The 256,721-nt window shown below is 40.0% G+C and overlaps 2 protein-coding genes across 42 annotated transcripts; one reads left to right on the top strand and one right to left on the bottom strand.

Moving 5' to 3' along the window:
• Window positions 1–18,513: 18,513 nt before the first annotated feature.
• Window positions 18,514–90,596, top strand: PLCG1 (phospholipase C gamma 1). Of its 8 annotated transcripts, none has more exons than XM_056811876.1 (34): window positions 18,514–18,651; window positions 19,478–19,597; window positions 19,853–20,236; window positions 63,740–63,892; window positions 64,036–64,129; window positions 64,338–64,385; window positions 65,726–65,810; window positions 66,055–66,138; window positions 67,176–67,210; window positions 67,653–67,725; window positions 68,057–68,158; window positions 69,729–69,847; window positions 70,041–70,126; window positions 70,269–70,389; window positions 73,794–73,962; window positions 74,384–74,506; window positions 75,453–75,554; window positions 75,679–75,866; window positions 76,244–76,444; window positions 76,820–76,939; window positions 77,468–77,648; window positions 78,282–78,359; window positions 80,199–80,302; window positions 80,848–80,944; window positions 81,083–81,152; window positions 81,378–81,535; window positions 81,769–81,865; window positions 82,145–82,369; window positions 82,545–82,693; window positions 85,938–86,052; window positions 86,571–86,732; window positions 87,458–87,546; window positions 87,789–87,976; window positions 89,194–90,596. In XM_056811876.1, the coding sequence occupies exons 3-34, from the start codon at window positions 20,017–20,019 to the stop codon at window positions 89,234–89,236; spliced, it is 3,879 nt and encodes a 1,292-aa protein (XP_056667854.1). In that variant the 5' UTR covers window positions 18,514–18,651; window positions 19,478–19,597; window positions 19,853–20,016; the 3' UTR covers window positions 89,237–90,596. The 8 variants fall into 8 exon arrangements, with proteins under 8 accessions (XP_056667854.1, XP_056667860.1, XP_001381645.4 ...); XM_056811882.1 differs by having other exon boundaries at window positions 19,478–19,649; XM_056811878.1 differs by lacking the exon at window positions 18,514–18,651 and adding an exon at window positions 18,749–19,212.
• A 2,459-nt stretch (window positions 90,597–93,055) lies between these two features.
• Window positions 93,056–241,406, bottom strand: ZHX3 (zinc fingers and homeoboxes 3). Of its 34 annotated transcripts, none has more exons than XM_016433163.2 (8): window positions 240,930–241,275; window positions 210,307–210,494; window positions 198,672–198,732; window positions 187,697–187,824; window positions 166,248–166,344; window positions 114,368–114,489; window positions 105,434–108,460; window positions 93,056–100,165 (listed from the first exon to the last, which is right to left on the bottom strand). In XM_016433163.2, exons 7-8 carry the CDS (start codon window positions 108,309–108,311, stop codon window positions 100,155–100,157), a joined length of 2,889 nt encoding a protein of 962 aa, XP_016288649.2. In that variant the 5' UTR covers window positions 108,312–108,460; window positions 114,368–114,489; window positions 166,248–166,344; window positions 187,697–187,824; window positions 198,672–198,732; window positions 210,307–210,494; window positions 240,930–241,275; the 3' UTR covers window positions 93,056–100,154. The 34 variants fall into 34 exon arrangements, with proteins under 34 accessions (XP_016288649.2, XP_007474394.2, XP_056667888.1 ...); XM_056811898.1 differs by lacking the exon at window positions 93,056–100,165 and adding an exon at window positions 199,959–199,988 and having other exon boundaries at window positions 104,506–108,460; window positions 240,930–241,277; XM_056811893.1 differs by lacking the exon at window positions 93,056–100,165 and adding an exon at window positions 110,409–110,492 and having other exon boundaries at window positions 104,506–108,460; window positions 240,930–241,277.
• Window positions 241,407–256,721: the final 15,315 nt, after the last annotated feature.

Genomic DNA, 256,721 nt, shown 5'->3' with positions numbered 1-256,721 from the left:
TTACCAAAGGAGCTGAACAATTATTGGGAAAAGACAAAACAAAACAAAACCAGTAATAGTCCTGAAAGAGAAATAATGAAATAGAATATTGTATTGATTATCAGGAAAATTTTTGTATCTTTATTACTAGGGAGGGCTCCATTTCTAGGAAAGCTAGGGTGTTTGCTTTGGCAGCACATAAATTAATATGTTCTATGTAAGTTGGGGCTAGGCGGCACTGTTTCCAGATGTGATTATGATGAGAAAAGCAAAGAATCAATAAAACTTTAAAAAAATATTAGGGACATTTGCAAACTCCTTTGACTTTCATAAATTTACAGGCCATGTCTGTTCACATTTACGTCCTCCTGCTCCATTTCCAACCAGTCAGTTCCTAGAGGTGAAAAGGAGGAGGCTGGCTCAGTTGCATATATTCATTCACTTCCATCTGTGTAAGGTGGATGCTTTATCTGTAGGGAAAGAGACTCTTCCAAGCTGCAAGAGACCCCTTTCATCCTACTATCCCCAGAGCTGGCAAGCAGGTCCATGAGGCCTTCCCACTCCATTGTATAACTTCCTTGACTTTGATGGAGAACCCTCTTCTCTTCTGTCCTCTCACACTGAAGAGACCTCATTTCCCTAAAGTCAGTTTGGCCAGTGGCATGTGCAGGGAATCTAGGATATATTAGATCTATGCACCTCAGAAAGCAAAGTCCTGGGGTCAGTGGCCTGCTTGGAAAGGGTCAGAGCAATGGGGAGGGTAAGTCCCTTTCACCCCTGGGTTAGCTCTGACTCTGAGGTCCTGTCCCATATAGCTTTTTTAGCCATTCAGTCTTTTACCTGTCTCTCCCCTACATTTTCCGGTCTTTAGGCAACCCTGGCTCTGAAGCCCAATCTGAATAAGACAATCCAAGGAACAGCCTAGACACAGTTCTGGGTTTGTGTTGTTCTGCTTTTGTCTGTAGGAATCAAACAAGATGACCTTTAAGGTTCCTCTTAATTTTGTCATTCTATGAGACAGGTGTGACATTTAGGAGATATCCTCTCAAATGTCTGGGTACATCTCACCCCAATCCCATGTCTGTGCAGATGAAGTAGAAGATGTAAAAGGGACAGAGCTGAAGGCAGTGGGAGAGAGGAAAAAAATCAAACCAGAATCCAAGCTGGTGCAGGTGGAGGCTGAACTGCCTGTCCAGGGAGCAGCTATACCTGGGGATTCTAGGTACAAAGACCAGAGAAGTAGGGAGCAGCCACTCTGAGTGCTAGAAAAACAGGTGAGAGCCACCAACTTCAATTTGTGGCTGGGGCTTGGGTTTGGTTTTGTGAGAAAGACCCTCATCAAAGGCAGGGATACCTAGCCTAGACAGAACTAGGAAAGAAGTGAGTCTAAAAATCCATGACATCTGAACTCTGTAACAAAACTGTAACTGTTATTTGATGCTTCAAAGAAGTCATCCCTAACTTTATACTTAATGGTTCCCAGAAACTCTATGTTCCAGCAATCACCTTATTTCCTAATTTTCTCCCTTATATGTGTTTCCTTCCCATCTGTCCCAAAACATGCTTAGGTGTCCCTAATCCTAAAAAGCCATTCCTTCAGCTTTCCCATATCACTCAGGTACTGTCCCAACCTTTCCTCCTAAATATCTGCTTTTTTTTTTTTAAAACCCTTACTTTCTGTCTTAGAATCAATACTATGTCAAAGACCCTGGCTTTTGGGGGAAAAACTTACTATTTAAAAAACAACTGGGAAAATTGGAAAACAGTATGGCAGAAGCTAAGAACAATATCCCACACCCAATACCAAGATAAAGTTAAAATGGATATATGATTTAGATATAAAGTGATGCCATAACTAAATTAGGGGAACACAGAATAGTTTACCTGGCAGATCTTTGGAGAAGGGAAGAATTTATGACCAAACAAGAGATAGAGAGTATTATAAGATGTAAAATAAATAATTTTGATTATATTAAATTAGAAAACTTTTGTACAAACAAAACTAACAACCAAGATTAGAAAGGAAATGACAAACTGGGAAAACTTTTTTATAACAAATGTCTCTGATAAAAGTCTAATTTCTCAAATTTATAAGAACATAAGCCATTTCCCAATTGACAAATAGTCAAAGGCTATGAAGAAGCCATTTTCAGATGAAGAAATCAAAGTTATCAATAGTCATATGAAAAAATGTTCTGAATCAATCTTGATTAGAGAAATGCAAATTAAAACGTTGCTGAGGTACCATTTCATATCTATCAGATTGACCAATATGGCAAAAGGAAAGTAGGAAATGTTGGAGGGGATGTGGTTAAATTGGGACACTAATACATTGTTGGTGGAGTTGTGAACTGATCCAACCATTCTGGAGTGCAATTTGGAACTATGCACAAAGGGCTATAAAACTGTACATACCCTTTGATCTAATAATACCCCTAGTGGGTCTGTATCCCAAAGAAATAATTAAAAAGGAGAAAGGACCTACTCATACAAAAATATTTATAGCAGCTCTTCTTATAGTGACAAAGAATTGGAAATTGAGGCAAAGTCTATCAACTGGGGAAATGCTGAACAAATTGTGGTACATGTTGGTGATGGGATACTTTCATGCTATAAGAAATGATAAGCAAGATGACTTGAGAGAATGCTTGGAAAGATCTGCAGGAATTGATGCAGAGCGAAACAAGCAGAACTGGGAGAACATTGCACACAATAACAGCAATATTATACAAACTTGGCCACTCTCAGCAATGCGATGATATAAGGGACAACTCTGAAGGCCTTATGATGGGGAATGCCATCCACCTCCAGAGAAAGAACTGTTGGAGTCATCTTTCACATCAGGGTATTTAGGGTTTTATTTGGGGGGGTTGGTTATGTATGAGTTTGACCAATATGGAAGTGTGTTTTGCATGACAATAAAAGAAAAGAAATAAAGGAGAAATAGGGAAATTAAAACAAAAGAATCAATACTACTATGTATCAGTTCCAAGACAGAAGAGCAATAAGGGCTAGGCAATGAGGGTTAAGTGACTTGCCTAGGATCACACAGCTAGGAAGTGTCTGAGGCTACATTTAAACCTAGAACCTCCCATTTCTAGGTCTGGCTCTCCATCCACTGAACCTCCTACCTGCCTCCCCCTCCTAAACTTCTCGAAGAAGTTTTCTGTCATTGTACTGGAGGGGCTACAGGAAGGCAGGCATACAGCCAGTAACCCTGTTGGTGAAGCTGAGAATCGGCCCAGTCATTCTGGAAGCCAATTTGTAATGATGCTATAATAGAGTGTTCGGGAAGTGCTTAGATGCATTGCTAAAAGGTGCACTTAGAGAGAAATGCAATCAATCACCTCTGGCCAGTTTCCTTGTTCTCCACTACAAGATGTGGAGAGAGAAAGAGACAGACAGACAGAGACAGAGACAGAGAGGATAGACATAAAGAGAGACAGAGGAGAGAGACAGAGAAGGAGGGAGAGAGACAGAGAGACAGAAGCAGAGATAGACAGAGGCAAAGGAGAGACAGACACAGAGAAAAAGTATAAGAGAAGGAGAGAGAGAGTATGAGAGAAAGAGAAGGGGAGAGACATAGGGAGAGAGACAGAGAACAAGAGACAAAGAAACAAAGCATGAAAGAGTGAGACAGAGAGAGAAGGGGAGAGACTGAGAGAAAGTATGATGGAAAGAGAGATAGAGAAGAGGAGATACAGAGACAGAAAGACAAAGAGGAGACAGAAACAGACACACACACACACAGAGGGGTGCATGAGTCATGTGACCTGTCCATTACTTAGCCAGCTGAGGTAGGTATACCGTTTGGCCACCAGATGGTACTCAAGCTACCTGGGAGCAGCCTCGTTGCTCCTCACCCCCTCTTCCCCAATTCATCCCAGATTCAGTGGCAGCACAGCCAGTCTGGTCCAAAATATACTTGAAAATGACCTCCAATACAAAATCTCTTGTCGATAATAAAGAAAAAGACATGTACAAGAATATTCATAGCTGTGCTCTTTGTGGTGGCAAAAAATTGGGAAATGAGGGGATGCCCTTCAATTGGGGAATGGCTGAACAAATTGTGGTATATGTTGGGGATGGAATACTATTGAGCTAAAAGGAATGATGAACTGGAGGAATTCCATGGGGACTGGAACAACCTCCAGGAAGTGATGCAGAGCGAGAGGAGCAGAACCAGGAGAACAATGTACACAGAGACTGACACACTGTGGTACAATCAAATGTAATGGACTTCTCCATTAGTGGCAATGCAGTGATCCTGAACAACTTGGAGGGATCTATGAGAAAAACCACTATTCATATTCAGAGGGAAAACTGTGGGAGTAGAAACACAGAAGAAAAACAACTGCTTGATTACATGGGTTGAGGGGAAATGGCTGGGGATAGAGACTCTAAATGAACATTCCAGTGCAAACATCAACAACATGGAAATAGGTTCTGATCAAGGACACATGTAATACCCAGTGAAATTGAGCGACGGCTGCAGGAAGGGTGGGTGGAGGGGGGGGGGAATAATGTGACTACTGTAACCAAGGAATAATGTTCTAAATTGACTAAATAATTTAATTTAATTTTTAAAAAATATCTTATCCATTAGCTGGAGCCCCTTCCCTATCACAAAGGTCTCGGTTCATACCCTGCTTAATCATAAAACTCCAAAGTGCCATTTTATATGTTTTCTATTCCAAATACAAGTCTGTCCAGACTCAATTTCCAGCACTGAATGCAAACTCCTGGAGGGCTGGTAATTTCATATATATCTTTCAGCCATCATGAAGGTCAATAGAGATATCTATCTATCTATCTATCTATCTATCCACACTATATCTATATTCCCATCTGCCTGGCTATGAATCTATATATGTGAGTGGGTAGGTGGGTCCGTCTGTGTGTGTCTCCTCTGTGCTATGCATTTCCACTTAGGGAGCCCACACTTTTCCTTCTTTATCTTAGCCTGTGAAAAATCTGGGTGGACGTTTCTCTGAGGGCAAGCAAGATGGAAGCCCATGAACTCTAGGAAATGTATGTGAAGAGGTATTTCCTAGCTCACCAGAGTCTTTGATTCTCAGCAATCTCTCCTACCCCCAGCTCCCTTTTCTTAGCCCTAGGGCCATGTTGATGAATCTATGGCACCTGTGCTGGAGGGGGCTGCTCCCCTCCCCCTCCCCATGCCTGAGGGCATTTCTCTCATCACCCACCCCTCTGCCCAGCAGCCCAATGGGAGCCCTTCCTACCTCTGTCCTCTGGGATAAGGGGGAGGCTCACATGCCTCATGAGATTTCACAGTTTGGGCACTTGGTTTCTAAAAGGTTTGCCCTCACTGGTCTAGGTTTTCCTCCTGGGAAATCTACTATGTACCTTGGCTACCATGTCAAAAAAGAAACTAAAATGCTCTTATCTCTGATTTGGCAACAAGTATACTAAAATGAGAATGACCCAGAGGAGGATAGTCTGGCCCTTGTGCAAGATGACCCATAGATTTATAAAGTGCTCCAATTCTTTTTGTGGTGTGTGAACATAATGGAATATTACTGTACTCTTAAAAAATGACGACTATGAAAAATATAGAGATATATGGGTAGATATATGAACTGAGGCAATGTGAAATAACAGAACTAAGAAAAGCACATACACAAGGGCTTCAACAATGTAACTGGAAAGAACAAAATCAATCCAAACTGAGTGCTAGATCATGATGGCCATGCTTGGCCCTGAAGAAGAGACAGGAAAATGCATAGTGTTCCTTTTTGGACAGAATGGAAAGACTACACATGTGGAACACAGCACTATGCTAGACCCAAGGGTTATAAAGAAAAACAGTATGAAACCATTTACATTCAATAGGAGTCATCTGGATGGTGCTGGGGATGGACCCTGGAACTGGAATCTAAATAGACTAGTATTCAAATTCTGCCTCAGGCTCTCACTAGCTGTGTGACCCTGGGAAAGTCACTTGAGCTCTCAGGTTCAGTTTCCTCATCTGTAAAAGGCAGATAATAGTAGCAGCTACCTCACAAAGTTATTGTTGTAGGGAAAATCCTTCTCCAAAATTAAAGCATAACATGTACAGGTGTTCTGGGTATCATATGTGTACATGTTGTGTGTATATACATATCAACATATACATACACACATATATTTATATACACGTATACATACATTAATACACTTATACAAACATACAAATATATTCACATATATACACACATATACACAGATTATATATACACATATTCATGCACATATAGTTGTCCCTCACTAGAGCATGGCTCACTTATCACAGCTTCACTATATTGTGACTTTTTAAAAAAATCAAATTCTTTATCACAGAGTTTTCACTCTATCATGGAATTTTGTGGATGAATACCGTACTGTATACAATGAAAGTGCAGTATGCCACTACAGCTTGCACAAGTCTGCCAGTGAGATTGTACACAGCACACTATTGGCTGATGGAATGAAAGGCAACCAACCACAGTGTTGTGTTCTGTATTCTGGGTGCCAGTTGGTTCAGCAACTGTACTTTGTGGATTTTCACCAATCTGGGGAGGAGGTGGGTGGGTCTCTGGAACATAACTCCCACAATAGGTGAGGGATCACTGTATATATACACACAGATTCACACACACACACACACACACACACACACACATATACATCTGCACATATACACACAAAGATTATATATACATACCCATGTATATACCCATATATACATGTATGTACACATATGCATGCACACATAATAACTAGATGCACAAGTGTGTACACACACCATATACATGTATATACACACACGTATATACCCACATATGATGGATTTATGTCTTATATATAGTATAGGCTTTTCTCTTATGTATAATACATGTCCAGTAGACTTATGTCTTATCATGTATCGATCAGTGACAGTTTTCTCCCCTGACTAGAATGCATTCCTCTAGGTCAGTTGAGTGGCTCTCTCCCTTCAGCTCTGAATACCAAGCACTGGGTACCACAAAAACACACACACACACACACACAGAATAGACACTTAAATGTTTGTCTTATTTGATTGTTGTTGTTTTGCTTTGTTTTGCTCAGACATTTGACTTCATTCATGTAACCAGGTAAATCCCTGCCCTGCACCTGCTAGTCATAGAGAATTATCTGAGACCCCGAAAGTTTGTGACTCTCCCAGAGTCACATAGCTGGCACCACTCTGACTCCATGATGGCTCTTTATACACTATTCTATGAAGCAGCTTCTGGGTGCCTGGTATGGTAGAAAGAGCCTTGGATTTGGAGTCAGAGAACCTTATCCTTTGATGGTCCTCTGATGTGCTATGTATGACCGGAGGGCTACAAGGTCAGTCTAAGGCTGTGAGATCAAATCCTACTTCTGCTTCAGTTTTATCTGGGTAAATCACTGGGATCAACTGTTGAACTGCCTTTTGAAATACTAGATGCCCGAGTTTGTCCTCAAAGAAGAGATGAGAAAACACATCTCCCTTCTTTATTGTGGGGATGGGAGTGGCTTGATAGAGGACATTAAGTTGAATTGAACTTAGACAAAACATTTCAACCTCCCTCGGCTTCCTTCGATTCCCTGCTTGGTAAAACGGGAGGCAAGGGGAGGAGAAGAGGGAAGGAATAGTACCAGTTGGTCTCTAAGATCCATCCCTTTGGCCCAATGATGCTGGTGTCACAACCTTTTGTGTATTGTAACTGTTCAAAGACCAGACAACAGGAGGAGGAGGGGCAGCAACAAAACAACAACAACAACAACAACAACAACAACAAACCAGTAGGAACTGTGGACTCGGGCCTTTTGTCTCTATTCTTTAAGACTTCATAGGCAGAAAAGTGATCCTAGCACTCTGACTGGCTGGCTGAGTCAGGGACAATCAGAGGCTGATCCACAATCAATAACTCAATCATCAAGCACTTAATGTGTTCCCTGTACTCAGCGCTGAGGGGGAGAAAAAGGAGCCGCTTTAGTACCTGCTTTCTTGGAGCTCATTTTTTTTTAACTTGTAGAGCGAATTTTATTGTGGTGTTCTGAAGGGAAGGTTTCATATTATAATAGAAACGTAGAAGAGTATTTTTTAAAAACACCATAGGGAAAGGGATTGGGGGTAGGAGAAGGTGTGAAGAGTGTCCTCCCTACAGCTGAAGCATCTCACATTGCATTTCATGGGGTTGGACAGTAGTTGGGGAAGTGGGGCATAAGCAAGCTAGAGAGACCTAGCAAGGTGAGGTTTAGGGTAAGTATAGTAGGACTGGGGCAAAAGGCATAGACACAAAGAGCCAAAGTGTAGGATGCTCAAGAGTCCCCTATTGGGTCATAGATTTCAAGCTGGAAAGGACTTTTTGGACCATTTGATCCAAACCTTATTTTACAGAAGAGGAAACTAAGGCCCAGGTGAAGCAGTTTGCCAATTACACAGAAAGTAAATGACAGAGTGGGGATATGAATGCCCTCTGAAAGCAAATCCCATCCCAATAAATCTTTCTCTTTCCTCTATAACATTGTAATAAATGCACTAGGAGGAGTATAGAAGCGAAGTGGAAGAGGCTGAAAGGGAGCAGGAAAGAGAGGGGATTAGGGTTCTGGCTGAGGAGATGAGCCTGGGAGATATAAGGGACACAGAATCACAGAATCACAGAAGCACAGAATCTCAGGGCTAGAAGAAACAAACAGTTGGAAGAGATCAGGTAGTCCACTGCTTTCCCAAGCAGAATTATCTAGGACATCCTTAGCCAAAGGTCATCCAGCCTCCCCAGGAAGACCTCCAGAGATAGGGAAATCAGTCAGTCAACAAATATTTATTAAGGCTTTTTCAGGGTTGTCAGAGGCAAGGCTGAGTGCTGGCAATACAAATATAAGCCAAAAAAAAAAAAGACAGTCCTTGGCCCTCTGCTGGGAGCTTTCATTCTAATGAGGACAGGGCAAAAGAAAAGAAAGCTGAATGTGAAAGGAAGAGAGAGAATATATTCAGCTAGGGGCATCTTAATGGAATCTAAAGGAATGGGATTGGGTGAGAAATGATCTGCCTTGGAAAGGGCCTTGGAGCCCTTTTTAAATTTAGGTTCTGGGAGAAGACTTCCACTCAGTGGAAGGACTCCAGGGGAACAGGGTTAAACCTGAGATATGAGTTGGTGAGTTCCGTGGCTGAAGAGATCTTCCAGGATAAAATGCTTTGGGGGAAGTGATGGAGAAATCCAGAGAACCAACCTGATGGGAAAAGAAGATATGACCGACCTAAGTGTCTTCTCCCCCAGGCAGGCCATTCCACTTCCAGGCAGCTTTGGTTGCCAGGAAATTTTTCTTTCCTTACAAGAAAACTAAATATATCTCTGCACCTTCTCCCCAATCCTCCTTCTTCCAGTTCTGCCCTTCTGGGGTCAAGCAGATCAAGTAAAGGGATTTGACTTTTTTGTCATGACAACATTTTTTTAAACCCCTTACCATATGTCATAGAATTGACAGTAAGTATGGGTTCAAAGGCAGAAGAGCTAGGCAATTGGGATTAAGTGACTTGTGTCATATAGCTAGGAAGAGTATGAGGTTAGATTTGAACCCAGGACCTCCTGTCTCCAGGCCTGGCTCTGAAAGCCACCTAGTTGCCTCCCAGTGAGTATGAGAACTTTTTAAAGGGTTGAAAACAGATTGACTCTGAATGTTCTCTTCCCTAGCCTGAAGACCTCAAGTTCCTTCAAGCAGCCTTCCTCTAACATGATTTATGGTCTTCTCCCCATTCTAATTGTTTTTGCTCTGATTTATCATGGTGTTCTTCCTCAAGTATGGCACCCAGAACTGGACATCAAACTGCAGTTGTAAAATGAGGGGACCAAACTGAAAGACCTCTAAGGCTCTTTCCAACTCTCAATCTATGATCCTATGATATGCTCTGACCAGAGGGCCACAGAGTCAGTCTAAGACTGAGATCAAATCCTATTTCTGCTGCAATTTTACCTGGACAAATCACTAAGATAGGCTGTTGAATATTCATAGCTGCACTCTTTGTGGTGGCAAAAAAATTGGAAAATGAGGGGATGCCCTTCAATTGGGGAATGACTGAACAAATTGTGGTATACGTTGGGGATGGAATACTATTGAGCTAAAAGGAATGATGAACTGGAGGAATTCCATGGGGACTGGAACAACCTCCAGGAAGTGATGCAGAGCAAGAGGAGCAGAACCAGGAGAACATTGTACACAGAGACTGATACACTGTGGTACAATCGAATGTAGTGGACTTTTCCATTAGTGTCAATGCAATGTCCTTGAACAACCCGGAGGGATCTACAAGAAAGAAGACTATCCACATTCAGAGGAAGAACTGTGAGTGTAGAAACACAGAAGTAAAACAACTGCTTGATCACATGGATCAAAGGGATATGATTGGGGATGTAGACTCTAAATGAACATTCCAGTGCAAGTATCAACAACATGGAAACAGGTTCTGATCAAGGACACATGTAATACCCAGTGGAATTGCGCTTCAGCTATCAGAAAGTGTGGGGGGAGGGGAGGGAGGGAAAGAATATGATACTTGTGGCCAAGAAATAATGTTCTAAATTGACTAAGTAAAATTAAAAAATAAAAAAGATAGGCTGTTGAAATGTACTAAATTTCCAAGTTACTCCTCAAATGAAAAAACACACTTCTTTCCCTTCTTTACAGTGGGAATTGTAACATTATGTAGTATTATTGTAGCATGGACATAAAATAAAAAATAAAAAAGTTAGGATATTGGTTAGTATAATTTGCTGGGTCTGACAAACCAGTTTCCTGGTAATTTAGTCCAATAACTATAATAAAATGAGAGCCTGGTAGGCTATTCAATAGTTGACAAAAGATGTATTTTGCTATGATAAAGGAAGGATATTCAACAAAGATATACAGTGAAAAAAAAAGAAAAAAGGAAGGAAGGAAGGAAGGAAGGAAGACCTAGCATAGCACACTAAATAGAAGATAAATTCTGGAGATGCAAAAAAAGGGAAAAGAGTGTCTGCCTACCAAGACCTCATAAACGAATAGAAGTGGCAACATGTAAACAGTTATGTAAAAAGAAATACACAAAGAGAAAAGAAGGTGCTAAAATTAGGAGGGATTGGGAAAGATTTCCTGTAGAATGTGGGATTTTAGGTGAAATTTGAAGGAAATCAGTGAGGCCAGGAGGCAGAGCTAGACGGGAAAATATTCCATGCATGAGGGACAACCAGAGATAGAAGGAAATTAAACGCAAACTTAGCCTTTTTCAAAATCTGGGCTCTGACTTGGGTAACCTGAGCATTGGGACAAGAAGGGTATCAGAGGGTTCCTGTTCTTAGAGAAAGAACTTTTGTTACTTTATGGCCAGCTTTGTGGGTTGGGCTGGAAGGTAATTGAACTTCTATGGGTATCAGTTTTCCCTTCTGTAAAAATGAAGGGTTTAGAGTTGGTGATTTCCAAGACCTCTTCTACTCCCAAATCCTAACATCCAATCATTTTGTTCTTCCAAATGCCAAGCCATGCCCTGGGCTGGTACAGTTTGTGGCATGTTGAAGCATGTTGCTGCTAGCATGCATACAAACGTCTTACTGGTCCTGAAGAAGCTAGGGCTCAGGCAGTGCTGCCTGGGAGACAGACACCATGTGGGTGTACTAGGGCATATGCAGCCATGAATAGCAATGTGGGGGTGGGGAATCCCTCCAGAACTTCTTTCTCTTCTCTAGCCTCAACATCTTCCCATTTTTCCCTTCCTCTTCATCCCTACATCCCCTTCTCTAGCCCAGGCCTTCATCTCCTCTCACATGCAGCATTTCCACAACTTTTTTCACTGGTTTTCCTTATCTCTGATTTCTCTTCCTCTAATCCCTGCTGTACTTAGGACCATCTCATCTTCCTAAATCACAGAGTCTAATCACATAGTGCTTCCACCAGAAGGCCTTCAAATGTCCCTCATTCCCTACCATATAGTAAAAGGACTTTGGATTTGGAATTAGGGGACTTGAGTCCAAATACTTTACATTTGGCCTCATTTTCCTCATCTACAAAGTGAAAGGGGGTGGACATGATCTTTAAGTGCCTTTCTACCTCTAATTACTGTGAACTTCCTTTGGTACATTCAAGGCCATTTGCACTCTGGCTCCAGTCAACCCTTCCTTCTTTATTAATTTTCTTTTGTTATCAATCAGCCAACAAGCACTTGTTAAATTCCATGATCTGCCAGGTACTGGGGATCCAATTACGAAGAATGTAAACATCCCTAGCTTACGTTCTTTTAAAAAAATTATATTTTTATTGATGTATTTTTTACATCAAGATAGTTCCTACAATATTTCTTCCCCTCAGAGAGCCATTTCATATAAAAATTATATTTCTTAAAGACAATAAAAAAGAAAAATGAACATGCTGTTAAAGAATAAGTAATCACACATTAAAAAAGTCTAAACATACAAGCACCTAATATTCTAAAGGGTAAATGAGTATATATAATGAACTTAACAATCAAGAAATATGAACTTTTTAGTATACAAAGAAAAGAGAGACTGTGAATGTCTGTTATGTACAATTGGTTCTTGGGAGAAGGAGATATATTACTTTTATCACAATAATAAGCACATGAGGTGTTCAGAGAGGACTAGCACCTCCAGTGGGAGGGCCCTTTTCTGGACTGCTCATCCACCTTTGGTGTCTACCTCTCACCCAACTCTCACCTGTGGCTCCAAGAAGCTGTAGCAGGCCCAGGAGCTATAACCCCGGTTAAAGCATCTGGGCTTTTACCACCGATACTCTGAATTCCTGGTTCTCCTCAGATCTATCTGACTAAAGCAGGTAGAGAGAGAATTGACAGGCTTCAAACGTGTTGGTGAGCTAGGGGGTGTCTACTTCAGGGTGTGAAGATGCAGAATAAGTAGACTGAGAACAGTTTGTTCCAGCAGCCACGAAGGCAGTGAAGCAGGTGCTGTGGAGTACGTAGAGCTTGATCAGACAATGGAGATGCCAGGGTCATCCACTGCATCCTGGATCATTGCAAGTCTTCCTGACTTTTGTCTTGCCACTTGTTTTTGATGACTGGAAGAGAGAGTGAGGCTAAGGACTTTGTGCAACTCTGCCTCACTTAAATCTGTTTCCTTTACAAATCAAGACATCACCTGGTCTATGTCCCCATCTGAACTTTTAAATTTTGACTGTATTTCTTAACATTTATTGATGATCTTTATCAATACCACTACTATCTTCTCCTTATCTCTAGCTACATGTTTGTTTTGCACAGTTGTGGCTGTCATCTAACATTCCTTCCTGCACACAGCACTTATGCCTACAGCCTATCCATGGCTTTTGCCACTTGCTTTTTTTCTACCTAAAAGATCTTCTTTCTCTCTACTTTCCTACAACCAGTTGCTATCTTCAAGTCTCCTTCTTATTCCTTTTTTTTTTTTGAGGAAGCCTTCCCTAGTTGTGTAGTCCACAGTCTAAGATCTTTGACAGCAAAACCAAAATAAATCTTTTTTTTAATTATTCCATATTTTATTATTCCAAACTTGACAGTTACCCTCATGAATCTGAACATTTCCATATACAAAGAACAGAAACAATGTATTGTATTTAAAACTGAATGTTACCAAAAAGCATATCTTAAATTCAACATGCTACTTTCAGAGTTGTTCAGTTTTTCTGTTCTCCCTCTAACCTTTCTTGCTGTCCTCTTTGTTGCATTAAAAAAAATCCTTAATGACTTTTTTTTCTCTCCTCCTCCTCTTCCTTTTCCTCCTTCCTCCTTCTTCCATTATTGGTTGTTCTTTTTCCCCTCCAAATCCTCTTCCGTTTAAAAAAAAAATCTTTCCTTATGACAAATAGATTTAGTTAAGCAAACAAGTCTATCACATCTCTCTCAGGAAGTATGACCCTTAATGCTTTCATGAATGTGAGCTCTGGGTTCCCTGAGGGCAGGACTCAGTTTTCCTCCTTCTGCTTCCCCTGTAGCATCTGGCCCTGGGCTGGGAATGCACTGGACATTCAAGATTGACTGATATATTATTCCGGACGCTTTTCTTCCTCTCGAAGGGCAGCATGCTATGTTCAGAGGGTATTGGCTATAGGGGGAAATCTTCCCCTGGGGTGGCCTCCATATGCAGCTCTCAAACAGGGTGTTTTCAGGCAGACCTTCACCAAAGTTAAGGATCCTATGAGCAAGAGTGGCCCAGAGATGCTTTTTTGGGGGAAATGCAGAGAATGAGGAGTGAGGGTTAGTCAGGGTCCTACCCCTCCCCATCTGTCTTTTTTCTATAAGTCAGACTCCAGAGACCCAGGTAACAGCTGCCATTACCTGAGATTATAGTGGCCTTTGATTCCTCGGCCTGTTTCCTATCTCAATCCTACCTGTCACTTCTGTTTCCCCACTGTTGTGTATGTTCCTGATCCTTCAAGTCATGAGCTTCCTCTTTCCTGGATCTCCCAGTCTTGGTCTCTGACCTCTCTTTGATTCTATCCTTATAGCCTACAGGCTGATCCCACTAGCTGAAAAGGTTCCATTTTTCCCGTCAGTTTTGTCAGGATCTTTCAGTGGCTCCCATCACATCTTGCCTTGGGATTCTATTAGACTCATCAGTTTTCCTGTTGTATTCCTTCCAGGAGAATGCAGGCTCTTGAAGGGATGGAAGGTTTCCTTCTTGTCTTTGTATCCTCCATGTTTAACATACTGCCTAGGGCCAGAAGGCACTCAATGAAAGGCTGTAGAATTGAACTAAATTGAACCTGGGGTGTAGGCTCTGTGCCAAACAACCATTCTAGATTTGTTCTGCATTACTCAATCGACCAACAGATGTTTATGAAATATTTATTAAGCATCTGATCTGCTCGAAGCACCAAAAATATGAGGACAAAACCAAAACAGACTCTGCCCTCAAGGAGCTCACATTCTATCAGAGGAAATGCTATGTGTACATGTATAACTGCAAAATATATGCAAAGGAAATGAAAGGAAATGGGGGGGGAGGCACTAGCAGCTAGGATCTGGCATCAGGAGAGGTCTCTCCATAGGAGGGGGCTTGACCTGAGCTCTGAAGGAAGCTAAGGATTCTGGGAGACAGGAATTAGGAAGGAATACATTAAATTCATTGGTAACAATAGCCTGTGTTCAGAGAGGTTCAGAGAGGATATAGAATTTCATTCATGAACAAAAGAATGAAGAGTGTGGGGGGGTGCAGTTTGGCTTGACCAAAGAGTGTAGGAAAGGAAACATGTCTTGAAAGGTAGGTTGGAACCAGATTTCAGTCAGGTTCTTTATATACCAAAGGAGTTTGGATTGTATCCTAGATGCAAGAGGGAGCTATTGGCACTTGCAGACTTGCACTTTAGGAATATATGGGATCCCCATTTCACAGTTGAGGAGACTGAGGCCCAAAGAGGTTAACTGAATTGCCCAGCATCACACAGCTAGTAAGTGTATGAAGTCAGGTTTGAACTCTGGTCTTTCTGGTTCTAGACCCAGTGCTTTATCCACTGTGAGACCCAGGTCCTTCAGAGAGCTCTTAGCCTCTATTATTAGCAATTAGGAATGATTGAGGACTCTATTGCAATAGTACAAGAGTGAGGAGGGCAATGCTAGAGAAATTGAGACAAAGGAGTAGAATAGATAAAAGTGACAAGACCTGGTAACTGGTCAGCAATGTGGGGTGAGAGTGAGGAGCAAAGGGTGACACTGAGTTTGGAAGCCTATGAGGTCAGATAGAAATTGAGACTCCATAAAAACAGGGAAGTTAGGAAGAGAGGGTGTGTGGGTAGAAGTTATTTCAGAGTGTCCCATAGGGGAGAGGTGATACAGAAGAACTGTTGGATCTCAGCAGAGAGATCAGATCTAGGAGCCATATATGTAGAGAGAATTATTGAAACTCTCTCTCTGTCTTTCTGTCTCTGTCTCTGTCTCTGTGTCTCTCTCTCTTTGTCTCTCTCTCTGTCTCTCTCTCTCTGTGTCTCTGTGTCTCTTTCTCTGTCTCTCTCTTACTTATACACACACTCACACTCACTCACAGCTAAGTGGGACAGTGGATAAGACTCATTTTCCTGAATTCAAATCTGGCTTCAGACACTTTAGCTATACAACCTTGAGTAAGTCACTAGATAAACCATTTGCCTCAGTTTCTTCATCTGTAAAATGCATCTTTGCCAAGAAAATCTTAAATGGGGTCATGAAGAATTGGACATGATCGAAAAGGATTGAACAATAAAATACACACGTGTTATTATGTAATATAGAGAATGTCCACATGGGCATAGACATGTATATTATATATATAATATACATACATACATACATATATATATATGTATATATATATATATACAGAGAGAGAGAGAGAGAGAGAGAGAGAGAGAGAGAGAGAGAGAGAGAGAGAGAGAGAGAGAGACAGATGCAGTCAGATATAGACAGTGCCACCCACAGTGAGGAGCAGGGCATGGATCATGATGCTGCAAAGATATGGAGAAAGAATGGTCAGGATTATCTACTTGCTGTTCCCCTTCCTCACATTCCATGTTCTCTCTCTTCAGTCTTCACCACTGATACTCTGCATTCCTGGTTCTCCTCCGATCTAACAGCTCCTTCTCTTTCTCCTTTGCTGGATCATCCTCCCAGATCTTGCCCTCTAACCTTAGGTGTCCTTTAAGGTTCCGCAGGGTGCTCTTTTCTCTGTCTACACTACTTGGTGATCTCATTACCTCCAAAGGACTGAATTACCATCTTTACACAGTTGACAGGCAGCTAGGTGGCACAGTGGATAGAGAGCAAGACTTGAAAATCAGGAAGCTGTCTCTTTCTGAGTTGAAATCTGCCCTCAGACACTTACTAGCTGTGTGACGACCCCCCAGCAATCTACTTAACCCTGCTTGCCTAAGTTTGCCTCATCTGCACCATGACCTGGAGAAGGAAATGGAAAGCCATTCCAGGATCTTTGCCAAGAAAATCCTCCAAAATGGGACCATGAAGAGTTGGGCACTACTGAACAACAAAATATGGATGACTCTCAGGCCTAACTCTCCTACCTCAACCTCTCCAGACCTCCAATCTCTCATCTCCAACTGCCTTTCAGATATCTCAAACTGGTTGTCCCGTAGATGTCTTACACTCAATATAGCCAAAATGGAACTCATTATCTTTCTCCCAAACTTCGCCCCTCCTTCTTCTTCCTCAGCACACCTTCCCTTTTACTGGAGAGGGCAACACTTTTCTCCCTATCCTTTAGCCTTGTAATCTAGGAGTCATCCTGGATTATTTTGTATATATTTGTTTACATGTCATCTCTCCCATTCAGCTGTAAGCTCCTTGAGGATTTGGACTGTCTTTTGCCTCTTTTTGTATCCCCAGAATTTAGCACAGTGCTTGGCACAAATAGGTGCTTAATAAATGTTTATTTATTGATGGATTGTCTCCTGGGCTTTGCATAAACTGTTCATTAAGTTTGAATGCATAACCTTACTCCCTTTTGAAAATCTCTGTTAAAATGCCATCTCCTACCGGAACCTCCACATGATCCCCTACCAGTTTCCTGTGCCTTCTCCTTCAAACTACTTTGCATTGATTTTTGTCTAGTGGAATGCAAGTTCCTGGAAGGCAGGACTTTTTTTACTTTCTTTCCTCAGAGGCTTAGCACAGCCCTGAATAGTTGACCATAAAAAAATAAAAGTTTGTTAAGTGAATGTAGGAAATTTTCATCATGGCCTTGGGGGTGAATTCTTGACTTGGGTGTGTTCTGCACATTAGCTTTTGGATAAAATCTCCATATTGGCAGCAGGAGTGCCCTGGGCAAAATGCTATGTTCACTAGGCCAGGAGTATTCCAGAACTTCCCCTTTGGCATTTTCAGCTCGCAGGTGACCAGGAAAGAGATATGGTCACTAGTGAATAGAGAGTTAGCTGGCCTCCAAACCTTGAAGACAGGCTGCCTTTTGAGTCCAGATTGAGACATATTGTCTATTTGACCCTGGCAAGTTATTTAACCTCTCAGTGCCTTAGGCAACGGTCTTGCACCGGGGTTCTTAATGTGGGGAAGGACTCCATCGATAGATCTTAGGAAGACTATGAATTTGGATGGGGGAAAATTGATTCTTTTATTTTTACTAACCTCTAATTGAAATTTGGCATTTCTTCTAATTGTGAATTTTTTTAAAACCCATTATTATGAGAAGGGGTTCTAAGGCGTCTTCAGACTGCCAAAGAAGTTCACGGCACCAAAAAAAGGTTAAGAGACTCTGAGAAGGTGCCTTCCCTATTCCAAAGAAATCATTGGTCCAGCCGTATAACCATGGAGGTGGGGAGACTGGGAAGGCAGGCCCGGCGCTGGGTAGAAGGTAGATTGATTAATCAATCTGCAATCCCGGGGGGCCAGAGGCGAAAGGAGGTGAAACCTGGCGGGGAGTCTGGGAATGACCTCAGCAAGGGCGGTCTCTACCTCTCAATGGGAAAGGGGGGGGTAGTGGAGGTGGAGGGCTTGTCAGTCAGTCGCCCCCCTGGCCAATCAACAGGTGGCCCCGCCTCCCCAAGCCCCTTTTCCGTCCTTTACTCCACCTCCTATCACCCCCAAGAAAAAGAGACAGACAGACTGACAGACTGAGTGGGTCGAACCCCTTCTCTGAGGCCCCCTACCCAAGGTCGACCTCCTCCCATTCCAGGTTGCGGAGCTGAGTTAGACGTGCTCAGGTGAGAGGAGGGGCAATGTCCTGCGGAGTCCTCCTCCCCCCCGGAGTTAAGCCCCGTATCCCTTTAAGAGGCTGGGCTCCCCCACCCTCTCCCTCTCACCGCTTTGTCTTTCTGAGCGCGGAGAAAGGGGGAGCGTCTTCGTTCCTATTCGCCGCCCGGTCCCTCTCCCCTCTCCCCTCTCCCCGCTCCCTTTGCTGCTTAGTGCTACGGACGCCACCGGATGTGGGGCGGGGGAGGCCGGGGGCAGCGCGGGCCCGAGAGCCCGGGGGCACTTAGGGGACCCTGCCGGGCTCCCGCCCAAGAGACACAGAGAGAGAAGCGAGGAGACCGGGAGAGACAGGCAGACAGGGAGAGGCCCAGAGGCTTGGACAGGCAGACTGGGAGCCGCCCTGCAGCTCCGCTCCATTCTTCCCCACTCCTGGAGCCAATGCACATGTTGATTTAGGGGCAACATCAGCCCCTTTCCTCCCCCTCCCTTCCCCTAAGCAGAGGGAAGAGAGAGGGAAAGGCGGACCCAGGTAGCAGCTGTGCCGGGGATGTGAAACTGACTCAGGCTGCAGGGTGGGTCTGAATAGTTGTGTGACTGCTTGTGAATGACTGTCCCAGGGACTTGTGTGCCACTGTTGCACTGTGCGAGTTTCTGCGTGTGACTTTAATTGTTTATTTGTACGTGGCTATTTCAAGGTCCGCGTGTATGTGATTGCTTCAGGGTGTGCGAGGAACAGTGTAGGGTATGCGCCTGAGTTCCAGTGTTTCGGGTGTGTGTGAGTGTGTGGGGAGGGGGAGAGAGAGACTGACTGGCTGACTGCTCTGTGCTCTTTTTCAGCCATTACTTCCTGAGTTTTCGAGAGATCTTATCGGTCTTGAATCGATGCTGGGGTTAGCACGATCGGAAGACTGACAAGGGGCTGGGGCGACCGACCGGGATAGTGTTCGCAGTTGGAAGGTGGTCCTGAGGGTTTGCCGGGGGAAAGCTGAGAGGGAAGGAAGCTGCTGAGGTGGGGGGCGAAAAGCCCCGCCTGCTGGGGACCGTGGGGAGGGGGGGTCTTTGTTCCGTCTGTCCGGGGAGGCGGGGTCTGCGCGGGCGGGGTGCTGGGGGTGGGGGTAAGTTTCTTGGCGCCTCCTTGGTTAACTCTGCATCTTCCTCCTCCTCTTCGTCGTCCTCCTCCCTCTTTCCTCCTCCCTCCCCCCGCCCCCGCAGGAGCCGCTGCCGCGGCGCGGTTAGCTGGATTGCTGGCAGAAGAATTGCTGGATTGCTGGCAGACTCAGCGCTCGTCCGGACGCTGCCCCCGAGCGCCCTCCGGGGTTCCTCAACCTGCCGTTTGGGACAAACTCGGGTCCGGAGGAGAGCAGAAGATCCCCGGAATGATGGCAGGGGCGGGAGCCCCTTTCGCCAATGGCTGCGGGTCCTGCGCCCCATCCGAGGCCGAGGTTCTGAATCTCTGCCGGAGTTTGGAAGTGGGCACCGTCATGACCTTGTTCTACTCCAAGAAATCCCAGCGACCGGAGAGGAAAACCTTCCAGGTCAAGTTGGAGACCAGGCAGATCACGTGGAGCCGTGGGGCAGATAAAATCGAAGGAGCCGGTAGGTGCCTGCGGCCCCGGCCCCCTTCCCTACCTTCCCTACTGTAGGAGAACTCCGGACGTTCTGTCCAGCTGTTTGTCCTGGGCTGGGGTTGGAGATATTTTTGCAAACTTTACGCGTTTCTAGCTCTCCCCTGCCGCCGCTGCTGCCGCCGCCTGCAGTTTCTCGTTATTCGGTTGCTTTGGGGAGGGGGCAAGGGCCGAGGGCCTGAGTTTCACTCCCAGCTTTACTCATAGCCAAGAGATTTTTATTCTCCTTGAAGGCCATGGATCAGATCCTGGCTGCCATGACGATTCATCCAGGGAAAATCGGGCCCAGGTGCTCTGAAAAGACACCTTCCCACCTCTTTGACCACAGGCCCAGGGTGCTCAGGCTGTGGACCAATGTTCTCCCCTCCTTAAGGATAACCGGAGTCACTGATGTTGGGGGTGGTGGTGTGAACCCTGAGTTTGGGGAGAGGGATCACTCTCAGGCAAGGGGAAGGTAGCCTTCTCTGGCTTTCCCCCTGCCTTGGGCCTGTCAGAAGAGGAAAGAAACAGCCACATTGTATCCCTTAGGTTGTTACATTGTTGCAGTTGGATGGTGGGGGGGTGGGAGGCCGGGAGGCCGGCAGACCAGCCAGCAGGCGCCTGCCTCTCCCACCTCCCTCCTCTTCCCGATCCCAAAGGGAAGGAAGCTGTGTTTGGGAAGGCCTGGGAGGGAGGGAAGAGAAGGCCTCCCCTAGCTCCCTCCTTCCTGCTCGGCCTTTTGTCCTTACACCGAATGTCTGCTTAGCCTGGGCCAGGCCCACAGGGGGTTTTCTGGGAACTAGGCCGGGTTGGTTCATGAGGTAGGCTCTCCCTGGCTAGGGGAGTGGGGGCCCTCCCCCAGTTAGGGTGCATGGTTCTGATCAGTCCAGCCCTTCTGGTCTGGTGGAAAGGTGTGTGAGCGAATGTGTTGTGTGAGAGAGAGTGAGAGTGCTTGCATGTGTGTCCCTGTGTGCTAGGACAGTGCAGGTCCCCTGGGTTGGCTCCCCTTTTCCAGAGAGGCCCAAAGGAAAAGTAGGTCTAGATTCTTGATGATGGACTTCCTGAGGAAGAGCCTCACTTCAGTGGAGGGTACTGGTAGGAATGACATCCAGCACTTTTGTCAGGACTGTATCCCCTCCTTGCAGTGGGGAGCCTGGAAGTGATAACCAAAGGGGATGCCCAGAGACTTCCCCAGGAGGTAGCCCTGGTGGAGAGAGGTCTTAGAAAGAGCCATTAATTAGCCAGGAAGGTCTGAGGTGTGCCTGGGATTGTGGGCCTGAAGAGGGAGAACTCTCTGGCCGGGGAAGCCTGAAGGAGGGCTGGGACCTCTTTTTCTCTTCAGGGAGGGGAGGGGAAGACAGAGGTGATATCCTCCAGCAGCATGGAGCTGGGCCACTCTTTAGGCCCGCACAGGAGCCTTCCTAAGGGAGGGGGCTAGAAAATGAAGCAGCTGAGGTCCTGCTTCTCTTGGCACAGTAGTGTAGACCAAGGAGCACCCCTCTGCCGGGGCCTTGTTGGAGGTTTCTGTTATTCCTCGGAGGGACACCCAGCACTAGGCCCTTGGAGGGAGTCGGGAAGCCTAGGTGTTTTGGAGAGGAGAGCAGGGTGCCTCAGGCTTTGAGATGGTGTGAGGACCTGGGAGGAGGGAGAGCCAGTGCATGGTTTAAGGATGCTGAGTGAGTGCGGTGGCTCAGAATCTGAGTAGAGTGGGGTCAGGTTTTGCAATGTCGAGGGCAGGGTGACATGGTCTGAAATTGGAGACTGTGGGAGGGGGTGTACCTGGGAATGGGAAGATGGGACGCTTGGATCCAGAAAGCTCAGACTTTATAAGAGAGTTGACCCGTTCCCATGGGTCCCACAGCTCCCAGGTCTGGATTGCTGAGGGTGCTCAAGTCAGCAGGCATTTTTTAGGGCCTCTCATTCAGATATCTGAACATTCTGCTGAGGTAGATTCAGAGGGGCTAGATTGGAATCCTGCCTCTATTGCTACATGTGTAATCTTGGGTGAGTCACTTGACCTCCAGGTGCCTCGGTTTCTTCATGTGCAAAATTACTTTCAATATCCTTTCTGGCTTTACATCTACAATCCTGAGACCTTTTCGTGGTATGCCTTTCCCTCTGTGCTACTGACAACTTCTTTAGGGGCCACCGAGGCCATTTAAATTCGGTAGACATTACAGGACTGCTCTGAGCACTGAGGAGCATTTTCTTGTTTACTTGTTCTCAATTGTTTTCAACTCTTTGTGACCTCATTTGGGATTTTCTTGGCAAAGATACTTTCCTTCTCCTGCCCATTTATTTTACAGATGAGGAAACTGAGGCAAACAGGGTTTAGTGACTTGCCCCTGGTCACACAGCTAATAAGTATCTGAGGCAAGATTTGAACTTAGGCGGATGAATCCCAAGCCCAACACTTCCAGACTGCCCTCACTGAGGGAGATATAGAATCCGTTTATGGGATTTATGTCTGGAAGGACTCTTAGTGATTTAGTTTAGTGCAGTAGATAGAGTACCTGGCCAACAGCAGGAAGATCTGAGTTCAAGCCTGGCCTCACACATTTATTAAATGTGTCATTCTGGGTGAATCACTTGCCTTCTGTCTGCCTTAATTTCCTTACCTGTAAAGTGGGGATAATAGAATCTATTTCACTAGTAGGATTGTTGTGAGGATTAAATGAGATAATATTTTTTAACACTTCAATGTAAGGCCTAGCCTTAGCAAGCACTTAATAAATGTTTATTTCCCTCCATCAGTTTCCAGGCGAGACCAAACATGGTGCAGTGCTGAGATTGCTAGATTCGGGGGAGCTGGGAGCTCTGGGCTTGAGTCCTAATTTTGTTGTGCCCCCAGGCTTTTTGCACTGAGCCTTTCCTTATTTCACACGGAAAGGGCTTGGACCAGGTGACATAGAAGGTCCCTTCCAATTTGAACGCCTTCGGTCCCTTGTTCATATGATTTGGCTGAGGTCATAAATAGGTAAATGAAAACTCAGTCAGGATTTAATCCCAGGTTTTCTGCCTCCCAGTAGGGGCCTCTTTCTGCTCCTGCTTGTGGTGATTTTCTTGAGGATCCTTACCCGCCCTCTAGGAGCTTACAGTCTAGTCAGATAAGATAAGGCACTGACATAGATAATGGTTATAGCATTTATAAAGTACCTACTGTATGGAGGTCTTCTGCTGCATTTACTAATAAGTGCCTACAGTAGGCCCTAGACCTAGCAGAGAAGGGAAATGATTCTGACTCTCAAAGCCTATATTAATGAGGGAGAAAACACATGGCTACATAAAACTGGAGAATGGCCATAAAGAGAATTAACACAAAGTAGCTGAGCACGGGGTATTTAGGAGGGAGTGCACGAGTAGCATATTGGGGGGATTCAGGAAAGATTTCATGTTGGAGGCAGTTTCTTGAATGAAGAAAAGGATTTGAAGAGAGGGGTGTGTTGGGGTGCATTGCAGCCATAGGGAATGACTAGTGTAAAGACAGAATTGGGAGATTTTTGTGTGTAAAGAACAGAAAGAAAATAGTTTAGCAGTATTTAGGAGTATAAAAAGGGGAGTCGGTAATATATAATGGGGTGATAATGAAAGGTTGGGGCCAGGTTGTGAAGGACATTTTATTTTGATAACAAATTTCCACATAAATTTTCCAAAGTCCTATGACCCATATTATCTCCCTCTCTTCTTTCCTCCCCCTTCCCGGAGCTGACAAACAATTCAATCTGGGTTATACAGGTATTATTGTGTATTTTTTGGGGGGTGTTATTCATATATATTATCACTCAAACCCATTTCCATATTATTCATTTTTGTAATAAAGCAATCTTTTAAAATCAAAACCCTAAATCACATATCCCATGCCCATATAAACAAGTGATAAAAGGATGCTATCCACATCCAGAGAAAGAACTGTGGAATAGAAATACAGAAGAAAAACATATGATTTATCCCTTGTTTATATGGGTTCTGGATGTGGAGTTTTGGTTTTAAAGGATTGCTCTATTACAAAAATGAATAATATGGAAATTGGTATCAAGTGATAACACATTTATAACCCAATGCTACTGCTTGTCAGCTTTGGGATCAGGGAAGAGGGGTGGGAGACAACATGAATCACATAATCATGGGAAAATATTCAAAAATTAAAAAATAAACAAGTGATAAATCACATATACATTTATTATTATGAAGAACTTTAAAGACAAAAAGGGATTTATATTTTATTAGAGGGAGTAGGGAGCCATTAGAGCTTACTGAGCAGTGGAGTGACCTGGTCACATTTGTATTTAAGGAAAATCACTTGTTGGTAGCATTGGGGAGGAGGATGTGGGGAGTGGGAAGAGGCTTGAGACTGGGAGGCCTATTAAGAGGCACTTATTAGAGTCTAGGTGAGAGATATTAAGGGCTTGAATTATAGTTAGGGGGCTTTGTGAGTGGAGAGAAGGGATCAGAGAGATCCCTAATTCCTAGACTAAGTAGACTACGAGGGAATAGGGTGAGGGAGAGGGAGGAGTTGAGCCTAACATCCAAATTTTGAATCTGTGAGGCCTTTAGCAGAAATAGGAATTTTTGGAAGAGAGGCAAGTTTTGAAGGGAAAATAAAAGACAGAGAATCCTGAGATAAGTGTTTTGTGAGGTCTGAAGAGAAAGAGTAAAGGTATTTGGCAGGGTTGGTGCTGGAGCTGGACTTTTAAAGGACAGTAGGAATTCAGAAAGCAAAGAGTGGGAAAACTGGCATTCTGGGTGGGGGGGACCAGTCTGAGCAAAGGCTTATGGTATTGAGAATATGGTGTTTCTAGGGATATGTTATTTTTTTCCAGTATAGAGCATATCAAGGAGTAGGGCGAAACGAGCCAGAAAAATAGCGAAATTCATACTCTTTAGGACCCCTCCAGTCTTGGGGGCAGGGCCAGAGACAGGGGTTCTCCTTTGAGCCAGGCTGGCCCTGTTGGGTTATGTAGCCCTCTATATTCCCCACTTTTCTCTATTTTGTAGGAACCTGTGTTTGGGGCTTTTAGGGGTTCCATTTCTCCATATCTTCCTTGCCACCCAGCTCCCAGCTCTGTCCATGGCTCTGTCTGTGCCTGTTTGGATCTGGCTCTTTACACTGTTTTTGTGGGTAGGCATGAATACCTGTGCTTGGGACTAGAGGTGTTTAGATAAGGTGTGCCTGCTTGCCTCTGTTTGCACGTGTGTGTGAAAGATGAGCATGTGCCTTCCTTTCTGGGTGTGATGTGATGTTCTTGCCCACCCAACGGGTGTGTGTGTGTGCATGAATTTATCTGTGGGCATTTGTAAGATCTGGAGTATGATTATGTGAGAGAGATGAAAGGCTCACAGAGTGTGAGAACTAGAAAGGGACTTTAAACATCTTAGTTCATCCCCTTCCTTTTACATAGAAGTAAACCGAGGCCCAAGAAGGACAGTGACTCTCTGGAAGTCTGTGATGTTCAGAAACCAGCATTTTGTTCTACCTCCAAGTCCAAGACCCTGCTTTTTGTTACACCACAAAACAGTATAGTATAAATTCAAAGACCCCTAAACTAGGGCAGTTAGGTGGTGCACTGGATAGAGTGCTGGGTGTGGAGTCAGGAAGACAGTCGTTGTGAATTCAAATCTGCCCTCCGACACTAAGCTGTGTGACCTTAGACAAGTCACTTAACCCTGTTTGCCTCAGTTTCCTTATCTGTAAAATGAATCATAGAAGGAAATGACAAACCTCTCCAATATCTTTGCTAAGAAAACCCCAAATGGGGTCAGGAAGAGATGGATGTGATTAAGAAATGACTGAATAGTAATAAACTGGGGTTGAGTTTTCTCCTTGACTCCTTTCTTACTGATGAGGTGATCATTGTCCCTGACAGACCTCCATTTCCTTCTATGAAGGCAGAATGCTAAATCTTAGAATTACTGTGAACTTTCAGTGAGATGATGAATTCGAGTGGTCTTTGGTTCATCACAGCTTTCCAGAGGAAGGCATTTTCTTACATGCATGTGTGTGTGCAGCAGAGACATAGCTGGGTGGCCTTTGGTGTCTTGAGCTCCAGACTCAGATGTTGAACCCCAGAGCTCCCATCCCAGCTGTGAATCCTACATTTTCCTTGGAGGCCTCTCGGGAGTGGGGCTCACCTTGGGGATTTTGAGTGTCTTCAATCCTTCTGGCTATCACAGGTGGCACCAATAAGGATTCTTAACCTGGGATGTAGAACTTGTTTTTTCCAAAAAATTTGATAACTATGTAACTATTTCAGCATAATAGATTTCCTTTGTAATTGTGTGTAAATTTTATGCATTAGGAAATATGATGCAGAGGTTTCACCAGTCTGACTTTCAAAGAGTGTGTGTGTATATGGGCAGGGGAAGAATGGGGGGGGGGGCTGTGCCTGATACCAAAAAAGGTTAGGAACCCTTGCCTTAAAGATTGGGTGTGTGTGTGTGGGGGTGATATGCCCAGGGACATAGTCTTGAATAGTTCGGGCTGAGGCAAAGGATTATAGTCCTGAAAGGCCTTCTTGACTTCTCTGGCAATGCTTTGCCTCTTCTGCTGTCCAGGACCCTGTGTGTCCCTCTGTCAACCTCGGCCTCTTGTCTCCCCACCCTGTAATGGGATTGTGTGAGGGGAGATGGAGTGTAATGAAGTGTCCTATCCCAGGATCAGCTTTGACAAGCTATGTCACAGCTTAGAACCTCTCAGAGTCCCTTGTATCCTTCAAAATTTAGCCAGGGCACTGCCTTCTACACAAAATCTCTCCCAGCTCTCCCTTCCCTCCAGCCTCTTATATTCTCCCAATTCCTTTGTATTCTGTAGATACCTCTTTATGTATGTGTTCCCTCCTGATAAGCTCCTTGAAGACTGGGTCTGTTTGTTTAACGCTCATCTTTGTATTGATGCCTGGCATATAATATCCTTCCTTCCTTCCTCCCTCCCTCCCTCCCTCCCTCCCTCCCTCCCTTCCTTCCTTCCTTCCTTCCTTCCTCCCTCCCTCCCTCCCTCCCTCCCTCCCTCCCTCCCTTCCTTCCTTCCTTCCTTCCTTCCTCCCTCCCTCCCTCCCTTCCTTCCTTCCTTCCTTCCTTCCTCCCTTCCTTCCTTCCTCCCTCCCTCCCTCCCTCCCTCCCTCCCTCCCTCCCTCCCTCCCTTCCTTCCTTCCTTCCTTCCTTCCTTCCTTCCTCCCTCCCTCCCTCCCTCCCTCCCTCCCTCCCTCCCTCCCTCCCTTCCTTCCTCCCTTCCTCCCTTCCTCCCTCCTTCCTTTCCTCCCTCCTTCCCTTCCTCCCTTCCTCCCTTCCTCCCTCCTTCCTTTCCTCCCTCCTTCCCTTCCTTCCTTCCTCCCTTCCTCCCTCCTTCCTTTCCTCCTTTCTTCCCTCCCTCCTTTCCTCCCTTCCTCCTTCCCTCCTTTCTTCCTTACCTTCCTCCTTCCCGTCTTTCCTTCTCTCCACCTTTTTTAAAATAAGACCTGGAATTTCCTTAGTATAGGGAGCTCCCAGTGAGGAATATCTTCTGCCAAAGTAGATGGGCATCTTCCCTGCAATTTATAGAGTTGCCTGGGGCACTGAGATAAATTACTTCCTCTGTGTCTCATAGCTAGTATGTCTCAGAGACTGGACTTGAACCAAGGTCTTCCTAACTCTGAGACCAGCAGTCTCCCCACACTGCCTTTCTCTACAGGAGTATGTTTAATACTTGTTGACTGATTGACTGATAACAGTTTCACACAGGAATTCTGGTGCTGAAGTAAGTAGATCTGTTATGTTTGTGTTATCATTGAAAGCTCTCTGGATGTGGAGATATAAGCCCTGGATTCAAGCCCTAGGCTTTCTGATTCACAGCTGGGTGTCCCTAGAAGTTATTTTCCCTTCTCTCTATGGGAGTGTTAGACCTGCTGACCTCTCAGGTCACCCCAACCTCTCTAGATTTGTTGTTTTAGAGCTCTGGGATTATGAGTCCTGGAAGAAGGGACTGTTCTCAGGCCTGGCTTCTTCTGGACAATAGGCGTTTTTCATGTTTTGAATGTTAATTTTTTCTGAGGATGGTTTCCTTCTGACCCATTGCTGCCTGCTCCTGCCTGCAGAGAAATGCTGTTTGAACACATTGGCTGAGAGACTGCTGCTTTGTAGGAAATAAGAGCAACCTCTATGGCCTGTGTTGTGATAGGACCTCCGTTCTCTTTTCCTCTGGCTGTTGCCTCTGTCCCAGGAATTAATCATGAGCTCTCTTTACCTTCTCTGTTTCACCTATAACAAGTGGCTTTAATGGACCTTGGCTCCAGGTGAATTGGACAGAGGGAAGGTGGCCTGGCGTGAGTTTTGTCAGGGATCTGGTCTGAGTCCAGTAACTCCTTCCTGCCAGGTTTGGATGACTGGAGACCCTCAAGGTTACACATGGAAATGAAAGCTGTTTGGATGGAGGTGGGAGACTGGCAGGATTGGGAACAGCTGTGGATCTAGTTCAATTCTACAAATATTTATTGAATTCCTGCTATGTAACAGGTTCTTTTGGTTCAAGAAGTCTATCGAGTCTCTGCTGTATCACAAAGAACTGTATCATGTCAAGAACTCCTTTAGATAATAATAATTCATTTAACTGCAATGCTTTATAAAGCACTTTGCTCATAACCTGTAAAAAGTAGATAGTGCTGAGGAAACTGAAGCTGTGACTTGCCCATCATCACAGAGCTAATAAGTCCCTGAGGCCACATTTGAACCCAGGTCTTCTTTACTTTACATACTTTAAATACCTATAGAAATGTAGATTTATTTATTTTTAATTCCATTTTATTTTCAACTCCACAATTTCACTTCACTCTTGAGAAAGCAAGGAAAACAAAATCCCTGTAACAATCATGTATAGTCAAGTAAAAAAATATCCTGTATAAGTCATGTCCAAACACATATGTGCCGTGTGTGTATATATATGAAATGTAGTTTAGATCTGTCAGAGACCTTAGAGGTCATCTAGTCCTATCTCCCCAGTCTCTTTTTTTTTATTATTATTAAAATTTTTTTAAACCCTTATCTTCTGTCTTAGTAACAATTCTAAGACAGAAAAGTGTTAAGGGTTAGGCAATCGGGGTTAAGTGACTTGCCCAGGGTCATACAATCTGGAAGTATCCAAGACCAGATTTGAATCTAGGTCCTCCTAACTCCAGACCTGGCCCTCTATCTACTTTGCTGCCTAGCTACCCTAACCCCTCTCATTTTATTGAAGAGGAAACTTCTCACTCTGAATTATTTTAGATTAGGCATTCCCATTTCCTAGTATTTCTGGGGAGAGGAAACATAACGAAGGGGCAGCCCATTCCATTGTCAGATATAAGAACGTGGCTTTGGGATCAAGACCTGGGCTTCCAACCTTGCTCTGCCACCAACTAGTTTAGCTGGTCGCCCTTGAACATATATCATATGTCCTGTGGCCACCCGACACCTTTGCTGCCTTCTGCTGGTACCACCCCAGGACCTGGGAAGTTGGGAGCCTTACCTTTAGTTTCCTACTTTGCCACATCTTGGCTGTGTGACCTTAGGGAAGTCTCTTTTTGTCTCTGGGATTCAGTTTCCTAGATTGTAAAAGGGAAAGGCTGGATGAGGCCCTCTGAAGTCCCATAGTAACCGAGTGATTAGCAAAGGTCCTGCACGAGGCAGAAGGGGCTGGAGCTTTAGAGCTGGTCATGGAGCGAGGTGGTTCTTAGAGCTGAGATGTAGCTGCTACAGGTCTTGGGAGCTTCTGGTCCAAGTGATGCTATTTCTCAGGAGGCAGAGATGCTTGATCTAATTCTGATTCAAAGCTCCTTGATTTAGAGCTGGAAGGGATCTTTATTTCATGGTCTCAGTTGTATTTGTCTCTTTGTGACCTTATTTGGGGTTTTCTTGGCAAAGGAGTAGTTTGCCATTTCCTTCTCCAGTTTATTTTACTGATGAAGAAACTGAGGAAACAGGGTTATGTGATTTGCCTAGAGTCACACAGCTAAGGAAGTGTCTGAGGCCAGATTTGAACTCGCAAAGGTAGTCTTCCTGCATCCAGGCCCAGTACTCTAGCCACCATGCCACCTAGTTGTCCTGTAGCTGCAGGAAGGGATTGTAGGGAGGGCAATCTTATCCAAACCCCCTTACTTTAACAGATAGGGAAACCAGAATGGTTAGTCACTTGTCCAAGGTCTTAAAGATGGAGTAGATTCTCTGATTCCAAATCCAGCATTCTTTTCACTGTACCAGAGATTTTATCTCCAACTTCCCCTTGGGCTTGAAATACTATCAAGCAGTCAGTCAGTCAGTCAGTCAAACAACAAGCATTAGGTAAGAGCTTGTACAAAATGTTAGGAATACCAATAGGCAAATACAGAGTGAAACAATGCCTTGGAAGGAGGTGTTTAGGAATCCTGTGAAAGGTGCTTGAGTCTGGAGTCAGCTGGGAGCATCTGGCCATCCTGGCTCCCAGAGAACGTGGACTTTGGCCCCCTTGGCCAGCTGCTGCTCTCCATGAGCCAGACTTGGCTAGGGGAGGGGACCTTTTTTAATAACATACGTTTGGACTCCAAGACCCTGGGCGACAGGAGGTGCCGCTTCCTTCCTGGCCCCAGAAACAACAATGCTTTGTAAACAACCCCCCTGGGACCTTTTTGGAGTCTGGGGTGGGGCCCCAGGGAGCTTAGATTAGGAGGGGGGCCTCGGACCCATTAAAGGAGGAAGGTTTGGGAGAAGAACCGAGATGACTCCCGTTAGGTGGGGGGCTCAGTGTTGGGAAGAGGGGGGACTAGAGGAGAATGTGAAGACGGAGAAAAAATATGAGCAAGTGGGGAGAGCTAGGAGCGCCAGCCTGAATTTGGGTGTGGGACAAGTGGAGGAGGATACTAGGGAGGTGCTGATGAATATTTTACCACAAATAATCTGCATTGTTAACATTTTATTTTCACAATCACCTTCTTAAATCTAGCCTGTCAACAGAACAACAAATCAAGCCCTAATATGCCGACTGCTGATTTCTAAGACTTAGACTTGAACATTTCACAATCGGCTGAGGGTTCCAAATGACTTCAACACACCTGGGAGAACAGGAGTCTCTTGGCTTCCACTCTTCAAGGCCTCATGGCGTGCCTGATGGGCCTGAATCCAGGAGGGTTGTTGGATTGGGCAGAGGTGGTGCCAGGTCATATTTAGAAACTGAACTTGGGAAGTAAGATGGCATCCTAGGGAAACCTCTTATCTCGTCTGCAAGGCTTTCTGGAGTGCTGAACTTGACTCTGTTCTGGGCAAAGGATGGGGGAGGAATTTGGACCCTCTGCCCCTCTGAGGAATTCATAATCTAGTTGAGGCTATGAGTCTAGCATATATATTATCATCTCTTTTTAGGTGACATATTTGCTGGTACCGATTGTTAGTCGGTCCTATGGGGCTAGACTGTAGAGGCCTCAAGTGCCAGGCACAGGCATTTAACCACTTGTTTATTATATAGGCTTATAAAATTCATAAGATTATAGAATTTTAAGTTGGAAAGGACTTTAATAATCATCTAGCCCAGGAGTCTTCTTGGAGTCCATGAACTTAAAGAAAAAATGTTGTTATACCTGTATTTCTGTATAATTGATTTCCTTTGCAAGCCTATGTGTTTTATTTTAAGCTTTTAAAACATTCTGGGGGCAACTGGGTGGCTCAGCCAATGGAGAGCCAGGCCTGGAGATGGGAGGTCCTAGGTTCAAATGTGGCCTCAGACACTTCCCAGCTGTGTGACTCTGAGCAAGTTACTTGACCCCCATTGCCTAGCCCTTACCACTCTTCTGCCTTGGAGCCAATACACTGTAGTGATTCTAGGACAGAAGGTAAGGGTTTTTAAACAAAACAAAAACAAAAATGAAAAAAACCCACCATTATTCTGAGGAGTTCATACTGTCAAAGAGATCCATAACACAAAAAAGTTAAGGACCTCCATTCTAGTCTAGCCATCTCATTTGATATAGGGAAGAGGGGGGAAACAACTTACTCATGGTCACCCAGTTAATAAATGGCAGAGATTAGATAACACCCAGATCTTTCCATTCCAAATTCAGTAATTCAGTGCCTCAAAAAAAAAAAAATCCTTGCTTTTTGTCTTAGTTACAAGCTCCAAGGCAGAAGGGCAAGGGCTAGGCAATTGGGGTGAAGTGTCCTGCCCAGGGTCATACAGCTCAGAAGTGTCGGAGGCCAGATTTGAATCCAGGTCGTCTATACTCCAAACCTGGTGCTGCACCCACTGAACCTCCTGGCTGCTCCAAAGTGCTCTAGTACACATCATTCCCCCTGTTCCATTTTATTATTATTATTTTTGAGTTTCCTTCATTCCGCCTGGTAGGTTTGGGTTCCAGTTAAGAGAGTGGTCTCTTCTCTCAATTGGGTGGCCTCGGTTTTCCAGAGATAATGATCATTGGAGTAACTTTTTGGAGGGAGTGGATAGACAGACATTTCAGATCATGCTCGATGGAGCTCTGACTTCCTCTCTAGTCTTGTGTGTGGTTTGGTGTGGGGACTAACCCCTAACCCCTGAGGACTACCGTCCCTGAGGGAGGTGGGGATGTGGTTTTAGAAATTTGCCTGAGGCCAAGGTGTGGACATCTCGGTCAGAAACCCTCCTACTTGCTATCTCTGGGCTGGTGAAAGAGAGGAGTCTTGATTCTCTGCCCCCTTGGCCTTCCTCTCTTTCCTATCTCTTCAACCTGTCCCAGTAATTAGAGGGGCCAACCTGACCTGAAGGACCCAGCACTTCTTCCTCCAGCAAGATGCCCTGGGGGCCAGGATAAAAAGGCAAGTTCTGCCCCTGAGGCCATACAAAAGAAACCTTGCTCTTCTTTCTCCTTGACAGGTTTTAAGAGAATTGAAAACAACCTCTTTTTCTCCACATTGTTCTTTCCCAGATCCTCTGCTTTCTCAGTTTAGCCATGATCAACTGTGTTTAGGGGGAGACAACCTATTCTTTTTTTATATAACTGATGGCTGCTGGTCAGGCACCCAAAGCTTTTAGACTCTTTAAAGGGGCATTTATAAAGCCTTCTAAAATTAATCTTTTGGGAGTGGGTAAGGAGAATGGAATTTATTTTGCCAAACACGAAATGGAGATGAGCTAATACTAACAGCCTTAATGAGACCATCAGTTAAATAAACCATTAGATTGAGGACCAAATGTCATTACAGGAATGAGCCTATGAAAGGATGATCTCCTTCTGCCCCCAGTATGTATTCAAATGTGATTATTAAGTCATTAATAAAATGCCCCAGAAGGCTATGTGATAGTTCGGAGGATGTAATTACATATTATGTTTCCAGAAACCATTTTCTTGATTGTCTGATTGTATTTGAGTGAAGATTGGAGGATATAGGATCACCCTCTACCCCTTGACTTTGTTGTTGGGTTTCACTTGTGTCTGACTCTCTGTGACTTCATTCTTGGCAAAGAACTCATTTTACAAATGAAGAACTAAGGAAATAGTAATGGTTAAGTGACTTGTCCAGGATCACAGCGCTAGTAAGTGTCTGATACCAGATTTGAACTCAGGAAAATGAGTCTCTATGATTCCCAGCCTGCAGTGCTCTGTCCACTTGGCCACCTACCTGCTCTGCCCTTGGACTAGAGACAGGGACTTAAGCATTAGAAAAGTCTCTCTTGTTTCAGAAGAGCCAAAGGAAGATGCTGGGCACCAGGCCAGAAGGGGACCCCCCCCACCCCATGGGAGAGGCAGGAGGAAAAGAAGGATTTGTAGATTGTTAGAATTAGAACATAGAGCTAGAGGGAACCTTAGACTACAGCTTGCCAAAGCTGGAAGGGTTGCTCTCCAAGGACCCTTCCATTTCTGAAGCTGCCTCCAGGCCCTGTAATCTCAGACATCATTTAGTCCATCTCTTGTAGAGGAGGAAGCTGAGGCCCACAAAGGGGAAGTGGCTTGCAACCAAGTTTCTATTGAAAGAGGGATATATACCCTAGCCCATAACCAGAATTGACCCACAAGGGGCTCCTCTTCAGGCACATTCCTCTTGGGTCAGAGGTGATTTACATAGAGATAGGACTTTTCACTTACCCAAGAGAATCTCTGTAGTTGAGTGCAACCAAGCACACGATCTGTTTGCTCTGTGGAAATTACCATGTGTGAAGCTCATATTCTAAGAAGAGGAAGTCACGCACACAGATGACAAGCATGAGGTATTAAAGAATATGATGCAAGTACAAAGGAGAGTCTTAGCAAAGTGTTAGGAGATGTAGGAGGACAGAGACGTCTCTGGGGAGGATGGCTAGGGACAGCTAGGAGACTCAGTGCATATGACCTCAGATACTTCCTAGCTGTGTGACCCTGGGTAAACCCTGAACCCCCATTGCCTGACCCTTAGTGCTCTTCTGCCTTGGAACTGATACCTAGGACTGATTCTAAGACACAAAATAAGGGTTTATGTATTTATTTTTAAAAGGAAGGTTGGCTAGAGAAGATGGTACTTGAGTTGGACCCTGAAGAAAGGGGAAGAGAGTCCATGGTGGGCTTTACAGAAACAGGAGAGAGTAGGATGAGAATGGGAGACATTCAGTACATCACCTGGAATGTTGTTGTATTTGTGTAGAACAGTGACAGTCTGGGCTGAAAATGCCATATTTACTGAGTATTTCAAGCACAGTGAATACCCTCTGTAAGGAACCCTGAGGGAAGAAATGCTCTCACTCTAGAGGTTGCAGGAGGACTCTACTGTAATTCAAGAAGCATTTATGAAGCACTCAGTTGGTACAGTGGCTAGAACCCTGGACCTGGAATCAGGAAGACTAGAGTTTAATTAATTTGTAAAAATCCCTTACTTTCTGTTGTATTAACTCTTTTTAAAACGTGATTAATTTTGTTGTCATTAAAATTTTTTTTCATTGATTAGTTAATTTAGAATATTTTTTTCCATGGTTATATGATTCATGTTCTTTCCATCCCCTCTTCCCTCCTCCCCTCCTAGAGCTGATGAGCAATTCCACCAAGTTTTACATGTGTCATTGATCAAGATCTATTTCCATATTAATATTTGCATTAGGGTGATTGCTTAGAGTCTACATCCCCAATCATGTCCCCATTGGCCCATGTAATTAAGCAATTGTTTTTCTTCTGTGTTTCTGCTCCCACAGTTCTTTCTCTGGGTGTGGATAGTGTTCTTTCTCATAAATCTCTGTGTATTGTCCTGAATCATTGCTTTGCTACTAGTAGAAAAATCTGTTACAATCGATTGTACCACAGTGTATCAGTCTCTGTACAATGTTCTCCTGGTTCTGCTCTTTTCACTCTGTATAAATTCCTGAAGGTTGTTCCAGTTCACATGGAATTCCTCCAGTTCATTATTCCTTTTAGCATAATAATACTTCATCACCAACAGATACCACAATTTGTTCAGTCATTCCCCAGTTGAAGGGCATCCCCTCATTTTCCAGTTTTTTTGCCACCACAAAGGGTGAGGCTATAAATATTTTTGTACAAATATTTTTCCTTATTATCTCTTTGCTATAAACCCAGCAGTGGTATGGCTGGATCAAAGGGCAGGCAATCTTTTAATGCCCTTTGGGTATTTGCCTTCCAGAATGGTTGGATCAATTTGCAACTCCACCACCAGTGTATTAGTGTCCCAATTTTGCCACAACCCTGTCAACATTTATTATTTTTCTTTACTGTCATATTGGCCAATCTGGTAGATGTGAGGGGGTACCTCAGAGTTGTTTTACTTTGCATTTCTCAAATTATGATAGATTTAGAACACTTTTTCATGTGCTAATTGTTAGTTTTGATTTTTTTAATCTGAAAACTGAGTTTATGTCCCTTGCCTATTTATCAATTGGAGAATGACTTGCTTTTTTTCTTCAATTGACTTAGCTCCTTATGAATTTGAGAAATTAGACCTTTGTCAGAGGCTTTTATTATAAAGATTTTTTCCCCAATTTGTTATTTTCTACTTTTGGTTGCATTGGTTTTGTTTGTGCAAAAACCTTTTCAATTTAATATAATCGACATTATTCATTTTACATTTTTGTGATATTCTCTTGCTTGGTCTTAAATTCTTTCCTTTCCCATAGATCTGACAGGTATACTATTCTATGTTCCCCTAATTTACTTATGATTTCTCTTTTTATATTTAAGTCATTTACCCATTCTGAATTTATCTTGGTGTAGGGTGTGAGATGTTGATGTAACCCTAATGTCTCCCACACTGTTTTCAAATTTGGGTTCTTGTCTCAGAAGCTGGCATCTTTGGGTTTATCGTAACTCTCTTGCTGTGGTCATTTACCTCTAGTCTATTCCATTGATCCACCCCTCTCTTTCTTAGTCAGTATCATATTGTTTTGATGACCACTGCTTTATAGTACAGTTTAAGATCTGGTACTGCTAGGCCTCCCTCCTTCACATTTTTTCATTATTTCCCTTGATATTCTTGATCTTTTGTTCCTCCAAATGAACTTTGTTATAATCTTTTCTAATTCTATAAAAAAAAGTTTTTTTGGTAGTTTGATAGGTATGGCTATATTAACAACTCTTAAGACAAAAGGGCTAGGCAGATGGGGAGTGTGGGTGGTTAGGTGACTTGCCCAGGGTCACATAGCTAGGAAATATCTGAGGTTAGATTTGAACCGAGGACCCCTTGTCTCCAGGCCTGATACTCTATCTACTGTACCACCAGACTGCCCTAAAACTAGAATTTAAATCCAGCCTCAGCCATTCATTAACTGTGTGACCCAAGGCAATGTACAACCTCTATCTACCTAAGTTTCCTTAACTCTAAAATGAAGATTATGTCACCTACCTTCAAGAGTTGTTGTGGGGATCAAATGAGATAATATCTATAAAAGCATTAAACACAGTTCTTAGAATATAGTAAATACTTAACTTACTAGTTGTATGACACTAGACTAGTCACTTAATCATAATTGTTTGCCTCAGTTTCCTCATCTGTCAAATGAACTGGAGAAGGAAATGGAAAGCTACTCCAGTATCTTTTCCAAGAAAATCCCAAATGGGGTCATGAAGAGTAAGAGGCAACCAAAAATTACTAAATGACCACAATGAAGACAAAAATGATCCAGTCCCTGCTCTCCAGGAGCAAGAATAATAGCAGGAGAGAGAGAGGCAGGGTATGATAAAAGGCCTGATTGGGATAAAGGAGGCCTGTTAGACTTTGTGCTTTATTCTCAACTAAACTCTGTATTTCTGTTTTTTTAATTGAAATTTTTTATTTAATTAATTAATTTAAAATATTTTTCCATGGTCACATGATTCATATTCTTTCCCTCCCCACCGTCCACTCCCCTCCCATAGCCAATGAGCAATTCCATTGGGTTTTACATGTGTCATTGGTCAAGACCAATTTCCATATTATTAATATTTGTATTAGTGTCTATATCCCTAATCATATCCCTATCAACCCATGTGATCAAGCAGTTGTTTTTCTTCTGTTAATGTATTTTCACTGACAAAGAAAGCTTTGGAACCATGTATTAAAAGAATTTCAAGAAGTGGAACTAAGAAGCACTGAGGCACAACTGATTACTAGGAGAAACATGAGACATATTCCAACTGTAATACAGCCTGTCTTCACAAGGGAGTGTGAATTTGCTAAGGAATGCTCCCTTCATTGATATTGGCATCTATGTATGTGGGGTTCTATTTCTTTGTGGAGAGGGGGAGGGATACTCAAATGATTTGAATACTTGTTTTTTCCTGGCTACTTTCCTATTCTGCTCTAATTAAATGCTTTGCTATTTGAAAAGAAAAAAACAACAAAAAATCAACTGACTTACCCAGAATAAGGCTCTACTTAGAAAATTCTGTAATCAGTAAGTTGTGAGTTGAAATGAATGTAATCTAATTGAGAGTTTGACTTCCACAGAAATAGTCTCAAAAATTGTCAGTCAGAACTGCAAGGGATAGGAAGCCAGAGGCAGGAACGGGCAGTGCTAGAATGGATAAACCAGCACGGCCTCATGGGCCTCCCAGACTGAAGGAGTCAAGTGGGCTCTCGAGAATGACTACAATTCAGGTGAGTTAGGAAAGCATGTATAGGCAGGAGAACAGTGTGAGCAAAGTTACTAGGCTTATGTGAATGTGAGCTGCAATGGTTGAGGCAGGCTTAGACCGTAGGAGGGAAAGGTATGGGAGTAATTAGCTTGGTTGCCCAGGAAGAAGTTCTGGGAGGTCGAGACCAGACTCAGAGGAGCCTGGTGGGCTTGAAAATTTTTGGCATTGGCTTGGATTGAGGCATCCAGGGCCTACTTGTTTTTAGAAGACACCAAGCTAGGAAGGAGCCATTTAATAAATGCTTTGTTGACTAACTGATGGACAGTATTGGGCCAAAAAAAGATGTTGACGAACTAGAATTATATGTAGAATATAAGAAAAATTTGAATAGGGATGAAAAAATATCCAATTGGTTTCAGAAAATCATCTGTAATCATCTGCAGAGTGAAGGAAGTGTCCTGCTGGACCCTACCCTGGTCAGACCCTATCTGGAGTGTTAGGTTCAGTTCCGGTTGTTACTTCGTATGGAAGGACATCAGCAGGCTGACTAGTGCCTAGAGGAGAATGACCAAGATGACAAGGGGCCCCTCAGAAAATAAGTTGAAGGAATTGGGGGATATTTGGCCTGGAGAAAAGACTTAGGAGGAACATAAAGCTGTCTTCAAATATTTGAAATGTCATGTAGAAAAAAGATTAGAGTTGTTATACTCATCCCCAGAAGGATAAGTTAGTAATAATGAATAGAAATAGAAAATCTTCAATCTGGCCATTAAAGCCCTGTGCCATATGGCTCTCTCTACCCTTCCAGTCTTAGTTTTTATTACCCCTTCCCCTCCACACATCTCTTACCCGCTTCGTACACTCTAAACCAGCAAAGGAATAAATGTGCAGAATATACTGTCTTTCACATCCAGTATTTGCAATGCTTATCCTTCTCACCCTACCTTCCCGAGGCTAGCTGAAGTGTCACCTTCTACTGGAAGCCTCTCCCAACCCCCTTGTCTGTCTTGACACATTAATTCATATTTATCTATCAGAATACGCTTTGTATTTATCTCTCCTAGATAAGTTCCTTAAGTTCCTTGAGGGCAAGTAAGGTTTATTTTTGTTCTTGTATCTCCAGTGCCTTGTACCTAGTATGAACTAATTAAATGTTTGCAGAACTGGGTTTTATGGAAATTGGTTTTCAAATAGTAAAGCAAAGAATAGAACTATCAAGAGACTGTTGCCCCGTGGGAAGCAATGGTAGTTATGATTGGTGAGGGCCTCCAGAGAAGAGAAAAGATTTAAGACATGTGCCTGGTCTCACAGACAGAGGTCACAAGACTTGCAAGTTCTCTGGCATGTCCAATAACTTTGTGATGGGGCTGAAGATGCAGGTGGATCCACGGTGTGACAGTCTAAAGTATGAAGTATGGTCATGGACAGGGTCCAAAGTACTATTAGCGGATGGGTCTTGGTCAGGGTCTGAGACAGCTTGTGAAGTCTTGGTTTTTGGTGGATCCTGTTGCTGAACCAACAAGGGTCCTGATGGTTGGGCTTAAAAAATAATTAACCCTTACCTTCTATCCTAGTAAGTCCTCTATGTCAGGAGAGCAGTAAGGGCTAAGCAGTTGGGGTTTAGTGACTTACTCAGAGTCACACAGCTAGGAAGTGTCTGAGGCTTGATTTGAACATACTTCCTCTTGACTCCAGGCCTGGCCCTCCATCCAGTGAACCATGTAGCTGCCCCAACAGCTGGGCTTCTGGCCAAGGCTTTGTCTAGTTAGCATTTGCAGTTGAAGGCAAATGGGACACAGAGAGACTTGAGTCCCATCCCCTTTCGATGAATTCTAGTCTCCACCCGCAAATATTTCAGGGCAATGGAAGGAACGTGCAACTGTGTGTTCCCAGAATCACTGTCATCTTGATAAGATTATGGAGAATTGGAGATTTGAGAAGATGCCAGCACTCTGAGCCTGTTCTGATATTTCAAAAACAGAAATAAGGTCAGATTCTGAACACTGTTTGTGTCTGTGAAGATTCTAGAACAAAGAGCAAATAGATGGATTGTGAGCATCTGCAATCAATAGGCTCAAACATGGGGGTTCATTAAGACTAGAACTTGATATATTAACTTAATTTCCTTTTTTGATAGTGTTGCTAGATCACAGAATCTTCAGTTTAGGGTGGGAAGGGGGCATCTGCCCAACCCCCTCATTTTATGGACTAGGAATAGAGTCCCAGGGGAAAGGACTTGCCCAAGGTCACAAAAGGCCCTGCCAGAAGTAGGATTTTAACCCAGGTGCTATGCTGCCAGACAGGGAAATGCCTATCATTAGAGTTGATGTGATTCAAGAAGGCACTTGACAGGGTCTATCATGAGAGAGCCCATAGAGAGATCAAGTGATGTGGCCAGTTTCATGGAATAAATTATAGACCTGGGATTTGAACCCCAGGTCTATAGATTGATTTGAAGATGATTGAATAGTTGCTACTAGTAAGTGTTAATGAATGGTTCAGAAAACAAAGTGTCTAGTGGAGAATAGAAGAGGTATGTTTGTATTTTTCTTGTCCAGCCACGGCGTAGATGAAGACATGGAAAATATTCTTGTCTGATAACACATGATATAAAGGTAAAGGGGATGAGTTTTATTACCCAGGTGATGGGGAGAGAGAAAATGAAAAATTGCCATTCCTAAAGGAGCTTAAATTCTGTGTGGGAGAAACACATGTCCCCCTATAACTAAATTCAAAATATGTGCGAAGTAAATACAAGATCACGGAGGGTGTTTTGGTCACATTTGGTTATATTGAATGTAAGGTGTCTACAGGGACATCAGCCAAAAATGTTTCATTGGCAGTTGGAGATATGAAACTGGAGGTCAAAATGAAGATAATAGCCCTGAGTTTGTCTGCAAAGGGAGATAATTGAACCCTGGAGGGAGAGGGGGGGGGAGAGAGAGAGAGAGAGAGAGAGAGAGAGAGAGAGAGAGAGAGAGAGAGAGAGAGAGAGAGGAGAGAGAGAGAGAGAGAGAGAGAGAGGAGAGAGAGGAGAGGGAGGGAGGGAGGGAGGGAGGGAGGGAGGGAGAGAGGGAGAGAGAGAGAGAGAGGAAGAGAGAGAGAGAGAGGAAGAGAGAGAGAGAGAGAGAGGAAGAGAGAGAGAGAGAGAGAGAGAGAGGAAGAGAGAGAGAGAGGAAGAGGAGAGAGAGAGAGAGAGAGAGAGAGAGGGAGGGAGGAGAGAGAGAGGAGAGAGAAAGAGAGAGAGAGAGAGGAAGAGAGAGAGAGAGAGAGAGAGAGAGAGAGAGAGAGAGAGAGAGAGAGAGAGAGAGAGAGAGAGAGAGAGAGAGAGAGAGAGAGAGAGAGAGAGAGAGAGATTTCATTGGAGTGACGGGGTCGGGAGCCAGATTGCAAGGGGTTGAGAATTAGATTTCCAGATGATCTCAACAGATAGAATGCTGGACCCCAAACCATCAAAGTGAATGGAATTTACAAGGGTAAATGTAAAGTCCTACATAAAGTTATAGTATGCCTAGTGTTCAAGTGTAGTCTGGAAGAAGACACACTTGGTGGTTTTTCGTTGGAAAAAGCTCTAGTGGTTTTAGTTGAGCTGAGTTTATGATGAGCCAGTCTTGTGATGTGGCTGCTACCAAACGCTAGCAGAGCCTTCTTTGCCTGTGTTAATCGAAACCTAGTGTACTGAGGAACAAAGGGGAAAGTCGCAATGGCCTGTCTCCCAGACAGAAAGCAGCTGCAGTATTATGTTCAGTTCTGAATATCATTCTGGAAAAGATGTTGATCAGCCTGAGGGAGTCCAAAGGAGGACAGCTTGGATGGAGAGGAAATAAAGATCGTGTAATTCTAAGGATGGATTCATAAGCTATCTTTATCATCTAGATATCCTTTCTGTATCATTCTAATTTTTAGTTTATGTGCTGCTGAAATGAGCACCGTTTAGACTGGAAGGGAACTTTCTGTATCATTCTAGTTTTTAGTTTATGTGTTGCTGAAGTGAGCATCCTTTAGCTGGAAGGAACCTCCAAAGATGTATAATTCAGTCCCCATTCCCCCATTTAATAGATGAGGAAACCAGGGAACAAATGACTTTGACCTGGGCCCACAGATTGTAAAGGAGAGAGCCAGAATTTTTGAACCCCAGGTCCTTGGATTCCAAAAGCCCAGTACTCAAGAATAGGGAGAAAACCGTGGTTGTAGGGGATGATCGATGTCTCAAACAAGAGAAAAGCTGATATGACAGAAGGAGCAGACTCATTTTGTGTGTAGCCCCAGAGATCAAAATAGGATGAGGAGAGAAGTTGACAGAAGGCAGATTTTTAGCTCAGTAAAAGAAAGAGCTTTGTAACAACTTAAGTTAATCCAGAGTGGAATCAGCTACCTGGGAAGATAGTGAACTCCCTGTTATTGTAAGTATTCAATAAAATATATATCTAGAAGAGAGATTTTCCAGTTCAGGAGTCCATGGATGTTGTGGGACCCCTATGGACAGATTTCTGGGGTTACTTGAACTTACGAGGAACAAAATCACCTCTTTATTTTCACTGAACTCTGAGAGCACTTTCTTCAGTTCTTTTCAAACATCCTGAGAAGGGGTCCATAGACTTCGGTAGATGGTCAGATGAGTCCATGACACAAACATGGTCAAGAATTGCAGCTCTAGTCTAACCTCTTACCAGGTGCGGGAATCTCTCTCTGACTCATGTCCCGTCAGGCTCTCTCAGAGGCTGGGTGACCTGTGCTGCACGCTGACCTGAACTCTTCTGTTTCCTGTGGGATCTCACAGCCCATGTTTTTCCATCCATGAAATGGCTTTATGCCCAGGGTTGAGATTATTTAGTGGGTATAAAATGTGTGTGCAAGTGTGCATCTGTGTGTGGACTTTGAAGCTCCTTCTACAGACCCTGCCATTCCCCAGGACCTGTGTCAGGCCATTGTGGTATGATGGATGGAGTACCTCTAGGTTTGGAGTTAGGAAAACAGACCAGAACCTGACTTGGAGATCAGTCTGTGACCTTGAGCCATTCACTTACCCCCTTGGGAGCCTGGGGTTATTTAGTGATGAGTCGGGAGTCGGATGCCACTTATGCTTCACAGGGGAATTCTGGTACACGGTGCCGCCATCTAGAGAGGGAAGCCACGAGCTGTGCTTCTTTCTGGCGAAGGTGATTCTTTACCCTGTTTTTCTGCTTCCTCGCTTTCCCCCTGCTCTGCCTCTGCTCTCAGAGTGGCCAATGCGGGCCGGGGGTTTGTTTGTCCTCGGCAGGCAGTGTGTGTGTGTGACGTTTTGGGACAGGAGGCTGTCAGGGGGTCCCTGGCCCTCCTAAGCCAGCTGGCTGAATAGCCTTTTCCTGTTTACCTACTCAGGGAAAGGGGACCGGATGGTGAGTCAAGCTGGGGCTGCTCCTCTCTGCCAGGTCTGGGGAAGTGTATGTGTGGGGCGCCATTATTAAGCACCAGCTGTGTGTGCGGCTTAGCCCATGGGCCTCTCTCATCTTGGCCCTGAGGGAGCTCAGCTTGCTTTGGTCTCCTGTAGAACAGAGCAGGGGGCTGGGCAATGCTTCCTTCCTGTAATTTGGGCTTCTTGCTAGCCTCACTTTGCCTTGTTAGATGTCCCTGACCCCAGCTTTGGGACTCGGGGGAATCCAAGTGTGTGTGTCTGTGCCGAGGGCTCGGAGAAGGGGCAGTAGAGAAGTTGGGGCTCTCTGGTGGCCCCCATCACCTCTATTAGTCTCACCCCATGGCTGTCTCTCCTCTTGCTGTTGCCACCTCATTGTTCTTACATCCTCACTTCTGTCATTGTCTGCCTATTGGTCCCACCCTCATCCTTCAACTCTGTTTAATCTAATTCAGCTAGCAGTTATTAATTACCAACTGTATGTGCAAACCCCTGTGCTATGCCCAGGAAGAGAAGTAAAGATTATCATGACACTCCTAGCCTTTTGTAGGGTGTGATAAATATACAAATAATATCATCCCAAACCACGGATGGTAAATGCATCAGAGAGGTACAAAGTGCCCCCATGAGGCCCAAGGTGGTCAAAGAAAGGCTGTTACTCACTTAGCAGGTTGGGGAAGGCAGCATTAAAGTGGTGACATTTGAATGGGATTTGTAAAAGCCAGTGGTGGATTTTTTATGGAGTGGAGAGGGCATCCCAGCCATAAAGAACAGTTTTCACAAAGTTCACTCAGCAAGCATTTGTTCAGCACCTACTGTAGGTTAGGCACTATGTTAACATCGCCTCCAAAAAAGCATACCTTGAGCATAAAGCATCAAGTGACCTTGAGCAAGTCGCTTAAAATCCAATTGCCTAGTCCTCATCACTCCTCTGCCCTGGAGCCAATGCTTCACATTGATTCCAAGACAGAAGGTAAGTGAGGGTTGGTGGTGGTTTTTTTTTTATTCAAAGTTTCCCAATTACATGTAATAAATTTCAACATGTTTTCTGATATTATAAGATCCAAATTGTCTTGTTCCCTTCCCTGCTCCCTCCCGGAGATGATGAGCAATTTGAACTGGACTATACATGTATGATCATGCAAAATATACTTCCATGTTGGTATTTGTTGTAAGAGAATACTCATATAAAACCAAAACCCTAAAATAAAACCGTAAATAAACTAATGTGGAAGATAGTATGCTTTGATCTGCATCTGACTCCAACACTTCTTCCTGGAGGTAGCTAGCATTCCTTGTCATAAGTAGAAATTAAAAGAAAAATAAAACCTCAAGAACAACAAAACCCCCCAAAATAAACATTGGACTGAGAGGAGAAGGCAGCCTTTGAAGCTGAATCACATTCATTAGAGAGTGCCCCTGTGCAGAGTTAAGATCATAGGAGATTTTTTGATATATTTCTACCACCAACATAACTTTATTGCACATTTGTGGGAAAGTATGGGCTATGTACCAGGCCATGGAAAAAATGTAAAAAATGAGACAACAAAGGCTGAATGGAACGAGGATATTGGACCTCGAATGCCAAGCAAAAAACTTGAACTTTCTCTGGGAGGTAATAGGAAGACACTGGAGATTTTTGAGCCCCAAAGAGGCAGGACCTATGTCTGTTTTCATTTCAGGGCTGTCATTAGTGCTGTAACCTTGAGCAAGTAAGACAACCTTGTTGGGCCTCAGTTTCCTCATCTATAAGAAGAGGGGATTGGACCAAGTGGCCTCTGAGGTTCTTTTCCATAGCCCCAGGGCTATGACCCTTTGAATACCAAAGTGCTATTGCTGTGAATTTTTGTTGTCTAGGGGGGAAGGCGGTTCTGAGAAGAGTTTTGAGCTGAAGGATTGAATGGAGGAGGCAATGAGTGATGGTTGAGGAAGAGGGCTTGGGGCCTTGGGACCAGTGTGTGTATCTCTGTGTTTGTTAGAGGATGGGCAGACACCAGAGTGTAAGGTCCTGTCCCTGCCTGACTGCCCGACACTCTGGCATTAGCTGAGAAGGCATGAGATGATCACCAGGCCCTTGATGGGCCTACACAGGGTATGTGCCAATGAACCCAGATGTGGGAGAGAAGGTTTCTAGCTGGGATGGGCAGGGAAGGCTTCCTGGAGGAGCTGGCACTTGAGTTGGACCTTGAAGGATGGAGAAAATTCAGAGAGGTAGAGAAGAAGACTGAGATGGAAGGGGGGAGTATAGAAAGATGGGAACCATATGAGCAAAGGCCGAGAGGCAGGAATGAACATAGTCCACAAAGGACAGTAGGGAGAATGGCTTGGGCAATAGAGAGGGGGCAGCCCCTTACCCTCTCCCCAGGACAACCAGACTGCGAGAGCTGGGAGATCCTAGGGTGGATCAGAGGGGTCCTTGGTGAAGGCAGTTCAGACCCTAGACCCTGGTTGGGTTCTCTCTGAGCTGGAGGAGCTGTTCTGGCTGTTGCTGGGTATATAGATGTTGTGGAGGCTCCTGGGCCCTTATTTATGTGGGTGTCTGTCCATGCACACACACAGCTTCCAGCTGCACAGGAACCTGGCTGTGGTAACTTGGGGCTGGGGGCGGGGGGATGTGGGAATTGCCGGATGGCGGCTGCTTCCCTTTGCTGTTTCCTACATTGATCACTCCTTGTTCTCCTGGGGCCCTTCTGCTCACAGGATAGCCAGAAGAGCCCTGCCCTTCAGCCTGGCCTGCAGCCTGGGGAAGTTGAACCCAGAGGAGGGAGGGTTGTGTCCCCATTTCCTCCACCCCACAGTTGTGGTGTCTTCCATGCACACACATACTCACAGTGTGAATGTGCTTTGAGGCCTCTGCCCTCAGTCAAAGTTTGCTCCTTGTCCTAAGCTGAGCTTTGGATGGTGACTGGGAAGAGGAATGTTGGGGGTGTGGGGGTGGAACCTGTGGGTCTTGGGCATCAGTGCTTGAGGGAAGGGCTGGCTCTTGGGCATCAGGTCCTTCCCCCAGGGGCCAATACAAAGCTAAGTACTCAACAGACCTCAGTCCATACTTGGAGAAATGTTGGGAATCATCCCAAAACATCCTTCAGGGACGTTGGACATTTACCCAAGGCCTCCCATATTCTGGCCAAAGGCCACTTCTCCAAACTAGCTGTCCTGGGCTTCCCTACACATCCTGTCCACTTCAGACAAACCAGTTCCACGCACCAGGATTTTTCCTTTCTTTTTACATCCAACACAACCCCCACTCCCCTCCCCATCATCCCTCTCTGCCTGTCGAGTGCCGTCCTTCAGGGCCCAACTCTAGGCTCATCTTCTGTCCCCAGGGATGCTGGCAGGCAGTCCTTATTGATCTCAGTCTCTGCATCCTACAGCACTCAGCATCTTTGCCACACACTTAGCTCTTGCTTACATCCTGTTCTGAGTTCTCTAATTGTTTCCTGGGTGTGAGTCTTGTCTACCCAACTAGGAAGCTCCTTAGTACTTTGTAAATCTTTAAGCTTTTTTTGAACGTTACTCCGATGGCCTTGAACCAAACAGTAGGACAAAATTGTTTACTATGTGCCAGGCATTGTGCTGAAGCATCAGGGCTACAAGGAAGGGTCCAACCTGGACTGTGCAAAGGCAGCTCTGTGTAGTGTCAGAAACATCAGATTGGAAGTGAGAGAACCGAGATTTTCAAAATCCCAGCCCAGCTGTGTATTCTCTGGGTAACTAAGGATAAGATATTTCACTTTCCTGGGCTGCACCCTAACTCCTTTGTATTATGACAAGGCTGAGTCCAGATGGTCTGTTAAAGTGCCTTTGAGCTCTAGATGTGATGGCCCACTGTCTTTGCCTTCTGGTGCTTTCTATCTTTTAAGATCAGGAGATTTTTCCTTCCCAGCAGTACCTAATTTGGGTCCAGGACCACAGCAGGATAAAACTTTCATTCTAAAAATGTCTCTGGAATTTAAAACAATTGTCAACTTAACAAACAGGAGAATAATACCAACAAAAAAGGAAGATGATCCATGAAAACAGCTCTGGAAGGGTCCTTAGAGCCCATTCACTCCACTCACTCCCCCCCATTTATAGAAAATAAACATATTTTAATATTTTGTAGAACATATTTATAGAAAATAAATATTTTAAATGTGGAAAATAAAAATAAAATCAGAAGCTTGGGTATTTACTTGCTCAGGATGACAAAGAAAATTAGTGGAAGACCTAGTATTTTGATTTGAGTTTTTCCATTTCTGTTTTAGGGCCCTTTTTACTGAATTAAACTGCAAACTGCTCCTTGGTGGTAAAATGGTTGCTGTTTGGGGCTGTTTGGTCTGTGTGGGGGTGGGGGTTGTCCTAGGGCTCCTGGAAACATCTTTTCTGGCCATCGTATCTCATGTGTACTTGGTTTTAGGGGTCCTTACTTTGGATGTGCTCCAGAGCATGAGTACACACCATCTGAGGGTGCTTAAGCACTGTGGGTTGCTCTGTCCCTGTGGCTTTTTATGTTCCTCTGGTGGGTTAGGCTGTCAGTAACATCTCATGACTTGCCAGCCTGGACTGAAGAAGAAAAGCCCAGGTTCTGAGGAGTTGATGGGGGAGTGGTTCAAGCCCCGGAGGGAAACAGGAGAGAGTTCCAGCTGGCACAGGCTGACAGCCAGAAGGGGAGACATTACCCAGCCCAGACCCTTGCACCTGTTGTACCACCACAAAACAAAGCTCCATCCATCCCAGATGCAGAGAGCTTTGATTCCTAAAATATGTATTTTTCTTTTTCTTCTTCCTTTTTTTTTAAAGATGCTATTTTCAGCAAGGTTTGTGGGGCAGAAGGAAATGCCATCCCAGATCCATGGTGGGTCCAGCCGATCGCCTGCTCCTCCCCCCTTCCGCCTGGGCACAGATCTTCCCACAATCCTCTGTGGGTATTATGTGGTTATGTGTATGTGCAGCTGGGGCTGTGTGTGACTGTAACTGGGAGCACTGTGTGTGTGTATGTGTGCCTATAGATTTGTGTCTTTGTTAGGTCATTTGACTTTAGGAGAGACCCTAGGCTAATATTTCCTATTGCTCACTAAACCTAGAGAGAAAATGCATTTTTAGAAATAGCATCTCCCATGAGAAAATGCATGTCTCTCCACTTGTACAGACAGGGAACCATTTGTGTGAAATGTCATGTATGTAGGTGATATGTTGATTTTTTTCCCCCTTCTTTGCTCCAAGGTAAAGCTAGCTTTGTAGGAAGCAGTATGCAAGTAAGAGTACCATTCCTTTTGGGTTTGATCAGAGGTCTCTTCTCCATGTCAAATTCTGCTGAGTATATTAAAAAATGATTATGATATAAGCACAAAAGGCATCAATTAAACTTTAATTAAAAAACAAAACACTAGCATTCATCCTCTTTCTTCCTTTTCCTCCCCTAGGGGATTCACGGATCGATAGCTAGAGTGCCAATGACTCTTGCTGGATATGTATTTGTACTTTGTTTTTCCACAGAGCGGGAATCTTACAGGATTATCCAGAGGGCCTTACTTCCTATTAAGAATCTCTCCTTCATTTCAATGTGGTGCCTGCCTTCCTTGACAGCGCTGAACCCCCTGGCAAACGTCCATCTCCTTTTATGCCTCACTTGATATTCTTAATCAGAGTGTTATTGAACAAAGTTCTTTCTGTGGTTGCATCTCTCAAGGAGTCTCATATGATTTTAACATTGCTTGGGGGCCACTTTGAGTTGAATGAGAGCCTTTGAGGTTCTCATGCTTTGCACTGCGGAGTCTAGATGCCTTTTGTAATCCGTAAATTTATATGCCAGGACCTTGTGTTATCTTTATGTCTCAGGCATTTGTATGGCTATGAGGACGTGGTCTGTAGTAGGCAACAACTACAAAAACTCGCTTATTTAATCATATATTTTCATTTGATGATCATTCTCATAGAGATTATATTGAGGTGAGAAAGTAGGTATATCAGTTGTTAGTTACTACGTTCATCTTGGTTGTCTTCTTTTGGTAATGATATAGTCCTCAATCACTTTTCATTCTTTTGCATGTTCTGAAGTATTTTGAAAATTGATTCCTGTGGGGGCAGCTGGGTGGCTCAGTGGATTGAAAGCCAGGCCCAGAGATGGAAGGTCCTGGGTTCAAATGGGACCTCATTCCTTCCTAGCTGTGATCCTGGGCAAGTCACTTAACCTCCATTGCCTAGCTCTTATTGCTCTTCTGCCTTAGAAGCAGAACACAGATTCTAAAATGAAAGATAAAGGTTAAGGGAAAAAAGGGGAAAAGCAAATCGAATCCTGTGAATGGCTTTTAAATTGTGTCACCTAATAAGGATTTCAACTCTGTTGGGACTTGCTGTTCTTCCTGACAATTAAAAAAAATAACCCTAATAATGAGTATCAATTCTAAAAAAAAAAAAAGAATAGTAAGAGCTAGGCAATCGGGGTTAGGAGACTTGCCCAGGGTCACACAGCTAGGAAGTACCTGAGGTCAGATTTGAACCCAGGACTTGCCCATTTAGCTGCCCACTCTGACTTAATTTTTTAAAAGTGTTTCTCCTTAGTATGGCCACTATGTAAGTGTTTTAGCTTGGTTTGGCTCTCTAAACACTGAGCCACCTAGCTGTCCCTAAAACCTCTAAATCTTTTTTAGAGCCCCAGCTGTCTAACTTTGTCTTTTCCATCTTATGCTTGTGAAGTTGATTTTTTGGATCTGAGAATAAGGCTTTGCATTTATTCCTACTGAGTTTCATCTAAAATTTAAATATATATATATATGTATATATTTATTTATTTATTTATTTATTTATTTTCCCTTAAATTATAATATATGTAAAAGCTGTTCTCAATATTTTTTTAAATTCAAGGATATTTTATTTTTCCAATTACATGTAATAATTTTCAACATATGTTTTCTGAAATTATAAGATTCAAATTGTCAACCTCCCTCACTTCCCTCCCCCCTTTCAGAGATGGTAAGCAATTTGATCTGAGTTATACATGTATTTTCGTGCAAAACATAGTTCCATATTGGTCATTGTTGTAAGAGAAAACTCATATAAAACCAAAACCCCAACCCAAAATAAAATAATAAATAAACCTATGTGAAAAATAGTACGCTTTGATCTGTATCCAACTCCAACAACTGTATCCAACAGTTCTTTCTCTGGAGGTAGTTTCCAATATTTTAAGAAGACATTTGAGTCCAAATTCTCTTCCTCCCTCTCCTAATGCCCTGAGATGGTAAGCAATCTCATATAAATTTTACATATGCAATTATGTAAAACATTTTCCCATATTGAAGGAAACTCAAACAAAAAAAATTAAGAAAGTGAAAAAAGTTTGCTTTGGTCTGAATTCAGACTATCATTAGTTCCTTCTCCGGGGGCAGATGACGTATTTTTTTTATCATGAGCACTTTGGGATTGTTTTGGATCATCATTTTACTGAGAATAGTTTACGTTATTCACAGTTGCTCATTATATGGTCTTGCTGTCACCGTGTACAATGTTCTCCTGGTTCTGCTCATTTCACAGTGCTTCAGTTCTTGTAAGTCTTTACAAGTTTTTTCTGAGCTCCTCCTGCTTGTCATTCTTGCAGCACATTAGTATTTCATTACAATCCTATAGTATAACTAGCTATTCCCCGATTGATGAGCAGCCTCTCATTTCTCATTCTTTGTCCCCACAAAAAGAGTTGCTTCAAATGCTTTTGTGCATTTCTGTGTTTGTTTTCTGATCTCTAAGATATAAACCTAGTAATGATTTTGTGCTGGGTCAAAGGGTATGCTGAATTTCTTCATGTTGGATTCAACCCACTTCTCTTAGCTTGTCACACTTTTTTTGCTTCGTGACTGTCATCCTGGGTGTCATCTATCCCTTTTAGTTGGGTGTCATTTACAGATTTGATGAGCATGCTGTCTGTGCCATTTACTCAAGACATTGCATCATAGCACATCCCTGAGGGACTCTTTTGGAGGCCAGTTGTTGCAATGACTTTGACTCAAAAATGACTAATCTTTGAGTTCACCATCTGATGAATTCTGAATCCATATAACTTTATTATCTTATAGTCTTATGCCATTTTCTTCTCTGATTCATTTTACAGATGAAGAAATTGAGGCAAATGGGTTAAGTGACTTGCCTAGGTCAGATTTGAACTCAGGACCTGTCACTCTATCCACTGTGCCATCTAGATGCCCTTCTTCTAGTCTCTCCATATTTGCCACAAGAATATGAGACACATTAACCAGAGCTTTTGCTGCAAAGCATTCCCTTCACCCAGTAGTAGTTCAATAATCTTAATTTTTTTTTAAAGGAACTGAAGTTGCTTTAGGATAACTTGTTCTAAATGAAGCTTGGGTCTAAATGAAGCTACCCTGGGTCATTGGAGTCACTACTTCCCTTTCTAGATATTCATTGAACATCTTTTCATAATCTGTTCTAGAATTTGTGTAGGAACTGAAGTCAAACTTCCTGGATACAAGATAGCTAAAGGCTTGTAGACTTTTGTCTTCCACATTTTTGGAAAATTGAGACCTTTGTCCTTCTTTGGGCTTGTGGCACGTCTCCTGTTTTCCCTGGTCTTTCAGATGTCACTGCTGATGGCTCAACAATCATGTCTGCTGCTTCTTGCAATCTCTGAGGATTGTGATCCATGTGACTTGAATTCATGCAAGGCAGCTGGCTCCTCTTTAACCATCTCTTTGCTTATCTTGGGTGTCAAGTCCCCATTTTTTTTGGTTCTATCATTTCTTGTGCTGGCCCACATGACCATCATGGTAGTCCTCTTTCATGTTCAGAAAGAAGGCTCACATATCTCATATGATCAACTTGCTCAGTGCCTACCAACTTAATCTCTTTTGTTGCTTGCTGATAATTGCCGTCAATGTTAAAATTTGAGAATGTCGGGTCTACAGATGGGAAGTCTTGGCTTCAAATCTGGCCTCAGACACTTCCTAGCTGTGCGACCCTGGGAAGTCACGTAACCCCAGTTGCTCAAACTATATTATCACTCTTCTGCCATAGTTTGATTGATATTAGTATCAATTCTAAGAAAACGTAAAAGTTAAAACAATTTTTTTTCGAGACTGTCAGAACTAGGAGGTCAAGTCCAACTCCTTCATTTTATTTTTACATTAAAATTTTATTGATGCCTTTTGTTTTTGCCACCTCTACTTCCCTCTTCCCAAATAAACCTTCTTTTATAAAGAAGGAAAACAGCTAAGCCAAACAAAGGAAGTGACTGTGACCAGCACTGTATATGACATTCTGCAACCATAAACCCCTCCTCCCCCAACTTCTTCAGGGAACATCAGTCTATACTCAGAACTTTTGATTTCACTTGAGTTTTTTTTTTTGTTTATTGTTTTCTTGTTCCTGCTTATTTCACTCTGCATCAGTTCATTAAACATGATCTACAATGCTCTGAATTCTTCAGATTTTTCATTTTTTAAGGCATAATAATATTCCATGATTTTCATACACCACAGCTTCTTCAACCATTTCCCAATTAATGGGTATCTTTTTTGTTTTTGTTTTTGTTTCTAAAAGAAAAGATGTCATTGTGAAGATTTTGCTCTATATGGAACCTTTCTTTTTTGTCTTTGACTTTCTCATAATCCCCTTATTTTACCGAGGAGGAAACTGGGCCCAGAAAGTCTGACAGACCTGTCTATGGTCACCTGGCTTTTTTTGAACAACTAGAAGGCAGTATCTCACCTCCCAAGCAGCATAATTCCTGTTAGGAGTGCTAATCCTCTTGCCTGAGCTGGGCTCTGTGTGTGTGTGTGTGTAGGAGGGGGCTTTGAGCCCCTGTGCCTGGGGTCTCTGACATGGATAGGAAAGCATCTGTAGAGAGGGGGAGGACCAAAAGGTCTGAGCCAGATACAGGTTTTCAGACTTGGCCAGTATGATCCATACATGATTATGAATATTTGTTTGGGAAAAAAATTTTTTTTCCTCAAGGGGGAAAGAAAATAAATTCTTATTAGATAGAAAAATTTACTCCAAAAAAGGGACCTTCTTGTGATTAGAAAAAAGTCCATTATATATATATTTAAAAAAAATTTTTTTTTAAACCACAGTATATATGTGGTTCCTGGTAGAGGCCTGAGTGTCCATGGTATTGGCTGGGGAAGGGGTATAGTGGTTATAGCTTGAGTGTGACTCTTGGAGCCCAAAGCTGTGGCATTTGGATTTAGTTCAGTTGATCAGTGGTCTGTGTTGTGGGTCAGCCTTTCTCGTTATGGATCATGGAACCCATCATTCTTGGAATGGCACAGCATGTCTTGATAGCTTGTTGCTAGGTTCTTCTCTTCCTTTCTCTGGAAGAGGAGTTAATTGGGTCGTTGTGCTATGGGAACCTAGAAGGGGGCTGGTAGGGGGGCAGGATGTGGGTTTGAGGTACCAGGGGCCTCATGGTCTCTCCTAGGCCCAGCTTGCAGTTCTGAGGAGAATGTGCTTCCTTCCGGTTGGGGCTGAGACTGAACCCCATTTCCACCTCCACATCTCCCATTCCTCCAGAGGAGGGAGGCTGGTCTTAAAGGGCTTTCTTTTATTGCTTGGAAGAAGATCTGAAAAGAGGGGATGTCATATGTGTTTGAAGGGATGGTGGGTTTTGAGGAATTGCTATATCTGGGAGGAATCCTGCCCTGGGTAAATTGGGAGAAGACTTTCCTTCTTTTCTTCTCTGTATAACCCTCAGTTTCCTTTTTTTGTGGAATGGGGAAAATTGTTGCCTTTTCCTCATCTCTGGGAGATGGAGACAAGAATGAGGTCTCTGGTAATATGCCCAGGCCTAGTTAGCATGTAGTTGGTTTTCAAAAGTTGAATAAATAAATTTGTGGTTCTATTTTATACTATGAAAGCTGAGCATCCATTCCAATTTTTCATTTTTTAAATTTAAAATTTTCAACAATGTAAGTGTTTTTATTAGAAATTGAATAGGGAAGTACCATATAAATAACCAAACTTGCTTAGTAACTGTTTACATTTAAAAATAATTTCATAAAGTGTCCTAATACCTTTTCTGCCCCTCCTGGGGGAACTAAGTCTCCATTATTATTTGTGACTTCATTCCCCATGACTTTTTCTTGTATGATTGCAGTTAAGTGAACTCCATTATTCTAGTTCAACTTTTTCATTTTCCATTACTTTAGAAAAATTTTACTAGATCTCTTTGTATTCCTCATAATCATCCTTAATTGCTTCATAGTATTCCATTACATTAATGTTCCAAAGTTTGAACATTCCCCTATTAGTAGACATTTAAATTGCTTCCAGTTTTTTTTGTAATTACATATAATGCTTCTGTGAAGTCTTTGAGCAGATAGTTCTTTTTTGTCTTGTTTTTGATAACACTGACAAATATATTCCTGGCAGTAAAATTATGTTGTCAAAGGGACAATTATTTTTTGTAACTTTTGCTGCATACTACCTGGATTGCTCTTCAGAAAGATGCTAGAAGTTGTCCATCCCATTAGCATCGGATGGGTGGATCTGCTCATTTGAAATACTAGCATTGAGTTTTAAATTTTATTTGCCAATTTGATGTGGTGACAGCAATGTGGTAAAGTGGTTAGAGAGCTGGCCTAGAAACCAGGAAGACCTGGGTTTAAGTTCTGCCTCAGGAATAGATACCAGCTGTGAGACTTTGGTGAAGTCACCTATCTCAGTGCTCTAGGCAATTCTCTAAGGCTCTAATGGAAGAGAGTGCCAGCCTATATGGGAATAGGAGTTTCCTTGTGCAAGTTTCCTCATCATGCCCTATGCCAAGGAAATCACAGGTCTCATTCCTATCCCCCATTGTAAGAGTTGTCCAATGTCCAATACTTCAAGTATTGTATTTTATAAAGTTCATTATTTAACAAAGTAAAACCACTTGACTAAGTTTTTCTACCTGCTCAAAAAGCCCGCTCTGCCAAAGCCACTTCAGGAAGACCAGAGGGAGAGAATTGGACCTCCACCCAATTTATATCCTTTCTAAGGCAGCATATGACAGGAAGTGAGTGGGGTTCTGGGAATCGTAGTTTTGCTGGGGATCATAATTTTTAGGGTAACAGATTCTAATTACACACGATGTGGTGGCACCTCAGAGTTGTTTTTGACTATTAGTGAGGTTGAATATGGGGACCAGGTGGCACAGTGGATACAGTACTGAATCTAGAGTTAGGAAGAAACCAGGAGATTTCAAATCTGACCCTGGACAACTTAGTAGCTAAATGACCCTGGGCAAGTCACTTGACCCTGTTTGCTTCAGTTTCCTCCTCTGTAAAATGAGCTGGACAAGGAAACAGCAAACCACTCCAGTATTTTTGCCAAGAAAACCCCAAATGGGGTCATGAAGAATTGGAAATGACTGAACAACAGAAAGAGATTGAGCATTCTTACTGTTTCCTGTTTTGAAAGCTGTTTGTATCATTTGACCATTATTCATTGTAGAGATGGAATCTTTCAGTTTTTGGTAAAGTGGAGGATTGGAGGTGCCATCTTTTTAGGCCCTTCTGTCGGTACAAGTCTGAATTCCAACGGGCTTATATCAGGGGAGGAGGAGAAGGAGTCGGGAGAGAAGAAACTGAGTGCTCTCTAATGTTAGAAGCTCAGCCTTGCACACTCTGGGACTTTGAGCTAAACATTTGCCTTCTATTTATTTGTTTATTTCAAAATATAACATGTAATATATTATATAGAGCATATAATAGAATATATAATAAATGAATGAGTGTTGAGAAGTGGGAAGAAGTTGAAGGGAGGAAGCATGGGGGAGCTCATGGGGGGGGACGTCAGAGCATGCCAGATGGCCTCTCGTGACTTTAGTCGGCCTAGAGGCAGATCGCCCGGTCGGAAGGTGGCTTTCCAGACCTCTGGGCCGCCCAGATGTTCCTGTAGGGGGCGGGGGAGGAGGGAACCAGGTTGACTCCAGAAGAGCTGCCTTCTGTTTCAAAGGTGTTTGGTAGTGGTTTCATATTGAACGAGTGGGGAGCTGACACTAAGTGGCTCCTTCCGCCCTTTGAAGGTGCCCTCCTCGGAGGCTGCAGAAGCTCGGGCCTCCCTCGCTATCTCTACCCATCTGGCCCCTCCACTTCATTTCCTTCCCTGCCCTCCCCTCCCAACCCAGACCCTTGTCTCTGCTCTCCTGGTGCGCTGCTTTTAAAAATTGTTATTGTTATTACTAACAACTCCTATTTACACAGGCCTTTGAGGTGGCCGAGATGGGAACTCCCATTTCTGTGGGGTCTGAGTGCCTTTGCAGCCTCGGCCTCTGGAGGCAGGCAGGACAAAGGTCGTTACCCACATTTTTCAGGGGGGGGGGTGGAAATTCAGAGAGGAGGACCCATTTGGCCGATGCCCCGCAGCCAGTAAACAGCTGGGCGAGATTCAAATTGGGATCTTCTGCCTCCCTTTCCAGTGCCCGTTCCCGCATTAGCCTGCCCTTTGTTCTGTGGCGGCATGGGGGAGGTCCTGGACGAGGCACATCGGGCATCGTGGCTGGGGGCAGGGCAGGGCTGGAGAAGGACGGGAGGGAGAGAAGGAGAGAGGAGGAGAACGATTTAGAAGGCAGCAGCCAGGGCCTTTCGCATGGGGAGAGGAGGGGAGGAGGTCACCTCCGATGACCTAGATCTTTTTCAAAAGTCCCCTGAAAATGGGAGCATGGGAGTTTGGCCTTGGCCTTGAGGAGAGTAAATTATTGACAGCAGGGGCTGCTGGGATGTGACGGGGAATGAAGGAGAGATGGAGCCGAGGGTGGGCGGCTTGGTGTGAGGCAGGAGAGGAAGGAGCTCCATCCTGCATGTGAATGCAAAAGACTGATGGATTGGGGGAGAATTGGGAGGGAGGAAAGGGGTAGGGAGAGTTGAAAACACCCTTCGGCATAATGAAAAGCTCTGTAATAATTATTGTTGTTGAGGTGTCTGACGGCCCACGGAGTTTTCTTGGCAAAGATTCTGGGGTGGTTTGCCATTTTTTCCTCCAGTGGATTAAGGCAAACAGGGATTAAGGGATTTACCCAGGGACACATAGCTAGTAAGTGTCTGGGGCTGGATTTGAACTCATGCCTTTCTGACTCCAGGCCCAGCACTCTGTCCACTGAACCATTTTGCTGCCCCTCTCTAAAATTTTCATTTACTTATTTACTCATTTATTTATCTATTTATTTGCTTTATTTATTTATTCATTCATTCATTCACTCATTTATTTACTTCTTTGTTTGTTTATTTATTTATTTTTGACCCTTACCTTCCATCTTAGAATCAATAGTATGTATTGGATCCAGGCATAAGAGTGATCCAGGCAATGACTTACCCAGGGTCACACAGCTAAGAAGTGTCTGAGGCCACATTTGAACCCAGGACCTCCCGTCTCTAGACCTGGCTCTCAATTCATGGAGCTACCCACGTGTCCCCCTTAGCTGCCTCTTTTTGTAACAGTTAGGGCTGTCCCAAACCAGAATGGACTGCCTTGGTAAGTAGTGAGCTCCCTGGCACGGGAAATGGTTGAACCAAAGGTAGAAGAGCTTCCTGTGGATGAGACAAGGATTTTTGCATGGAGTTGGAGGTTAGATAATAACAATAATAGCATTTGTATAGTGTTTTAGGTTTTCAAAGCACTTTACAAATATGATCTCATTTTATTTGAGAGGTAGATGCTTCCATTACCCCCATTTTTATAGATAAAGGACCTGAGGCAGACTTTTAAGTGTTTAAGGCAGAGTTTAAGTGACTTGCCAAGCATCACAGAGCTAGAAAATGTCTGAGGCAGGATTTGGACTCCTTCCTGACCTGTCCACTGTGCCACCTAACTGTCTCCCTGGTCCCATCTTCTACTTCAGTAAACATTTACTAAATGACGACTAGGTGTATTTTCTTTAAGAGTTTGCGATCACAGGTTACTATGAGGGCAAAAGTAGATCCTCTGGGCATTAGGAGAAAAAAGGAAATTGGGCCAAGAGAGATTGGAGGCTTAAGATCTTGAGGTTGCAGTCATTCCCAGGGAGGCTTCTGGGTGGCAGACGTGCCTAATGGGGAACAGCAGTGGGAAGGGATGGAGGGTTCCCAGTCACACGCCTAGCAGCTGGGTGTTCTCTGGGGAGACCTCCCCCTGACCTTTATTCCTTTACATGTTGTCCTCTGTGCTCCTGTTCCCCCTGGCAATCTCTTTCTGTTCTTTCCATTAGCTGCTGGGTCAGGGCCCCTGTTCAAACCCATTTGGGGTTCTGAGAATTTTTCAAGGCAGGAGGTTTATGGCAAAACAGAGGACAAGGATAAGAAAACACTGGCTGAATCCTGATGCCCACTGCCCCAGCGTGCCCTGCTCCTGAGCTTGGGTCTTTTTCTAGTGCTGGTGTGAAAATGCCAAAAAGGAGAACCCTTTCCTGGTGGGGCACATTTGGTCATTCTCATGGTTTGAAACTGTTTTGCCATTTAGCCCATTTAGAATTCTTTTTGACGGGGGCAGCTGGGTAGCTCAGTGGATTGAGTCAGGCCTGGAGAAGGGAGGTCCTGGGTTCAAATCTGGCCTCAGACACTTCCTAGCTAGTCACTTAACCCCCATTGCCTAGCCCTTACCCCTCTCTTCTACCTTGGACCCAATACACAGTAGTGATTCTAAGATGGAAGATGAGAGTTAAAAAAAAAAAGAATTCTGTTTGACCCCTTCTCCAGGGCACCGCTTTGGGGTAACACTGGGATGAAAGTTCTAGTTGGTTTCTGGGAAGCCTTCCTAATGGAGTGTGTGTGTTGGGGGGGGGCGATGCCAAGAAATTACCTCCCCAACCTGCTGCCAACCTCTCCCTCTCTAGAAAAACCTGAAATTCCACCATTAAAGAGGCAGGCAGTGCTTGCTTCTCCAGGGCCTTTTAAAAGACAAGCGCAACCCTGGGAGGGAACTGACATTCATTCCCCTAAATCTTCCGCTGATTGAATTTTTCAGCAATTCTGCTTCCTCCCTGTGGGAAGGCAAGGGGCCAGGAGTACAGGAAGAGGGCTCCGAGGGGGGAGGTCCAGCCCTGGCCGGCCTCCCCTAAGCTCCCTTAGCTCAGAGGACAAGTCTTCTTTCTCTTAGCATGTTTGTGAGACATATTTATAGCCTCCATGGTGTTTGCCTCCTACCTGAGGTTTGGGTGGGGCGTTTTGGGCTCTCTCTCCTCAGCCACTGGCTGCCTCCCACCAGACCAGAAGCCGGGAGAGCAGAGGAAAAGAGGGCATGTGTCAGGGGACTTGGGAGCTCCTCCTCCTTGGCCCTCTCTTGGCCAGCCAGAAGCCACCCTGTCCCCATCCCCCAGCGTCAACACTAGAGTCCTAACCATTGGTTAGGGCTTCTTGTTCAGAAGTACTTTGAGCTGAGAAAAAATGACTCACAGAGTGTCACTCTCCCTGACCTCTCTCCCCACCTGCACCACCTCCAACTTTCCCCAAGTGTCTCCTCACCATGGGCACCCGAAGAAGGGTCAGCTCTAGACAGACAGCAGCCTCAGAGAGCTCCTTTGTGCAAGTGTTGGGCCCAGTCATGGTTAGACTTTGTTTTTAATGTAATTTTTTGTATAAAAATATACCTTACCTTCCATCTTTGTATCAGTTTTAAGACAGGAGAACAGTAAAGGCTTGACAATGGGGGTTAAGTAACTTGCCCAGGGTCACCTAGCTAGGAAGTGTCAAGAGTTCAGATTTGAATCTGGGACCTGCTGATTCCAGGCCTGGCTCTCTAGCTGCCCCCCCCCCCCTCTTTTTTTCATGGTTAGTTCTTGTGTCATTCTGGACTTGAGGACCAGGAAGAATGCTTAGTTCTGTTTTTTCAAGCAGTCTGTAAGCTCCAGGGCCATAATGGACCTTCAGGATCATCTAGTCTAATCTTAATTTGCAGAGAAAGAAACTAAGGTCCAGAGAAAGAAGGAGCTTATCTGAGCAACTTCTAAGTAGCAAGGCCAGGATTTGAATTTATTTATTTATCTTTATATCTTATTTATCTTTATTTACTTTTGTTCTTTCCTTCTTTCCTCTTTCCTCTTCTTTCTTTCTTTCTTCTTTCTTTCTTTCTTCTTTCTTTCTTTCTTTCTTCTTTCTTTCTTTCTTTCTTTCTTTCTTTCTTTCTTTCTTTCTTTCTTTCTTTCTTTTCTTTCTTTCTTTCTTCTTCCTTCCTTCTTCCTTCCTTCCTTCTCCTTCCTTCCTTCTTTCCTTCCTTCCTTCCTTCCTTCCTTCCTTCCTTCCTTCCTTCCTTCCTTCCCTTCCTTCCTTCCTTCCTTCCTTCCTCTTCCTTCCTTCCTTCCTTCCCCTTCCTCCCTTCCTCCCTTCCTCCCTCCTCCTTCCTCCCTTCCTCCCTTCCTCCCTTCTCCCTTCTTCCTTCTCCCTTCCTCCCTTCCCCTTCTTCTTTCTTTCTTTCTTTTCTTCTTTCTTCTTTCTTTCTTTCTGTCTTTCTTTCTTTCTTTTCTTTCTTTCTTTCTTTCTTTCTTTCTTTTCTTTCTTTCTTTCTTCTTTCTTTCTTCTCTTTCTTTCTTTCTTTTTTTTTCTTTCTTTTCTTTCTTCTTCTTTCTTCCTTCCTTCCTTCCTTCCTTCCTTCCTTCCTTCCTTCCTTCCTTCCTTCCTTCCTTCCTCTCTTCCTTCCTTCCTCCTTCCTTCTTCCTTCTTCCTTCCTTCCTTCCTTCCTTCCTTCCTTCCTTCCTTCCTTCCTTCCTTCCTTCCTTCCTTCCTTCCTTCCTTCCTCCCTCCTTCCCTCCCTCCCTTCCTTTCTTCCTTACTTCCTCTCTCTCTCCTTCCTTCCTTTTTTCTTCATTAATTTATTTGTTTATGTGTTTGTTCATTTGTTTGCCTATTTATTCATTTATTTAGACACTTTTATTTATTTGTTCATTCATTCATTCATTCAGCCCCCTTCCCTTCTGCCTTAGAATCAATACTAAGTATCAGTTCCAAGGCAGAGGAGCAGTAAGGGCTAGGCAATGGGAGTTAAGGGACTTGCCCAGAGTCTTACAGTTAGGAAGTGTCTGAGGCAAGATTTTGAACCGAGGACATCCTGTCTCTGGGCCTGACTCTCAATCCACTGAGCCAGCTAGCTGCTCCCCCAGGATTTGAATTTAGCCACTCAGGGACTCAATAGCCACTGTACTTTCTACCAGGCCATGCCAAACTGGGAGAGAGGAGTGCTTTAGTGAAGGTTATAATTACAACGTTCTTTTGTTTATTGATTTTTTTGTCTTTGTGTTTAAAAAAATTGATAGCTTTGTTTTTACAAAACCTCCATTTCTGAACGTATCCCTCCTCCCTCTATTCAGTGAAGGATTCCTTGTATCAAAAACAAAAACAAAAAACCAAAGAGAAAAGGCAATTCAGTAAAATAAACAACATAGTCAAACCTGACAGTCTGCAGTACTTTTTAAGAGCTATATCTTCTGTCTTAGAATCAATATTAAGTATCTACTCCAGGGTGGAAAAGCAGGAAAGACTGGGCATTTGGGGTTAAATGACTTGTCCAGGATCACACACCTAAGAAGAGGTGTCTGAGGCTACATTGGAACTTAGGAACCCAGACCTCCTGTCTAGATCTGGCTGTCCATCCACTGAGCCACCTAGCTGCCCCTAATTTATGCACTCTTATACACCCAAGAGTCCCCACCTTCAGAGAAGGAAGAGAGGTACATTTTCTCAGTTCTTTTCTGGCATCAAGTGCACAATGACCTTTTTTTAAGAGAATTTATATTGATATCTTTTTTATATCACCAAAATTTCCTTCTAGAGCTCTCTTTGCTCCCAGCTATCCCATATAACAAAGATTTTTTTTTAAGAAAAGGAAAAAAATTGGCCAAATTGTTCAATATATCTCCCACCCCCCACCTCGCCCCAATCTGCCAGTATATGCAGTATCTATACCCCTGGGCTCCCACCTCTACAAAGGAATGGGGAGGAGGTATACCGTGATATAATTTCCACATAGTCACCTACACACTCAAGACTTGTTCCAGACTTCAAGCCTTTGCCTCTGCTGTTTCTTTTACTTGAGATAATCTTCCTCTCACTTCCGACCAAATCTTACCCATCCTTCCAGGCTCACCTTGTGGAATCATAGAGGTTTGGGGAATTGGAAAGAGCCTGCCCCCAGGAAGGAAGCTCCTTTGGAACCCCCTTAATAATTGTCTGTTGGAGAAAGAGATAAGGAGAGCAGAAAAGTAAAAAAAAAATCTGTTGCAGTTAAATTAAAAAGATGATGGATTTAATTAAACTCAAGGGAATTTGGTTTGAACCTGAGCTCTGCCATTTGCTACCTTGGTCACTGGCCTTGAGATACCTTCTAGTCCAAAGCTGGGATCCTCCATTATCTTAGGTGTGTGCCTCATAAAGAAACGCAGTCCTTTAGAAAATCTTTTTATTGTGCCACCTCCATTGGTCTTTCTTCTTCAGAACTCAGATTTCTGAGCGTTCTAAGGAACTCAGAGTTAATCTAATTCAATTAGTTCTTAGTTACCCAAGTTTATGTCATGCTTGACAAGTGGCCATTCCCACCCCTGCCTGGAGAACTTCACTGATGGGGAACTCACTACTTCCCAGACAACCCCTTCTACTTTTGGACATTTCTAATTCCGATCTGCCTCTGTGTGACTTCCCTCTTACTCCCAATTCTGCCCTTTGGGGCCTGGCTCAATGAGTCTTTAATTAACTTCTTTTTTCCATGTGGAAAATCCCTACTTCCCTTCATCTGTTGCTCGTGTGACCTGGTGTCATATAGCATTTAAAAATCACATAATTAGTGCCTAAATGTATTAGATGTGTAAACCCTGGCCCTCTTCCTGGAATGGGGACTTTTTCATAGTGGTGAATGTCTCCGTCTCAGGCTGTTGGAGATGGACGTGAAAAAGGGTGGGGGAAGAGGGAAGAGACTTCAGTAAAAATGGGTTGAGTGGGATTCTAAGATCACATACAGTTAGAGCCAGACCTCAGAGGCCTTCTAGTCCATCCCCATCATTTTACAAATCCTAGAGAGTAGAAAGAACTTCCTTAAGGTCACTCAGGAGCAGAAGAGAGATTCCAACACAGATCCTTAAACTAAATCCCTGATTCTTTCCATTTTAAACTTGTAGATCGGAAGTGGCTAGAGCCAGGACAATTGAAGATCTCTACGTGGAACTGCTCTCTGGACTGACTTTGCCCTTTTCCTCCCTCCACAGTTGATATTCGTGAAATCAAGGAGATTCGCCCAGGAAAGACCTCTCGTGACTTTGACCGTTATCAGGAAGACCCGGCTTTCCGGCCTGACCAGTCCCATTGCTTTGTCATCCTGTATGGCATGGAATTCCGCCTGAAAACTCTTAGTCTGCAAGGTGCGGGGCTCAGACAGCCTGGATACAGCCGGAGAGGGGACGGGAGCCTTGAGGGAGGGGGTCTGTTGGGCAGTCTTGTGGGGGGGGGGCAGGTGGGAGCAGCCACAGCTTTGGGTTCACCCAGCTTTTCCTTTGTCCCACAGCCACCTCGGAGGACGAAGTGAACATGTGGATCAAAGGCTTGAATTGGCTTGTGACTGACACCACCCAGTCTGCCACTCCTCTGCAGATTGAGAGGTTAGTCCCCACCACCTCTGGGCTAGCTGGCTCCCTGTGTCTGGGGATGGGAGGATGTGAGAGAAGGACCGTGGGCAAGTTTCTTCCCTGCAAGGAAGATGTGGGAGACCCCGGGATTCACCACCTAATGATGTAACCCTACCCAAGCCTGGTGGCTCGAGACCCTCCGAGCAGGGGCTCGGCTCAAGCGGTGTGTGTTTTGTCTTAGGTGGCTTCGGAAGCAGTTCTACTCAGTAGATCGGAATCGGGAAGACAGGTAAGGGTGGGGCCCAGGGAGGGTGATGCTATAAAGGGAGGTGGGTGACCTGGTCTCAGGTGTACCTGGCTCCCATGCTGCCTGGGTTTGGGGAGCAGGAAGCGATGGGAATTATTATACCTGGTGAGCTCTGTTTGTCCAAAGGCGAACCCTTGTTCATATTCTGTCAGCCTGGGGGATCGTTGATGCTTGACTAGCTAGCCAGCTCTAATTATCCCTGGGCAGCTAGCCTTTCAGGAACAGAAGAAACTTCCTTCTTACTGGCAGTCGGGACATCATAGTATGAAGAGAATGGATCTTTTGGGACATTCTGACTGTTTGGTTAGATAGGAATTTTCCTCCAGTAAGATCACCCATAGGAGCTGGAGGGCAAACATAGATTTCCCATCCATACCTTTTGTGGATCAAATTAGTAAGTGAAAATAAATGGCATGAACCTTAAAGGGAAAGGAATGAGGTGTCACACAATTCAATTTATTAATTATTAAGTGAAAGGCACTGGGATATACAGATAGAGGTGATCTTGTGTCTCCATCTTGCACCCTCTTCCCACAAAACACACATATTCTCTCTGTCTTTCTGTCTCTCTGTCTCTTTTCTTTCTCTCCCCTATCTCTATCTCTATCTCTCCCCCTCCTCTCTTTCTTCCTCCCTCTCTCTTTCTCTGTTTCACCCCCTCCATATCCTTTCTCTCTGTCTCTCTCCCTTTCTCTTCTTCCTCTTTCTCCCTCCCTCCCTCCCTCTTTCTCCCTCCCTCCCTCTCTCTCTCTCTCTCTCTCTCTCTCTCTCTCTCTCTCTCTCTCTCTCTCTCTCTTTCTCCCTCTTTCTCCCTCTCTCTCTTTCCTTTCTTTCTCTCTCTCCCCCTCCCTCTCTTTCTCTCTCTTTCTCCCTCTCTCTCTTTCTCTGTTTCTCCCCCTCCATATCCTTTCTCTCTGTCTCTGTCTCTCTCCCTTTCTCTTCTCCCTCTTTCTCCCTCCCTCCCTCTCTTTCTCTCTCTCTCTCTCTTTCTCCCTCTCTCTCTTTCTCTCTCTCTCTCTTTCTCTCTGCCTCCATCTCTCTCCCTTTCTCTCATTCTCCCTCTCTCTAGCTCTCTCTATCGATCTCTCTGTCATTCTGTCACTCTGTCTCTCTGTCTCTCTCCTTATTTGAATATTCCTGGTAGGCTTGGTTGAGATTTTTGAAGCAGGGACTTGCAGGGTCATGGAACATAGATAATTGCTTACTTTAAAGCCTTATTAACAGCTCTGGGAAGGGTAGGAACAGTGGTGGGTTCATGGAATGGACACCCAAGCTCATTAACCACAGAGTGAAGGATGAGGGGGGTGTCTTTGTCACCTCAGGATTTCTGCCAAGGATCTTAAGAACATGCTGTCCCAGGTCAACTACCGAGTTCCCAACATGCGGTTCCTGAGGGAACGGTTGACGGTAAGGGTTGTCTCCCAATTCTTCCAGTTCTTCCCTGTCTGTCTAGTATTGACCAGCAGCTTGGAGCCCTGGGGGTTCGGGATCAGCTGCGGCAGACAAGTTACCGGTGGGGGTGGTGCACAGATTCAGAAGAGGCTTGGATGAAAAGCCCGAGTTTTCCCTTGAGTTTCACATTCTCATCCTTTCCTGACACCCCTGGGTCTGGGGCACGCCTGGAGTGACCTGTGGTCCCATGCTTTGTCAGGATCTGGAGCAGCGGAGTGGGGACATCACCTATGGACAGTTTGCACAGCTCTACCGGAGCCTCATGTTCAGCGCCCAGAAAACGGTGAGGACCACTCTGGGTCTCGGCACCCCTCTCCAATTTGCTATCAGTAGTCTCTGGCTTTGGAGCTCCCTCCTGACCTGCTCACTTATATATGAATGTATATACCCCATCCCCCTATTGCCTCACAGGCCACCCCCTTCAGTTGAAGTCAGTAAACATTAAATGGGAAAAGGAAGGGACTAAGCATTTATTTATTTAATTATATGGGAAGGAATGAAACCCTTCCCTTCTGTCTTAGAATCAGTACTAAGTATCAGTTCCAAGGCAGAAGTGTGGTAAGGGCTAGGCAATGGGGGTTAAGTGACTTGCCCAGGGTCATGCTGCTAGAATTTGAACCCAGAACCTCCTACCTCCAGACCTGGCTCTTTATCTAACTGCTGCAAAGGACTTAGCATTTATTAAGTGCCTGCTGTGTGCTAAGTGCTTTACAGATATAATATCATTTGACCCTTAATATGGGAAGTTGGTATATAATAGTAATAATAAATAATAACAACTAGCATTTATATAACACTTTAAAGTTTGCAAAGTGCTTTACAAATATATTATTTAATCCTCACATTGGTGCAGGAAGCTAGTTGCTTCTCTGATTCCCTATTTTATAGACGAGGAAACCAAGGCAGATAGGTTAAGTGACTTGCTAGGTTCACCTAGCTAGTAAGTGTTTGAGGCAGGAACTCAAGCCTTCCTGACTCCCCCATGACGCTTCATCCATTGCATCACCTACCTACCATATAGTATGGAAAAAGCACTGTATTTGGAGTTATCATATACCCAGCTGGGCTGCTTAATAGTACTTAATAGTGCAGACAAAGCATTGGGCCTCATTTTCTCATTCATACAATGTGAAGGTTTAGACTCTTGAGTTCTGCAACTTGATGATTCCAAGTTAGATAGTAAAAACAAAAGGGTTCTCATCGGAGACCTTCTAACTCTCATTTCCTCGAAGTCTCTCTCTCTTCCCCTTCTTTCCCCCTTCCATTCCTAGGAGCCCCATCTCCAATCCCCTTCTCCTGATTTGACTCTGTTTCTCACAGATGGACCTTCCTTTCCTGGAAGCTGGCACCCTGAGGTTTGTGGGGCGGGGGCGGCTCCCCTCCCTTCTCCTGGTGTGGGGGGTGGGAAAGGGGGTGATGGTTGGGAACCTAGGATCAGTCACAGCATTGAATTTCTTCTTTGGCCCTGGACTCCCAAGGAAGGAGGAACACAGCCTCGTAGGTCCCATCCATAGATACCCACCAGATACCCCCAGTTCAATGCATGATGATGGAGTAGAAAGAGTTCTGAATGTGGATTCAAAGGGTCCATATTCAAAACCTGCTTCTGTGTCACTCAGTACATGACCTTGGGCAGGTCACATCCTCTGTGGGTCTTAATTTCTCCCTCTTTAAATTGAGGTGCTTAGACAAGATCTCCGAGGCCCCTTTCTGTTCTTCGGTCTATGATTCTGTGAGCCATCCTGGCTGGGCTGGGCTGAGACTCTAATCTCTCCTTCCCTTTTTTCCTGTCTCTAGGGGTGGAGATCGACCTGAGCTCTGCAGAGTGTCCCTGGCTGAGTTTCAGCAGTTTCTTTTGGAATACCAGGGGGTATGGATGGTCCAAAGGCCGGGGAACTGGGGGACAGAGAGGAGATCCCCAAGTCCTAGGACTTAGACCTAAGAGAAATGACCATGACCCGACGAGGGGATTCCCACGTTCTCTGTGGGAGGCAGGGCTTGAGGGAAGGGTAGAGGCCATAGTTCCATGTGGCCCTCTTTTTGAGGGCTCGAGGAATGAGGTGAGTGGAAGAGGGTCTAGAAAGGGACCTTTGGATCACCCACCATCCTCATAGGTTCTAGTCAAGGCTCCAGGGCAGATTGTGGGCTGGATTGGGAGGCCTGATGCTTCTTACCTTTCCTTATCAGTCCTTTCCCTGCAGGAGCTGTGGGCCACTGACCGGCTCCAGGTGCAGGAGTTCATGCTCAACTTCCTCCGAGATCCACTCCGAGAGATAGAGGAGCCTTACTTCTTCCTGGATGAGGTGAGACCCTCTCAGGTTCCAAGGGGGTGCTGCTAGGCCAAATGCCCACCCACTTCAGGAATCTCCTCTACCGCGTCCCCAGCGAATGGTTATCCAATCTTGGCTTGAGTACCACAGTCACAGGGAGCTCCCTGTCTCCCAAGGAATCAATTCGACAGCCTTCATGATATTAGCAAGTTCTTTCCTACATGGACTGAAAGTCAACTCCATGTCGTTTTTCCTTGTCGATCCTGGTGAAGAGTTAATGATAGCTACCATTTATATAGTCCTACAAGGTTTGTAAAACATGTTAGAACCATTGTTTAACTATCCTCACAACAATTCTGGGAGTTGGGTATCATCATCTTCATTACAGATGTGAAGCTGAGGTAGACAAAGGTTTAAGTGGCTTGTTCTACAGCAAGGTGTGAGGCTGTATTTGAACTCCTGACTCCGGGTCAGGGCTCTACCCACTACCAGGCTGCCTCGTGCCATTGAGGGTCAACTTGAGCAAAGAGAGACTTCCTTTTTCACATGATAGAGCCTCAAATACTTGGAGATAGATATCATAGGCTTAAAAAAACCCTCTTACTTTTCTTTCTTTTTTTTTTAATTTAGTCAATTTAGAACATTATTCCTTGGTTACAGGAATAATTTTCTTTCCCTCCCTCCCTTCCCCCACCGTTCCCGTAGCCGACATGCAATTCCACTGGGTATTACATGTGTCCTTGATCAGAACCCATTTCTGTGCTGTTGATGTTTGCACTGGGATGTTCATTTAGAGTCGACATCCCCAACCACATCCCCTCGACCCATGTGATCAAGCAGTTGTTTTTCTTTGGTAAACCTCTTACTTTTCTGATTTAGTAACAACTCTAAAATAGAGGAGCAAGGGCTAGGCAAACAGGGTTAAGTGATGTGCCCAAGGTCATACAGTGAAGAAGTGTCTGAGACCAGATTTGATCCCGGGTCCTCCTGACTGACTCCAGGCCTGGTGCTCTATCCATGGAGCCACCTCACTACCCCTCTCTTAGCCTTCAGCTGATCTTTACATGGAATGAATGACTTGGAGTCCTCTCTTCAGCCTGGGCATCCTCCTAGAGAGCTTCAGTTGATCAATACTTTTGTTAGAGTATCAGTACTTTTACTTAAAATTGGGTTTTTGTTTCCCTGCCCCATGACCTCTTCCTCTCAAGAAAAAAAAGGAAGAAGAAAGGAAAGCCTTGCAGTAGCAGCCAGGGGAGAGAAGGAAACTTGCCTTGGACAGAGGATAAGGGCCAGCAGGGCCAGGCTGGGCAGAGGGGACGGTGCCTCTCCCTGGCAACTGGGGCCCAGAGTTCTTGCCCAGACTGGGTTCCTACAAAGGGGGAAGCTGGAGAAAGGGAGACATTGGCCCTTGCAGCTGGGGAGGGAGCCTGCTCCCCAAGGTCAAGTTGCATTAGCCTATGGCTGGTCTGGGCTGTTCCAGCAGGGCCATGACTGTCTTCTGCTCTCTACTAGAAGCAGTAAGCGACTGGCTCGGGTCCTCCTTTGGAGGTAGCATTCAAACTTCTGGGAATTCACTTTCTTTCCCCATCTGTTTTTGGGGCAGTTTGTTACCTTCCTGTTCTCCAAAGAGAACAACATCTGGAACTCCCAGCTGGATTCGGTGTGTGTCGACACCATGAATAATCCCTTGTCTCAGTATTGGATCTCTTCATCCCATAACACGTGAGGATGTGGGCTGATGCGATGGGAGGGCCCCAGGCATGTCCTCCTCCTCTCTCTCCTCAGCATCACTTCCCCGCTTTCTTCTCCTTTTCCTCTGCCCCGGGGAGGAGAGGAGACCAGCTGGAAGCTAAGGGGGTGGAGGGTCTCTCTGCCCCTCCTTGTCTTCAACCCTAACTCCATCCATGAATAATAGGTACCTGACTGGGGACCAGTTCTCCAGCGAGTCCTCCTTGGAGGCCTACGCACGGTGTCTTCGCATGGGCTGTCGATGCATTGAGTGTGAGTTGGGGGAAGGGGCTGGGTTTTCAGGATCGAGGGGAGAGTTGGAGTTTTCCAAGTGCCTGGGACCATTAGGATGGGAAGTGGAAAGGTGCCCGAGCTTTTGGTCTATGTAGACTGAACCATCATTGTCTCTTTGAAGTGGACTGTTGGGATGGGCCAGATGGGATGCCTGTCATTTACCACGGACATACCCTCACCACCAAGATCAAGTTCTCTGACGTTCTCCATACCATCAAGGAGCATGCGTTCGTGACCTCAGAGTGAGTGGAGTGGGACTTGAGGGAGGACGGGCCTGAGGGCTCCAGGCAAGAGCCTTAGAGAGAAGGGAGGAAGGCCCCCCACTTCCTGGAGCCCAAATGGGTGGGAGAGTGACCAACAATGACTTGTCCCAGTGCCCCTGTCCTTCCTGCTTCCACCTGAGACTCTACAGTCATCATAATACCTGAGAGCTAAAAGGGACCTTAAAGGATAGCAAGCCTCAATCTCTCCTCCAATCCTTTCCTCGCATAGAGGCCAGCATTAGGCCTCAGTTTCTTCAAAATGGGGGATTATTAAGGTCCTTTTTAGCAATAATGCCCTGATCACATCCCTGCACAAAAACCTCCTGTGCCTACCAAGTTATCTGTCTTTTCAGGTACCTGGTTTGACATCCTTGGAGCTACTATTTACTTCCATGTTTCTCATCCCTCATATCTAGGCAGTTGCTAAATATTGCCAATGATGATGATGATGATAATTCTACTTTCACTATATATATAAAAATGATGATAATTGTAATAATAAAAACAGCTACTATGTAGTGGGCACTGTGCTAAGGCCTTTACAACTATTATGTCACTTGATCATCATAATAGCCTTTTACAAGATAGATGCTGTTATTAACCCAGTTTTGCAGTTGAGTAAACTGAGGCAGACAAGTTATATGACTTGCCTGATAACATAAAACTAGTGTCTGAAGCTGGATTTGAACTCTGGTGTTCCTCCTCCTCCTCCTCCTCCTCTTCCTCTTCTTCTTCCTCCTCCTTCTATTGCTCTATCCAATGTGCCACTTAGCTGTCTAATATATCTTAAATTCATCTTTTTCACTCTCATGGCTACGATTCCAGTCTGAACCTTATTATTATCACCTTTTACCTCCAATAGTCTCCTAATTGATTTTCTAGCCTTTGGACTCTTTCCTCTTCAAACCACTTCACATAACTGTCAAATTGATAATCCATGAATAACAAATTAAAAGTTTTTCAAAATTACAAATACAAAAAAAAATACAGAAGACAAAAAACCCTTGCCCTTTAAAATTTTTTTAATTTTAATTTTTAAACCATTTACATATAATAAATTGTCATACAAGTTTTCCTAAGTTTTATGATTGAACATATCTTCTTCCCTCATTTTCCTTCCCCTCCCCAGTGCTGGCAGGCAACTCAATCTGGGAAAAACCATTGTTCTAAATATGCATTGTCCAACAAGACAAATTCCATATTGGCTGTGTATGAAAATGTACTTTTCTGCATTGTCTTTTGGATTCTTGGTTTATCGTTGCATTCATTAGAGTTCTAAAGTCTGTTAAAGTCTCTATATTGCCATTGTATAAATTGTTTCCTTAGTTTAACTGTTCACTTCATTCTGTATCAGTTCATAGAAACCATTCTAGTTTCCTCTGAAACTATCCATTTTATATTCCTATACTATAATTTGTTTTATTGTTCTTCTATTGACTATCATCTCCCTAGTTAAAATTTTTGGTTACTATTAAAAGCAGGGACATGATTTTTTACATATAGGTTCCTGTCCTCTTTCTTTGATATCTTTGGGCTTTAGTGATAAAGTTAAGTCAAAGAGTCTGAACATTTTAGAATCCTTTTGTGCCTAATTAATTCCAAATTGCTTTCCAGAATGATTAGGCCAATTCACAGCTCCACCAACAATGCATCAGTGAGGCCATTTTTCCACAACCCCTCCAGTATTTGTCATTTTCCTCTGCCACTTTTATGGGTATGAGATGGGATCTTAGAGTAGTGTTAATTTTCATTTCTCTAATTATTAGCTATTTAGAACATTTCTCCCCATTATGATTGTTGATAACTTGCCTGTTCACACCAGAGTGCTTTTCTAAAAGCATAGATCTGACAGATCTTTCCCCTGCTCAAGTAACTCATGGAGGCTTCCTCTTGTTTCTAGGATCAAGTCCAAATTACTTTGTATTGTTTTCAAAGCCTTCCACAGTCTGCTTCCAGCTTATTCTTTTATACTGCCCATTGCTTTCCTTCACATGTTCTATATTGCAGCTAAGCCTATATTTTTGCTGTTTCCTGTCCTTCATATACAAACTCCCATCCCCATACCTTTACACAGGCCATCCGTCATGGCTAGAAGACATTTGCCTCCTTCCCTGGACCTTGTAGAATCCTCAGTGTCCTTTTAAAAAAAAACTCAATTTCAGTATTTACTATGACCTTCAAGAAGCCTAACTTGTTGATAGAGCAGTTTCCCTGGAGAGATGTTTTGCATTTACTTATCCACATGCTTTTATTTCACTCTGGTATAATGCAGATTCCTCAAGGACAGAAACTGTTTTCATTTTTGTATTTGAGGCTCCAGCATTTAGCTTAATGTCCTGCATATAATAGGTGCTTAAAAAATGCTTGTTGAATGAATGTATGAATAAAGGACAGAACAGTTTTCTGTCAGTCAAGGACTTCCACAGCCTGGTACCTGCCTGACTTTCCAGCCTTATTTTGTACTAGTCTGTTTCACAAAACAGTGATGTCTTTCTTCTACCCAGAAGCTAGGTATTAAAGTGGATTGGGTGTTAAATTTAGAGTCTCAAAGAATGATGTTTAAATCTTGCCTTAGACACTTAAGAACTATGTGTCCCTGGTCAACCTCAGTTTCCTTTTCTGTAAAATGAGGATGATAATAATATTAGCACCTACCTCACAGAGTTGTGGTAAAATCCAATGAGATAAAGCACTTTAGAAACTTCTTAAAGCACTAAGAATGTTAGCTCTTTGTTGGTTTGATTATTCCTACTGTCTTCTGCCCACATTCATACCTGTCTCTGCATTCCTTGTATCTTCTTTGCCTGAAATATCCTCCCCATCCTTCTCTTCTATCCCATCCTGTTTTTTTTTTAACCCTTATCTTCTGTCTTAGAATTGCTACTAAGTGTTGCTTCCAAGGCAGAACAGTAAAGATTAGTCGATTGGGATTAAATGACTTGCTCAGGGTCACCTAACTAGAAAGGTCTGAGGTCAAATTTGAACTCAGGACCTCCTCTCTCCAGGCCTGGATCTATCTACGGAGCCACCTAGCTGCCCCTATTGCAGCAGTTTTAATGAATGTTTATTAAGTACTGATTCTGTGCAGAGCATTGGAAGGAAATGCTGCATTAAAAGGAAAGTATCTTCTGCCTCTTCCAGTCCTTCTTGGAGGCTAGCTCTTCACCCTCCTGCTCTGTTCAGCCTCCTGTGTTTTTCCCTCAGTGAGTTTTGCCTTCTCTAAGACCTTTGTTCCTTCCTCATCCCACACTAAGGACAACCTGACTTGGGTTGTGAGGGTGAGCCTTCCCATGCCTTTCCAACCTGCCTCTTCTCTTCCCCCCCTCCCCACAGGGCTGAGCGCAGGACCAACCCTGATTTTGGCTTCTGCCTTCCTATCACAGGTACCCAGTGATCTTGTCCATTGAAGATCATTGTAGCATTGCTCAGCAGAGAAACATGGCCCAGTACTTCAAGAAAGTATTTGGTGACACCCTTCTTACCAAGCCTGTGGACATCGCCGCTGATGGTCTGCCTTCCCCCAACCAGCTCAAGAGAAAAATCCTTATTAAGGTATCTGGGTGGCAGGCAGGGATCTAAGGGGAAGTGGGGGAAGCCAAGGACTCTGGCCGTGAGGACACGGCAGGGAAAATGGGGTGATGAAGAAGTAGGAATGGGGTCCCTAGCTCTCTGTGGCTCCAATGTAGGCCCTCCTTTCCCTTTCACTGACCCTTCCTGCCTCCCATTGCCTCATCCAGAGGTGGGAGGCTGAACCTAGCCTGGGGTGGTCTTGATGGGGCCCTGAACGTTATTCTTCCAAAGCTATAGCAGGTAGAGGACCCAGGCTTTCTGTCTGGCCAGTCTCAATCCCCTCTTCTCTGTCATGGCCTCTTGGCCTAGCAGGTTGAGGTTTCCTAGCGAACCTATCAGAAGGGCAGAGGTCAGATTGGGAATGTTGGGACTGAACAAGGACCCCTGACTCCCCTTCTGGCAGCACAAGAAGCTGGCCGAGGGCAGTGCCTACGAGGAGGTGCCCACATCAGTGATGTACTCGGAGAATGACATCAGCAATTCCATCAAGAATGGCATCCTCTACTTGGAAGATCCCATTAACCATGTAAGAGCTTGGCCAGGACCAAGGGAAGGAGAATGGGCCACTGGGGTGTAGTCAAGAATAGGTTTGGAGTCTGTACAGGACCTAGGTGAAGGCCCAGCTCTGCTACTAAATACCTGTATTACCTTGAGCAACTAATTTCATCTCATTGGGTCTCAGTTTCTTCTGACAAGTGAGAGAATTAGATTAGGTGATCTCAGGGGTTATTTTTAGCTCAATTCTATTGATCTAGGATTCTAGGAGGCCCAGGGAGACGAAAGAGGGGACCTTCAAGAAGTTAGGGAACTAGGGGGCAGGTGGGTAGGAGTCATGGGGGCAGTGAGGATCTGTCATGGGGGATTTGGAAAGGAGTCTTGGGGGCAGTGAGATGCTAGGGATCTTGGGACAGAAGTCATGGTAGCAGTGAGGAACTACCTTGGGGGAGTTGGGTAGGAGTCTTGGGGGCAGTGAGGAGCTATTTTGGGGGATTCAGGAAGGAGTCATGGGGGCAATGAGGAGCCTAGGGATTTTGGGGGAGTTGGGTAGGAATCATGGGGACAGTGAGGAGCTATTTTGGGGGATTCAGGAAGGAGTCTTGGGGGCAGTGAGGAGCCTAGGGATCTTGAGGGAGTTGGGTAGGAGTCTTGGGGGCAGTGAGCAGCTATTTTGGGGGATTCAGGAAGGAGTCATGGGGGCAGTGAGGAGCCTAGGGATCTTGGGGGAGTTGGGTAGGAATCATGGGGACAGTGAGGAGCTATTTTGGGGGATTCAGGAAGGAGTCTTGGGGGCAGTGAGGAGCCTAGGGATCTTGAGGGAGTTGGGTAGGAATCATGGGGACAGTGAGGAGCTATTTTGGGGGATTCAGGAAGGCGTCTTGGGCGCAGTGAGGAGCCTAGGAATCTTGGGGGAGTTGAGCTGGAGTCATAGGGGTAGTTCGAGGCACTTTGTGATCTTGTCCTGTGTCCCTCAGGAGTGGTACCCGCACTACTTTGTACTGACCAGCAGCAAAATCTACTACTCAGAAGAGACAAATAGTGACCAGGGCAATGATGATGAGGAGGAACCAAAGGAGGTGATGATGGTGCTGGGGCTCTGAGGGCGAGGGTGGGAATGTGGTAGAGCATAGAAGCTGAGATTTCAGGTGATCAGACAAATTCTAGAGAGACATCTTCTCCCTCGTTTCCCCTCTACTCCAGGTGAATAGCAGTGCAGAGCTACACTCCAGTGAGAAATGGTTCCATGGCAAGCTAGGCGCTGGTCGTGATGGGCGGCACATTGCTGAGCGACTGCTCACTGAATACTGCATTGAGACGGGAGCCCCTGATGGCTCCTTTCTGGTTCGAGAGAGCGAGACCTTTGTCGGGGACTACACACTCTCCTTCTGGTAAGATCCCCCCGTTGGTTTTTGTGGCCCGATTTTCCCCGAAGGCCAGGAATTCCCCTCTCCCTGCCCTCCAGTACGACTCCTTCCAAATTCAGTCTTATGGGATTCTAGGATGTAGCGTCCTATAGAGGGACCTTATAGGTGAGGAATGCTTGGTTGAACTCTGCATGGTCAACCTTGGATGCAGCACCTTTCTGCCAGAGGCCTCAGGATTCCGGTAGCCTGTGATATATAAGGCCAAGGGTTGAAAGGAAGTAAGAATGAGCAGAACCTTCTAAGGGAGCCTCATATCCTTCAGCGTCTAGAGCCAGACCTGTGGATGTCTTAGGGGTTCAGCGACATCTGGGTTTGGGCCTCACAAACACTCCCTTCTCCAGGCGGAATGGGAAGGTCCAGCATTGCCGGATCCACTCACGCCAGGATGCCGGGAGCCCCAAATTCTTTTTGACAGACAACCTGGTATTTGACTCGCTCTACGACCTCATCACCCACTACCAGCAGGTGCCATTGAGATGCAATGAGTTCGAGATGCGCCTTACGGAGCCTGTGCCTCAGACCAATGCCCACGAGAGCAAAGAGTGAGGGGCAGTTAAATGAAAAGGAGGACAATGGTGGAGGGGGGCTCTATGGGGCACAATGATACCTTAAAAGGCCTGAGGGAGGGGGCAGCCAGGGGAGGTCGGTGGATTGAGAGCCAGGCCTTGAGACAAGAGGCTCCTGGGTTCAAATCTAGCCTTGGATACTTCCTAGCTGTGTGACCCATGGTAAATCATTGAACTCCCATTGCCTGGCCCTTACCACTCTTCTGCCTTGGAACCAATACACTCTATTGATTTCTAAGATGGAAGGTAAAGGTTTAAAAAGAAAAGGCCTGGGGGGAGTGTTGTTCTGGGATCTGGGGACCTCTCTGGCTGTGGAGAGTGGGGTGCAGTAACCTGGGGACCTGCCCACAGGTGGTACCATGCAAGTCTGACCCGCGCCCAGGCGGAGCACATGTTAATGCGTGTACCCCGGGATGGAGCCTTCCTTGTGCGAAAACGGAGTGAGCCCAACTCCTATGCCATCTCCTTCCGGTGAGGGTACTGAAGGGGCCCGGGGCCAGACACTGTCACGGGGAGGGGTGCAGCGGTGGCTTGGGGGCACGTCCTGCCTACGGCGTCTCTGCATGGGCTATGGCTGGGGACACACATGTTAGACGTGCCTTGGCTGTGTCTGGTCAGCCGGCCAGCCATCGTGAACTAAGCAGGCACACTGTGCTGGGGACGAGGTCCCATAGGCTAGAAAGCCATAATTCCCGCTCTCGTGGAAACAAGGGCATTTGTAAGTGTGTCTAGCGTCAGTGGGGAATAAACGCAAATAAAGGAATACAGAGTAGTGGGAGAGGCGGAGGGCCCCAGCATCGGGCCGGCTGCATGTAGAAGGGCTCGCTAGATCCGTGGGACTTGGAAGAAGAGAGACGGCGAGGCCGAGGGGAGGGGACGGCTGCTGCAGACACGGGGAGGGCCAGGATGAGGCCAGGAGACGGGAGCGTGCAGAGCTGTGGACTGGGGACACGACGTCCGAGAAGAATCTGCTGAAATGTTGTCCGCCTGACCGCTCAGGGCTGAAGGCAAGATCAAACACTGCCGTGTCCAGCAGGAGGGGCAGACTGTGATGCTGGGGAACTCTGAGTTTGACAGCCTCGTGGACCTCATCAGTTACTATGAGAAGCATCCCCTGTACCGAAAGATGAAGCTCCGGTACCCCATCAATGAGGAGGCACTAGAGAAGATTGGCACAGCGGTGAGAGAGGGGCGCCTGGGAAGGGTCCTGGGGGGCAGAGGGGTGAGGGGGATAGCCTGGGTAGGGTGGGCCTGGAAGGGTTTGGAGAAGGCTGGGAATCTGTGAGTGTAGGGCCTGGAGACAAGAAGAAGCATCTAGTGCAGTAGGTGAAGGCCTAGGAGAGGCCTTGAAGTTCAGAAAGCAAGGAGAAGGCCTACAGAGAGACAGTGGGGCGTGAGCCTGGATCAGGAGGGTTTGGATTAGTGAAGGAGGAGAGGCAGCCTTTGATGAACAAAGGCCTGGAGACAAGAGCCAGAACAGTGGGTCACTAGACTGTCTTGGCTGGAGTGGGAGGGTGTGCAAAGGGGAGGAATAAGAGGACATTATGGAAGTGAATGAAATGGCTTCGCTGAGAGTGTAGAGAGAAGGGGACTGAGGACAGTGCTGAGGGAAATAACTAGTTCTCTTTAGGGAATGAAAGAAAGACCAAGAGATGGGGTGAGAGACCAAGAACTGACAGTTAGAGAGAAAGGACAACATGGGGTCAGGGTACCCAAGGGAAGTGTAAGTTTGCAGAAGAGAGTTGTACATGCCTCAGATCAGAGGGGGAAGATGAGACCAGAGATACCTGATAGGAAATCACATTCTTTTCAGGAGCCAGACTATGGAGCTCTCTATGAAGGACGGAACCCAGGTTTCTATGTGGAAGCAAATCCTATGCCAACTTTTAAGGTAAAGGGTCCTAGGTGTCCCAGAAAATCAAGAGTCAGGAAGACTTGTTCAGATTCTGCCCTAGACACCTGCTTTTCTGTGTGTGACCTTGGACAAATGAATTAATTTCTCTCAATCTCATTTTCCCCATCTGTAAAATAAGAATAATAGTATCAATCTTGCATGATTGTTAATGAGATAATCCACAGAGTACTTTGCAAGCCTGAAAATACGCTATTAGCCCTTAGTTATTTTTATTCGATGATAGTACCTTGACATTGAGCCTGTGGCCACTCACTGCTCATGTAAGCTTGTTCTAGGGACTGGGAATCTGTTCTTGAGACTTCCCTTTGCCCTGGGACAGGGCCATTCTCAGATATCATGGCTGTCTTTCTTGGTGCCCTCTTGGAGGTGGGAGATAACTGGGAATATTTCCCATATAGGTGAAGGTTTTGGATCCCCTCCTCCTTCCCTATCCTACTCCTGTCTCTATATCTCCTGGGCCAGTACCTGAACTTCTGGTTGGAAGAGAAGCTTAAAGACATGTACTCCATGCCCAGCTTCCCCTTCTTTGGAAGGGATGCTGGCAGCTCAGATGATAACTTCTTGGGATAGTTGTAAAAGGGGGTTCTTGTTCAAATGAGGGTTAGATAAGTACCCTTGAAGAAGCCCCTTCCAGGTCTGAGATATTGACACTTTCCAGGGTTGAGGACCTCCCCGACCAGGCCCTGAACAGGTAGCTCCTGAAGCTTAGTTTTCTTTCCCCAGGGCTGATTAAGGGCTCAGTTGCCCTTAAAGGTCCCAAAATTGCCAGTATCCTCTCACTGGGGGCAGGCAGGGCTGAGATATCTTGGCTTTAATTCCTGCCTAAGCTACTCTAAAGTGGAGTATATGCCAAACAAGATAGGACATTTCTAATAGGTGTAGGGAGAAAGTTTGTTAATATCAAACTTCTCTTTAAGAGATGAGCTAGACCAAATTCCTGATTTTTTTTAAACAAATAGACATAAAAGAGGTAAAGAGACTTGCCCAAGGTCACTCAGTAATAGGTAGCAGAGCCTTATTGGAAATGAGGCGCTCTGGCTCCAAATCAGTGTATCTTTTCCTTTATTCCTGCCTCATTTAGGCTATTGGAACTAGAAGGGACCTTAGAACATAAAATATATGATAATGTATGGATACTTATCTATGTGGATTTCTATATATTTGCTGGTATACATGAGTATATCTGGGCATGCATGTGGGTGATAGCTCCCAGGTATAGAGGAGGGACCAGATGCACAGTGAGTCCATCAACATTATCAGTGGCTATAGTGAAAAATAACATGGAATTTGGAGACAAAACTAGGACTGACCAGTCTGCTTTGTGTCCTATTTGGGTGCCTCTGGACAAGTCCTTTGCCCACTTTGGACCTTGGTTTCTTCCATTGTAAAATGCGCAACTTGGACTAGAGGACCACTAAGGTCTTTGCTTCATTTGCAAAATGAGGAGGTTGAACAAGATGACCTTTCAGATCTCTCTCCTGGCTTTCAGTCCCGTGACAGTAGCACAGGGTTAGGCTGTCCTTACCAACAGTGCAGATTGTGTACAAAGTGTCTCCTGGAGGACCCTCTGAACTTTTGACTCAGCTCAGCTCAGCTAAGTTCAGCTTTTTGCCATGAAGCTTCTGCCCCTCATTTGAGTAGTGAGTAATGTGGAACCATGTTGGTGCCCCAGGATCAAGGCCGTTGCAGCCCTCCCCACCTTAGCAAACCCTAGGACCTATTTTCTGAACACAGATGCCTCTTTCTCTACCAGGGCTTGTTAGGGGCAGGGCCTATGTCCCTTCCCCCTTTTGATCAGCCCCACTGTCTCCCCAGTGTGCAGTCAAAGCCCTCTTTGACTACAAGGCACAGAGAGAAGATGAGCTGACCTTTACGAAGAGTGCCATCATTCAGAATGTAGAAAAGCAGGAGGGAGGCTGGTGAGTTGGGGCTATCTGGGGTGCTTCTTTGGGGGAGCTCCCAGCCTCAGGCTCTCCTACCCTGGATGGTCCCTGTTCTGTTCTCTTGGTGGGAGGGTTCTGATAGTGGGAGGACTGAGGAGGTGGTTGCTTCCCACAATTGGGGGATTGGGGGAGGGGCAGCTGGGTGGTTCAGTGGATTGGGAGACAGACATAGATATGGGAGGTCCTGGGTTCAAATATGACCTCAGACACTTCCTAGTATGACCCTGGGCAAGTCACTTAACCCTTATTGTCTAGTCCATACCACACCACTCTTCTGCCTTAGAACCAATACATGGCATTGATTCTAAGGTACAAGGTAAGATTAAATTAAAAAAAAAAAGGTGATAAGAATCGTGGGATCTGTGTGCTTGTGAGGGTCTGTGATTGTGCCCAATGTATACATATATTTACACATTCCAGGCTCCCAGCTTGGTGCTGGCATTTTGATCAGGGCTGGGGGAAGTGGAGATAGGGAAGGTGGCTTGGGTGGCCATTCATCCAGGTATTCCCCTGTCCCACAGGTGGAGGGGAGACTATGGAGGGAAGAAGCAGCTATGGTTTCCATCAAATTATGTGGAAGAGATGGCCAGCCCCGCTGCTCTAGAGCCTGAGAGGGAGGTGAGTCCCTGCCACCCCCACAAAAGCCCTTGGGGCTTTTGGACAGAAAGTCGAACCCACCCTTTAATGTGTTCATACATGTGCAGAACTGTGTGGCTGTCGACAAGCTGATGGTCACTGTAGCTTTGCCCCCTACAGCAGCTGGATGAGAATAGCCCCCTGGGAGATCTGCTCCGTGGAGTCCTGGATGTGCCAGCCTGTCAGATCGGTGAGCTCTTGTCCTTCCCCAGGTTTGTCCAGCCCCCCGCTCCCCCACTTTAGGCCAGGCCCGGAGTTTCAGTGGCTTCTGGTCCATGTGGACCATCACCAGGGTGGGATGTTCTCCTGAAGCGTGTGTCTCTTCAGTAGGGGGTAGAGAGTTTGGGAGAGGGGTGGGCGGCCGAATGTACCCTTTTGTTCACCTATTTTTCCTTCTGGGGCTTTTGCCTTGCAGCTATCCGCCCAGAGGGGAAGAACAACCGCCTGTTCGTATTCTCCATTAGCATGGCCTCCATTGCACATTGGTCCCTGGATGTGGCTGCTGATTCCCAGGAGGACCTACAGGACTGGGTGAAAAAGATCCGGGAGGTGGCCCAGACCGCAGATGCCCGGGTGAGAGTCCCTCCCGGCTCGGGCTTGGGGGTGGGGTGCATGTTGACAGCCTCTAGCATGCACCTTCCAGGGCAGGGAGGAGATGTGGGGAAGGCAGGGACGTCTGGGGTGGGGCATGAGTCGGGCTCTGAAGGGAGGAGGGCGATGGGAGGGCTGGCCCTGGCCCGCGGTACTGGGTCACGTTCTCACTGGGCAGAGCCCGAGGACCTGACATGCCTCTCTCTGCCCTGCAGCTCACAGAGGGGAAGATGATGGAACGAAGGAAGAAAATCGCCTTGGAGCTGTCTGAACTCGTCATCTACTGTCGGCCCGTCCCCTTCGATGAGGACAGTGAGTGAGGGCGGGATGGGGCAGAGGCCAGACTGGAGCCTGCGTGGGTGGCTGCTGCTGGGGGGTGTGTGGACAGAGCCTCTGAGGGTGCACGTGGGATGCGTGTCTGAGGTGTAAGTCTTGGCACGTGTGACTGGGCCCAAGACGGCATGGAAGCCAGGGCTCTGGCCCGGCGGGACTGGCATGGACTGCGGGGAGCGGTGCTGGCTGTCGTGGCTCCCTTGGGCTGTGGTCTGGGTGCCAAGAGCCCAGCGACCGAGTCGGGGACCTCTTCCTCAGAGATCGGCACCGAGCGGGCCTGTTACCGAGACATGTCGTCCTTCCCGGAGACCAAGGCGGAGAAGTACGTGAATAAGACCAAGGGCAAGAAGTTCTTACAGTATAATCGGCTTCAGCTGTCCCGCATCTACCCCAAGGGCCAGCGGCTGGACTCCTCTAACTATGACCCCCTGCCCATGTGGATCTGTGGCAGTCAGCTCGTGGCCCTCAACTTCCAGACGCCAGGTGAGAAGGCACTTTGGGAGGCCTGGCTTGAGAGCTCTGACTTCCGTGGGATGTGGGAGTGGGTTTGGTGGTCTCCTTCTCGTTGCCCACCAACCCCCACAAGGATCTGGGCCATTTGCCTGAACTAAAGGGTTCAGAAGTCCTTTTGAGTTCATGATGGCTTCGTTTCTCCTAGACAAACCCATGCAGATGAACCAGGCCTTGTTCATGTCCAGTGGGCGCTGTGGCTATGTGATGCAGCCAAGCAACATGAGAGATGAAGCCTTTGACCCCTTTGACAAGTGCAGCTTGCGGGGGATAGAGCCATGTGCAGTCTGCATTGAGGTGAGCAGGCCTAGGCAGCCTTTGGGAGGTGGGTGGGTGGGGAGGGACCACTGCCAGGATTATATTCTTTTTTTTCCCTGAATTGCAAAATTTTTATTTAATTAATTAATTTAGAGTATTTTTCCATAGTTACATGATTCATGTTCTTTCCCTCCCCTTTCCCCACCCCTCTTCTGTAGCTGACACGCAATTCCACTGACTTTTACTTGTGCATGATTATATTCTAACAAAAGGCCACTTAAAGCAAGGCCCACTGTGGGCCAACTTTAGTTATATCTGGTAGATCAAGAGGATGCCATCAGGTAGGGGGCAGTTGATTAATACCCTAGGCCCTCCTTGGCAAACCTTTTCCAGTGCCCAGAGGACAAACTCAAGCACCAGAGAGAATTGAGGGAGAGAGTGCTTGCTTTGGGCAACTAGACAGAGGGGTGGAGCATGCAAAGAAAATGTCCTTGAGTGCTGGGAAGGGGGGGAACAGAGGAGCTCCCCGTGTGCCGTCTCTGTACCTGTGCCACGTCTTCACCAATGCTGCGCTAGGCCCACTCCTTATTGGAAGATGTTGCTTGCCTTTTGATTGGAAAAGGTCTGGCTAACCTAAGGATGTGTTTTTTGGAACCTGTCTTAGATCCACAAAGGGCTGGAACTATCCTAGGAGAGTGGTGGGGAAGGAAAGAGAGAGAGAGAGAGAGAGAGAGAGACAGAGACAGAGAGAGAGAGAGACAGACAGAGAGAGAGAGAGACATAGACAGAGAATGAGAGACAGAGAGAGAAAGAGAGATGGAAATAGGAGAGACATGGTAGGTCTAGAGGCTTGGAGTAGGGAGTTTATCTGGTAGCTCTAAGCAGATGGCTGGTCAGGAGAAGGGGATGGGTAATATAGGCAGGAGCAGATAACAGTTAAGGAATTTGGGGTCTCTCTCGGCAGGTGCCACACACAATAGTCATAACTCCCATCTCTGTGTCACTTTGCAAAGTGCTTTTCTCACAAGCGCTCAGTGCAACGGGTACAAGCATTTTCCCCATTTTGCCGGCTTAGAAAGAGCGACTTCTCTGGCCACATAGACCACGTGCCTCTGAGAGTTGTGATGCCCTCCAAAACCCAGCATTAATCGTAGGGCTGCCGCCACCTCGTAGGCTTGGTGAGGTTACAGGAGTCACATAGAGCGGGGGCAGGCAGGGAAATGAAAGGTCAAGTGAGAATGCGGACAGTCTCCTCTTCCAGGGTCACACGGATGACAAGTAGCGCAGAGATGATATTTGAGCTCTAAAGTCAATATTCTTCTTGCTGTTCCATCACATGGTATGGCTGCATTTGGCATGCCTTTCTGTGGTCCAGAGCGAGGGGGAGAAGGTAGATGTCGGTTTGGTGGAGGGCCCCGGGAAGGCCGGCGGTGTCAAGGCTGGTGGGGTGGACGCTGGGCTCCTTGCTGGAATCTGAGATGCTTCCTGGCACAGGCACACTTTGGAGATTTGTGAAGACCTACTTGAGATGTGCCTTTGAATCTGCGCTTCCACATTCCTGAAGCCATCCCTCCCATCGCGCCCCTCCTCAGGCTGCCTGAAGCAATCCCTCCCATTGCGCCCCTCCTCAGGCTGCCTCAAGAGACCCCTCCCATTTCGCCCCTCCTCAGGCTGCCTCAAGAGACCCCTCCCATTGCACCCCTCCTCAGGCTGCCTCAAGAGACCCTTCCCATTGCACCCCTCCTCAGGCTGCCTCAAGAGACCCCTCCCATTGCGCCCCTCCTCAGGCTGCCTGAAGCGATCCCTCCCATTGCGCCCCTCCTCAGGCTGCCTGAAGCGATCCCTCCCATTGCGCCCCTCCTCAGGCTGCCTCAAGAGACCCTTCCCATTGCGCCCCTCCTCAGGCTGCCTCAAGAGACCCCTCCCATTGCGCCCCTCCTCAGGCTGCCTGAAGCGATCCCTCCCATTGCGCCCCTCCTCAGGCTGCCTCAAGAGACCCCTCCCATTGCGCCCCTCCTCAGGCTGCCTCAAGAGACCCTTCCCATTGCGCCCCTCCTCAGGAGACCCCTCCCATTGCGCCCCTCCTCAGGCTGCCTCAAGAGACCCCTCCCATTGCGCCCCTCCTCAGGCTGCCTCAAGAGACCCTTCCCATTGCGCCCCTCCTCAGGCTGCCTCAAGAGACCCCTCCCATCGCGCCCCTCCTCAGGTTGCCTCAAGAGACCCCTCCCATTGCGCCCCTCCTCAGGCTGCCTGAAGCGATCCCTCCCATTGCGCCCCTCCTCAGGCTGCCTCAAGAGACCCTTCCCATTGCGCCCCTCCTCAGGCTGCCTCAAGAGACCCCTCCCATCGCGCCCCTCCTCAGGTTGCCTCAAGAGACCCCTCCCATTGCGCCCCTCCTCAGGCTGCCTGAAGCGATCCCTCCCATTGCGCCCCTCCTCAGGCTGCCTCAAGAGACCCTTCCCATTGCGCCCCTCCTCAGGCTGCCTCAAGAGACCCCTCCCATCGCGCCCCTCCTCAGGTTGCCTCAAGAGACCCTTCCCATTGCGCCCCTCCTCAGGCTGCCTCAAGAGACCCCTCCCATCGCGCCCCTCCTCAGGTTGCCTCAAGAGACCCCTCCCATTGCACCCCTCCTCAGGCTGCCTCAAGAGACCCCTCCCATCGCACCCCTCCTCAGGCTGCCCTGTGGGCACTCAGATTTTTAAGGGAATGCATGATGTAGGCCCGTGGGCCCCACGTGAACATATCTGGGGCAGTGCCCGAGCGCTGCCCAGAGGTCTTTCTTCTCGGCACAGATCCCACCGTGGGGCCAGGAAGCAGGCGAGGGCGAGCCTCGCTGAGTCTCACGAGGGACCTGGTGCCAGGGCCCAGGTGGGGAAAGTCTGTCAACTCGGATCCTCACCCGGCCTCGGCTAGAGAAGTCTGGCTGTGGTTTTGAGCGGCAGCTTCATTAAGCCCAGCAGAGGGCGTCTCATCTCCACCAGTCTGGCCTCCCAGCCTGGCCCATTTGGCCTAGGCAGGCTGGGCCCGGAGGCTCAGGAGAGCTTCCCCATGCCCGGCCTGCCTCTGCCGTGGGGCTTGGCCCGTTTGGGTTTGAGGTGGGCAGTATTGCCCCGCTGTGCCTAGAGTTACATTCAGACTTTTCATATAGTGGTAAAGGGTCAAATGAGAGGCTTCCAGCTTTTGGGGCACAGCCAAAGATACCCTCTAACCTAAGAGGGGGAACCAGCACGGAGGGGATGTGTTTTTGTAGAAGGTGCAGACACCCCATGTCTACCCTGCGTAGGTCCTGGGGGCCCGGCATCTCCCCAAGAACGGTCGTGGCATCGTGTGCCCTTTCGTGGAGATTGAGGTAGCGGGGGCCGACTACGACAACATGAAGCACAAGACCGAATTTGTGGGTGAGGCCCAGGGGACGGGGTGGTGGCAGCCCCGGCCACGTCCTGACCCAGCACCTCCTACCATTCTTCTTCCCGATGACTTGGGCCGGGTTTGGGCGGGCTTGTCAGGGCCCGCAGGGGCCTTGTCACCGTTTGCACCCGGGGGGTGGGGGGGGGGTTGGTATTATGTCTCTCCAGCCCAAGGAAGAGCTTGTGAAAATCTAGTCTCTTCCCTCCCTCCCAACTCCCCAAACACTGGGCTCAGGTTAGAGCTGGAAATTGCTTAGGAGAGAGGGGGAGATGTCTACCTGCCCCGGGAACAAAGAGGTAATGGCCCCAGTCCCATTGGTCCCCTGGTCATTGCTGAGTGCGAGAGGAGAATGGCCCCAGAGAAGGGGGCCCCCAAGGTGCCCGGAATCGCTCAGACCACGTCCTACAAGCTCCTGTCTGCTTCTCCCACGCAGCAGGGGCCGGGGCCTGGGTGCCCGGGAGCCAGCCCGAGATGCTGCTCACTGGGTCCTGTTTTCTCTGCTTTCCAGTGGACAATGGCCTGAACCCCGTGTGGCCGGCAAAGCCCTTCCACTTCCAGATTAGCAACCCTGAGTTTGCTTTCCTGCGCTTTGTGGTGTATGAAGAAGACATGTTCAGCGACCAGAATTTCTTGGCTCAGGCTACCTTCCTTGTGAAAGGCCTAAAGACAGGTGAGGGCTGTGGGGCCAGGCGGGGATGCCAGCCGCTCCTCCGGTCAGGGCACTATACAATTGTCTTCCTCTCTAGCGATGACTGAGGCCCAAGGACAGGGTCATTAGCCCCAGGAAGTTTCTGCAGGGAGCCCTCCCGTGCCATCTTTAGGGTGGTGCCCCAATAACTTTCTGTAACACCCACTTCCAAGGGTGGACCCGCCAGGCTGGGGGGGGTATTGTGCCAAGGTGTGGCTTGGCCAGGCCTCAGTCCTGTTGCTCGTGTGATGTCTAGGGTGGGGGGTCCGGGGAAGGCCCCTCTGACCCCAGCGAGAGCCTATGCTTAGAGCTTCATTCTTTGGGTTGTACCCAGTGCAGCCACCTTAGAAGTCAGTTCAATGTTTGATTGGGGTGCAGCAGTCTTGGCTGCCGGTCTTCTGAGAGGCCAGTGAAGCATCATGTGACATTAGTATTACAGCAGCAGAGTGCCTAGAAGCGTGAGCGGAGAGCCCCAGAGGGTGCTCCGCCCTTGGGAGGGCACGGACACTTTTCTCCGACAGCCAGCTGAGGTTGTGTGAGGAGCCAGGAGAAGGGTCTTGGGGTGCAGGGGGAGGGGTTTTCTCCTGCCAGTTGCAAAGGCCGGGCCGGGACAAGCCGCCTGAAGGGGAGGGGGCACGCAGGACTGGCGAGAAGGGGGTGGGCCTGAGGCAGCCTCGCCCGGGGCGGGCGCATCTGATTGGTTTCAGGATACAGAGCGGTGCCTTTGAAGAACAACTACAGCGAGGATCTGGAGCTGGCCTCGCTGCTTATCAAAATAGATATATTTCCTGCCAAGGTACTTGCTGCCCAGCCCAGGCTATTGGGCCAGGGGGCGTTGCAGAGGGGCCCTTAAAGACACTGGCTGCCGTCCAGGGAAGGAAGAGGACCCCTCCCCGAGGGTGGTGCTTGGGGCGGGGACAGCCAGGGTGCGAGCCAGGCTGGGCTAGAGCTTCTGGCCAAGGAGCGCCGGGAGCGGGGAGGACCAAGGCGGGCACCTGCAGGGGCTGCAGCGGGTCGTGTGCCGCCTGTTTCTTAAAGCAGGAGAACGGTGAAGTCAGTCCCTTTGGCAGCTCCTCATTCCGAGAACGGGGCTCCGAAGCTCCGGGCCAGCTACTCCACGGACGGACCCGAGAGGGCTCCTTTGAAGCCCGCTATCAGCAGCCATTTGAGGATTTCCGCATCTCCCAGGAGCACCTAGCAGACCACTTTGACGGCCGGGAACGAAGGTGACACAAGCACCCCCTCCTTCCATTCCTTCCCGCCTTCTCGTCCTGGGGCTGGCAGGGAAAGGCAAGAATGTGGCTGGGGCCCTCCCTGGGAGGCTCAGCTGTGCGTCGGGGTTTGGCCCGGCTTTTCTGGTTCCAGGTTTCCCAACGAGCCTCTTTCACCATTTATTCGCGAAGGCTGCCTCACGCCGCCCGGAGCTGCCGGCTGTAGCCTCCATGCTCAGGAGCAGCCCTTCGCCAGGGTCTCATTCAAGGGGGCCACGTACCGCTCTATAACCTCCTTGCTAAAAATGAGCCGTCCCGGGGTACATACACGGGTTCCCCCGTGCTTAAAGCTCTGGGCGCAGAAAAGGTGTCAGCAAAGGGGATGGGAGAGGCTGGGGTGCTGAACCCATAATTCAGGTTACTGGCCATTAGATTAATTTAGCCGTGTCTAATGACTGTCATTTGTGGCAGGGCGCTGGCTCCGAGGGACCCACAAGTCAGGATCATGGAACCTAGAGCCAGAAGGGGCTCCCCTCACCCCCTGCTCTCTAGTCTTAATAAGAACTCTTGGGGGCAGCTGGGTGGCTCAGTGGATGGAGAGTCAGGCCCAGAGATAGGAAGTCCTGGGTTCAAATCTGGCCTCAGACACTTCCCAGCTGGGTGACCCTGGGCAAGTCACTTGACCCCCATGGCCTAGCCCTTACTGCTCTTCTGCCTTGGAGCCAATACATAGTAGTGATTTCAAGACGGAAGGTGAGGGTATAATAATAATAATAATAATAATAATAATAATAATAATAACTCCAAGGCAGAAGAGCGGTAAGGACTAGGCCATGGGGGTTCAGTGACTTGCCCAGGGTCACCCAGTGAGGAAGTGTCTGAGGCCATCTTGGATCCCAAGACCTTTGGTCTCCGGGCCTGGCTCTACCCCTGGAGCCATGTAGCTACCCTAGAAGGGACTTTGTGAGTCAAGCCAATGAGGTTTATTAAGTGCCTGCCAGGGACAGGGCCCTGCGCTAAGCTGCACGTGGCTTAGGACAGCCATATCTTCTACCAAAGGTTAGACGGCTTGCTGGCCACCCAGGTTCTAGGTAGGTGAGGCGGGATCCAGGGGCCTCCGTGGGAATGAGCCGTCCCCCCTCTACGTCCTCGGCTGTCGTTGCCCAGAGCAGATCCCCGAGGAGGCGGCTTCCCTTCTGTCCCAACCCAGACCTCTGCTTCTCCCCCACTAGGGCCCTTCGGAGAACTCGTGTCAACGGAGACAACCGCCTCTAGACGCGACCGCTCGGGCCTTTGAGAATCATGTGGGTTTTCGCAGCGGACGCCTCGTGGAATTCTGTAAACTGGTTCTTTGGAGACAACACTGCTCTGGCCCTTCCTTCAGGCAGCCCTCCCGGGTTCTCTACCTGCTCTCCTGGTAGAGACACGCTCCACAAAACCCAAGCCATTGATCAGCCGTTTGACTGTCCCGAGACTGTAGAAGACCGTACGCCGCGCCTGCCCGGAGCACAGACACCTTGTCCCGACTCCTCAGAGATTGGTGCTCGCGTCTCGCCCTCCTGGAAAGCACAGGCCCCTGTCCCGGCTCCCTCGCTGCCCCGCCCCGCGGAGCGGGGGGCTCTGAGGACCGCGACGGGCCCGCTCCGGCCTTTGCCGATTCCTGAGGGGCCTGCAACGTTTACATCCTCCTGTAGCTTTAAAACCACGAATGACCGTTGGGAGAGGGGCCGCCGCCGCCGCTCCGGAGGGGTTCGTTCCTTGCCCGGTCTGGGCCCCGGCTGGATGGGTGCCTTGTCGGTCCCACCCGAAGCCCCGAGGGGGTGCCTGTGAGGAAGCGTTTACTGGGCGAGTGGGGCGAGGAAGGCGATGTTGCCGGCGCAGCCATGTGGCCCTGGAACACTAACCCTTTCAGGATGGAATGCTCTCCTGAGCTTAAAACATGTTTAAATAGCAGTATTATTTTTTCTTCTAAATTGTATTATAACTAAGTTATTTACTCCTCCCCATACGGGCTCTCTCATCACAGGTGAACCCCCAAAGCTGGTGGCATTAAAAAAAGACCCTTTGCTCACCCCCGACGTCCAGCTCCCCGAGCAGAGCCTTGCGCTAGCCCAGGTGCTTAGTGGTGGCTGGTTGGAGGGCCTGCAAGCTGTGACTTAGTGTTCGTGGCAGTGCCGGAGAAATTGGGGAGGAGAATAGCTAACGTTTTTAAGGGAAAGAAGGCACATTTTAGGACTCTACGTTTTTTAGGCATGAGAAGGGAACATGGAGTTGTATTCAAGAGCAAGGGCGTGCATTGGGAAATCTGTATCTGATGCTGGAGAGTCAGGTAGACGGCTAAGGGTCGACCCGGCAGCCTGGGTGCTGAGAGGTTTTGGTACCCACCTGGAGTGACTGGCCCTCGGCCCCGAGGAAGAGGCCTCCCTCGGCAGGACTGGTTTTCGGTTGGGAGAATAGACACTATAGAACCTACAAGGGGGTCTCGTGCCCCCGGCATGAGGCAGCGGTGCCCGCCCTGGGGCTGGAGCCCTTGGTGGCCCTCGTTCAGCATAGGCAAACCTGCCACCCTCCGTTTGGGGCCCTCAAGACCTGACTGCCAAATAAAAAGGCCTCATGTGATTCCTCCCACCCTTAATCGGTGTATTCTTTATGGGGGAAAAAGGGGGGAGGGCTGGGAACCTATTAGCACTTAAGTCACAGTACAGTTAGCAAAGAAGATGCTACCAGCCAGGGAAAAGACCTAATGCAGCGGCATGTTTTTGCCTGAATGTTTTCCATCATCCCCCTTAAGGGGTGGGGAGAGAGGCTGGTTAAACAGAGAAGCTTCCAGTTGCTCGTTTCAAAACTTCCATTCAGACAAACTTTTCCCATAAGGCCAGCAGCCCAATAGGTGTATCCTCTGTCGGTTTGTAAAGAAGTTTAGTAACTTCTTGGCACCTCCTGTTACCCCCAACCCTGTCCTCAGAAGGCCCCACGCTGCTCTGAAAGCAGACCTGCCCACCCATCCCCAGCCAGCCCGGCTGCCGCTGAGCAAGCATTCTGAGAAACCATCTCTCCTTTCCAACTCCCATTTCAGCAGTCTATATCTAAACTTAGGCAGACTGGTGCTGGTTTCAAGAAGTCAGTGTACACTGAATTCCTACAGCCCCAGGAATAGCAAATGTCTCAAGAGAAACCTGTGCAGGGAGAGGCTTTGATTATAGTCAACCTGAGGTGGCTTCAAGATTGTTGCCATGAATGAATTCCAGGCGATATACGATGCCATCCCAAAGGAGCATTTCCAAGAAAATGTCTGCTTTGTGTGAGTGTGTTTGATTGGGACTCAGAATTGTGTGCTCAGTAGGCTCTTCACGCCATCGCCACCCCCTTCTCCAAAACAAAGGGCTTGGCGGAACCCGTGGTGCTGGGATCAGGAGCCGCCTCGCCTTGCGAGACGTGGAAAAGCGAAGTTATTGGCAATACTTAAGTCAGTGAGCCGGAAGCACGAGAAGACCTTGGGCATCTGTGTTTCAGCCCGCTCTCGTTTCCTCTGGGGCTGTATTGGAAAGTAGGCTAACAGATGGTCCGCCCCACTCCAGGGTCTTAGTTTTCCTTGATGGGATTTAATACAAAAGACTTCATACTTGATGTTTCCTCCTGGGGGCATCAAATGACTACATAGGAATCAGGAAAAGCAATCCTTCCCGTTGTTCCCATAAAGAGAGGTCCCAGGCTACCTTCTGGCAACACCGTATGCATTACTGTAGAGAAGTCGGTTCCCGTGGGAATTAGCTTTGGGTTTTAAGAATTCCCGGATCCCCGTTTTTCATTCTCTCATTTTGGTTTTTAATATTAGAATAATGGTGACATCTTGATGCCAGGAGAGAACAATTAGTAAATGGTGAGAGGATGGACAGTGGAGCAGCATACCACTTGTCAAGTCGACTTCATTACAAAATGTACTTTGTTCATTTATTCTGATGAGTTTAGTTTTTATGAATAAATACCTCAGTTTACTAGCAAGCTTTCTTTAGAGTATATATTTTGTCAAAGTGATAAGATAAAGTCATTTCTACTGAGCTTTTCAAGTAATGGTTGAACCTGTACTATAGCCTGCCTTTTACTAGAATGTTTCTAAAGAGAAAATTGTCTTGACTCTGAGTTACAAATTTTAAGAGCCTCCATTTATTTACTTCAGATGAACATGGTTACCAAAATTGAGAGGCCCAACAGAGCGCACAGCCCTGGGACACAGATCTGCTCTATACTCATATCCTCAACTTGAACTCATTGTTTCAGCCAATTCAGTGAATCCTTTGGTTGCTCTTCATGAGGGACACTCAGCTGAATCCATTCGCTCAAGCATTATCTGCATTTCCACAACCAGACTCTTGGAAGACTGGTTCTGGAGTAGTTATAGCATTTTTGTTGCAAGACCAACATGGTTACCGTAGCTTCTTCAACCATGAGATATACAAAGATGCTTTGGAGGGGTAAGGGTGGGCAGGGAAGACTTTTCTCTGTAGCACCAATAGGAAGAGGAATAAAATAAGCCCCTCTCTGACACTGGCTTTAGGGGACAGGAATGGACTCTTAGGTACTATTCAAGCTTTTATCTCCACTCTTAAAAGAGGCAATTTCATATCTAGTTTATAATTAATGCAACTCAGCTTGGCATGAGGACTTTAGGATGGAATAAAGGTTTTCCTTTGGAAAGGAAAGGCATGCATGGTCTAGCAGATGATGTTAAAACAGAATTTTACTCCCTCCTTTTACCACTTCAACTATGGAAATTGGCAAAATCTGATAAAGTTGTACAACTGGGGAAAGTAACATGGTGGCAGTGGTTTGGACTACATCAGAATTCTTCTTTCAGCTTCCCTCTGCCATTATTCTATGTCAACTACATGATGCTATTTAAGGGCTTGGCACAGTTTGCCCTAGTTTATTAAAAACTAATTCCAAAGCCTTTTGCCAAAGTCAAATGTTGCAACCACATATAGATAGAAACTGGCACAAATAGAGTCGATGTGGGTTGGGTTGGATCACCTGACAACCTCCACCTCAAGTATAAATTCGGACTCCGTCCATAGAAAAACGTCTATGAATGTGAGATAATGGTTTTATGTATTTTATTTAGGAATAATCAAGATCTGAAGTACCATTTAGAACCATTCCAAACTATACAAACAATTCCTCTTCTTTTCCCCTCCCCACATCAAGTCCACATATACAAGATTTAGGGAAATACACAATGTACTTCTTAGAAGGAGCAGCAGTGCTGTAAGGAGTGCTAGCCCTTGAGACCAACTGAGGGTAAAGTTTGCACTCACCTGAGCCACTGCAGGCAGTAGCAATAACTAGAGCCCCAATCTAAGGCAGGTTTTAAACTTAAATGTTTACCCACAGTTGAAAAAAAAAAGTGATTTTCACACCTAAGGCTAAATTGACATGCCACTGTCTTAGCCCACTGGTTCTCCACCCCCATCCCCATCCTCTGGAATCCCAAAGCAAGGCCTGGAAAATGGGGCCCTTTTAGAACCTACAGGCTACCTAAAGTTCTTTACCTTTAGACAAGCCACCAGAAACAGGCCCACTTTGACGTGCTGAACTGAACTGAAGTAAATGATTTCCCAAACTAGACTATTTCTCAGCAGCCAGTCTAATAATAGCAAAATGTGTGACAATCTTTCTCAAAGTCTCTTTTCCTGCAGGATGTAAGGGAAAAAATACTCATACCTCAAACTAGAATATAAGTGGGTAGGAGAAGAGAGTGCTCAAGAACAATCTCAATGAATAATCGATGGGGGCAGAAGCAGAGTGCTGGCATGTTTTCCTTTTTTAAATAAGTCGTGGCACAGGCCATTCCTCCTGGCACGACTGAAATAGCACTTGCCTATGGACAAAGCAGGAACTATGAATGTGCCAAAGAATAACTATCCCTTCTTTAATTCCCACCTGAAAACAGTTGGGCTGATAATCAGGTTAAGTACTTGGGGTATAAAACCATACCCTTCCTGGTTTCTAGTCTACCATTTATAACAGGATATGTCCCCATTTCCATCAGATTGCAACATGTGGGCAGGAGACAGGCGCTATTTTTTAAAAATTAAGTTCTAGAGTTACTAGGCACCATGTGAGTAAAGAGTTAACACTCTTAAGAACATGGATCCCAACTTGGGAGAAAAACACCCATATTTTATATTCAGTGATTTTGAACAGTTTTTATCCTAGATTTTTTCTTGTTTATTTCAGTTATATCATCAAATTTTCCTGACTCATCTCTTTAAAAAAGGAGGGGTAAAAGAGGAACAGGCTTCCAATGCAGTAACCAAGATAAGCTGTTTTATAGTATGTGATTTCAGTCTCTCTCTCTCCACCTCCACTTTCTGTCTTTTTTTCTGAAAACTACACCCAAATAAGGAATGATTAATTAATTAAAACCTCTGACTTCTTGTCCTTGGTTGCTCTTGAACCCTTCCCAGAAGAGTGATCCCACCAAAGTCATTATGAAGCAGCCAGCCTTCCAGATGCCTTCTATTACAGATTTTAATGCAAATGCTTACTCTTGCTTCCTTAACCAGGCAATGAGAAACTTCAGGTCCAAAGGGACAAAGCTTTGATTTTAAAAATGACCTTTCCTATAAGTCTTTTCACTCATACTAAAAAGAAAGTAGTTATAAACAATCCACAGCAAGCCAGTCCTTTCAACAGTCATCCTTCCCACAACACACACAGTTTCCTACTTGGTCATTATTTTTGGCCATCAGAGCAGCCAAATTCACTTACAGGGCTAAGTCAGGGCACTGGGGACGTGATGAATTGATAAGTAGGGAAAGAGACCATGCTGATCCCCAGAAGAAAACTAATAATTATGTTAACCTACATAAAGGAGAAACAGTTTAAGGATGGCATTACATGGGACCCCCTTTTCAGTTAACAACCAATAATCTAGCCAGGTGCTCTTTAGCCTATAATAACATGATAATTTAAATAAACATCCTATGTGCTGCCTTACTGCTAACAAAAATTTGGTATCTTTTTTTTCTCCCACTAACATGACTAGCCTATGAAAATAACATGATATATAATTTGAGCAGAAACTACTGAACTCTTAGAGATTGGGTTTTAATCTTCACATATAACTGCATAAATAAACCAAGAAATTCCTTGCTGGATGCAGATATCTTGGGTTCCCCCACAATAATTAAAGAATTTCCCACAGCCTGCCAAATTATACAGGGGCTACAGAAAACAGTATACAACATATTGCATACAATGTGGTAGTAGCTTTTGGAAGACAGGGCCTAGTATTAATATGTTTGCTCTCTGAAAGTGAAGCTTTCTATACACACTTGTCCCTAGTCACATCCAAATATAAATATTCTAAATATTACTTGGGCTTATGTTCATTTACTTATACACGTTTATTAGTGTTACCAAGTCCCAACGGGTTCCCTGGATTCAAGGGGAGCAGGAGGCTGACCTCTCAGTTCCCCTTTTCCCACGGGTTGGAAAAGTAAGGTCTTGCAGGCAGGGGGCTTTTTGAGTGCCCGGATGGAAGTTTGGGTGCTATCACCTCTCTTCGGTTCCTTGAAAACTGCAAAATGGAAGTCTTCCCAGATGGACTAATCTTTCTCTTGAATTTCATCAAATGACATCTGAATGCGTTCTAGAACGCAGAGCTGCCGTTGGCAGTACGCAGCCATGGGAGGGAAGTGACCTGCTCTGCACGGGAGAGGTGGAAGGTAAGCAGCCAGCCACTCAACTGTGGGCTTACTCAACATACACGAAGAAAGCACACTTGGCTTTACAGCAACGTGGCTTTCTGTATGACTAGTCATTTCAGAAGGGCTTTGTAGTGCTCTATAAAAACATCCTATAAGTCCTTTTCCTTGGGGACTGACCGCCTGAATTAACAATGAAATACACTGCCTCCTAACCCCAACAATCTCTTTTGGTCCATTAAAAGGGAAGGAAGACAAGAGCCGATGAGGTCCAAGACAGGTCATTCTGAGAGAAGGAGAAATGTTCACACACTTAAGATTATATTCTGACACCCACTGGGGAAAGATAATAGGGCACATGTTCACGATACTGGAGTAGAGTGGAAGAGGGATGCCAGCCACTCAATGAGTGAGTCTACCACTTTCCAGGATGTCAGCCTGGAAAAATGTTCTGAATTTCTAAGACAGAATCCCAGGCAAAAGGGGACTAGGGATAACTGTCCACATTCTGGAAGCAAAGGAAAGATCCCCTCTAACACCCTAAGATGACTTCTTTTGTCCTCAGGAAACAGTGCAAATAATGAAGCAGATCATGAATATATTAGGACAGGAGCCTAAATGTATGAATTAAGGGATCAAATGCTAGAAAAATGCTACGCTCAAAAGAAGCAGTCTAACTATTAGTACATTCAGCTAACAACAAAAAGTTGAAAGTGCTAAGAGATCAGACCAAGTAATCTATTTTTAAAAAACCTATTTAAAATGGGAATTCTTAAAGCACAAATCTTTACAATCAAAACTTCAAACAAGTAATCAAAAAATATGAAAAGCATACCACATTATTCCATATTTCCTTCAACAAAACAGAGATCTGGTTTCATCTATGAAAATTGGATCTATATTTTCAGGTAAAAAATTAAACATTAAAAAAAACAGGCAATAAGAAACATAAATGTACATTATCTTACTACTCTCCAAAGTCCAAGTGCATGCTGGAAAGAGGAAGTGAAAGGTTAGCTTATCAAACATTCTTTTTTGTCAAGAAAGATTCACTCATCTCCCCTGTTCTCTCCTATTCCCCAATTCCAAAGACTGTCTTCATTTAGAAGAAAACACAATACTTGGGCTACATGCAAAATTGTAGTAATGTGGCCTAGAATACCATAATGATTGGTGGCAGGACCATTCAATCCAGCTGTCTGCTCCATGAACCATTTTTGCTTCCAATTTTTCTTCTCTGTTTTAGTTTCTCCTGAGGCTTGAACTCAAAGCACTGGGTTTCTGATACTCACAAATAGTTATTTTTATTTAGGTCCATGACTATGACCTTAAACTGCTTCCTTTAAAACTTGCTTATGTAAAATTCTCTGCAAGAATATCAAGCCATTTTTAAATGTTCAACTCTAAGGACATAAAATGTGGGTCTTTTCTACATCCCCAAAGGCTTTGCTTTTAGTTTGCCTTCCTGGTTCTCTCTGACTATCCAGCCATGAGGTCAGAGCCATCTGAGAGAGGCTAATGCACATGAAGAAAGTCCTTAACCTCAAAAAGACCCACGGCCTTCCACTAAACTGCATTTTCTACACATGGCCCCACAGGTTCTGCACGTGGTCCTGCACAAGGCAAAGGTGTATTCTGTGAACTCTGCTTGAATAGGCTCCAACACAGCAATTTTCTATTATGATTTTTTTTCCATTACAATGTTTGGATTATACACTTGATCTCATCTCTAATAAAAGAACTAAGAAAACACTCCTCAGTAAAACTCTTAAGAGTCGATACACAAGGAGACTGTGGGAGTGATTGTGTTTCAAGGGCTGTCACTTTCGAAGTGAGATTCTTGAGTGGGTTACTTTGAAATTGGCCTTTTCTTTACCTCTTCCCCCAGTCATGCTCAGTGTACAAATAAACACAAAGACATTCTTTTCCATGTTCTGGGTGGTTTTTTCCTTAATATCTAGCATTCATTTACTAAAATGCACATATGTACATTTTACAAGGTAATATCAAATGAGTATTTGTATAGTATATGTGCATATATAAATTAATCTGCATGTATATAAACACTATAGAAAAAAAATTCACATATTTGTTCTCTGGAGGAAGCTATCACTCAAATCCATGCCCTTGACATAAAATCCAACACAATCCATCAGGGCCACACCAATGTCATATCCGACATGAGTACATAATGACAATGCAAGTCTTGGTAAAATTCCCGGATCATTTTTTGCAAGAAAAATGGGTGAACTAGAGGGGTAAGGCTCTGAAAGAAATAGTGAAGGCCTCTGGATTTCAAAGAAAGGGTTCTCCCAGACTGCAGAACAAAATGTCCTTTGCCCCCAGAAAAGACACTTTCACTCATCTCCCCTATTCTCTCCTATTTGCATTTTTTTTGCAAGAGACCAATTCAACCATGTGATGTGCTACGTGTGCCCAGAAAGGGGTGGGGCATACTTTATTCTTGCTAGACAGCCACGGTTCATGACACTGAATTTCCAACATAATTCATTTTCTTTACTTGCCTCTCTTCAGTTGACCACACCCATAGAAACGAGGGGCTTTTGTGACCCTGCCTGTCACCTGCTCTCCTTAGCTCTAGCCTAAAGAACGGGCAGTTATTACTTTCCTGAAATCAAGGCAAAGGAAATGGAATGGGATCTGAAGTAGCAATCACTAGACTTGGTGTCAGAGAACTTGACACAAATCCTCACTCTACTAACTGTGTGACTTTAGGCAAATCACTTGAACTCTTGAGCCTTCAATTCCCTCATCTATAAAATAAGGGGACCTGATGATTTCTAAGGTCCCATCTGACATTGTATGAAATTCTCTGGAAATAACTATGCACACTATAACTCTGCTTGCTACCATCAATCGACATGGACCAGATGAGTTAGAAATTGTCTAAAACGCTTTCCAGTCCATTCTTACCTTGGAAGATATACCAGGAATGAGAAGAGAAGCCTTTCCTCTCATTCCAAGGAAGTTGCTACTTATATTAGAGGATCTTTGTATGAATAAATTAGATGGTACATTCAAACAATTATTCCAACACTTCAAAAAGTCTCACTTCTGCCGATTTTCTGAAAATACTAAAGTTTCAAGGGAAGCAAAAATGACAAGATAGAGATTAAAGGTAAATAAACCACATTTGATTGAGGGGAACAATTAAAAAATCAACAAACATTTAATAATGACTTTCATCCATAATCTTTAAATCTTGTGCATTTACTGGGAGCAAGGACTAGTAGAACTCATGGTAGGGAGAACCAGATGAGTTATTTCTGATTTTATGGGGAAGCCTAATACCACTGACTTTAAGCTGAGGGCTATTCCTACTTCAGATAACTAAGAAAGTCACTTAATCCCTTCTCATTCTCAGCTTCCTTACTGGTGAAGTGGAGATTATGTTTGCCACATCCTATCCTTCCAGGGTTGTATGAGGATTTGGAGATCAACATTTATAAAGTGCTTTGAAATCCTCAGGTGAAAGATGCTGTACATAGTGGTTTTGTGCTTTTATTTATGGATTTTGCTTGTATTTAATACTGGAACATTACTGGCTAAAAGAATGTAGGGATTTGAATATATATATGTGTGTATATATATATATATATACACACACATTGTGTATATATATATATATATATATATATATATACACACACACACACACACACACCAAGTTAAAGATCAAATGCATCTTCATTTAACCCAATAATGGAAAAATAGTTAATAACTGATCTAGCATTAGAATTTTCATGAAAAGGAAACTTAATCAAGTAACTGATCATTTTTTTTTTAACCTAGGGAAATAGACGGCTATTATTCAACTATCACTTCAGACAAGAAAACTGTTGCTTATAGATTTGCTGGTCAGAGCCTGCTTAACAAAGCAGAATTATTTTCAGAAAGGGGTCCATAAAAGGATTCCATATAAAGTCTAACGTGTGTAATGACACACTCTCTAGATTCAATGCACTGCACCCTGATAAAAAGACTTTGAGAGGAGAAAACGTAGTGACATCAACTTTCAGAGAAGAGACACTAAACATAGAGAGAAAAAAAGGAAATGCACTGCTTTGCTATTCAGAAGTTTCTAGGTAATGAACATGTTTATAATCTGATGTTTTATTAAATGTGTATAGGCAGATGTATATGTTAAAAAGTTGGTTCTGTTGTACATGAATAAGAAATCTGAAGTATTTTATCCACTGGAAGGCAAAGAAAAGGTCCTATATTGCGGGAGGAAGAATCTGGCATGAACCTTGCTCTCTCCAGCTCAGCATATCATCCTAAAATTGGCTGTGAAGAGCTCTGGGCTGACCAGCGAGTTCCCCAACAGCCCCTCCCCAGTGTGCTTGGCTAAAAGTCTCACAGCAGCAGGCACTATAACTGGCCCCTGCAGCAGAGGTTCAGATCCGGCCCATTCCATTTGACATCTTCCCACATTTGGCAGATCCTTCACAGGAGTCAGTTTAAATTCAATCTGCTTCTGGAAAAGGAAAAGAAAAAAAAATAAGATACATGAAACACATGTTAGGACAGACTACAAACACGTGCATGTGAAAAGTTGAGCATCTTTAATATCACACTCTCAAGTTAAGAATGACTTGAAGCCCCACTTAGCCCAAAAGCTAAGTCCAACCCTCAGGTCCAGCTCAGTTGCAAACTGGGGGAGGAGAGCTGCTAGTTGGCTAAATCCAACATGGCAAACAGAATACAGCTACATGCAGCCCGCAGGTACTGTGTTGTGGTCCACACCCCCTCCATTCACCATCTTACAGGGCTATCCTTGGGTCTTCTAATTCTTTCAGACCACTCCTCTAAGATGAACGGGCTGCCTAGTTTTCTACTTGGATCTCTTAACTGCAGCCTTGATCTTTACTTCACAGTTTTTAGCCCCGAATGTGAAACAAACAGGAGCCTTTAAAAAAATGTAGGGCTTCATATTCTCTTTGCTGACCTTGACTGAACAAGTCTTTCCAAAACAGGCCTTTTAACAGCTTATGGTGATTCATGACAATCAGTCATCTTCTTATATTATGTGCCTAAGCCCATGGCATTCATTTGGGATCTATGACAAAAAAATGGGGCCATTAAAGTGCTGCACCTCCCCCTCTACAGATCAGAGATATGGGCAAGACCTCAGAAGTCAACCTCTTCATTTGAGGGAGGCCCACATAGACTGTCTAAGATCACATGGGTAACTGAGTCAGAGATGGGATTTTGCTTATACCAAAGCCGGTGCTCTTTCCAGTACAACATGCTCTGTGTCCCAAGTAAATGCCTTGAAAATACCAATACTTGCATTCAAACACAGGTAATATACTTGCAGTTCAGACTTGATAATAATCATGTTTTTAATCTCCTCATGTCTTAAAAACTGAAACATTTCTATTTGGAATTGGCAAATTATAGACAAATGGACTTATAAGGAACCTTAAAGGTTTTTCCTACCTTAAGTTGGACTTGAAGTTGCAAAGGAAACTTAAAAGGCCTTCTCTTCTGCCGTGTTTTCAGTTTTAAGACTTGAGGTTTTTAAAAAAATGAATCATTCAACACTAAGTCCTTTCATGTTGACTCAGGGCCAGCATTAGTACCACAATTAAGCACACTCACTATTACCACATCAAAGGTTTACATAAAAGGGTTGTCTACCCAGAGAAGTTATTAAGCATCATTTACTCACTCCACAAGGGGAATGCTGGCAAAAACTCAAGCTCTAGTAGGAAGATGAAATGCATTTACTTTAACTAATAGCACTAGGAAGGCTACATTCTTACACCAATACTGTTTGGAATTTACTTTGTGGCAACACTGTTTGCCAGAAGGCAGTGATTACCTTTGTGTTTAGGTCATACAAAAGCAAAGTGTCCACAGTGATTATTCACAATTTCCTTGTGCTAGTGATTATACAGATGTAACTAATAGTCACAACATCCCACAGTAACTACAGGTAGGCAACAGAGACAGGTTCACTCATAGCAACCCAGAATACATGAGACACTGGTTTAATAGCTTGCCACTGAAAACTGGGGATAATTAAAAAAAAAAAAACCTGGGAAGCAATCACTGCAAAATTTATGTTTTAAAATTGGCCTCTTGTGTTTATTCAGACACTCTTAAAACATTCAGAGGAAGAAAAGGTACAAGTCCCATTTACAGAAAAATATTTGTAGCGGTATGAAATCTCCATGGCAGCAACAAACTGGAAGTAAAGTGAGTTTTAATTCCCTGTCAGGTATCATTCTTGACCCTAGTCAAGTCCACTAATCTTTCTCAGACTCAGTTTCTTCGTTTATCCCCACAAAATATGAAGACTATTTACCTCACAGGGCTACTGTGAAGATTAGATAACAGATGTAAAATGTTTTGTAAACTTTAAAACCTATGATTGTTAACTATTATCTATAGGATTCTTATATATACAGAGCTAGAAATTATCTTAGGTAGGATATAATAAAGGATCTAACCCAATCCTTTCATTTTACCTCTAAAATCCCAGAGAGGCTAAATAAGAAGTTAAATGAGTCACCAATGACACACCGAGAGTAAACTCTAGAGAGGTGATTTGAAACCAAGGTTCAACGGCTGAGAGGGCGACACAGCAAAGCACTGTGGAGTGCTTAGGGCGTGTTGGAGCACAAAAGACAAAACGGCCATCCAATGCAGCTGAGGAAGTCTCCAGGTGTAACGACCTTTCATGCCACTGGACCCAGGCTTCCAACGCCGAGAGAGTGGGACTGTCTCTGTGCATCGACTTTTCCACTTAAATCTCCTTCACGCACAAGTGTTTTTGTGCACACTCATCTACATCATAGATGAAAGTGCACAAAGACAATCGTCATCCTCGGTTTCCGAGAGACTACTCTATATGCTATATGCCTTTGATTCCAAAGCCAGAGATTTTTCTACTATACCCATTATAGCTAAAGGATAATCTTTATTTATTCAATGTAAAACAACAAAACAAAACAGAGTTGATCAAGTGAGAGGAAGGAATGTGGTTAAGGAAACTTTATAAGATAAAAAAAAATCTCAAAATTTTTGTTTGGGGGGGGGGGTGTTGGCAGTGAGAGAAGAGAAGTCTTTCCAATCTTCTATTTTTTTGGATAAAAAGGTAAATTCTGAATTAGTAGTAGGTGTCAGTGATTTGTGGACTTCCCAGAAATTACAAAGGCAGTTAGCTCTCTCTCCAAGATAAATTGTTGAAAAAGATTTAAGTACTAACTAGCAATATAAGCTCTGCTGGAAGATCACTTAAAACATATAGAAGCAGTTAGGTGGCACGGTGGATAGAGCACTGGGCCTGGAATTGGGGGGACCCAGGTTCAAATCTGGCCTTAGACATTTCCTAACGGTGTGACCCTCCCTCTCTTCCTCTCTCCCTCCTTTCTTTCCTTTCTTTCTTTCTTTCTTTCTTTCTTTCTTTCTTTCTTTCTTTCTTTCTTTCTTTCTTTCTTTCTTTCTTTCTTTCTTTCTTTCTTTCTTTCTTTCTTTCTTTCTTTCTTTCTTTCTTTCTTTCTTTCCTTCCTTCCTTCCTTCCTTCCTTCCTTCCTTCCTTCCTTCCTTCCTTCCTTCCTTCCTTCCTTCCTCCTTCCTCTCCCTCCAGTAATAGTGTGTTTAGGGTAGGGTTTTTTTGAAAAATGTTTTCTGTGTCAAGGACCCTTTTGGCAGTTTGAAGTAGTCTATGGACTCATCAGAATAATATTTATAAATAATTAGAACATGCAAGATTTCAAAGGAACCTAATTATGTTGAAATAGAATCATTAAATTTATTTTTAGAATCAAGTACATGAACTCTAGGTTAAGGGTACTTGGTGTAGAAGGAAATGATCAACCTCTCTATATGGCATGCCTCGTAAATACAAATCTACAAAATAAAGCCAAATATCGCAACTTCATATTATCAACTCTAACTTGTGAAGAAAAAAATAATTTTGGTTGGTGAAAGCCCCTGTTACTTTGGTTCTCTTAAGATTTTTCCACACTATCTCCTTCCATGAAATTGTATTCTCCATGCCTAGAAGGCAAGCCTTTATCTCTTTTATCTTCTTAGGTAACACTTAAAATTCCTATCTTCTTTCAAGGATCCACTCTAACATCATTTCCTAGTTCAAGTTTTCTCTGATTTTTTTTCAAGTTGGTGTTTCTCTCTCTCTCTCTCTCTCTCTCTCTCTCTCTCTCTCTCTCTCTCTCTCTCACACACACACACACACACACACACACACTCTGATTGGGTCTCTCTCTTGCTCCATCATACCTCACCTTTTCTGTGTAGTGTTGTATAGCTTATCTTGGCCTGCTTCATCCCACAAGTGCTCCCTGAAGGCAAGTTTTTAGTCTTTATATTCCTAGTGCCTAGCACTGTGTCTTGCACATGATAAGCATTTAACAAATGTTTTCTGAATTGTATTTTTGAAAGGATATGGCATTAAGATCAGTAGCAGAAGGAAAATATGCAACCCCAAATTATCCTGTGATAATGGCACATAAAGCATAGATGATAAATTCACAGTCAATATTAAAACTTTACTAAGACTTCTTCTAAACCCCTTGCTAGAATTACCACTTTTTAATTTTGATGAATGGGTTCATTGGATTTCAACCTGTTTACAAAGAGTAAACCAAATGAAATGTTACAAAAGAGTGAAGAAGTTTTCAGAAAAAGACCTAGAGAACTCATCAAATGCATAATCAAAGCCTGGATACTGGAGAGATAGATTTCCCTTAAAATGTATTTCTTTAATAATGTAGTGGTGTCAAATTCAATTAGAACTGATGCCTGTATGCAGTCTACTTACTCAGAAAGCCACAAATTAACATTATCTAAGTTGAAATTGTATTTCATTTTATTAAGCATTTCCCAAAGACATTTATAATCTGGTTGGGTCCTGGGCCCCAGATTGACACTTCTCTGCTTTAAAATACTCACACATGTACAGTTCCAAAGAAAAAGCATAAGATTCAAAATGTTGAAACCAAACACCTGTACTCAGGTACTAAGTTATTTTCCATTATTAACATTTCTTCAATGGATAAATTTAACCCTAAAAAGTTTGAGGGAGGGCAATAGAGAAGGTAGTATACTAGTTTTTATTTGTTGAAACTTACCTCATATAAGGATGATTAAAAGTCCTTTTTTAGCCTTGCCCATTATTCTTTTGTTGGATTTTTAAAAATTACTGTGCCCCTCCCCCCATCACTTAAAAAATCAAAATCCAACACAGAGGCATACATACTGCCCGACATCAGCATTATATCTTAAGAACTTCTGGAGCTGCTTCCTATTCACAAATTCTACTTTATGGTTCAGGAAATCAAATTGTAGAGCAGTTGGGGAAACTATCTTATGCATATTAAGTTCTAGTACTAATACAACCCTATAAAGGGTTCCCTCTTGTAGCATTATATTAAAGCATCCTCATGATGACTTTTTTTTTTAACCCTTCCCATCTATCTTAGAATTAATACTACATGTCAGCTCTAAGGCATAGGAATGGTAAGGGCTAGGGATCAAGTGACTTGCCCAGGATCACACAGCTAGGAAGTGTCTGAGGCCAGATTTGAACCTGGGTCATCCCATCTCTAGGCCTGACTTTCTGTCCACTGAGCTCCCCGGCTCCCCTTTGACTTCTGTCTCTTTATCACTGTGCCACCTGGTATCCCATGGAGTAAATTATAAATTCTGCTGAGAATTTGTGACCAGACGACAATGGCTGAGAAGAGTGTGGACAATGGACACTATGATTCCTTACCTAGCTGGATTCCAGCCTGAGGGCTCAGTGTGTCAAAAGGTTCTGAACTGATCTCCTGGCCACTGGGCTCCCAAGACTCACTGTTCTCAGAAACCTCTGAATATGTGTCACCAGTCCCTTTGGGATTTCCTGCTTGTTCTCCAGTGCTGGAATACTGGTCCTCACTGCAAGTGTCAGATACTGCTCGGGTTTCCTCACCCATTTTTTCAGCAAACCACAGCTTAACCTGTTGTGAGCTCATCTGAGTTTTGTCACATAGGCTCTGAAGATCATCTTCATACAGCGTTTTGTGTGTTTTGTAATAGTCCTGGAGAAGCTCTCTATTGCTTGGACTGATGACCAACAGACCAGGGGGGAAATTACCATGTTTATAGTCCTCGTACCACTTCAACTGTCCATTTTTAAGTGCATATCTGCTGTCTCCAAACCAGCGTACGACTTCGGCCCTGGGCAGGCCGGACTGGGAGACGAGACCATCATATTCCTGATTGGTCGGCCACTGTGTTTGGACAAAAAGCTGCCTGAGCAAGTGCCTTTGCTGAGCAGTCTTTTTATAATTGACTTTGTTTTTGGGTTGTTCCAGGGATTTGTTCAAACCCTGCTCCTCCTCATGGTCATTGGCACTTAGTCCAAGTGATTCATTTCGGCCATTTGCCTCTGTCACTCGCAGATTCTTGAGATTGATTTTGATGGGGCTGACTTTGCGCTCCACTCGAGGCTGGTCACCCCCTGGAGCCTCAGAGGAGCCATTCTCGCTGGAAACCCTCCACTCATCAGCAGGATCCTCTTCACCACAGTCTTCTTCAACTTCTTCCTCCTCTTGAGAAGCTGCCTCTTCAGATTTTTTGTTCTCTTCAGCAGACTTTTTTTTCCGCCGCTCTGAAAACCAGCTATCGATTTCTCTTCTTGTCATTTTGGTTTCACTTCTCAGTCGGTCTACTTCTTCTTCAAGAGGAATAGGATTTTGTGCAAAACTACTCTCCAAGGCCCTGATCTGTTCCGGTGCTCTCTCCTTATATTTTGTTGGGGTGAAATCTGGTGTCTGATGCCAGGACTGCCGTTTAGCCGAGTGATGAACCCCTGGTGTTGTTGCTGTCGTCACACAGGCTAGGTCGGGTGCTTTGGGTGACAGAGTGAAGGTGACATCAGGTGCTGAGTCCATAATCATAGAGCTATTATCTCCAGGTAACATGCTTCGAGTACCTTTCAGATTTCTGCAATGGTATCTTCGATCACTGAACCATTTTCGAACCTCCCTTGTGGTGAGGCCTGTAATTTTGGTCAAGTGCTCTACTTCACCTTGCCCAGGGAACTGATTCCTACAAAAGCTACCTTTCAGAGCCGATAGCTGTTCATGAGATTTTTTATTTTTGTAGATGCTAGAATCTAGGAAAGCTTGGGAAGTTATAGTTGGGCATGCAGTGAGCAGAGACTGAGCAGCATTTACCACCTTTACAGTGGATGCAGTATTTGAGCAAACAGTGTTATGCGGTGCAACAGCTGGCTGCTTGGGAACAGAGGTAACTGCTAAGGTGAGAGAGGAACTTGTCCCCTGTAGCCCATTGGCCATTATTGGCTGAGTGACCAGCAATCCACCTGTACCTTCTGGTTGACCTGTAACAACATGACCGGGTAAGGCAGCCTGAATGAGATGTTGGACATTGCCAGCATTGGCAACCAAAGGGGTATTTAAAACTGTGATTGTAGGCTGAGGTACTGACTGGATGACTGTGTTAAACATCTTTTTCCGTGCATCTTCTATCTCCTCAGGGGACCAACTGATACCTTGCTTCAATCTTTGGGCAGTAAACCAAATTTTTAGTTGTTCTTCAGGGTACTTGGTCACAACAGTCAAGTAGCAAAGCTCAGCTTTGGTTGGGTAGGGGAACTTATGGAAAGAATTTTTCAGGAAGCTATTTGAGTCCATGGCTGCATTGTATGTTGGAATGCTGCTCAAGGGAATCATCACTTTGGGAAGTGACTTGGATGTGGGCAATGGTTGGTGGTGATGGTGTTGTGCATGCACTTGGGGTTGCTGTTGAATAGATAGAAACTGAGCTATACCAGCAGGTAAAACAGGCACAGTTCCAATTAGTGGGCCATTGGCAACGTGTGAAGTTTTCACAGGGTTGCTGGTTGCCTGGCTGACTGGAACAGAGCCATTGGTGAAAGAATGGTCACTCTCTTTTACATCAGTTTCACCAACTGACTGACTGACTAAGTTATCCCCAGCTGGCTGACTTAGTAAATTCTCCCCAACAGATGAATTCGGCAAGTTCTCCTTCAGCGTGTGAATTTTTTTGGCTTCAGCTTTCCCTTTCATTATCTTCATAATTGGAGTTTTAGTTATGATAATTTCAGCTTGTCCATCTATCCCTTCTTCATAGGATTCCCCTGAAAGGTCATGACTGCTGGTGCTATCAGAGATGATCTGCTCTACAGTTATATGATTGTCCTGTTTGGCCACATTCCAAATGAAGCTGATCTCACCAGTATGACATTTGGCATTGTGGAGTGAAAGCCCTTCAGAGGTTTTTGCCATAAAACTGCATTCAATACATACAAAAGTGGGGTCTTTATTAAAGTCTGTGTGTTCTGAGTTCATGTGCCCCATAAATTGATTCATGTCTTGAGACCCAAAATCACAATATTTACATACATAAGAATCACCATCAAAAGTATTTCGATGCCCATTAGATAGTGTTCCATTATTATTGTTGTTGTTGTTAACAGCATCATTAACACTAGGCGTTTCAGGAGGTAACTCTTGCTGAGTTCCTTCATTAAAACCTTCGACAGGGTCTGCTTCTGTTTCCTGTAACACCACAGTTTTTACTGGTATCATGCAAGGGGTGGTGGATTTTCGTTTGCTGGCCATTGCTAGTTAGTTCAGGTGATCAAAGCTTGAAAGCTCTTCTTAGCAAGGGCTTCACAGTTCAAATTCCAGCTAATCCATGAGGTACAAAGGATTGTTTTCCAAGAGCTGATTCTCAATTGGATGAAAAGTGCACATTTTCCCCATTAAACCTAAAGAGCAAGAAAACAAGCAATTAACTTCTTTAAAAGTATTTAATTCATAGATATATTATAGGCTTTTGAATACACTCTACAATCTGGTTCTAATTTCTATAGCATTTTCAAAGGAAGTTAGTCAAGCAGCAATTTGGATATGAGGGCTCTACTAAGACTGTAGAATGCAGTTGGGAGATGGCCTGGCCCTGGAGTCAGAGAACTTTGTATTCATATCCCAGCCCTGCCATTTATTCTCTGAGCCACCACGTACCAGTCACTTGACCTCTCATTTCTTCATCTGTAAAATGAGAGGAATAGACAATCTCTAAGACCTCTTCTAGCTCTAAATCTATTATCCTATGGCTTTTAAATGCTTCAGCACAATATACACCAGAATAACCTAGAAATCTAACATTTCAGTTCATTTGACTTGAATGACTTTTTCATGCTACCCGTATGTTGCTTGAAGCAACCCAGGGAAAACATTCTCCAAATATCAAGTACCTATGCTCAGCATAGGAATAAAAGATCCTAATCTAATTCTGGCTCAAAAATTTAGATCATTACATCTTTTTCACTTATCTAATTTCTTTGAATATTCGTTCCATATAAGACAATAAGAAGAAACCTCAGAATAGAAAGGTCAAAATATCGAGGGAGTCCCAATGACTAGGGGCAAGATAGCTAGTTGTATTCTTACATAATCTTTGACAAGTTATTCATTATTCTCTTACCTGTCAGTTTAAAATCATGCTGCATGTCTGAATTATAAAATCTTTTATTCAGGCCTCAGTCATTTTTACACTGAAAAATACCCATAGCTGAAAGATACTAATTTAATTCCTAGAGATAGGTGCCAAATACACAATGATGTATGGCAGTATTTCTTCCCAACCACTGAGTATTCATTTATTTTTAAACCCTTACCTTTTATCTTTGAATTAATACCAAAGCAGAAGAGTATAAGGATTAAATGACTTGCCTAGGATTTCAAAGCTGGGAAGTATTTGAGGCTAGATTTAAACCAAGAGCCTACAGTCTCCAGGCCTGTCTCTCTATTCTCTGAACTACCTCACTGCCCTGGGAATAAATATTTATTAAATGACTCCTATGTGCTAGTACTGGGGAAATAAAAATAAGGCAGTTTCTCCCTCTAAGGGGCTTACATTTTACTGAGGGGATTCAACATTTTCTCAGACAGGTAAAACAGATTACATATAAAACAAATAGAAACAAAAAGTTGGGGGGACATTAACAACTGGGGGAATCTTCTTGAAAAAATATAGCATATGGTAAGCATTCAATAAATATTTATTTACTTGGATTGAAGGACTTATTTATATGATGAAGGATCATCTGAAGAATCTATAAGGGGGGTTACCCTTTCACTATTTTACTAGGAATTAATATTACTTTAAAAAAATCTAGCCTGAACTTGAATTTATCTTAGGTAACCTTTTCCTTTGGCATACATTTATCATTAAGCTTTTCCCCAATTACTGAGTGGGATGTATACAGAATAGCAGTGCTGATACCACTTATCCAGTGTTCAGACTTTCTGAACTGTAATACTTTTTGAACAGATGTAAACCCAGAAATAAATCCCAGTTTCCCAAAACCCATAGTATTATTTATTTCATGGCACAGATATATAGCCACTATTTCTATTCTTGGATAAACAGCATAAATAATCATAAACACAAGGATTTGTTTCTGATTTCTCTGAGTTATCTTTACGTGCACTTCCAAGTAAGGGTGAACAAGAAGGCCGAGGGCAAGAAGGGAGAGGTGGCAAGAGGATAATGGATAGGAGGGGCAGGAAAACGACAGAAAATTATCAAGGCTACACAAGCAAGGAGATGGCAGCATCACCAAGTACAGTCCAGTGTAGCATAGTAGAATAGGGCTGGACTGGAGTCAGTGGACATGAGTCAAACAAACCACTTCACCTCTCCCTACCTACCTCAGTTTCATATGTAAAATGAGCAGGTTACCTCCAAGTTCCTTTCCACTCCTGAATCTATGATCCTATGAACAAGAGAACAATCTAGGGAAACAAATTTACAAACAAGCTAAGTCTTAAACATTATTCCTAATGGCCTAAGAGAACCCCTATTTCAATATAGTATAAAAGTAGCTTATCATGATGGCCTCAAGTCATTAAGAAAAGATTAAATTATGTTCACAATTATTTTTACTAAAGGACGGGAAGTGTGAAGTATATACAAAGTATGGCTATAAAGGTGATAGTTGACTTTCTTCATCTGAAAAGTTGGGGAGTTGGACGAGATAACTTCGAGGGTCACTTCTACATCTAAATTTACAATCCTACAAATGTGAATATTCAAATGATTACAGAGTGTACATTGTACCCTCATTCAAACGATGCTGCCATTGATCAAAACATCTTGGGAGATCATTGAGAATAGTCATCATTTGGGAATAGCGTCAACAACTAGCACTTAAATCCCCCCCCCTCCCCCCCAACAACAACAATTCTCAATGGTAATAAATGTTCATAGTTGAAGTTGGAGTGTGGTTTTGGAAACAGTCAGGTCACTCAGAGCCAAGCCTGGCAAATAAGCTAGGTGATAAGTTTAGCAATAAATATAATTTTTAAAAGGTAGCATTGCTAGAAAATAACAAGATTAATTTCCTTCATGGCTCATAAACTGATGCTGAAGGCAACTTCTAAAAGAGTTTAGAGAACAGATCCTTCATCAGGAATACTTTTGGTCATCAAGTGATCCTATAGACCATTGGAAGAAGGATTTAAAATGCATCAAATAAAATATATAGAATTACAAAGGAAGGCAATTATTTTGTTATAGTTATCAAAAAATTTTTTTAAATAGGCAAGTTCATGGGCCCTAGGCTAAGAACTTGTGGTTTAGAACTATGAAAAACAAGATTGCTAAAACAAGATTGCTATTACCAAGAATGACTTAAAAGAACTTAAAAGAACAATCTTTATTTGTAATGTATAATTCTAGCAAGTTTACTTAAATATGCAAGTACGACTATATTCATATGGAACATTTCCCAAATGTCTTAGTGTATTTAAAGCATGAAAAGCTATTGCTTTAACAACTTACAGCAATACTTGGACTTCTGAGATTGCCTGTATTATTTTATAGCCCCACTGCAAATATATATATATGTGTGTATATATATATATTTTTTTTTTTTTAACCCTTACCTTCTGTCTTGGAATCAATACTGTATACTGGTTCCAAGGCAGAAGGGTGGTAAGGGCTAGGCAACGGGGGTTAAGTGACTTGCCCAGGGTCACACAGCTGGGATGTGTCTGAGGTCAAATTTGAACCTAGAACCTCCCATCTCTAGGCCCGGCTCTCAATCCACTGAGCTACCCAGCTGTCCCCTTGCAAATATTTTTAGAGATATTTCCATCAAAAGTAAAAAGTTCTGGTCCCTAATGATTAAGCTTTAGTTGTCTGGAAAATCCACATATTCAGACCATGTTCCTACTGATGCTGAACAAGTCAGGTGCTATTATCCTGTGAAAGAATATATCAAGTTACTTAAGCTAAACCACATGTAAGATGAACAAACAATCTAGAGACTGTTCTTATCATGTAATTTGGCTGGTTGAGTTTGACTCTTTTTACAAACAACAGTAACTATTTAACCCAGAAAATATCCCACTTAAAGGCCTAAATTAAGCTTTTCTTCTCTTTCAGCATAAGCCCATTTTGTGCTGGTGAGATTATTATTTAAAAGGCTACACTGGAACTTTTATGTCTCGTCTTCTATTTCCCCAAGACAAAAACTGTCTGCCACAACTAGCCACAATGATGGAGTTGCCAATGTGATCCAGATGAAAAGGGCAAAACGAAAAGAGCTTATTTCTATCCCATTCTTCTATATTCTTTGTTTTTCTAATATTTCTTGCAAATCAATTATATTCTTTCAAAAAATTAAAAAAATTTAGCCTTTACAACTGGTCCTTGCATGTGAGTTTTCTTACATAATCCCCCAAACACAAGACCACATAAAATAGGCAATAAAACTCTAACATTACACAAGATGTTAGGCAAGTTATGAAAGTACATATTTACCAGATGGATTTTACATATTTTAATTTAACTTCTAGCTATAAATTGTGGGACAAAGAATTTATCATTGCTAGGAAGGGAATGAGGGGAAAATCAGTTCTTTAAATTAATAAGCTTAGATGTTTTAGTTTCAGGAAAGGCACTTGCAGCATAAAATTCAAGGAAGACAATGTCTGGAGAAGGCAACATTAACACTAGAATTATTACTAATAAAATGCTCACAGAAGTCATGGGCATGAACATAGATCAGGTAGGATCTTTGCACAGAAAGATTTACAGCCCAGTTGCATTTTAAAATAACGTGTTATGGCCATCTTGTGTACAAGAAAAGTAAGGTAAATCATTATCCACTTGGGCCTCTAGGGAGTGATCTTAGAAATCCAACTCTTTTCATCTACAGATGACAGAAGAGGCCTAAAACTGGCAGCAAATATATAAAGAAATGTATATAAAGGTCGAGAAATAAACCATTTAATCATCAAGCACTTATTAAGTGCCTATTATCTACCAGATACCATGCTAGATACTGGGGGATAGAGAGACAAAAACAAAAGTCCTCAAGAATGTTACAGTTCTATGGGGGAATACATGCATACACAGAAATCCTACTCTAAGGCTTGCTCCTGAGCTCTTGTGCTCCTTTGCCAAATGCATACTCTGCATTTTGAACTGGATATCTCATAGGTATCTCAAGCTTAATGTCTAAAACAGGACTTTCCCACCAAATCTATCCCTCTTCAAAACTTCCCTATTTCTTGTTGGGGTACCACCTTCCTTCAAGTCACCTAAGTTCAAAAACTTAAAATGAAATTTTTGACTCCTTATTCTCTCTCATCCCACATGGAATGGGGGACAGATCAATAATAGACCAGTTCTCAGAGTTTGTGATATTCCTCATCTTGTTTTAGTCCAACACATAGAACTTTGGAGAGTTTTTTTCCCTGATTACGAGTGACTGAGCTAGTGCTATGTGCTGATAAGATTTTTGGATTGCCCTTGATGTCAGAAGGGCTGATGACTAGGCTAGACATGAATTTGCATATAAAAGGATTAATAATATCTTCCATCTGCCCTTTTTGGGGGAGGAGGTTCCTCTTTCTTGCTGTGTTTTGAATTAGCAGTTGTTGGCTAGATGGAGGAGGGGCCATCTCCCACCTGAGGGTCTGTGAAAGCAAAGTGACTCTGTTCTTGTATTGCTTCTTTCCTGTACTTAGGTGAATGAGTATGCACTGACAGGGACCTTCCTTTGACCAGTGAGATTGGTAGATCCATCCAAGTTATCCAACTGGGCTCACCCTCTCAACCCCACCTCTCACTAACAAGTTGGGTTCCCAGAGGGTAGCAGTTTACTTCATCTCTCAGGATTCTAAGTGTAACTGGAGGGCTTAAAGTTTCTAATACTATTGATGGTCCATAAGCCCCTCATCTGGCGTATTTCTTCCAACATAGATTAATCATTTGACACCAATTCGCTTTTACAAAAGGATATTTACTGACAAGATATAACAACAACAGAAGTTACAAAAATATATTTCAAATTAGAGTGTACTCTTTCCCCTTTATAAACTCAGTCCTTGGGGAGAGTGAACTCAAACTTGAAGCATAAAGGTATGGAGATTCACATGAAGGGAATTTTGTGGGGCTGATGGGTACCTCACAATTCCTAAACAAGAGAAAGAGTCCTTTTCTCTCCTTTCAAAATCCCCACCAAGTTTGGTTCTGGGTATGGCATCACTGATGGATGAGTTGCTCCCTTTCCTAAAGGGGTTAGTTCCTTTTAGGATGATGCAGTGTCTCAGCTGGGCAAAGTCAAGTGGGTCACCTGATTGCTATGCTAGCTCCTCACCAGACACAGCTGCTACTGCCATCGGCTCCAGGATCCCAGTTGTTGATGGGACCTCAGGTGGCTTTGATGGATCTCCCAGTCTCATTGATTGCAACGGTACTCCCATCTCAGGAAACTCTTACCTAAGATCAGGAAAGAAGAAACACAACAGGAACAGAGAAGCCATGCTTTCATGGACATATGGTGGCAGGGTGAGTGACAGGGACCATCACTTCTCCTGTAGTAGCTGTTTCCTAACTTGAAAGATGCCAGAGAAGAGGGAAGAGAAAAAAAGCTGAGAGGTGGGAGTATTGATCCCTTTGGATACAAATTCAGTTCCAGCTGTCTTTGATCTTTCTGGTTCCAAACCCAACCAGAAAATTCCTTGTTACTACATTATCAGCAGTCCTTGAGTCATTCATGGTTAGAAGAAGACTCCTCAAAGTTCCACATGTTGAAAATAATTTTTAAAAGCCTTTATTCTGTTAAATGGTGTAATCTTTTTGAGGATAGGAGTGGCATAAGCAGAGCTGTGTATTAGGAAAAACAGAAGAGAGTATGTGATGGAGAAACTAGACCGGAGTCATGAAGACGAGTAAGAAGGCTACTGAATATTCTGGGCAAGAGATTATACAAAGGGAGTAAAAAAAGAAAGCTGTGATCAATAAAAGTAGAATCAAAATGATTTTGTTATTGAATGGATTTGAACTATGGGGGAGAAAATGAATGAATCAAAGATGAATGAGGACTTGAACCTGGATACCAGGTGATATAATTAACAAAGATAGGAGAAGGGGAATGCGAGAAGAGACATTTGTAGAGGAAAGATAAGTCCAATTTTTAAAGTATGATTTTGAAGTGCTACTGTAGCTTGCTTTTAGTACTCAAGAGGAATTATCAATGTAAGGAACTCGACAGCAAGGTCAAGACTCGAGATAATTTAGAAGTTATCTCTATCAAATAAATAGTTAAAGATATGAAACCAGATGAAATTGTAGTGAGAGAGGACACAATCACTTATTAAGTACCTATTATGTGCTAGGTACTGTGCTAAGTGCTTTATAAGTATTATCTCATTTGATCCTTGCAACAGCCCTGTGAGGAGGATGCTAGTATTATCCCCATTTTACAGTTGAGGAAATTGAGTCAGCAGAGGTTAAGTGACTTGCTCAGTTACACAGCTATGAAGTGTTTGAGGCTGGATTGGAACTCAGGTCTTCCTGACTCCAGGCCCAGTGCTCTATCCACTGCATCACCTAGCGCAGAGAGAGAAGGAATAAATTAGCAGAGTGGAGAATATAGGGAAATTGACCTGAGGAATAATCACTAATTTCTATCACAAATGATCATTACTTTGTTATTGACCACTGGTGTAAGAAGATTCTGTTAAAAGATACAAAAGAAAATCCCTCAATATGTGCAATTAATACACTGATGGAAAGATGGCAAAAGCAAATTTCATACATTGAATTCTTTTCTCTCAGACTCCCCTTAAAAAGTAGAGATGGGTTACAGGGAAATTTCTTTTTAAAAAATCAATTCAATCTCTCTCCCTCATCTCCCTTCCCCATTTCCTTCATTAAAAAAGTAAAAAAAAAATCCTAAACCCCATTACAAACATGTATAGCCAAGCACAACAAATTTGGGGAAATTTAAAAGAGTAAAGGAGTCAAAGAACCAAAGTTAGGAGGTAGTTCTTTTGTAGGAAGAAAAAAGAGAAAGAAGCAACATAAAGCTTCAGCAGAGTTAAGCATGAATGGTGGCAAAGACAGGAAAACAGTGCTTAGGATTGACATCTGCCATCTTGTTGGATCCAAGCAATTGACTGCTTTGTGGGCATATCATTCAGACTGAGAGCTTCTGACCTAACTAAAGTGTCTGGTTAAATCAGGATGCCAAGATAATAGGGTAGTTTCAATTTCACAAAATTGATGAAAGGAACTCAACCTTTAATATTATCTCTCTCTTTTTTAAGAGAATTAAAAAAAAATCCTCAATTTCATGTTTTCTAGTTATATTTGTTGAATTCTTGCCTTAGTACTGCTGTGGGGTGGGTCAGCCTCCCACAGGAGATGGAGTCTTGGAGGTGGGATGGTGTTGGCGGAATGATGGATGGGACATAGCTTTCACATTCAACCTGTGGCACAGGTTTCACAGGATAAAGTGTTCTGCCTTGGCTAAGGCCTGGCTTTATTTTATACCCTCATGATTACACATCTACTTGACACACAGTTTCATTCTCAACATACATGTTTCTATAGAACCTAACAACAGACGGGAAGCCTAGGGAGACAATCAACGAAACATTGTTGATAAGTGCAGAATCAGAGGGTAGAATCAACATTACCCAGATATAGGTTGGGGAATTCAGAGCACAAATGTGCCAGAAGTTTTTATGCCTAGAAAAGAGGGTCCTATCTAAGTGGGTATATAAGAATCCTTAGGTTTAATTTTCTAAATGGGATCTCCTGGTAATATCCTGGGGGGACAGAATGGGACATCTGTATTAACCCTGCAAGCATGTTGCTCTCATCTATTTTTCCTGGGGCTAAGTAAGAATAATAATCAAAGCAATTCCAATAATAAGGGGATGTTAATAAGGAAAGTCATTTAGTGGGGTTTCAGTGGGTGTTTCCATCCTTCATGGGGTCATGGCTCCAAGCACAGTACCATAAATTAAATACGGCATTGGAAAATGGACTTGGAAAATTGGAATACGGCATTGAAAAATACCATAAAAGAGAGTCCCATTATCTTCAAGTAGCGCTTCTGATGACCTTGAAGGGTTAATCCAACAACTCCTACAGCTCAATTTACTTCCAGAAATTCTTGCATGGAATAATAGAAAGAGTTCTGAAATTGAAATTAGGAAAGTCATGGGTTCGTTTCCCAGCACTTACCAGCTGTGTAACCATAGGAAAATCACTTAACCTCTCTGAGTGTGTTTCCACAAAAGACAGGAATACTATCTGTATTACCTACCCCAAAGGATCATTATGAGATTCAAATGAGACCATGATATAAACCATAAAACTATACAAAGTGATTAGTTTTTTATTAAATCCTAAGAATCACTATGTATAAAGTGCCATTTAAAGGATCTTTCATCTCTAGGTTGAATTCTCTATCCACTGAACCACTCTGCTACTATTAATTTTCGCTCAAATTTTCTACTTTTTCTCCAGCTCTGGCCTTCCAATTTTTCTCTTATGAATATATAATAGTTCTATTAACACATGAATAATTTTTTCAGAGGCACTCAAAGTTGGGAAAAGTTTCTGTAGAAATTATATGTCATATAAAATACTCATGGAGAACTACTTAAGCAACAAAGAGCTTCAAGGTTATCTCCCATCCGAACTCTATTAACATTCCTTGAGTTCTGATACAACTCTTCAATTCTCTCCTTGCTACTGCTTGCCTGCTTAGGAAATAGCTGAAAGTTGGGCAAAAATTTTGAAATTTGAAAGTCAACTTGATATGGATAAAGAAGTAAGGGAACTAAAAAAGAGCAGGCCTGCTGCTAACCTTTAACTAGGGACATCTGGTAGAATCATCAAATAAGTAGAAGCACAATCTGAAGCTGATAAGAAAATGTCTAATCCCAACTACAGTTTACAATCTGTTCAAACTGATTTCAAGTTCATCAGATTAAAAGGTATGAAGGGAAAAAAAATCTTAATAACGCTGCAAAACTTTCTAATATATTATCATATTAACTGCTATGGTTTAAAAAAAGATAAAAACTTTATTTAAAAGCATTGGTCAAGAACTAAGCTCAAATTAATAAAACAAAAAAGTAAAACAAAGATTCTTTTATTCCTTCAGCAAGCATTGACTGATAGATAATAGAGGACACAGCACCTCTGCCCAAACCTGACACAATTGTCTTACTGGGAAGTTTCTGTAACCAGATGGACACAGTTGTAGTGCAACCATGATAGAACAATTCTTCTACCAGTTGTCATTTTAAAATACTTTTCACAGAGGGGTAGTGTAATGAAGCAGAGAGTGGGGTTACACTTGGGAAGCAGGAGGGTCTAAATTCAAAGCCTTCAGCTGATCCTTACTAGAGATATGACCCTGGGCAAGCACTAAATCTCTCTTCTCTATATATCTCAGGCAACTCCCCAGGGTTTAGCTACAAAGTTATAACCCATTGTTCAAAGTCTTCCCCCCCCCTTCCCCCCCAGTAAATTGATAGATCCTATGATGCCTGGGACAGTCTATGTCAGTGATGGTGAACCTATGACACAGGTGCCAAAGATGACATGCAGAGCACTCTCTATGGGCACTCAGCCAGTCCCCTACCCCCCAACTTGCCAGTTTGTTACTCGAAAGGCAGAGAGGACCTTGGGCAGAGCTGATCTTTTCCCCCTCTCCACCATGCCTAATGACCTTCCCTGCCCCTCTGCTCAGCAACCAATGGGAATGCACAGGGGGTAAGGTGGGCAGCTCACAGGCAGCAGGGCTGGAGGGGAGCAGAGTGCTCGGGTCACTCCCCTCCCTCTCTCTATACTTGCTGAGGACATTCCTCACTTCACCCCCCCCCCCCTCTGCCCAGTAGCCCAATGGGAGCTCTTTCTCCCTCCCATGTGGGATAAGGGAGGGCATGCCCGCCACTTGGTCTGGAGGTGGGGTGGAGGTGTGGCCTGGCACTCCAGCTCTAAAAGGTTTGTCATCACTGGTCTATGTATTATGCATTTCTGTCTATAATAGAAAAACATTGTTGTCAGGAGTTAAATGCCCTACCTGACTCCAGCAGTTAAGTCTGGACAAATTTATGAGAAAAAGACAAAAGAAGAAAATGTTTCTTGTTTTTGGGGACTTCTGAGAGTTACATTTCTAGAGAAGGTAAGGAAAATAGATGTAAGCAATTTCAATTTCCAATTCTCTTTCTACCCCCATATCCTCAGTGTTTTTGTTTTTTTTGCCTGAATCTATCTTCTTCCTTCTTCCTACTTTGCCAACTGTGGGATAATTGCAAGCCTATTAAGACAAGAGAAGAAGCAGCATGGAGCAGTGGGTAAGTTAGCCTACAATTCAGGAAGTCTTGGACTAGAGTGCTGCTTGCCAGATACCCATTATGTGACCTTGGGCAAATCACTTACCCTATCAGAGGACCAGCCATTATTTAAATCTATCAATTGCAGAACAATTAATGAATTAAGTTGCTAGAGAGAGTTTCCTCACTGAGAATTCCTTACATTAATGCAATTAAGGTCTAAATCAAACCAAGTAGTTATCTGGGGGATGAAGGCCACTCCCATCTCTGCACCAAGGATGGCATTATGAGTCTTAATAGTTTTGTTCATCTTGTAATTGCTATTCATCTAAAGAATGGTGCTCAGCACACCATATTTCTTTCTCCTCAAGCTCTGAATCTGTCAAAACTTGGTAAAAAATACCCAACTCTAGCCAAATGTTATTAGAGGAGCTACTTAAAGTTGAATATTAATTCTGACTTTTCCAAAGAAATTGCCAATGATGATCTGTATTTTAAAATTCCAAGGGAAAATATAGCTTCCTGCTGATTTTGGACTTAATTTTCTTTTCTAGTTATGAATGAAGCAAGAAGATACTAGTTCTAGATAGCCAATTGGAAAGTTGTTTTGAAATATAAAAGTACCTCAAGGAATCCTTTCAAAAAGTTTTCCAACTCTGAGATACCACCTCACACCTATCATATTGGTTAATATAACAGAAAAAGAAAATGATAAATATTGGAGGGGATATGACAAAAATGGCACACTAATGCATTGCTGGTAGAGTTGTAAAATGATCCAACCATTCTGGAGAACAATTTAGAACTATGCCCAGAGAGCTTAAACAGTGCACATACCCTTTTGTTCTATATCCAAAGAGATTTTTTAAAAGGGAAAAGGACCTGCTTGTACAGAAATATTTATAGCTGTACTTTTGGTAGTGGGAAAGAATTGGAAATTGAGGATATGTCCATTAATTGGGGAATGACTGGACAAACTGTAGTATATAATTATAATGAAACACTACTGTGCTATAAGAAATGACAAGAAGGATGATTTAGGAAAGACCTACATGAACTGAGGCAAAGTGAAGTGAACCGAACTAGGAGAACATTGTACACAGTAACAGCAATATTATATGATAAACATTTTATGAAAGACAGCTATATTTAGCAATACAGTGATCTAAGACAATCCTCAAGGACTTTTTTTTTTTAAATCCTTACCTTCTGTCTTAGAATCAACACAAGAAGAGCAATAGGACTAGGCAATGGGGGTTAAGTGACTTGCCTAGGATCACACAGCTAGGAAGGGTCTGAGGCCAAATTTGAACACAGGACTTCCTGTCTCTGGGCCTGAGTTCACTGAGCCACCCAGCTGCCCCCCCCCCCAAGAACTCTAGATGAAAAACTCCATTTACCTTCAGAGAAAGAACTGATGGAGTCTGAGTACAGACCAAGACATACTATATTTCACTTCATTACTTCCCTTTTCTTTTATTTGAATTTTCTTTCACAAAATGACTACTATGGAAAGCTGTTTTACACTATTGTACATGTAAAATCTATATCAGATTGCTTGTTGTCTAAGGGAAATGGGAGGGGGAGAGAGGGAAAGGGTGGGTGAAAATTTGGCTCAAACTTAAAAAAAAGCTAAAAATTGTTGTTTCATGTAGTTGAGAAAAAAGTAAAATATTATAGTTAAAAAAACAAAAAACAAAACAGTTTTTTGTGAGCCTTTCCCAGAATTATAATTGTTAGCAACTAATTAAATAGATGGGAGGATGCTAAAAAAATGTTCCCTCTAGGTTTTTCTCTTTTTTCACTTAGATTCTAAGAGGTAAGATAATAACTGCTAATATTTGTATAGTCTTTTAAGGTTTACAAAGTACTTTACATATATTGTCTCAATTGATCTCCACTACTATCCTATGAAGTAAATAATATTATTACCCCCATCTTACAGATGAGGAAACAGTCTGAGAGAGATTTACCCAGGGTCACATTGCTAGTGTGTCTGTGGTAGGTTTTGAACTTGTCTTCCTCTCTCCAAGTCCAGCATTCTATCCACTATACAGTCTGGACAAAAGAGCACATAGATGGTAATGGTGGCTACTTTTGGATACTCAAAGTGTGGAGAGAAGGTGTGGCACTGAACAGAGTCATTGTGAGCAAATACAAGACTCATCAGGTTTATGTAGTTAAGAGAAAGGATATCTAAGAGTGGAGAAATAAAAAATAAGAGATGGGACAAAAGGCCCAAGTCATAGCAAATAGGAAGAAATATACAGTAACAATTTCTCCATCATTTTAAGGTTTACAAAGCATTTTTCTAAAAACAAGCTTGTATGGCAGGGATCCCCAAACTATGGCCTATGGGCCACATGCACCTCCCTGAGGCCATGTATCTGACCCCCACCGCACTATCGGAAGGGGCACCTCTTTCATTGGTGGTCAGTGAGAGGAGCACTCTATATGGTAGTGCCGCAAGCGTGGCATCACTCATGTACAGTGCTACTTCCAGTGACATAAATCTTTGCGACATGCCTTGTTCTGAGAGTAACTGAATGAGAACGAGGTGCAGTGCAAAGGATTATGTGGCTGCACAATGGAAGACGTCAGCATGGTGAGCAGCGATCTGGGGGAGGGGATTCTGCATTGTGTATACTGCTGCCCGCTATAGTGGTGGCAGTGACGGGCCTGTGCAAGGTGTGACAGGCCCATCACCACCAGTGTTGCAGCCTCTGCTATCCCAGACAACAGTATACAGATTTGTTCATGGTTTTTTTTTTTATAGTCCAGCCCTCCAACAGTCTGAGGGACAGTGAACTGGCCCCTTGTGTAAAAAATTTGGGGACCCCTGTTATAAGGTTTTAAGTATAATTTCTCTAATTTTACAAATAAGAAAAATTAAGGTTCAGGGAAATTGAATGGCTTGCCTAGAACTACAGGATGAGTAAGTGTTAAATATTGGTGGCTAGTGCCAAACAGATCTTTTAACTCTTTGACTCCAGATCTTCCCATTAAACTATACAACTTCCCAGAGAAGAATTTTCCTTTAGTCACCTGGCTGTGTTAGCAGTCCCCAAGTCTGAGTGCAAAAGGATATTATGGGGGATGAGAAAGTATGTATAAATTTAAGGACTACTTCTATAAGACAACAGAGGTCCTTTATCTTTTATTCAGCAGTTAGGTGGTGCAGTGGATAGAGTATTGGGCCTGGAGTCAGAAAGACTTATCTTCCTGAGTTCAAATAGAGCTCATGTGTCTAGTTGTGTGACCCTGGGCAAGTCACTTAACTCTACCTCAGTTTCTTCATCTGTCAAATGGGCTAGAGAAGGAAATGGTAAACCAATTCAGTGTCTTTGCCAAGAAAACCTTAAATGGGGTTACAAAGAGTAGGACAACTGAAAATGACTTAACAACAACAAAATTCCTTTTAATCAGAAGGGAGAAACTGTCAAGTTTATAGTAAAGTAAACTTATAGTAACTTATAGTTTGAAGTACAATATTGGTTGGTCTCTCTTTTGAGGGTTAATCCATTATCACTCATTGGAAAAATGAGAAAATTATTTTTCTTGGTATCTTTTCCTTTACTATATCCTGTGTATTTAAAAAGTTCTATAACATAGTTTTTTTCTTCCAAATTCAGTCACAATATATGAGTAACTTTTTCCAAAAATCACTTTGTTCCCTTCCTTTGTATAAGGCAGGAAAAATTCCTGGTCTGTTCTTCCCAAGATAATAATAATGTTATATATTATTATAGACTTTTGAGATTTCTATCTTGGCAATTTCTCTGATGTTTGTTATGCTTAACTTGTTTCTTTCCCTGTAATTATTAGCAACAAAAAGCCTTAGAAAACCACAAATAGGCTTTTGTACTTGCTTAGGGACAGAAGAGGAAAGGAAGAGTTTGAAAGACTATGTAGCCTGTGCCATGGACACTGGAGATAAACCCAGATGAAAGTGGATGATCTAAGCAACGAAGGGAAGAAGGTGGGTAAATATCTACGGGTCTGAAGAAGAAAAGGCAACAAGGTAGCTCACAACATGCATGGGACCAGGAAATATTAGGGAGATTGTATACCTGCAGGAGATTGAGTACCTGCAGTTGATTTTCCCAAATAGCTCTAGTTGCTAAATTTCTTTTTTTGCTGTCCAACTCAAATCTAACTCCTTATAACTTCCTCTCTGTTGGTTTTAATTCTTCCCTCTGAAGTAACAAAGAATTAGTTGATTTGTTCTTCTGACATTTTTACAAATATCTAAAGAGAGTGATCATGTCTCCTATGTGTCTTCAAGACAAAACCAAGAAAATGACTAAAATATCTGCCTTTTCTGAAATCTCATTGCCAGCAAAGTCAAAGATAGAGAAGTCACATGTACACCTAAATAGTTATATCAGCACATTTTATAATATCAAAGAACTGAAAACAAAATAGGATACCTATTGATAGGGGAATGGCTAAACAATAGTGGTTAATGAATGTATTGGTAATTTTCTGGAATAATATCTCTTATCTCATGGTTCTAAAATTTCCAAGTGTTGATTTACAGACTCCAACCTCCTGTTGATCAGTTCCAAATAAAATTGTAATGAGAGGTCAGTAGGGATCCTCCTGGTTACCCCATAGCTTTTCTGAACACTGCTAAGGCTATTTAGTTTGGGGTTTCTTTTCTTTTCCATGTTCTAGACAGTATTAATTTGAGTGTTCACATTGATCAATTTAAATAAATTTTAAATAGCATTAGTTTTTTATCAGAAAGTTGTTGGTTATTTAGTTTGGTTTAATATCTTGGGGCCAAAATACTTTTACTTGCAATTTTATAATATAAAATAAACAAATTTGGTCAGTATAATTCTATTCCATATTAAGTTTTTCAGGACAACATCTACATTAGAGGTCTAAGTGATGAGTGGGCACTGACTAAAAAAGCAAACAGGGATGGGTGGGAGTAACTTCAGAAACTGAGTTGAGTTTTGAAAGCTTGCAAAGAATATGATGGCTCACAATGGGACAGGGAGAAGCACTGTAGTGAAAAAGCACTATTTTGTATGTCAGTCTTCCTCCGATATATGATTAGTAATCTCAGTTTTAAATTCTCAAAAATGATGGTGTCTATAACAAAAGATATGCTTATTTATTTATCATCAGAACTTGGTCTATGGATCACATCACCTTCCTAAATCCTAACTATCTCCATTTCATTTTCATTCTCTTTCTCTCCTTAGGAAGAAAACCCAGGAGACTTTCTATCCACTACAAACCTTTATACAAATTCAGTTAAATACAGAATGCAGTGTCAAAGGTTGTGAGAAACTATGTTCTAGTTCAATTCATAAATATGAACTTTTACTTCTTACTCAGAATTCTTAGATGGTATGGTTTTGATAGCCACCTACCTGTCATTACAAATTGGATAGTAGAAATGTCCTATTTTGGGAGAGGATTTTTAGTAAAAGATCACATTAATAGAATGACATTAATACCCCTTCCTTTTCTAGATACTCTCCTCTCCTTGGTTTTCACTATAATGTTCTCTTTTGATTTTCCTCCAAGTAGTCTAAGAGTTCCTTCTATCTCTTTTCATAGGTCGCTATCCATATCCTGTCTTTTAACTATATATATATCTATATCAATGCTATTGTTTTGGACACTTCATCTATGAGTTGAATTATCAACTTTATCAAAATGACTTTTGGTTCTACATATCCAGCCCTCATCTATTTCCTGAGCTATAGACCCCCAAATTGCCCAGATAGATATCCCATTGGCATTTTAAATTCAATTTATTGAAAACAGACCACATTATCTTTTCTCCCAAGTTCATCCCTCCTCCAAATTTCCTTATATCTGCTGAAGGCACTACTATTCATTCTTCAAGTCACCCAGGTTCACAACTTTATCCATGATTCCACACTTGCACCCCCTGTAATAAATTGTCAAGTCATGTTGATCCTCCTTCTAGATTTGTCACCTCAGTCCTCTTTTCTCCACTTACATAGCTACCACTCCTAGTTCAGGCTCTCATCACCTATCACCTAGAGTACTGGGTTGGTTTCTTAAGTGCTTCCTTCCCACTTCCATCCATTCCCCACCCAGCTTTCAAAGGGATGGTCTTAAAGCACAAGTCTGACTATGTCATCCCCCAGCCCAATAAACTTCAGTTGCTCCCTAAAGTTTCTATATAAAATACAAGCTCCTCTGATGGCATTTAAAGTCCATTACAATCTGGTTCCAAACCTCCATTCTAGGCTTACTATCTATTATTGCCACCAAAACTGTCCTTCTTAGTATTCCTCAATATGACATTCCATTTCCCATGTGTGCCTCTGCACAGGCTGCATTCGTATTCCATGCTTGGAATGCTTTCTCTCTTCACCTCATCTTCCTAAATATAGTTTCCTTCTAAGTTCAGAATAAACACTACCTCCCATACAAAGCTTTCTAGATCCCCCCAGATGCTAGTGTCCCCCTCAAAATGACCCAATATTTGTTTTGTATATACTATACTTGTATATGTACATGTTGTTTCCACCAAAAGAATGTAAGCTCCTGGAGGACAGAGACTTTCATTTTTATTTTTCTGTCCTGCATATATTTTGCATTTGTTGTCTGATACAATTTTGGATAATAAAGTAAATTTGTTTTACTTTTCCTTCAATACCACTAGACCCTTGGAGCAAGAGCAAAGTGGACATAAGTACCTCTGATGATGGCTGCCTCTCCCTAATATAGTAACATCCACTTCAATTCAGAAAGCTAGTAAAAATAGCAACAGTTTTCTCATTTAGTACACGTATATTTCTGTGATTTAAATAAAATTGCATTTCTAGTCAATATTTGTATTAATTTGTACTCAAATTACTATGATCAAACTATTGTAATTGGGGATAAGAGAAAGTTTGCTGATTGAATCCAGCTTAAAAATGTTCAGACAGGATACAGAAACTAGTAACTTAAAACAACTGCATTCCTTCTTCATTATTTGGCAGAACAGATCAAACTAGAACAAGAGACATTGAAATTAAGTCTTTGATATACTTTCTGAGGAGAGCCACCAATATGATTAAAGGGTCAGAAAATAAGATTTAGAGGGCCTAGCTAAGGGAATTGGATGATTTTGCCTAGACAAAGTCTACAGATGACTTTAATAAACTCTTTAATTATGATTATAATGCAGATGTTTTCCATGCCCACTAAAGATATTCCCATCAAAAAATGAACAGAAAAAACAGGCTTAAGCTACAGTGATAAGGAAGAACTTGTTGACTAAAAACTAATAAACATTAGATAAAAGAATGCTATTGAACATTCTCTGAAGACCTTTCCTAATAGAAAGAACATATTTGGCATGATATGGTAGAATGAACACCGAATTTAGAGTTTGGAAGCATGAATATGAATTATAGCTCTGCCACTTATTACTAGAGTAGTCTTGAAAAAATCTTTTTACCTCATCAGGTAGCATTCCAGATTTCTGCATCATGCCCATGTAATGGATACCTACCTTTTCCCTCCATTTTGTTTTTAGTATATTGTCATCCTCCAAAAGAATTAAACTAATGTTTTATTTTTCTTTTTGGCTTGTATTTGCATTCCTAGCACTTATGCCTGGCATATGTCGAGCATTTAGTTAAAGCTTGTTGACTGATTTTTTCTTAAACCCTTAGAACTGATACTATATATTCAAGGCAGATAAGAATGAGGCAATGGGGTTAAGCGACTTGCCCAGTCTTACAAAGCTAGGAAGTATATGAGGTCAAATTTGAATCTAGGACCTCCCTTCTCTAGGCCTGCCTCTCAATCCACTGAGCCACCTAGCTGCCTACTTGACTGACTCAATTTCTTCATTTGCAAAATGAATGAATTAAATTAGAAGATTTCTGAGTTTTCTTTCTGCTCTAAAATCTTATGATCATAATGGACCATCTTCCTAAAATGGTTAAATGGTTCAGAACAGAGACAAATAAATTGACTAGCAATAAAACAATAAGTATTTATTATATATCTACTATATTCAAGGCACTAGGGATACAAAAACAAAAATGAAACAATGCCTCTCCTAAAGGGGTTTATATTCTACAGGGTTGCATATATTTACACCTATGTAAATATATGCAATATTTACATAAAATGAATCCATGGTAATTGTGAGCAAAGGCACCAAGGTATCTTTTGAGAGTGGATGGGATTAGAAAATGAACAAATGAATGAAAAAGTGTTTATTAAAGCACTTGATACTTGTCAGATATTATATACTACATGCTAGGGACACAAATACAAAAGTGAGACAGTTTCTGCTTTCAAAGAGCTTACATTCTAAGTGGTCAAGAAAAAATACAGGGGAGGAGTGGCTATAGTAAAGAATGGTGCTTTAGTCTGAGAAGTAAAACAGATGATAAATAGCACCTATAAAGTAGTCAATTTTCAGACTTTCTAATGGATAGTATTGGTTTGATTGCAGGAAAAGTCTTATGTAGGAGGTGGCACTTGAGTAAAGCTCTGATGGAAAATAGGATTTCTACTAGGAGGCACACATAAGGAGGAGGTGTTTTTATTTTCAATTTTAAGTTCAATTTTGTTTTATTTTCAGTTCCAAATTCTCTTCCTCTTCCCTTTATCACATCACCCATCAAGAAGACAAGATAAATAAAAATTATTAGTGTGTATAGACATGCAAAACAAATTACTTCATTAGTGAAGTTCCAAGAAAAAAAAAAGCAAAAAAATAAAGGAAGATATAGAGGAATATATGCTTCGATTTGCACTGAGTCTGTCAGTTCTCTAACAAAGGGGTGGGTAGCATTTTTCACTATTAGTCTTTTGAAATTGTTGTTGGTCACTGGGTTCATCAGAGTCACCAAACCTTTCAGAGTTGATTATTATTAGAATGTTGCTATTATTTTATAAAATTGTTCTTCTTGTTCTGCTAACTTCACTTTGTATTAGTTCATATAAGTCTTCTCAGGTTTTTCTGAAACTATTCCCTTCATCATTTCTTACAACCCAATATTATTCCATCACATTAATATTATAACATGTTCAGTCATTCCTCAATTGATGGGATTTGAGAGAATGTTTTCTAGATATGAGGGAGAGCCTAAATATAGAATGTGAAAAAGTTGGAATTTTATCATCTTGATTGAACCATAGCATGGTAAGGGAAATAATGGATAATAAACCTGGGAGGGTAGATTGGAGCCAGATTGTTAAGGGTTTTAAATGCCAAATAAGGGCATGTGTATTTGATCCTAGAAGTAACAGGGAACATCTGAAGTTAGTTGAACAGGGAACTGACATATACAGACTCATGCCTCAGCAATATTAGATTGGGAAGCTATGTGGAGTTTGATTAGAGGTAGGAAAGACTTAAGGAAAAAAGACCAATTATTAGGAGGCTATTTCAATAGTCTAGACCAATGCTGTCAAACTCAATTAGAAATGGGGACTACTAAACTCTGCATAAGAATCTCTGCAGGCCACTACTGAAAATACATTATTTATCAATTCTTTATTATATTTTTATTTGTTTTATTAAATATTTACCAGTTACATTTTAATCTGGTTGGACCACACGTAGGAATACTGTTGGTCACATGAGGGTTCATGGGTTCCTGCAGGGAAGGAATAGAGATTAATTTGCAAATGAAGACTAGGGGTAGGGACAGACTATGAAGGGCCTGAAATATAAAGCAAAGGACTAGTGTTTATTCTGTAAATTATGGGAAACCACAAAATTTTTTAATTGGAGAGTATGATAAAGGTGGTACTTAGACTGTTAGATAGACAACAGTGACAGTGAAAGACTGTTGGCAGAGACTAGACATTCCTTACATCTCATCGTCACCCACAAGTATTCTACTTTCTTGATTAAAAATTCTGACTTTCCTCTATCTGATCACAACCCTTCTATCATATTTCACATCTCCCTATTAAACCTATTCTTTGCCAACATTGCTGCTTCTGGTCCTTCCACCTCCTTTGTACTTTTTCAGGCCATGACCCTTGCATTGATTTCACTTTTCTCCTTTTCTAATCTTGACCCTAGAGCGAACCAATCAAATTCAACAATATCCTTTATTCTAAAAATGCCCTTGCTATATCATCATTCATCCTTTTCCAAACCCCAATGCTGTATTATTTCTGTCATCTGCCTCACTCTCTCCTCCTCACATACTGAAAAAAAAATCACAACCTTGAAATGAACATGTACACTTTTCAAGGCAGCCTTATGAGTTTGAAAGGTTGAAGAGTCAAGATCCATTGCTTACAAGTTTACTAATGATAAGTGGAGTTTGTGTATTGACATGGATGACCTATAATTGGGGGATGATCTTAAGTCCTAGCCTAAGGTATATGAACTAGAAATCTTTTTTGACACAAAGCCAAGAAAAAAAATGTAAAATGTATATCTGACAGTCGTACTAAATGTTTTATATTTTTATGGTTTGAAATCTTGACCTCTTAAGAGATTATAACAGGAGTTATTATGACAGTTTGCTACCTCAAGTCCCTCTGTCAGTATGTGTGTGTGTGAACTTCTATGTGGAGGAGATGAGAAGCTGGTCCATGTCCAATTCATTCTGTACATATGTCTAAGAAGTGCAGTCAGAGATCACTAGCTACAGCTTCAGAGAAATGTCAATAGTGAAGAAATATTTGTAAAAATAGGAAAAACAGAAAATATCCTAAATCTAAGTTTAAACTCATTTTATTCTTAATATTTTAAAACATTACATAGAAGCTTATGCCATAGTAATTAGTCCTTCTATATTTTTTGTTGTCAAATCACTTTCATATATTATCTAATTTGATCACCACAACATCTGTTCAAGACAGATATTACTAGACTTATCTTATTGGTATTAACTGAAAAACTAACAGTCAGGCAATGGAATTATTGAGGTATGTAGAAAGAAGGAATGACAAAAAGAAGTCCAACATTTGATAAAATCAAGGACATAAATTACTGGAAGGCCTCTTTTGGACAAAAACTGCCAGGAAAGTTAGAAAAATCTGGCAGAATTTAGGATTTTTTTTACTATGTAATACAGTAAATTCAAAATTAGTACATAACCTGAATATATAAGGTCGCACCATAAAAGAAAATTGGGAAAGAATAAGATCATGCAGCTTTCACACCTAATTCTAAGGAATGATTAAATAAGAAAGTGATGGGATTAAAAATTATAAAAGATAATTCTGTCTACATAAAAAAATTTAAAGCTCTTGAATAAACACAACAGGATGGAATAAGAAGAAAAATGGCACTGAAGGAAAAATATTTGATTCAAATATAACTAATAACAATTTAACCAAAATTTTCAAAGTTGGCAGTTGTGTATTCCTCCAACAATTCAGGATTTTGATTTGAAATTATTCTTTTTAAAAATGATTTTTACTAATATGTTTTTATATCACTTACATTTCTTGCTGCATCTTAACCCTACCTACTTTATCCTACTCTTCTCCTCAAAAACCATTGTTAATAATAAAGAAAAAGGATGAAGAAAAAAAAGAATTTTAGCAAAACCTATCCCACATTAAAAACATATTATATACAATATTCCACATTCATGACCTTAACAAAGAATAAAGAAAGGTGTTTTTTCATATATTTTCTCTGGAGCTAAGTTTAATTATTATACTTTTGTATCACCCAGTTTTAGGTTTTAAGAGAGTCAGAGACAAAATTACAGATGAATTCTAGAGCAGCAGAATCAACAAAAAGACAATGAGGAACAATCTTCCATCCTAAGAATTTAAAAAGTTGACAGGAAAGGTCTGTCTAACTAGAGTGAGAGTGAAGTGTAGGCCAGTTCAGACAATGCCCAGGCAAGCCAGTAGCAGGCCACACCCCAGAAAGCAAGCAGAGGCCTTAGGGACAAATAAATCTGTAACAGTGGCTTCTGGAGTTCTCATCCCACAGACAGTAATGGGGCTGGACAACTGGTCAAAAGAAGACTATAGGAGGCACTTTGCTGGCACTGATTGCATTGCCCACATGGGGATCCAAGTCACAAGTCCAGGGTGAAGTTGCAGGGTGACAGGGAGTACTAGTACAGTAGTGTGCGGTGACTACAGGAGAATGGGGATCCTGGTCACAGTTCCAAGGTAGAAAAGAGTACTTGTGGTCTCTATCAGATTAAAGCATAGGCCAAGAAAGCAGTGACCATATCTCTCCTTAGAACGTATCTCCTCATAAGAACTCAAAACTTACAGGTCCCCAGAACTAGATCTGAAAAGAATATCATGAAAACCTGAAGTGTGGGACAGAGCCTCTCCAGCCCAGAAACAGAGACCAGAGCCCAACTTTAATGTAAAGTGAAAAAGTCATGAAATAGGGTGGGAAAATGAGCAAAAAAAACCCTCACCACAGGCAATTAACTATGATGACAGGAAAGAATAAAAACACCTTAAAGGATAATGATGTCAAAATTTCTATAGGCAAAGGACTCAAAGAAAAATGTGAAACTGGTCTAAGGCCTAAAAAGAATACCTTGGAAGAACTCAGAAAAGATTTTAAAAATCAAATAAGAGAGGTAGAGCTTGGTAAAGGAAGCATAACAAGTGGTATAGAAACTTGCCAAAGAAAAGAACTTAAAAAACAGAATTGCCCAAATGAGAAAGGAGATACAAAAGCTCACTAGAGAAAATAATTCTTAAAAATTAGAATAGGGCAAGTGGAACCTAAAAACTAATGAGACATCAAGAAACAATAAAACAAAGTCAAAAGAATGGAAAAACAGAAGGGATATTATTGTCAAATTCTCAAGCTCCCAGGTCAAGAAGAAAAATACTTTAAAGCAGCCAGAAAGAAACAAATAGAATGATCATGGAGCCATAGTAAGACAAACACAGGATTTAGCAGTTGCTACATTAAAGGATTAGAGGGCCTGGAATATGATATTCTGGAAGGCCAGGGAGCTAGGATTACAATCAATAATCTATCTACCAGTAAAACAAAGTATAATCCTTTGGGGGGGGGAATAGATATTTAGTGAAATAGAGACTTTCAAGTATTCTTGATAAAAAGACAAGGACTGAGCAGTAAATTTAATTCTCAAATATAAGGCACAAGACAAGCATAAAAAGGTAAACAAGAAAAAGTGTAAGGAATGAAATAAAATTAAACTGTTTATATTCCTACATGGGAGATGATACTTATAATTCTTAGTAACACTATCACTATTTAGGGAGGATAGGAGGAGTATACAAATTGCAGAATATAAAATAAACTCTACAAAAATCATAATTATTTCTATATTACTAACAAAGTCCAACAGCAAGAGTTGAAAGAGAAATTCCATAAAATAACTGTAGATAAAATACTTGGGGGTGTACCTTCCAAGACAAACCCAGGAACTGGAACAAACCACTTTTCATACAAATAAAGTCACAGGTTTGAAGCTTCAGGGAGCCACGTGCCATAACAATAAGTTGTCTCTCTCCAATGCAATTTCAACTATACTGCCTATAACTCAACTTCGTTGGGTCAAGCAAACAAATGCAGAGAAAAAAGCAAATGTGGTCACCTTACCCGTCTATCTGAACTTCACGCGGGCTGATCTCATCTTTACTGTGGACTTTGAAATTGCTACAAAAGAAGATCCTCGGAGCTTCTACGAGCGTGGCGTGGCCGTCCTGTGTACAGAGTAACCTGCCACTGGTCTCTCACTCACTCGTGTCACGATTGGCACGTAAAATGTCTTTTTCATGCTTAGATTGTGTTCAGAGGGTTATGGATTGTATGAGAAGGGATTTGGGCAAGTGGACAAATGGGTGATTGGAAGCGGAGTGTGTTTGAGGCAAAGAAATGATTGAGAATAAGTAAAAGAAGGCAGTGCTTTGGTTTTGCAGTTCCCATATTATGAAATAAAGGTTTTTAAGCATGAAAAAAAAATAAATAAACAGCTCTCAATTAGAAAAATATTAATTGCTCATATGATGAAAATGATAATATGATGCCAATATGATAAAAATGATGTAATACTGAAATTACTTACTCAGTGTCATACCATTGAAAATATCAAAAACCATTTTATAGAGCTAGAAAAAAATAACTTTTATTTGGAAGAACAAAAGGTCAAGAATATTAAGAGATTAATGAAAAAAATCTGAAAGATGGCGGTCCATTTGTACCAGATCTCAAAGTATATTATATACAAAACAGCAATCACCAGAATAATCTGCTACTAGCTCAGAAATACAGTGGTGAATCAGTGAAATAGATTAGATACACAGTTGGTAATGACCATAGTAATCTAATGTTTGATAAATGTAAAGATACCAGCTTTGGGGACAAAGGTTCATTACTTGACAAAAAACTGCTGAGAAAACTGGAAATCAGCTTGGCAGAAAAGAGATACAGATCAGCACCTCACATAATATACCAAAATAAGGTCAGCATGAATACAAGATTTAGACGTAAAGGGTGGTACCCTAAGCGAATTAAGGGAGCATAGAATTTACTTATGAGATTTATAGAAAAAGGAAGAATTAATGATCAAACAAGAGACAGTGAGCCTTATAAGACGCAAAATGGAGATAATTCTGATTACTTCAAGTTAAAAAGGTTTTGCACCCAATGCAGCCAAGATTAGAAGGAAAGCAGAAAAATGGGTAAAAAAATTTATAGCAAGTTTTTCTTCTAAAGGTCTCACTTCTCAAATTTACAGAGAACTGAGTCATATTTTATAAGAATATGAGTCATTCCTCTATTGATAAATGGTCAAAGGCTCTGAACACAGAACAGCTAGGCAGCTCAGTGGTCTGAGAAGCCAGGCCTAGAGATGGGAGGTGCTGGGTTCAAGTCTGACCTCAGACACTTCCCAGCTGTGTGACCTTGGGCAAGTCACTTAATCCCCATTGCCTAGCCCTTACTGCTCTTCTGCCTTAGAACCAATACCTATTGGTTTTAAGATAGAAGGGTAAAAGTTTTTTTTTTAAGTATATACCCAATGTCTCTTTACCTCCCCCAAACTTCTTAAAGTTTTGCTTTTGCTACTCTCTCCTAATCAGTCTAATAAAAAACAGTTTTCTAAGATGACCAGTGACTATCTTATCATCAGGTCCTATAGCCTTTTATTTTTTCTTCAATGCTCATCCTCCTTAATTTATCTGTAATATCTGAAGCTGTTGACTACCTGCCTCTTACAGGGTATACTAATTTTCTTCTTAGATCCAGAGACAAATGTTGATTTTCCTCCTAACTCTCTTAATCATTTCTTTTGTTCCTTATTGACATCCCATCTTCTGGATCCCTTAATGTTATTCCTGCCTCTGCCACTTACTATTTGTGCTTACTGTGGTTGTTCAACTCACTTAACCTCCTAGGCCTCAGTTTTTTACTCATTTACAAAAGAAGAGGGCTGGACTATATAACCTCTGAGGGCTTTTTTAATCCATGATCCTCTGTTCCTTAAAGGCCTTTCCTATGATATCTTTATTCTCTACACTTTCCCTTGGAAATCTCATTCACTCCCAGGGATCTTGCTATTTATTACTTCTGTGCAGATAACTAAAATTTATTTCCTGTTGCTTAGCTCCAAATGTCTAGAAGACATATCTACCAGGATAGTCTGTAATCTCAAACTCCACATGACCTAAACCAAGTTTATTACTTCTCCTAAAACAGCTTTTATAACTTCTCTAACTTTTGTCCACACCACCACCAATTTCCCTGTTTCTCATGGTCAAAACCTTTGGGTTAATTATAATTATTTCCTCTTCTTTACTTCACAGAATCACACAGTGTTTGAGGTTATGTACCAACCAGTACAATTATTTTACTTTATTCACTTAAAATGTTTTAATAATATTATTTGTCTTGAGTCCTGGGCTTTGTATGCTACACTCTCTCTCAATTATGGATCAAGTGACTTCAATTCAAATTAACTCATCAATCATCTATCACCACAACCCTTCAATGAACTCTCCTTTGTGCCAAAGAAAAAAAAAGGAGATACATCCAAGATATATACCACATCTCTGTAATGTATTGTATTGTATTACAACCAAAGTATATACTATTCTGTCTGAAGAGTCATGTATGTCTCAGCTGTTCTGGAAAGTATACGCTTTATTTTCCCTTTTTTGGGAACTTCATTCAGCTCTTTTTTAAAAGAAGAAATTCCCCGTTAATTCCACCTCTGCAAACTCAATTAAATTCATTTCTTCTCTATTCTACTATTGCCACTTTATATAGTCCCTCATGAAATACTACAATGCCAGTCTTTCCTTCCTCCTCTTCTCTCTTTAACTCTCTAATGCTTCCTTCATGTTGCTGCCAGGCTCATCTGCTTTTACACATAAATTGTTAATCTCACTTCTCTACTAAAGATCTCCAAGGCATCCAATGAAGTTAAAGTTTTAGGTTTTTTGTCTGACAATCAGAGCCATCTATAATTCGGGACCTGCCTTTCCAGTCTTATTTCATTTTGCTCCCCCCATGAACTTTATGCTCCAGCAAAATTGGATTCCATCCTGCTCCCAACTGTATCCTATACTCTTCACATTTCTGTGTCCTTGTCCAAGGCCAGAATATTCCATCCCTCTTCAGTTGTATTTGTATCCATTCTTTAAAGTCCAACTCAACTTCTACCTCCTTAAATTTTACTTAATGCTTTAAGTCAGTAATGATCTTATACTCCAGAATCAAATACTCTGTTTTGCAATTCATTTCCTTACCCTGTAATTATGTACATTCTAACTATCTTACAGTCTGAAAGGCAGTTATGGCACTGTAGGAAGTGTCTTAGAAGAAAGGGAGACCTGGGTTAAAATCCAATCTCTTATATACTGGCTGTTGACCTGAACAAGTCACTCTCAGTACTCTAGTCTGTGCTATTTTCTAAGATGAAAAATAAGAGAGGAGGTACTTGAATGAACTGTATTAAGAAGTTCAATATAATATGTAGAAGGTTTTTCCTTAACAGGGAGTTCCTCTATAGCAATGAATTCAGAGGCCCAGTCATCATATTATTCTAATAGCTTCTAAGTCTTGTCTTTATTTCATCCAGACTAGTGATTTTATATGTGGACAAACCTCACTGAGGGATAAAGTAACTTGCCCAAAATAACAACGGTATTATACATTAGAGGCAGGGCTTGAGACAGGTGTTCCTGTCTCCAGGACTGGCTTTATATTCCCTCTTTAGATTTCCTTCACAGCAGAGTATAAACCTTAAAAAAAACTTAAACCCTTACCTTTTGTCTTAGCAGCAATCCTAAAATAAAAGAGTGCCAAGGATTAGGTAAATGGGGTTGTGACTTGCTCAGGGTCACACCAGCATATAAACTTTCCAAGTAGTTAGTTGGCACTACTTATAAACTGCTTCAACTTTATGTGCAAAATACAGTACTTGATGATGTAAGTTTAACCTAAGATTTGTATGCTTCTATATCTCAATGACTTTCAGTATTTTTAGTTTTACTTTGGCTAGCAAAGGGAAGAAGAAATGGGAAATGGAAACTAAGTAGTCATTAGTAACAAGCATTAGTGTACCACGATCATTCAATGTTAGAAATAAAAAATATAAATTATATAATTATATATTAAACATATATTATGATTCCTCTAAAGCCATTTCCCTTTTTAATAGAGGACTCCAGGAGATATGATGCTTTGACTTAAAAGAATGAAATGTTAATATTAGAATGATAGAACCTGATGTCCACTATTTGATAAAAACTGCTGGGAAAATTGGAAGACAGTATGGGAAAGATTAGGTTTGGATCAACACCTCACACCCTACACCAAGATAAACTCAGAATGGGTGAATGACTTGAACATAAAGACGGAAACTATAAGTAAATTATGTGAACACAGAATAGTATACATGTCAGATCTTTGGGAAAGGAAAGATTTTAAAACCAAGCAAGACTTAGAAAGAGTCACAAAATGTAAAACCAATAATTTTGATTGCATCAAATTAAAAAGTTTTTGTACAAACAACACCAATGTAGCCAAAATTAGAAGGGAAATAACAAATTGGGAAACAATCTTCATAAAAACCTCTGACAAAGGTCTAATTACATTTACAAAGAGCTACATCAATTGTACAAAAAATCAAGCCATTCTCCAATTGATAAATGGACATGGAACATGAATAGGCAATTTTCAGTCAAAGAAATCAAAACTATTATTAAGCACATGAAAAAGTGTTCTAAATCTCTTGTAATCAGAGAGATGAAAATCAAAACAACTCTGAGGTATCACCTCACACCTAGCAGATTGGATAACATGACAACAATGGAAAGTAATGAATGCTGGAGGGGATGTGGCAAAGTAGGGGCATTAATGCATTGCTGGTGGAGTTGTGAATTGATCCAACCATTCTGGATGGCAATTTGGAACTATGCCCAAAGGGCGATAAAAGACTGTCTGCCCTTTGATCCAGCCATAGCACTGCTGGGTTTGTACCCCAAAGAGATAATAAGGAAAAAGACTTGTACAAGAATATTCATAGCTGCACTCTTTGTGGTGGCCAAAAATTGGAAAATGAGAGGATGCCCTTCAATTGGGGAATGGCTGAACAAATTGTGGTATCTGTTGGTGATGGAATACTATTGTGCCCAAAGGAATAATAAAGTGGAGGAATTCCACGGAGACTGGAACAACCTCCAGGAAAACATTGTACACAGAGACTGATACACTGCGGCACAATAGAATGTAATGGACTTCTCTACTAGCAGCAATGCAATGATCCAGGACACTTCGGAGGGATCTATGAGAAAGAACACTATCCATATCCAGAGGAAGAACTGTGGAAGTAGAAACACAGAAGTAAAACAACTGCTTGATCACATGGGTTGAGGGGATATGATTGGGGATGTAGACTAAATGAACATCTTAGTGCAAACATCAACAACATGGAAATGGGTTCTGATCAAGGTACACATGTAATACCCAATGGAATTGCGCGTTGGCTATGGGAGGGGCGGGGGGTGGGGAGGGAAGAATAGAATATGATTTTTGTAACCAAGGATTAATGTTTGAAATTGACCAAATAAAATTAAAAAAAAAAAAAACCTTGATGTCCAGTGATGGAATTATTTTGAGGAAGAGAAGCCAATCTAGAGGTTTTCCCGAATCATACCATACAGCATATAAGGTTGTCTTTGGAACCATCTATGTTATCACCACATGAGAAATCTCTAGACAGGGACTGTGGTTTATTTATTTTTGTTAACTCCTCCAGAGTCTTGAACATTTAAATAGGTTACTTAGGAAGGGATTTGCTGAGAAAGGGAGGAAGGAAAAAAGGGAATACAGCATTGCTATTTTCTGAAAATAAATGCTATTCAGCACTGCCACATTCACTCTATTAGTGAAACTGGTGGGCTCTAAGAGCTAGTTGAACTTGATGTTCACATTAATTTTTTATTTTCTTGGCAGAATTAGTAATATCTGTGCTTCACTAAATTAGATATTTTTGTTAACAAAGAAAGGCTCTATTAAAGATTCTTTAATACTTAAAATCCTTTCCTTCATTGATTGGTATACTATTAACTTGTACTGTTAAAAATAACTACTGCAAATTATTTTCAAGCATTTTAGATGCCATTTGAAAAAAAATTATATATTTAGTAAAATAAATCTTCTAAGAATTTGAAGCCATAATTGAATGAACTTTGCTGGCTAAATAAAATAAGGGCTTGGAATTTCAATGCATTTTACATGTCAAATCATTTGTTCCTCAGAACAAACCTGAAAGTTGGTCGGTCATAAAAGTGTCCTCATACTCCTTCCTCAAATTTCCCCAAACATCTCATTGTACTTCTGCTAGCCTCCTTCTATTTACCTTACTTTTCTTTAAAGTTATTTGTGTACTCTTCACTGTAGTCAGCACAAAATATCCCCATACCCTCAAGGCAAAAAAACTGTAAACTCTTTGAAACTAGTGCCTATATCATCATCTCAGTCTGTAGAGCAAAGCATAGTGCCCAGCACACAGCAGGTTCTCAACAAATGTTTCTTGAATTGAATCCCTGTTTTACATGTAAAGGAAACTAAGGCTCAGAGAGCTAGATTTATTGACAGTTACACAACTCATGTTGTATTACAAACTGCTAATTTAGACAAGTCAATCTTTTAATTGCTCAAAATTAGTGTGGTTTTATAGTCTAATCTATCTGAAGGTCATGATGGGTAAATGGAATGCATAGAGAATCTGGAGCTAGAAGGGGCCTCAAAACCAATATAATCCAATCCCCGGAACTGAGGCCTAAGGAGACTAAAGGTCATTAAGGTAATAAAGAACCAAGACAGGATTTGGACTCAGATCCTCTGATGCTAATTAAATACTCTTTAAAAATGGTTATTATAAATAGTCATTGATAAAAATAAACATTTCAATATACAAAGATGATAAAAAAAGGACCTATAGGGGGAGATGGGTGGCTCAGTGTAGAGTAGAACCAGGCCTAGAGATGAGAAGTCCTGGGTTCAATTCTGGCCTCTGACACTTCCTAGCTGTGTGATACTGGGCAAGTCACTAGACACCTCCCTCTCCCCCATTACCCCTCATCTGCCTTGGAACTAGTACTTAATATCAGTTCTATAAGAGAAGGTAAGCCTAGATAAAAATCATAGATGAGAATTAGATGAAAACTCAGAAACTACCTAGTACAATCCCTTTATTTATATGTGAGGAAACTGAAGCCAGTATGCCATTTACAAAAGCCACAAAGCTAGCAAGCAGTAGAGCTGGGCTTTGAACCCATATTGCTGCCTCTAAATCCTTTGATCTCACCTATTCTATAATGTCCAAGAAAGAGAAATCCCATTTAAGGCATTGTATCTAAAAGCACCACTTTTTTTTTAACCCTTATCTTCCATTTTAGAATTAATACTATATATTGCCAGTCTATAGTAAGAGCAGTAAAGGGCTTGGCAATAGGGGTTAAATGACTTACCCAGGGCCACACAGCTAGGAACTGTCTGAGGCCAGATTTGAACCCAGGAGCAGGAGGAGGAGTCTCCAATCCTGGCTCTCATTCCACTGAGCTACCGAGCTGCCCCCTCCACTTCTTTTTGATAGGCCAGAATGTACATATTAGAAAGACTCCCCCAATTATTTCATGCCAACTGCACAATGTGTGTGTATGTATACGTATACATATACACACACACATATATTTTCCATAATTCTATCTTACTAGCCTGCTCCTCACAACTTCCTAATTATTGGCCAAAATATCCTTTTGACCTGTTTGTATATAAAAGCTGCTTATGCCTTTAACATCACAGTAGATGGCTTTTGATTTTCATCGTGTTCAGTGTTCTGGATTATAGTACCTCCTGTATGAATAGTTTTATAAAATGTGCTCATTTAGAAAATGGCCACTGCTAGATTTTAGAATGAGTTCTACTTTCTAGACGATTATTATGGATATTCTTAAAACTCAAGCAATATATACAAGTCACTTAAGACTATTATAACTCCACATTCTTCTGCCCCACCCCCTTCCTGCTCTTACCCAGCCCTGGGCTGAGGCAAAGCCTCAGTTTAACAAAATGACTTTTTCCATAGCACCATAATGGATAATCTCTCTTTAGCTATTGAATATGCCAATTTGTGGCAATGTTTTTCTGTTCACTGAACTGGTTCATTTCTTCAAGGGAACAAACTGTTCTTCAGTGAAGCAGGAATTGGCTGTGTTTTAACAAAAAGATTTTTCCCCTCTGACTGTGTTTTTGCAAGAGACCCAAGTCAATTTATAGCCAAGTAACAAAAGGTCAGCAAGGTTAGTCAAGCAATGGGTGTAATTCCTGTGTGTCACAGCTAGTAAAGGAAATGGGTGGGAATAAACGGTATGAAATTCTGACCTGAAATTATTTGTACAAAGCCATTATAGTAGAGTAAGTTAAGAAGCAACTTATGATTTCCAAAGTCCAGGGATCACTCTACCCCTTGAAAAAAGTGGGTGCCTTTATTGTTTGAAACGAAGATTCCTCTGTATGGGCAGGGACTGTGTTTATTATTATTATTTTTTACCTTTGGTTCCTCTAGCACCACAGTTACCTGGAACATAATAGGTATTTAATAAATGTTGAATTTCTCAGTCTAAAATAGACAGAGGATAAATTTACAGCTTGGTTTTTTAAAGGCATATTTAAAACCTTCATCATGTGAATTTGGCAGTCCTTGAAAATTTCATAAAAATGAAAACTTATAGGTAAATCAGAATTCAATAAAAATGTTCATTCTGGAATCTGTCAATGTAACTTATCAAAAATAGCTATTTTGATCAAAATAATATGCTAGGAGGAAGAGCCCAACAAAAGTGACAGTCAGTCTGTTTTTAAACTGCTAGACATGTGAAGAACTAAGGTATCATTTAGCAAAGAGAAGAATGTCATAAAATGCCTACTTTTAAAGCTGATGTGAAAAGCTTACCTCTATAAGCTAAACACTGGCAGACAGATGTATAATTACTTCCAGCAGATCAACCTCCAGTACTTATGTATAGGTAGGGGGAAACCAGTTAGGTACCATGAAAGACAACTTACCTCCAAAAAGTTTCCTACCAACTTATTAAAGTCCCTAAATTTCCCATAATTGGTTTAAAAAACTACCAGGAAAATGTTACCTAGGAAGAGTAACTTATTAAGTCCAAATCATGAGGGTCAGTTTATCAGATGAGTTGGCTGTCACCCAGGGTTGGTACAGGAATGTGGCACTAGTCAAGTTGTTTTCATGGTTAAAAGCCTAGGAATGATTCATAGAATGAGACTTGGGCAAGTGTAGGACCTCATAGTAAAGGGATGCTGGGGACAGACAATATTATAGTACTGAAGGGAGCAAATGCTTCAAAGTCATGCTTAGAGTCAGATGCCCAATTACCAAGAATAAAAGTGACACTACTTTTAGCTGACAGAATAATTGGAGTAAATTCATTCCTGAAGCTGTCCTTTTGCCAGCTATAATTTGGGCAGACAAGTCCAAGTGAGTTCAATAGTGTCCTTAAAGCATGTTGAAAATGCAAGAAAACAGATGTGAAACAAAAGAAAAAACCTTAGTTTTTAGTTTTAGTGAACAAAAGCTGGAACAAGGTGAAATAAGTTGGAAGTGCTACAAAAAAGTAGAAACATCAGCAGTTACCAATGGCATTACAACAATGCTAGATACATGTTATGTGTGCAACAAGTATATTTTAAACAAGTTAATGCAATTTGAAAATTTGACCAATTTATTTCAATTCAAAGAAATGTTTTTTTTTAAAGTCCATAAAGAGGCAGTGTAGTATAGTGGAAAGAGAGATGTATTTGATGCCAGGAAAAGGATCTGAAACTTGGCTCAAAAACATATAACATATATGACCCTGGGCAAGTCGCCTAACCTTTCTGTGTCAGTTTCATCATCTTTAAAATGAGGAACTTTCATTGGATTGTCAAAAATGACAACAAAAGGAAAATGGCAATTGTTCAAGGGGCTGTGAGAGGTTATGTATACTTATACACTGTGAATTGAACAATGTTCCATCCTGACAAGCAATTTAGAACTATACCCAAAAAGTCATTAAACTGTTCATACCCTTTGACCCAGCATACCATCCTATGGCTTAAACTCCAGAAAAATCAAAGAAAGAAGGAAAGGTCCCATGTACACAAAAGTATAACAGCATTTTTTGCTATAGCAAAGAACTGGAAACAGGGAGTGCACATCAATTTGGGAATGGCTAAGCAAATCATGTTATATGAATATACTGGAATATTACTCTACCATTATAAGAAATGAAGAAAAGGATGGTTTCAGGGAAACTTGGAAAAATCCATATGAGTGATACAGTGTTAAAATAAGTTCAACCAGGAAAACATAACTCCCATAACTGGGAGACTGCAAAAATAAATACACACACAAAAGGGGAGGAAATGATAATCAATATCAAAGCAAAGGATGAAAATATTTATGACTGAACCACAACTGAAGAGAGGGGTAAAGGTGATCTTTTTTTGCTGTCTCAATAGTGACAAAATCTCAAATTAGTAACTGAACTTCTCAACACACCAGGCAACTCTCTACAACTACAAACTGCAGAAGAGTTGCATTGCATTACTTTTTCTCCTAGATTCCTTGATCATCCAAACTTCTCTTTTCTCTGTTCTTCCTACATGACACACCATCTCATGGGCTTTTCCACTAACTTGGAATCTGTCCTCTCATGCTGGCCTCAGAGAAGCCTCTCTTCCTTTAAGACAGGCACCACCTTCTAAATGAAGTTATTCTTGACGCCTTCAACTGTTAGTACTCTCCCTCTCAACTTTTCTTGCATTAATCATCAGACTTTGTATTTATATAAGCATGTATACATACATAGTTGTCTCTATTAAAATGTGAGCTCTTTGAGATTAAGGGTTGATTCACTCATTTGTATTTGCATCTCCAGTGCTTAGCAAAGTGCCTGGCACATAGTTGTTCAGTTGTGTCTGATTCTTTGTAACTCTGTGGACCACACTGTCCAAGGGGTTTTCTTGGCAAAGATACTGGAATGATTTGCTCTTTCTCCAGCACACAGTTGGTGCTTAACAAATGCTTGTTGATTATCTGGACAGTTGGTGATCTGCATTGGTAGGGAGCATTTCTTTACCTGGAGTTTTCTACACCAATAGTCTCCAAAGTGGAGCTGTGAAGATACAAACAAGATTTGACAATGATTGGAAATGTGAGTCAAAGACATCAAAGTTGAAAACCTGGGAGCGTGGGAGAATGGTAGCACCTTCAATGGGAATATGGAAGTTTGGCAGAAAAGGGGGTGTTGGGGAAAAGATAATAACTTCTGATCTGCAAATATTTAGTAAGACATGAGATGGGATATCCAATTTGAACTATCCAATAGGTAGTTGGAGATAGGGGATTAGCATTTAGAAGAAAGACTAATTAAAACTGGATACATAGATTGAAAAATCAACTACATAGAGGCAATAATTGAACTCATGAGAGCATATGGGGTCACTAAAGTAATTTTTCTTAAGCACAGATGCATGCAACTTCTAATTCAAAGGGCTTCATCTTTATTCTAGGATAAACATAAACTCATTCCAGTTAGCCTTTGAAGCCCTGCATCTATCACCTGTCTCCTTTATCTTTAAAGCCTTACTGGGCACTTCCATACTGTGATCCAGTTAACTTGACTGTCCCTCTCTTCCTCCCACACAGTGCCCTAGCTCTTATCTTTGTGCTTTGGTATTGGCTGCCCCCTTATCCTTCTCTTTCTCTCTCCTTTCATCCTGTCCCTCTTTAACTCCAACTCAGGAAAAGTTCCCCTCTTCCTTTAAGACTTTCCTGAGGCACCACTTTCTGCATGGAGTCTTTCTTGATTGCCTCTTATGGCTAATACCTTCCCTCTCAAACTACAACATAACTGTTTTGATTATGTTGTATTTACCAACTTTATTTTTATGCTATATAACTAGGACACAATTAATATGAGTTTGAAGAGTTTGAATAATACAAAATTCAGTTCAGGGTAATTATAAGATAATATCAAATCACATTTAATATGAGCCAAAAATGCAATTAATGTGACACATGCAAGCTAGTCTTTGCTCTCATCTGCCTACTGTCACAGATGGATGTGATATGCTGCTCTATCTTTTTTAAAATTCTCTAATAAAATGAACAAAGTAGCTAAATATCCTGATTTTTGAAGAATATAATAACTGAAGAAGGCCAACATGCTGATCAATAGATTTTTAATGTGAATGAAAAAGTTGCTTTTCACAACTTACATTTCTGAGAACAAAAAAAACCTCAATCTGGATTAAAAGTGTCTGAGGATTAGTCTAACACTTTTATCAGAGGGAGGGAAGTAAAGTATGTAATGAAGAAAGGGATTTTAAGTTAAAATCAATGCATTTGGGCAGCTAGCTCAGTGGATAGAAAACTAGGCCTGGACACAGAAGGTGTTGGGTTCATAACTAGCCTCAGAAAATTCCTAGCTGCATGACCTGGGACAAGTCATTAACACCGCCCGCCCCACCCCCACCCCCCCCAACACACAGCCTGGCCCTTACTGCTCTTCTGCTTTAGAACCAATTTACAGTATTGATTCTAAGAAGGGTTTATTAAAAAGAAAAATCAAGGCTTGTTTATTGGTCTTGAAATCCTCTTGTTCTGAGAAACTACAATCATTGATCCCTTTCAGTTCAGGTCCTCCTGACTTGAGACCTGCCTCTCACTGAGCTACCTCACTGCCCCATAACAAATACTTATTAAGTTCCAAACATCTAGAGCCAGAAGGGATCTTAGGGATCATCTAGTCCAAGTCTGGCACCTGTTATATTTTAAGTTATATATTATATTATATTATATTATAGTTGAGAAAACTGAAACCCAAGGACATTAAGTAATTTGATCAGGGTTATACAGACGTCATTCCTGATGGGATTTAAATCCACAACCTCTGATAGGATAGCAGATATTCTTTCTACTCTACACTACTCTACTCTATACTTCCTTATCCCCAAGAAATTTATATTCTACTCAATACTTCTATTGTAGGCATAACACTGTTAGGGCCTAGGGAGATGCAATGATTAGACAGACAATAGATGTTAGATAGGTAGCTAGGTGGCATAGTAGATAGAGTATTAGGCTTAGAGTCAGGAAGACGAGTTCAAATGTGTTCTCAGACACTTATCTGTGAGACACTGGGAAAGTTATACTTAAATCAGTTTGTCTCATTTTCCTCAATTGTAAAATAGGAATACTATTAACATCCATTTGCTAACATTCTTATGAAGATCAAATGAGATATTTGTATAATATTTAGCACACTGTCTAGTAAAGAGTAGATGCTTAATTCTTGTTCCTTTCCTTCTAGATAAGATGCAACTCTTCACAAAATATTAGATTTAGAGATGGAAGGGATATTAATCAGAAAACAGATTTAGTTAGAATGAGGTGATGAGCCTAAGATCACAAAGGTAGTTATGAAGGTAAATTAGGATTTAAACCAAGATCCTTTGATTTCAACTCCAGTGTACTTTCTATCTCATCATGATTAAGGTCATAGTTTAGAAGAGGAGTAAGACACAAAAGAGAATATTACATATTTCAAGTAAGTCCCTTAGAGAACTGTGGAAGTAAAATGCTACATTGTCTGAAGGAGAAAATTGTTATCAAGAGGAAAAATCAAGGAAAAGTTTACTGAGGCAGAATGTATGCCACACATTAGATAGCAAGATGGTAAAGAAAGGAATTATATCTTAACTGTTTTTCAACCTGAAATAGTCTTTTCACTGTACAAATGTTGCCCATATTTTTCCATAATTCTTCTGCCTAGTTCCTTGTCACATGACTAACTCACCTATTTTTCTAATGATATAATTCATTAATATTATCCCTTATGGGAATGATGAACTGATGAATTTCCAGAAGAACTGGAAAGACCTCCATGAATTGATGTGGAGTGAAATAAGCAGAATTGGAACGTTATACACATCAACCAAAACACTGTGGGACAATCAAATGTAATTGACTTTGCTACTGAAAGCAATGCAATGTTGCTGGTAGAGTTGTGAATTGATCCAACTATTCTGGATGGCAATTTGGAACTATGCCCAAAGGGCACTAAAATACTGTCTGCCCTTTGATCCAGCAATACCACTGCTGGGTTTATACCCCAAAGAGATAATAAGGAAAAAAACTTGTACAAAAATATTTATAGCTGTACTTTGTGGTGGCAAAAAATTGGAAAATGAGGGGGTGTCCATTGACTGGGGAATGGCTGAACAAATTGTGGTATCTGATGATTATGGACTACTATTGTGCTCAAAGGAATAATGAACTGGAGGAATTCCATGTGAACTAGAATGATGTCCAAGTATTGATGCAGTGTGAAAGGAGCAGAACCAGGAGAACATTGTACACAGAGATGGATACACTGTGGAACAACTGAATGTAATGGACTTCTCTACTAGCAGCAATGCAATGACCCAGGACAATTCTGAGGGACTTATGAGAAAGAACACTATACACATCCAGAGAAAGAACTGTGGGAACAGAAACACAGAAGAAAAACACATGATTGATCACATGGTTTGATGGGGATATGATTAGGGATGATTCAATCACTCTATTGCAAATATTAATAATATGGAAATAGGTCTTAATCAATGACACATGTAAAACCCAGTGGAATTGCTCATCGACTCTGGGAGCGGGGAGGGAGGAAGGGAGGGAAAGAACATGAATCATGTAATCATGGAAAAATATTCTAAATCAATTAAATAAAAATGAGGGGGTGTAATAACAAACAAATAAATAATAGCAATGCAATGATCCAGGACAAATCTGAGGGACTTAAAAGAATATTATCCTCATCTCGAGAAAGAACTGTGGGAATAGAAATCCAGAAGAAAACATGATTTATCATTTGTTTATATGAGTATATGATTTGGGGTTTTGGTTTTAAAATATTGTTCTATTACAAAAATGAATAATAAAAAATAGGTTGAGTGATAATGCATGTATATAACCCAGTAGAAATGCTTGTCGGATCTGGGAGAAAAGACAACAAAAATCATGTAACCATGGAAAAAATAAAAAATATTCCTTATGCCATATCTCAAGTATAGTTCATCCTTAGAAATGTACTAAATGCTGCTTCCACCAATGACCCATCTCCATACTAATTTGGATCACTTAAAACTCAAAAAGTTTTTTAAAGACTATATGTTACAAGGTAGCAATCATGTAGTATCATTGAGGAACATGACCTTAAAAAAAAGATGGGCTTTGGCTAGAAGGGCAGCTTGGTTATTAGAGCACTGCATAATTTTCTAAATGCAATTTAGCTCAATTTCTTCCTGCTCTTCAATCCTAGGCACAACTCATTGTCCATTTTGCAATGTCTTCCCTAAACAGAGCCTGGACATTCAATTATATGCCACAGACTGGAATATAGCATTTTTCATTTACTTAGTTTTTTCCTACATAGATTGCTAAAGTGCTCTTCTGAATAATTATTGGGTTATTGATCTAGAACTGGAAGGGATGTTAGCAACCATCTAGTCTAATCCCCCTCATTTTGGGATGAGGAAACTAAGGCCCAATGTATTTAATATGACTTGCCTAAAGTCACAAAGAGTTAGGGTGAGTAGGATTGAACAGAAGTTATCATAAGAACATTCTTTCCACTATACCACATTACCTCTATAATTAAGTTGAATTTCTCCTCTATTCCTAAGTCTACTTTGCATGATCCTTTCATTCATACGTTCTTTTTTTTTTTTAATTCTCTATTCTTTTTCAAGTGGAATTTAAATAATGAGGAGACTATGCATCAAAGTACATACTGAATTCTTTTTTGATCCTTCCATGAGACTTTGGTCACTTTTCTCATCCATACACTCAGTACTAGAAAACTAGATTTGGGCATGACTAAACAAATTGTAATACATGAATATAATGGAATGTAAGAAATGATATATGTGATGAATACAGAGAAGCATGTAAAGATCTATATTGAACTAATGCAGAGGAAGCAGAGCCAAGAAAACAATATAGAGAGTCAAGTAACTACCACCTAACTGGAAAGAACAACATCATAACAAAAAATCAAAAGTAAATGTAACACAATTATAAAGATAAAGGGGGACTCAAATGAAGAGATTATGAGAAGACATTTGAACCTTTGTGGAAGTAGAAGATCCACAAGTGTTACACAATGCACATTTTGCCCCCCAATATACCAATCAGTTGTGCTGCCTTTTTTCCTTCCCTCCCCCAAGACTGGCTCCTCTGAAGGTTGCCATCACCCTCCACCCCCCAGTACTATCACCCTCAATGATTACTACAAATCTTTTTTTTTTCCCACTTTAAACATTATTTTATTTGGTCATTTCCAAACATTATTCATTGGAAAAAAAGATCATTTTCTTTTTCTCCCCCCCTTCCTTCTCATCACCTCTCCTGTAGCCGACGCACAATTCCACTGGGTATCACATGTATTCTTGGTTCGAACCCATTTCCATGTTGTTGGTATTTGCATTAGAGTGTTCATTTAGAGTCTCTCCTCAGTCCTATCCCCTTCCCCCCTTTAGTCAAGCAGTTGCTTTTCCTCGGTGTTTCTACTCCCATAGTTTATCCTCTGCTTGTGGATAGTGTTTTTTTAAGATCCCTGCAGATTGTTCAGGGACATTACACCGCCCCTAATGGAGAAGTCCATTACCTTCGATTGTACCACAGTGTATCAGTCTCTGTGTATGATGTTTTCCTGGTTCTGCTCCTTTCGCTCTGCATCACTTCTTGGAGGTCGTTCCAGTCTCCATGGAATTCCTCCACTTTATTATTCCTTTTAGCACAATAGTATTCCATCACCAACATATACCACAATTTGTTCAGCCATTCTCCAATTGAAGGGCATCCCCTCATTTTCCAATTTTTTGCCACCACAAAGAGTGCAGCTATGAATATTCTTGTACAAGTCTTTTTACTTATTGTCTCTTTGGGGTACAAATCCAGCAGTGCTATAGCTGGATCAAAGGGCAGACAGTCTTTTATCACCCTTTGGGCATAGTTCCAAATTGCCCTCCAGAATGGCTGGATCAATTCACAACTCCACCAACAATGAATTAATGTCCCTACTTTGCTGCATCCCCTCCAGTATTCATTACTTTCCTTTGCTGTCATGTTAGCCATTCTGCTAGGTGTGAGGTGATACCTCAGGGTTGTTTTGATTTGCATCTCTCTGATTATAAGAGATGTAGAACACTTTTTCATGTGCTTATTAATAGTTTTGATTTCTTTGGCTGAGAACTGCCTGTTCATGTCCCTTGCCCATTTATCAATTGGGGAATGGCTTGATTTTTTGTACAATTGATGTAGCTCTTTGTAAATGTGAGTAATTAGACCTTTGTCAGAGGTTTTTATGAAGATTGTTTCCCAATTTGTTGCTTCCCTTCTGATTTTAGTTACATTGGTTTTGTTTGTACAAACACTTTTTAATTTGATGTATTCCAGATTACTTATTTTGCATTTTGTAACTCTTTCTAAGTTTTGCTTGGTTTTAAAGCCTCTCCCTTCCCAAAGGTCTGACATGTATACTATTCTGTGTTCGCCTAATTTTCTTATAGTTTCCTTCTTAATGTTCAAGTCATTCACCCATTTTGAATTTATCTTGGTGTAGGGTGTGAGGTGTTGATGTAAACCTAATCTTTCCCACACTGTCCTCCAATTTTCCCAGCAGTTTTTATGAAATAGTGGATTTTTGTCCCAAAAGCTGGATCTTTGGGTTTGTCATATACTGTTTTGCTGAGGTCACTTACCCTGAGTCTATTCCACTGATCCTCCTTTCTGTCTCTTAGCCAGTACCAAATTGTTTTGATGACCGCTGCTTTATAATATAGTCTGGGATCTGGGACTGCAAGGCCCCCTTCCTTTGTATTTTTTTTTCATTATTTCCCTGGATATCCTTGATCCTTTGTTCTTCCAAATGAACTTTGTTATGGTTTTTTCTAGATCAGTAAAAAATTTTTTTGGAAGTTCCATGGGTATGGCACTAAATAGATAGATGAGTTTGGGTAGGATGGTCATTTTTATTATATTGGCTCATCCTACCCATGAGCAGTTAATGTTTTTCCAATTGTTCAAGTCTAGTTTTAGTTGTGTGGAGAGTGTTTTGTAGTTGTGTTCATAAAGTTCCTGTGTTTGTCTCAGGAGATAGATTCCTAAGTATTTTATTTTGTCTAAGGTAATTTTGAATGGGATTTCTCTTTCTAGTTCTTGCTGCTGAGCTGTGTTGGAAATATATAGAAATGCTGATGACTTATGTGGGTTTATTTTGTATCCTGCAACTTTGCTAAAGTTGTTGATTATTTCGATTAGCTTTTTGGTTGAATCTCTAGGATTCTTTAAGTAGACCATCATGTCATCCGCAAAGAGTGATAAACTGGTCTCCTCATTGCCGATTTTAATGCTTTCAATTTCTTTTTCTTCTCTAATTGCTACTGCTAGTGTTTCTAGTACAATGCTGTAAACCTTGAAATTTCTTAGACTTGTGAATGTTGGAAATGTCACCATTGGAAAGTTCCATACTTGGAAAAAATTTCTTACTGATAGTAAGAACTCTATTGGAATGTGAACCCCCTTGGCATGGGAGGATCCTTCTCCTCCCTACTTGGGACTGCTTTAGGACAGAAACCTTTTGCTGAACAATGGAAAGGGCTTTGACCTATGCTTAAGCATAGAATAGGAAGTTCTTTGAGTCATGATTGATTTTAGAATTAATACAATAGAGATACTTGGAATGACAGAACCAGGTCTTGGAAAATGCAATCTCCACCCTATTCAGAGTGAAAGGATTTAGGAAGGGCTGCAGCAAAGGATCAAGATTTAATTATTTGAGAATATGACCTTCAACAGACATGTGCAAAGCCACAGACCTCTGGGCGGTCCTGGGTTAAGCTAGAGCCACCATTGGCACAGGGAAGACATGGACAGTGATTGGTAGATGTGAGAACTGAGGGGAGGGAACTTAGATGGTTTCCTTAAAGATAGCGGGGTCTGAGGGCTGGGGGAGTTCGAGAGGTTTTGCTCTGAGAGGTTGTGCTCTGAGAAGCTTGCTCTGAAGGAGGCTGGAGGTGGAGGCCCCTGAGACTGTTTCTCCATTTTGGTCACGTGAGTGATAGGGACTGATCTCTTTTCTTTGCCTCAGCTATCTAAGGACTTGGGCCTTTTGGCCCAGCCTAAACAGAGGGGGTATTTAAGCCCTATTCCCTTCTCTCTCTCTCTCTCTCTCTCTCTCTCTCTCTCTCTCTCTCTCTCTCTCTCTCTCTCTCTCTCTCTCTCTCTCTCTCTCTCTCTCTCTCTCTCAAATACCTTTCTTCCTCCTGTTTTGTAATTAAAAACTCCATAAAAGGTTGACTGCTGACTTGAATTTTCATTTAGGAATTACATAGCTGAATTCCTTGGCGACCTTAAATTAATATATATCAGTCTTTTAAAGTGATTTCCTTGTCACATTGTGGCTGACCACACGGGAGTCTAAAGAATTCTCTCAATAAACTTCTGAAATTCCTTGCCTTTTTACTCTACCTTCTCACCACTTAGTCCCTTTTAACAGCAAACTTGGCTTAAAGACACAGCTGCTAGAACATGTGAGTATAAAAAAACTTTTTCTCTCTTCTCTTTTCTCCTTAAGTTAAATTGGAATCAGCAGTTTTTCTTTTTCTTCCCTTTAATCTTAAGGGACAGCTGGGTAGCTCAGTGGATCGAGAGCCAGGCCTAGAGACAGAAGGTCCTGGGCTTAATTGTTCTTATTTCTATATTTAGACATTGAATATAGATGTCATTATATATTCATTCTATATATAGAATGAATATAGAATCAATGAATATAGAATGACATTGTCACAATGTCAAATAATAGAGGTGATAATGGGCATCCTTGTTTCACTCCTAATCTTAATGGGAATGCATCTAGTTTATCCCCATTGCAGATGATGTTGGATGATGATTTTAGATATATACTGTTTATTATTTTTAGGAATGACCCTTCTATTCCTATGCTTTCTAGTGTTTTTAATAGGAATGGGTGTTGTATTTTGTCAAAGGCTTTTTCTGCATCTATTGAAATAATCATGTGATTTTTGTTGGTTTGCTTGTTGATGTGGTCAATTATGTGGATGGTTTTCCTAATATTGAACCAGCCCTGAATCCCTGGTATAAATCCTACTTGATCATGGTGAATGACTCTTCTGATCACTTGCTGGAGTCTTTTGCTAGTATCCTATTTAAGATTTTTGCATCTATATTCATTAGGGAGATTGGTCTATAATTTTCTTTCTCTGTTTTTGGCCTGCCTGGGTTTGGAATTAATACCATGTTTGTGTCATAAAATGAATTTGGTAGAACTCCCTCTTTGCTTATTATGTCAAACAGTTTGTGTAGTATTGGGGTTAGTTGTTCTTTGAATGTTTGATAGAATTCACTGGTGAATCCATCAGGCCCTGGGGATTTTTTCTTAGGAAGTTCTTTGATGGCCTGTTGGATTTCTGTTTCTGATATGGAATTATTTAAGAAATCTATTTCTTCTTCTGTTAGTCTAGGCAATTTATATTTTTGTATATATTCATCCACATCACCTAGGTTGGTATATTTATTGCCATATAGTTGGGCAAAGTAGTTTTTAATGATTGCCTTAATTTCCTCTTCGTTGGAGGTGAGGTCCCCCTTTTCATCCTTGATGCTGTTAATTTGCCTTTCTTCTTTCCTTTTTTAAATTAGATTGATCAGTACTTTGTCTATTTTGTCTATTTTTTTTTCAAAGTACCAGCTTCTAGTCTTGTTTATTAACTCAATAGTTCTATCACTTTCGATTTTATTAATTTCTCCCTTAATTTTTAGGATCTCTAGTTTGGTTTTCTTCTGGGGGGTTTTAATTTGTTCGTTCTCAAGTTTTTTGATTTGCATTTCCAATTCATTGATCTCTGCCCTCCCTAATTTGTTAATATATGCACTCATGGATATGAATTTTCCTCTAAGTACTGCTTTGGCTGCATCCCATAAGGTTTGAAAGGATGTCTCATCATTGTCATTTTCCTCAATGAAATTATTAATTGTTTCTCTAATTTCTTCTCTAACTAACCGATTTTGGAGTATCATATTATTTAATTTCCAATTAATTTTTGATTTGGCTCTCCATGTACCCTTTCCGATCAATATTTTTATTGCTTTATGATCTGAAAAGGTTGCATTTATTATTTCTGCTTTTCTGCATTTGAGTGCCATGTTTCTGTGACCTAGTATATGATATATTTTTGTGAATGTGCCATGTGATGCTGAGAAGAAGGTGTATTCCTTTTTGTCCCTATTTATTTTTCTCCATATGTCTATTAACTCTAATTTTTCTAGGACTCCATTCACCTCTTTTACCTCTTTTTTATTTATTTTTTGGTTTGATTTATCTAAATTTGATAGTGGTTGGTTCAAGTCTCCCACTAATATGGTTTTACTGTCTATTTCCTCCTTCAATTCTCCTAGTTTCTCCATTAAAAATTTGGATGCTATACCATTTGGTGCATACATGTTGATTAGTGATATTTCCTCATTGTCTATACTCCCTTTTAACAGAATATATTTACCTTCCCTATCCCTTTTGATCAGGTCTATTTTTGCTTTGGCTTTGTCAGATATCATGATTGCAACTCCTGCCTTCTTTCTATCAGTTGAGGCCCAAAAGGTCTTACTCCATCCTTTAATTCTAACCTTGTGAGTATCAACCTGTCTCATATGTGTTTCTTGAAGACAACAAATGGTAGGGTTTGGGGTTCTAATCCAATCTGCTATTTGTCTACGTTTTATGGGTGAGTCCATCCCATTCACGTTCAAAGTTATGATTGTCACTTGTGGATTCCCTGGCATTTTGATATTTTCCCCTAGTTCTGACCTTTCTTCTTTAGCTATATCCTTTTGAACCAGTGATTTACTTTAGGTCAGTCCCCCTAGTCCCCTCCCTTGATATGCTTCCCTTTCTAGCCCCTCCCTTTTTATGCTCCCTTCCCCTCCCCCCTCTCCTTCCCTCCCTTTTTATACTCCCTCCTCCCTCCCCCTCCTTGATTTTCCTTTCTTTCTTATCCTGTTGGATAAGATAGAATTCAGGATCCCACTGGATCTAGATGTTCTTCCCTCTCAGATTTGATTTCACTGAGAGTAAGGTTTAAGTAATTCTACTTCACGCTCTCTTCCTCTCCTTCTCATATGAGAGTTCTTCCTCTCCCCTTCCCATGTGTATCTTTGTATGGGAAAGATTATTCTATTTAGTCTCCCCCCCCCATTTCTTGAAGTAAATGTTAGTATTATTGACGATTCACCCCTCCCTTTTTCTTTCTTTGCCCCCCTTTCACCAAATCTTCTTGAAGCCCCAAGCTTTCCCTATGCATGATTCTTCTAACTACTCCTATGATGCATACATTTTTTGAGAGTTACACAATACATTTTCCCCACATATTAATATATATAATTTGATATAAATGTAGTCCTTATAGAAGAGAGTATGACTTAAAGAAAAAGATAAGATTTATCTCATTTTCCCTTTCTTTCATATTTACCTTTTCATGTTTCTCTTGCTTTCTGTGATTGGATATCAAATTTTCCACTAAGTTCTGGTCTTTTCTTAGCAAATGCTTGGAAATCTTCTATTTTGTTGAATGCCCATACTGTCCCCTGGAAGTATATAGTCAGTTTTGTTGGGGAGTTGATTCTTGGTTGGAGACCCAGCTCTCTTGCCTTTCTAAATATCGTGTTCCATGCTTTGCGGTCTCTTAGTGTGTTAGCCGTTAAGTCCTGTGTGATCCTTATGGGAGCCCCCTATATCTGAAGCTCCTCCTCTTGGCTTCTTGAATGATTTTCTCCTTTTCTTGGAAGCTCTTGAATTTGGCGATTACATTCCTGGGGGTTGTCTTTTGGGGATTGAGTATAGAGGGTGTTCTATGAACCCTTTCTATTTCTATTTTGCCCCCTTGCTCCTGGGCAATTTTCTTCTATAATCTCCTGTAGAATAGCATCAAGGTTTTTGTTTATCTCTGGTTTTTCAGGGAGATCAATAATTCTGAGGTTGTCTCTTCTTCCTCTGTTTTCCAAGTCTGTGACCTTTTCAGTGAGATATTTCGTGTTTTCTTCTAATTCATTACTTTTTTTGGCTTTGCTTTATTGATTCTTGCTGTTTTGTAATCTCATTGTCTTCCATTTGCTTAATTCTGGTCATTAGGGACTGGTTTTGCTTTTCAGCTTTGTCTGCCCTTCTATTAGATGCTTCCAGCTCTTTCTCCAATTGTGAAGTCTTGTCTATCAGACTGCTGATCTCTTTTTCCTATTTTTTTTCCAAAAGGTTTCCATCTTTTGGGTAAGCTCCAGTTTGAGATCTTCCAGAGCTTGTGGATAGTTTCCATTTTGGGAGGCATGTTCTGATTTTGTTTGGATTTCATCCTCATTCTCTTCTTTTCCTTAGGTACTTCCTCCATAAAAGTTTTCAATAGTCACTCCCCCCCCCCCTTTCTTCTTGGAGGCTTGATTTTGGGACATGTGAGTCACCCCTTTGGTGGTTTTATTCCACTTTCTCTTTTTGGTCTGGGGTCTGGGTGATATGGGCGGGTTTTCTGTGAATTTAGGTTGCCTCAGACTAGTTCTTCCCAGCCTCCGAGGTTTCTTAGAGCATGGGGCCCCTGTGTTCAGCCCAACCACCCAGGCAATCAGCTCAGCCTGCCCAGGTGTTCAGCTCTGCCCAGGTGCTCTGCGCAACTGCCCCAGAGTTCAGTTCCGCAGCCCCCTGTGCTCAGTGCAGGATTCTCCTGTGAAACCGCCCTGAGAGGTCGTTTCCTTGAAGTCTTTAGATCACAAGGACCCTGGTGTGCCCCCCCAGACAGAGACGCTCCTCACTCACTCGCTGTACCAGTGAGCGCTCTGATAGCTTACTCTGGTTTGGGGGGGGAGGGGCGGCCCAGTTCACGTTTTTGTGTGAGCTTTTCCTCCTCATTATAGTGTGGAAATGTTCAAACCCCATGTATCTTCGTTTCTGTGGTGTACTGGAGAGTCTCTCCGTTCTTCCAAAGGTGATTTTTATGCTCTTTTGAGGTAGTCTATTTTGTTCGGTGCCGGGGAGGGGAAGCGAGTCGCGTCTAGATTGTAGCCATGTTTACCCGGAAGTCCGATTACTACAAATCTTATAGCTTCATGTTCCTAGTATTTGACCTGATACAGAAAGGAGAGCTGTTTGACCATATCACAGAAGATTGCCCTCACAGAGGAAGAAGTCAGGAGGCCAGGTCTATCAAACAGACTCTTATGGAAGCCTTGAGTTTTCTTCATACCGACAATATTGTACCTTGTGATCTGAAGCTGAGAATATTCTTCTAGATGACAGTTTGAAAATATGATTTTTCTGACTTTGGTTCTTCTTGACACTTGAAACCTGGAACGAAACTCTGAGAAATGTGTGGGACCCCATGATACTTGGCCCCAGAGATTTTGAAGTGCTCTGTGAATGAAACCCACCTTGTTTATGGCAAAGAGGCTGACTTCTGGGCCTATAAGGGTAATCATGTTCTCCTGGATAGCTCTCTCTTCATCTGGACCAGATCCTAAGGCTATTCATGATATGGAGGGCTGATACTAGTTCAGGTCACCCAAATGGGATAATTGCTTAATAAATGTTAAAGATTCATGACCTCCAGGTGGCTACAGGTAGATCCTGAGGAAAGAATGATTGGAGAGCAGGTCTAGCAGCCTTCTTTCTTCAAGCATTGTGAGGGTAGCCAGGCCTGGGAGCATTTTGCCTTTCCAGGGCTTCAAAATGGCCGTAAGGACAGTGATGGCTGCAGGCTGAGTAACCCTTGGTACTTCCTGGGTATGGTCTCTGATCAAGAGAGACTTATCAGGAAATCCATATGAGCTTCAACTAGTGAGATGACTAGTTGACAGCTAACCCTTCTGTCTCTAAGGATAATTGGTAAATAAGGGAGAACACTAGAACAGGGTGACCTTCTTTAAAACTGGCCATTTCTAGGCTCTAATGTAGGAGAGGAAAGGAGAGGAGAGATGTAACCAACACTGATAATAAATCTACATTGTTATATAGTTAAGATCTCTATCTGCTTCCCAGATCAAGAGCCTTGGGAAGTCCAGTTTTCTAATCTGATAGCTTCAGTAAACCTAGTCACTGTGAGCCTTAGGCATTCTTCTCTCCTCTTGTGCTCTCTGATGACAATGCTCCAGCTGTTTATCCTATACCTGTTGCTCTGGACCACAAAACTTGAGTGAAAGGAAAGAGGAATAAACAAGAATGATATTTATATCTTTGCTATTGTTGCCCATTTTTTATATGAAATAAACCATTGGGGGAAAAACAAAGATGTTCAACAGTCATAGATGCAAAATTAGAGGTCAGGAGAATTGGGCTGGAGAAATAGATCTGAGAATCATCTGCATCTAGATGATTATTGAATTTATATAAGTTGGTGAGATTGCCAAGCAAAATATAGAAGAAGAAAAGAAGAGGGCCCAGGAAAGTCTTGGAAGAGATAGCTACTTTTAACAGATTTGGCCTTTATGAAGATACCAAGATGAAGTGGTAAGAGGAAAACCAGGGAAGTCAGTGTCATGAAAACCTTAAGAGAAGAGAATATCAAGAAGAAGAACAGGATGTCAAAGATTTCAGAGAGGGAAGGAAGAAGAAGAAGAAGGATTCTGAAAAGGCCATAGGAATTGGCCAATAAGATATGCAAGGCAACTTTGGAAAGAGCCATTTATAGTTGAATGATGAGGCTAGAAGTAAGATCTGAGTTCAAGTGCTAGCCATGTGAACCTTGGCAAATCACAACCTTCCTCAACCTCATATTTCTCACCTGTAAAGTGGTGATAATGGTACCTACTTCATAGGGCTACTGTTAGGATCAAATGAAATGTTTTGTTTTTTTTCAAAAGTACTTTGAAAACCTTAAAAGCATAATATAAATGCTGGCTATTAGAATGTACTTTAAAATGGTGATCAGTGGTATATATATCATCTATTGCTCATCTTTGCAATAAAATTCCTAAAAGGGATCTTCATGATCTTTATTCTTTTTCCTTTAATTTTTTTTCCTTTTTCTTATACACTTAATAATCAACAAGAAAACTTCCATACATAAAGAATAAAACAAATCTTGTTGAGGAATTGTCACAATAATCTGGGGCTTGAGGTAATCAGTACAGTATCAACAAAAATGGAGGATTTTGCTGTCTATATATAGATTACCTTTCAAATTGTACACTGCACATCTGTTTCATAATGGCATAGATACCTTTAGCAAGTCTTGACTTCTGTCTTGCTTAATATAAATAATAAGAGAATCACTAAACAAAGGTATCTCTATTGTTGAATTAATAAAGAATACTGTATGACCTGATATGCCTGAAAGACTCCTTACTGGAGAAAAGCCTTTAAGTTCTATTTACATTTTGGGTTCCATTATAAGTATTTTTTCATTACTTTCTTTTTTAAAAATAAAAATCTTACTTTTCCTCTGAGAATCAATTCTGTGTTCTAAGGCAGAAGAATGGTAAGGGTTAGGCAATAGGGTTTAAGTGACTTGCCCAGGGTCACACAGCTGGGAAGTGTCTGAGGTTAGATTTGAACCCAGGACCTCCTATCTCTAGGCTTGGCGCTCTCAATTTACTGAGCCACTTAGTTTTCCCTATTATAAATATTTTCTCTTAAAAAAGTTACATAATTAATGGTTTAATGAAATGAATAATATTCTGACATTCAAAGTAAAATCATTTGTCTCCAGACTTCTTTTGCCAGTTGCTTATAGAATTAGTCATTTCATTGTAATGGGAAACTTGGGAATATAAAATCAACAAAATAATTTGCAGAAACTTACCTGATCTATTTTATATTCTCATCCAGAACACTCTTGATATAAATAAGTGAATCATTCTCAGAAAAATTTTATGAAGATAAGTGTTTAATTGATAGTTATTGATCTTTTAGTCAGCTGATTTATTGGGGGTACTCATATACATTTTTTCCATTCTAGTATTTTAATTTTGGTATCTTCTCTTTCCTATCTTATAGAGTAATCCCTTAAGGCTTTAAATAATATATTACCTATAGTACAGATTTTCTTCTTCTTGAAAAAAGTTTTCTTGATGTCTTTTGTTTTTACATTTTAATCCTTTCTTACTATGTACTCCCCTTCCCAATTGAACCTTCCTGCAAAATGCATTAGAACTCAGCAAAACCAATCAATTTGTATCTGTTTCATCCTCAGTCCTCTGAGACTAAGATTATTAATAATAGATTACAAATTAAGCTGCTTTTCTTTTATATTATTGTAGTAATTGTGTATCTTGTTCTATGAGTTATTTTCTTTACCTTCTATTGGTTCATAGAAATGTTCCCATTCTTCTCTGAATTTTACCCATTTGTCATTCTTCACAGCATAGCAACATTTCATTATATTCGTATTTCCAGATGGGATGCCATCAGGTTTTACTTGGTCTGGTCTAGCCATTTTTTCTAATTTTATTTTCCTAAATGTCATTTCTATTTTTTCTTATTGCATACATTGAGGACCAAGGCATTAGAGTTTAAATGTCATGGTTCTTCTGTCATGACAATAAAATAGATTACAGAAACACTGAAAAATCTATTCCATTTGTTGTCTTTATGTCGGTTTCAGTCATGAATGTCATTGGGATGATGTAGCTCATGGTGGGACATGGAGGGAAGTCTCAAACCAAAATATTTATAAGACTTGCTTTTTTGCTTCCATTTTAAAACACAATACTATATAAAATGTGTTTTAAAACACAATACTATATAAAACACAATACTATTTGCTATCTTCCTCCATTCCCTTACATAGTATTTTGCAGAGTCTATTCTAAATTAGGGTTTTTCTTGGTTCCTACTTTCTATATAGCAAGTAAATGGTCTTTTCAGCTAAGGAGATTTCTGGGCTTTCCTGACCTCTTTTTGCTATGGCTACTGTCTTATATAAGTTAAAGTTTTCTAGGAAATGGCAATAATGGTCAATATAGTGTGTCTTTTACTTCCAAACATTTTGGTATTGAAGGCTCATTTTAAAAGATCAGCTTAAAGCTACTGACATTATTCAAAGTCTCTTTTAAAAAAATCATATTTAGCTTTTTTCCAACTTGATGATTTTGACCTTAACTTTAATTAATCAATAACATGTATTAAGTATACTATATGCCAAGCATTGTGCTAAGATATGGGGATACAAAAAGATGCCAAAGACAGTCCTTGTGAAAACTGGAAAGCAATTTTGCAGAAACTAGGTACACATCTCTGGGTGATATCATAAGAAAATTATGGAAGTAGAGAATACTTTACTACAAGATCTATGAATAAGAGAAGAATTTATAACCAGAGATAAGAGAGCATTACAATATATAAAATGGATAATTCTGATTATATGAAATTAAAAAAATTTTGCACTAACAAAACCAATGCTGCTAACATTTGGAGAAAAGCAGAGGCAACAAGGGGTGGGGGTAGGGAAGTTTACAGCAAGTTTCTCTGATAAAGGTCTAATTTAAGATTTGAGTCAAATTTATAACAGAAGTCATTCCCTATTTGATAAATGATCAAAGGATATGAACAGGTAGTTTTCAGAAGAAATCAAAGCTAAAATCATATTAAAAATGCTCTAAATCATTACTGATTAGAGAAATATAAATTAAAACATCTCTAAAGCACCATCTCACACCTCTCAGGTTGGCTGTTAACATAACAGCTTTCACTCATTTCCCTCTACATTGTTTCAAAGTCTTTCTAGATTTCCGTCAAAACCTTCACTGTTATAATTTCTTATCGCCTATGAATTTCTGTTAGTATGTTGGAGTACTTTTTTCTTTTTCTTTCTTTCTTTGGGGTATACCTTGAAGTAATGTCTGCTATTTGTATTAGAGTCAAAGATCTGAGTCAAAAGTTATACAATTTAATGACTCTTTAGGCATACTTCAAAATCCCTTTCCAGATAGACTAATTCATAGCTCCACCAACATTGTACTAATTGCCAATTTTCTCAGTCCCTGAAACATTTGTCATTCACTTTAATTCCTAAACCTGAGTCATATAATTATAATGACAATACAATATGCAATGCAAATACCAAACAATATGACTATAGAATTATTGTTATAGAAGGCCACAAAATTATATTCTAATATCTCATTCATGGCATGGAAGAGACCCTAGGATTTTGAAGGTTAAGTCAGTAAAACATAAGCTCTAGAGCAGCGGTTCTCAACCTCTCAGTTTGTAGCCATGAGAATACATAATGCATATCAGGTATTTACATTCTGAATCATAACTATAGCAAAATTACAGTTTGAAGTAGTCACCAAAATAATTTTTTGGTTTGGGCTCACTGCAACATGAGGAACTGTATTGCAGGGTCATGGCATTAGAAAGGTTGAGAACCACTGGTCTAGTGGCTTCTACTAGCTGGAAAATTAAGGCCCCGCATTGGCTTTGTAAGGAACAGCTGAGCTAAGTATAGAAAGCTGGCCACTTGGGAGATTATTACATTAATCTGCTGCTTTGTCTCCTTAACCTTGTCTCTCTACTCCATTTGATCCTATTGATGTAGGCTGTCAAACTTATATTCCTCAGGTAAGGTCTATGTCACACTTCCTGCCCTCCTACTCTACTCCTTTTCCATAAACTCCAAGGGCTCCCTATTACCTCCAGAATCAAATATAAAATCCTATCTTTAATTTGTAAAGTCTTTTATAACTAGGGTCCCTTTCTATCTTTCTAGTATTCTCCTATACTATTCTCCCGTCCCTGTATTCTGCAATCCCAAGACAATGGCCTCCTAGTTATTTCTTGTTCCATCTCCCCACTTAAGTGCATTTTCACTGTCTTCCAGTCCTAGTATTCCTCCTCATCTCTTTCTCTTGACTTTCCTGGCTTTCTTATAGTGGGTGATTTCTCTGGCCACAGAATGAAGAAAAATAAAAAATGGCTTCCTTTTACTTCTGCAATGATGGCAGCAGAGTCATGGGAAAGAAGGCTAAGAATCACACAATTTTTAGACTTCAGATATTAACCTGGTTGTTGATACTCTAAGTATGAGATCCTTCTCCATTCATCAACAACTGAACATGCTCCTAGAAGAACTAAACCATGTTTTCACATTCTTGTTGTAATAAAACTTGAAGAAAGAAGGAAGTTGTAGCTAAGTGAAAGGATGCTGCTTGCAGAGGCAAACAAAGAAACTGATGGCACTGGTTTTTATCATGTGCACAAGGAACAAGAAACATTTTATGTGATATTTGATCATTTTATACTGAAGTATTTAGATTAATCTTTAAAAAAATTTTACTTAACAAGCACTGATTTTCTCAAAACATAAAATTGCTGAATCTTATGCATCAACAATGGTTACAAAGGACAAAGAGGTAATGGAGAAACATTAAGCACTTACTATGTGTATTAGGTATCAAGTACTGTGCTGGCCTTTTCATTTGTTCTTTTCTGTTCTAAGTGAAGGAAGAAAAAGATCTCACTTTAGGATTCTTTCAAAAAATTGGGAAATCTAACCATGGGAATTCAGGAGTTAGAGTCTTGGCTATGTTTTGAAATCAGTCCCATCATCAGTGCTCTGAGGAACAAGGAATGATTTTTGTGGGGTGACCTCTGGGTCCTCAGGTCACTGGAGGTTGAGATGAGGACTCATCTAGCAGGCATGTTGCTTCCAGACATGAATTCGGTGAGGCTAGTATTATCCAGAAATTGACAAATTATAAATCTTCTGATCTGGAACATCCACCCCCACTTCGACCAGGGATTAAGGCAGCATATAGCAGAGGTGTCAAATGTCCTACTCAAAGGGATCCTTATGTGTGGTTTAGTAGTACCTGTTTCTATCTGAGTTTGATACCACTAAGGCAGAAGAATGTGGGCCCCTGACATGTTAGGGAATAATGTTTGAATGTTCATTCTTTCTCTATCTATCTATGAATCTCTCTTCTCCCCAAGATCAAGACATTGTAAATAACTCAAACTATTATAAATAACTGGATCAAAGCAAAAGTAGGGGATGTTATCAGGAAGAAATTCTGATGAGTTTTATAAAGAAAGAGGGGAGGTGAAAATGTAGTCGAATAAAGGATATTTTCTCTTCTTTTCACATATTTAAATTTAGACTATCAGGACTTTTTTTTCCTTTCATAACTGATTCTAGATTTTATAATGAAAGTCAAAAGAAGAAAATAACTTAAAGACAACTTATAGCAAAGGGCTGGAAATAAAAATCGATGTCTATTGACTAGTAATGGCTAAATAAAATGTGTTACATAAATATAATATTTACTGCACCAGAAGAAAATTTCAAGATGAAAAACTCAGATAAGTATGGGATGTCTTATATGAACTGATACAGAGTGAAAGAATCAGAAAAACAATATGCATGATAGTTGATTACAACAGTATAAATGGAAAGAGCTAAAAATACAGACTGGGCACTATACTTCTAATGGCCAAGTATAGCCCCAAAGAGGATAATTGTGGAAAATGCACCTCCTTCTCATCAATGTATAAATGGAGGACTAGGGTGAGGAATGCTGCATATGCTGTCAGACATTACTGACACACTGTTTAGTTTTGTTGCACTATATTTTTCCCTTCTTTCTTCTTAAAATTCTGTTATGAGGCATAGCCCTCTGGAGCTTCCTAGACAAACAGGAGGAATAAAGCTAGAAATGAATGTGATGTAAAAGTCATAAATAAAGATATGATAAAATTTTTAAAAAGAAATTAACTGCATTAAAACATCTATTTCAAGGGGGGAAATAACCATATTCATTACCTCTTTTTCTTTATTGTTTTCCCTAGTAAATTTCATGCTTCTTTAGGATAAGTACTATGTCTGATTACTAATATCTACCTCATTGCCCTTGTATAGATTTTATCAATATTGTAGTCAAATATGTTTTTTCCTTTCTCCTGAGAATCTATGTTAGTTCTGAGAATTTATTAGATAGGGGCACAAAGGAGTTAAAACATATTAAGTATTCATATGCATGCAGATTGGGTAATAAGTATTTTAGATTTTCAGGTTATCTCAGAGTTTGTAATCTAGTTTTCTATATTTAGTAAGGACTTAAAAATTGAATTAATTGAATTAAATTAAAAATGAAGGAATGATGCACAAAGATAGATCTTCCATTAAGCTAAAAAAGATCACAAAGGGCAATTGCAGGAACAGACACAAAATATATTCAACAAGTTCAGAGTCTCAAAGACTAATCAAATTTCTTTTTCATGTAGACAATATCAAACTAATTAATATCTAAAATGTTCCTATCCAATTTGCCTTCTCACAGACCATCTATCCTAATTTGTATAATCTTTATCTTCTTGATTTTTAAAAATTTAATAAAAGTTTTCTGTTAAACAAACTTATGAAGGAAAAATTTCTTAAGAGAAAAAGACCTTTACAAACAACCAAAAAGCATGCCATGTACAGAAGTGCTATAGACTATAATTGTGATTGGTTTTTCTTTTCTTTTTTTAAAAGATATTTTCCTTTCCCAATTACATGTAATAACAGTTTTCAACATGTTTTACTAAATTATAAGATCCAAATTTCCTCCCTCCCTTTCCTCCCTCTCCCCTCCCAGAGATGGTAAGCAATTTGATCAGGGTTATACATATATTCTCATGCAGAATATACTTCCATATTATTCATTGTATGAAAATACTGATATAAAACCAAAACTCCAAAATAAAAACACAAATAAAATGAAAAACAGTACGCTTTGATTTGCATTCTGACTCCAACAATTTTTCCTCTGGAGATAGATAACATTCTTAATCATAAATCCTTCAAAATTGTCCTAGATCATTGTACTGCTGAGATGTTAATTTTTTCAGTTGATCATTATATAATATTGCTGTTATTATGTAAACTGCTCTCCTGGTTCTGCTTGTTTCATTCTGCATCAGTTTATGTAGGTTTTTCCAGCTTTTTCTGAAATCATTCTGCTCATCATTTCTTATAGTACAACAGGATTCTATTATTATCATATAACATGATTTGTCTAGCCATTCCCCAATTGATGGGCATCCAATTCTTTGCCACCATAAAAAGAGGTGCTGTATTTTTGTACAAAAAGGCCCAGCCCCCTTTTAAAAATCTCTTTGGGATACATGCCTAGTAGTGGTATTACAGGATCAAAGGGTATGAACAATTTTATACCCCTTTGGGTACAGTTCTGAATTGTTCTCCAGAATGGTTGTATCAGGTCACAATTCCATCTGGTTTTTCTTATTAATGATATTCACACTGCATCACTAAATGGAAAATTCTAAAAACTGGAGTTGTAAGCAAGATTTAAGATTTAGATGCTTTCTATTTAGGTGGGAAATATAAGCTTTCCTTACCTCATTATTTTCTCCAGTTCTTCCCCTTCACCTTAAACAGACTTTTATGCATCTTTAAAGTGTTCTTTGTCGCAGCACCTGTGGTTACGATTCAGCCCTGTGGAAGATAGAATAAATTTTATGAAACATAGCATCAAGTTTCATGGAGGAAAATCACTCAGAAATAAAGTGGGCATTTTGGTTGAATAGTTTCAGTTTTCTCTACTGCCAAATCTTTTTACAAGAACTATGGGGAAAAAAGCTAGCAAAATGAATTAGGCTTTAGGGGAACCAAAGAATACTAGAGAAAAACCTAAATACAATAAAAAGTAACATAATGGAATTAAAAATGTAAGTAGATGCTGGGATGCATAATTGAAACTAGAACTATCTATAAGAAGGGTTAGACACCATCTTCTCTGACCAAGACTTTTATTATGGTTAATAGGAAATAACAAAAACCAAATGTTTAGGCTAGGTCTTTAAGTTTTAAGTTTATGCAAATTTTCTGGGTTTTGAGGGATGTAGATAAATTTTCTATTTCTTAAATTCCAACCTTTGGTGTAGTACTGTACTGAGGCCTAAAGATGAAGGACCAGAAACTGAGACTGTACATGATTATTCTTTCAATAAATTCTAGTCGTGTTTCAGAGACCTTACAGATTCTGTGAAACAAAAGTTTCAGACACTGAATTAGAATTTCACATTCTTTTTCTTATAAGAAAATCCTTTGTTTAAGAAGTTCATAATGAATGAAAAAGCCTCCAAATGAAAGAATCTCAGGTAGAAACAAGAGTGATAGATAATCTCTAAATTTGAAAATGAGTTACTAGACTTAGGGTTAAGCAAGTTCAGTGGATCAATAAAAACAATTAGTGAAAGTAAAATCTTAAGTGTGTGTTAGAGCCTGTTCAGGCCTAAGAAGCAGTTCAGGTTCTAGTTAATTCTATATTTCTATTTTAAGCTATGACTAATTTTACTAAAACCAGTTAGTTCAAAATATAATTCTGATTTAAAAATCCAAATTCTTAAACTTTTTTTTCTGAGAAAGTTTAAAGAAAAAGAATATATAAGTGCTTGTGATTATGCAATGAATCTGTGTCCCATAACTAAAAACTTTCACAATAGGAAAATCCTTAATGCAAATCTAAATGAAACCATAAGCACAAATATTTTAACCTAAAATTTCCTTATCTACTTCAATTTCATTAATGAAGACATTTATTATGGATTTGCCTCTTAGCAGACCTTTTTTTATAATAATTCTTTCAATGCTAAACTCTACCATAACTGATGTTTAGTATTATAGTTGGTGGATTAGAATATAGCACTGATGCTCCAAGCTTCAGGTTTTTTACTTTTGTGGATTAGCTTTGCTCTATTCTAAGACCCCAGGCTTGCTGTTTTGGCCAGCTTGCATATGAATGTTCATAAATAAGACTAGGAGAAAGATTTATCTATTACCACTCCTGGAGAAGTAGCAGACACTACTGAGGGTCAGTTATCAGCATTACCTTCATTTAGAAAAAGCAGGATTATTGTTATTAATAAAACATTTATACCTTTTTAAGCAAGGTGCTTCTTTAAATCCCAAATTCCTTTCTATATAAATAATTAGCTGAAGTGCCTTTTTTTTAATTAAAGGAGCCTAAAGAAAATTTTAATCAAGAGGTTCAAGTTTAAAGTTTTTAAATATAGGCTTTGAACTAACATTAAAAAATTGGTATAGATATTGTATGACCATTGGAATTTTCTTATTCTTGAGCATTAACTTGATGACATTTCAAGTACTCTCAATGTTTCAGTATATGGAGCACATTAGATATTTTACAAAGAAATATTACAAAGGGACTGAGCAAAAATCTATAATCATAGAATGTTAAGAGCTGAAAAGGTCCTTGGGGAATTATCTTAATCCAAACCCCCCATTTTATAGATGAGTAAATAAAAACCCAAAGAGATGACTTATTCAAGGTTACACAAATAATTAGTGGCAGAGTAATGACTTCAACCAGGTCTACTGACTCCTAAGTACAATGCTCTTGCTACAGCTATATAGCCTAAAAGAAAATGACTGCAATTTAGCAATGCCAGCCTTATTGTGCTACCTTAAAATTATAATTTTCAGAAAATCATGAGTTCTTTTGTTTCTAAACAGAATTTCGAGTTTTTTTCACGTTAAGCATAAACTTTCAAACAAAACACAGAAATTAACTGATTTCGGTCCCACATTTACTTGTAAAGCAATCAATCAACTAGCAAGATAAATAAAACCACTTATGGCTCCTCCATCAAGGATAAAGCTTTACCAGTTCCAATAAATGAAAATGAGGCACCAATTCTTGTAACTGTGATTCTAAGAAGGAACCCACTTGGGATCATCTGTCTTTTGAGTTCTCCTGGCTGCAGCTAGGGCAGTGAAGGGATTTTCCCAATGTAGTAACATTACAAAGCACCTGAGTTCCAACAGCCACATGGTAACCAAGACAGCAAATTGAGAGTCGCTTGTGAGGTCACAGAAAACCTATGATGTATCTTTAGGTTTTTTTTAATAATAGTAATTCACAATTTTTATATATTGCTTTCCATCTCTAAAATTCTTTACAAAATTTAAAAAAATATTCATCTCAGAATCCTACAATACTCATTTCACAGAGAAGGAATGAGAAATGGACAGGACTATGGTGACAAGTGGCATAAGAACCTGGGAATTTCTAGTTCCATTTTATATTTAAATAGTTTTATTTACACTTTCTTCTGCTGCTGATAGAGATTATGAATTGTGTTTAACTACTTAATAAATATGCACTGAGGAGAATGACTGGTAGCATATCACATATAATACTAACATCTCTCTCAAAAATAGTCCCAATCAGACTTTTAGTACCAGATCTCTAGTTATATTACAAAGCATTAATCATTCAAACTATTTGGTAGTAATTTTAAAAAAGAAAGAACAGATTAACAAACTAGATTAGATAAATACAACCCAGAAAAATTTAAACATAGTAGCCCAGAGGTGGACAGACCCTACAAGTTACAAGATATTCGGAGTTTTCAAAAGAAATGCAAGGAATCAACAGCTATATGAAAAAAATTCTCCAATAGTTAAAAATGAAAACAAATGAAAACAAGTACATGAATGACTTGTTACTGAAACTACAAATCAGTCCAACTATTGAATTTGTATTGAGTAAAGTCACTAAATTGTTAATATCCTCTGATCCAGTGATCCCACTACTGGGCTTTGAAAATAAAGGTCCTATATACACCTTTTTTGGTGGTATTTTTGTGGTAGCATAAAGCTGGAAACAAAGAGGCTACTCGTTAAATGGGGTGGAGGGGTGGTGTAAACAAATTATGAAAATATTAACATAATGGAATTTTGGTGGAATAATGGAATTATTGCAGCAAAGAATAAGACATGAAAATTTCAGAGAAAATAGGAAAACCTCTTATGAAATTATGAATAACCATCAGAATAATATGCTCTCAATCACTATAACATAAATGAAAGAAATGCTTAAAGACAGATGAACTCAAATTAAATGATTAATAAATCTTGGTTCTAGAGAACAGAGGATGTAACATATACCCTTGCATTGTCAAATGAGTTACTTTTTCAGTCTTAACATGCTTAATTGTTTTTCTTTGTATCAGGACTTGCTGAGTGGGTGGTGGGTGGGAGTAAATCAGGAAATGAATGCCATAGAAAGCCAACAATAAAAGTTTTGAAACAATACTGAATATGAGAAACTAGCCAGTTCAACAAGGAGAATAACATCAGAAGTAGAAGGGGTATGGTAGCTATAGAAATATAAGCTGTTAATATATTCATCATTTCCTCTAAAAATTGTGGCTAAATTAGATAAAATTGCCTAAGGCTAATATGTAGTATTTCCTTTAACCAGGAGTTATCCAGCACCAGCATCAACAGGCATGTTTTTATTTTCTTTTTCTTTGTTTTCTTTTTATTGTCATGCAAAACACACTTCCATATTGGTCATTGCTGTAAGAGCAAACTTGTACAAAACCAAAATCCCAAAATAAAATCCTAAATACGTTGATTTGAAAGATGACTCCAAAAGTTCATTCTCTGGAGGTGGATAGCATTCCCCATCCTAAGTCTTTCAGAATTGTCCCAGATTATTGCATTGCTGAGAGTAGTCAAGTTTTCACAGTTAATCATTGTATAATATTGCCATTATTGTGTGCAATGTTCTCCCAGTTCTGCTTATTTCGCTCTGCATCAGTTCCTGCAGATCTTTCCAGAATTCTCTCAAGTCATCTTGCTTATCATTTCTTATAGCATTAAAAAGTATTCCATCACCAACAAGTATCACAATTTGTTCAGCCATTTCCCACGTAATCCCCTCAATTTCCAATTCCTTGCCACCATAAAAAGAGCAGTTATAAATATTTTTGTACAAATACATCCTTTCCCCCTTTTTTTTATTATAACTTTGGGATACAGACCCAGGAGTGGCATTACTAGATCAAAGAGTATGCCCAGTTTTATAGCCCTTGGAGCATAGTTCCAAATTGCCATCCAGAATGGTTGGATCCATATATTTTCTTAAGAGAAAAACTGTTTAAAGTTATAAATATGCCTTGGGCATTGTCTGCTCTCTCTTTGCACAACAAATAGCAAAATGATTTAGAACAAGATTTAGTAATGTAGGAAAAAATTGTTTTAAAAAGTTTAGATATGAAGGAAACTAGCAATTAGAAAAAATAATTGACTTCCGGTTAAGATGGCGGCTTAGAGAAAGCTCAAGTTCAGATCTCCGGAAAACCCTTCCCGACCTATCTCAAAATATAAGCTCCTAAGGCGCCGAAATTCAAAACGATCAACAGCACAGACCCTGGGAACCCTCCTCCTGGACCTGGACCCGGTTCAAAAGGTACGGCTCCCCTCAAAAGCCAGAACCCGAGATCACTCGGACCTCAGGGGTAGGAGCGCAGAGTCCAAGGCTCCCGGAAGCCGCAGCCCGGCCGGGCTCAGAGAGCAGAACCCTCAGGGCCTTCTACCCTACCCGAGTCCCAGTGAAAGTTACTGCCTGGGGCTCCCGCTACAGAGAGCTGGTCGAAACAACAGCAACCCTCAGGGCGGGAAAGACAGCCTCACGGGCTGGATCCTGCTATCCAAGTCTCAGTGAAAGTCCCTGCTCTCGGAGCTTGGGTTAGCTGCAGCCCATCCCCCCGCAGGCCAAACGAAACAGCCTCACGGCCAGCGATTCTGAAGGCAACTTCCTGAAAGCAACGTGGTCCGACCCTTCCATTCCAGTTCCAGTGAGGCATATTCAGTTTAACCCAGGGAAAGTCATAGAACCATCTGCCCAGGACTAAAGCCTCTGAACACCAGACAGAGACAAGAAAAGCCAATCCTCCACATTCAGAGATGGAAAACTCCACAGAAGCACAGAAGCCCCAAAATACCAAGAAAAATAAGAAGAAAGGGGCGACTTTGGACACATTCTATGGAGCCAAAATACAAAATACAGAGCAGATAGAAGATAATATAAAAGAAAATGCTCCAAAACCTTCCAAAGGAAATGGAAACTCTCCACAAACCTATGAAGAATTTGAAACAGAAATGACAAAAAAGATGGAAGCCTTCTGGGAGGAAAAGTTGGAAATAATGCAAAAGAAATTCACGCATCTACAAAACCGGTATGATGAAACTGAAAAGGAAAACCAGGCTTTAAAGGCCAGAATCAGGCAGCTGGAAGACAACGATCGTGTAAAAGAGCAAGAATTAATAAAGCAAAGCCAAAATACCAAGAAATTAGAAGAGAACATAAAATATCTCACCGACAAGGTGATAGATCTGGAAAATAGGGGGAGAAGGGATAATTTAAGAATAATTGGACTCCCAGAAAAGCCAGAAATAAACACCAAACTGGACATGGTGATACAAGATATAATCAAAGAAAATTGCCCAGAGATTCTAGAACAAGGGGGCAATACAGCCACTGACAGAGCTCACAGAACACCTTCTACACTAAACCCCCAAAAGACAACTCCCAGGAATGTAATTGCCAAATTCCAAAGCTATCAAACAAAAGAAAAAATCCTACAGGAAGCCAGAAAAAGACAATTTAGATATAAAGGAATGCCAATCAGGGTCACACAAGACCTTGCAAGTTCTACTCTGAATGATCGTAAGGCATGGAACATGATCTTCAGAAAGGCAAGAGAGCTGGGTCTCCAACCAAGAATCAGCTACCCAGCAAAACTGACTATATACTTCCAAGGGAAAGTATGGGCATTCAACAAAATAGAAGACTTCCAACTTTTTGCAAAGAAAAGACCAGAGCTCTGTGGAAAGTTTGATACCGAAAATCAAAGAGCAAGGAATACCTGAAAAGGTAAATATTAAGGAAAGGGGAAAATGTTATCTTCTTCTTTTACTCAAACTCTCTTCTATAAGGACTACATTTATATCAACCTATGTATACTAATATGTGGGGAAAATGTAATGTATAAATAGGGGGTAAAGAAAGACCAAATAGAATAATCAATCTCACACAAAGATTCATATGGGAAGGGGAGGGGAAGAAAACTCCTATAAGAAGGAGAGGAAGAGGGGGGGGGGGTTTACTTAAACCTCAATCTCAGGGAAATCAACTCTGAGAGGGAAAAACATCCAGATCCATTGGGATCTTGAATTCTATCTTACCCAACAAGGGTAAGGAGAAGGGAAAACCAAGGGGGGGAGGGGGAGAGGGAGAACAAAAAGGGAGGGAAAGAGAGGGGGGGAGGGGGAGGGAAGAAAAAGGGAGGGACTAAAAAGGGAAACATCAAGGGAGGGGACAAGGGGACTGTTTCAAAGTAAATCACTGGACTAAAAGGTAGAGCCGAAGAAGAAAAGGTTAGAATTAGGGAAGGCAATCAAAATGCCAGGGAGTCCACAAATGACAATCATAACTTTGAACGTGAATGGGATGAACTCACCCATAAAACGTAGACGAATAGCAGAATGGATTAGAATCCAAAACCCTACCATATGTTGTCTTCAAGAAACACACATGAGGCGGGTTGACACCCACAAGGTCAGAATTAAAGGATGGAGTAAGACCTTCTGGGCTTCAACTGATAGAAAGAAGGCAGGAGTGGTAATCATGATATCTGATAAAGCCAATGCAAAAATAGACCTGATCAAAAGGGATAGGGAAGGTAATTATATTTTGTTAAAAGGGACTATAGACAATGAGGAAATATCATTAATCAATATGTATGCACCAAATAATATAGCACCCAAATTTCTAATGGAGAAACTAGGAGAATTGAAGGAAGAAATAGACAATAAAACCATACTAGTGGGAGACTTAAACCAACCATTATCAAATTTAGATAAATCAAATCAAAAAATAAATAAGAAAGAGGTAAAAGAAGTGAATGAAATCTTAGAAAAATTAGAATTAATAGACATATGGAGAAAAATAAATAGGGATAAAGAGGAATACACCTTCTTCTCAGCACCACATGGCACATTCACAAAAATTGACCATACATTAGGTCACAGAAACATAGCACACAAATGCAGAAAAGCAGAAATAATGAATGCAGCCTTCTCAGATCACAAGGCAATAAAAATAATGATTAGTAATGGTACATGGAAAACCAAATCTAAAACCAATTGGAAATTAAACAATATGATACTCCAAAACCGTTTAGTTAAAGAAGAAATCATAGAAACAATTAATAATTTCATCGAGGAAAATGACAATGGCGAAACATCCTTTCAAACCTTTTGGGATGCAGCCAAAGCAGTAATCAGAGGTAAATTCATATCCCTGAATGCTTATATTAACAAACAAGGGAGAGCAGAGATCAATCAATTGGAAATGCAAATGAAAAAACTGGAAAGCGATCAAATTAAAAACCCCCAGCAGAAAACCAAATTAGAAATCCTAAAAATTAAGGGAGAAATTAATAAAATCGAAAGTGATAGAACTATTGATTTAATAAATGAGACAAGAAGCTGGTACTTTGAAAAAACAAACAAAATAGACAAGGTACTGGTCAATCTAATTAAAAAAAGGAAGGAAGAAAAGCAAATTCACAGCATTAAAGATGAAAAGGGGGACAGCACCTCTGATGAAGAGGAAATTAAGGCAATCATTAGAAATTACTTTGCCCAATTATATGGCAATAAATACACCAATTTAGGAGAAATGGATGAATATATACAAAAATACAAACTGCCTAGACTAACAGAAGAGGAAATAGAATTCCTAAATAATCCCATATCAGAAATTGAAATCCAACAAGCCATCAAAGAACTTCCTAAGAAAAAATCCCCAGGGCCTGGTGGATTCACCTGTGAATTCTATCAAACATTCAGAGAACAGTTAATCCCAATACTACACAAACTATTTGACATAATAAGCAAAGAGGGAGTTCTACCAAACTCCTTTTACGACACAAACATGGTACTGATTCCAAAACCAGGCAGGTCAAAAACAGAGAAAGAAAACTATAGGCCAATCTCCCTAATGAATATAGATGCAAAAATCTTAAATAGGATACTAGCAAAAAGACTCCAGCAAGTGATCAGAAGGATCATTCACCATGATCAAGTAGGATTCATACCAGGGATGCAGGGCTGGTTCAACATTAGGAAAACCATCCACATAATTGACCACATCAACAAGCAAACTAGCAAGAACCACATGATTATCTCAATAGATGCAGAAAAAGCCTTTGATAAAATACAACACCCATTCCTATTAAAAACACTAGAAAGCATAGGAATAGAAGGGTCATTCCTAAAAATAATAAACAGTATATATCTAAAACCAACAGCTAATATCATCTGCAATGGGGATAAACTAGATGCATTCCCAATAAGATCAGGAGTGAAACAAGGATGCCCATTATCACCTCTACTATTTGACATTGTACTAGAAACACTAGCAGTAGCAATTAGAGAAGATAAAGGAATTGAAGGCATCAAAATAGGCAAGGAGGAGACCAAGTTATCACTCTTTGCGGATGACATGATGGTCTACTTAAAGAATCCTAGAGATTCAACCAAAAAGCTAATTGAAATAATCAACAACTTTAGCAAAGTTGCAGGATACAAAATAAACCCACATAAATCATCAGCTTTTCTATATATCTCCATCACAGCTCAGCAGCAAGAACTAGAAAGAGAAATCCCATTCAAAATCACCTTAGACAAAATAAAATACCTAGGAATCTATCTCCCAAGACAAACACAGGAACTATATGAACACAACTACAAAACACTCGCCACACAACTAAAACTAGACTTGAACAAATGGAAAAACATTAACTGCTCATGGATAGGACGAGCCAATATAATAAAAATGACCATCCTACCCAAACTTATTTATCTATTTAGTGCCATACCCATTGAACTACCAAAATACTTCTTCACTGATTTAGAAAAAACCATAACAAAGTTCATTTGGAAGAACAAAAGATCAAGGATATCCAGGGAAATAATGAAAAAAAACACACATGATGGGGGCCTTGCAGTCCCTGACCTAAAACTATATTACAAAGCAGCAGTCATCAAAACAATTTGGTACTGGCTAAGAAACAGAAAGGAAGATCAGTGGAATAGACTGGGGGAAAGCGACCTCAGCAAGACAGTATACGATAAACCCAAAGATCCCAGCTTTTGGGACAAAAATCCACTATTCGATAAAAACTGCTGGGAAAATTGGAAGACAGTGTGGGAGAGACTAGGAATAGATCAACACCTCACACCCTACACCAAGATAAATTCAAAATGGGTGAGTGACTTAAACATAAAGAAGGAAACCATAAGTAAATTGGGTAAACATAGAATAGTATACATGTCAGACCTTTGGGAGGGGAAAGGCTTTAAAACCAAGCAAGATATAGAAAGAATCACAAAATGTAAAATAAATAATTTTGACTACATCAAACTAAAAAGCTTTTGTACAAACAAAACCAATATAACTAAAATCAGAAGGGAAACAACAAATTGGGAAAAAATCTTCATAGAAACCTCTGACAAAGGTTTAATTACTCATATTTATAATGAGCTAAATCAATTGTACAAAAAATCAAGCCATTCTCCAATTGATAAATGGGCAAGGGAAATGGATAGGCAGTTCTCAGATAAAGAAATCAAAACTATTAACAAGCACATGAAGAAGTGTTCTACATCTCTTATAATCAGAGAGATGCAAATCAAAACAACTCTGAGGTATCACCTCACACCTAGCAGATTGGCTAACATAACAGCAAAGGAAAGTAATGAATGCTGGAGGGGATGTGGCAAAATAGGGACATTAATTCATTGCTGGTGGAGCTGTGAAATGATCCAACCATTCTGGAGGGCAATTTGGAACTATGCCCAAAGAGCAACAAAAGAATATCTACCCTTTGACCCAGCCATAGCACTGCTGGGTCTGTACCCCAAAGAGATAATGGACAAAAAGACTTGTACAAAAATATTCATAGCTGCGCTCTTTGTGGTGGCCCAAAACTGGAAAACGAGGGGATGCCCATCAATTGGGGAATGGCTGAACAAACTGTGGTATATGTTGGTGATGGAATACTATTGTGCTAAAAGGAATAATAAAGTGGAGAAGTTCCATGGAGACTGGAACAACCTCCAGGAAGTGATGCAGAGCGAGAGGAGCAGAACCAGGAGAACATTGTACACAGAGACTAATACACTGTGGTATAATCGAACGTAATGGACTTCTCCATTAGTGGCGGTGTAATGTCCCTGAACAACTTGCAGGGATCCAGGAGAAAAAAACACCATTCATAAGCAAAAGATAAACTATGGGAGTGGAAACACCGAGAAAAAGCAACTGCCTGAATACAGAGGTTGAGGGGACATGACAGAGGATAGACTCTAAATGAACACTCTAATGCAAATACTATCAACAAAGCAATGGGTTCAAATCAAGAAAACATCTAATGCCCAGTGGACTTACGCGTTGGCTATGGGGGGTGGGGGGGGGGAGGAAAAGAAAATTATCTATGTCTTTAACGAATAATGCTTGGAAATGATCAAATAAAATATATTTTAAAAAAAAGAAAAAGAAAAAATAATTGAAAAAATCTTCAGAGAAATAGAGAATGAAATCATATATCTCATGAAGGAAAAGCCAATAGGGTTATTAGGCTGAAGGGTGGCTAGAATTTCTTTGGTTCTTACCTTGAGTTGAATTTTTAAATACTAGTCAGTCAGTAGCAATTTTACATGTGGACCAATGGATAGTTTCAATCCAATCACAATGCATAAGAATCAATTAATAAACAGTGGATTGAGAGCCAGGCCTAGAGATGGGAGGACCTAGGTTCAAATGTGACCTCAGACATTTCCCAGCTGTGTGACCCTAGGCAAGTCACTTAACCCGCATTACCCTAGCCCTTAGCACTCTTCTGCCTTGGAACCAAAACATAGTATTGATTCCAAGACAGAAGGTAAGGGTTTAAAAAATAATAATAAATAAACAGTGGAGTTCCGTACTGTATAGTGGAAAGAGCAATGACTCGGGAGTCAAGAGTACCTGGGTTTAAATATCAGCCTTCAAACTGTGTAACTCCTGAATGATCTTAGTCAAAGTCACAACTCCCCTAGGCCTCATTTATAAAATTAGAGGGGTGAATTATATGACCTCTGAGGTCCCTTCAAGTCCTGTAACTATGATCTTATAATTTACAAGTTGAACTTCAATTAGAAAAGAGTATCTGATAAAAAACAAACTACTTGTACTAAACCCAATCCAATAACTAAAAGTAAATTACACTAATTTTGTCAGTCATAATAATGGTGAAAACAGAAAAAAAACAAAAATAAAAATAAAAAAAAACTTACCACATATACTCAAATGAGTAAAATCTCTGATTATTTCTCCACAAATCAGAAAAGTCTATTCCAGTTATTGAGTATCTGCATTAAGACCAAATATAATAAATGAGAGTATTTACCTTTACAGGTACCATTGGTCTTTGCAGGGCATTCCCTAGACATCCTAAAAAAAGGAGCTAGAGATAATGCCTACAGGTAGTGAGTCCTTTTTACTGGAAGAATTGAACTTCTTGAACACCAAGAAGGATTAGTTCTCATGTTCCCTTCTTGTCTTGGTGGGAATTAATCATGTCAATTGGAATGTATGCTTTAAAATCTCATGTTGTAAAGGTGTCATTTTAGAAAGTCTCAGGATAAGCTCTGTGAGCCAATGAGAATCTTATTGTGAAATTGGTAGAAGAATAGTTTGAGCTACAAGCAATGTCCATAAAAGAGAAATGGTGACAGTTTAAGTCCTGCATTTGTCAGTTAGCTATCCATACAGAAATGAGGCAGAATCAGTTGATAAGAATAGACACTAAGAGCTACCTTTCAGATGGCTAAATAAGAGCCCAAAAATCAAGAGTATACAGGGAATGGGGAAAGATGATTTAGGCAGTATGGGTTGTGCAGGAAAAGTTAGGACACTAGATGGTACCAGCTACAATCATCAACCCAACAAGTAGGCCAGTACAAGGGAAGAAACTTGCAATCTTTTATGTAATGAAAGTCCAACTAGACACCAAAAGCTGTGCTGCCAAAAAGCAAAAGTGGTTAGATTTTTATATTAATGAAGATTAGACTAGACATTTTCTCTAAGTTTCTTAGAAAAATTGAGGTTATTTGCCTTGAACTCTTTGATCTCTTATCACTCAAAGGCCTTCTATCACCTTTTCTTCCTTCACATCAAGCCCTCTCTGGGTATGCGGTTGCCCCCAAGAGTTCATTACAAAAAAAGCAGAGAGACCCTGGCAGAGCTGCTCCCCTTCCCCTCTCCACTGAGCCTGATGACATTTTTTCACATTCCCTGCCCCTCTGCCCAGCAGCCAATGGGAGTACACAGGGGATAAGGTGGGCAACTCACAGGTGGCAGAGCTAGAGGGGAGCAGAACACTCAGGTCACTCCCCTCTCCCTCTCTACATTCATTGAGGACATTACTCACTTCACCCACCCCATCACCAAGCAGCCCAATGGGAGAGCTTTTTCCCTTCCCTATGTGGGGTAAGGAGGGGATGGGGTATGCCTGGCACTCAGGGGGAAGGAGCACAGCACAGGGTCTCTGGGGGTGGGACCCACCACTCTATCTCTAAAAGGTTCCCTATCACTGATATATAGTAAATGCTTCTACTTTCTTTCTTCTTAGTCTCTTCTTAACCTTCTAAAATATGGCTTCTAACCTTATTCCTCCAAAACTGCTATCTCTAAAGTTACCAATAATCTCTTGGTTGCCAAATTCAATAGCCTTTTCTCTTTTTTTTGCTCTTCCAGAATCTGTGTCCAATCCATATTTTTCTTTTTGGCTTTGTGTGTGTTTCTTTTGCTTTCACTGTTCCCTTCTGTGTCTGTACCTTGCTTTTTATTTCCATAAAAATTCTTTAGTTAGGTGCTTTTTTTGTTGTTTGCTTAAAGACTTGCCTCAGGCTTGGGCCTGTAAACCTCAAAATTTCTTAGACTTATAAATGTTGGAAATTTCACCATTGGGAAATTTCATACTTGAAAAATTTCCTATTGATAGTGGGTCTTGACTATTGGAATGTGAACCCCATTGGCATGGGAGGTTCCTTCTCCTACCTTCTTAAGATTACTTTAGGACAGAAACCTTTTGCTGAACAATGGAAAGGACTTTGACCTATGCTTAAGCATAGAACAGGAATTTCTTTGAGTCATGATTGATTTTAGAATTGATACAATGGAGATACTTGGAATCAATCTCCACCCTATTCAGTCCTAACAGGATTGAGTAAGGGCTGCAGCCTAGATCAAAATTTAATTATTCCAATCTCTACCCTACTCAGGTTAACAGGATTTAGAAAGGGCTGTAGCAAAGGATCAAAGATTTAATTATTTGAAAATATGACCTTCAACAGACATGTGCAAAAGCCAGAGACCTCTGGGCAGTCCTGGGTTTAAGCTAGAGCCTCCATTGGCACAGGGAAATTGATGGACAGGTGATTGGTAGATGTGAGGACTGAGGGGAGGCAACTTGGATGGTTTCCTTAAAGATAGGGGAGTCTGAAGACTCGTGGAGGGTGGTTGAGGAGTTGGTCGGAGTGGTGGCAGTGTGCTCTGAGAGATTGCTCTGGAGGAAGCTGAAGGTGGGGGCTCTGAGACTGTTTCTCCATTTTGGTCACGTGAGTAATAGGGACTGATCTCCTTTCTTTGCCCCAGCTATCTAAGGGCTTGGGCCTTTTGGCCCAGCCTAACAGAAGGGGTATTTAAGCCCTATTCCCTTCTCTCCCTTTTTTTCTCTCTCTATCTCTAATTCCTTTCTTCCTCCTATTGTAATTAAACTCCATAAAAGATTGACTGCTGACTTGAGTTTTCATTTTAGGAATTACTTAGCTGAATTCCTTGGCGACCTTAAATTAATATATATCAGTCTTTTAAAGTGATTTCCTTGTCACAGGCCTAAGCTTTTGATCTCACTCTGATCTTGATCAGGTCAGGGTGTAAACCTCAAAATTCCTTAGACTTATAAATGTTGGAAATTTCACCATTGGGATATTTCATACTTGGAAAATTTCTTACTGATAGTCTATTGGAATGGGAACCCCATTGGCATGGGAGGTTCCTTCTCTTCCCTTCTTAAGATTACTTTAGGACAGAAACCCTTTGCTGAACAATGGAAAGGACTTTGACCTATGCTTAAGCATAGAACAGGAATTTCTTTGAGTCTTGATTGATTTTAGAATTGATACAATGGAGATACTCCACCCTATTCAGTCCTAATAGGATTGAGTAAGGGCTGCAGCCTAGATCAAAATTTAATTATTTCTAAATCTCTACCATACTCAAGTTAACAGGATTTAGAAAGGGCTGTAGCAAAGGAGTATAGATTTAATCATTTGAAAATATGACCTTCAAAAGACATGTGCAAAAGCCAGAAACCTCTGGGCGGTCCTGGGTTAAGCGAGAGCCTCCATTGACAGGGAAATTGATGAAGAGTGATTGGTAGATGTGAGGACTGAGGGGAGGCAACTTGGATGGTGTCCTTAAAGATAGGAGGGTCTGGAGACTGGAGAGGGTTGAGTTTTTGGTCGGTGTGGTTCCTGGGCTCTGAGGAAGCTTGCTCTGAAGGAAGCTGAAGGTGGGGGCCTCTGAGACTGTTTCTCCATTTTGGACACGTGAGTAATAGGGACTGATCTCTTTTCTTTGCCCCAGCTATCTAAGGGCGTGGGCCTTTTGGCCCAGCCTAAACAGAAGGGGTATTTAAGCCCTATTCCCTTCTCTCCCCTTTCTCTCTCTCTCTATATCTCTAATTCCTTTCTTACTCCTATTGTAATTAAACTCCAAAAAAGGCTGACGGCTGACTTGAGTTTTTCATTTAGGAATTACATAGCTGATTCCTTGGCGACCTTAAATTAATATATATCAGTCTTTTAAAGTGAATCCCTTGTTACATTGTGGCGACCATGAGGGGCTGATAAAATTCTAGCCCCAGGCCAAGGCATAAGTTTTTGGTCTCATGGTGCACTCGATTCTAATCAGGCACACCCTTGATTGTCCTGTCCTGGAGCTCTGCCCTAAGCTTTAAGCAAAAAGATCTGGGAGGATCACCTCTCCATAGTACCATCAGCCACCTAAAACTGTGTACTATGTCCTCATCTCAAGCCCAGACTGAGATTCCTGGCTTCCCTCTGGGCCCACATGGATAAACCCCCTTCAGCCCAAACTGTCCTGGGATGGAATTCCAGACTTCTCCTCAGGTTTAAAATTTCAAGGAGTATGGGTTGGGTTGTGCCACTATTTGCACAGGCAGGATCTCAGAATCTGAATGTTGGCTTGGAATTAGGTTCCAAACCTCTGATTGTAGATGTGGGGTGGGGCTTGCTCTTGGCTTGCTTCTTTCCTTCTTGCTATGGTCTCTTGCTGGCTCTGCTCTCCTCTCACCCCAGGGCCCCAGATGTTCTTTGCCTATCTTTTGGGTTTTTCTTTTCTTGAAAGTTGTTTCACTGCCTCTTTGTTGGTTCTTTCACTCCTATATTCATTTTTTAGCAATATTTTAATCTTGGTCAGAGAGGATTCTTGTGGTGACACGGAGCTGTTCTGGTTTACTCCATCATCTTGGTTCCAATAGCTTTTCTCAATCCTCCTCCTCAACTCTCTCTCTGCAGTCCTTTATATTATTGATCATTTTCTCTTCTTTGATATTCTTTGCTCTTTAGGTTTTCGGGATACTACTCTCTCCTGGTTTTTCTCCTACCTATATGATCACTCCTTATCTCCTTTGCTGGATCCTCTTCCTAAAATTAAAAGGAGTTGGGAAAAGCTTCCTATAGAAGAAAGGATTTAAGTTGGGACTTGAAGCCAGGGAAGCTAATAGGTGGAGATGAGGAGAGAAAGCATTACAGAGACTGGAGAGAGCCAGAGAAAATGTCTAGAGCCATGAGCATCTTGTCATGAAACAGTCAGGAGACATGATCTGGGGGAAGATACAGCACTGAAACTCCAAAAGAATATTTTTATATATATAGTAGAATGCAAAATAGAGGATTCTATAGGAAACTGTGAATCTTCATTTTATATTACTTGATTTTCATTCCACGACTTCAATCATACTGCTCTCTCTTAATTCTACCTGTTTAAAACTCCTCCTCATTCCCTTGTGAGGAATCAGCATCTATCTCCTGAAATAGTAGGCATCCCTCAAAGCTGTTTTCCATTCCCATCTCTTTCTCTCACTTTTGTAACATTTAAAATAGTTGTCTGACATAAACTGTTACATTTAAAATAGCTGGAGACATAAACTGTGGCAGTTAAAAGAGTTAAGGTTGTAAACTGTAGTGAGTAAAGTAGTTGAAGATATAAATTGTAGTAGATATAAGAGTGGGTGAGTAAATTTGTGACCGCAGAAAATATGTTTCACTACAGTGTCTTGGTTTTAAATCAAATATAAGGTGGTCGCCAGGGAAATATTCCCAATTATGAATATACCCAAGTCAACTGGGTTTTATAGAGATTTTAATTAATAATACAATGAGAAATTAAAGAAAGAGAGAAAGAGTAAGAAAGGAATAAGTATGAAGGGCCTTAAGCCAACATGGCCTAGACCTGAGTCTTAAGAGAGAGAGATCAGTCAGTCAGTCTTTTATCACTCACCACAAGGTCTGTCTAAGCAAGGATTCTAGTGACAGAGTCTCCTCAGAGAGAGTTACAGCCAGAGTCCTCCTCAAAGAGCCTTCCAGCCAGAGACTGTTTCAAAGGGCCTCTCTCAAGAGCCTCCAGAGGGACAGAGTCCCCTCAGAGGAGCTCCAGCGAGACCTCCTTAGAGATTGTCCTCCAAGAGATTTCCTTCTCAAGAGCCTCTCCTCAAGAGCTTGTCCAAAAGTATTTCTTCATAAGAGATTCTGCTTTTTCTTATATAGGGGGTTTTCTCCTATGTCACCTCCCCTAAGTTCTTCCATCTACCAATCACAGTTGACGTTTTCCAAGGGATAGTCCATTCTGAATTCACTGCTGGGTCAACTAATCCCTTTAGTAAGTTTGAATCAGAAAAAACACTGCTGGGTTGACTAATCCCTTTAGTAAGTTTGAACCAGAAAAAACTTCTGAATAAGTTTTCACCTCTTTGCTCCTGGCAAGTTTACAAGTTGCCTGACCTTTAATAGGTACTTAGCACCCCATTGTATTAATTCTAAAAATAGGCATGGCTTAAGGAACTTTTTGCCTCATAATAAGTATGGGCCCAAGTACCCTCATTGTTTAGCAAGGAGTTTTTTCCCCTAAAGCAGTCTTAAGTAAGGGTGGAGTAGAGGTCCTCCCATTTCTGATCCAAGTAGAGTTCTCACATTCAAATGTGGAATGTTCCCAGTGGGGAATTGTTCCAATGGAGAATTCCCCAATGTGGAAATTTTTAACATTCACAAGTCTGAGAAATTTCAAGATTTACACTTTCTACAATATCATCAGCTCACATGTGCTCAATTTTTATCTTTATTTAAATGATTACCAAATCTATCTACCTTGAGTCTTTCTCCTAAATGCTACCTCTCATATTACCAACTATCTGCTGAGCGTCTCCATCTGGTTCTCTGACTGATATCTCAAACCTAATATATCCAAAATGGAAATCCTTATATTCCTATAAACCAACCCCTTCTCTAAACATTTATATTTTTGGGGAGGGAACTATCTGTCCAGTTTTATAACCTCAGTCATCTCTGATTATTCACTATGACAACACTAATAACTAACCAGTCTCCAAGTTTTATAAACACTCTTTCAACATCCTTCATATCCATCTTCTTTTCTATACTCTCAAGATCCTCATTATCCCTCACTTGAGCTGCTATAACAGCCTCCTAACTGGTCTCCCTTATTTCTAGTCTCTCCCTTCTGTAATCCACCCATCACGCTGATGCCAAATGAGTAATCTTAAAACACAGACCTAACTATGTCACTCTCCTGCTCAAAAATCTTCACTGTCATTATTATTTCTAGGATAAAATATAAACTCCACAGCTTGGCATTTAAAGTTCTTGAAAACCTACCTTTACAGGCTTATTTCATATTACTCCCCTTCAGATCCTCTACCTTTTAAACAAAAATGTCTGCTAGTTGTTTCAAGGATTTGACATTCCAGATAATCAATCAATATCTATTAATTACCTATGTATCAGACAATAGAGATACAAAGACAGAAAAGAAAGTCTTGCCCTCAAAGAGCTTACATTCTTCTGGAGGTTACAACATGTACATATGTTAATATGCAAAATATTATGATTTGCATAACATATGCAAAATACATGAAAAATAAATGCAAGATAATTGACAGCAAAGTCTACGACTCTGGAATCAGGTTTTATGATGAAGACAGAGCTTGAGCTATTTTGCAAGAAACTAGGGATTTTAAGAATCATGTGTTTGTTAGAAGGAGGTGCCTATAAGGCACAGCACAACCTATGCAAAGGTACAGTGAACCATGTATGAAGAACAGTGAGAAGGTTAAAAATATAATGCATTATGAAGGGAAATAATATGTAATAAAGGTGGAGAAGTAGGTTGGGGTAAGATTGTGAGGAGCTCTTAAAATATAAAACAAGAGAATGGAGAAAAATGGTCTAGAGCAGGAAGGGATCAAGAAGGCATCTAATCCAGTCTCCTTCTTTTACAGATGAAGAAAATGATGAATATGAAAACCTAGGGAAGTTAAGTGACTTGGTCAAGATCACAGATGGGAGTATTAAGCGTGAGATTTGAACCCATATTCTCTAAATCCAGAGCCAGAACTCTTTCCCCTGTGCCATACTGCTTCCTAGAGGTGATAAGAAGCCAATAAAATTAATTACACAAGTGAGCAATGGGGTTACATCTGCATTAAAAAAATAATTTTAGTAGTTGGGTGAAGGACATTTAGAGATGAGTGATTTGAAGCAGGAAGCTCAATTAAGAGGTTGTTACAATTGTTCAGAGGAGAAGTGATAAGGGAATAAATTAGGGTTATGACTGTGTGAATAGAAGGGAAAAAATTGTGAGCAGCGTAGAGGAGAGAAATTAGACAAAATAAGGCAACTGACTGAACATGTAGGATAAGGAAGAAGAGCAGAGGACTGCTCTGAGGTTGTGGATTTGGGTGGCTGAAGTGCCCACCTGCTATGAGGGCATGACTCCCTCAGCTTTACTTCTTGATATAATTAGCATAGTTCCTGGCATATAGTAGGCACTGTAAGATTTACATTAATATCCAATAACTCCAAGTATAATATTTTATAAGATTTATTAATAATCACTTGAAGTAGAAGAAAATAAAAAAACCAAAAGTAAAAGCCTGAGTAAACACCACCTGAGAAAATTCTCCTGCCTGGCACTCACTCAACCTCCACCAGCTGAGGAGAGGGAGAGAGAGAGGGAGAGAGAGAAAGAGAGGGAGAGAGTGAGAGGGAGAGGGAGGGGGGAGGGCAGAATTATACAAAACTTACATCTTCCCTATGTTAGCATGTAATGTGAGAAGGAACATGGGAAGCTGGGAAAGAGAGTTTTGAGGAGCAAAATCCTAATTACACAGCACAATATAAATGTTTATTCCCTCTCTCTCCATCCCCTTTTCCATAAAACGAATTCTTCCAACAGTGTAAGGCACTACCATTTCATGCCCAAGATCTCAACTTTTTTTGAGATATTTATTCTCATCTTTAATCACTTGCTATATAGTCTTATTCTCAGTTTTATCTATGTCCTTCTATAAGTTTACTACCAGTGATTTACTCATCATGCTGGAGACTTCTTAAGTTCTCATAACATTCAATGTTAACAGTGGAGGACAAGACAGAACACTCTAAATTATAAGGAAATTTTAGATAACAGAAAAGGATTTAATACTGAATTAATTACTGATTAGCAGTGTGATCCCAACCAACTCACTTGATAACAAGTAGCCCTAACTTCCTCATCTTTCAGAGTCCCACTAACTCTAACACTCTATGATTTTAAGAATTTATATCCAGAAAAGTTGAAGAACATTACTGAGCAGAGGAGCAATGATAAAATTTTAGATCAAAAGTTTCCTGAGTATATTTTTGGCAAGGATATTTTATTATACCAATTACCTGTAATTATTTTTTACATAAGCCTTCTCAAGTTATATGATTCAAACTGTCTCCCTCCCTTCTCCCAGAGCTTGGAAAGCAATTTTATTTGAGTTATACATATATTATCACACAAAACATTTCCATATTATTCATATAAAACTAAAAACCCAAATAAACAAAAGTGAAAAATTGTATGCTTTGATCTGCATTCCAACTCTTAACAGTTCTTTTTCTGGAAAATGGATAGCACTCTTGTCATAAGTCCCTCAGAACTGTCCTGGATCATTGTATTGTTGAGAGTGGCTAAGAACTGTCCTTGATCATTGTAAAATGTTGCTGTTACTATGTACAATGTCCTGTGGTTCTGCTTATTTCACTTTACATCAGTTCATGTAAGTCTTTCATACTCTTTCTGAAATCATCCTGGATATATGTATGCAAATATACTTCTTGTGGTTCTAATTTTACTTAGTAAAGACTAGGTACCTTACCCATTTCACAAGTTCCTGAACTAAATGATGGTGTTAAATCTAATGAGGAAAAAAATATTGGCATGCCAAGTTCAATTATGTCAAAGTTTAAGTAAATATTATCATGGAATTAAATGTTTAATAATTTTTAGTAAATCATTAATATCCTAGAACTTATTTTTTGTCATCAGAATGCTTTGAGAACATTTTAAAATAATCTTCAAGCACTCTTGCTCTGTTTAGCTGTAGGGTATGCTTTATCTACCAGGGACAACTTCATACCTTCTCAACTGCTTCAAAGAAAATATTAATAAATTTCCTCAAATATAACTTAATATTTACTTATACTAATGTATAAATTTTACTTTTGAAAGCTCAAGGAAAGGGCTTCCAAAGCCACAGAATTTGGTCTATCATTTGAAAAAGCAAATACAACTTACCTATGTCCATCTTTAGATGGTGGTCATAAAAGGTATCTGTTCCATTACCAGAGCAGATGGTGAATCAGAATTCTGTTGTTTTCAACTAAAACATCTGCAGTCTCAGCACTAGTTTTCATTAACATTGCCTAGAAAAAGGATGACTTTGATCAGCTAGAAAGTAACAAAGATTCTGAGATAGTTTATTCCATTAAAGAATAAATTACTCTACTTCTGGTTAAGATGGCGGCTTAGAGAAAGCTCAAGTTCAGATCTCCGGAAAAACCTTCCCGACCGATCTCAAACTATAAGCTCCTAAGGCGCCAAAATTCAAAACGATCAACAGCACAGACCCTGGGAACCCTCCTCCTGGACCTGGACCCGGTTCAAAAGGTACGGCTCCCCTCAAAAGCCAGAACCCGAGATCACTCGGACCTCAGGGGTAGGAGCGCAGAGTCCAAGGCTCCCGGAAGCCGCAGCCCTGCCGGCTGGGCTCAGAGAGCAGAACCCTCAGGGCCTTCTACAGTCCCGGTGAAAGTTACTGCCTGGGGCTCCCGCTACAGAGAGCTGGTCGAAACAACAGCAACCCTCAGGGCGGGAAAGACAGCCTCACGGGCTGGATCCTGCTATCCAAGTCTCAGTGAAAGTCCCTGCTCTCGGAGCTTGGGTTAGCTGCAGCCCATCCCCCCGCAGGCCAAACGAAACAGCCTCACGGCCAGCGATTCTGAAGGCAACTTCCTGAAAGCAACGTGGTCCGACCCTTCCATTCCAGTTCCAGTGAGGCATATTCAGTTTAACCCAGGGAAAGTCATAGAACCATCTGCCCAGGACTAAAGCCTCTGAACACCAGACAGAGACAAGAAAAGCCAATCCTCCACATTCAGAGATGGAAAACTCCACAGAAGCACAGAAGCCCCAAAATACCAAGAAAAATAAGAAGAAAGGGGCGACTTTGGACACATTCTATGGAGCCAAAATACAAAATACAGAGCAGATAGAAGATAATATAAAAGAAAATGCTCCAAAACCTTCCAAAGGAAATGGAAACTCTCCACAAACCTATGAAGAATTTGAAACAGAAATGACAAAAAAGATGGAAGCCTTCTGGGAGGAAAAGTTGGAAATAATGCAAAAGAAATTCACGCATCTACAAAACCGGTATGATGAAACTGAAAAGGAAAACCAGGCTTTAAAGGCCAGAATCAGGCAGCTGGAAGACAACGATCGTGTAAAAGAGCAAGAATTAATAAAGCAAAGCCAAAATACCAAGAAATTAGAAGAGAACATAAAATATCTCACCGACAAGGTGATAGATCTGGAAAATAGGGGGAGAAGGGATAATTTAAGAATAATTGGACTCCCAGAAAAGCCAGAAATAAACACCAAACTGGACATGGTGATACAAGATATAATCAAAGAAAATTGCCCAGAGATTCTAGAACAAGGGGGCAATACAGCCACTGACAGAGCTCACAGAACACCTTCTACACTAAACCCCCAAAAGACAACTCCCAGGAATGTAATTGCCAAATTCCAAAGCTATCAAACAAAAGAAAAAATCCTACAGGAAGCCAGAAAAAGACAATTTAGATATAAAGGAATGCCAATCAGGGTCACACAAGACCTTGCAAGTTCTACTCTGAATGATCGTAAGGCATGGAACATGATCTTCAGAAAGGCAAGAGAGCTGGGTCTCCAACCAAGAATCAGCTACCCAGCAAAACTGACTATATACTTCCAAGGGAAAGTATGGGCATTCAACAAAATAGAAGACTTCCAACTTTTTGCAAAGAAAAGACCAGAGCTCTGTGGAAAGTTTGATACCGAAAATCAAAGAGCAAGGAATACCTGAAAAGGTAAATATTAAGGAAAGGGGAAAATGTTATCTTCTTCTTTTACTCAAACTCTCTTCTATAAGGACTACATTTATATCAACCTATGTATACTAATATGTGGGGAAAATGTAATGTATAAATAGGGGGTAAAGAAAGACCAAATAGAATAATCAATCTCACACAAAGATTCATATGGGAAGGGGAGGGGAAGAAAACTCCTATAAGAAGGAGAGGAAGAGGGGGGGGGGTTTACTTAAACCTCAATCTCAGGGAAATCAACTCTGAGAGGGAAAAACATCCAGATCCATTGGGATCTTGAATTCTATCTTACCCAACAAGGGTAAGGAGAAGGGAAAAACCAAGGGGGGGAGGGGGGGAGGGAGAACAAAAAGGGAGGGAAAGAGAGGGGGGAAGGGGAGGGAACAAAAAGGGAGGGACTAAAAAGGGAAACATCAAGGGAGGGGACAAGGGGGACTGTTTCAAAGTAAATCACTGGACTAAAAGGTAGAGCCGAAGAAGAAAAGGTTAGAATTAGGGAAGGCAATCAAAATGCCAGGGAGTCCACAAATGACAATCATAACTTTGAACGTGAATGGGATGAACTCACCCATAAAACGTAGACGAATAGCAGAATGGATTAGAATCCAAAACCCTACCATATGTTGTCTTCAAGAAACACACATGAGGCGGGTTGACACCCACAAGGTCAGAATTAAAGGATGGAGTAAGACCTTCTGGGCTTCAACTGATAGAAAGAAGGCAGGAGTGGTAATCATGATATCCGATAAAGCCAATGCAAAAATAGACCTGATCAAAAGGGATAGGGAAGGTAATTATATTTTGTTAAAAGGGACTATAGACAATGAGGAAATATCATTAATCAATATGTATGCACCAAATAATATAGCACCCAAATTTCTAATGGAGAAACTAGGAGAATTGAAGGAAGAAATAGACAATAAAACCATACTAGTGGGAGACTTAAACCAACCATTATCAAATTTAGATAAATCAAATCAAAAAATAAATAAGAAAGAGGTAAAAGAAGTGAATGAAATCTTAGAAAAATTAGAATTAATAGACATATGGAGAAAAATAAATAGGGATAAAGAGGAATACACCTTCTTCTCAGCACCACATGGCACATTCACAAAAATTGACCATACATTAGGTCACAGAAACATAGCACACAAATGCAGAAAAGCAGAAATAATGAATGCAGCCTTCTCAGATCACAAGGCAATAAAAATAATGATTAGTAATGGTACATGGAAAACCAAATCTAAAACCAATTGGAAATTAAACAATATGATACTCCAAAACCGTTTAGTTAAAGAAGAAATCATAGAAACAATTAATAATTTCATCGAGGAAAATGACAATGGCGAAACATCCTTTCAAACCTTTTGGGATGCAGCCAAAGCAGTAATCAGAGGTAAATTCATATCCCTGAATGCTTATATTAACAAACAAGGGAGAGCAGAGATCAATCATTTGGAAATGCAAATGAAAAAACTGGAAAGCGATCAAATTAAAAACCCCCAGCAGAAAACCAAATTAGAAATCCTAAAAATTAAGGGAGAAATTAATAAAATCGAAAGTGATAGAACTATTGATTTAATAAATAAGACAAGAAGCTGGTACTTTGAAAAAACAAACAAAATAGACAAGGTACTGGTCAATCTAATTAAAAAAAGGAAGGAAGAAAAGCAAATTCACAGCATTAAGATGAAAAGGGGGACAGCACCTCTGATGAAGAGGAAATTAAGGCAATCATTAGAAATTACTTTGCCCAATTATATGGCAATAAATACACCAATTTAGGAGAAATGGATGAATATATACAAAAATACAAACTGCCTAGACTAACAGAAGAGGAAATAGAATTCCTAAATAATCCCATATCAGAAATTGAAATCCAACAAGCCATCAAAGAACTTCCTAAGAAAAAATCCCCAGGGCCTGATGGATTCACCTGTGAATTCTATCAAACATTCAGAGAACAGTTAATCCCAATACTACACAAACTATTTGACATAATAAGCAAAGAGGGAGTTCTACCAAACTCCTTTTACGACACAAACATGGTACTGATTCCAAAACCAGGCAGGTCAAAAACAGAGAAAGAAAACTATAGGCCAATCTCCCTAATGAATATAGATGCAAAAATCTTAAATAGGATACTAGCAAAAAGACTCCAGCAAGTGATCAGAAGGATCATTCACCATGATCAAGTAGGATTCATACCAGGGATGCAGGGCTGGTTCAACATTAGGAAAACCATCCACATAATTGACCACATCAACAAGCAAACTAGCAAGAACCACATGATTATCTCAATAGATGCAGAAAAATCCTTTGATAAAATACAACACCCATCCCTATTAAAAACACTAGAAAGCATAGGAATAGAAGGGTCATTCCTAAAAATAATAAACAGTATATATCTAAAACCAACAGCTAATATCATCTGCAATGGGGATAAACTAGATGCATTCCCAATAAGATCAGGAGTGAAACAAGGATGCCCATTATCACCTCTACTATTTGACATTGTACTAGAAACACTAGCAGTAGCAATTAGAGAAGATAAAGGAATTGAAGGCATCAAAATAGGCAAGGAGGAGACCAAGTTATCACTCTTTGCGGATGACATGATGGTCTACTTAAAGAATCCTAGAGATTCAACCAAAAAGCTAATTGAAATAATCAACAACTTTAGCAAAGTTGCAGGATACAAAATAAACCCACATAAATCATCAGCTTTTCTATATATCTCCAACACAGCTCAGCAGCAAGAACTAGAAAGAGAAATCCCATTCAAAATCACCTTAGACAAAATAAAATACCTAGGAATCTATCTCCCAAGACAAACACAGGAACTATATGAACACAACTACAAAACACTCACCACACAACTAAAACTAGACTTGAACAAATGGAAAAACATTAACTGCTCATGGATAGGACGAGCCAATATAATAAAAATGACCATCCTACCCAAACTTATTTATCTATTTAGTGCCATACCCATTGAACTACCAAAATACTTCTTCACTGATTTAGAAAAAACTATAACAAAGTTCATTTGGAAGAACAAAAGATCAAGGATATCCAGGGAAATAATGAAAAAAAACACACATGATGGGGGCCTTGCAGTCCCTGACCTAAAACTATATTACAAAGCAGCAGTCATCAAAACAATTTGGTACTGGCTAAGAAACAGAAAGGAAGATCAGTGGAATAGACTGGGGGAAAGCGACCTCAGCAAGACAGTATACGATAAACCCAAAGATCCCAGCTTTTGGGACAAAAATCCACTATTCGATAAAAACTGCTGGGAAAATTGGAAGACAGTGTGGGAGAGACTAGGAATAGATCAACACCTCACACCCTACACCAAGATAAATTCAAAATGGGTGAGTGACTTAAACATAAAGAAGGAAACCATAAGTAAATTGGGTAAACATAGAATAGTATACATGTCAGACCTTTGGGAGGGGAAAGGCTTTAAAACCAAGCAAGATATAGAAAGAATCACAAAATGTAAAATAAATAATTTTGACTACATCAAACTAAAAAGCTTTTGTACAAACAAAACCAATATAACTAAAATCAGAAGGGAAACAACAAATTGGGAAAAAATCTTCATAGAAACCTCTGACAAAGGTTTAATTACTCATATTTATAATGAGCTAAATCAATTGTACAAAAAATCAAGCCATTCTCCAATTGATAAATGGGCAAGGGAAATGGATAGGCAGTTCTCAGATAAAGAAATCAAAACTATTAACAAGCACATGAAGAAGTGTTCTACATCTCTTATAATCAGAGAGATGCAAATCAAAACAACTCTGAGGTATCACCTCACACCTAGCAGATTGGCTAACATAACAGCAAAGGAAAGTAATGAATGCTGGAGGGGATGTGGCAAAATAGGGACATTAATTCATTGCTGGTGGAGCTGTGAAATGATCCAACCATTCTGGAGGGCAATTTGGAACTATGCCCAAAGAGCAACAAAAGAATATCTACCCTTTGACCCAGCCATAGCACTGCTGGGTCTGTACCCCAAAGAGATAATGGACAAAAAGACTTGTACAAAAATATTCATAGCTGCGCTCTTTGTGGTGGCCCAAAACTGGAAAACGAGGGGATGCCCATCAATTGGGGAATGGCTGAACAAACTGTGGTATATGTTGGTGATGGAATACTATTGTGCTAAAAGGAATAATAAAGTGGAGAAGTTCCATGGAGACTGGAACAACCTCCAGGAAGTGATGCAGAGCGAGAGGAGCAGAACCAGGAGAACATTGTACACAGAGACTAATACACTGTGGTATAATCGAACGTAATGGACTTCTCCATTAGTGGCGGTGTAATGTCCCTGAACAACTTGCAGGGATCTAGGAGAAAAAAACACCATTCATAAGGAAAGGATAAACTATGGGAGTGGAAACACCGAGAAAAAGCAACTGCCTGAATACAGAGGTTGAGGGGACATGACAGAGGATAGACTCTAAATGAACACTCTAATGCAAATACTATCAACAAAGCAATGGGTTCAAATCAAGAAAACATCTAATGCCCAGTGGACTTACGCGTTGGCTATGGGGGGTGGGGGGGGGGAGGAAAAGAAAATTATCTATGTCTTTAACGAATAATGCTTGGAAATGATCAAATAAAATATATTTAAAAAAAGAATAAAAAAAAAGAAATGGAGAATCACTTCAGCATCATCAAGAGCATAGCCCCATCAGAGTGCCTGAGATGCACCATTGTTACCCTCTCCCACTGGTACTCTCTAAAGTCTTCTGTGCCCTTTTGACACCACCTTTTGTAATTGTTACTGTCCTGCTGTGGGGGATCATTTGTTGCTGATGATGTTACCATGTCTGCCTCTAACTGCTAAGAGATCATTTTCATTAAATTCATGGTTCTTATGCTAAAAGGGCGATAAAAGCCTGTCTACCCTTTGATCCAGCCATAGCACTGCTGGGTTTGTATCCCAAAGAGATCATAGGGGAAAAGACTTGTACAAGAATATTCATAGCTGCACTCTTTGTGGTGGCCAAAAATTGGAAAATGAGGGGATGCCCGTCAATTGGGGAATGGCTGAACAAATTGTGGTATATGTTGGGGATGGAATACTATTGTGCTAAAAGGAATAATAAAGTGGAGGAATTCCATGGAGACTGGAACGACCTCCAGGAAGTGATGCAGAGTGAGAGGAGCAGAACCAGGAGAACATTGTACACAGAGACTGATACACTGAGATACAATCGAACGTAATGGACTTCTCCATTAGTGGCAATGCAATGACCCAGAACAATTCTGAGGGACTTATGAGAAAGAACACTATCCACATTCAGAGAAAGAACTGTGGGAGTGGAAACACAGAAGAAAAACAATCGCTTGATCACATGGTTCCATGGGGATATGACTGGGGATGTAGACTCTAAATGATCACCCTACTGCAAATATTAATAATATGGAAATAGGTCTTGATCAAGGACACATGTAAAATCCAGTGGAACTGCATGTCAGCTACAGGAGGGGGAAAGGGAGAGGGGAGGGAAATAACATGAATCTTGCAACCATGAAAAAATATTCTAAATTAACTAATTAAATAAAATTTTCTAAATAAGTTAAAAAAAAAAGAATAAATTACTCTAAACAATGGCTAAGAGTAGTTGGATGAACTGAGAAAATCATGCATTAAGTTACTCTAAAACTTCATAATAGAAGCATAGTAAAATAGCAATTTATAACAAACATTTCTTTCCCCACTTTGATCTGTCATTATTACTAAAAGAATCTCTGCTGTGTCATGGTATTTTTAAGGACCTAGGATGTGCCAAGACTATATTAGAAACTAGAGGAAATACAAAAATAGTATAGGGCATATCCCCTTGTAATATTTATGATCTAGTTGGAGAAACTGCTTAAATACATAAAACCATAGGGAACAATGTGTTAAAGGGGTGTTCTATGCCCCTACTTCCATAATAACAGAGAGTAACACCTCTCCATTGAATCAATTGATCAGTCTTACAGATTTTTAACAGCCATATATACATAATGAAGGCAGAAATGTGGCTAGGCAACCAGAAAGTAAGGGCCTTGCTCCCTAGATTAACATGTTCCTCCTCTTCTTTTGTATGGAATAGAGAAGGAATTTTAGAAATGAAAAATGAAAGATGTGTAAACTCAAAAGCATTTGATAGAGAATTATAAGGAACCTCTAAGTCCAAGAGAGAGTGAAGCTTCTAGATAGAAAGACAGATTTAAGCCTGAAGGTATGGGTTAGCCAGGGTAGTTTTGGCTCAGTATCCTAAAGAACCTGGCCCAAGGCAAGGAATCTCTTTCTACAAAAGGAATATACATTACATGAAGAAACAAATTTTATTTCAAGAAAAAGACCCTGAAGGCTTTCCCACTCCAATCAATCCAAAGAAGCTATGTTAGAGCTTTTACTTTTTAAAAAGAATTGTAGAGGGGAAAAAACCTGTGGACTCCACTGCTCCTTTCAGGACTTCATTAACTCAGGATAGTACAGTCAAATAAAAAGCTGGATTTGGAGCTCAAGTCAGTTGCCAGTTTTCCTATTAAAGATCTTTCTTAATTTTTAATATGCTATTAGTGTCATCTCACTCCTAAAATTATTTTGTATTTACTTTGTGTATATTTTATCTATTTGTGTAGATGCTGTTTTCTTCCAGTAAAAGGCAAGCACTTTTAGTTTTATATCCCCAGGGTTTAGCCCAATGCCTGGCATATAGTTAGGTACTTAATAAATTCTTGCTAAATTGACTTGAAAGAGCAATGGCAGAACCCAATGCCTTATAATGAAGAATTAATGTACCAATTGAGGGCTCTTTCCAAAGCAAAAAAGGAAAAGTTGACTAGAACTCTTTTCTGTCCAGTAGTGTTACACTAGGAAGGGACTATGGGACTGACGGAGCAAGACTTAGGGAGAGTCACTTTGACGTGGGCATTGCACCCCCAGAAGCTCAGGCAAACTATTATCAGTGAAATTCCTTTGCTCCCTTACATCCTTGTGAAATGGTTGTCCTCCTTTGATCCTCCTTTAGATTTAAGATGGACAGAGAGATGCACCTCCAGGCTACACCTCAATTCTATCAGGCTGCATCTCAGACATCTGTCTGTTTCCTAAAACTAAGGAATCTTTATGAAGGTCATTCCCTATGTCTCCAGGCTGACCCCAGTCAGATGACCAAACCCCTGACTGAATGCCTGAGGGTTTACCACTCTAGAGTCACATCCACACCATGACACAGCATCTGTTGTAAAGAGTATAAAATCCCCAGAACTGATGTCGTCTGGGGGACAGCCTTTCCATCCATGCTGTCCTCCCAAGGAGCAGTCTTCCATCTTGCTGTTCCACCTGTACCATCCTTCTGGCCATTCTCAACATTACTCTCTAAATTAATAAATTTCTCTTTTTATTTTTAAGCTAAGTTTTGGAGTCTTGCATTCTTGCAAAAGGTATCCTTCCTGAATCCCAGGGGTGCACCTCTTCACCCACACAACAACTTGAGAACAAAGGACTAAGAACAAAGGGGAGAAGAAACAACTCAGCCCACCCACATGTCCAGCAAAGACCATACACCTAGCAAAACCACATGCCATTTGAGATAATCATGGGACAGGTCCAGCAGGAGCAATGTCTTATGGTGCAAATTCTCCCAGATAACTATCAAGTTGGGAAAGTTAGGAAAGTATGAACCTGGTGAAAAACCATTGTCTAAATAGCCCAGCTAAGTGCAGAGAGGCTTATCATAAAATAGAAGGCCTCCTTAATGTCTGAGACTCTCAATCATACCCTAGGGGGGCAAGGCAGAGGCTCAAGTCCTCACATTGATTTATAGCTTAGCCTGTATCTGAATCAGCCTTCCAACACAGCATTATGGGGCACTAGCTATTAGGGAAGGACAGCTAATAAAGATTAAGAACCTAGTGGTTGAAGGACCAGCCACATTATTTGGGGTTGGGGGAAACCCTAAAGAGTTGACCTTTCTGGCAATCAAGCTGTGGAATCAGCTGAGAAGATAGCCAGCTGTAAAGGGAGAACTTAACAAGCCTTCTGATAGTTTACTCTTATCTTTTTCCTTCTCCATTTTGGAGAAAGAAAAAGGATTACTTAATCGACTCCTGCAATGGGCAATAGAGACTTGCAGCAGAAGAATGTGGCCATATCATATGAAATTGAGTTAGCTAGAGTGGTGAGTGAGAGTCCTGGAACTGGGAGAAAACAGGTGCTGGAGCTAAGATTCCTGCTAGTCTCAGGGTATACAATAGCTCTGGTTCTTTAAAAAGTGCATGGTAGTACCTGGCATGTCAGCTAGGCCCCAAATTAGAAACAATGGTGACTATAGCAAAGTAGTATCATATGGAGTATCCAATGGAGCAGCAGCATCTGACAGCAGTGCAGCAATGTGGCAAGAGAAAGGCAAGAAAGGACTTGGAACTTTACAGGCATGAATTGCCCCTACTCAAATACGCTTTGACTATGTCCTCCCTAGGTACATGCTTCTCCATTTGTGAACTCCTTATGCATTTACTCTTCCTATTGATATTTTTTGAAGACATCCCAGGCTTAAAGGGAGATCATTTGCTACTATTCTTACAGAACCATTTTAGTAAATATCTTTGTTTTAAGGTCATCATATCATTTGGATAATGATAATCAAGTTAAACACATACATAGTTTTAGAAGTGTGAACCCACCTTTTCCCAAGGGGCCCAACCTGACACTACAAGATGGAGAAGGGAGTAGAACACGAGAGTAGACCAAGCAGACCAAATGCTATACTCTAACTTCTTTATGATTTGTATTAAAAAATTTTAAGACCATTTAAAACATTGAGGAATTGTGATCTGTGTTGACAGAAGGAATATTTCATATTTAGGAAATATTAAGTCACAGATTTTTTAAAGTACTGAAAAAGAAGTTCTATATAAGGTAATATATAATCACTATGGAGGATATACATAAGAAGTAGTTACTGCTCCCCAAAATGAACAATAAAATTGAGTAAATAAGACCTATATACATAAAAGATGACTAATAATATCAAGCAATATACAAAACATCAAAATAATGATATAGATAGTATATGGGAGTTGATTGAAGTTACCTAATTTCAAAAACTTAGTTATGTATAAGCCAGTCCTCTTGATGTTACTTCCTTACATTTGCTTTAGTATCATGGAAGAAAGAAAAGATAGGATTAAGTTAGATATTTACTTAATTTTGGCCTTATTTCCATTTTCTAAATGATTGAAGTGACGGATTTTGAAATAAAAATATGAAAAATTATACAGATTACAAAGGCAGTTATTTTTTTGTGGCCAACTTCCTGAAATATGGTTTTGCTTTTTAAACTAAGACAATAAATCCCCCAAAGTGTTTTCTTATTCTTAAAATGGAGATATTGTTGTATTATACTGATACCTTAAAGAGTTATAATTACTTTGTGATTGATTAATATCACCATAGAAATTAATCTAGACTTTAAATATTTTCTTTTAAAGTTACCCATATCAAATAAATTAACACCAAAACTGTCTTAAGAAGACTTAAGGCTCCAATAGCTTAAAAATACAGAGAAAGAACAAGCAAACATGCAACCCAAATAAAAAAATTTCTAAAAGTTAGATGGGTCACTAACCCCCCCCTCCACACACACACCCATCCCCCCCCACACCCTTCATGCTTTCCAAAATGTAAAATGGCTGCAAACAATTTATTTGGTGCAACCTCAAACAATATACCTCTATGTTAGATTTTAACTAGTTCCAAAATAATTAAATGCAGGTTTAATAACAGCTTCCTTTTACATAAAATAAGTTAAAGCCTATGGCAATGAACTTCAGTAAAGAGAAGAGCTCTATACAATAGACTTAATTCCTCATCATATACAAGTCAAAGAAGAGATCCTTAGCAGGTTGATCCAGAAACCTCAACCAATTCATAAGGGATTCCTACTAGTGTAGATGACAAGTTTCCTCCGTGTATTAAAAAACAAAACAAAACAACCTATATTGAAACTTGCCATCAAAATCAATTTTAAAAGCAAAAACATTTTGTAGTAGTAAAAAATGAAAATAAAGTAGCTACTTATTATTATAGGAATGGTTGAACTAATTACAACATATGGATATGATGGAATGCTATAACAAAAAACCAATATGAGGAATTCAGAGAAACATGAAGATTTGTATAGCGTGAGCAAAAAAGAACACTAACATGCACAATTACTACAATAATATAAATAAAAATGCTAAAAAGTTGTTGACTTTTCTTTGTAAAGGTGCCTTTGATTTTGTTTTTCTTACTTTTATTTCTACTCAAGTTCTAAGGTGAGAAAACACAATACCCTCTACGATACTCTTCTGAGCAGAATGATTTCAGAAAGACTTACGTGAAGTGATGCAAAGTGAAGTGAACAACACTAGGAGAACAATGTATATAATAACATTAATATTGTACAGTGATCAACTATGAATGACTTAGTTATTATCAGCAACATAATGATACAAGACTTAAGGTCTTATGATGAAAAATTCTATCCAACACCAAAGAACTGATGGAATCTGAATGTAGATTAAAGCATATCATCCTTCATTTTATTTTCTTTGTGTGTGTGTGAGATATGTTTTCTTCCACATGATGAACATAAAAATACGTCTTGTATGATAGCACATGTATAGCATTAAATTGCTTACTGTCTCAGGAAGTAGGGAGGAGAGGGGGAGGAGGCTCAAAATATTGGAGGATAAATGCTAAAAATTATTTTTACATGTAATTGGAAAAAATATTACTGAACTAAAAAAAATTATTTCATGTCACACCTCCAATTTCTGAAATTTTGAAGGCCCACAGTTCAATCCCTTACCAGAGTAGTATGAAATGGTATGGGTCAGAACTGGGAATTAAAAAGGCTGTTTTGTAAAATGTAAAAGACAACTATCACAAAAGTTTTACTGAGATAGTTCATTGTAGTATAGAAATGACTTAGGTTTGCAAATTGTCAGTTTCTACACCAAACTAAAAAAGCTATCAGAATGGCCCAGCAATGGACTATGTCTATCATTTGAAGGCTAGATGATAGATAAGGTCAGATAAATTAATGACTAAATTCTCTGAAGGGTGACAAACTTTTATGCCACATATTTCTAGTCAACTCCCATATACTGTCTATATCATTCATTGATATTTGAAGAAAACAAAATTAGGGAGACCAATTTAAGGCTATTGCAATAGTCCAGTTGAGAAGTAATGAGAGAATAAAATAGGATGGTAGGAGTAGAAAGGAAGGAAGGAATATAATTTTTATGTCTGGAAGTGAAAATAATGGGAACAAAAGAAGAATGGTGCCATAAATAGAGAAATTAAGAAAAAGAACAGGTTTTGAATGAAATGCAGGTTTTGTTTGGAACAAGTTGAAACTGAGGTAGTACTAGGACATGAGGTATTAATGGTCAGCAAATATTTGGAAATTCTGGATACTCTTGGTTGGAATGACTTGAAGGGGGATGTCTTTGGTTGGGTGAATTAGTTTGGCTGGGTGTGGGGCCAATCTCACATTCATGTTTGAATTGCTAATTAATTTATGAAATTATGAAATGGAGCATAATCTCTGGAAAAGATTATGATGGCAGCAAAAAAAATCACCCTTTAATAAACCATAGTGGGTGTGGGTGTGAATAGCATAGAAAGTACAGAGGCAAATGGTGAAAAGGGGTACAGAGGCAGATGGTATGAGGTGAGAGATAGGGTGAAGGCAAACAGCAGGAAGAGTTTGGGAAAAGACAGGCAAAGTAGCACTCATGTAACTATGGTTTAAAGTTGGGAGCACTTGGAACCAGTGGAGATGGTAGTGTTAGGTGTGAAGGACAGGAATTTGAGGTCCCATTTTAATAAGAGTTTTTGTGGGAAACACACTAGGTCTCATCTATTCCACCTTGGGGTTAGTTCATTAACATAATCAAATCACCTCAATGTTCTGGTAAAACTTTACAGTTAACATATCCATGTCATCTTGAAGTTAACAGCATCATTTTGTGCTCTGCTGTTATGTCGAATTTATCTGAAATTTACACATCACAGAACCAAAAATCTCTGATAGCAGTGCCTAGATGGCTTCCCCTCATTCAGCATGTATTATCAAAATGTGATTTTTGGTTAATATATTATACAATTTCTAAATTATGCTCCTTTGATTCTTGGGACAGTTTGGATGATTTCTAGGTACTCTTTGCAATCTTACTTCCTACTATTGTTACTTTATGCTGGCTACTTACAAACTTACTTATTATACTGATTAAAAGAGATTGATATGATCATGGGGACTAATACAAGATTTTTAACACAATGTTCATGCTCAGGTGGACCTCAGATGAATTTAACCAAGAGTAGACATGAAACAACCCCAAAGGGACTAACTTGAAGTTAGTCTAGACTTTTTAGGAACACTGGACTGAAATAAAAAGCTCAGACCTGCCATGGTTAGGTCATTGCAGTGGCTCCTCCTGACATCTTGAGCTTGAGATAAGAGAAACATAGTATCCTTGTTTTCCCTGATTTATTAAAAGCACTTATGGGTTACTATTTCAAGTTTGAGGGTAAGGACTAGTTCATTATTCCATATTCAAAACAACAGCTGCACCTGCCTCAAAAAGGGATGAAGGCGGCACACAGAGTACATTGAGTTTCCTCTACCACAAAGCCAAGAAGTCAGAAGAAGTACATTAAAATGCCAAATCTCACTATAATTCTCTAAAGGCTGCGACTGTGTGAAAATATCTCTGGAAAAATGGCCAAAGGGCATTAGCAGGTCATTGATTTCTTCCTTCTTTGAATAGTATTGGGCATGGGGTGAAAATTCAGGGCTGTGTTCATCTGCATTTCTCTTATTATTGGTTATTTGAAACATTTTCTCATGTGGTTATTAGTAGTCCACTGTTCTCTTTTGAGAAAACAGAATTGTTTTTTTCTTCATTTACCTTTATTTTCACTTTCAAGACTAGAGGTAGAGTATGACAAAATTCTTTGCATTAAACTTCCCTAAATCATCTGGTGGACTGGTTAGCTAGAAGTAAGACTACTTAAACAGAAACTATCAGGTTGCTTATTTGCTGCTTTTGGTGATGGAACGATTTAAGTAAGGGAATGATATAGTTCATCTTCATGGAAGCAATTACTATGTCAAATACAAAATCACTGAATTAACAATTAATGAAAGACTTAGTGGGGGCAAAAAGTTAAAAATACTAGGCAAAAAATGTATTCTTTTTTCTCCCAAGTTATTTTATGGAATTTCAAATCCTTAAAGTAATTTCTTTTCATAGAAGAATTTGAGTTAAATCACTTCCTTCTACAAATAAGGTCATTTTGACAGTGCCTTGAAATTCAGACCTATTTAAATTTAGAGTGAGATGGGAAATATGCACTACTCTTTAAAAGACAATCATAGGTGGATATCTTCATTATATAGTATGACTACATAACTGGGACCAAAGAAAATATTCTTTATCTTAAATTACAGAGTATTTTATTATGATCTGTTCTATTAAGCAACATTACAAGCATATTCTGAGTCACCAGCTAGAACTGGGAAATATGGACTCTGCAGTACAGCTACTGTAAAATGATCTGATCTATAAATGAAGAAACATAATGCTTAATATTTCCTTAATTCCAAAAACTGTCCCTATTTTAGACTTAGATACAGGGCCAATTCCCATGGCACATAGAATTGGCAAAGTAGGAAATTTTGATATGGCTTCCATAGAATGGTCAAATTAGGGCTACTAGTGTGTACACCTTCCCATTCTTTCTACTCTTTGCTATTTATAAGCACTTGCTATTTATAATAATCATCTGTCACTTACCTGGTTTATTATTTTTAAAATGTTTTGTTTCTCCTAGGTAGTTTGTAAACTTCTTAAAGGAAGGAATCTATATTTTATTGACTCTAAATCCCCAGTTTAGGGGATAAATGAGATGCTCTATAATTGCTTGTTGTTAAGGACTATGCACAGCATTTACTAATACTATTTATATATATCTAAATTTTCCCACATTAAATTTATAGTTAGAATAAAATGCTCAGCAAAAGAATAAAGCCTATAAGGAAAGGATCCAGAATGAATTAAGGATCTTCTCTCAAAATGGATACTTAAATCAAAGGCTGAGAACATTTGTAAGTTTTAAAAATAAGATTAAATGGAAGAAATACTCAGATAATCCTAGAATTGGAAAGGATTTTTGAGTTATGCTAGTACAACTTCCCAAATCCATCCATCTCATCATATATTCAACAAGTAATCATTCAGTCTAAATACACCATATTAACTTAATACATACAAAGTATTCTAATTTATATTTCTCTTGATTATTAGTGACTTTAAACATTTTCAATAGTTTATATTTTTTTTTGAAGATTGTTTACCATATGTCCTTTGACCCACTGAAGTTAGTTTCCTACTGATTTTTGATGTTGGACTTTTTAAAAAATTGGAATTAATTTAATTCAAAGACTTTTTCCTTCATCCATATCTTTTCAAATACTGTCTGCATTGATTTTATTTTTGCAAAAGCTTCTTATGACTTAGATAAGCATAAAGGAGTAGTAAAAACATTTCAGACAGAGGCATCAGCATGAATAAAGTCACAGAAAACGATCATGGAGTGTTCAGGAGTGAGTGAGGTTAGCTCACCTGAAATACACTGAAGCACACTGTAAGCATTCCTTTCCTTAATAATATAAAGGAAGGAGAAGCCAGAAGACCAGTTATGCGGCTGCCACGGTCATTTGGACTTTAGTAAAAATGACAACTATTTATATAACACTTTAAAAACTGTTAAGCACTTTCTATACATTTTTCATAACATACATTATCTCATTTAGGCCTCACAACGCTATTAAGTAGATAATCTAAGAAGTTATTCCAATTTTACAGATAAGGAAACTGAGGCTCAAAAAGGTTGAATGACTTGCCTCTAGTCCTACAGTTTAGAAATCTCAGAGGTGATATTTGAACGCAGGTCTTCCTAACTTCAAAGCTCATCCTCTATTCATTCTATTCACTACTTCTCATTAGAATGAGTAGTGAATAGAAGGCCTGACAGCAGCATGAAATGAGGGAAAGTGAACTGGACTGGTAATCAGAAGACTTGTGTTAAAGTCTCAGTTTTGTCATTAAGAACTGGAAAAGTAATCTTGGGGAAATTATTTAACCTCAATGGAGCTCATTTTTCTTAAATTTCCATAAAATTGAAAAGCAATTTGGAATTATTCTCAAAAAATTAAGTAATAGTTCATACCCTTTTGCCTAGCTATGCCATTGCTATGCCTCTACCTAAAAGAATTCAAAGAATAGAACAAAGGATTCATATGTACAAAAATATTCACAACAGGTTTGTTTTTTTTTTGTAGCGACCAAAAGCTGGAAACTGAGGGTATACCTATCAACGGGAGAATCATTAAACAAACACTGGTATATAAGTGTAAAGGAATACTATTGTGCTGTAAGAAATAAGGAAATTTTAAGATTTTAAATGGAAAGACTTGTATGAATTGATGCAGAGTAAAGTGACCAGAACCAAGAGAACGATTTATAAAATAACAAATAACAATGTTACTACAAACTTTAAAAGCTAAAAGAACAAAGAACAACGAAATGACCAGTCAGGATTCCAGAGGAACAACTATGAAATATGCTGTCCACATCTTGATAGGGAGGAGATGAATTCACTGTGCAAAATGAGACAAAGAATTTTTGAGCACAGACAATGGAGGAATTTTTTTTTTGCTTGACTTTACATGTTGTTGCAGGGAATTTATTTTTTTATATGGGGTGGGAGAGAGAGAAAATAGATTTCTGTCCATTATAAAATAAAACAAAGAAAAAAGATATTATTAAAAATTTTTTGAGGTTAAAATGCAATCATTCTTTTAACAAATAGTTTTGTATGCCACCAGTTGTAGTTACTCTGTAGCAACTACAAACTAAATATTTGTCTAGTTGTTTCAGGGAGTATGCTTTGTAATTTTATGTTGGTCTGATGTGTTGAATCAAAACTTAGCAATAAAAACAAGATACCCTAAATTAACATAAAACAAAATGGATAAATTGGACTAGGTTGTTTTTAAAGACCACCTGAAGGACCTTCTCTAAAATTCTATGGTTCTAAAATTTTAGGTGATAGGTAATTTTCTTACTATCCAAGGCTACAAGTACTTTTTTTTTTTGCAAAGATATTTTATCAATTACATGTAAAAATAAATTTTCTATACAAATTTTTTGAAGTTATGTGACCCAAATTGTCTCCCTTCCTCCCTTCCCAGAGATTGTAAGAAATTTTCAACCAAGGCTTCTTATCTTGCAAATGCCATCTTTCCTTGGGGCCAAACTAATGGCTAAGAGCCTATTTCATTCAGTCAGCCCCAGCTTCAACACATTTCCTTCTATGCAGCTTCATGCACTTCAATCGCCTTTTAACTTCTTGCTATCAGAACAGCAATCAAATTAATATATTTCTTTTTCCTTTCTCTCTTCCCACCCCCAGTATTTAAGAAACATTTAATAAATATTTTTTTTCATTAATTCACCAAGTCTTATACAATGGTGGTACTTGGAATGGAAAAAATGGAATGAGGTAAACTATAAAAATTAATGGGGACAGATAGGCCATTTAGTGGATTGAGAAACAGGCCTGGAGACGAGAGTCCTGGGTTCAAATTTGGATTCAGATACTTCTTAGCTGTGTGATCCTGGAAAAGTCTCTTAAGCTCAATTCCTAGCTTTTATCAATATTCTGCATTATAATTGATATTGATTCTAAGACATAAAGATTTTTTTTAAAAGAATCAATAGGAGTCAGTGAATGATTGCATATAGAGGAAGCAATGGAAAGAGAAGGAGCAAAGATAATTGAAGTTTTTGTGTATAGATACTTGAAATAACAGAGAAAGTACCCAATGAAAATAGGGAAGTCAGGAGAGATGATGATTTAGGGGAAGATAATGAATTAAGTTTTAGAAATCATAAATATAAACTTCTTGAAGATTCATAATTTACTTAACTTTGTATGCCCAGTATCTCACAGTGTTCTACACTTAGTAGTTGCTCAATACATGGTTATTATTTATAATGGAAAAGCATTCAAGTAGAAATATTGAGTATGACAGTTGGTGATACAAGTCTAAAACTTCAGAGAAATCTTATCTGGACACATGTACTTGAGAAGTCAGTTGAACAGAGGTGGAAGCAATGAATGGATAAGTTCTTTGAAGAAGCCATGACATTCATATAAAGAACCCCAAAATAGGTTCTGGATGCTCTTAGACCTACTAAAGAGGTGGAGATGTTAAAGTAAGCCAAAGGTTAGGAAGAAATCTGACTTTGAATAAATGAAATCAATAAATGAAAAAAATATTAAATGCTTACTATGCGCCAAAAACTGAGCATACATTTCTATTAAAGGGACATCCAAACAGGGCAATGGTAGACAGGAAGAGGCATTTGGTTTGAGAAGTCACTAGGAGGGAGATTGGAACCATGAGGTTCTCTTTCTAGAAGAAATGTGAATGAAGATTTGACTTTGTTTCCCAGAACAAAGGAGGAAGAGAAGAGAGAAGGGAAGAGATAATCAATGCAGCAGAAAGATGCCAGTGGCACATGGTAGAAAAATGTTACCATTATGATCTTTTCTCTTTTCTTCCTCTATTCCTTCCTTCCATCAAAACTCAAAAGCTCATTTGAGGAGTTTACTCTTATCTAGGTATTTTGCTAATAAGAAGTGACATTTAAAGATCAATAGCTTTAACTCTTAGCATTAGGATATTTACAATCTAAAAGCTGTTCTCTCCTCAGAGCTTAATGATTTTTGATGAATGGCATTTTGGGAAAAATTAGCCAGAGTGCAGAGTTCAGTAGGAGATGAAGATATGGCTAACCTGGGTACCCTCTTTAAATGGAGGTCCTGGGAGGAACCTTCCAATTAAAGGGAGCAATATCATGGGGAGAGAGTATTTCTGAGGTGGGGATTCTGGAGCTAACGTGATCCTTCAGGATAGAAAGTTTCTGGGAGAGGATAAAGAAGTCCAGGGGATTTTGAAATCTGGCAGCTTTAAATGCAGGTTCTGGAAGGAACCATCCAATCAGAGGAAGGGGCCCAAGGGAAACAGTGCACTTCCTAGGTGTGAGTTCCAAAGCTGAAGTAATCTTCCAGGATAAAGAGTTTTTGGGGAAGGAAGCTGCTAGGAAATAAATCCTAGGACTCAGCATTATTCCTTAACATAAGGATATAGTCTATTTATACCTTTTCCATACAGTAAGTGCTTTCCACCTTAAGGAGTTCTTTAAAAACAAAGTTTCTAAATTTGCTGTAAAAAAGAAAGTAGACTGCTATTGCAAATATTCAAAATAGTAAATGATGAATCTCCTTCCCCAATTCAAAGGATTTTCCCTTTTCCTCCATGATACTTCCCAGTTAAAGTAAAAAGTTATGATTTTAAAAAATTTCTGTTGTCCCAACATTTCTATAGACCAACTAGCCTATATATAGCTCATATGGATATTATTGGAGACTCAAAATAGTTTGCTGAAATTGAGATTAAGTTAACAGTGTGATGTGGCTGCTGATAAAACTGATGCACTGTTAGAGCATGATAATAAAGTTTATTATCTAGAACAATGGAAATAATAGATCCACTGAATTCTCTACTAGTAATACCAAATCTCAAGTACTACGTTTAAGCAAAGGCACTACATTTTAAGAGAGACATTGATAAACTGAAGAGTGTTCAGGAGGATGATTTGTCATTTGAGGAATGACTGAAAGAAATGGGGACATTTAACAGGAAGACTTAGCAAGAGATATGATAGAAATCTTCAACTATATGAAGAGCTGTCTTTAAAAGTGTGATAAGTAAACATTGATGCTAAAATTCTAAATAAAAAAGCAACACATATAACACATAAGCTAACTTTTCCTAGGATGAGAGGCAGAGAGAAAATAATTAATTTAGTATTAAAGATGTTTAATTTGAACTGATAGTATAACACTTCAGTGGCAATATCCAAAAAAACTGTTAAAATATAAAACTGGAGCCTCTGTGAGAGTTCAGGGTTGGATATAAAAATTGGGGAGTTGTAAAGATCTATTTGCTTAGCATCTACATGCTATATGTTCAGTTAAATTTCTTATAACATACATCTATTATAAAATTTAGTTTCTCTCAAATTTCAACTTGCTAAATCATTTAACCAGCAACTGTGTGAGATTGACTAGGCTGACAAACATTACTAGAGTCTTCTAGTACAGAGGTGTCAAATTTGCTGCCTGCAAAATTCCAAAGTACAGCCAGAATAAGATTAACATATAGTGGCACAGTGGTAGAATGGTGGAACTGAAGTCAGCACAACTCATCTTCCTGAGTTCAAATATGGCCTCAGACACTTATTAGCTGTGGGATCTTGGACAAGCTAATTCTTTTTTCCTCAATTTCCTCATCTGTGAAATGAGCTGGAGAAGGAAATGTCAATATCTTTGCCAAGAAAATCCCAAATGTGATTACAAAGAATTGGATGTGACTAAAACAACTGAACAACATAATGTTAAATTGTGATTTTCCAAGTAAATATGTAGCCAATAAGGTTCTGTTTCTGACATCACTGATCTAGAAGGACTCTATTTTGTTTCAATTCCATGGAACAAGATGCCCAGAGCATTCCACTTCCCCTCTGCTTTCCTGTCTCCTTTTGTGTGTCCCTTCCTTTATTGGAATCTTTTGGAGGCCAGGATTTATCTTTTTTTTTTTTAATTGTATCTCCAGCTTAGCACAGTGCCTGGCACACAATAGGTACTTAATAAATATTGATTGGATTGTATTAATAAAAAGCAGAAATTCAGATGAAACATTCTAGCTCAGAAAGGAAACTTGTTACAGAAAGAAAACAGATCAAGGAGGGGAAGGAGAGAAAAGGGTGGTTAAGAAGAATTTTCTCCAGAAAAAATACAAAGGAGTTTTTTCCCTCCCCCCCCCCAAATAGAACTGGAAAGAAGAGGTCTTACTCCAAAGAAGAAGGTAATTCCAGAAAATTGAGCCTATTTTAAAGTTAAAGGAGCCTATTTTAAAGTTAAAGTTAGAGGCATTAATTGACAGAGTACTGTGTAGTTAAATCTTGAACATGTTTGTTGCATTAAATTGAGAAAAGGGTTTTGTAGATAGAACTTAAGAAAGAAGACAAGAAGACCAGATGAATATTGAGTAAGGGGATGCAAATTTGAAGGTAACAGGAAAATTTATTGGATAATGAAAAAAGATCTGTGGTATCATTGGTTAAATTTTACAGAGTAGCAATTGGCATTAAGAGAAGAGCCAGACAACCACTTAGAAATGGCAACCTGTCTTTTTTTCCTTCCAACTTTGCATGTTGTTTTTTTTTAATAGCTGATTTAGGTTGTGTTAAATCATATGCAAGCAATTATCTCAATTGGCAAGCAGGCCCTTAAAATATGGGACATGGTAACATAAGAATATAAAAGGAGTTGTATTAAGATGAGGGACTGAATAAATTAGGAATGAAATTTTAGACTGCCCCGGGTTATGTAAAAGCTGCTCATATAACTAAAGTCCATTGAAAACAAGGACTTTCATTTAAAAAGTCATGATATGTGCCACAATTTAGGAAAAGTTGTTAATAAAATTCCAAGTCATTAGAAAAATTTGTGAATTGTTATACTAATACCCTACATACCTTGGTAGGTCATTCTTAGTCTATCACTATAGTTAGCTTGTAAAGATTCATTTGAAGTCCTTCAGGGAAGATAGATGGTCCAGGAATTTAACAGTCTTACAGTCAAAAGTACATTTTTCTGGTCTGGCAAACAGTCAACATTCCTGAAGACTCTGCAGAACTGTTCACACATACTGGGTGTATTCTGGCTGAAAGGAGAACAAGAACAAATAACCAAATAAGTAACCATAAAATGACCAAAGAAGTCTTTAAGCACATTGAAAAAGTTGAAAAAGTCACATATACTCTTTGTAGCCAAGATCATGGAATCCTCAAAGAATTAGTCAGGGAAATCATCAGGTTGCTCAAGGACCTGATTGAACATATGGTTACCTATATATATGTATGCAGTCTTCCAATTTTTTTTAAAGAAAATGAGGTTTTCTATGAGATAAGAACTGAATGAATTCATCCCTTCTAAGTTTCTTAACAATAAGTAGATGGTCTTTAAGTATGACCTTAATACTACATGTATTACCAAATAGGATCTATACCCTTGGCCAAAACTTTGCAAAATAGTCAAATGGTCAATGAGGTTAGTGATGTAGCCCTTTGTTTCCCAAACATAGTTTTAAATCTACATGCTGAATGGACAAGCAGAGGTCTAACTTTGGTCATCCTGGCTAAGAATATTTTCTTTCTTTTCTTTTTAAAATACAGTAATAATTCATTCTAAAATGTTCATTTAGTTTCTTTTGAGACAACTTGTGTCATTAATAAAAGAGCCACCATTTTACATCAAATACAAGAATATACAAGTTACAGCATAACAAAAATTAATTCTCCCTACTTTCAGATAAAATCTAATCCCAGTAAAATAATTTCATTCACGGTTTTGTTACACAGATATCCTTTTTTTAAGAGCACAAACGAGTGTAAAAATTTACACCACAACTATCTGTATACATTATGTGTAACAGAACTGTTAATCATTACTTCAAAAATTGGACCATCAGCTTCATTCATACAGAAGAGCAGGTTAGGTAAATCTGCTTATCTGGAACCATATTACTGCGAATTTCATAATCACATGATTAATTTCTGGATTAGACTAACTCACCTGTATTAAGCTGAGGGTTTTTTTGCATAAATAATGCCAATTTGTCCCTGATGAGTTTAGTGATTTTATAATCTAGAAATGATTGATACACAGCAATATAATGTACCTTCTATCTATAGTGTCAATAATTAAAGGATCACTGTATGGGCTGCTACTAAATACATGTAAAATATTTAGTACTAAATATACTTGTTTTACCAACTTTCCTTTAAACTTTAAAATATGATCAGATGCAGAGTGAAATGAGCAGAACCAGAAGAACACTGTACATGGCAAATGAAACATTGTGAGACGATCAAATGTAATAGTCTTTGCTACCAATAGCAATGTAATGATCCAGGGCAATCCCAAAGGACTTGTGAGAAAGAAAGCTATGGAAATGCAGAAGAAAAACATATGATTTATCACTTGTTTATATAAGTATAGGGTTTGGTTTTAAAAGATGACTACAAAAATGAATAATATGGAAATAGGTATTGCTTGATAATACATATATAACCCAGTGGAATTGTTTGTCAGTTCTAGAAGGGGGAAGAGAGGGAGAGAACATGAATCATGTAACCTTGGAAAAATACTTAAAAATAAATTTAATAAAAAAAAAACACAAAAAATATGATCAGGGAAGAAAAAGCATACTATTAAATATGGCTTACAGAACAAAGACCTCTAGCAAGAATCAACATATTTACAAAAAAAATCTTATTTTTTAAAGTTTCATTTGAAACTAATTTTAGCAGTTATAAATAAAACATAATTTTCTTTGTTTTACCATTTTAGCTCTTTTAAACAGAAGTTACCAAGTGATACCCAGAGTGGAGCTCAGGGCTTTGAGCTCTACTAGATTCTATGTTTTAAATTTTTGAATCAATCTCTCTCTCTCTCTCTCTCTCTCTCTCTCTCTCTCTCACTCTCTCTCTCTCTCTCTCTCTCTCTCTCACTCTCTCTCTCTCTCTCTCTCTCTCGTGCTATTATTTACTGGTATAGGGATCTGGGATGGGTGGGCTGAACTGCCAACTGCACTACTTTTCCTAGGACTTAGATTATAATTGGAAAGAGTCACCCTGGTGGCTATGACTGTTTTCTACAAATAAAAATGGGCCATCTGGATAGATCACCAAGATGTCAGAAAGTCAAAGGGTGATCCCTAGCAGGCAATCCTTGAAGAGAGAAAAAGAGGACCCAATATTGGAGAGAAAATAATGGATCAAATTAAAGATGATAAGATTTCTACTTAAGAGAAGAGAGGGATTATGAATATGGAACTGGGAAGCCATAATGATAATGAATATGAAAGGTTAGGAGGCATTTCTTTTTTAAACCCTTACCTTCCGTCTTGGAGTCAATACCGTGTATTGGTTCCAAGGCAGAAGAGTGGTAAGGGCTAGGCAATGGGGGTTAAGTGACTTGCCCAGGGTCACACAGATGGGAAGTGTCTGAGGTCAAATTTGAACCCAGAACCTCCTGTCTCTAGGTCTGACTCTCAATCCACTGTGATACCCAGCTGCCCCCTAGGAGGCATTTCTTATAACTTTGATATCAACAGAAAAGTGATATTGGCCTCTGTGAAATTAGTTTCAAGTCACAAATTCAAATGCACAGATTCTGAAAACTGGATCTCCATCTAATCCAAACTATATCTAACCAAGAATCATCTCTAAAATACACCCAAGAAGTGGTCACCTAATTTACACTAACCAAACCCTGTCAATTTGATGATCTGCATCAATTCCTTTCCTTCTGAGGTTCTCACCAGCCTACTACTTAGTTTCTTATAGTCCTGCCTCTCCAAATAATTCATCCTTCACATACTTGCCATTCTATTCAAATGGACTCACTAGTTTCCCCTTACAATCAATATTACATTTCCCACCTCCATTCATTTGCAGAAGTGGTGCCCCTATGAACTCCTTCCTCATTTTTACTTCTTAGAATCCTTAGTTTCCTTCTATGCACAACTGAGATACCATCTCCTAAGGTAATTTTGAGTCATCAAGTTGTTTCTCCTCTCTCCCTCTTGAAATTACTTTACATATACTTTATACTTACTTACCTCTCTGTGTGTTGTATTCTACCACTAAAATGTAATCCTTAAAGGTAGGTATTGCTTTGTTTTTGTCTTTGCATCCTCAGCATCTATGCATTACACAAAAGGTGAGAGGGAATAAATCTCTTCCCAAAGGTAAATCCTGTTCTACTTGCGGATGATTAAAACAAAAAGTTTCCCATAAAGTAAGCTGAAATGTGCATTTCTGTGCCTTCCATCTTAACTGCCTTCGAGGACCAAACAGCAAGTCTAATTCTCCTTCTGGCTGACAACTATGCAGATGCTTATAGTAACAATGATGTTTCCACTGTTATCTTCTCTTCTTCAGGAAGAAAAAAACATTCCCTGTTTCTTCAACTAGTCCTCCTATTGAACAGTCTGTAGGCCTTTCACTAGCCTTCTCTCCTTCATCTGGATAGAACTTCAGCTTTTCAGGGTTTTGCCTAAAATGTGGTACCCAAAACCAACTATGAAATTCCAGATGTGGTCTGAGCTAATTCTGGATAATGCACCTCTCAATATAGCCAAAGATCAAAGCCTTTTTTTTTTTGATTGCCAGATGCAACTGTTGAGTCATACTGAGTTTGCAGTTTACTACTACTATTAGATCTTTTTCAGAACTATCTTGCTATACTTCCTCTCATCTATTTGTGAAGTTAATTTTTTAAACACACGTGTAGGAATTGATATGAATTCCCATCACATTTCATCTCATTAGATTTGCCCAAAAGTCCTAGATTGTCCAGATCTTTGGGAATCCTGTGCCTGTTGGCCAATATATTAATTATCCGTCTGAGCTTTATGACATCTGCATTAAAATTGTTGAAGGACAGGCCCAAAGAAAAAAGAAGAATCCTGGTGTACTCCTCTAGGGACTGCTTTCTTTCAAGTTGTAGTTGATCAATAAATAACTATTTAAGTCCAGTCATTAGTCAATTCCAAATCCACTTACCTCTACTATCATTTAACTGATATCGCTACTTGTTGTCAACTAGAATAATATGAGGAACTTTGTAAAAGGCTTTGTTGAAATCTAGGTAAGCTATGTCTGCAGCATTTCCCTGAGTTACTAGTAAAGTATCCCTTTCAAAAAAAAGAAAATTAAGTTCATCTCGTATTGCCTGCACTTAGTGAAGTCATGCTGGTTCTTAGTAATCACCACTTTACTTTCTAAATATTTTCAAACCACTCTTTTAAAAATAATTTTTTATTATGAATTTAATACATATGAACATTTCCATTATAAAGGATATTGAAAGAAAATTGGATGTGAAGTCATAACTATCTTATTTTATAGATTTTTAAAAGTATGTATTAAATGAAATACTATTGTACTATAGTGGGACAGCAACACTATCTTACTTGTCTGTGTTCCCTTTCAATTTTCTTCTTTTCTCTTACTTGGGGATTTAAAAAATATTTCATTGATGTTTTTGCCTTTCTTACTTTCCACTTGTTTCCTGCTATGGTTTTATAGTGATCCTCCATTATCTTCTGTTCGTCTTTTAATTACTAAGCTTTGTTTATAAAGATAAATATGTGGCAATGTGGAGAAAAATAGTCATCAATGAAACTGCAGCTTCTTTCAAGTCTGACAAAAACATTCCAGCAATGGTACAGATGATGTCACACTATATGAATAAACAGTTTTCAGAAGAATGAAAAATTGTTACTAATTATATTAAAAAGTTCCAAATTCCCAAAGTAATCGAACACTAAGGGAAAATGCTAAACATCCCAATTTCAGATGAAGTTGAACTACCTGTACAGGAACTACAAAAAGAGGTGAGGAGTACACTCTGGTACAAGTGATATTATAAAAGAAATTATCAAGCTTTTAAAGAACTGTTCATACCTACATAGATTATTCTCAATAATTAAGAAAGAAAATACCCCACAAAGCTCTTTAATGTGAAAATATAGTTCCAATACCTAAACCAAGGAATAATAAAACAAAGAGACCTATAGGCCAATATCATTCCTATGTATCTAATCAGATTTTTCATATGAAATTCTGGCCAAAAGATACAGCAATCACTCACCAGCAGGATCAAGTTGGGTTTATAAAGAAATGCAAAGAAAGTTCATTACAAGAAAAATAATGAACATAATAAACCATATTAAAAATCAAAACATCCCATATCCTATTATATTAACAGACACAGAAAGTCTTTAACAAGCTATAATACTAATTTTATACTAAAACAAACCACAAAGCATAGGCATAAAAGGATCTTTTTCTTTTAAAAATTAAAGAATATCTTTCTAAAACCAAAATCTTGCATTATATGCAACAGTTATGCACTATAAGCTTTCCCAATAAACACAGGGTTATTTATTGGTCACAGTTCTAGAAATGCTAGCAACAATACTATGACAAGAGAAAGAAGCTGAAAGCATAAAGACAAGTAAAGAGGAGATAAAATAGTTCCTACTGATTTATTACATAAAAGTTTATTTTAAAAATCAGCAAATAAACTATTTGAAACAACTAATGGCTTCAGTAACATAACAGGACACAAAACAACCCCACAAAAGCAAATAGCATTTCTATGTAATACTAACAAGATCCAAGATGGAAAAATAGAAAGGGAAATGTCATTCTCAATAATTAAAAATGAATAAAGCATCTGGGAGTCAATCTACCAAGATGTATTCAGGATTTGTGAAATATAATTACAAACTACACCTTCAAAAAAATAAAGATCAGATTAAGTGGAGGGATTTTAGTATTCATGGCTAGGGCATGATAATATAATAAAAATGACAACACTATCTAAATTTATAAATATAATGCCATTCTAAACTACCAACAGGAAACTTTATAGAGCTAGACAATATAGTAACACAATTTGTTGGGAAGAACAACAAATCCAGAATATTAAGAAAAACAATAAAAAAATAAGATTGAAATAAGATCTCAAATTATATTATAAAGCAAGAATTAACAAAACTAGTATTGGTTAAAAAACAGAAAAGTAGATCAATGGAATAGAAAAGGAAGAATTTGATAAATCTGAAAGCATTTAGCACACCATCTGGGGCTATTACCTCAACTTACCACTCACAGGTTTACAAAGTAAAATGGGAAGATGAAGAGGAGTGGATGGAGAGATATCTACTTCAGATTTCATAAATTCTAAAGCCCTGTTCCAGTGAGTTTCTCCTTAACAATTAACCAATAGACACAATTACCTGGAAGTAAACATATTTCCGAAAATGGCATAATAAAAGCAGTAGTTAGAAAATATTCTTCATGATAAAAACTAGGGCACATTCTCTAAAAAAAATCCCAACAATGACACTGGAGAGAACTGAAACTAATTTAGAACGACAGTAATAAGGCATCTCTGCTACTATCGGGCCTTGATGTTGTCCTCTCTCCTCATGAAATCACCATTGAAATTGGAATTCTAGGAAATCTCCTAAATAGTGCCTCTGCTCGGTCAGTTATTCAACTAGGATCTCAGAGCCCTCTTCTTTCCTCAAGTCTATAAATTCCCAGAGCTACTTCTCTCCAATCCACAGTCTTTCTCATAGGCATGCTACATTCCTTCTTTGCTGCTATTGGTTTCAATCCTCAGAGCTGCTTCTTTCCTCAAGTTATCTGACTGAATTTCTTCTCTGCTCCATCTCTCAACTGGGCATGTTCACTGGCTAATTAACCCCATACCCAGAACACGATACATCCTCATTTGTCTCCTGGTTTTCTTCAAGTTCCAGTTTAAAATCTTACCTCTCCTGATCTTCCTTAATTTTTAGTACATCCCATCTATTGTTTCCAATGGATCTCTTATACAGCTTGACTCTATATAGTTGTTTGCACACAGTCTTCCCACATTAGATGGTGAGCTCCTTGAGTGTACGAACTATTTTTTGCATTTTTAAAATTTTCTACTCTCAGCACAATGTCTGGCACATAATAGACACTTAAAAAATGTTTACTGACTGGATGACTAGAAAGTTAGTATCTGCTTAAATTCAGTACTTTCTACTGAACAAAAAGCTCCAATGCCACAGTCAGTGGTGAAGGGGAGGAAACTCAACCTCCTCCCCTTTCCTTGCAGGCATAGGAACCACACATTTTAAAAAAGCAGCTCATAACCTGGACATACCAGAGGTTAGCAAACTGGCTTTTCAAAGACAACAAGAAACTCGGTCCATCTTCCATTGGACAATGGTGAGCTGTTTCTTTAATTAGTTCTTGGAGAACATCATCCTTGTAAAGAAGTAGCTAAGTGGTAACTGAGTTAAATAGTTAGCTGACTCAATACCACTTTATCTGTTGCTTTCACCTTCCCTTTTTGTGATTATCTATCTTTAAAATTAGTTTAACATCCCATTACTTGTGATTACTGTGTATTTTGGAGTGGAGGAAAGTTGAAGGAGGGAATTAGTCAGAGACTAATTCTTCCTCCTTACTAGGAAAGGACTCTATCTGACAAGAAGTACTCGGGAAATTAGAAAGCAATCTGGCATGAATTACATTAAAGACCAACATCTTTAACCATATATACCATAATATATTAAAATTGGACAACGTGTCCAGAATACTGAAGGTCATGCCACAAAAAAAAAAAATTAAAAGAGAACCAAATCAAGTACCTTTGACAGTGATGGTTAGGAAAGGAATTCTTAAGGAAATAATGGCTAAAAGCTGTTACAAACGGTAAAATCAATTATTCTGATTACATGAAATTGAAAAGCCAATGAACAAAATGCAACTAAGAGAAGAAGGGAAGTGGTGAACTGGGAAAATAATCTGTATCATATATCTCTATAGATCTGACAAACAAGGTATTATAAAGAAATAACACAAATACACAAGAACAAAAGCTCATAGATAAGTGGTCAAAGGATCTAAGCAAACAATTCTCAAAAGAATTGAAAACTTAATAACCACATGAAAGAATGTTTCAAATTTCTAACAGAAAAAAGCAAAACAACTCTGAGATTTTAATTCATATCCAGTAAATTGGTAAAAATGATAAAAGACCAATAGTCAGTGTTGGAGAGTTTGAAAGACAGGAACACTGCAATGTTGGTAGAGTTGTGAATTGATTCAACCATTCTAGAAAGTAATTTGGAATTATGTAGAGAAAGTGACTCAAATACCCTTTGACCCAAAGATCTACTGCTAGGAAGTAAATAATAAAAAGGCCCCACATACATCAAAATATTCATCACAGCAGTTTTTGTAGTAGCAATTAACTGGAAACAAAATAGAAATCCATCAATTGGAGATACCTAAATAAGTTGGAGTACATGCACAAATGTGATAGTATTACTACGCTGTTCAAAATACGTATGAAAAAATATATATGGAATACCAAGAAGAACAGGATTAATTACTTCTATGAACTGAAATAAAGTAATCAGAACTGAGAGAACTATATACACAATGATTACAACTACATAAATGGAAAGAATAACATCATCAACAACAAAATAACCCAAACTGAATGCTCTGAAATTATAATGACCAAGCTTGTTCCAAAGAATACACATGAGAAGTCTCTGAAGAGATGAGAAGCTACTGGTGAAGAACGCTGCATATAATGTCAGACTTTTCCCAATGTGTTAGCTTTGTTCACTTCCCTTTAAAAAATTTTTGTTACAACAGATGGATCTGGGAAGGGAAAGAAGGGATACATTAGGAAATACATGTAATGTAAAAACAGAAGAATCAATAAAATATTTTAAAGATGCTCCAAATCACTAACAAAGAATATAAATTAAAACATCTTGAGCTTTACCTCATACTCATCAAATTGGCAAAGATGACAAAGGTCAGTCAGTGTTAGAGGTATTTTTGGAAGACCACCACACTAAATACTTTGTTGGTGGCACTATGAGAGAAGACTCAGATGATTTTTACTTTCTTTGTAAAAGATTAAATAATCAGGGGCAGCTGGGTGTCTCAGTCAGGTACAGAAATGGGAGGTCCTGGGTTCAAATCTGGCCTCAGACACTTCTTAGCTGTGTGATCCTGGGCAAGTCACTTGACCCCCATTGCCTAGCCCTTACCCCTCTTCTGCCTTGGAACCAATACATAGTATTGATTCTGAGGTGGAAGGTAAGGGTTTAAAAAAAAAAAGATTAAATAATCTACTGAAAATAACAGAGAGGATGACATCTAGCTTAAATTATAAAGGTCCAGAACAGTCCTCCAGGTAAATTCAAAACAATCTATAGATCTGTAAGAATCTTTACCAGCTCCTTCCATTCATTAATTCTAACTATTGCGGTTTTAATTGTTTGCCCACTTCACCAGACTTAGCATACAAAAACTTAAGGATTCAGAGTTGGTGACTAGTTCAACTTTCTCATTTTATAAATGAGGGAACTGAGGTCTTATAGAATTAAATGATAACTTCAGTAAAAAAGACTCAGTTCAACTCATCAGTTCACAACTAAATGATGATGAAATGGAACAGACTTCATTAAATTCCTCTTGGGCTGATTAGCTAATATCAGTTATTCTCTGAGAACATTAGAATATTCTAGAGTCATTCACATGACTACAAAGAATCTTACCCAAATCTGGACTTAGTTATGTTTTTTTAAAAGGGAAAATAATAGATGAAATAAAACTAGAATATATGTTCAATTCTAAGCAGTTCATTTTAAAGGATGATATTTGATAAAATAAAGCACATTGTAACTTTTTAAACCCTATGTGCTATACACTCAAGAAACAGATAATAGCAGTCTTTAAAATAATCCAAGGACTTTCATGTAGAATCAATTCATCAATTAGTATTTATTAATCATTTATTATGTGCCAGGCACTGTGCTAGGAGTTGAGAATACAAATACAAAGCATGAAATAATCCCTCCACAAGATGAGCTTACATTCTAATGGGAAATGTAAGCACATATGAAAAAATATATAGCATACACACACAAACACCCACACACAGCAGTTTAATATAAAATACTATGTGGAAAGAAAAACACTATGAAGTGGAGAAGGGAGAGTTGATTCAGGAAAGGCTTCAGATGTACAAGAGTACCTAAGTTCCATCCTAAAGGAAAAAGAGACACCTAGTAAATCATAAGTAAAGAGGAAATGCATTCAAGGCATTGGAGATGGTCAGGGCAAGGGCACAAATACTAGAGTTGGAATGTCATGCATGAGAGGAAAAGAGAGGTAGCCAGTTTGGCTGGATCTCAGAGTGTGGAAAAGGAGATAATGTCCAACGAGGTTGGAAAGACAGCTTGGGATCTGCTTATATAGGGCTTTAAAATCCAAATAGAGAAGCTTTTGTTTTATTCTAGAAGCAATAGGATATCATTGGTATTTTTTGAAAAGTGGAATCACATGATCATATCTGTGTTTTGAAAGCAATGTTTATATATAATTGACCAGATAGATGAGAGACTTGACATAGGTAGACAAATTAGGTAGAAGAAGTTGAGTTGTTTTTTTATAAGCTCCAGAGGACGGAATTGGGATGGGTTACAGCAAGACAAAAGTCCATATTTAAAAAAAAAACAACAACTACTTTCTAAAAGATAGTTGCTGAACAACAAGCTGGCTCATGAGGTCTACCAGAAATTCTAGTAGATTAGATGACCATCCATTAGGAATATGTAGAAAGGAATTTTGTACAGGGAAAGAGGGCAGACTAAATTATTTGTGGCAAGATGTTCTTTTCCAGTTCTAAGAGTTCATGATTCAGGATAAAAAAAAAAGTGTAATTTCAAAAAAGTTTGAGCTCCTAAGGTCACATCTTCATAAAACCTAGAAGCAACAAAAACAGAAAGCATTCATTATACTGGAAGTCTGTCTTTCTGAACTATCTGCTTAAATTCTCTAAGTTCATCAATGTTACATATAACAAAATATGCAAATTCATCTGTTTAAATATATTTTTGAAATCTGACTGTAAAAACATTGCTTCCCCTGCCATAGACCTTTATTATATATATTTTAATGGCAATTTTGTTATTTAGCCATAATGAAGATTCATTCTAACACCAACTCTGAGAAATGATTCTTCTATTAGCTTTACATTAAAACATCATGATTCAACACCTACCCACATCAATATTGAGCATTAAAATAATTAACAATTATGAATCATGATTTAAGGAATAAACAGAACTCCATCTTATAGAATACATAAAATATAATTTGAAGAACACTTTAAAATATAGCTTGTGTTCCCCCCCCAGGTGTATTATAAAAATAACTTTGAGGTAGTATTTCTCATGTATCTTTCCTTTACTAAAACTTTAATAGGGAGGAATTAAGGTAGTTTAGTGGCAATAAATGACAATGTTAAAAGACCTAGAAGGCTTCTAGATGTTGTTAGATAAAACCTCTTTGGAGTACATTAACTAGGAATTATGGAAACTAGGGAAAATTTAGAACAAGGTGCCCAGGGATACCCCAAAACCACTACACACTACTATTATTGTTAATCCCACACATCATTTTGGCACAGGCCTAAGGCTCAGGTGGGCTACATGCAGGCGATCTGCCTATACTGGGTGTATTTTCTCCATATGGGGAAGGTGGGTGTTGGGGGAAGAGTGTAAGGCTACAGGATCCTTAGGAGTGGCTAAATCAGGGAGGTTATATCAAGGAATAAGGAATGGAAGGTGTGATTCCTCCCAGCTTTGGCCCTCTGCCAGGGGAGCCATATTCTCCCTTCCAGGCCTATGCTGGCACCCTGGGGCAAGATTTCATTTGCCATGCTGGTTACCATTCTGTTTATGAAAAAAGTGTGGATGTGTGGATGAATTATAAGCTATACAACTTGAAGACTTGTACCCTAGCTAGGATGATTTTTTTGAGGAGAGGATGAGGGTCAGGAGCCTTCTTAGAAATTGGAATAGTATTATGGAAGGCCACTGGACATAAAATCAGATTACTCATCTGTAGAAGATATTTGCACTATCTTTCTCATAGGGCTGTTTTGTGGGAAATACCTTAAAGCACTATATAAATGTGAATCATTATTACCCTGGATTGAAAACCTGCAATGTCTACACTGCCCTGATATGGGTCCATTTTGAGTGTTTTTTAATTGGTCATTTAAATTTCTTATTTATCTTGGCAGGAAGAATGCAAAATTCACTATCTCTGACAGAAGATCTAACTTCTATTTTACTCTAGTTTATCTTATAAACAAATCAATCAAATCAATAAGGATTTAGTCAATTCAATTAATAGCCTTAGGTCTGTGCCTTCTGTGGCCCTTTTCCCACAATAAAAACTGGCTACAGATTCCAGTCATTTCTTGACCTTCAACCTTCTCTGCCACAACAGCAATATTTTTATATGGCCAAAATTACTCTCTGCCCATGAAATTAAGTCCAAATTCTTAGGGCTTTCTAAAATCTGTACCTAACCTATCTTCCAAGCTTCTATTTCCTTTGTACTAACTTTCTGCTCTAATCAGAGAGATCTAATAACATTTACTCATTCATATGTCAACTATTCTCTATCCTGGAATGTTGTCCCTCCTCTTCATATATCCAATTCTACCCAACCTTGAAGGATGAGCTTGAGTTCCACTTCCATGACTTCCCTAACCATAATCTGTAACATTTACCTGTATTCATTTGGCAATTCATCAAACTTTTGCTTAGGTTATATCAAGTGTTAAACTCAACCTGCAGGATACATATTGACTTGGAAAACCACAAATTAACATTATCTATATTGTTTTGCATTTCACATATTTTGTTAAATATTTCCCAGTTACATTTTAATCTGATTCAAACAGCACTCAGGAGTTGGAGAGCTTTACAGTTTTGCTGGCCATGTAAGTTTGACATCTCTGTAAATATGCTATCTTTTCCAAAGAGGTGGTAATCTCTCCAGAAACAGAGATTTGCTTTTCACTGATAACCTAGAATAGTTAGTATATGGCTGGCCACATAAAAGTTATTCAGAATTTGATCAATATGATTTTTAAATTCATTTCAGTAATTGCAACTAGACTGATGCCTTTAACGAATGCTTTTAATGAATAGGCAATAAGCTATAATTAGAATACAATTGTTTTTAAGTAAATTCATGTTTCTAAAGCATTGAAGATGCTTTCAGAAACTATTTTCAAATATAAGATATTTTCCTATATTCGTATCTATAGTATCAATGTGCTTAGCAAACCCTTCATTCAAATAAACTTTTACTAAATATTATATGCAAAACTCTAAGGTAGACCCTCTGGGAGGAATTAAGGTTATAATAGGACAAATCCAATGTTATAGAATGACAGAATTTTAGAGTTGGAATGGACCTAAGTAGCAATTTACTCCAAAACCCATAATAATCCTCATAGCTCTAGGGCCAAGCAGAACAAATTCAATTCTTCTTCCATGTGAATGGCTTTCAGATAACAGCAGATAGCTCTCCCTTCTTTCTAAATTCTTTTTTAGGTTAAACATCCCCAGTTCTTCAACAAAAACTTTAGTTATTTTTTCCTATGTTTTCATCAACTTCATTCATCATGAAGAAAATTATTAAAGAATGTTTAAAAATCTATTCTTTGAAATTGATGCCATGAGTTGACAGATACTCTGACTTCTCCTAAATTGTCTCATGGTCTAATGGTGAGGGGATAAAAATACCATCAGAAAATATGCCAAACATTTTGCTAAAATCTAGATATGTTATCTATAATAATCTTCTGATCTATCAGTTTAATAATCCTGCCCAAAAAAAGGAAATTAGGCTAATTCAGCTCGATTTAATCTTGAGGAAACCCCGCTGGTTGTATGTGAACACCCTAACCTTAAATATATCCCAGTTTTTTATTGAATTTTAAAATTTTCAACCTCTGCCCCCCACAAAAGAATATTTCTATACACATAACAATATAAAACGAATCTCCATTTCTTAGCACTTGCTTTAAAAATATCTGAAAAATTCCACACATTTTAAACTTTTCTGATTATGTTTCATTCTGAAAATTTCTGTACTCTGCTAAGCATTTTTTAGAAGTTTCAACAGCCCTTTTTTTCCAACATCACTATTACTGTCCCTCTTCCCCTACCCACTGTCATTAAAAAACAAGAAAAAGAAGAAATAAAATTCATGTAACAAAAAGTATAGTCAAGAAAAATTAAAGTTACTAAATATTATTTTGATATAAAAGCATTGAGCTTTAGGAAATGATGAACAGGTTGATTTTTTAAAATCTTAAAAAGACCTACTTGAAATAACGAAGAATAAAAAGAGAAAAATCAAGAGAACATTATACACAGCTACAGAATTAATATTTGAAAAATAACTTGTGAATACCTACCTCCAGAGGAAGAACTAATAAATAGAAACATGAAAGACATAATTTAAATACACATTTTTTTGGTTGGGTGATTACCTTTTATGGAGGAGAAGGAGGTGAGATAAATAAGAACTGAAAAAAAAAGAAAAATAATTTTGGAAAGAAAAAAGTAATTAATATGGTGGCCATGAATAAAAAAATGTCTCTTTCTGTACCTTAAATTCATCACCTGTTAAAAGGTTGGTAACATAGTTCATCATATGTTCATCATCAAACTCTGGAGACTTGTCATTGCTTTGAACCGATTTCTTATGTCTTTAAAAATTGTTTTCTTTACAATGTTGCTGTCCTTGTATAAATTGCTATCTTGCCTTTATTTACTTCACTTTCCATCAATTCAAACTGCCCTGGATTCTCTGAAATTGCTTTTCATCATTTCTTATAGTGTAATGAAATATACTATATACATATATCACAATTTGTTCAGACATTCTCTTAGATTCTAATTCTTTTGCTTTTCCTTTTTTCTCTATTCTTCCTTTAGGATCAAAAAGTTTGATTATTCCCTCCTCAATATTATCCTCCCTTTTGGGCATCATACCTATTCTGTCCTCACATTTCCCTATTAAATTTGATGTATTTTTATATCAAATTGCAATGTATGTGTTTAACCCCCATTATTCAGAATGAATTTCATTAAACATTCATCCTCTTGATCCTTTTCCTATATTTAGACATTCTTCTCCTTGTCCTAATTTTGAGAAATAATATATTCCACCCTCTTATTCCTCTTCTCTGTACTTGTATATTTCTCCTTTTACCCTCTCTTCTCTTTCTTCTCTTCTGAATGAATTCTCCCCCATCTTAAATTATTCTTAAACTTTTCAATACCCTCCAAATTCCTTAAGGTTCTGACAGTCTAAATCTTTTCTCATTTGATCAGAATGATAGTTCTACATCATTATACAGCCTCTTCTAGGCTAACTTTACATTTCTTGGTTTCTTCTTCTGTTAATTTTTCAAAGTTCCAATTCAACTCTGATATATTCATCAGGAATGCTTCAAAGTCCTCTTCTACATTAAATATATTTTTTCCTCTTTGTAAGATTACACTCAGTTTTGCTGGGTTATTCTTGGACCTAACTACTGTATCTTTTGCTTTTTGGAATATTGTATTCCAAAATCTCCTCTCATTTTTAGAAGCTTACAGATCTTGTGTGATACTGACCATGGTTCCTTCAATCTTAAACTGCTTGCTTGTAAGCTTTACATCTCTGACCCATTTCTGGTTAAGTTGGCAGTTTGTCAGTTTGTTTGTAGGTACTATTGTTGGTGGGCCCCATTTTCTACTATCTGTGAACTTTTGGCTAAATTTTTGTGCATAAATAGTATGTGGGATAGTATAGTTTCTCACTTAAAAGTTTCTTGATAATTCAGTCATGCAAATTTCAAATTTTTGCTAGAGTAGATAGATATGTGGAAACTGGGTAGTCTGCCTCCATATAGACATATTGGCTGGCAATCATATTCTAGAATTTTTGACTATACTACAGTTAAGCCTATTAGCCTATAGTTGCAGAAAATACGGGCCCTTCAGTGAACTAAAGCAAAAGGCTCTATTTCTAACAAAGCAGTAATTTTCACACATCATCAAACTAATCAAAATGGGCCTCCATTTAGTAGGGAAATTGTCAATTTCCATTTTTATAAAAGATTCTTTTTATGAGGTGACTTTCTTCTCACCCATTTGAGGTTAACTGCTGTAATTACAAATACAGAAAGTGCTGGTCTCCCTGCCATCCTTTCATTCTTCCAGATTGTCCTAAAATGGCAAAAGGATGGAGGAATAATTAGTACAATCACTGTAAATAAGTCCTGAGGCTAGTGGCAAAAATGAAGGCAAATGTAGGGCATAATAATCACTTAGTTTCACGACAAGCCAAGAAAGAGTAATACATTTTTGTCCTTAATTTTGAATATTTTTATGTAAAAATATTTGCAAATGAAGACACTGAACATTCTTAAACTAAGCCAGAACTTTTAATATAGTTCAACTTATAATAACTGGTTAAGACTGCCCCTAGAATAATTAGAAGGCTAATTTAATTTACAATAATATAAAGCTCTAAAGTCTTTTCAGAGACTTCTGCATGGATAAAGGATACTACAAAATCTCAATATCAAATAAATAGTATAATCAGCCAAAAGAACTAAAATATTTTAGTGACCAAAAGAAATCTGGTACTGGATGGATTAAAAAGAGTCAGATTATCATGTCATTTTCATGTTGCCAATAATGGACCGCATAATCAGGTAGTACCTAGTACCCTGTGGTAAGAGAACCAAAAATATAATGGTAATGAGTTGAGCAACTAAGTGGCACAGGGGATAAGGTCCAGACCTGGAGTCAGGAAGATTCATCTTCTTGAGTTAAAATCTGGCCTCAGACATTTTTTAGTTATGTGACCCTGGGCAAGTCATTTAACCCTATTTGCCTCAGTTTCCTCATCCATATAATGAGCTGAAGAAGGAAATGACAAACTATTCTAGTATCTTTGCCAAAATAATTCCAAATAGGGTCATGAAGAGTTAGACAAGACTGAAGTAACTAAACAACATAATATATGTATAGCCTTCTTACAGAACAGGTGTGTGAGAAAGTAAAGTACAAATGTTCTTAAAAAAGCATTGCATGATTGTATTTGGATGACTTTGAAAGAAGGAAGAAAGGTAGGGAAGAGGAATATACTGGGAAAGGGGGGGGGAATGTGAGAGGAGGAATGGGGCAAATTATCTTTCACTGATGGGGAATGCAAGGAAGAATTTATAAAACAGAGAGGAAAACAGTGAAGAGTGAATGACTCTTGAACCTCACTCTCATCTGAACTAGAACAAGGGAAGAAAACACACAAACACACACATACACACACACACACCACACACACACACACACACCAGCGGGTACAGAAATTCATCTTATCCAAAAAAGAAGTAGGAGGGAAATGGGTAAGGAAAAAGGGAGGTAGAGATAAGAGGGAGGATAGATTAAAGGAGGCAGTGGTCAGAAGCAAAACAGACTCTTAAAGAGGGGGAGTGCGAAAAAGAGAAGAGAAAGCATAAGATAATAGGATGGGGAGAAATTCACAGTTAGTAATCATAAATCTGAATAAGATGAACCCACCAATTGGAATTTAGCTTCCTAGTCTTACACAATTCATACAAATCATACACTCACTTACCTTGCTTTCATTTGTTTAATTTATATAAAAAGGAGCAGATATAGCCCCCAGTAGTAAGAGTGAACCCCAGTGAAATCAAAGTCATAGCTTAGCAAGAATCAGTCACAAAGTACCATGACTTGACTTGAGGTTTCTAACCCCTCCCTGCTGTACTTTGTAAAAACTGTATGTTCTTCCAAAAAATTACTGAATTCTGTGAGAAGGTGGTTAGATGGTTACACACTGACATACTGAATTATCTCCTATAGAAAACTGTTTAGAGCCACTGAGGTAATCTAAATCCATTGTTTCTATCTTGTGAATCATTGACTTTCATTGTGAATGACCTAATCCCTCTGCTTGATTCAAACCCTCTACAAGTATCTACCTGAAATCAATAAACTTTGTCACTGATCAGCAAGAGGCCTTTGAATCTGTCTGTAAGTCTGTCTGGGACCCTCCTGATCCCAAATTCATTCCTCTTATACCATTCCATGACCCACAAATAACGTGACACAAAGGTCTCTACATCCACTCATAAAAAGGAAGAGAGTAGGAGAATGAACTAGAAACCAGAAACCAACAATACGCTGCTTATAAGAAATAAGTGATATAGAAAATACAGTTAAAATGTTTAAGAGTTAAGAATCTAATGCTTCAGTGGAAATAAAAAAGGCAAGGGTGGCAATGATGATCTTAGACAAAGAAAAAGCATAGATACCTAATAAAAAGAGATAATCAAGGAAACTACATTTTGTCAAAAAGCACAACAGAAAAGGGATTAATAATGAATATTAAACATACATGAACCTAATGGCATAGCATCCAAATTCTTAAAGAAAAAGTTAAGCGAGTTATAGGATAAAACAGTAAAACTATAATAGTGGCAGAACCTCAATTTATTCCTCCCTGTCCCAGACAAATCTAATCATAAAATATAACAATCACAAAAATAAATAAGAAAGAACACAAAATAAATAAAGAAATAAAAAAAATAATCCTAAAATAACCAGGGAAGAAATTAAGGAAATGAATAAAAGTTTAGAAAGGCTGAATATGACAGACCACTGGAAAATCCAGAATGGGAAAAGAAAGGAGTAAATCTATTTTCTAACTGTTCATAGCACTTGTACAAAAACCAACCAAGTATGAAGGCATAAAAACCTCATAAACAAATGCATAAAAGCAGATACACTAAATGCATCTTTTTTCTGACTATAACACATTAAAATTACATTCATTGAGGGATCTTTGAAGTAGAGATTAAATAATTGGAAACTAAATAATCCAATCCTAAAGAACAGGTGGTTTAAAGAACAAATCATAGAAACAATCGACAATTCAATCAAAGGTGATGATGAGACAATAAAACAAAAATCTGTGAGATGAATTCAAACTAGTACTTAGGAGAAAATGTTTATCTCTAAACAGGAACATTAATAAAAGAGAGAAAAAACAAATGAATGAACAAGGCATTCAACTATTAAAATGCTTCAATTAGTCAAAAAATAAAAATCATGAAAATCAAAGGAGATATCAACAAATTTGAAAGTTAAAAATTTTTAACTAATAAATAAACCTAAGAGCTATATTTTTTGGGGGAAGAAAAGCAAGGTCTCTTATATACAAAACTATAAATTGCCAAGATTAACAAAAGAGGAAGTCAAATACTTAAATAGCATCATCTTAGAAAAAAGAAATTAAAGAAACAATAAATGAGCTACCAAAGGAAAAAAATTTGGAACCAGATGAATTAATAAGAAAATTCTATCAAACATTTAAAAAATAATTAATTCTAATACTATGTAAACTGAAAAAAAATAGGTAAAGGAATCCTACCAAAATAATTCTACTGTACAAATAACAAATATTGTATTGATAGTTAAACCAAGATAAATAAAAATAAAGAAAACTATAGACTAATTTCCCCAGTGAATACTAATCTATAAATTTTAAATAAAATACTAGCAATGAGATGACAGCAATATATCAAAGATCATATACTAAGACAAGCCTGGATTTATGCTAGTAATCAAAGGCTGGCTCAACATTGAAAAAATTATAAGCATAACTGACCATATTAATAATTACAAAAATAATGAAAAATCATATTATTATTTCAATAAATTCAGAAAGGGCTTTTGATAAAATACAACATTCACTTGTTAAAAACAAAGCATAGAATAAATAGATCTTTCCTAGAAAATGATAAGTTTTACCTAGCTAAAACTAAACAAGAATTATCTGTAATAAGGATAAGCAAGAAATCTTTCTAAAAAACTCATGGGTGAAGTAAGACTATCTGTTACTATTATTATTCAATATTGTGCTAGAAATGCTAGCTATAGCAATAAAATAATAAGAAAAAGAAACTGAAGGAATCATCACAGTCAAAGAAAAAACAAAATTCTGACTTTTTGTAGATGATATGAAGGTTCACTTACAGAACTCTAGAGATTCAACTAAGAAACCAATTGAAACAATCAACCACTTCACCAGAGCTGAAGATATCAAAATAAATCTATACAAACCATCAGCATTTCTGTATTTTAAAAATAAAACCCAGCAAGGAAGGACAGAAGGGAAAATTCCATTTAAAATAACTATAGATAGAAAAAAATACTTGAGAATCCTTCTGCCAAAATATAGGAAGCATATGAACGCAATTATGAAACTCTCTTCACATATATAAAGACAGATCTAAATAACTGGAGGAACTGTAATTGTTCAAGAGTATACCAAACCAATATAATAAGTATATATAACATATAAATAATATAATAAAATGATATTATTTAGAATAGTTTCAATGTTATACCAATCAAACTATCAAAAAATTGCTTTGTAGAGCCATAAAAAGTAATAACAAAATGTTCATAACATCAAAAGAATCAATAAAAAAAGTGAGAAGGTAGAAGGCCTAATTTTACCAGACCTCAAACTATACCAACAAAGCAGTAATCATCAAAACAATTTGGTATTGTATAAGAGAGAAGTTAATCAGTGAAACAAATGAGGTTCACAACATAGAAAGAAATTAGGGAAGTAGTTAGGTAGCTTAGTAGGTAAAGAGTCAGGCCTAGAGATAGGATGGTTCAAATCTGGCCTCTGACATGTGTGACCCTGGGCAAGTCACTTAACCCCCATTGCCTAGCCCTTACTGCTCTTCTGCCTTAGAACCAATAGATAGTATTGATCTTAAGACAGAAGGTATGGTTTTTTGTTTTTGTTTTTGTTTTTTAAGAAAGAAAGAATTGAGCACAGCAAACTAGTCTTTTATAAATTAAAAAATCCTAGCTATTGGGCGTAAGAACACATTATTCAACAAAAACTGTTGGGAAGACTATAAAGAAGTTTGGCTAAAACTAGGCATGAATCAACATCTCATACTAATATATCCCAAATAGGTGCAAAATGGGTATATGATTTTGCTACGAAGGGCGACATCCTAAACAAACCACTGGAGCATGGAAGAAACTGCTTGTCAGATCTATGGATAGCAGAAGAGTCCATGACCAAAATTAGAGACAGAGGTTCACAGGAGATAAAATAAATCATTTTGACTACATACAATTTATTTTTTTAATTTTATTTGGTCAATTTCAAACATTATTCCTTGGTTACAAAAATCATATTCTATTCTTCCCTCCCCTCCCCCTGCCCTTCCGGTAGCCAACACGCAATTCCACTGGGTATTACATGTGTCCTTGATCATAACCTATTTCCATGCTGTTGATGTTTGCACTACTAGAATGTTCATTTAGGGTCTATATCCTCAATCATATGCCCTTCAACCCCTGTAGTCAAGCAGTTGTTTTTCTTCTGTGTTTTTACTCCTACAGTTTTTCCTCTGCATGTGGATAGTGTTCTTTCTCATAAATCCTTTCGGATTGTTCCTGATCACTGCATTGCCACTAATGGAGAAGTCCATTACATTCAATTGTACTGCAGTGTATCAGTCTCTGTACAATGTTCTCCTGGTTCTGCTCCTTTCACTCTGCATCACTTCTTGGAGGTTGTTCCAGTCCCCATGGAATTCCTCCACTTTATTATTCCTTTTAGCCCAATAGTATTCCATTACCAACATATACCACAATTTGTTCAGCCATTCCCCAATTGATGGGCATCCCCTCATTTTCCAATTTTTTGCCACCACAAAGAGCACAGCTATGAATATTCTTGCACAAGTCTTTTTCTTTATTATCTCTTTGGGGTACAAACCCAGCAGTGCTATGGCTGGATCAAAGGGCAGACAGTCTTTTATCACCCTTTGGGCATAGTTCCAAATTGCCCTCCAGAATGGTTGGATCAATTCACAACTCCACCAGCAATGCATTAATGCCCCTACTTTGCCACATCCCCTCCAGCATTCATTACTTTCCTTTGCTGTCATGTTAGCCAATCTGCTAGGTGTGAGGTGATACCTCAGAGTTGTTTTGATTTGCATCTCTCTGATTATAAGAGATTTAGAACACTTTTTCATGTGCTTATTAATAGTTTTTATTTCTTTGGCTGAAAACTGCCTGTTCATGTCCCTTGCCCATTTATCAATTGGAGAATGGCTTGATTTTTTGTGCAATTGATTTAGCTCTTTGTAAATGTGAGTAATTAGACCTTTGTCAGAGGTTTTTGTTATGAAGATTGTTTCCCAATTTGTTACTTCCCTTCTAATTTTGGTTATATTGGTTTTGTTTGTACAAAACCTTTTTAATTTGGTGTAATCAAAATTATTTATTTTACATTTTGTGACTTTTTCTAAGTCTTGCTTGGTTTTAAAAATTTTCCTTTCCCAAAGGTCTGACATGTATACTATTCTGTATTCACATAATTTACTTATAGTTTCCTTCTTTATGTTCAAGTCATTCACCCATCCTGAGTTTATTTGACTATATAAAATTTAAAAGGTTTTATATAAGCAAAACCAATACAGCTAAAATGAGAAAAAACATGGAAAAAATTCTTTCAGCACCTTTCTTTGATAAAGGTTTCATTTCTAAAATATATAGAGAACTGGATCAGCTTTACCAAAATTAGAGCCATTCTCTGATAAAAGGTCAAAGGATATGGATAAATAGAATTCAGAGAAAGCAATGAAAGTTATAAATAGCCATAGAACAAAATGCTCTAAATCACTAGTAATAAAAGAAATGCTAATTAAAACAACTGGGGTGGGGGGGCAGCTGGGTGGCTCCGTGGATTGAGAGTCAGGCCTAGAGATGGGAGATCCTGGGCAAGTCACTTAACCTCCATTGCCTAGCCCTTACTGCTCCTCTACTTTCGAACCCACATACAGTGCTGACTCTAAGACAGAAGGTAAGGGTTAAAAAGAAACAAACCTCTGAAGTACCACTTCACACCTATCATATTGACTAATATGACAAAAAAGGAAAATGATATATGCTGGAGAGAATGTAGAAAAACAGGTACAAATAATGTACTCTGGAGAAGCTGTGAATTGGTCCAAGCATTCTGGAAAACAATTTGGAACTATATCCAAAAAGCTATTCATACATACCCTTTGACCCATTAATACTACTACTAAGGATATACACTAAAGTGATCAAAGAATGAGGAAAAGAACCTTTATGTACAAAAATACTTATTATAGTAGTTCTTTTTTATAGCAAAGAATTGAAAACTGAAGGGATGCTTATCATTTAAGGAATGGCTAATTAAGTTATAATATATGAAATGATGAAAGGCATGGTGTCAGAAAAAAATTAGGATGACTTCTATAAACCGGTATAAAGTAAGCAGAATAGGAAAATAATTCATAAAATAACAATAATTACATAAAGAAAATCACTTTTGATTTAATAACTCTGTCCAATCCAGGCAATTGGAATTACAGTTCCAAAGGATTCATGATGAAATATTCTATCTACCTCCAGATAGAGAACTGATGGGCTCAGAGTGCAGATTAAAGCAAATTTTCTTCTTTTTCTTTCAACATCTTTTTTTTTTACACAACTAATATGGAAATTTGTTTTGTAATGGGTTTTTTTTTTGTTGTTTTTTGCTTTCTCATTGGGTAGGAGAGAAAAAACTGGGAACAGAAAATAAAATAAATTTTAAAATTCCCAAAATAATTCATGTGAAGGTGATACCAACTTAAGGAAAAAATGCTAGTAAACATCATAAGCACAATAAAGTCTTCACAATTCAAGTTAATGAGCATTTATTAAGCAGTCTCTATGCGCCAAGCCCACAATATCACAAAACAATGTAATGAAAAATCTCTAGTGACTGAAAGTAACCAAACTTGAGACATACCATTTTTAGTTAAATTTTATTCAAACCACTTTTAACATTTCTATAAGTCAAAAACAGTATATATGAGAAGAAAACAAGAATATATATCACCTATTATTTTCTATAATTCATTTAATTCCTTTCCTCAAATTTCAATTTAGTACAAACTGCACCTTTTTGTACTATTGAAATCGAAAGTGCAGATTAACTAGCTTTCTTGAATCAAATGAAAAGTAGGAAAATAAAATGAATAAAAGCAGGAAAATGTCAAATATCTCACACCCAATTTGGCACTTTGTTTTTACAATTAATTTATTTGGTATTATTTTATCTATATTGACATTTTATCCCATTACTATATTTTGAGTTTCATGGGGGCAAAAACCTAAATTCTCATCTCCCCTAGTACATGTAAACTGTTAATGATAACTTACGTAAAGTGCTTTATAAACCTTAAAGAGTCATATAAATGTCATCTACTATCATAAAAACTGCTATTAGACAACACATATATGTAATTAAGAAATCAAGGTGGTAATCTCAAACTGTACATATAAATCAGTATTCCACTAGAGCTTTATCAATGATTTTTTGAAAGTTATTTTATCAATGGGAGCAAGCATTCCTTTCAAAAGTGCAGCTATGAGCCTCTTCCCCATGACTCTTTGTCCATGTTCTACCACACATGGGGGGGGGGGGTTAACATGGAGAGGCATTGAACATGGCAAAGACCTTTCTCAATTTTTTCTACCATGAGGATACCAATGAAGCACACAGACTATCAAAAGTAATCCCATGTTCTCGTGTTCTCATCACATGACTAGCTCATCTTTTTTGCACCTAAATTTGATTACATTCTTTATACCACTTTTCCCTTATAACTTCTTGTTTGTAATATGTTGCAACCTACTTATGTACCTTTTCACAGCTTTATTCTCAACCTGAGTTCTTTGGAGGTTGTAATTCCATGACTCACAGATACACATCACTAGATGAATAAATATGGACTTTTGTTTTTAGGGAGAAGCAAAGCACCATTAACTACTCTGTTCAGTGCAGACAAATATGAGGTAGTAAGAAAAAATACGTCTAGAAGGAAAAGATCTGGGTGATATGGAAGCAGTGACAAATATGTTGACATTTTAAGTTACAGGTAAATTTAGAAATGTGTTCTAAAATTATAACTATATTTAAAAATCTCTACAGGATGTCAAAATTGTTTAATTGTGGTTGAACTATGTAACCCTATTCCTCATTAGTGGGAAGTACCACATCCTGGAAAGGGCACTGGGTATGGAACCAGGATTTAGGTTTAAAGTCTGATCTGACATTTCTACCTGGTGACTTAACTTCTCCATGCCTAAACTGCTCATCTGAAAAATGAAAGTACTGGGTAGGATGACTTCCAAGATCCATTCTACTTAATCCAGGTTTCAATGAAATCTGAAAGTTGAAATTTTACTTGTTTGAATTATGGCTTCAAAGAATATTTCTTTTTTAAGCAAAGGGGGATTATATTCTTCATATCATTAAAATGAAAACCAAATACCTGCAATTCAAATCTTTTTGAAAAATTTATATCTATACTATTCTATCACAATTTCTGCTAGATACTACTTTTTATCAAGTTATAAATGAAAATACAATTGTAAGTTTACTTGTGAATGGCATAGCATCCAAAAAGTGACACATTTGAAATAGGTCTTTATAAATATTTTTAAAGATTATGTGAGAAATATGCTTGCTTCAATTATTTTAAAGATTTAGAACTTCATTTTGGGCACTCATTTTGCAATCCCTTTATAACAAATTGTTGTGGTCAAAAAGTAATAATAATTTTTTTTAAATCCACCCCTCCATGGGCAACCTTGTGATAAACCTCTCAGAATATAATTAGGACAAGACTTTAAACAAGAAATAGAGTCAATCACCAAGACCAGTCTTGGAGTCTTCGAAAATGCAATAATTACAAAAGCATCAAAGAAATACTTTTCAAATATTAAAAATATTCACTCAGTTATACCAGTCAGAATGTTCAAGAGATTAAAGGTATCGCCTAACATAACAAGGAGAAAGGAAAAGATAAGATTGTTAGGAATACAAATAAATATAATATTTCTTCCTTAAGTGGAAACAAATTAAAACATTTGAATATGTTGACATGTACAAACACTATGTTTTTGTGGTTTAAACTGTCATTGAGAGATCCTCAAATGGAATTATTGGTGGATTCTAATTGGGATCCTTTATACTTTTGTTGTTGTTGTTTTAACAGGTAACCCAAAGAATAATACATAATTGTAAAAAAAAAAAATAAAGCAACAATTCATGTGCCAAAAGATTCAATTTTTCCAGGCTAAAAGTTAAAATAATATTGAGGTGTGGAGACTGATTATGTACCAAAAACAGTTTGGCTCTTGGGGATTAGTTATTTTCTAATTTCTGTTAACAAAACCTTCTACCTGCTAACTTCCTCTGAGCAGGATTACAATAAGGAAGCGAGCCAAAGGAAATACAAGTTCCTCTTTCAAGAATCAAGACATCAAGCTGTACATAGACAAATATAACAGAAAATCTATAAAAGGTAGTTCTTGAATTTTTTCCTTAAAACATTTCAACAAAGCAAGATGTTATTCTTCCCCCAGGATCTCCTACTTATGAGGATGAATATAAAAAGGCTGAACAGCAAAAAAGTTCACTAAAAGTAAATGTCAGAAACTAAAGCATATTGTAATATTGCAAACAATAATATGGGATATTTTCTGAGACTCTGCCCTTCAGGGAATTATTCAGAAAGTCACTGCTTTAAAGAAGTTGACAAAATGCAATATTGGTAGGGTTCTGGAGAAAATAACTATTCTTACACTATAGGAGGGGTTGTAAAACTGATACAAACATTCTGAAGGATTACTTGCAATTATTGCAAATTGGAAATATTTTTCAACAAGGATCACAAAAATCAATGAACTCTTATGACCCAGGGATTCCTCTGTAAAACTTTATCTACAAAATATGATCATAAAGCACTTCTCTGAACCCCTGCCTAAATCATGACTACCCTAAAACATTGAAAACTTGGGGAGGGAGAACCTAGATGCTCAAAAATTAGAGAATGGCTCAAAAATGTCATAAGTGAGGGGCAGCTGGGTAGCTCAGTGGATTGAAAGTCAGGCCTAGAGATGGGAAGTCCTGGGTTCAAATCTGGCCTCAGCCACTTCCTAGCTGTGTGACCCTGGGTAAATCACTTGACCCCCATTGCCTAGCCCTTACCACTCTTCTGCCTTGGAACCAATACACAGTATTGATACCAAGAGGGAAGGTAAGGGTTTTAAAAAAATGTGATAAGTGAAAGTAAAGGCAATATGGTATATAGTGGATGGAGAAATGGACTGGGAGTCAGGAAGACCTAGATTCAAGTCCTTCATCTAACACTTATATTTAACCCCAGATAAGTTACAACTAGTCTCCTAGCAGCTCCAAGCAACTCTTTTAAGATGAGCAAATTCTCCAAGTAGAACAAGTGCTTATCTGCATTAATAATAGAAATCTTACACTGAATTCTCTATATCAAGAAAATCATAGATATCTTCTGAAAATTCATATAATAGAATATTATGGTACCACTGAAACATTCAACATGAAGAATGTAAGGAAATGGGGGCAGCTGGGTAGCTCAGTAGATTGAGAGCCAGGCCTAGAGATTCCTAGGTTCAAATCTGGCCTCAGACACTTCCCAGCTATGTGACCCTGGGCAAGTCACTTGACCCCCATTGCCTAGCCCTTACCACTCTTCTGCCTTGGAGCCAATACACAGTATTGTCAATACCCTGTATTGGCTCCAAGATGGAAGGTGAGGGTTAAAAAAAAAAAGAATGTAAGGAAATAAGCAGAGATCTATAGGCAGTGATAAAGTCAGCAGAACTAGAACTGTACTCACACTGTTAACACTTAAATAAAAATAATATTAACAAAGACAAAGCCAGAAGTAGTATGACTTCAAATAGATCTGAAATGACATAAAAGAAGAGGGTTTTTTTTTCCTTGTTGCTATTTGTTCACAGAATCACAAAATGTCCACAGGGATCTTTAATGGGTAATAATAGTAGTAGTAGTACTAGTAGGTAGCATTCACAAAGTGGGTTTGTTTGTTTGTTTTTAACCCTTATCTTCCATCTTAGAATCAATACTTAAAACTGGTTCCAAGGCAGAAAGGGGTAGGCAACTGGGGTTAAGTGACTTGCCCAGGGTCACAGAGGTAGGAAGAATATAAGGTCAAATTTGAATCCAGGACTTCCAATCTCTAAATCCGGCTGAGTAACCTGGCTGTCCTTTACATAGTGTTTTAAGGTTTGCATATCACTTTACAAATACTGTCCCAATTTATCCTCACAATGACTTTGGCGAGATAGGTGCTGCTAGTATAGTCTTTTACAGACAGTGTTTACAGAGAAAACTGAGGCACGGCAAAGTAAATGACTTGCCTAGGGCCATATGGTTAAGACATGTCAGCAGCAGAATGTGAAGTTAGGTCTTCCAGACCCCAAGTTCGGCACTCTTAACAACTCCTACCTAGCTGCCTAACGTACCTTCTGAAGTAATCCATTCCAGTTTGAATATCTGTTAGGAAGTCTTTCCTTAGATAGAACCCTAGTGTTTTTTTGTTTGTTTGTTTTTTCTGAAACCTCACTTGTTATTTCTGGTTTTCCCTGCTAGCACCAAGGCTAATCCTTCTTTGATCACAAGGCCCTTCACCATTAAGGTTGCCCTCCTCTGGATATTCTCTAGTTCATCAATGTCTTCTCTAAAGTGTGATTTCCAGGTCTGAGTACAAATACTGGTCTGACTAGAGCCCAGTACAGCAAAACTATCACCCTCCAAGATCTTCTTATTATGCTTTTCCTAATGCAGTCCAAGATTATTAGCATTTTTAGCTCCCATATCACACTGCTTCAAATTGAGCTTGTAGTCCTCTGAAACCCCAAAATGTCTCTGAGAAAAACTGCAAAATACCCACGTGTTAACTCAAATAGTTTTATCAAATGATAAGGGTTTCAGGTAAGCCTTTACTTTTTTTTTTTAGTTTTAAAAAAGAAAAGTCTCGGCTTTAGAAGAACCAGCATTCAGAATATCTAAATATGAAAAAGATAAGTATAAATAGCATTTTCCTAAACTTATAAATCTATACAACCCAATGTTTGTCTTGAACCACTCTACTGTTACACAATGTATCAAGGTCACAAAGCCAACTCAGTTAATATGTTTATCATTACACTGTAGTCCTATCTTCTTCAGTGACTGATATTATCTTTTGAAGCATTAATAAAAGATCACTTTTCATTCCTTTGCTTTTGATGGTTGTGTCGTTTCTGGATTTTTCCACTGTAGAAGATCTTTTAGAAGCAAATTAAAATAAGTTGTTCCAACTAATGAAGTAAACTTTTGGCTTATCAGTCAGAATTATACACAGCAATAAAACAGTCTTAAGAGACATCAATTCTTGATTTGGGATTAGTTTTGCATATATGTGTGTGGGAATGTTGGAATATAGGCATATACATGAATATTAACAAAACAGTGCACAAGACTGTGAAGGTGGAAACTTTTAATATAATGTGAATCATCTAGTAGTTAAAACACCTGGCATGCACATATATATATATGTGTATATATATATATATATGATATATATGACGTATTAGTAATGCTGAGTGATAAAAAGTTGTCCTTCAAATCCTTGTGTGTATGTGTGGGTCTATAAAGATCAGAAAGAAGGGTCGAGGCCATCCAGTTTTTTATACACCAGCCCAAGCCTAGTGTAATCACTTCTCAGAAATGTTAGCCATGCAATTGAAAGTGACGCAAGCTCCCAAACACTTTCCATCCAAGATCCACAACCCACCCACTCCTCTACAAACATTTCCGAAAAGAACCTCTGAATGAAAACCCGAGTTAGAAAAGTCTCGGAACTTTAAACCCCACCAACAGAACCCTGAGGGTAATACAGATATAGGGCCATCAACCATAAACAAAAAAAAAAAAAGTGTGGGGGGGGAAGCAAATATAAAACAAAACCAGACAGAAGAAAATAAAACCGTAAACAATCACAGACTGGAGGCTCTGCAGCCCCACAAGTGGTTGGGTTTCAGGTGGATGTCTCTTCCCCAGAGAAGGGAAGCGGGAGTGACTTGATAGTCCTTATACTAGATGAAAAGGCAGCAAAAGCCCGGCAGCTGACAGAAGCCAGGACTAGTTGGCAAAACTGATTTTCTAAAGGGGTGGCAATTGTGCGACCTTCCCATTGCACATCTGCAGGCGCAGCCTTCTCGCTCCCTCCCTATCCCCCAACCCAGTCCCCATAAACAGTACCCCCTCCTCCCCTCCCCTTCCCACCAACTCCCGGAGCATTTGTAAACACCCTGGGCCCGCCCGCCCATTCACTCCCACCCCACCCCCCTTTTCTTTCGGTGGGCCCTAGTTATGCTTTCTTCTAGATCCGCGCCTCACTGGGAGAAGGAAGGTGGCTCCTACCCCCTGCAGAACGTCTCCCCTGCGCCCACATTCGCACCCCCCCCTCCCTAGCCCGCGCCTGCGGGGCCCCCTCCCCGCCTCCCCAGAGCTCAGGACTCCTTCGCCCCCTCCCTCCGACAGGCCGTTCCCCCCCACACCCCCCGGTCCCTGCCCCCTCAACGCAGGGCTCGGGCCGTTGACAGAAGCGGGAGAGACCCCGGCTGCCCGGGCTGGGGGGCAGCGGCGGCGGCGCTCACCTGGCTGAGCCTGGGCAGGGGGCCGCGCGCCTGGCTCCCGACGCTCGCGCTCCGCTGGTGGCGGTAGGACGAGGCCCCGGCGGCCCCTGCGTCGGCAGCAGCGGCAGCAGGGGCAGGGGCAGGGACAGACCAGCGCGCGCGGGCGCTGGAGCAACTGACTCCAGACAGCCAGGATCGAGCGCGCGCGCGTGGGATGGCTCCGACTTGGTGGTGGGGAAGGGAGGGAGGAGAGAGAGTAGGGCTGGGGAGGACGGGCACGCGCACTTGGGGGTTAGGATGGCCGGGTGGTGAAGAGGAAGGGAGGGAGTGGGGGACTGTGGGGAGGGGGATGGTACAGTGTAGACAGACCAGAAGGAGGCACTAACTATTGATGATGAATCTTAAATAGAGGCCGGGGGGGCGGGGCGAGAGCCGGGGCGGAGTTGTCAATAACAAGGAAAGAGCACTGTGAAGCCTGGCCGACGTCATTGGGAGAGAGAGCCGACTGAGGGAAAAGCGGGGTGGGGGGGTCGTCCCTTGGGCGCATGCGTTATCTTACTGTTCTGCACCACGTGGTAGGCGTCCTGGCTTCGGAACAGTGGGAGCGGAGTTGGAAGGTCCGCGGTCCAGCTGCTTGTTTCCTAGAGGACCTCGCCTAGGCTAGGCCAGGCAATAGAGGACGGCCTGTACAAGTGCTGTGCAGTAGAAATTGTTCTGGATCTGGCGTCAGGGACCTGCAATTTGAATCCCTGGCTCTTTCACTAACTTCCGCTGTAATTGTGGGCAAGTCAATTAACCTATCTGGGTCTCGGTTTACTCATCTGTAAAATGAGGATGGACTAAAAGCCCTTCTGGCTCACAATCTACAAGTGTGAACTCCAAAGAACTCTGATCAATAATTCTAGAGCTTGGCAGAGTTCAGACAAGTAATCCTCTTTATTTCTTCCATTTTCCTCTATTTTTCCAAATGATCAGCACAAACTCTGTCAAATCCAGCCCTATCATTTATAGATGAACAAACTGACATTCAGAGTTAAGTGAGTTGCCCAAAGATGTACAACAAATACAGACAAAGCCAAGATTCTAACTCATGCCTTCTGATATCCAAATTTAATACTTATACCCTAATTGGAGAAAAGGCTCATTTTTATAGGTTAAATATTTGTTGTTATTCAGTCATTTTTCAGTTGTGTTAAATCTTTCCTGACCCCATCTGGAGTTTTCTTGGCAAAGACACCAGAGTGGTTTGCTATTTCTTTCTCCATCTCATTTTACAGATGAAGAAACTAAGGCAAAGGGGATTAAGTGACTTGCCCAGGGTCACCCAGCTAGTGTCTGAGGCCAGATTTGAAGTCAAGATGTGTCTTCCTGACTCCAGACCCTGTGCTCTATCTACTTCAACACCTTCCCATATTACTTCCCATATTAAACTTTAGTCTTATCTGTTCTTGAAAGCTTTCCTATCAGCCTTGATATTTCCAAGAAATGGCAGGTTCATTTTCATGGATCACTGGTTTAGGATCACTGAAGTTCTTTGTCTTAGAGCCTTTGCCATACTTTTCAAGTCATTTACCTGCTATGGACCCTAAAAGCCATACCCATCTTCTAACCTCAATAGAGTGTCAGAATGGAAGGGATCTAGTGATAATGTAGTTCAGCTTCCTTGTTTTACATAGGAAGATGCTTAGATCCAGGTATCTGGGCAAGTTAAATGACTTGATTTAGATCATCTACGTAGTTAGGAGTACTGTCATTCAGATCACCTTGCTCCAAATCCAGTACTGATCTACTATGTTGCCTCTTATGGAGGGGGATATGATGATTCCTATATGCTAATCTTTCTTTCTTTCTTTTTTTTTAAACAATATTTTATTTGGTCATTTCAAAACATTTTTCATTGGAGACAAAGATCATTTTCTTTTCCTCCAGCCCCGCCCCCCCCCATAGCCCACGCACAATTCCACTGGGTTTCACATGTGTTCTTGATTCGAACCCATTTCCATGTTGTTGGTATTTGCATTAGAGTGTTCATTTAGAGTCTCTCCTCAGACATGTCCCCTTAACCCCTGTAGTCAAGCAATATGCTATTCTTTCTATTTAAGTGAATCAGCATTATGTTGATTTTTATTTTTTTTTTAAATTTTTTATAAACCCTTACCTTCCATCTTGGAGTCAGTACTGTGTATTGGCTCCAAGGCAGAAGAGTGGTAAGGGCTAGGCAATGGGGGTCAAGTGACTTGCCCAGGGTCACACAGCTGGGAAGTGTCTTAGATCAGATTTGAATCCAGGACTTCCCATCACAGGGCCTGACTCTAAATCCACTGAGCTACCCAGCTGCCCCCTATGTTGATTTTTTAAAGCCATAGAGCTACATTATAATGACTAGGTTTGGTAATTGGCCCCTTGGTTCCAATCTCTTACCACTCTAATCTCATCCATATATTACAGCCAAAGTAATTTTTTCTTAAGCACAAATCTGACCATGTGACCTACTCAACCAAATTTCAGTAGCTTCCTATTACCTCTGGGATAAATGTAAACCCCTCTGCTTAGCTTTAAATGCCCTATACAATCTCCCCCTGCCCCTTCTTTGAATATTAACTTCCTCTCCCATATTCTGTGATCCAACCAAACTGGTCTCATCTTTGTTCCTCTCTCACCATACTCCCATTTCCTCATTGCCTTTGCACTGGGTCAACCTCCATGCCTGAAATATACTCTGTACATCCCATTCTCTTATACCTATCCTCTTTTTTTGCCATGTACCTTCCTTAAGGATCTGTTTTGCTTTTAACCACTGCCTCCTTTAATATGGTTTCCTTCCTATCCCCTCCAACCCCTTTTCCTCCTACTTTTTTATTGGGTAAGATAAATTTCTGTACCCTACTGCATACATATGTTTATTCTTCCTTCCTTAAACCAATTCAGATGAAAGTGAGGTTCAAGTGTTGCCAGCTTTCTTTTCACCCTCCATTATATAAACTTTTCTTTACACAACCCATTTATATATGAGATAATTTTCCTAATTCTTTTTCTTTCCCACCTCTCTAAATGCATCCCTCTTTTCTCCCCCTTCCATTCTTCTTTTGAGATAATCTCAACATAAAACCACATAGGTCCTCTGTCTAGATAACCTTCCCTAGAGTCTTGTTGATCATGAAGTTCTGAAGGGTTATGTGAATCATTTTCCTATATAAGAATATAAAATTTAACACTGTTTAGTCACTTATGATTTCTTATCTTTTTATGCTTCTCTTGAGTCTTGTGTTTGAATGTCATGTTTTTTTTTAGCTCTAGTCTCTCCATCAGGAATACCTAAAAGCTTTGTATTTCATTAAATATAATTGTTTTTCCTCTTTAGGATTAGTACTCAGTTTTGCTGGATAGATTATTCTTGGTTGTAATCTTAGCTCCTTTGTCTTCTGGGGTATTCTAAACATTCCACTTATTTATAGTGATAAAGCCTCTAAATCTTATGTGATCCTGACTGTGATCCCATGGTGTTTGAATGATTCCCTTCTGGTTGCTTTCAATATTTTCTCCTGGGATTTTTTGGATTTTGGCTATAAAATTCTGGGAAGTTTTCATTTGGGATTTCTTTCAGGAGATGTCAAGTAGATTCTTTTCATTTCTACTTTGCCTTCTAGTTCCAAGATGTTTGGGAAGTTTTTGTTTGAAATTTCTTTTTTTATTTTAATTAAAAAATATTTTTCAATGTTTACATATTTCATTTTCTTTCCCTCCCATCTTCCTTCCTCTTTCCCAGATCCAATAAGCACTTCTACTGGGTTATTGTGTTAAGAAAGTTCATTTCCTCCCCCTCCTGAGCAGCTTGACCTGTCCATCAAACATTCCTGACATAATACAGTTGCGCCAGGTTTGCGTCCCTGTACATGCTATACATCAATAAAAGTTGAGGTGTTGGACTTGTAAAGGGGAAAAGCCAGAAGAGAACAAAGGGAACAGAGAAGAGACCTGGGAACAGAGCAGGAGGGTAAGAGGGAAGGAGGAAGAGACTTTAGGGACCACATGGTCAGGTTACTTATAGGAATGATTGTCTACCCTTTCTAATAAACTTTATAAAATATATATCTGGGTAGAAATATTATTTCAATTCTTACATTACACAAACATGATCATGTATATCTATTTCCATGTTATTCATTTTTACAGTAGAGCAATCTTTTAAAACCAAAACCCCCATATCCATATAAACAAATGAAAAATTATTTGTTTTGCTTCTGTGTTTCTACTCCCACATTTTTCTCTCATTGTGGATAGCATTCTTTCTCAAAAGTCCCTTTGAATTGTCTTGTACTAGCAAAGTCCAATTCATTGGATTATTCCACAATGTTTCAGTTTCTGGGTATAATGTTCTCGTGGTTCTGCTGTTTATAATTTCTTTTCTTTAAACATTAATTTATTTAGTCAATTTAGAACATTATTCCTTGGTTACAATAATCACATTATTTCCTTCCCTCCCTTCCACCCACCCTTTCCTCAGCCAACGTGCAATTTCATTGGGTATTACTTGTGTCCTTGATCAGAACCCATTTCCATGTTGTTGGTGTTTGCATTAGGATGTTCATTTAGTCTACATCCCCAGCCATATCCCCTTGACCCATGTATTTAAGCAGTTGTTTTTCTTCTGTGTTTCTACTCACACAGTTTGAATGTGGATAGTAGTTTTTCTCGTAAATTCCTCCAAGTTGTTCAGGATCACTGCATTGCCACTAATGGCATTACATTCGATTGTAGCACAGTGTATCAGTTTCTGTTATAATGTTCTCCTGGTTCTGATCCTCTCCCTTTGCATCAATTCCTGGAGGGTTTTCCAGTCCCCATGGAATTCCTCCACTTTATTATTCCTTTGAGCACAATAGTATTCCATCACCAACATATACCAAAATTTGTTCAGCCATTCCCCAATTGAAGGGCATCCCCTCATTTCCCAATTTTTTGCCACCACAAAGAGCATAGCTATGAATATTTTTGTACAAGTCTTTTTCCTTATTATCTCTTTGGGGTACAAACCCAGCAGTGCTATGGCTGGATCAAAGGGAAGACAGACTTTTAGTGCCCTTTGGGCATAGTTCCAAATTGCCCTCCAGAATGGTTGGATCAATTCACAACTTCACCATTAATGTCCCAACTTTGCCACATCCCCTCCAGCATTCATTACTTTCTTTTCTGTCATGTTAGCCAATCTGCTAGGTGTGAGGTGATACTTCAGAGTTGTTTTGATTTTCATCTCTCTGATTATAAGAGATTTAAAACACTTTTTCATGTGCTTATTAATAGTTTTGATTTCTTTAACTGAAAATTGCCTATCCATGTCCCTTGCCCATTTATCAATTGGAGAATGGTTTGTTTTTTTTATACAACTGGTTTAATTCTTTATAAATTTGAGTAATTAGACCTTTGTCAGAGGTTTTTGTTATAGAGATTGTTTCCCAATTGGTTGCTTCCCTTCTAATTTTGGATGCATTTGTTTTGTTTGTACAAAAACTTTTTAATTTGATGTAATCAAAATTATTGATTTTACATTTTGTGATTTTTTTCTAGCTCTTGCTTGGTTTTAAAGTCTTTCTTTTCCCAAAGATCTGACATGTATACTATTCTGTGTTCGCCTAATTTGCTTATAGTTTCCTTTTTTATATTCAGGTCATTCACCCATTCTGAGTTTATCTTGGTGTAGGGTTTGAGATGTTGATCCAAACCTAATCTCTCCCACACTGTCTTGCAATTTTTCCAGCAGTTTTTATCAAATAGTGGGTTTTGGTCCCAAAAGCTGGGATCTTTGGGCTTATCATAGACTTTCTTGTTGAGGTCATTTACCCCAAGTCTATTCCACTGATCCTCCTTTCTGTCTCTTAGCCAGTACCAAATTGTTTTGATGACCACTGCTTTATAGTACAGTTTGAGATCTGGGCCTGCAAGGCCTCCTTCCTTTGCATTTTTTTCATGATTTCCCTGCATATCCTTGATCTTTTGTTCTTCCAAATGAACTTTGTTATGGTTTTTTCTAAGTCAGTAAAAAAAGTTTTTTGGTAGTTCAATGGGTATGGCACTAAATAAGTACCTTAATTTGGGTAGGATTGTCATTTTTATTATGTTAGCTTGCCCTACCCATGAGCAATCAATGTTTCTCCATTTGTTTAGATCTAGTTTTGATTGTATGGAGAGTGTTTTGTAGTTGTGTTCATATAGTTCTGTGTTTGACTCAACAGATAGATTCCTAAGTATTTTATATTGTCTAGGGTGATTTTAAATGGAATTTCTCTTTCTAATTCTTGTTGCTGAGATGGGTTGAAGATATATAGAAATGCTGATTTTTGCATCTATATTCATTAAGGAGATTGGTCTATAGTTTTCTTTCTCTGCTTTTGACCTGCCTGCTTTTGGGATCAGTACCATATTTGTCTTGTAAAATGAATTTTCTTTGCTTTCTTTGCTTATTCTGTCAAATAATTTGTATAATATGAGGGTTAGTTGTTCTTTGAATGTTTGATAGAATTCATTTGTGAATCCATCTGGATCTGGGGATTTTTTCTTAGGGAGTTCTTTGATGGCTTGTTCAACTTCTTTTTCTGATATGGGGTTATTTAGGTAATCTATTTCTTCCTCTGTTAGTCTAGGCAATTTATATTTTTATAAATATTCATCCATATCACCTAGATTGCCATATTTGTTGCCATATAGTTGGGTATAATAGTTTTTAATAATTGCCTTCATTTCCTCTTCATTAGAGGTGAGGTCTCCCTTTTCATCTTGGATACTGTCAATTTGGTTTTCTTCTTTCCTTTTTAAAATTATATTGACCAGTTCTTTGTCTATTTTATTTGTTTTTTCAAAGTAACAGCTTCTAGTCTTATTTATTAAATCAATAGTTCTTTGACTTTCAATTTTATTAAGTTCTCCTTTGATTTTTAAGACCTCTAATTTAGTCTTCATTTGAGGATTTTTAATTTGTTCACTTTCTAGTTTTTTAATTTTCATGCCCAATTAATTGACCTCTGCCCTTCTTAATTTGTTAATATATGAACTCAAGGATATAAACTTGCCCCTGAGTACTGCTTTGGCTGCATCCCCTAGGTTTTGAAAGGATGTCTCATCATTGTCATTTTCTTCAATGAAATTATTAATTGTTTCTATGATTTGTTCTTTAACTAACCGATTTTGGAGAATCATATAGTTTAATTTCAATTAATTTTTGATTTACCTCTCCATGTACCCTTACTAATTATTATTTTCATTGTATTGTGATCTGAGAAGGTTGCATGTATTATTTCTGCTCTTTTGCACTTGTTTGCAATGTTTTATGCCCTAATATATGGTCAGTTTTTGTGAATGTACCATGTGCTGCTGAAAAGAAGATATATTCCTTTTTGTCCTTATTTATTTTTCTCTACATATCTACCAACGCTAATTTTTCTAAGATTTCATTCACTTCTCTTACCTCTTTCTTATTATTATTATTTTTTTTTGGTTTGATTTATCTAGTTTGATGGAGGAAGGTTCAGGTCTCCCACTATATATTTTTCTATCTATTTCATTCTTAAACTCCACTAGTTTCTCCTTTAGAAATTTGGATGCTATGCCATTTGGTGCATATGTGTTGAATACTGATATTTCCTCATTGTCTATACTGCCTTTTATCAGGATGTAATTACCTTCCCTAACTCTTTTAACTAGATTTATTTTTACTTTGGCTTTGTCAGATAGCATGATTGCGACTCCTGCTTTTTTTTTTTTATCAATTGATGCCCAATGGATTTGGCTCCATCCTCTTACTTTCACCCTATGTGTATTTACCTTACTCATGTGTGTTTTGTAGACAGTATGTGGTAGGGTTTTGAATTCTAATCCACTCTGCTATTCACTTGCATTTTATTGGTGAGTTCATTCCATTCACATTAAGAGTTATGATTACTAGCTGCGTATTTCCCAGCATTTTGATTTCTACTCCTAGTCTTGCCTTTTCTTCTTTCACTATTTCCTTCTACACTAATGTTTGTTTTTCATCAGTCCCTCTTGTTCCCACCCTTATTTTACTTCCCTTTCTACCCCCCCCTTCTTATTCCACCCTTATTTTCTTTGCAATCTTTTTAAAACTATCCCTCAACCCTCTCCCTCCCTTGTACTGCTTCCCTTCTCACCAGTCCATTTGTTACCCTTCTATTTCCATATAAAACCCAAATCTATTCTCTGCCCCAATGGATTGAATTGTTCTTCCCTCTTTGGGTCAATTTCAATGCATGTAATAGTTGAGTATTTCTTATCTCCAACCTCTTTACCCTTCTAGTGTATTGATGTTCTCGCCCCTCCTGCCATGAGCTTCGTGACTTATAAATTTGCCCCCTTTTGTTTCTTTTCCCATTTCTTTTAGTATTAACCTCTTTTTTTAGATCTAGTTGTGTGTGTGTGTATATATATATATACATGTATATGTATTTATTCATACATATATCTATATATATATATTTATGTCTTGTCATTTCATCCTATACAGTTTGTCACAGTTCCCTCTTAAGTATAATTCTTCTAGTGGCCCAGGTGATAATAACAATTTTTAAGAGTTACCAATGACCTCTTTTCTTATAGGATACATATCATTTTAACTTATTGGGTCTCTTAAAAAAAGGTTTGGGTTTTTTGTTTTTGTTTTGTTTTTCTTTTTTCCCTCTTTCTTAATTACCTTTTGATGATTCTCTTGAGTTCTGTGCTTGGGCATCAAATTTTCTGTTCCAATCCAGTCTTTTCTTTACAAATGCTTGGAATTCTTCTATTTTGTTGAATGACCATACTTTCCCCTGTAAGAATATAGTCGGTTTTGCTGGGCATTTGATTCTTGGTTGTAGACCTAGTTCCCTTGCTTTCTGGAAGATCATATTCCATGCCTTTCGGCCCTTCAGTGTAGATGCATCCAGATCCTGTGTTATCCTCACTGTGGTTCCATGGTATCTGAATGACTTCTTCTTAGCAGCTTGTAATATTTTTTTCCTTGGTCTGATAGTTCTTGAATTTGGCTATAACATTCCTGGGTGTTGTCAGTTGGGGATTAAGTAGGTGATCTGTGGATTCTTTCAATCTTCACTTTCCCCTCTTGTTCTAGCATATCGAGGAAGTTTTCTTGGATAATTTCCTGTAGTATGACATGCAGGATTTTTCTTTTGTTATGGTCTTCTGGTAGACCAATGCTTCTTAAGTTGTCTCTCCTGGAACGATTTTCTAAATCTTCTGTTTTGTGAATGAGATGCTTCATATTTTCCTCAATTTTTTCATTCTTTTGGTTTTGTTTTATAGTGTCCTGCTGCCTTGTGAGGTCACTTAATTCTAGTTGTTGTATTCTGGTTCTTAAAGACTGGATTTCATCCCTAGCTTTTTGGTCATCCTTCTCCTTCTGGTCTGATTTTCTTTGGAGGTCATCTTTCATTCTCTTTACCTCATCTCTCATCTCTTTTGCCTCATCTTTCATCCTCTTTACCTCATCTTTCATCTTCTTCACCTCATGTTTCATCTTCTTTGCCTCATGTTTCATCTCCTTTGCCTCATTTTCAAACTGGTTGATTTTGGATTTTAAGACACTATTTTTTGTTTCCAGATGCCTTATTTTAGTTTTAAAATTATTTTCCCAATTGTCTTCAGTCTCTATTAATTGTGTTTTGAATTGCATTTTGAGTTCTTCCAAAGCCTGTATCCAATTCACTGGGATTTCTTTTTTTATTGCTTGATGTTCCCTCCTCCTTCTTTGTTCCATTTGCTCTTTGTTCATTGCCTGTGTAGAAGCTGTTGATTGTAGTTTATTTTACATTTTTCTGTTGTTTGCTCATGGTTACCCCTTCTTTGCTCCCTGAAGTTGTCTGTGCTCTTGCTCCTCTCATTTTTTTTTCGGTTTTGGAGTTTTCTGTCAGTCTCCCCTCTTGGAGCTTTGTCAGGAGATTTCTCAGTGCAGTCTGTGAGGGAGGGGTATTGGAGCCTGAGCTTCCCTGACCTCTGAAGACTTTTGATGGGATTAAATTCAACTGGGTTGGGCTCTGCCCTATTTATAATTTCTTAAAACATGTCAATTCTCTCTCTCTCTTTTTTTTTTTGTTCATGGCTTTCACGTAGTCCAAGGATTTTTAAATTATCTCTCTTATTTTTCAGGTCAGTTTTTCCCTTTTTTCAGATTTTCTTCTTTTTCCTCCATCTTTTGATTTTTTTTTGTTTGTTTCTAAGTGCATCGTAGAGACAGTTAGCTTCCACTAGGCTGATACTAATTTTTAAGAAGTTATTTTCTTCAATATAATTTCATACTTCTTTTTACCAAGCTATTAATTCTCTTTTCATAATTGGCTTGCATACCTCTCTATTTCTTCCTCATTTCCTCACTATCTTTCTTATTTTGTTTTTAAAATCCCCTTTTTTTTTTTGGTTCTTCTTTGTCTCTTTAACTATTCTAGGGAATCTTATTGGGTTTGTGTCCAATCTACTTTTTTTTTCCTTTGATGCTTTGCTTGTCAATGTTTTCAAATCATTTTCTTTTTCTTTTGTTTTATGTCTTGAGCTTCTCTGTAACCATAGTAGCTTTTGTGGTCAAATTCTTTTTTTCCTTGGTTAATTTCCCAGCTTACATCTTGATTTTGGATTTTATGTTAATGTTGGTTTCTGCTCACTTCTGGGAGAGATGGAATTCTTATATGTGTGTGTGTGTGTGTGTGTGTGTGTGTGTGTGTGTGTGTGTGTGTGTGTGTGTGTGTTTCTGCTGATTTCACAGCTCAGTATGGGGATGTGAGTCTGTAAGTTTTTGATTCTTCCAAAGTGGTATGATCAGAGGAAATGTCTTCTTCACTGCTCTCCTGGTCTGAGCTCTGCAATTTCCTTACCATTGGCTTGTGTTTTCATAGATTGCTTCTCTGCTTAATCACTGTTAGCCCACTGCAAAGTTCTTCAGATTCACAGTGACTGAATTTCTATCTCCCCTCCTTGGCTTTGATTATTTCTCTGCAGGATTTGTGATAGGCTGAAGGTTAGAACTGAGTTTCCAGCCTGATTATGGGCTCAGCCACATAGCCATGATTCTGGTTCTTGCTTCTTATACAGGTAGGGTTCCTGCTCCATTGGGACCACTCCTCTCTGCTGTGGAATTGTAACCAGGGATTGGGTAATGGGCGACAGAGTTTCCTGATGAAATCTATTTCTGTTCCTTGTAGTAGTAAAGGGGTCCTTTGGGATCTCTTTCTGATCATTTGTTTCCCTGTGTTAAGTTCCTTTATCTTCTCTGGGTACTAGAATGCTTCCTGCTGCATTCTTGGCTAGTTCCCATGCTAGTGCCTATCGATCTATCTTTCTAAACTTCCCCAAGCTGGAAAAATGACTCACTGTTTTCTAGATTATCATGCAGAAGGTTTTGGAGGTGCTAAGGCAAAATTTCTACCTCTCACCCCACCATCTTGACTCCACATCTTTCTGATATTTTGATCTGGATAGCTGTTTGCTTCCTGCTTGGATAAATCAATTTACTTGCCTTTTTCTGGTTGTAGTTGTCTTTTATGTGATTAGCATTTGTTGAAATGAGTCAAGCCTGCAGTTTTAAGTTTTGGTTACCCTCCCCCCTTTAAGGGAGTACACCTAGGGAAGTTAGAGTTTTTTTGTTTTTGAACTTAAAAAATTATACCCTTAGACCAGTGGAATGGTAGATGGAAATAGATATAAATGGATCAAATAGAAATGAATCCCTGAAGCCCACAGACTGTCTTAGAAAACCATAAATCAACATTATTTATGTTGTATTATATTTTTATTTATTTTGCTAAATATTTTCCAGTTATATTTTAATCTGGTTCAGATTTCATACAGGAGTTTTACAGCCATTTTCTTGAATTTTACACCTCTGTCCTATAGAGATAGGGCAGAAAGATATCATTCTAGTATGTTAACTCTTTTTCTCAGAGTATAATGAATTAACTAACCTTATGATTCCTTCTTTTTCTCCCCTCAAGACAAGAATCAGTTTCTCTCAGTGAGTCATGGGTAAGATGCCATAAATAAATATACATGCCTTCCTTTGAGGTGCATTTCTGTACCATAATGCACCCTTTGAAAAACAAACAAATAAATAAACATCCCTTCAAAACATTCATATAATCCAGATATCATACTTACCTTACACTCTGGCCCAGGTTCTGACCTATACTGAAAATTCTTAGTAAACACTTTTTGATATATTGGTACAGAATCCTTATAGAAACAAAGCAACTTTATAATCATTCTTTTGAATCAAACAATGTTCATTTCTTGCATCAAGACTTCCCAATGAGCAGAGAAACTCTATGGCATAGTATAGAGCAGTGATGGTGAAGCTATGGCACATGTGCCAAAAAGGGCATGCAGAACCCTCCTGTGGGCACACATGCAGTCGCCTGCCAGAGTTCATTACTAGAAAGCCAGAGGGACTCAGGATGGAGCTGTAAATCTCTCCCTTTCCATGCACCTGAGGACATTCCTCACTTCCCCTACCCCTTTGCCCAGCAGCCCAATGGGAGCACTTCCTCCCTCACCTGTCTGGGGGATAAGGGTAGGGATGGGGGGGCAGGAGATGACACACAGTCTGAGGGGAAGATTGGGGCCAGACCCTCCAGCTCTAAAAGGTTCACTATCATTGATGAATTTATTCTGATTTATTATCAGAAAGAACTGAGTGTGAATTCTCCTGTTGACATTTACTAGCTGAGTAAATGGGTTAAATCATTGAACCTTTCATAGCCTCTGTTTTTCATCAGTAAAATGGGGAAAATATCTATAGTGTCTACTACACAGAATTTTTATAAGGTTAGATGCCATAACATATGCAAAGCATTTTGTAAATTCTTGAAGCACAATAGAAATGGCTTTTATTATTATTCTGATTGTGTTTAGTACCTATCAATTTTTGTTTAGAAAGTTTTGTCACTGTCTTAATTAGTTTCTTAATTTAGGTTGTATGTCCTTAAAATGCAGGAAATGTATCTTCTTCTTTGTTCCTAGATTTGCCACAAAGTATAACCTTGGAAAAATCATTTCCCCTTTCTAGGAATCAGTTTCTTCATCTGTAAAACAAGAGAAGTGGACTATCCCTAAGGAGATTATATTTTCTGAAACAAAAAACCAGGGTAACTCATGTGACAAAGAATTCTTTTTCTTTTTACATTTATATACTCCATATTATAACATCTAGGTAGGCTTTTATATTAATATATATCATAAAATTCATTGGTTTTGCATCTAAACAAACAAGGAGCAATCACTACCACCACAAAACTACCCAAACAGCATATAACCAATGCAAATATACTATGCATATAGCTATAGACTTTAGAGAACTCAGGTTATTATATCTCCATTTTCCTGAGCAATACTGATGACTTGTCAGACCATAAGTTTTCATCTTCTGTGACCCTCAACATTTTGTTATTTAGTCAATGCAATTGAATCAACATTTATTAATCACCTACTGTGTGTAAAGCAATAAGGGAGCCATGTGAGGATAAGTGAAGAAATAAGTGGCCAGATGAATATTTCAATAAACTATGATTAATTCAGAATAGAAGGAAGAAGATATTCTTGACTCACTGTTTTGTTGGATTTTTTTTGTGTTGACTATATGACTAGCTAAATGAAATATAGTCATCTATAACCTTAGAATTTGCCCTCTGTGTTTGTTCCTAGCCATATTTTTTCCATATAATTTGTAATGTTGACTTTCATCCCTATGAGCATTTCAGAGAATCAGAAGGTACATCAGAGACTTTCTCTGCTTGTTCCAGATTAATATGAACTCATTTTTATATCTTATCTACTCCTTTTCTTAAACATGATTTAAGTTTCAATTTAATAAATTTCTGGCAATCTTTGAAGGCTCCTTGAGAACAGAAGTACTACAGGGTTGAAGACCATAGATTGAAATTGACTATCACAGACCAATGTTTGACTTCAACTTCTGGCCAAATTTTAGAGTGTATTATCAAAATGGTGGTTATAGATGTGCTAGAAAAGGCAGAGGTAACCACAAAGAACCAGTCTGGCTTCAAGAATAGGACATGCTAAACTAACCTTTTATCTTTTTTTTTGACACTGTTTCCAAACTGCTACATCAAGAAATTGTTATAGATACTATTTACTTAGATTTTAGGAAAAGATTTGACAAAATCTCTCCTGCTGTTCCTATGGAGCATACAAGAAAGAGGTGGTCAAACTAAAATAGAAAACAGACCATCAAACTGTACGTAGGTATCCATAATGATCTGTGGGTAGCATGCTGACTTAGAAAATCACACATGCTTTTATATTTCATTTTTTATTACTACATCAACACATTAAAATCAGATAGGAACTACATTTTAATATGGTTCAGACAATATTCAAGTGTGGCCTCATGTGGCTCAAGGGCCATGTTTGAAACCTCTGATTTAGACAATAGTAAGACTGGTGGATTTGGTGCTGGTTGCATGGCTGGACACAATTAGTGGTTTGATTCCAATTTGGAAAGAGGCCTCTAGTAGGTTTCTAGTAGAGTGAGTGTCCTAGGGATCTGTACTTAGTCATTTGCTATGTAACATTGTTTATCAATAACTTGGATAAAGACATAGATAGAACGCTTTTCCAATGTGTATTATGACACAGAGCCAGGAAGGATTCTTAGGATATTAGTTCATAGAGTCATTATTCACAAAAATCTTGACAAGCCAGAACCCTGGGTTGAATGAAATAAGAATTTATAGGGGGTAAAGTCTTATTCTTGGGTTCAAAAAATCAGCTTCATAAATTCAAGATGGGAAAGATATGATTATATTAGGCAAATGTCTGAAATAGATTTGGAGATTTTAATGGACTGCAAACTCAGTATGAGACCACAGTGTGATATGGTGGCTAAAAAAGCTAATTACCCCCAGACTGCACTAAGTGATGCCCAGGACCTAAGTCTAGGGAGGTGATAGTCCTGCTCCACACTCATCATATCTGGGGTAATATTATTAGTTCTAAGGACCACATTTTAGGAAGGATGTTAATTAATAAGCTGGAGAATATCTAGGGGAGGATAACAGGAGTGGTAAAGAACATCAAAACCATGTCTTGGGAACATTGTTTAAAGGAGATGGAAAAGGCAAGCATGGAGAAAATGACTTAACGAGGACATGATAGCTATCTTTAAGTATTTGAAGGGCTGTCTTGAGGAAAGGAACTCAACTTTTCTGCTTGACCCAAAAGGCAGAACAGGAAGTAATGGGTGAAAGTTGCAAAGAGGGCAGATTTAGGCTTAATATCAGTCAGCTACATGCTCTGTTTTCCTCCCAGTGTTAGGCTGCGCCATCTGCCTGTCAGAGCTTTAGGAGGTAACTGAGGGGTTGAGATGTTTTTCTTCTCTGATGCCATAAGTTTGGATCCCCAATGGCTGTGCTTCCCCAATTATTGGAGGATAGTAGAGAAATTTATTTTAAAGATATTGTAGAATCAAAGTACAAACATGCCCTCCTCTGTACCACTTCAGTTTCTGAGGGAATAATTCAGCTCATTTCATACATGGCATTGGTTCCAGGTAGCTTTGTTGCTGGATGAGTCTTTGATTCAGGTTGTCTTGTTTCCAGAAAGCCAATATTGAAAATCATTCCTTGCTCTTTGGGGGAACCAATGTTGCACTGGCTCTAGAATCCTGAGGTGCTAAGCTGCTCTACTAACAGCCTTTCAAACTCACTGACATGAAGCTCCATCCTTTCCACCTAGAACAGAAAAGAAGACATGAAAAGGTCAAGGAACAAGACCTATTTCTGAAGGCCACATTGCTTCAGAGGAAGA

This window comes from Monodelphis domestica, chromosome 1, assembly GCF_027887165.1.
Source record: "Monodelphis domestica isolate mMonDom1 chromosome 1, mMonDom1.pri, whole genome shotgun sequence".
NCBI lineage: Eukaryota > Metazoa > Chordata > Mammalia > Didelphimorphia > Didelphidae > Monodelphis > Monodelphis domestica.
The sequence above is the reverse complement of the archived record's forward strand: the minus strand, read 5'-3'. Positions and strand labels throughout refer to the sequence as shown.

Bases quoted from the DNA above. Each gene is read 5' to 3' on its own strand.
- PLCG1 (XM_056811876.1), top strand. From the start codon at position 20,017: ATGATGGCAGGGGCGGGAGCCCCTTTCGCCAATGGCTGCGGGTCCTGC. The intron at 63,893-64,035 runs GTGCGGGGCTCA...TTTGTCCCACAG, and splicing joins GAAAACTCTTAGTCTGCAAG to CCACCTCGGAGGACGAAGTG. The intron at 65,811-66,054 runs GTAAGGGTTGTC...ATGCTTTGTCAG, and splicing joins TCCTGAGGGAACGGTTGACG to GATCTGGAGCAGCGGAGTGG.
- ZHX3 (XM_056811885.1), bottom strand. From the start codon at position 108,311: ATGGCCAGCAAACGAAAATCCACCACCCCTTGCATGATACCAGTAAAA.